The sequence below is a fragment of the Triticum aestivum genome, chromosome 6A, assembly GCF_018294505.1.
Source record: "Triticum aestivum cultivar Chinese Spring chromosome 6A, IWGSC CS RefSeq v2.1, whole genome shotgun sequence".
NCBI classification, from domain to species: Eukaryota; Viridiplantae; Streptophyta; class Magnoliopsida; order Poales; family Poaceae; genus Triticum; species Triticum aestivum.
Window position 1 is genome coordinate 285,080,613 of NC_057809.1, and position 288,358 is coordinate 285,368,970.

A 288,358-nucleotide genomic window follows, 5' to 3' on the forward strand; every position below is an offset into this window, starting at 1 on the left:
TCTTCAAAATTGTTCAGCACATCTTGCACCTGTTCAGTCATCATTTGCTGAAACTTATCATGAAGCTCCTTGTTCGATAAATTCTCCCAGTCAATCTCGTCGGCTTGTGATCCTGGCATGGTTAGCAGCAATAGAAACACACAAGAATATGATCCTACAGACTACGAAGAAGTGGTGGTGGTGGGTGTCACAAATCCGTCAAGCAAATCTCAAATTCTTACCAGTTCTTACCCAGCAGCAGGCGGTGATCGGCAACCGTTGTAGTCAAAAACTCTCAAAGCTTGGATAGAGCGATTACCAGGGAGAGTCAAACGCACGACGTAGATGTATGTGGAGCTGGGAAGGCTTATAATATGGTAGCAAAAAGGGTCAGCAATAATCAATTCAGAGATGCAAAGTTGAATAAACGCTCAACGACGGTACTGTGCTGGTCCTAGGCTAGACTGTGCTAGAGACGCGAGCCTAGAACACTAACAAAATCACGGCGCGGCACGTAAACAAGGGAAAAGCACACTCTGGAATTTTTTTTTCGCTCTTTTTATTTTTGCGCTCTCTTTTTTTTTGCGCTGCTTTTTTTTGCGCTCTCTTTTTTTTGCGCTGCTTTTTTTTTGCGAAAAATCACTATAATGGCGAGTGTCTCAAAACTCTTCTTAGCTCAAACTGACAGGATGGGGCACGAAATTTTTTCGACTAATTTTTTTTTTTGACTGCCCGGACCCAAAAACTGGAAACGGGTCAAAAAAAACTTCCTATAATGGCACCTGTCTCAAAACACTCAGAAACACCTAAAAATAGGATAGCCAGAAAATTTTTCGAAAAATGCGTTTTCGAAAAATTTTGGGCCTAAACGGAGCGTGGCTACCCGACTAATTTTTTTTTCCGAGACCTACTCCGGCAAGGAAACACGAATCGGAATCTAGATGGATCTCGAAAACAAACCTAATATGACAAGAACTCGGATTGGTGGTGGATATATGGTGGTAGATGGCAGCGGTGGTGGTATATGACAGCTGTGGTGGTATATGGATACGGATTCGAAGCGGTGGTGGATAAACGGTGGTGGTAGATGGCAGGGGCGATGATGATGGTGCGGCGGCGGCGTGACAACTTATGACCAGAACTCGAAACTCTAAAAGACTAGACTCTAAAACCAGCAACTAGACCGACGATGCAACCGCAAATTCAACAAAGCAAAACCCTAAAAAGATTATGCAAAGGCTCAGATTGGTTTGGATAGGATAAACTAACCCTAATTTTTTTTGTGGCTTTTTCGTGGACTGTAGGTATGAAGAACAGACTCGATCTAAACGACGAAAAACTGTAAAATCTCACCGAGCAACCTGGAAATCTGATACCACTTGATAGAGGCAGAGGTGTCCCGTCTTTCGATGAGATGATGGATTTCGCTTTGGTGGAAGTCGACTTTGACGATCCGACTACAAACGTGCGAGGACGTCGCGCCTTAGCAATCGCTAAACCAACTCCGAGAGGTTATTGACCACGCCGGAGCACGATCAACCTGACCACGAGGGTCTGTTTCCTGCGAGCAAACGAAGAACAAGCAAGAAACTGAGATTGCAATCTGGATATTGCGAATATAAGATGAAAGCTTTATTGATCAAGGTGGGGTTCTGTGACGCCTTTGTCTGGTCGTTGAACACAAACGAAGTACGCGAAGTTGCAGCTATGGCGAACTTTTAATCTAAACAAAACCCAAAGTCTAAACGATGCCCTAAGGGCTGTATATATGGAGGAAGAGGGGGGAATTTCGTGGCCCTTGGTGGAGGGGTCCGAAATCAACCCTATCTCTTGTTTCCCCACACATACGGACTCTAAAAATAGCCTATACTTATGTATTTCGAAATTACATGGGCCTGGCCCAATAATAAGGTGACGCAGCACCTAAAATAGCCTCGGGACGAAATTTATGAAGTGGCATCTTGTATATTTCGTCCAAGGCTTCATGCACCCATTATGGTGGCTTCAAAGTCCTGAAATCATCACTTGTAACTACGTTCTTGTTCCCCTTGCGCATGCCATCATCTCCATGCTTGTTCTTGCTCCAATGTTCATCCTTCTCCAAGCTAGGCCCTTCATTTGGAAGCAAAACAAATGTATCCAATTTAGGCAGCATCATATTCTCATGAACATTAGAATCATTACCAAGAAACGAAAGTACCTGGTAATTTAGTTGGCGTGCACGAGCTCTAGTAATTGGTCCAGTATGTATAGCAGCAGGGGCTGTGGGTGTAACAATTGTATTGATGTCCTCATCACTAGGCTAGACCGTGCTAGAGACGCGAGCCTAGAACACTAACAAAATCACGGCACTGCACGTAAACAATGGAGGAGCACAGTCTGAATTTTTTTTCTTTTTTTTCACTTTTTCCTCTTTTTTTTGCTCCGCAACAATTTTTTTTCGAAAAAGTCTACAAATGGTCTAAAAACTGCCTAGCCAGAATTTTCCAGACTTAGTTTTTTTGAGTTTGGAACTATTTTTGTTCTACGGATAGCACGTAATCTCGGGAGTCCTACTCTGTGACGACTCGGAGTATGGCGTGATCTAGAACTCGAAAACAAAGCAACAAATACTGGACTCGGATTAGGACTGGTGGCCGAGTTGAATTTGGTGGAACTCGGACTGTGGTGGTATATCTGGACTCGGATTGGTGGTGGTATATGGCGATGGTATATGTGGACTCGGATTGGTGGTGGTATACGGCGATGATATATGTGGACTCGGATTGGTGGTTGTATATGGCAGCGGCGATGTATATGGTGGGGTGGTGGTATATGGTAATGATGATGACGATGGTGCGGCGGCGGCGTGACAACGTGTGAACATAACTCGAAACTCTAAGGGACTAGACGCTAAGACCAGCAACTCAACACGACGATGCAACCACAAATTCAACAAAGCAAAACTCTAAAAAGACTATGCAAAGGCTCAGATTGGTTCGGATATGATGACCTAACCCTAAATTTTTTTGGCTTTTTCGTGGACTGTAGGTATGAAGAACAGACCCGATCTAAACTATGAAAAACTGGAAAATCTCATCGAGCAACCTGAAAATCTGATACCACTTGGTAGAGGCAATGGTGTCCCGTCTTTTGATGAGATGGTGGCTATCGTTTTAGAGGAAGTCAACTTTGACGATCCGACTACGAACGTGCGAGGACGTCGCGCCTTAGCAATCGCTAAACCAACTCCGAGGGGTTATTGACCACGCCGGAGCACGATCAACCTGACCACGAGGGCATGTTTCCTGCGAGCAAACGAAGAACAAGCAAGAAACTGAGATTGCAATCTGGATATTGCGAATATGAGATGAAAGCTTTATTGATCAAGGGGTTCTGTGACGTCTTGGTCTAGTCGTTGGACACAAACGAAGTACGCGAAGTTGCAGCTATGGCGAACTTTTAATCTAAACAAAACCCAAAGTCTAAATGATGCCCTAAGGGCTGTATATATGGAGGAGAGAGGGGGAATTTCGTGGCCCTTGGTGGAGGGGTCCGAAACCAACCCTAACTCTTGTTTCCCCACACATATGGACTCTAAAAACAGCCTATACTTAAGTACTTCGAAAATACATGGGCCTGGCCCAATAATAAGGTGACACAACACCTAGAATAGCCTCTAGACGAAATTTATGAAGTGGCATCTTGTATATTTCGTCCCATGCTTCATGCACTCATTATGGTGGCTTCAGAGTCCTGGAATCATCACTTGTAACTCTGTTCTTGTTCCCCTTGCGCATGCCATCATCTCCATGCTTGAACTTGTTCCAAGGTTCATCTTTCTTGTCCAAGCTAGGCCCTTCTTTGTAAGCAAAACAAATGTATCCAATTTAGGCAGCATCATATTCTCATGAACATTAGAATCATTACCAAGAAACAAAAGTACCTGATAATTCAATTGGCATGCGCGAGCTCTAGTAATTGGTCCAGTATGTATAGCGACAGGGGCTGTGGGTGTCACAATGGTATTGATGTCCTCATCATGTGCAGATTCTTCCGGATATACGCAAGGATTTCCAAGTGTATTGCGACGCTTCTCGCTTAGGACTTGGAGGTGTACTTATGCAGGACGGAAGAGTTGTTTCATGTGCTTCATGTCAGCTTCGACCACATGAGTTAAATTATGCCACACATGATTTGAAGTTAGCAGCCGTAGTGCATGTGCTCAAGACCTGGATACATTTCCTTATTGGAAACCGTTGTGATGTGTACACGTATCATAGGAGTTTGAAGTACATTTTAACGCAGAAGGAGTTGAATCTCAGGCAGAGGAGATGGTTCGAGCTCATAAAAGATTATGATACGAAGTTGCATTATCATCCAGGAAAGGCCAATGTCCTAGCAGACGCTTTCAGCCACAAGAGTTATGTCAATACCCTCATAAGTGGAGGATTGCTGCGGGAGTTAGTCGATGATCTCAAGGAACTTCGTTTGGAGATAGTTCCAAGAGGTTTTGTTGCAGCAATGGAGGTTCAGTCCACGTTATTGGGAAGGATTCGAGAAGCTCAGAAGGATGATAAGGAAATCACTGAGATAAAGGAGAAGATGAGCAAAGGAAAAGCCAAGGGTTTTCGTGAAGATGAGCACGAAACTTTATGGTTTGAGGATCGGGTATACGTGCCTAATAATGTGGAGATCAGGAAGTTAATACTTTAGGAAGCCCATGACTCTCCATACTCAATTCACCCCGGAAACACGAAGATGTATTTGGATTTGAAGGAACATTTCTGGTGGGCAGGTATGAAGAAGGATATTGCCGAGTATGTAGCAATATGTGATGTATGTCAGAGAGTGAAGGCAGAACATCAGAAGCCAGCAGGGTTACTTCAGTGTATGCCAATACCCGAATGGAAGTGGGACAAGCTTGGCATGGATTTCATCACCGGATTACCCAGGACACGATCATGATATGATTCCATCTGGGTAGTAGTTGATCGCTTGACCAAAGTGGCTCACTTTATTCCCATGAAAACCACTTATACGAGCGCGAAGTTGGCCAAGATATACATGACCAGGATCGTATGTTTGCATGGAGTTCTGAGGACCCTTGTATTAGAGAAACACAGTCCACCTCGAAGTTTTGGAATCAGCCGCACCAGACTTTGGGTACTAGGCTAGAGTTTTGTAGGATCTTGAAGTAGATGTGTCTAGAGGGGGGGGGTGATTAGACACTTAATGCTAAAGTTGCATTTTTTAAGCTTTTTCGGTTTAAGTGGAGTTTAGGCATAATTTCAACATTCACAATACATATCAAGCAAGCATGCAAAGAGTGTATAGGCAGCGGAAAATAAAGCATGCAACTTGCAAGAATGTAAAGGGAAGGGTTTGGAGAATTCAAACGCAATTGGAGACACGGATATTTTTCCCGTGGTTCGGATAGGTGGTGCTATCCTACATCCATGTTGATGGAGACTTCAACCCATGAAGGGTAACGGTCGCGCGAGTCCACGGAGGGCTCCACCCACGAAGGGTCCACGAAGTAGCAACCTTGTCTATCCCACCATGGCCATCGCCCACGAAGGGCTTGCCTCACTAGCGGTAGATCTTCACGAAGTAGGCGATCTCCTTGCCCTTACAAACTCCTTGGTTCAACTCCACAATCTTGTCGGAGGCTCCCAAGTGACACCTAGCCAATCTAGGAGACACCACTCTCCAAGAAGTAACAAATGGTGTGTTGATGATGAACTCCTTGCTCTTGTGCTTCAAATGATAGTCTCCCCAACACTCAACTCTCTCTCATAGGATTTGGATTTTGTGGAAAGAAGATTTGAGTGGAAAGCAACTTGGGGAAGGCTAGAGATCAAGATTCATATGGTAGGAATGGAACATCTTGGTCTCAACACATGAGTAGGTGGTTCTCTCTCAGAACATATGATTTGGAATTGTGTATGTGTTCTGATGGCTCTCTCCACGAATGAAGAGGAGGTGGAGGGGTATATATAGCCTCCACACAAAATCCAACCGTTACACATAGTTTTCCAATCTCGGTGGGACCGAATCAACAAACTCGGTCGGACCGAAAAGGTAAACCTAGTGACCGTTAGAGATTTTCGGTGGGACTGACATGCAACTCGGTAGGACCGATATGGTTAGGGTTTGGGCATAACGTAATCTCGGTGAGACCGATTACACAAACTCGGTGAGACCGAGTTTGGTAATAAGCTAACCAGAGAGTTGGTCAGGAACTCGGTGAGACCGATTCGCTCTTTCGGTGAGACCAAAAAGTTACGAAAGGGAAACAGAGAGTTTGCAATACCATCTCGGTGAGACTGAGATCCCTATCGGTAGAACCGAATTGCTAGGGTTTGGCAATGGCTTATGACAAGTGAAACTCGGTGGCGCCGGATAGAAAGAATCGGTAGGACCGAGTTTGGCTTAGGGTTTAGGTCATATGTGGAAGTGGGAAAGTAGCTGAGGATTTTGGAGCATATCATTAAGCACATGAAGCAAGAGGCTCATTAAGCAACACCTCATCCCTCCTTGATAGTATTGGCTTTTCCTATGGACTCAATGTGATCTTGGATCACTAAAATGTAAAATGAAGAGTCTTGAGCTTTAAGCTTTAGCCAATCCTTTGTCCTTAGCATCTTGAAGGAGTTCCCACAACCTTTAGTCCATGCCACTCCATTGTTGAACTTATCTGAAACATCCTAGATAGAAACATTAGTCCAACAAGAGATATGTTGTCATTAATTACTAAAACCACCTAGGGAGCACTTGTGCTTTCAATCTCCCCCTTTTTGGAAATTGATGGCAACATACATCAAAGCTTTAGATAAGGATATAAAGAACAACAAGTAAAGCTTTGGAAGGACATGCAACAAGCATAGGCTCCCCCTACATGTATGCACTCATGTAAATATGAAATATAGAGGCATGTGAGAGCATAACCATGACAGAGTAGGCAATGTGTTAAATGTATCTTGGCCATATGCATCAGAGCAAAAGATTATCAAGGAAAATACCTTCATGCTCATGAGTCCTTCTTGCAAACAGTATGTACATAAGCAAGAACTCCTCATACTCATGATTTTGATGCATATACTTACCTTGTGGTCTTGAGTTGGCTTAGGATGGAATGAACCTGCACAAACAAAGTTAGATAACACAGGTACATCCACTAGCCAGAGCAAACAAAAGAAACCACAAGAATACCAAGACTGGGATGACATGTAGAGAGTGAGTACAAGGTACCACATTGGATTCAACATGTCCCCAAGAGTAAAGATATGCAATGAATTTGACTGATTTCTTTCCCTTAGGTGTCTTGCTCCCCCAGAATCTTACATGGGATATTGGGAGAAGATAAGGAACAACAAATCAGAGCTGAAAGATACAAATGAACATGTCTTTCCCCCTAAAAAGACATGTGACATCTCTCCTCTTGAACATCAAGCATCAAGCATCTGGGACATCTGGGATCCTTGAGTATTCTCTCCCCCTGGAAGTCTCTCTCTCCCCCTTAATACTTTCTCTCTTGTAGGTTTGGTCCTTGAGACTTTTTCTCTCCCTTGATGTGATCTCTCTCTCCTACAAGCTTTGATGTGATCTCTCTCTCCCCCTTTGACATCAATTTCCAAGAAGGGCTTTCTGGAATCCGTCGTATAGGTTTGGTCCTTGAGACTCAGCACAAAGCAATGGATAAAACTGTGATGCTTGTAGAGGACAAGATTCATTGAGTAGAGCTGGATCAGAAGAAATATAGAACAAGTGGCAAACTGTTTTTCCCGTTGCGAAGTCGGTGGCACCGAGTGGTATGTTTCGGTGGCACCGAAAAGATTCGGTTGGACCGAAAATTACAAGTCGGTGAAACCGAGTTCACACAGAGAAAAACACTTGTCACCTCAGCTCACTAGACATGTAGGATCTCACAAAGATTTGCAATGAATTACCTGAAGGATTTGCAAGGAATTAAATGCAGAAAATGCAGAACATAAACAGAAAGAAAAGAGAAGAGACTGAAAAATCTAGATGGAGTTTTTTTTGTTTTTGAAAAAGAGAAAGAAACTAAACATGCATGAGATACACACAAAAAGAACACAAGAGAACTTCATCTAGAGTTGGGCGGTGACATAGTCACCTATGTTAGAGTATATTGACTTAGGAGTCAAGTGAGAACACTTGATCATAGGTCATACTCATCGTTTAAGCTCAAAATGGGGTTACCATTTTTCGTTTAAGCATCTTGATGTATTCACATCTTGTTGAGTTGCTTTGACTCATGTCTTGGAGTAAAGCTTCTCTAAGATGGAATAACATACCTTGGGTGGTGGTGTGGTTCTTGCTCATGTAGTTGAACTTGTGTGGGTGCTCAAGGTTGATGTAGCTCATCAAGAGTTGGGAGCACCACTTGGAGTTTGAGTTCATCTACCTACATGGGTTAGTTCTTGCAAGGAAGAGCACTTGTGTATCCAAAAATGACAATCATGAAGCTCAACATAGAATTTGTCAAAGGATATGTTTGAATGGTTTTGTGCTTCCTTGTCTTCAACCACCATTGTGTAGAGTCTTGGTGATGTAGAGATTGCTCAAGATGTGAGTGAGTCGCAATCTCATGGAATTAGATTCAACCAAGCACCTACATGGGTTAGACAACATGCAAGGTGCAAATATATCCAAGACATAAGATAGTTATCATAAGAGATATATCATGGATTAGTCATAAGCTCATGTCTTGCATGTATCCAATGGAGTTTCTACTCCAAGTTCGAAGCATCAATGATGTTCAATTCTCCTCTCAACCTGCAAAACACTTTCTCATCAAGAGGTTTAGTAAATATATCCGCTAATTGCTTATCGGTGCGAACATGCTTAAGATCAATGTCACCCTTAGCAACATGATCTCGAATGAAATGATGACGAACTTCAATATGCTTAGTTCGAGAATGTTGTACAGGATTATGACCAATTTTGATAGCACTTTCATTGTCACAAAGTAGTGGAACATGTTTCACATAGATCCCATAATCTTTAAGAGTTTGGGTCATCCAAAGTAATTGAGCACAACATGAACCAGCGGCAATGTATTCCGCTTCGGCGGTGGATAAGGATACCGAGTTTTGTTTCTTGGAAGACCAAGACACAAGAGATCTACCAAGAAATTGACAAGTACCCGAAGTGGACTTTCTATCAACCTTGTCTCCGGCATAATCCGAGTCGGAATAGCCAACAAGATCAAAAGAAGATCTCTTAGGATACCAAATGCCAAAGTTTGGTGTATGGATTAAATATCTCACTATCCTTTTCACAGCCTTAAGATGACATTCTTTAGGAGCAGCTTGATATCGTGCACACATGCACACACTTAGCATAATATCGGGACGTGAAGCACATAGGTATAACAATGAACCAATCATAGAGCGATAAACCTTTTGATCAACCGGTTCACCATCTTTGGTTAAATCATTATGTCCACTAGTAGGCATGGGTGTAGACATACCTTTGCATTCTTGCATATTGAACTTCTTGAATAAGTCCTTGGTGTACTTTGTTTGAGAGACAAATGTACCTTCCTTAGTTTGCTTGATTTGCAAACCGAGAAAGAATTTGAGTTCACTCATCATAGACATCTCAAACTTCTCTGACATTAGCTTTCCAAACTTTTCACTAAAGAGAGGGTTAGTTGAACCAAATATGATATCATCAACATAAATTTGGCATACAAATAGTTCTCCATTAACCCTTTTAGTAAAAAGAGTAGAATCAATTTTACCAATTTCAAAACCACTTGTAGTAAGGAACTTGGTCAAGCATTTATACCATGCTCTAGGAGCTTGTTTAAGACCATAAAGAGCTTTGTGAAGTTTGTAAACATGATTTGGTTTCTTAGGATTGATAAAACCGGGAGGTTGTTTGACATAAACTTCCTCCTCTATTTCACCATTTAGAAAAGCACTTTTGATGTCCATTTGGTACAAGGTGATATTATGGTGATTAGCATAGGCAAGTAAGATGCGAATGGACTCAAGTCTAGCAACGGGAGCATATGTCTCACCATAGTCCATACCTTCGACTTGTGTGTATCCTTGGGCGACGAGACGTGCTTTGTTGCGAACCACTTGTCCATCTTCATCTTGCTTGTTGCGAAACACCCATTTGGTACCAATGATGTTGTGGTTGTTGTCGGGCTTCTCAACTAATGTCCACACTTGGTTTCTCTCAAAGTTGTGTAGCTCTTCATGCATAGCGTTTATCCAATCCGGATCTTCCAATGCTTCTTCAACCTTCATAGGTTCAATGCTAGAGATGAATGAATAGTTTTCACAAAAGTTAGCTAAACGAGTCTTTGAGCGAGTGATTCTCCCGGTTTGTATATCATTTAAGATTTGCTCGACGGGATGATCTTTGGCAATTCTTGCTCGAACTCGTGAGAGCTTTTGCTTGGGTCTTTGTCGAACATCTTCTTCATCTTGTTCTTCTTCTTGGTCTTCTTCATTGTTGACGTTGTCATTCTCTTGTCGTGGTGGAGAAGGAGGTTGTTGATGTTCGTCTTGATGTATTTCCTCGTTTTCTTCATCTTGGTGTGTCCCACTTGTGGATGCTTCCGTGTCAATTCTTGGTTCACTTTGTCGTGAAGTAGAAGCTTCCACTTGGACGGATGAAGTACTCTCCTTCACCTCCATTGGACGAATTTTGCCAATGGACAAGTCTTGGATTGCTTCTGAAGGGTCTTTGTCTCCTACATCAATTGGCAATTGCTCTACTTGCGAGCCATTAGATTCAGCAAACTTCACATCTACCGTCTCTTCAACCTTTCGGGTGAAATTGTTGTAGACACGGTAAGTGTGAGAGTTTGAGCCATAACCAAGTAGGAAACCTTCATGAGATTTAGGAGCAAACTTTGAACGACGATGCTTATCAAGAATGTAGCACTTTCAGCCGAATACTCGAAAGTATCCAACTTGGGGTTTGTTACCGGTGAGGAGCTCGTATGCCGTCTTGTCGAGTAGCTTGTGAAGATACAAGCGATTTGTTGCGTGACAAGCTGTCTCAACCGCTTCTGCCCAAAAGTGCTTCGGCGTCTTGTATTCATCAAGCATCGTTCTTGCCATTTTGATGAGCGTCCGGTTCTTCCTCTCAACAACTCCATTTTGTTGAGGTGTGTACGTAGCCAAGAACTCGTGTGAAATCCCTTCTTCGTCAAGAAAGGTGTCCACATTTGCGTTCTTGAACTTCGTTCTGTTGTCACTCTGAACCTTCTTGATCTTCACGTCAAACTGATTTTGGGCCTTCCTAGCGAAGTTTCTGAAGATCTTCTGGACCTGCGACTTGTCATTAAGAAAGAACACCCACATAAATCTTGAAAAATCATCAACTATAACTAGACCAAAAGAATTTCCACCGAGACTCTTGTAGGCGTTGGGACCAAAAAGATCCATATGAAGTAGCTCGAGTGGCCTCCTTGTGGTCATGATGTTCTTCACGGGATGTCTTCCTCCAACCTGTTTACCTGCTTGACAAGCACTGCAAAGTCTATCCTTATCAAATATGACATCATTAACTCCAAGGATATGATTTCCTTTAATAAGCTTGTCAAGGTTTCTCATGCCAACGTGACCTAGTCGTCTATGCCACAACCAACCTTTTGAGGATTTAGCAATAAAGCAAGTTTTAGGTTGTGCCTTTTTAGAGAAATCGACAATGTAAAGATCACCTCTACGCATACCGGTAAAGACCATTTTATGATTGTCTCGACGAAATACTTGGCACTCTACCTCAGTAAATAGGACATTCAAACCGAAATCAGCAAGTCTAGATACTGAAAGTAAGTTGTAGCCAAGAGATTCAACGAGCATGACATTTTGAATGGAACTATCATGTGAGATGGCCACCTTACCAAGGCCAACCACTTTACCCTTTGAATTATCACCAAAGGTGACATATTTTCGAGGGCCGTCATTTTCAGCAAGCTCACGGAACATCTCTTCATCTCCGGTCATATGATCAGTACATCCACTATCAAGAACCCATTCCTTTCCTCCTGACTCATATCCCCGAAGATTTGCCATAAGACCAAAATGTCTCATTGCATCATCAAGATCGAAGTCACTATCATCATCATCATCATCATAGTATCCATGTTCACCATGATCTTGTGACTCATCATTTCCTAGAGAGGGTAATTCATTAGATAAATGATCATCAAAGTGGTCACCTTTATGAATTTTTATAGCTTCGAATATGATATCACTAATGATTCCAACATCTCCTTTAGCTCGCTTGAGATTGGCAAGCTCAAATAGATAATCACCAAAACTAGGATCACTAGAGTTCATCTTACTCAAGGCAATAGATTTATGGAGAATTTCATCCAAATTTTTCAAGGAATGATCGGGAAATCGTTCCTCAAGAAATTTCCATATAGTATAGGCACAATTAAGAGTAGGCAAATTAGCAATCAAATTTTTGGGCAATCCTCTAATGATGAGCTCAATAGTTCTAAGATTGCGAATCATGTCAATATCTTCATCTAGGGTAGGATGCAAAGGATCAATATGAGGTGCACAAGGACTAGCAATATACTTGTTCAAATGATATTGATTGAAGATTACAAGCATCTCATTTTCCCACTCGTGAAAATACTCTCCATCAAGAATAGGCACTCTATGTCTAAGACTCCCTAAAGTAGACACATCCATCTTCCTCCAATGGTGATTAAACCAAGGCAATGGAAACCAAGGCTCTGATACCACTTGTAGGATCTTGAAGTAGATGTGTCTAGAGGGGGGTGATTAGACACTTAATGCTAAAGTTACAATTTTTAAGCTTTTTCGGTTTAAGTGGAGTTTAGGCATAATTTCAACATTCACAATACATATCAAGCAAGCATGCAAGAGTGTATAGGCAGCAGAAAATAAAGCATGCAACTTGCAAGAATGTAAAGGGAAGGGTTTGGAGAATTCAAACGCAATTGGAGACACGGATGTTTTTCCCGTGGTTCGGATAGGTGGTGCTATCCTACATCCACGTTGATGGAGACTTCAACCCATGAAGGGTAACGGTCGCGCGAGTCCACGGAGGGCTCCACCCACGAAGGGTCCACGAAGTAGCAACCTTGTCTATCCCACCATGGCCATCGCCCACGAATGACTTGCCTCACTAGCGGTAGATCTTCACGAAGTAGGCGATCTCCTTGGCCTTACAAACTCCTTGGTTCAACTCCACAATCTTGTCGGAGGCTCCCAAGTGACACCTAGCCAATCTAGGAGACACCACTCTCCAAGAAGTAACAAATGGTGTGTTGATGATGAACTCCTTGCTCTTGTGCTTCAAATGATAGTCTCCCCAACACTCAACTCTCTCTCATAGGATTTGGATTTTGTGGAAAGAAGATTTGAGTGGAAAGCAACTTGGGGAAGGCTAGAGATCAAGATTCATATGGTAGGAATGGAACATCTTGGTCTCAACACATGAGTAGGTGGTTCTCTCTCAGAACATATGAGTTGGAATTGTGTATGTGTTCTGATGGCTCTCTCCACGAATGAAGAGGAGGTGGAGGGGTATATATAGCCTCCACACAAAATCCAACCGTTACACACAGTTTTCCAATCTCGGTGGGACCGAATCAACAAACTCGGTCGGACCGAAAAGGTAAACCTAGTGACCGTTAGAGATTTTCGGTGGGACTGACATGCAACTTGGTAGGACCGATATGGTTAGGGTTTGGGCATAATGTAATCTCGGTGAGACCGATTACACAAAATCGGTGAGACCGAGTTTGGTAATAAGCTAACCATAGAGTTGGTCAGGTAAACTCGGTGGGACCAATTTGCTCTTTCGGTGAGACCGATTACACAAACTCGGTGAGACCGATTCGCTCTTTCGGTGAGACCGAAAAGTTACGAAAGGGAAACAGAGAGTTTGCAATCCCATCTCGGTGAGACCGAGATCCCTATCGATAGAACCGAATTGCTTGGGTTTGGCAGTGGCTTATGACAAGTGAAACTCGGTGGCGCCGGATAGAAAGAATCGGTAGGACCGAGTTTGGCTTAGGGTTTAGGTCATATGTGGAAGTGGGAAATTAGCTGAGGATTTTGGAGCATATCATTAAGCACATGAAGCAAGAGGCTCATTAAGCAACACCTCATCCCTCCTTGATAGTATTGGCTTTTCCTATGGACTCAATGTGATCTTGGATCACTAAAATGTAAAATGAAGGGTCTTGAGCTTTAAGCTTTAGCCAATCCTTTGTCCTTAGCATCTTGAAGGAGTACCCACAACCTTTAGTCCATGCCACTCCATTGTTGAACTTATCTGAAACATACTAGATAGAAACATTAGTCCAACAAGAGATATGTTGTCATCAATTACCAAAACCACCTAGGGAGCACTTGTGCTTTCAAGTTTAGTATAGCCTTTCATTCGTAGATAGATGGACAGACCGAGAGAGTCAATCAGATTCTGGAAGACATGTTGAGAGCTTGTGCGCTAGATTATGGATCTAGTTGGGATGATAATTTGGCTTACGCAGAGTTCTCATACAACAACAGTTATCAGACTAGTTTGAAGATGGCCCCTTTCGAAGCTCTGTATGGAAGAATGTGCAGGACACTGTTAATGTGGGATGAAGTCGGAGACCGCCAGTTGTTTGAACCAGATTTAATTAAGGAGTCTGAAGAGAAGGTTAAGTTGATTCAAGATAGACTAAAGGTAGCTCAGTCCAGACAGAAGAGTTATGCCGATACAAAATGCAAGAAGGTAGTCTTTGAAATCGGAGACAGGGCATATCTTCGCGTGTCACCTCCGTGAGGAGTTAAACGACTTGGAGTTAAGGGTAAGTTAGCCCTGAGATTTGTAGGACCGTACAGAGTTCTGGAACGTATGGGAGAAGTGGCCTACAAGTTGGAGTTACCCGAAGGATCGTCAGGAGTTCATGATGTGATAGAGGCGAAGGTGTCCCAATGTTTCGATGAGATAGATATCGTTTTCTGTGGGAGTCAACTTTGACGATGCGACTACGAACGTGTGAAGACGTCGCGCCTTAGCAATAGCTAAACAAACTTCCGAGGGTTATTGACCACGCCGGAGCACGATCAACCTGACCACGAGGGTCTATTTCCTGCGAGCAAACGAAGAACAAGCAAGAAACTGAGAGTGCAATCTGGATATTGCGAATAAAAGAGGAAAGCTTTATTAATGAAGGTGGGGTTTTATGACGTCTTGGTCTAGTCATTGGACACAAACGAAGTACGCGAAGTTGCAGGTATGGCGAACTTTTAATCTAAACAAAACCCCAAAGTCTAAACGACGCCCTAAGGGCTGTATATATGGAGGAAGAGGGGGGAATTTCGTGGCCCTTGGAGGAGGGGTCCGAAACCAACCCTAACACTTGTTTCCCCACACATACGGACTCTACAAACAGCCTATACTTAAGTATTTCGAAGATACATGGGCCTGGCCCAATAATAAGGTGACGCGGCACCTAGAATAGCCTCTGGACAAAATTTATGAAGTGGCATCTTGTATATTTCGTCCAAGGCTTCATGCACTCCTTATGGTGGCTTCAAAGTCCTGAATTCATCACTTGTAACTCCGTTCTTGATCCCCTTGCGCATGTCATCCTCTCCATGCTTGAACTTGCTCCAAGGTTCATCTTTCTTGTCCAAGCTAGGCCCTTCATTTGTAAGCAAAACAAATGTATCCAATTTAGGCAGCATCATATTCTCATGAAGATTAGAATCGTTACCAAGAAACGAAAGTACCTAATAATTCAATTGGTGTGCGGGAGCTCTAGTAATTGGTCCAGTATGTATAGCAGCATGGGCTGTGTGTGTAAAAATGGTATTGATGTCCTCATCATCCTCCCCTTCTTGAAATGAAGTCGTCCTCGATGAAAGTTCATCTTCCTCACCCAAATAAGGCTTCAAATCTGCAATGTTAAAAGTGGGACTAACCCCAAAATCTGCAGGCAGCTCAAGTTTATATGCATTATCATTTATTTTCTCTAACACCTTAAAAGGACCATCAACACGTGGCATTAGCTTTGATTTTCCCAAATTAGGAAATCTATCCTTACGCAAATGTAACCAAACAAGATCTCCAGGTGCAAACACAACATGTTTTCTAACCTTATCTCCAGCAAGTTTATATTTAGCATTCATACGCTCAATGTTTTCCTTAGTTAACTAATGCATTTTTAAAATCAATTTAGCATGTTCTTTAGCATCAAAATTAACCTTCTCCGAAGATGGAAGAGGCAACAAATCAATAGGTGCACGAGGTAGGAAACCATACACAATTTCAAAAGGGCACATCTTAGTAGTAGAATGCAATTAACGATTATAAGCAAATTCATTATGAGGCAAGCATTCTTCCCACATTTTCTTATTATTCTTCAAAACAGCCCTAAGCATACTAGACAATGTTCTATTAACTACTTCAGTTTGTCCATCAATTTGGGGGTGACAGGTAGTACTAAAATGCAGTTTAGTCCCCAACTTAGCCCATAAACATCTCCAAAAGTGGCTAAGAAATTTAGTATCACAATCTGAAACAATAGTATTTGGCACACCATGCAAGCAAATAATTTCACGAAAGAACAAATCAGCAACATTAACAGCATCATCGCTTTTATGACATGGTATAAAGTGTGCCATTTTCGAGAACCTATCCACGACAACAAATATGCTATCCCTCCCCTTCTTTGTTCGAGGTAAACCTAAAACAAAGTCCATAGATTTATCTCCCAAGGAACACTAGGTACAGGCAAAGGCATATATAAACCATGAGGATTGAGTCGTGACTTAGCTTTTTGACATGTAGTGCAGCGAGCAACAAAACGCTCAACATCCCGTCTCATCTTTGGCCAAAAGAAATGTGTAGCAAGTATATCCTCCGTCTTCTTGACGCCAAAGTATCCCATTAATCCTCCTCCATGTGCCTCCTGCAACAACAAAAGACGAACGGAGCTAGCTGGAATGCATAGCTTGTTAGCACGAAACACAAATCTATCGTTAAGAACAATTTGTTCCAAGTTCTCCCTTCCTTACAGTTCTGCAATACATCTTTAAATTCAGCATCATGCACATATTGATCTTTGATGGTCTCCAAACCAAATATTTTAAAGTCAAGTTGTAAAAGCATAGTATAACGACGAGACAAAGCATCAGCAATAACATTTTCTTTACCCTTCTTGTGTTTAATGACATAAGGGAAAGTCTCAATGAATTCAACCCATTTAGCATGTCTACGGTTCAGTTTTGCTTGACTTTTAATGTGTTTCAAAGATTCATGATCGGAATGTATAACAAATTCCTTGGGCCATAAATTGTGTTGCCATGTTTCTAAGGTCCGAACAAGAGCATATAATTCTTTATCATAAGTAGAATAGTTCAGACTAGGCCCACTCAATTTTTCAGAAAAGTATGCAACAGGTTTGCCATCATGTAATAACACACCTCCTAATCCAATTCCACTAGCATCACATTCAAGCTCAAAAGTCTTATTAAAATCAGGAAGTTGGAGTAAAGGAGCATGTGTCAACTTATCTTTCAATACTGTGAAGACTTCTTCCTGTGCGGTACCACAAACAAAAGGCACATCCTTCTTTGTAAGCTCATTGAGAGGTGCAGCAATGGTGCTGAAATCTCTCACAAAACGCCTATAGAATCCAGTGAGTCCAAGAAAATTCCTCACTTGTGTGACCGTTTTGGGCTGCGGCCAACTCTCAATAGCTTCAATCTTGGCTTTATCAACTTCAATTCCCTGTGGAGTAACAACATAGCCAAGAAAAGATACTCGATCGGTGCGGAAGGTGCACTTCCCAAGGTTACCAAACAAACGTGCATCACATAGAGCAATAAAAACATCACGTAAATGTTCCAAATGTTCCTCCAAAGATCTGCTATAAATCAGTATATCATCAAAAAAGACTACCACAAATCGTCCAATGAAAGCACGTAAAACTTCGTTCATTAGTCTCATGAAAGTACTAGGTGCATTAGTTAACCCAAAAGGCATGACTAACCACTCATATAAACCAAACTTAGTTTTAAATGTTGTTTTCCATTCATATCCCAATTTCATACGAATTTGATGGTATCCACTATGCAAATCAACTTTGGAGAAAATTGTAGAGCCACTCAATTCATCAAGCATATCATCTAGCCTAGGAATAGGATGACGATAACGAATAGTAATATTATTAATGCCTCTACAATCAACACACATACGCGACGTACAATCCTTTTTAGGCACTAGTATAATAGGAACATCACAAGGACTAAGAGATTCGCGTATGTAACCTTTGTCGAGCAGCTCCTGTACTTGACGCATAATCTCCTTCGTCTCCTCTGGATTGGTACGGTATGGTGCACGGTTGGGTAGCGATGCACGGGGAATTAAGTCAATTTGATGCTCAATCCCTCGAATAGGTGGTAATTCCGGTGGCACGTCTTATGGGAAGATGTTAGCGAACTCCTGCAAAATGTTAGTGACAGCAGGGGGCAAAGAGGAAGGCACGTCCTCAAATGAAAATAATGCCTCTTTGCACACAAAAGCATAGCAAACAGATTTGCTGAAATCTAGTTCATCAATATTAGATTTTGTGGCAAGTAAACATGCACTTTTCAATTTAATTTCAGAAGCAACACTAGATGGTTGATTATTAGGTTTCATTTGTTGTTCAAATTCTTTTGCCACAATCTGATTTTCACTCTTATTTTTCTCCTGTTTTGCTTTATTAGCTCTATTAATATCATATTTCAAAATGGATTCAGGAGTCATAGGAAGCAAAGTAATATGGCTATCCTTATGAACAAGAGTATACTGATTATTTCTACCGTGGTGTACATAATTTATATCAAATTGCCATGCTCTACCAAGTAATAAGGAACATGCTTGCTTGGGTACCACATCACAATCAACATAATCAGCATATGTAGAGATACTAAAATGCACACGAATAGTACGTGTTACCTTAACCTTATCGCGGTTGTTGAACCATTGGATGTAGTAAGGATGTGGATGTGGTCTTGTGGTGAGTGATAGCTTCTCCACCATCACCATGCTAGCCAAGTTGTTGCAGCTCCCTCCATCTATGATGACGCGAATAGAACATCCCTTCACAACTTCCTTTGTATGGAACAAATTATGCCTCTGATTTTGCTCAGCTTGTGTGACCTTCACACTCAAAACATGTTGAGCAACTAAACATTCATACCTGTCAGCATCTTCAGGAGCCATGTATTGCGTCTCTTGATCAGAATCATCTCCACCGTGTTCGTGACGTGTAATAAGAGCCAAAGTCTCCTCATCATAGTCCCTAGCGGACTCATACCCACCATCCTCAGTAGCAATCATCACACGCTGAGATTTGCATTCTCTCGCAAAATGTCCTCTTTCCTTACAACAACGACAAATAATATCCCTTGTGAGCCCTGTTGATGCCATGGGAGAAGAAGAGCTCTGCGTAGGCCCGACAGGTGTGCTCTTGGCAGACAGTGGTGGTTGTGTCTGCTTTCTTGTATCACGGCTGGAGGTGGCACCTGATGGAGGTGTTGGTGCAGTGGAAGTAGAGGATGCACGTGGTGTCCATGATGAAGGTTGACCTACAAAAAAATTAGTTCGCGCCAACGCCTGTCGATCCTGCACTTCACGTTCAGCTTTACAAGCAAGATGGAATAAACGAGTGATATTAGTATACTCCTTATACTCTAGAGTGGTCTGAATCTCTCTATTTAATCCACCCATAAAACATGCAAGCATAGCTTCATTCTGCTCAACAATACCACATCTAATCATGCCAGTTTGTAATTCCTCATAATATTCTTCTACAGAATTTTTTCCTTGTCTTAAACACTGTAATTTTTGAAGTAATTCACGTTGATAATATGGTGGAACCCAACGAGTACACGCATAGCAGTTTTCAAAGCAGCCCAAGTAGCTGGAATAGGATATACTCTACAATGTTTAGACCACCAAACACATGCAAAGCTAGTGAAAGCACAAACATTAGCAGGAACACGTCTCTCCTCAGGATATTGTAAACATCTAAATCGTTGTTCAGTTTGTAACTCCCAAGTAAGATATATATCAGGAACATATCTACCCTCATATGGTGGAATATTCAATTTTAGTTTAGGGAGATGGTCATGATCTCGTACCTGAGGGGGAGCCCTACCATTGCCATTATTTGCACGTGGACGACCAGGTGGTTGTGGTTGTGGTGGTTGCACATAGTTCTAATTTTGATCAACCTCATCTTCGTAATCTCCCACATAATCATCCTCCTCCGCATCAGCAGCAGGAGCCACAAAAGAATCAACAGTAGCTCTAACAGTTTGGCCAGGCGCAAGAGGGACACGGCTCGCTCGGCGGAGGGCTATTTCGCGACGTGGAGGTAGTTGTTGTAGTTGTAGTTGTTAGGTGCAGCCGGTGGTGGTGGTGGAAGACGCGCGAGCAATTCATTAAACTTGTTATCGAGCTTTGTTTCGATCGTCTTCTCCATCCCATCTATCTTCTCCATGGCCTCTTCAAATCTGTTTATCACGTCTTGCACCTGTCCACTCATCATTTGCTGAAATTTATCATGCAACACCTTATTCATCATGTTCTCCCAGTCAGTCTCGTCGGCTTGTGATCCTGCCATGGTTAGCAGCAATAGAAACACACAAGAATATGATCCTACAGACTACTAACAAGAAGTGGTGGTGGGTGTCACAAAACCGTCAAGCAAATCTCAAATTCTTACCAGTTCTTACCTAGCAATAGGCGGTGATCGGCAACCGTCATAGTTAAAACTCTCAACGCTTGGATAGAGCGATTACCAGGGAGAGTCAAACGCACGACGTAGATGTATGTGGAGCTGGGAAGGCTTATAATATGGTAGCAAAAAGGGTCAGCAATAATCAATTCAGAGATGCAAAGTTGAATAAACGCTCAACGACGGTATTGTGCTGGTCCTAGGCTAGACCGTGCTAGAGAGGCGAGCCTAGAACACTAACAAAATCACGGCGCTGCACGTAAACAAGGGAGGAGCACGCTCTGAATTTTTTTCCACTTTTTTCCTCTCTTTTTTTGCTCCGCAACAATTTTTTTCGAAAAAGTCTACAAATGGTCTAAAAACTGCCTAGCCAGAATTTTCCAGACTTAGTTTTTTTTTGATTTTGGAACTATTTTTCTACTGTGGGTAGCACGAAAGTTGGGGAGTCCGACTCTGTCACGACTCGGAGTATGGCCTGATCTGGAAATCCAAAACAAAGCAACAAATACTGGACTCGGACTAGGACTGGTGGCGGAGATGAATCTGGTGGAAACTCAGACTGGTGGCGGATATATGTAGGGGGGTGGAACTCGGACTGGTGGCGAATCGGTGATGGAGGTGGACTCGGATTATCGTGATGGCGGTGGATATGTGGTAAAGGCAGCGGTGATGACGATGGTGGTATATGGCAGTAGTGATGACGATGGTGGTACATGACAGCGATGATGACGATGGTGGTATATGGCAGCGGTGATGACGATGGTGGTATATGGCAGCGGTGATGGCGATGGTGGTATATGGTAGCAGTGATGACAATGGTGCGGCGGCGGCATGACAACTTGTGAACAGAACTCGAAACTCTAGAGGACTATACACTAAGACCAGCAACTAGACACGACGATGCAACCGCAAATTCAACAATGCAAAACCCGAAAAAGATTATGCAAAGGCTCAGATTGGTTCGGATATGATGAACTAACCCTAAATTTTTTTGGCTTTTTCATGGACTGTAGGTATGAAGAGCAGACTTGATCTAAACTACGAAAAACTGTAAAATCTCACAGAGCAACCTGGAAATCTGATACCACTTGATAGAGGCGAAGGTGTCCCGATGTTTCAATGAGATAGATATCATTTTCTTTGGGAGTCGACTTTGACGATCCGACTACGAACGTGCGAAGACGCCGCGCCTTAGCAATCGCTAAACTAACTTCCGAGGGTTATTGTCCACGCCGGAGCACGATCAACCTGACCACGAGGGTCAATTTCCTGCGAGCAAATGAAGAACAAGCAAGAAACTGAGATTGCAATCTGGATATTGCGAATAAAAGAGGAAAGCTTTATTAATGAGGGGGGAATTTCGTGGCCCTTGGAGGATGGGTCCAAAACCAACCCTAACTCCTGTTTCCCCACACATACGGACTCTAAAAACAGCCTATACTTAAGTATTTCGAAAATACATGGGCCTGGCCCAATAATAAGGTGACGCAGCACCTAGAATAGCCCATGGACGAAATTTATGAAGTGGCATCTTGTATATTTCATCCAAGTCTTCATGCACTCCTTATGGTGGCTTCAAAGTCCCGAATTCATCACTTGTAACTCCGTTCTTGATCCCCTTGCGCATGCCATCATCTCCATGCTTGAACTTGCTCCAAGGTTCGTCTTTCTTGTCCAAGCTAGGCCCTTCATTTGTATGCAAAACAAATGTATCCAATTTAGGCAGCATCATATTCTCATGAACATTAGAATCGTTACCAAGAAACGAAAGTACCTGATAATTCAATTGGCGTGCGTGAGCTCTAGTAATTGGTCCAGTATGTATAGCAGCAGGGGCTGTGGGTGTAACAATGGTATTGATGTCCTCGTCATGATGTGTTTCACGTTTCCCAGTTGAAGAAGTGTCATGCTGAGATGGACGATATTCCTCTGAGAGATACAGTGCCCCTAGAAACAATTCAATTGGATAATGACCTAACCTACGAGGAGAAACCCGTCAAGATTCTCGAGTTTGCCAGCCGAGTTACACATAGTAAGGTTACCAAGTTTTGCAGAGTTAAATGGAGCCACCATACCAAGGAAGAAGCCACCTGGGAGCGGGAAGAAGACCTACGGAAAGACCGCCCACACCTATTTTCTAGCCAACCCGAATCTCGAGGACGAGATTCATCTCAAGGGGGGTAGGTTTGTAACATCCCAATTTTCAATTTGGATGTTATACATAGGTCATCATATGCATATCATATTTTTATTTGCATTTTAGTTGTGATCCTAGAAATCTTAAGCAACTCAAGGACCCAAGGAGAGAGTTGAAGGTTTCACAAATTTTCCTAAATTTATTTTGAAATTTTTAAAGAGGATCAATTTGGTTTTAATATTTTTCTCTCTCCAATTATTTCCAAAATAATAAAAATAAAGAGAGAGAAGAGAAAATGACTTCTTCAATAAGAGAGAAATATTGGAGAAATTTTTTAAAATAAAATTAATATTTTATTTGCATTTTATTTTCTATTTTATTTGAATTAGAAAAATATGCATTTTTAGGCCAAAAAAATGTTCAATTTGTTCTAAATATTAGATTTAGACTGTGAAAATTGTTTCTGGTATTTTTAGATTTTTTTATTTTATTAGGATTTTTCTTTCCGGCGAAATTTATTAAAAAAAAGTTTCGTCGCCCGAGTGGGCCGAAGGCCCAGCCGAGCCAGGCCGGCCTACCTCGCCCTGCCGCCTTCCTCCTCGCGGGAGGAGTCCCGCGCGCCGTCGCCGCTCGGGGAGTTCGAGCCAGACTCCCGTCGCTGCCGCTGCCCCCTCCTCCAAGGCAGCCCGCCGGCCTCTTTAAAACCGGAGCCGCCCCCCTCTACTCAACCACCGCCGCCGCAACCCAGCTCCTCGCCGAGCCGCGCTGCCGCCCGCGCCGTCGCCGCTGCTGCCGCTGTCGCACCGCACCACCACCGTGCCGCCGCATCGCCTCGCTACCGGAGCCCTGCCACCGAAGCCGCGCTGGATCTCGCCGTCGTTTTTCTCCAGTTAACCGGTAAAAAACAGATTCGGTTTTCCTCAGTTTTTCTTTCAGTTTATTTTAGGGTTAGGGTTTTCTCTCGGTTTATTCCGATCGGTTCTAATTAGCCGTCATTCGTCCGTTAATCCGCGGTAGCGAACATTTTCCTTTGTTAGGGTTTCGTAGCAAACATTCGTTCATTAGGTTTTTCTTTTTATTATAGTATTTTTAGGCCAGCGACCCGTCCGCGATTATTTTTCTTACAGATTAGTCCCTAATCTTCAAACCCTCGCTACTTTTTACTCGTTTGTCCAAATCCAGTGAAACCAATGCCAAAATCATCGTCTTGTTCCCCTCTTTCTAGATAATCAACTTGAACATGATTTTGACAGTTTAAAATTTGGTTTCAAGAAGATTTGAATTTGAACTTCTTTTGATCGTCGTTTGAGTTTCGTAGCTCCGATTCGATTGATTCTTTTTTTGCAAATCGAAGATCTTCAGTTGAACTTTCAGTTTGGATCTTTTAATTTGAATTTTACCCTTGCATATTATGCTTGAGTGCTTATGTGTGCTATTGGTTGTTCACGATAGAGTTTCCGGAGTGCGAAGCATGCTACTACGAGTCGCTAGGGTTTTCAGATCGTCAGCAAGGCAAGTAACACTTTGATCATATCCCTTTATTACCCAGTTTTATGCATTAGTTTTAACCCTCAAACACTACATGGTTAGGACTTGATAACATGTGGGTATCGGGAAGTAGTTGATGATGTAGAACCTATTGTCTTTATTGCAAACCCTGGGAGTTATTTCTATGTTACGCTATTACTACTATGCTATGCTCATAGACATGGTTTGGTTTGAGTGATCCATGACAGTTGTGAGAGTTATCATTTATTAATGGTTAAACTTAAGGTGGCTACTTTAATACACATTTGGGTGGATTGGTTGAGGCACCCTGGAGTACCCAGTGGTTGTCTGGGCACCTGGAGCAATCCAGCATTGTCCTGGGATATCCCGGAGTACCCGTGTGATTATCCTATGGTTTGCCACCCAGGCTCAAAGGGATCATAAGATTATTCATACTATAAACTTCCGTGTGCAGCCACATGCCATTATGGGCTCTGGCATAGTTGAGTAAGTTGTAGGAAACCTTTCCATGATGGGCTAGCAGATGTAGGGGATTGTAGGTGTACCGGCCTATCTATTGGTTAAGGGGACCTCTTTGGAACGGTCATCCATTTCTCAAACACCATGCAGTGCGAGAAATACAACGGATGAGATCGAGTCTTGTGGGGAAAAGTGCGCAAACCTCTGCAGAGTGTACAAACTAATCATGGTTAGCCGTGTCCCCGGTTATGGACATTTTGAGTATCTGGTTCTTGAATTATTGAATTGATCTCATCACTCTACTTAATTAATTTGTTGGGTTGTTGATTATTACTTTTAATTGGGATTGATTTGGAGCAACCTTCTCAATACTTTCAACAAACTTTGTAGATAAATAAAATATATTCCTGTGTTGTACGGAAAAACTAGCTTTATGCAAATGATAACCGTAGAGCCTCCACCAACCATATATGCATATAGTTATAGCTGTTACTTGTTCATTGCTCTATAGTGTTATCTTGCCAGCATATTCCATGTGCTGACCTACACAGGCTGCAACGTATTATGTTGCAGAGTTTTCAGACGAAGAGTAAGATGCGCTAGGTCATTGTCGTGCACTCAGCTATGCCGTTGGAGTTGATGGACTCATTTACCTTCGAAGCTTCCGTTGTTATCTTATTTAGATGGCCTTCAGCCATATTATTGTAATAAGTTCTCTTTTGAGACATTCGATGAAATAAGTGTGTGATTGAACTCTGTTATAAATCCTCGAGTACTGTGTGTGTGTGTGTGTCAGCATTACCGATCCAGGGATGACACTTATGCATAGAGATTTGACCGCCTGAGGCCGCATCGCTACACTTTGTTCTTGAGGTCACGGGAGAAATCATGTTGCAAGTAATCATGTGAATTTGGTATGTGTTCGATATTTTGATAGTATGTATGTTGTGATTCCCTTAGTGGTGTCATGTGAATGTCGACTACATGACAATTCACCATATTTGGGCCTAAGGGAATGCATTGTGGAGTAGCAAATAGATGGTGAGTTGCGAGAGTGACAGAAACTTAAACCCCAGTTTATGCACTACTCCGTAAGGGGCTGATTGGATCCTAGAGTTTAATGCTATGGTTAGAATTTATTCTTACTTTTCTCGTAGTTGCGGATGCTTGCGGGAGGGTTAATCATAAGTAGGAGGTTTGTTCAAGTAAGAACAATACCTAAGCACTGGTCCACCCACATATCAAATTATCAAAGTAGCGAACACAAATCAAACCAACATGATGAAAGTAACTAGATGAAACTCTAGTGTACCCTCAAGAACGCTTTGCTTATTATAAGAGACCGTTTTGGCCTGTCCTTTGCCTCAAAAGGATTGGGCTACCTTGCTGCATACTTGTTACTATTATCGTTATTTGCTCGTTACAAAATTATGTTGCTATCAAACTACTCGCTACTTACAATTTAGGCAGTTGCAGACATTACCTTACTAAAAACTACTTGTCATTTCCTTCTGCTCCTCGTTGGGTTTGACACTCCTACTTATCGAAAAGATCAACAATTGATCCCCTATACTTGTGGGTTATCATTGCACCAGTCCATAAATGGATCGTTGGCGCTTGCACACTTTGTTAGCATCTTTAGTCAACTCCTTGAACTTGTCGAAAACCTTTCGCAACAAGTTGAGCTTTGTAGACAGTAACATTACCATCAGCGTCAGTCTTCTTCTTGAAGATCCATTTATTCTCTATGGCTTGCCGATCATCGGGCAAGTCAACCGAAGTCCATACTTTGTTATCATACATGGATCCCATCTCAGATTTCTTGGCCTCAAGCCATTTTGCGGAATCTAGGCTCATCATCACTTCCTCTTCGTAGGTTCGTCATGGTCTAGTAACATGATTTCTAGAACAGGATCACCGTACCACTCTGGTGCGGAACGTACTTTGGTTGACCTACGAGGTTCGGTAGTAACTTGATCTAAAGTTTCATGATCATCATCATTAGCTTCCTCACTAATTAGTGTAGGCATCACGGGAATAGTTTTTTGTGATGAACTACTTTCCAATTCAAGAGACGGTACAATTACCTCATCAAGTTCTACTTGCCTCCCGCTCACTTCTTTCGAGAGAAACTCCTTCTCTAGAAAGGATCCATTCTTAGCAACAAATATCTTGCCTTCGAATATGTGATAGAAGGTGAACCCAACAGTTTCTTTTGGGTATCCTATGAAGACGCACTTCTCCAATTTGGGTTCGAGCTTACCAGGCTGAAGCTTTTTCACGTAAGCATTGCAACCCCAAACTTTAAGAAACGACATCTTAGGTTTATTGCCAAACCATAGTTCATACGGTGTCGTCTCAAAGGATTTAGATGGTGCCCTATTTAACGTGAATGCAACTGTCTCCAATGCAGAACCCCAAAACGATAGTGGTAAATCGGTAAGAGACATCATAGATCGCACCATATCTAATAAAGTACAGTTATGATGTTTGGACACACCATTATGCTGTGGTGTTCCATGTGGCGTGGGTTGTGAAACTATTCCACATTGTTTTAAATGAAAACCAAAGTCGTAACTTAAATATTTGCCTCCATGATCAGATCGTACAAACTTTATTTCCTTGTTACGATGATTTTCCACTTCACTCTGAAATTCTTTGAACTTTTCAAATGTTTCAAACTTGTGTTTCATTAAGTAGATGTACCCATATCTGATCAAATCATCTATGAATGTCAGAAAATAATGATACCCGCCGCGAGCCTCAACACTCATCGAACCACATACATCAATATGTATTATTTCCAATAAGTCAGTGGCTCGCTCCATTGTTCCGAAGAACGGAGTCTAAGTCATCTTGCCCATGAGGTATGGTTCGCAAGCATCAAGTGATTCATAATCAAGTGATTCCAAAAGCCCATCCGCATGGAGTTTCTTCATGCGCTTTACGCCAATATGACCTAAATGGCAGTGCCACAAATATGTTGCACTATCATTACTAACTTTGCATCTTTTGGCATCAATGTTATGAATATGTGTATCACCATGATCGAGATTCAACAAAAATAGACCACTCATCAAGGGTGCATGACCATAAAAGATATTACTCATGTAAATAGAACAACCATTATTCTCTGATTTAAATGAATAACCGTCTCGCATCAAACAAGACCCAGATATAATGTTCATGCTCAACGCTGGCACCAAAAAAACAATTATTCAGGTCTAAAACTAATCTCGAAGGCAGATGTAGAGGTAGTGTGCCGATGACGATCACATCGACCTTGGAACTATTTCTGACATGCATTGTCACCTCGTCCTTAGCCAATCTTTGTTTAATCCGTAGCCCCTATTTCGAGTTGCAAATATGAGCAACAGAACCAATATCAAATACCCAGGCTCTACTATGAGCATTAGTAAGGTACCGATCAATAACATGTATATCAAATATACTTTTCACTTTGCCATCCTTCTTATCCGCCAAATACTTGGGGCAGTTCCGCTTCCAGTGACCAGTCCCTTTGCAGTAAAAGCACTCAGTTTTAGGCTTAGGCCCAGACTTGGGATTCTTCCCGGGAGCAGCAACTTGCTTGCTATTCTTCTTGAAGTTCCCCTTCTTTTCTTTGCCCTTTTTCTTGAAACTAGTGGTCTTGTTAACCATCAAGACTTGATGCTCCTTCTTGATTTCTACCTCCGCGGCCTTGACTGCAAAGAGCCCGGGAATCGTCTTGTTCATCCCTTGCATATTATAGTTTATCACGAAGCCTTTATAGCTTGGTGGCAGTGATTGAAGAACTCCGTCAATGACACTATCATCTGGAAGATTAACTCCCAGCTGAGTCAAATGATTATGGTACCCATACATTCCGAGTATGTGTTCACTGACAGAACTATTCTCCTCCATCTTGTTGCTATAGAACTTGTTGGATACTTCATAGCTCTCAACTCGGGCATTTGCTTGAAATATTAACTTCAACTGCAGGACCATCTCATATGCTCCATGACGTTCAAATGTTTTTGAAGTCCCGATTCTAAGACGTTAAGCATGGCACACTAAACTATCGAGTAGTCATCAGATTTAGCTTGGCAGACGTTCATAACGTCAACAGTTGCTCCTGCAGCAGGCCTTGCACCTAGCAGTGCATCAAGGACGTAATTCTTCTATGTAGCAATGAGGATAATCCTCAAGTTACGGACCCAGTCCGTGTAGTTGCTACGATCATCTTTCAACTTAGCTTTCTCTAGGAACACATTAAAATCCAAGGGAACGGTAGCACGGGCCATTGATATACAACATAGATATGCAAAAACTATAAGGACTAAATTCATGATAAATTTAAGTTCAATTAATCATATTACTTAAGGACTCCCACTTAGATAGACACCCCTCGAGTCATCTAAATGATCACGTGATCCCTATCAAGTAAACCATGTTCGATCATCACGTGAGATGGAGTAGTTTTCAATGGTGAACATCTCTATGTTGATCATATCTACTATATGATTCACATTCGACCTTTCGGTCTCAGTGTTCCGAGGGCATGTCTGTACATGCTAGGCTTGTCAAGTTTAACCCGAGTATTCTGCACGTGCAAAACTGTCTTGCACCCGTTGTATGTGAACGTAGAGCTTATCACACCCGATCATCACGTGGTGTCTCGGCACGACGAACTGTCGCAACGGTGCATACTCAGGGAGAACACTTATATCTTGAAATTTTAGTGACGGATCATCTTATAATGTTACCGCCATACTAAGAAAAATAAGATGCATAAAAGATAAACATGACATGCAATCAAAATATGTGACATGATATGGTATCATCATCTTGTGCCTTTGATCTCCATCTCCAAAGCACCATCATGATCTCCATCGTCACCAGCTTGACACCTTGATCTCCATCGTAGTGTCGCTGTCATCTCGCCAACTATTGCTTCTACAAGTATCGCTAACGCATAGTGATAAAGTAAAGCAATTACATGGCGATTGCATTTCATACAATAAAGCGACAACCATAAGGCTCCTGCCAGTTGGCAATAACTTTTACAAAACATGGTCATCTCATACAACAACGTATATCACATCATGTCTTGACCATATCACATCACAACATGCCCTGCAAAAACAAGTTAGAAGTCCTCTACTTTGTTGTTGCAAATTTTACCTGGCTGCTATGGGCTTCTAGTAAGAACCATTCTTACATATGCATAAAAAACACAACGATGTTTCATCAAGTTTGTTGTTTTGACCTTCAACAAGGACCGGCCGTAGTCAAATTCGATTCAACTAAAGTTGGAGAAACAAACACCCGCCAGCCACCTTTATGCAAAACAAGTTGCATGTCTGTCGGTGGAACCAGTCTCATGAACGTGGTCATGTAAGGTTGGTCCGGGCCGCTTCATCCAACAATACCGCCGAATCAAAATAAGAGTTGGTCGTAAGCCGTATGACTATCATCTCCCACAACTCTTTGTATTCTACTCGTGCATATCATCTACGCATAGACCTAGCTCGGATGCCACTGTTGGGGAACGTAGCACGCAATTCCAAAAAAATTCCTACGATCATGCAAGATCTATCTAGGAGATGCATAACAACGAGAGGGGGAGAGTGTGTCCATGTACCCTCGTAGACCGAAAGCAGAAGCGTTAGTTTAACACGGTTGATGTAGTCGAACGTCTTCTCGATTAAACCAATCAAGTACCAAACGTACGACACCTCCGAGTTCGGCACACGTCCAGCTCGATGACGTCCCTCGAACTCTTGATCGAGAAAACTATCGAGGGAGAGTTTTGTCAGCAGGACAGTGTGGTGATGGTGATGGTGATGGTGATGTGATCCACGCAGGGCTTCGCCTAAGCACTACGGCAATATGACTGGAGGAGTAAATGGTGGAGGGGGGCACCACACACGACTAAGAAACAATTGATGTGCTTAGAGGTGCCCCCTACCCCGTATATAAAGGATGGAGAGGGGAGGAGGCCGGCCTAGGGTGCACCAAGTGGGAGGAGTCCCACTTGGACCCCTAGTCCAATTCGCCCCCCCCTTTCCTTTTACCGGAAGGGGGAAGGGGGGAAGGAGTAGGAGGAGGAGAAGGAAAGGGGGGCCGCGCCCCCTCCCCTTGTCCAATTCGAACTCCCCATGGGGTGGGGGCGCCACCCCTTGTGGGCTGCCTCCCCTCCCCTCTATGGCCCATATGGCCAATATCTTTCCCCCGGGGGTTCCGGTAACACCCTCGGTACTCTGATAAAAACCCAAAACACTTTGGAACCATTCTGGTGTCTGAATACTATCGTCCAATATATCAATATTTACCTCTTGACCATTTCGAGACTCCTCGTCATGTCTGTGATCTCATCCGGGACTCCAAACAATCTACGGTCACCAAAACACATAACTCATAATAGAAATCGTCATCGAACGTTAAGCGTGCGGACCCTACGGGTTCAAGAACTATGTAGATATGACTGAGACACATGTCCGATCAATAACCAACAGCGAAACATGGATGCTCATATTGGTTCCTACATATTCTACGAAGATCTTTATCGGTTAAACCACAATGACAACATACGGCACTCCCTTTGTCATCGGTATGTTACTTGCCCAAGATTCAATCGTCGGTATCTTCATACCTAGTTCAATATCATTACCGGCAAGTCTCTTTACTCGTTCTGTAATGCATCATCCCACAACTAACTCATTAGTCACATTGCTTGCAAGGCTTATCGTGATGTGCATTACCGATAGGGCCTAGAGACACCTCTTTGATACTCAGAGTGACAAATCCTAATCTCAATCTATGCCAATCCAACAAACACCTTCGGAGACACTTGTAGAGCATCTTTATAATCACCCAGTTACGTTGTGACGTTTGATAGCACACAAGGTGTTCCTCCGGTATTCGGGAGTTGCATAATCTCATAGTCAAAGGAATATGTGTAAGTCATGAAGAAAGCAATAGCAATAGAACTTAACGATCATTATGCTAAGCTAACGGGTGGGTCTTGTCCATCACATATGTGATACCGTTCATCAAATGACAACACATGTCTATGGTCAGGAAACTTAACCATCTTTGATTAATGAGCTAGTCAAGTATAGGCATACTACGGACACTTAGTTTTGTCTATGTATTCACACATGTATCAAGTTTCCGGTTAACACAATTCTAGCATGAATAATAAACATTTATCATGATATAAGGATATATAAATAACAACTTTATTATTGCCTCTAGGGCATATTTCCTTCAATAGGTTGATGTCCGGCGGCTTACAGAGTCCCGGCCGGCTCATACAAACATAACTGGCTCGGTTTCTAACTAAACCGGCCTTACAAAACAAGCTAACACCACGGCGGCTCACACCTTTGGGCCTCAAGTCGCCGCTAGGTCTTGGGCCTTCAATAGGCTTGCTCTATGGACCGCCATCTTCATGTCTTCTTGGAGCTTATCGGGCCTCTTCGTTTGTGAGCTACCAATGGCATGAACCGTCCCCTCCTGGGCGGGTCATACCTAGTAGTGATATCCCCCAACATTAGGCCCCAGGTTGATTTGAACTTGTTCACATCAATCTTCACCACTTGACTTAGCAGAATCTTTCATCATTAATTCCTTATCAATTCGTTGTAACCCGCCATGACGTCACATCACAGAACCATGGTAACCTGCCATGACATCATGCGCATTAACTCCAAACAAAGCCCAGGATATCTCAATAGATCTTTATCTTAGTAGACCTCCCGAAAATTGAGGCGTCCATATAGCCGCATAATAGGGACAGGGGTCCCTCTTTTCACTTTTACCCCTGTCCTCACATCTTCTTCTTCCTCCTCGTGACTCCGCTGCGATCGAGCTCTGCCGCCATTGTCCTTCGCGAACATCACAAACTCCGGCCGCTGCATTGACCTGAACAGACCAGAAACCTTGATGTCGGGTAGAACCCTATGTGGCCGATCTTTCACGAAAGGTGCGGATCCCGTGAAGAACACGAAGAACACGAGGGGGAAAACGAGGGGAATCACGAGGGGAAACACGAGAGAAACACTAAAACCAACAAGATATGGTCACACATATGCTAGATCCTCGAAACACAAAGAGATACAAGATCTGAATCCAACAAAGGACGATACATAGGGTAAGCAGTTCTTCTCCGTGAGGAGGTCTTGAGGTTCTTCTCCGCGAGGAGGTCTTGAATCCAAGAGGATCTTCTCCGAAGAGGGGCCGCGGTCTCTCTCGTGGAGTAGATCCATATGGATGAGCGAAGCTCTATTTCTCGAATGAGCTATCACAACGCTAACCCTAACTAGGAGTAGGTGGAGGAGTATATATAGTCTAGGGGCACGAAGGGGGAAGTGGGGGATACATGGGCCTCGGGCCCGATCTCTGTGCACAGACAAGCGCCGATCGTCCGACAGGTACCGGACGTCCGGTGGCTCGTGAGGGTCCGGTCGTCTGGTACTTGTCGGACGTCCGGCGTTTTGGCTCGGGATAGCCACTGTCGGATTTCAGGACGTTGTCGTTCGTCCGGTGGCTGATGGTCGTCGGACGTCCGGCCTTGGTTGGTTGTCCGGTCGCTGTAGCTTTCATCGTCTGTTCCATCTCGCTGGTGGGGACTCCAGGCATCGGACGTCCGGGAGTTGATGCTTCTTGGTAGCTCTTCATCTTGTTCCGTGCACTTGGTGTCCTCGCCGTCTTGTCCATGGTCTTCCTCTCTGTTCCTGGTCATGCATAGCACATATATTTGAGGTAGTAGCCATGTCTCATATGTGGAAAGTGATGGTTCAGAGAGGAGTGAGTTCACCTTGCGTCCTATGGCGTATATTTGAGGTCTCGTCATATTTCCTCTTGGGGTTTGGAGACTAGCCGAAGTGTACATGGGGATGAACGTGGGATGCTCCGCATCATCTCCCCCCCTTGGGGAAGATCTGACCTCGGATCGTGATCCTCATCACCATGGAAACGATTGTCGTGGACGGACTTGTAGTTGGACGGAGTTGAAGGCATTGCGCAATCCAAGTACTCCAAGGTGTCTCCGGTATGTGGTACATGCAAAATGAGCAAACACGAATTACACTTGGAAATACAATGGTTAGCACACACAAAGTGTCCATCATAGAAGAATGAGTCCGTTCGGCAAGATTGTGTGAGACAAAGCACATGAAGCTTATCAAGATGATATGGAATGAGATGTAAAGCATTCATGGCAGCAAAAGCATTCATTGTGCTCACAAATGTGTTGTGAATATGATCAATGCAACCACGGTGCAAAATGATGTCATAGTGAGACGGTTTATCAATAGAATGAATATGGCAATGGATGCTCAATACGGATATGTTATCATGCAATTCATGGTAGGCAATATGATCATGATGTATGAAGATGTCATCAAGAAAGATCACAACAAATTTGCTAAGGAAGTGCTGATGCAGGGTAGGAACCCTATAGCCCGATCTTTCATGAAAGGAGCGAATCCCGCGATGAACACGAAGAACACAAGGAGGGAAACAAGGGGAAATCACGAGGGGAACACAAGAGAACACTCAAACCAACAAGAATGATCACACATGCGCTAGATCCATGAACACAAAGGGAGATACAAGATCCAAAGTCAACAATGGACGATACAAGAGGTAACCGGTTCTTCTCTATGAGGAGGTCTTGAATCCACGGGGGGATCTTCCCTTAGAAAGGGGGCTTGAATCCAAGGGGATCATCTCCGAAGAGGCCGCGGTCTCTCGCAAGGAGGAGATCCGATATGGATGAGCGTAGCTCTATCTCTCAAATGAGCTATCAAAACGCTAACCCTAGAAAGGAGGAGGAAGAGGTCTATTTATAGTCTTAGTGCAAATGGGGGTGAAGTGAAGGGGTACATGGGCCTCAGCCCACAACTGGACACAGCCAGGTACCGGACGTCCGCTGGGGACCGGACATCCGGTAGGGGCTGGTCGTCCGCTCGTTCTGGCTCGGATGCTGGTCTAGCGGATTTCCGGTCTGGACCGGTCGTCCGGTGGCGTCGGATGTCCGCTCGTTTGGCTCGGGTGCAGGGACACCGGTCGCCCGGTCTGGACTGGTCGTCCGGTGGATCTTCAGGCGCCGGACATCCGGACCTGACCGGTCGTCCGGTGGCTGGAGCTTCTTCGACAGCTCTTCTTCTTGCGTCTTCGTTTCCACGCTTCCCTCGCGGATGGTGTAGGTGTTCCTTGGCGCTTGCACTCCTCCACGTCGTCCGCAGCGTTCCGACAATACCTATGCATGCACACGGGAGAAGTGTCAAGTAGTATACCATCCTCGAAGGGGTCAAATGAGCACGTGTAAAGGATATGATTCACCTTTGTGTATGTGAAGTAGATGTCCCACGTGTCACTCGCCGAACGGACTCTTGACATGGTGGTGTCCATAGGATGCTCCGCGTCATCTCCCCTCCCTTGGGGAAGATCCGACCTCGGATCGAAATCCAAACCACCATGGGAAAGAGATGGTGTCGCTGTGTAGGAGTGGTCGATCATCAAGTTGTCGTCATATTGAAGCTCGAAATGGGCACTTTCCAATGTCGCACCATCTTGGGATTCCTTCAAAATGAGCAAGGACAACATACACTTGGAAAAATAAATGTGGTTAGCGTTAGTGGAAAACCAAGCATTCAAGAGGTGATTCACCAAACAAGTGTCGTCATCATGCAAATCATATGGTTTGACAAAGGATTGTGACATGGCATATAAGCACATAAATTGAGCACAAGCAAAGATATCATGGGGATAAGCAAGGAAATGTGAGGTAGTGATGCAAATATGTGTGACAAGAGAAGAAGCATCTACCTCAAGTTCATAGCAATCATTCACAAATTTCTCAATGGAAGGCATTTGGTAGGCATAGGAATCATTCACAACACCAAATAAAATGAAGTGTCTAAACACATGGGTCAAGTGCAAGACAATCCAAGCATAATGTGCATAGGGTGTAGTGAATATAGTGTGGCACTCAACACAATAGAAAGAGCAAGTGTTCATCATGTGTGAGGCAATCAAGTCAAGCATAATCAAGTCGTGCAAGCTAGTAGTGCGAAGATGCAACATACTAGAGGACATCATGACAATCATGTCATGTGAGCAAATAATAGACATAGACAATTCACATGACATATCGCAAGCACGAACACAAAGCAAGATGAAAGTATCATCATAGGCATGGGGCACAAAGCAAACATGGCAATAACAAGTAATATCTCCACCAAGCTTGCAAATACACATACAAGTATGAGAACCAATCATCATGAGTAATGCAAAGCATGGGTCACAAATGCATGGCAAAAGCATAGGAATGAGCATATCATGCAAAGTGAACATGGCAAGATGGGCATAGAATATGTAGTGGACAATAACCCATAGCCAAGTGAGGGTCATGTAGAAGAATTGCGCGAAGTCTTTGCGCAAAGAGAGTGGTGGGAAAGACAATCCATGGGATCCCAAGTCATCGTTGCTCTCTAGAGCTCGTTTTGTCATCTCGTGGGATTGCGAGGTTGACAAGTATTCATGGGTACCTACACAAAAGAAACACAAACCAAAGAAATTGTGTGTGTGGTAAATGTACACATCATCCATCATGATGTGTATGTGCACGTGAGAGTTAGTACAAGATAAGCATCGCTCAAAGAAATTTGATGCATGGTATAAGAACATTTCATCCATCATGAAAGAATAGTTATTGTGTATAACACGATGGGGATGCAAATTGAGCATACAAGTATAAAGATCATGCAATGGATGGGAGTGATCAAAATTTCCTAAAATGTATGAGGAAACTATGGGGGTCTCCTCATGTGCAATATTGGAAACATCACATGGAGAATACTGACAACATCCAAAACAATGCATATTTGGAACAATGTGATCATGGCATGGAATAGTAGATGAATTGCGCAAATAATGTAAAGGAAGCATGGCAATATCATTACATGAGAAACAAAAGCCGATGACCATCATCTCGTCATCTATGCCATAAGTGTAAATAGGATTGATTTTAATGGGGCATGCATAGTTACTATGTTAATATTGAAATGATGCAATATGGGAGATCTCACTCATAGCATATGACAAGTTCAATGGATTGTCAAACATGAAGTGACTAATAGAATTTTCACATGATATCCTATGGAGCATAGCATCACAACTAGGCAACTCAACATGCTCATCATCATATTCATCATAAATAGGTAAGTCAAGGCATGAAGAAGTCTCACTAGCATGAAGCATGGGAATAGGTGGGTCAACATCATGGGAGCAATCGATGTCAAGAGAGTCCACTAGAGGGACAAGAGAAGCACCATCACCTATGTTACCGTTGGAGCATCGCTCAGGTGTTGTAGGTGAGGTGTTGAAGATCGTGTCATTGTCATCTTCATCTTGATGGAACCATGTGGTGGGTGCATCATCGTCCACCATGGCCATCGTCGTCTCCATTGGAGGTATGGACTCGTCGAGGATAGGCATATCGTCATGTAGGAGACCTAGCACCAAAGAAGAAAACACACTAGGAGTAGAGGTTAAGTCATTAGAAATCATGGTGGCCTCACATGCCGTGGCAACTACCTCACTCACTAAGTGTTGTGGCTCACTCACTCCCAATATGATGCTCTCACTCGTATGGTTGGTGGAGTCACTCAAATGGCTCTCAACCTCGCATAAGATGTGTGGCGTGCTCTCAAGTGTGGGACTAGTGGTGGTCACACTCATCCTCTCATAGGGAATGCTCTCAATGTCACGTATGGTGGAGTCACTCATCTCTCTCATGGGGTGGTGGCTCTCCTCACATGACAAATGGGGCATCTCGACATATGTGGGTGTCGGAGAGATGTTGGTGCAAATGTCTCCATGCTCAACTTTCTTGTCACCGTCTTGTTGTTGGAGGCCCATATGATGTGGCACCTCATAGCTCGTCTCCATGACCGAAAGGAATTTCCCATGCTCAGCCATCTTCCTTGAGGGGCTTCCGAAGATGGAAGTGTCACCCTCGCTTGTAGGTGGTCGCCTTGTTGAAGATGTCGATGTAGGCGAACTCACGGGAAGTAGGCAAAGATGCCATGCGTCGAAAGGCGAAGATGCCTTGATAGCACTTGGCGAAGATGCCGAAGTGGTTGGTGTAGCAGTAGCTCCGTCTTGTTGGTGCTCGTCTCGCGGTCTTCTCTTGTGCTCATGAAGCTTGGACTTGGCGTGAATAGGGCTTGTTTGGACTTGTGCATTTGCGCTTGTTGAGCATCTTCATGATGATGGTGTTGTTGTCGCACTTGAGCTCGTAGTAGATGTCGTTCGTCGTCGTCGTGCACATGATGCTTGGAGGTGACTTTCCCTTCATGACAATGTGGATCACGAATGTGATGTTGGTCGCCATGGAGATGTGGACGACTTGCGCTTGCATCGCTTGGGCGCTCCGAAGACTTGTGGCATGAACGTCACCGCCTTGAAGATGACGAAGGGGAAGAAGACTTGATCAAGGCTCTAATCTCCTCCATCCTTGCATCTTGCTCCTCTTTATGTGTGGAAAGTTTCTTGTCGATGTAGTCCCTTTTCCTTGCTTCGGAGTGACGAATGTCGATGGAGATGTTCTCAATGCGCTCTCGCAATCTTGATTGTGCGCCTTGCATTTGTCGTTGTAGATCGAAGATTGACGCTTTGGTGATGTATTTGTTCACGCCGTCGTCGTTGTCGAAGACCGGAGATGAAATGCCTTGCCTATACATCACAAGATTCGAGCCAATATGAGTGGAGAAAGAGAAGAACGAATACCAAATGTACCTTGACCGAAGTTGAAAGTGGATCAATGATCACTCCAATGTGGACAATGAAATAGCACAATTGGTACCAATTCTTGTCGGTTTCTCACACCTACACAAGTAAGGCTTATGGTGGAGCTTGGTGAGGATAGTGGCACAAAAATTTGATGTAAAATGTTAGCAAGAGTCAATAATGTTGAAAAAGATTCACAAATTCGCAAGTGAAACAAGTAGACCAATAGCAATATGTGGCACACGGAAACACACACACGGATAGATAAATGGGGTCGTGCAACCAAGGATGAGCACAAAATGTCGAATCCACGGAAAACGCTCGTGTTGCACAACTCAAGAGAGACGCTAGAACGATTGCTCACTAGGAGGATACGACACTTGTGCACAACCTATAAGATGCAAAATGGATAACTTTCTATCCCAAGTATGCTATGTATGTATGGTTCCCTGTGTTTGATCCAAGATGATCGGATATGACAATCTTATGCAATGTGGTGGATGCTATGGCTATTGCTTACAAGCTTCTTTGCTCTTTGCTCTTTTGCTTAAAAGCTTATTCTCTTTTTTTGTATGGCCACTTTGCGAAATGCACAAACCAAGGTAGCAATTATATATATGCGGGAACAAACTTGAGGCACACGAGATGATATGATACCAATATGATATGGTATGTATGCAATGTATGGTGTAGATCACTAATGTGCACAAGTAACGCTGCCGGCAATACTCAAATGGCTAGTCTCGACAGGCAAGTGATGCAAAATGGGCTAGGGGTTATCAATGCAATGGCAAGGGAATATACAATGGAGGGATACCACGATATCGAGATGATATGGAGGTTACCGTCCGTGGCGATGATGAGTGGCGGTGATCTTGATGGAGATACCAAGATGATGGAGACTCGTCCCTAAGTAGCCGAAACACCTTAGGAAACGGAAAAACCACAACTCAAAATCTCAAGGACAAAAGTCAAATGATGGTAGCGGGATGCGGTGGTGTTGCACTAGGCAATGCGGAAGTGGAGGTTATGGTGGTGGACTATACATGGTGTCGGAGTTGAAAGCACGGTCCCTATGTAGCCTAAACATCTTAGGAGACACAACTCACAACACAAACAAAATTGGGTTAAGTTGAGGTGGCGGAAGTGTATGGTGGGCAAGGTTATGCGGAAGTGGTGGTGGTGGTCGATCAAGAAGCAACCGTCCCTAAGTAGCAGAAACACCTTAGGAGACTCAAGTCACAACTCAAACAACCACATATACAATGCGGAACAAAATTGGTTAGGTTGCGGAAGGCTATGGTGGTGTAGCGGATGATATGGTGGAGGGCCTAGGCAAACTTGCCAAATTTCAGAAAATTTTATGGATTCAAATGATGTTGGTGGTATTTTTGTGGGAAGGGGGATGTCAAGAGCTTCAAAACGAGCTAAAGAACGTCAAAATCGGAGTTCGGATGAATTTGTTATGGCCGAAACAAAAATCAGCCAAAGTTGATATCTACATGTAGCGGACGTCCGGAAAAAACGGTCGTCCGGTCGCCGGACGTCCGGTCTGGTCGGAAATCCGCTGATTCTGCTCGGGTTAGGGGGTTCCGGTCGTCCGGTAAGGTCGGACGTCCGGTGGTTCCTGCGGCTCCGGACATCCGGTAAGGTAACGGTCGTCCGGTGTATCGGGGTCAACTCGAGATCCGAGATTCGGGATGCGATTTTAGACGGAATTTGGGGATTTTGGGGTCAAAATTGATGAGATTTCATGGATAAAAGATGGGGAAACTTGGGGAAATGCTAGATCCACTCGAAATCAAGCAAATCCATGGATCAAAATCAACAAAACATCATCAAACGAACAGATCACAAAAAAAATTTGGGGCTATTTTTGGTGGGAATTTTTGAATTTAGGACGAAATCAAGCAAAAGAAGGCTAGAAAATGGTGGGGGAGGCTCCGAAATCGTGATCAACGTGGCTCTGATACCAATATGATGGTATCAAGAGACAAGCTGGCTCTGATCCAAGATGATGTAGGGTAGGAACCCTATAGCCCGATCTTTCACGAAAGGAGCGAATCCCGTGATGAACACGAAGAACACGACGAGGGAAATGAGGGGAAATCATGAGGGGAACACAAGAGAACACTCAAACCAATAAGAATGATCACACATGCGCTAGATCCATGAACACAAAGGGAGATACAAGATCCAAAGTCAACGACGGACGATACAAGAGGTAACCGGTTCTTCTCCGTGAGGAGGTCTTGAATCCACGGGGGGATCTTCCCTTAGAAAGGGGGCTTGAATCCAAGGGGATCTTCTCCGAAGAGGCCGCGGTCTCTCGCAAGGAGGAGATCCGATATGGATGAGCGTAGCTCTATCTCTCAAATGAGCTATCACAACACTAACCCTAGAAAGGAGGAGGGAGAGGTCTATTTATAGTCTTAGTGCAAATGGGGGTGAAGTGAAGGGGTACGTGGGCCTCAGCCCGCAACTGGACACAGCCAGGTACCGGACGTCCGCTGGGGACCGGTCGTCCGATGGCTCGTGGGCGGCCGGATGTCCGGTAGGGGCCGGTCGTCCGCTCGTTCTGGCTCAGATGCTGGTGTAGCGGATTTCCGGTCTAGACCGGTCGTCCGGTCGCCGGTTGTCCGGTGGCGTCGGACGCCCGCTCGTTTGGCTCAGGTGCAGGGACATCGGTCATCCGGTCTGGATCGGTCGTCCGATGGATCTTCAGGCGCCGGACATCCGGACCCGACCGGTTGTCCGGTGGCTGGAGCTTCTTCGACAGCTCTTCTTCTTGCGTCTTTGTTTCCACGCTTCCCTCGCGGATGGTGTAGGTGTTCCTTGGCGCTTTGATGAGGACATCAATACAATTGTTACACCCACAGCCCCTGCTGCTATACATACTGGACCAATTACTAGAGCTCGTGCACGCCAACTAAATTACCAGGTACTTTCGTTTCTTGGTAATGATTCTAATGTTCATGAGAATATGATGCTGCCTAAATTGGATACATTTGTTTTGCTTACAAATGAAGGGCCTAGCTTGGAGAAGGATGAACATTGGAGCAAGAACAAGAATGGAGTTACAAGTGATGATTTCAGGACTTTGAAGCCACCATAATGGGTGCATGAAGCCTTGGACGAAATATACAAGATGCCACTTCATAAATTTCGTCCCGAGGCTATTTTAGGTGCTGCGTCACCTTATTATTGGGCCATGCCCATGTAATTTCGAAATACATAAGTATAGGCTATTTTTAGAGTCCGTATGTGTGGGGAAACAAGAGATAGGGTTGATTTCGGACCCCTCCACCAAGGGCCACAAAATTCCCTCCTCTTCCTCCATATATACAGCCCTTAGGGCATCGTTTAGATTTTGGGGGGTTTTGTTTAGATTAAAAGTTCGCCATAGCTGCAACTTCGCGTACTTCGTTTGTGTTCAACGACCAGACAAAGGCGTCACAGAACACCACCTTGATCAATAAAGCTTTCATCTTATATTCGCAATATCCAGATTGCAATCTCAGTTTCTTGCTTGTTCTTCGTTTGCTCGCAGGAAACAGACCCTCGTGGTCAGGTTGATCGTGCTCCGGCGTGGTCAATAACCTCTCGGAGTTGGTTTAGCGATTGCTAAGGCGCGACGTCCTCGCACGTTCGTAGTCGGATCGTCAAAGTCGACTTCCACCAAAGCGATATCCTTCATCTCATCAAAAGACGGGACACCTTTGCCTCTATCAAGTGGTATTAGATTTCCAGGTTGCTCGGTGAGATTTTACAGTATTTCGTAGTTTAGATCGAGTCTGTTCTTCATACCTACAGTCCACGAAAAAGCCACAAAAAAAAATTAGGGTTAGTTCATCATATCCGAACCAATCTGAGCCTTTGCATAATCTTTTTAGGGTTTTGCTTTGTTGAATTTGCGGTTGCATCGTCGTGTCTAGTTGCTGGTCTTAGAGTCTAGTCTTTTAGAGTTTCGAGTTCTGGTCATAAGTTGTCACGCCGCCGCCGCACCATCATCATCGCCCCTGCCATCTACCACCACCGCTTATCCGCCACCGCTCCGAATCCGTATCCATATACCACCATCGATCCATATCCATATACTACCACCGCTACCACCACCGCTGCCATATAGCACCACCATATATCCACCACCAATCCGAGTTCCTTGCATATTAGGTTTGTTTTCGAGATCCATCTAGATTCCGATTCGTGTTTCCTTGCCGGAGTAGGTTTCGGAAAAAAAAAAGAGTCGGGTAGCCACGCTCCGTTTAGGCCCAAAAATTTTCGAAAATGCATTTTTCGAAAAAATTTCTGGCTATCCTATTTTTAGGTGTTTCTGAGTGTTTTGAGACAGGTGCCATTATAGGAAGTTTTTTTTGACCTGTTTCCAGTTTTTGGGTCCGGGCAGTCAAAAAAAAAATTTGGTCGAAAAAATTTCGTGCCCATCCTGTCAGTTTGAGCTAAGAAGAGTTTTGAGACACTCGCCATTATAGTGATTTTTCGCAAAAAAAAAAGAAAAAAAAGCAGCGCAAAAAAAAGAGAGAGCGCAAAAAAAAGCAGCGCAAAAAAAAAGAGCGAAAAAAAATTCAGAGTGTGCTTTTCCCTTGTTTACGTGCCGCGCCGTGATTTTGTTGATGTTCTAGGCTCGCGTCTCTAGCACAGTCTAGCCTAGGACCAGCACAGTACCGTCGTTGAGCGTTTATTCAACTTTGCATCTCTGAATTGATTATTGCTGACCCTTTTTGCTACCATACTATAAGCCTTCCCAGCTCCACATACATCTACGTCGTGTGTTTGACTCTCCCTCGTAATCGCTCTATCCAAGCTTTGAGAGTTTTTGACTACAACGGTTGCCGATCACCGCCTGCTGCTGGGTAAGAACTGGTAAGAATTTGAGATTTGCTTGACGGATTTGTGATACACCACCACCACTTCTTAGTAGTCTGTAGGATCATATTCTTGTGTGTTTCTATTGCTGCTAACCATGCCAGGATCACAAGCCGACGAGATTGACTGGGAGAATTTATCGAACAAGGAGCTTCATGATAAGTTTCAGCAAATGATGACTGAACAGGTGCAAGATGTGCTGAACAATTTTGAAGAGGCCATGGAGAAGATCACTGGCCTTGAGAAGACGTTCGAAACAAAGCTCGATAACAAGTTTAATGAATTGCTCGCGCGTCTTCCACCACCACCACCCGCTGCACCTAACGCACCTCTCCAACAACAACAACAACGACTACCTCCACGTCGCGAAGCAGACCTCCGCCGAGCAAGCCGTGTTCCTCTTGCGTTTGGCCAAACTGTTGGTGTTGCTGTTGATACTTCTGTGGCTCCTGCTGCTGATGCGGAGGAGGATGATTATGTGGGAGATTATGAGGATGAGGTTGATCAAAATCAACACTACATGCAGCCACCTGTACCACCACCAGCAGGTCGACCTCAGGTATATATTCGTAATGGTAGGCCTGCACCACCACCTCAGGTACGAGATGATGTCCATATTCCTAAACTGAAATTGAATATTCCACCATTTGAGGGTAGATATGTTCCTGATATATATCTTACTTGGGAGTTAGAAACTGAACAACGATTTACATGTTTACAATATCCTGAGGAGAGACGAGTTGCTGCTGCTGTTTGTGCTTTCACTAGTTTTGCATGTGTATGGTGGTCTGAACATTGTAGATTATATCCTATTCCAACTACTTGGGCTGCTTTGAAAACTGCTATGCGTACGCGTTGGGTTCCACCATATTATCAACGTGAATTGCTTCAAAAATTGCAGCGTTTAAGACAAGGGAAAAATTCTGTAGAAGAATATTATCAGGAATTACAAACTGGCATGATTAGATGTGGTATTGTTGAGGAGAATGAAGCTATGCTTGCACGTTTTCTGGGTGGATTAAATAGAGAGATTCAGACCATTCTAGACTATAAGGAGTATACGAATATCACTCGTTTATTCCATCTTGCTTGTAAAGCTGAACGTGAAGTGCAGGATCGACAAGCATTGGGGCGAACTAACTTTTCTGCAGGCCGACCTTCATCATGGACACCACGTGCATCGTCTACTTCAACTGCACCAGCACCTCCATCCGGTGCCACCTCCAGCCGTGATACAAGAAAACAGGCACAACCACCATTATCTTCCAAGAGCGCACCTGCGGGTCCTGCACAGCGTTCTTCTTCTTCCATGGCATCAACAGGGCACACAAGTGATATTATTTGTCGTCGTTGTAAGGGAGGAGGTCATTATGCGAGGAATGCAAATCTCCGCGTGTGATGATTGCTACCGCGGATGGTGGATATGAGTCCGCTAGTGACTATGATGAGGAGACATTGGCTCTTATTACACGTGAAGAACATGGTGGAGATGATTCTGATCATGAGACGCAATACATGGCTCCTGAAGACGCTGACAGGTATGAATGTTTAGTTGCTCAACGTGTTTTGAGTGTGCAGGTCACACAAGCTAAGCAAAATCAGAGGCACAATTTGTTCCATACCAAGGGAGTTGTGAAGGAACGTTCTGTGCGCGTCATAATAGACGGAGGGAGCTGCAACAACTTGGCTAGCATGGAGATGGTGGAGAAGCTTTCTCTCACCACAAGACCACATCCACATCCTTACTACATCCAATGGTTCAACAACAGCGGCAAGGTTAAGGTAACACGTACTGTTCGTGTGCATTTTAGTATCTCTACATATGCTGATTATGTTGATTGTGATGTGGTACCTATGCAAGCATGTTCCTTATTACTTGGTAGACCATGGCAATTTGATAAAAATTTTGTACACCATGGTAGAAACAATCACTATACTCTTGTTCATAAGGATAAAAATATTACTTTGCTTCCTATGACTCCTGAATCCATTTTGAAAGATGATATTAATAGAGCTAATAAAGCACAACAGGAGAAGAATAAGAGTGAAAATCAGATTGTGGCAAAAGAATTTGAGCAACAAATGAAGCCTAATAATAAACCATCTAGTGTTGCTTCTGAAATTAAATTGAAAAGTGCATGTTTATTTGCCACCAAATCTGATATTGATGAGCTAGATTTCAGCAAATCTGTTTGCTATGCTTTTGTGTGCAAAGAGGCATTATTTTCATTCGAGGACGTGCCTTCCTCTTTGCCTCCTGCTGTCACTAACATTTTGCAGGAGTTCGCTGACGTTTTTCCACAAGACGTGCCACCGGGATTACCGCCTATTCGAGGGATTGAGCATCAGATTGACTTAATTCCAGTGCTTCACTGCCAAACCGTGCACCATACCGTACCAATCCAGAGGAGACGAAGGAGATTATGCGTCAAGTACAAGAGCTTCTCGACAAAGGTTATATATGCGAATCCCTTAGTCCTTGTGCTGTTCCTATTATTCTAGTGCCGAAAAAGGATGGTACATCACGTATGTGTGTTGATTGTAGAGGCATTAATAATATTACTATTCGTTATCGTCATCCTATTCCTAGGCTAGATGATATGCTTTATGAATTGAGTGGCTCTACAATATTCTCCAAAGTTGATTTGCGTAGTGGCTACCATCAAATTCGTATGAAATTGGGAGATGAATGGAAAATAGCATTTAAAACTAAGTTTGGATTATATGAGTGGTTAGTCATGCCTTTTGGGTTAACTAATGCACCTAGTACTTTCATGAGATTAATGAACGAAGTTTTACGTGCTTTCATTGGACGATTTGTGGTAGTTTACTTTGATGACATATTGATTTATAGCAGATCTTTGGAAGAACATTTGGAACATTTACGTGTTGTTTTTATTGCTCTACGTGATGCACGTTTGTTTGGTAACCTTGGGAAGTGCACCTTTTGCACCGACCGAGTATCTTTTCTTGGCTATGTTGTTACTCCACAGGGAATTGAAGTTGATAAAGCCAAGATTGAAGCTATTGAGAGTTGGCCGCAGCCCAAAACGGTCACACAAGTGAGGAGTTTTCTTGGCCTCGCTGGATTCTATAGGCGTTTTGTGAGAGATTTCAGCACCATTGCTGCACCTCTCAATGAGCTTACAAAGAAAGATGTGCCTTTTCTTTGGGGTACTGCACAGGAAGAAGCCTTCACGGTATTGAAAGATAAGTTGACACATGCTCCTTTACTCCAACTTCCTGATTTTAATAAGACTTTTGAGCTTGAATGTGATGCTAGTGGAATTGGATTAGGAGGTGTGTTATTACAAGATGGCAAACCTGTTGCATACTTTTCTGAAAAATTGAGTGGGCCTAGTCTGAATTATTCTACTTATGATAAAGAATTATATGCTCTTGTTCGGACTTTAGAAACATGGCAACATTATTTATGGCCCAAAGAATTTGTTATACATTCTGATCATGAATCTTTGAAACATATTAAAAGTCAAGCTAAACTGAATCGTAGACATGCTAAATGGGTTGAATTCATTGAGACTTTCCCTTATGTCATTAAACACAAGAAGGGAAAAGAAAATGTTATTGCTGATGCATTGTCTCGTCGCTATACTATGCTTTCACAACTTGACTTCAAAATATTTGGTTTGGAGACCATCAAAGATCAATATGTGCATGATGCTGATTTTAAAGATGTAATGCAGAATTGTAAAGAAGGAAGAATGTGGAACAAGTTTGTTGTTAACGATGGATTTGTGTTTCGTGCTAACAAGCTATGCATTCCAGCTAGCTCCGTTCGTCTTTTGTTGTTGCAGGAGGCGCATGGAGGAGGATTAATGGGACACTTTGGCGTGAAGAAGACGGAGGACGTACTTGCTACACATTTCTTTTGGCCAAAGATGAGACGGGATGTTGAGCATTTTATTGCTCGCTGCACTACATGTCAAAAAGCTAAGTCACGACTCAATCCTCATGGTTTATATATGCCTTTGCCTGTACCTAGTGTTCCTTGGGAGGATATATCTATGGACTTTGTTTTAGGTTTACCTCGAACAAAGAAGGGGAGGGATAGCATATTTGTTGTCGTGGATAGATTCTCGAAAATGGCACACTTTATACCATGTCATAAAAGCGATGATGCTGTTAATGTTGCTGATTTGTTCTTTCGTGAAATTATTCGCTTGCATGGTGTGCCAAATACTATTGTTTCAGATCGTGATACTAAATTTCTTAGCCACTTTTGGAGATGTTTATGGGCTAAGTTGGGGACTAAACTGCTTTTTAGTACTACTTGTCACCCCCAAACTGATGGACAAACTGAAGTAGTCAATAGAACGTTGTCTACTATGCTTAGGGCTGTTTTGAAGAATAATAAGAAAATGTGGGAGGAATGCTTGCCTCATATTGAATTTGCTTATAATCGTTCATTGCATTCTACTACTAAGATGTGCCCTTTTGAAGTTGTGTATGGTTTCCTACCTCGTGCACCTATTGATTTGTTGCCTCTTCCATCTTCGGAGAAGGTTAATTTTGATGCTAAACAACGTGCTGAATTGATTTTAAAAACGCATGAGTTAACTAAGGAAAATATTGAGCGCATGAATGCTAAATATAAACTTGCTGGAGATAAGGGTAGAAAACATGTTGTGTTTGCACCTGGAGATCTTGTTTGGTTACATTTGCGTAAGGATAGATTTCCTGATTTGCGCAAATCAAAGTTAATGCCACGTGCTGATGGTCCCTTTAAGGTGTTAGAGAAAATAAATGATAATGCATATAAACTTGAGCTGCCTGCAGATTTTGGGGTTAGTCCCACTTTTAACATTGCAGATTTGAAGCCTTATTTGGGTGAGGAAGATGAACTTCCGTCGAGGACGACTTCATTTCAAGAAGGGGAGGATGATGAGGACATCAATACAATTGTTACACCCACAGCCCCTGCTGCTATACATACTGGACCAATTACTAGAGCTCGTGCACGCCAACTAAATTACCAGGTACTTTCGTTTCTTGGTAATGATTCTAATGTTCATGAGAATATGATGCTGCCTAAATTGGATACATTTGTTTTGCTTACAAATGAAGGGCCTAGCTTGGAGAAGGATGAACATTGGAGCAAGAACAAGAATGGAGTTACAAGTGATGATTTCAGGACTTTGAAGCCACCATAATGGGTGCATGAAGCCTTGGACGAAATATACAAGATGCCACTTCATAAATTTCGTCCCGAGGCTATTTTAGGTGCTGCGCCACCTTATTATTGGGCCAGGCCCATGTAATTTCGAAATACATAAGTATAGGCTATTTTTAGAGTCCGTATGTGTGGGGAAACAAGAGATAGGGTTGATTTCGGACCCCTCCACCAAGGGCCACGAAATTCCCTCCTCTTCCTCCATATATACAGCCCTTAGGGCATCGTTTAGACTTTGGGGGGTTTTGTTTAGATTAAAAGTTCGCCATAGCTGCAACTTCGCGTACTTCGTTTGTGTTCAACGACCAGACAAAGGCGTCACAGAACCCCACCTTGATCAATAAAGCTTTCATCTTATATTCGCAATATCCAGATTGCAATCTCAGTTTCTTGCTTGTTCTTCGTTTGCTCGCAGGAAACAGACCCTCGTGGTCAGGTTGATCGTGCTCCGGCGTGGTCAATAACCTCTCGGAGTTGGTTTAGTGATTGCTAAGGCGCGACGTCCTCGCACGTTTGTAGTCGGATCGTCAAAGTCGACTTCCACCAAAGCGATATCCATCATCTCATCGAAAGACGGGACACCTTTGCCTCTATCACGCTTGCACTCCTCCACGTCGTCCGCAGCGTTCCGACAATACCTATGCATGCACACGGGAGAAGTGTCAAGTAGTATACCATCCTCAAAGGGGTCAAGTGAGCACGTGTAAAGGATATGATTCACCTTTGTGTATGTGAAGTAGATGTCCCACGTGTCACTCGCCGAACGGACTCTTGACATGGTGGTGTCCATAGGATGCTCCGCATCAAGTGCACAAGGTCATATATCATGGATGACATGGGAACACAAGATGCAACAAGGTAATCATAATGTGAGTCAATCCATGCATAAGATGCAAATTTGTCATGTGTATGATATGTCCATCGAGCATGACATGTGTGAGCACAATCAACAAATATGGAGGTGTTGGTGTACCAATGCTCAATGTCGTGGCATGAGTGGAGGTTCGAAGGTGCATCCAATAAGTCCGAGCGCTCCTCAACTTGAAGGTCCATAGAGCCAATCTCCCATGTCGCTCCTCCGTTTGTGAGATGTATCATGTAGACAACAAGGAGACAACAATGAAAGAGTGACCCATCCAATATGCGTAACTGAGGATGGCTCAAAGGGAAGGAATTCACCTTTAGGAGATTCTTTCAAATGTTGGTGTTGCACATAGTGTATGCCTTCACATGACCAAAGTGTCTCATGACGGTATCGCCTTGTGAATCCTGCAAAATGAAAGAACATGACAAACACTAGGAAAACAAATGTGGTTAGCGGAGATGCAAAACCTATCATTTGTGTGGTAAAATACCCAACAAGTGTATGCATCATGCTCATCATAAGAAAGGACAAGGGAGCATTTCATGGTATGGAGGCATATGATGCGAGAACAACCAAATACAAGAGGCTCAATCAAGTAAGCATGCATTACAAGTAAAGTTTCCATGTCTCCACGATCAATAAGCATAGATGCAACAATTGGAGGCAAGCGATAATGAACAAAATATATCATGTGAAAGGCATGAACATATACATCATCAACCCAAGAAAGCAAGTAATAATGGAACATGGGTGATGCGACAAAGCAAGCAATCATATGAATCAAGGCAAGCAAGCTAGCAGTGCGAAGATGTAACGTACTCCCACTGGTCCTTTTTACTCTGCATATTAGGTTTGTCTAAGTCAATCTCATCCAACTTTGACCAAGTTTATACAAAAAATTATTAACATTCACATAACAACACATTTATTATTAGATCCATATCAGAATATATTTTCATATTATATTTATTAGATGTTATAGATGTTAATATTTTCTAATATAAATTTGGCTAAACTTAGCAAACTTTGACTTCAGTCAAAGCTAATGTGCGGAGTAAAAAGGACCGGAGGGAGTACTAGAAGGAATCATGTCAAGTATGTCATGTGTGCAAATGGTACTCATGAATAATGCACAAGACATATCACAAGCATGAAGGCAAGATATGAGCAAAATATTATCAATGTTTTGGCGAGAGGCCATATGTAAGTAGCAATGGGACATCATGACTCTCCCAACACAACAAGCATCAATAGCATAAGGAACATGATAAACATGGCAATAGCCACAAGGATCTCCACCAAGAATGCAAATACACATAGGAGTAGCATAATGGTGAATCATGGGTAGATGCAAGCAAGGGTCACAATTGCATGGCAAAGGCCTAGAAGCAAGCATAGCATGCAAAGTGAACACGGTAAAATGAGCATGAAGTGATAAGAGGTATATAGCCCATAGCCGTGTGAGAGCCAAGTGAGAGAGATGCGCATAGTCGTTGCGCGAAGAGAGCGGTGGGAAGGATAGTTCTCGGGATCCCAAGTCATCTATGCTCTCAAGAGCTCGTTTCCTCAACTCTTGGGATTGAGAGGTTGACGAGTATACGTGAGTACCTACACAAAACAAAGACAAAGGGAAATTGTGTGTGCATGGTAGATGTACACATCATCCATCATGATGCGCACGTGCTTGTGTTGGTTAGCACAAAATATCCAATGCTCGAATAAATGAGATGCGTGATATAGAAACATGTCATCCATCATGATAGGTTTTTTTGTTATGTATAGCATAATGGAGACTCAAATTGTGTAATGCATCACAAGAAATATGTAGAGCATTGTTATTGATGGAATGCATACAGTGCAAGCAATTATGAGAATCATGCAATATATGGAATGCATAAAATCTCCTAATATGTATGAGGAAACTATGGGGGTCTCCTCATGAGCATTAATGGAAACATCACACGGATAGTATTGACAACATCCAAAATAATGCATATTTGGAACATTGTGATCATGGCATGGCATAGTAGATGAATTGCGCTAATCATGTAAAGGAAGCATGGCAATATCATCACATGAAAAACATAAGCCAATGACCATCATCTCGTCATCTATGCCACAAGTGCAAATGGAATTTATGTTAATGGGGCATGCATAGCTACTATGTTGAGATTGAAATGATGCAATATGGGAGATCTCACTCATAGCATATGACAAGTTTAATGGATTGTCAAACATGATGTGACTAATAGAATTTTCACATGATATCCTATGGAGCATAGCATCACAACTAGGCAAATCAACATTCTCATCATCATATTCATCGTAAAGTGGCAAGTCATGACATGAAAAATTTGCACTAGCATGAAGCATGGTAATAGGTGTGTCAACATCATGCAAGCAATCATTCGCAAAATAGTCCACTAGTGGGACAAGAGAAGCACCATCAACTATGTTACCTTTGGAGCATCACTCATGTGTTGTAGGTGGGGTGTCGAAGACCAAGTCGTGGTCATCTTCATCTTGATGGAACCATGTGGGGTGTGCATCGTCTTCCACCATGGCCATCGTTGTCTCCATTGGAGGTATGGACTCGTCGAGGATAGGCATGTCATCATGTAGGAGACCTAGCACCAAAGAAGAAAACACACTAGGAGTAGTGGTTAAGTCATTAGAATTCAAAGTGGCCTCGCATGCCGTCTCAACTACCTCACTCACTAAGTGTTGTGGCTCACTCACTCCCTCTTGGATGCTCTCACTCATATGGTTGGTTGAGTCACTCAAATGGCTCTCAACTTCACATAGGATGTGTGGCATGCTCTCAAGTGTGGGGCTAGTGGTGGTCACACTCATCCTCTCATAGGAAATGCTCTCAATGTCACGTGTGGTGGAGTCACTCATGTCACTCATGTGGTGGTGGCTCTCCTCACATGGAAATTGGGGCATCTCGTCACATGTCGGTGTCGGAGAGATGTTGGTGCAAATGTCTCCATGCTCAATCATGTCGTAGTCGTAGCCGTTGATGAAGGCCGAAGATGGCACATCGTCACTCTCTTCTAAGTCCAAAGATAAGGTCTCATGTGCGGTCTCGTAGCTTGACTCGGAGTATGAATCCAATATGGGCGCCATCTTCATGTTGTTGAAGAGGTTCTTGCTCGTCACCATGGTCGAAGGGGATGGACCTTTCTCGGTTATCTTCCTTGAGGGGCTTTCGAAGAAGGAAGTGTCGCCCTTGCTTGTAGGTGGTCGCCTCGTTGGTGAAGATGTCGATGTAGGCGAACTCATGGGAAGTAGACTAAGATGCCGTACATCCCAAGACGAAGATGCCAAAGTGGTTGGTGTAGCCGTAGCTCCGTCTTGGTGGTGCTTGTCTCGCGGTCTTCTCTTGTGCTCTTGAGGCTTGGCGTTGGCGTGAAGTAGAGCTTGTTGGGACTTGTACATTTGCACTTGGTGAGCATCTTCATGATGATGGTGTCGTTGTCGCACTTGAGCTCGTTGTAGATGGCGTTCGTCGTCGTCGTCGTGCACATGTTGCTTGGAGGTGACTTGCCCTTCATGACGATGTGTATCACGAACGTGATGGTGGTCTCCATGGAGATGTGGACATGGACGAATTGCGCTTGTATCATTTTTGCGCTCCGAAGACTTGTGACTTGAATGTCGCCGCCTTGAGGATGATGAAGGGGAAGAATGGTGATAAAGGCAAAGGTGTCCCGATGTTTCGATGAGATAGATATCGTTTTTTGTGGGAGTCGACTTTGACGATCCGACTACGAACGTGCGAAGACGTCGCACCTTAGCAGTCGCTAAACCAACTTCCGAGGGTTATTGACCACGCCGGAGCACGATCAACCTGACCACGAGGGTCTATTTCCTGCGAGCAAATGAAAAACAAGCAAGAAACTGAGATTGCAATCTGGATATTGCGAATAAAATAGGAAAGCTTTATTAATGAAGGTAGGGTTCTGTGACGTCTTGGTCTGGTCGTTGGACACAAACGAAGGATGCGAAGTTGCAGCTATGGCGAACTTTTAGTCTAAACAAAACCCAAAGTCTAAACGATGCCCTAAGGGCTGTATATAGGGAGGAGAGAGGGGGAATTTCGTGGCCCTTGGAGGAGGGGTCCGAAACCAACCCTAACTCTTGTTTCCCCACACATATGGACTCTAAAAACGGCCTATACTTAAGTATTTCGAAAATACATGGGCCTGGCCTAATAGTAAGGTGATGATGCGCATGCCATCATCTCCATGCTTGAACTTGCTCCAAGGTTCATCTTTCTTGTCCAAGCTAGGCCCTTCATTTGTAAGCAAAACAAATATATCCAATTTAGGCAGCATCATATTCTCATGAGCATTAGAATCGTTACCAAGAAACGAAAGTACCTGATAATTCAATTGGCGTGCGCGACCTCTAGTAATTGGTCCAGTATATATAGCAGCAGGGGCTGTGGGTGTAACAAGGAAGAAACTAAACGATCATCGTGCTAAGCTAACAGATGGGTCAAGTCAATCACATCATTCTCTAATGATGTGATTCCGTTAATCAAATGACAACTCATGTCTATGGTTAGGAAACATAACCATCATTGATTCAATGAGCTAGTCAAGTAGAGGCAAACTAGTGACACTCTGTTTGTCTATGTATTCACACATGTACTAAGTTGCCGGTTAATACAATTCTAGCATGAATAATAAACATTTATCATGACCTAAGTAAATATAAATAATAACTTTATTATTGCCTCTAGGGCATATTTCCTTCAGTCTCCCACTTGCACTAGAGTCAATAATCTAGTTCACATCGTCATGTGATTTAACACCAATAGTTCACATCTTTATGTGATTAGTTCACATCTCCATGTGACTAACATCCAAAGGGTTTACTAGAGTCAATAATCTAGTTCACATCGCTATGTGATTAAGACCCAAAGAGTGATCATGTTTTGCTTGTGAGAGAAATTTAGTCAACGGGTCTGCCACATTTAGAGCCGTATGTATTTTGCAAACTTTCTATGTCTACAATGCTTTGCACGGAACTACTCTAGCTAATTGCTCCCACTTTCAATATGTATCTAGACCGAGACTTAGAGTCATCCAGATCGGTGTCAAAGCTTGCATCGACGTAACTCTTTACGACGAACTCTTTGTCACCTCCGTAACCGAGAAACATTTCCTTATGCCACTAAAGATATTTTTGACCGTTGTCCAGTGATCCACTCCTGGATCACTATTGTACCCTCTTGCCAAACTTATGGTGAGGTACACAATAGGTGTCGTACACAGCATAGCATACTTTCTAGAACCTATGACTGAGGCATAGGGAATGACTTTTCATTCTCTTTCTATTTTCTGACGTGGTCGGGTTTTGAGTCTTTACTCAACTTGACACCTTGCAACACAGGCAAGAACTCCTTCTTTGACTGTTCCATTTTGAACTACTTCAAAATCTTGTCAAGGTATGTACTCATTGAAAATATATCGATCGTCTTGATCTATCTCTATAGATCTTGATGCTCAATATGTAAGTAGCTTCACCGAGGTCTTTCTTTGAAAAACTCCTTTAAAACACTCCTTTATGCTTTCCAGAAAATTCTACATTATTTCCGATCAACAATATGTCATTCACATATACTTATCAGAAATGTTGTAGTGCTCCCACTCACTTTCTTGTAAATACAGGCTTCACCGCAAGTCTGTATAAAACCATATGCATTGATCACTTTACAAAAGATTATATTCCAACTCCGAGATGCTTGCACCAGTCCATAGATGGATCGATGGAGCTTGCTCACTTTGTTAGCACCTTTAGGATCGACAAAACCTTCTAGTTGCATCATATACAACTCTTCTTTAAGAAATTCATTAAGGAATGCAGTTTTGACATCCATTTGCCAGATTTCATAAAATGCGGCAACTGCTAACATGATTCAGACAGACTTTTAAGTATCGATATGAGTGAGAAAATCTCATCGTAGTCAACACCTTGAACTTGTCGAAAACCTTTTTACGACAATTGGAGCTTTGTAGATAGTAACACCAATATCAGCGTCCACTATTGCAGGATGCTGCTAATGCGACACTACGATCAGAGACCCTTCAAGAAACTGTGTGCGATGCCATAATCGCAAATGGTGTTGTATGAAAACCGTCAGAAATGTGTAAAACATTTGCGATGACGGATGCATCAAATACGGTTCAGGTTTTAGTTTCGTGTGTGATGAAGGGCATACGGTTCAGTTCAATGAACTGTTTGCGATGAGGAGGAACAAAAGAAACGGGCAGCCAGATGGAGGCGTGTGCGATACACAGCATACGGTTCACTCGGATGAACTGTTTGTGAGTAGGCAACACAAAAGAAACGGTCAGCTAGATCAAAGGTGTGTGTGATATACGACATGCGGTTCACTTGGATGAACTGTTTGCGTTGACACAAGAGAACAGAAACGGCTCAGCTAAACAAGATGTGTGTGATACGCAGCAAACAGGTCTATAATCAGAAATGTGTCTGAAGACCGATAAGAACACAGACGGTAGCTGCTAATAAGATGTGTGTGTTGTGCGATGGGATTGCATACAGAACAACAACATACACACACACACACACACTTATAAGGACATGCTTGCATAACCAAATTAAACATCCACTTACATAGGTAGCTACTACAACCATGGCATTTGCACACACCAAAGTAAACTATTACATGCATAATTACGTAGGTGGCTACTACACACATGACATTTCCACACACACCAATAAAGTAAACTATATATTACATGCATGATTAACTAGCATAAATGATCATTTGATCATCATCTACTTGTTGTGATGCTTGCTCTTCTTCTGGCTCGATCCGGGCTCGTCGATTTGGGTAAGGAGGCACTTCCTCATGTCAACGATCCGCCTATGCATCGCGTAGCATGTGTACACGCTCTTGGCCGTGAACCTGAGGTGAGCTTCATCCAGTTGCCGCATCCAGGCCTTGTGCCAGGATACGAGACTTGTTCTCTGGGCATCCTGCTTCATCTCTTCGTAGTAGGGGTCGATGATGGCTAAGGTGAGTTCGACCAGGGAGTCGTGCTTCGTGCTGCCCCAGACCTTGTAGTGGTCACGGATTTCGACAAGGTTCTTCAGGCCAAGCCCGTAACACTGAGCGCTTTTACATCGTCTTTGGTATCCACCATGGCAAACTTGTAGTCGGTGCTGTTGACAAACCTGTTGAAACAGTCGCAAGGCCCTGTGGCCATGCAGTAGCGGTAGATGAGGACATGATGGCGCACACACAACTGGGCGACGACAACCTTCTGATCTTTGCTGGGACGACAGGCGGTGTACTGGAGGTTGATGCCGACCACCTTGTACTTGGCTCCAACAAGCAACTGCTCAATGCTATTGATGTAGTCGTCTACCACTGCCGGGTCGATGGTGTACACCACCGAGAGATCCGTCTCCCTTGCGTGGATCTCCACTCTATGCTCGCCGAACTCCATCGGAGCGCCGCTGGACATCCCCTCTCTATGTGTCATCATGGGTGTGCTTGTTGTGTTGTGGGGCGCGATCGAAAGGTCGAAGAGACTAAGGTTATAATGGCCGCGGGAATTAAAGGGGAAGCCGGACGGCTAGGAATATTGGCAGGCCCTGATGGCAGTTCTAATTTGCAGCGCATAACTCCATCGTGCCGCACGTAACTGCATCACGTGGCAACGCGCGCGGCGCAACCGCATGGATATGGGGCCCCTGACATGATCGTGCGCACGCCCAACCGCTAGCAAAGCGCGCGCGGAGGGACGTGAGCAGAGCGCTCCACGGTCGCCTCAAGGAAAAGTTGTCCACAAGCCGAGCGCGCCGACGGACGTGGAAGAGATGTCGGAGGCATCAAGCACGAATCTGATTAGAGTTGCGTGTGCGATATGTGGCAGACAGTTGATCCATCAGAGCTGTTTGTGATGGAATAAGCCGTGTGTATTGCGGGCAAACGCTTGCTGGTGCATAACCACAAAAAAGTGTTAATGCATGTTACAAAAATTGTATAGCTGGAAACTATGTTCAAATACGACTCCAACAATATAATCGTCAGTGAGCCCGTTCCCACGCAACCTCGTAGGTTCCCGTGCAAGCTTCCCGCTCGACTCTGTGAAATCCCCCAAAATCCCAATGCTTACCAGCCTGCTATAAAAACCCTCACGGCCGGCGAGTCATGCGTCGCATTCCCCCCGCCCCTCCCTGTAGCTTATCTCGTCTGCTTCTTCCACAATCGCAAATGGCACCGGTCCGTCGTCGTCCCTCAGCCACTCCACCATCATCAGAGGATAGCTCCAGCCGGGAGGCTACACCGTGGCGGCGGCGCATTCCCTGGTGTAGTGTAGTGCATTGATGTAGGGTAGAGACCCTAATCGTCCGGTCTTTCACGAAAGGAGCGGATCCCGGGGAAAACACGAAGAACACGGGGAAGAACATAGAGAAAACACAATAAGAAACACAAGAGGAATCACTAAACCGACATGAATAAGTCACACATGGGCTAGATCCTCGAGTACATAAGGAAAGATACAAGATCCACGGACAACTAGGGACAATACACGGTAACCGGTCTTCTCCGCGAGGAGGTCTTGATGTTCTTCCCTCAAGAGGGGTCTTGAATCCGCTTGGGGGATCTTCTCCGGTGGACGCTCGAATCTCCGAGGAGAAGGTAACCAAGTGGATGAGCAAAGCTCTCTCACAAATATGAGCTAAACATTTGCTAACCCTAAAAATGGGGAGTAGAAGGTCTATTTATAGCCCTAGGGGCGAATAGGTAAGTGGGGGAACGAAATGGGTACACGGGCCTCGGCCCAAGTCATGCACACAGGTGGCAGCCAGATGATCCAGGGGTTGGTCCGGATGATCCGGGCTTCGGGGGTTCGGATGATCCGGGTCGACATCCAGATCGTCCGGCTGTGTTGGAGCAGCTGCTGGAGGGACGGATGTCCAGGACCTGGTCCGGACGTCCGGGTGTGGCCGGATGATCCGGGTCTGGGTCCGGATGGCCCATCTTCTCGATGCCTTCTCGGGTGTCTCTGGCCACATTATCCGGATCGTCCGGGCCGGAGTCCGGATCATCCCCGCTGAGGCCGGATCGTCCGGACGGCGGTCCGGATCATCCGGGCTTTTGCTGACTTTGCCCTTTTTCTTCTCCATCTTCACGTCCATCTTCCTCTTCAAATTCTCCTCGCTCCTTGGCGTCTCCATGACTAACTCCTTGATACCTGAGTATGCACAATGTCTCCGTTTGAGGTAGTAGCCATGTCTCAAGATCATTGAAGTGGAATTGTGAGAGGAGAGATGTCACCTCGGTTTCGAGAGCTCTTGCATGTGATCGAGTCATGGGTCCACTAGGCACTTGATGAGATGATGGTAGGTCCATGGGGATGACCTTGGGATGCTCCGCATCATCTACCCTCCCTTGGGAAAGATCTGACCTCGGATCGAAATCCTCATCACCATGGTACGGGGAGAGATCTTTGACGTTGAAGATGTCGCTCACGGAGTACTTGTCACGTGGGATATCGATCTTGTATGCGTTGTTGTTGTAGCGTGCAAGCACCTTGAATGGTCCATCGGCTCGTGGTAGAAGCTTGGACTTGCATTCGTTGGGGAAGCGTTCCTTGCGAACGTGTAGCCACACAATATCTCCAATGTTGAATATCATGTGATTCTTGTTGACGTTGAGCTCGGTCGCGAGTCGTTGTACTTGGAGCTCAATGGTGTGCCTTGTATCTTCATGCATCTTCTTGAGGTGGTTGACTCGGTCACTCGATGTAACGCCCTCGATGCGGCTATATCTCCCACGTGTTGAAGCACGACTTAGAGGCATAACTGCATTGAAAGCAATGTCGCAAGTGAGGTAATCTTCACAACAACCCATGTAATGAATAAGAAAGGAGGTACATAGTTGGCTTACAATTGCCACTTCACACAATACATGAATAAAGCATTACATCATCCAGATACAATCACGGTCCGACTACAGAACTAAAATAAAAGAAGACTACCACAAAAGCTACACAGATCCCCGATCAACCCAACTGGGCTCCACTACTGATCAACTAGAAACAGAACCACATAGCGGGCACAATCTTCATCGAGCTCCTCCTTGAGCTTGGTTGCGTTACCTGCACGATATCATTGGCACCTGCAAACTGGTTATGGAAGTATCTGTGAGTCACGGGGACTCAGCAATCTCACACCCTCGCGATCAAGACTATTTAAGCTTATGGGTAGGGAAAAGGTATGAGGTGGAGCTGCAGCAAGCGACTAGCATATTTGATGGCTAACATATACGCAAAAGAGAGCGAGAAGAGAAGGCAAAGGCACGGTCAAACAACTATGATCAAGAAGTGATCCTAGAACAACCTACGTCAAGCATTACTCCAACATCGTGTTCACTTCCCGGACTCCGCCGGAAAGAGACCATCACGGTTACACACGCGGTTGATGTATTTTAATTAAGATCAACTTCAGGTTTTCTACAACCGGACATTAATAAATCCCCATCTTCCCATAACCGCGGGCACGACTTTCAAAAGTTCAAATCCCTGCAGGGGTGTCCCAACTTAGCCCATCACAAGCTCTCACGGTCAACGAAGGATATTCCATCTCCCAAGACAATCCGATCAGACTCGGAATCCCGGTTACAAGACATCTCGACAATGGTAAAACTAACCCAGCAACACCACCTAGATGTGCCGATAAATCCCGATAGGAGGTACACATATCTCGTTCTCAGGGCACACCGGATGAGCAAGACGTCGGGTAGGCCAGCCTAGAGTTGCCCCTGGTAGCCCCAAACATCGCTCAGTTGGACCAACACTTAGAGAAGCACTGGCCCGGGGGGGTTAAAATAAAGATGACCCTTGAGTCCGTGAAACCCAAGGGAAAAGGCTAGGTGGCGAATGGTAAAATCAATGTTGGGCATTGCTGGAAGAGTTTTATTCAAGGCGAACTGTCAAGAGGTTCCCATTATAAACCAACCATGTAAGGAACGCAAAATCGGGGAACATAATACCAATGTGACGGAAACTAGGGCGGCAAGAGTGGAACAAAACACAAGGCAGAAGGCCGAGCCTTCCACGCTTTACCCATTATATAGGTGCATTAAGATAAACAAGATAATATTATGATATCCCAACAATAAACATGTTCCAACAAGGAACGGTCTCCAATCTTCACCTGCAACTAGCAACGCTATAAGAGGGGCCGAGAAAAGCGGTAACATAGCCAAACAATGATTTGCTAGGACAAGGTGGGTTAGAGGCTTGGCTTAACAATATGGGAGTCATGATAAGCAAGTGGTAGGTATCGCAGCATAGGCATAGCAAAAGAGCGAGCATCTAGCAAGCAAAGATAGAAGTGATTTTGAGGGTATGGTCATCCTGCCTGCAAAGATCTCCGAGAAGGCGAAAGCTTGATCCTCGTAAGCATACTCAACGGGTCCTCAAACGCGAACTCGTCTCCCGGCTCTAACCAAGCAAGAACACAAGCAAGGGAGATACAATCAACCACGTGCAATGCACAAGCAACATGATGCAAGACATGGCATGGTATGCGGGATGCGATATGTGATGCATATGCAAGATTTGGAAAGGAAAGATTGAACCTAGGCTCAACTTGGAAATCCAAGAGTGCCACTGGAAAGGTGAGTTGATTTCGGTTGAAATCGATATAAAGATCTCCGGAATGGTCTACGATTAACAACAAGTAGCCTACTAAATGCATCAAGATAAGTAAGCTACTGCACTCAAACATGGCAAAAAAATACATGGAAGGTATGCACTCAAGATGCTTGACAAAATATGAACACTGAGCTACGGCTAATTCACTCATTAACAGGTTCAAACAAGCATGGCAAAAGTGCAAAAGACAACAGGTTTCAGACTTTGTGAAATTAACAGCATGTCAGGAATTTATCATCAGGAAGCAATGTTTAGAGTACGATAACTACATGCTACAGGAACATATCAAGGCAAAGCAAGTCATGGCATAAAGCTACTCAAAGCATACAACAAAAGTCCCTTAGTGACCATGAGCGAAAAGGGGTCAGAAAATACAATTGCAAGCATGTGAACATAGCAAAAACATAAACAGATTCAGACTTAGTGAAAAACTGGAGCATGGCAAAACAGATAACGAGTAGCCATGTTTACAAGCTTGATGCACTCACTACGAGGCATTGCAAACTAAGAATACACCCAACAAATAGACATGGCCTAGAAGCTAGACATGGCAAGAGCAACGTCATAGCATGCACGGATCAACAACAACAAGCTCGGCAAAATTGCTAAACATGTTAGCAATCTGCCAGGAACATTTTATAGCAAAAGTAGAGCTCGATTGACTCACGCTAGGGTGCTCCATAGTTGCAAAAAGGGCATGGATGGATAGAGCACAACAATATCTACAAAACATCCTTACTGATCATGCTCAAAAGAGGCACGGATCACTAGGAAACAACATGAACATATGGCATAAAAATAATGAGAGGGCAAGGACTTAGTGAAATTCTAAGTCCCTGAAATCAGCAACATTAAGTAAGCTACTTTGCATGCTTGTGCTAGTCACCACAAAGATCACAAAAATACATGGCATACACCCCTATAAAGATGGCATGGCATTCTACAAAACATATGTAGAGCTCAGGATCATAGCATGCACACATTAATCATGGCAAAAATGACAAAAGTGCATTTGCTGAAACAGATCTGAAACTAACATCACATAGCCCTCTTCCAACAGCATTTCGGGCATCAAGATGAGCTCAAATTAAATTGATACAGTGAGATGTAATGATGTAGTCGTCGAGATGAACATTTTGATATGCTACACACACAAATCGGAGCAACGGCGAGGAAGTTATACACTGGTGAAGATGCTAAAATAATTAGGGTTTCGGGGGAATAGTCAACCCACACGATTCAGATCTGGATCTGAGGTACTGTAGCTGCACGGGCCCCGATGATCGCCAGAGTAGGAGGTGTCGCACGCCGGCGACGAGGGTGGAGGCGGCCGGAGTTGCGGACCTCACCGGAGCGGCGAGGCGCGGCAAGGGCGGCAAGGTGCAGACGCGGGCGGAGGAAGCTCGAGGAGCCGGGCACCGATGGCGGCGATTTCGGTGGCGGCGCGGGACGCCCGAGGCGGCGGGGCGAGGGTGCTGCGGCGGCGGAGCTCGGCCGGCGCGGCCCTGGAGTGGGAGGCGGCGCGCGATGCAGGAGGCGGCGCGGCTACAGGCCCGCGAGGGCCCCAGATGGGCTCCGCGGGACGGTGGCGGTGGAACAGTGGTGGTGGACAGGTGGCGCGTTGCCATTGGGTCGGGGCGGCGGCGCGAAGCGTCCGGCCGGAAACGGACATGTCCGGCGGCGGCGCGAGGGGATTTTTAGGGTTAGGGGTTGAAGAGACCCGAAAATTTCGGGAGGAGGTCTATTTATGGAGGTAGATGGAGCTAGGAAGCTCCAAATGAGGTGCGGTTTGCGGCCACGCGATCGTGAGCGAGCGATCTAGATGATGGAGGAGGTTTAGGTGGGTTTTGGGCCACTTTAGGTGGGTTCCTCGATTAACTGTTGGAGTATCAAACAAAGTCCAAATGGCACGAAACTTGACAGGCGGTCTACCGGTAGTAAACCAAGGCCGCATGACAAGTCTCGGTCCAATCCGAGAATGTTTAACACCCGCACATGAAAAGAGGTAGAAATGGACACCGGGTGACATAGGAGCGCCGAATTGCAAAACGGACAACGGGGAAAATGCTCGGATGCATGAGACGAACATGTATGCAAATGAAATGCACATGATGACATGATGTGGAATGCATGACACGCAAGCAATGACAAGGCAACAACAGCAAATAACTGGAAGACACCTGGCACATCGGTCACGGGGTGTTACAACACTCCACCACTACGAGAGGATCTCGTCCCGAGATCTAGAATGGCACTGGAGGGAAAAAACAGAAGAGAAAGAGAATAGGTAAAACTAAGTTGCTCCTTTGACCAATGAGTGAAACCAAAGAACCTTGAATGGTTAAGCCATTTCGAGAAAAGGATACGGCGGAGATGAACAAGGTTGAGAACACTCCGTTAGAAAAGAGGAACATGGAAGAACAACTTCGGGCAGCACTCCGGTTGAGAAGGGATGAAAGACTTTATAAGATGAAAAGAACTAGAAGAGATGACACAACCTCTGGTTAGATGGATAAGCACAGGAAAGAACATGATCTTTGATGAAACGAGATGATGGTTGAAGAAAGCAATATCATAATGCCTTCGGAAGGAAAGAATAGAAGTTGGATCGTCAGAACAAAAGAACGGAGAAGAAAACAACATCTTCTACCTCCGATGAGCTTGAAAAGCATCTTAAAGAGAAGGGTCGCACGGAGTAGTTGGGAAACCCACAACGAAAAGAGTAAGCTTATAGTGGGCTTAGGGGAAACTTCTCAAAATTGAGGTGAAATTCTGCCACTATGGAAACAAAAGATTGAATTGATAACACCAAGGAGACGAGAAGATTATTTCACCGGAAGGATAAATGAAGAACTTGGGTCATTTATGAGCACCATAATAGCAACAATCCCTAGGGAAAAGCTTTAGGTTAAATATAACCCAAGATAACTCCAATGAAGAGATTGTTGGGTTGCAAAGGATCTGATGAACGAATTGAAAATGATGGGTTTACAATATGTCATCCCGGACAACTTGTGAATCATGAAACACCAAGCAATTATCAAAAATGACGTAGCACCACCTCAAAAGATAAGGTAGAACGAATTGCACTTCAGAATGAAAGATGAAGAATACATGAGCTCATCTGAAAAAGAATCTCGATGAACACTTAGAGAAGGAATTAAATCCTTGTTGAACCATCATGTAGAACCTCCATGAAGAACTCCGGTAATGAAAGAATGATCAAACGAAAAGAAAGAGAAGTTGAAAACACAAGGTGAATCCTTGTAATGACTTAGATGGATCTTCGTGGTGAAATAGTTTGAAAAAGGTTGGAACTCCGGGAAAAAGAGAAGATGAAACAATTGAAATCAGGAATTTGATGAGCCTCCGGAATAAGGAATTAATCGCTTGGATGAACCAAGAATAAGAATTATATTATGCATATCCTTCAACAATTTAATTGATGACAAGCAACGGATTTGGCATACTACTTATTCTCATGGAAAGGATTAAGATAGATATAGCGTCAGACTTGGGAAGGTCTTCAACGATCCACCGGTAGGATTTGAAAGAACGAAAGAATTGATATGATAACGTAAGAAGAGGAATCTTGAACGAACCACCGTAAGAATTGAAAATGAACGAAGTAAAGGGATGAATCGCCGGGTAAGAATTGTGAAATGAACAAAGATACTTGAGACAAACTAGATACATGAGAACGAAGGGATCACGAACTGATTAGAGATCACTTGAATGATGCACCAGTAAGATTGGAGAATGATAACTCACAGCTGAGAATGAATAAACCTGAATAGATGGACTCCGGATAACAAACTGAGGAGACTCTTGAATTGCTTCGGATGGGTGAAAAGAATTCCCACAATCGAAAATAATTATGAGAGGATGGCAACAAGCTAGAATCATGAATCTTGAAGAGAATGGAGCAAGATTGAGAGAAAAATCTTCTTTGGTCTTCCAACCTGAGAATGACGACGAGAAATACCACCATGAATTATTTAGACGCTCCGAAAGAATCAAAAGCGAAGAGATTGAGCCAACAATGAAAAGAATTTAACCGATCTTGGAGAAAGGCATTTGACTGATGATAAATCATTCTTACGAACTTTGAGAAGAAATTTGAGGATAGCTCTAGGAAAATAAGAAGAGTCAGGTAAGATCCTGGGAAAAGACCTGTGGGTTAGGGCCCACTCAAAAGAAACACTGTTGAAATGATTTAAAAGAGAGGTTGCACTGGTTGAATTAGATGACTTGAATGAGTTAACATCCTCGAAAGAGCTTGAAAGGATTACGAATAGAAACTTGAATCTCCAAAGATATCTTCAGCACTCCGGAACAATTGAATAGCGAGAAGTGAATGATTATGAGGTGCACCGGCATGGAAAAACATTTGAAACGAGGAAAGGATATGGTCAACACCAAAAACTTGAATTCAACCCACCGGAGAAGAAAAAGAACGAATAATGATGAACTAGAAGCTCCGTTAGAATCTTCATGAGAAACACCGGGTAAGAACATTGAAAGGAAAGAAAGAAGAGACTTCACATCAATAAAATGATACTTGATTGAGATATATGAGTCCTCGAAGAAAAAAAATGGAGGGAGGATGGGAAAAACAAAGGCAACTTGGAGATGGATGAAACAAACAACATTGAGAAAACTTGAGTTGATCTTGCAGATGTTGATCGGATCCACTTGAAGAGAAATACGCTGGTTGAAAAAGGATTGACATGGCAATCTCGATTATCATGAAGGATTAGTATTCACATCGGAGTATGAGAACACCGCTTGGGGAAGGTATGGAATCAACATTTGACTTCGAAGCAACTCGAATACCACAATGAAAACAAAACAAAGGATTGTCTTGCAAAATAAGCCGGAACAAACATATGATAGGGATTTCGTCCGAAGTTTTCGTGGTGGGGCCTACACGGGCTCGATCGTACAACACCATCATGTACAAGGCAGTGCACATGACATACGAAGCATCCTCGAGTCAGCATAGCCAAGGACTCTTTAAGACATAACGAGACCACTGTAAAACCAACCGTGAATAGGCGGACCACTAGACGTCGAACCCCAATTTCATATCATACATCTGTCGGAAAGATATCCTAAGAGCTACTTGAATTCCCACTTATAAACTCCTGAAATTTTTTGGTTATGCAATCAGGTGTTGGGGATACAGGGGAAGCATAATATCTCACCCAAAGCTAGCAAATCCTACATCCAGCTATATCCATCCTTCAACACATAACCAAGAAACCTTCGGAAATCATTTACCTCAACATTCGAAAAGCATCCGTTATACGAGTTATGGCAATACTCTCGAACTCCCGCCCCAGTACTGGGTGGCGTCGAGGTTATCTCACCAACAACTGCATAAAAGAGATTTTTTATGTCGGCGAAACTCAGGTATTCCAGAATTGCAACGATAAAATTGTGACGACAACACCTCGGAGCTCAACTCCCCGGGACACTGCCACAACCCCTAAACGTCAGGAGGCACCAAGAACAATGTTCTCGTCACATATCCATCGGAACGATTCCAAGATACCCGCGTGATCCTATAAAAATTAGTGAAATTTGAGAAGAGAAGAGTTAAAACTCTACGTCAGGATGCCTCACCAGAGCGATGAAGGGACTGAGGAGTAAAAACAAGTCCTACTCTCCGATATATATAATTCTAAATGACTCAAAACATTTTTCTAGACTTAACAACGCCAGCGATTCGATCAAGCAGAGGGCTCCTAAGGTCGGGGAAGCCTCTGATTACCAACTTGTAACGCCCTCGATGCGGCTATATCTCCCACGTGTCGAAGCACGAGTTAGAGGCATAACCGCATTGAAAGCAATTTCGCAAGTGAGGTAATCTTCACAACAACCCATGTAATGAATAAGAAAGGAGGTACATAGTTGGCTTACAATCGCCACTTCACACAATACATGAATAAAGCATTATATCATCCAGATACAATCACGATCCGACTACGGAACCAAAATAAAAGAAGACTACCCCAAAAGCTACACAGATCCCCGATCGACCCAACTGGGCTCCACTACTGATCAACTGGAAACGGAACCACATAGCGGACACAATCTTCATCGAGCTCCTCCTTGAGCTTGGTTGTGTCACATGCACGATATCATTGGCACCTGCAAACTGGTTTTGGAAGTATTTGTGAGTCACGGGGACTCAACAATCTCACACCCTCGCGATCAAGACTATTTAAGCTTATGGGTAGGGAAAAGGTATGAGGTGGAGCTGCAGCAAGCGACTAGCATATTTGGTGGCTAACATATACGCAAAAGAGAGCGAGAAGAGAAGGCAAAGGCACGGTTGAACAACTATGATCAAGAAGTGATCCTAGAACAACCTACGTCAAGCATTACTCCAACATCGTGTTCACTTCCCAGACTCCGCCGCAAAGAGACCATCATGGTTACACACGCGGTTCATGTATTTTAATTAAGATCAACTTCAGGTTTTCTACAACCGGACATTAACAAATTCCCATCTGCCCATAACCGTGGGCACGGCTTTCGAAAGTTCAAATCCCTGCAGGGGTGTCCCAACTTAGCCCATCACAAGCTCTCACGGTCAACGAAGGATATTCCTTCTCTCGAGACAATCAGATTAGACTCGGAATCCCGGTTACAAGACATCTTGACAATGGTAAAACTAACCCAGCAACACCGGATGAGCAAGACGTCGGGTAGGCCAGCCCAGAGTTGCCCCTGGTAGCCCCGGACATCGCTCAGTTGGACCAACACTTAGAGAAGCACTGGCCCGGGGGGTTAAAATAAAGATGACCCTTGAGTCTGCGAAACCCAAGGGAAAAGGCTAGGTGGCGAATGGTAAAATCAATGTTGGGCATTGCTGAAAGAGTTTTATTCAAGGTGAACTGTCAAGGGGTTCCCATTATAACCCAACCGTGTAAGGAACGCAAAAGCGGGGAACATAATACCGATGTGACGGAAACTAGGGCGGCAAGAGTGGAACAAAATACCAGGCATAAGGCCGAGCCTTCCACCCTTTACCCATTATATAGGTGCATTAAGATAAACAAGATAATATTATGATATCCCAACAATAAACATGTTCCAACAAGGAACAGTCTCCAATCTTCACCTGCAACTAGCAATGCTATAAGAGGGATTGAGCAAAGCGGTAACATAGCCAAACAACGGTTTGCTAGGACAAGGTGGGTTAGAACCTTGGCTTAACAATATGGGAGGCATGATAAGCAAGTGGTAGGTATTGCAGCATAGGCATAGCAAAAGAGCGAGCATCTAGCAAGCAAAGATAGAAGTGATTTCGAGGGTATGGTCATCTTGCCTGCAAATATCTCCGAGAAGGCGAAAGCTTGATCCTCGTAAGCGTACTCAACGGGTCCTCGAACGCGAACTCATCTCCCGGCTCTAATCAAGAAAGAACACAAGCAAGGGAGACACAATCAACCACGTGCAATGCACAAGCAACATGATGCAAGACATGGCATGGTATGCGGGATGCGATATGTGATGCATATGCAAGATTTGGAAAGGAAAGATTTAACCTGGCCTCAACATGGAAATCCAAGAGTGCCTCTGGAAAGGTGAGTTAATTTCGGTTGAAATCGATATAAAGATCACCGGAATCGGATGCACGGTTTGGAAATGGCAAGCAAAACAAATATGGCATCGTTCTGCGATTAACAACAAGTAGCCTACTAAATGCATCAAGATAAGTAAGCTACTGCACTCAAACATGGCAACAAAATATATAGCAGGGATCCACTCAAGATACTTGACAAAAGATGAACACTGAGCTACGGCTAATTCACTCATTAACAGGTTCAAACAAGCATGGCAAAAGTGCAAAAGATAACAGGTTTCAGACTTTGTGAAATTAACAGTATGTTAGGAATTTATCACCAGGAAACAACGTTTAGAGTACGACAACTACATGCTACAAGAACATATCAAGGCAAAGCAAGGCATGGCATGAAGCTACTCAAAGCATACAAGAAAAGTCCCTTAGTGACCATGAGCCAAAAGGGGTCAGAAAATACAATTGCAAGCATGTGAACATAGCAAAAACATAAACAGATTCAGACTTAGTGAAAAACTGGAGCATGGCAAAACAGATAACTAGTAGGCATGTTTACGAGCTCGATGCACTCACTACGAGGCATTGCATGACAAACTAAGCATACCCCTAGACATGGCAAGAGCTACATCATAGCATGCACGGATCAACAACAACAAGCTCGGCAAAATTGCTAAACATGTTAACAATCTACCAAGAACATTTTATAGCAAAAGTAGAGCTCGATTGACTCAAGCTAGGATGCTCCATAATTGCAAACAAAGGCATAGATGGATAGAGCACAACAATATCTACAAAACATCATTACTGATCATGCTCTAAAGAGGCATGGATCACTAGGAAACAACATGAACATATGGCATAAAGATAATGAGAGGGCAAGGACTTAGTGAAATTCTATGTCCCTGAAATCAGCAACATTAAGTAAGCTACTTTGCATGTTTGTGCTAGTCACCACAAAGCTCACAAAAATACATGGCATACACCTCTGTAAAGATGGCATGGCATTCTACAAAACATATGTAGAGCTCAGGATCATAGCATGCACACATTAATCATGGCAAAAATGACAAAAGTGCATTTGCTGAAAAAGATGTGAAACTAACATCACATAGCCCTCTTCCAACAGCATTTCGGGCATCAAGATGAGCTCAAATGAGAATTATGTAGTGAGATGTAATGATGTACTCGTCGAGACGAACATTTTGATATGCTACACACACGAATCGGAGCAACGGTGAGGAAGTTATACACTGGTGAAGATGCTAAAATAATTAGGGTTTCGGGGGAATAGTCAACCCACACGATCCAGATCTGGATCTGAGGTACTGTAGCTGCACGGGCCCCGATGATCGCGGGAGTAGGAGGTGTCGCACGCCGGCGACGAGGGTGGAGGCGGCCGGAGTTGCGGACCTTACCGGAGCGGCGAGGCGCGGCGAGGGCGGCGAGGGCGGCGAGGTGCGGAAGCGGGGGAGGAAGGTCGGGGAGCCGCGCAGCGATGGCGGCGATTCCGGTGGTGGCGCGGGGCGCCCGAGACGGCGGGGCGAGGGCGCTGCAGCGGCGGAGCTCGGCCGGCGCGGCCCTGGTGCGGGAGGCGGCGCGCGATGCAGGAGGCAGCGCGGCTACGGGCCCGCGCGGGCCCAGGATGGGCTCCGCGGGCCGGCGGCGGTGGAACAGTGGTGGTGGACAGGTGGCGCATGGCCATTGGGTCGGGGCAGCGGCGCGAAGCATCCGTCCGGAAACGGACATGTCCGGTGGCGGCGCGAGGGGATTTTTAGGGCTAGGGGTTGAAGAGACCCGAAAATTTTGGGAGGAGGTCTATTTATAGAGGTAGAGGGAGTTAGGAAGCTCCGAATGAGGTGCAGTTTGCGGCCACACGATCATGATCGAACGATCTAGATGATGGAGGAGGTTTAGGTGGGTTTTGCGCCACTTTGGAGAGGTGTTGGGCTGCAACACACACGAGGCCTTTTCGGTTCCTCGGTTAACTGTTGGAGTATCAAACGAAGTCCAAATGGCACAAAACTTGACAGGCGGTCTACCGGTAGTAAACCAAGGCCGCATGACAAGTCTTGGTCCAATCCGAGAATGTTTAACACCCACACATGAAAAGAGGTAGAAAGGGACACCGGGTGACATAGGAGCGCCGGATTGCAAAACGGACAACGGGGAAATGCTCGGATGCATGAGAGGAACATGTATGCAAATTAAATGCACATGATGACATGATGTGGAATGCATGACACGCAAGCAATGAAAAGGCAACAACAATGAATAACTGGAAGACACCTGGCACCTCGGTCACGGGGCGTTACACTCGCGTCCATGTTTGTGCGCTCGTGGAGTGGTAGAGGTAAAATGTCCAATGGGGACAACGGGTTGAAGCCGTAGACAACCTCAAAGGGGGACTTGCCGGTAGTCGAATGTATTGTGCGGTTGTAGGCGTACTCGGCGATGGGTAAACACTCCTCCCACTCCTTGATGTTCTTCTTGATTATCACACGAAGAAGGGTGGAGAGCATGCGGTTTGTCACCTCCGTTTGGCCGTCGGTTTGTGGATGATAGGCCGTGGAGAATAGAAGCTTGATTCCGAGCTTGGGGCATAAGGTCTTCCAAAAGTAACTCAAGAACTTGACATCGCGGGCCGAGATGATAGTCTTTGGCACACCATGTAGACGCAATATTTCACTACAAAAGAGATTAGCAACATGTGAAGCATCATCTATCTTGTTACAAGGTATGAAATGTGCCATTTTTGAGAAACGGTCCACAACGACAAATATGGAATCTTTCCCATTGCGAGTCCTAGGAAAACCAAGTACAAACTCCATGCTAATGTCTTCCCATGGTTGGTATGGAATTGGTAGAGGCATATAGAGGCCATGGGATTGAGCTTTGGACTTAGCTTTGCGGCATGTCGAACATCGGTTGATGAAATGATTGACGTCCCGAAACATCTTGGGCCAAAAGTAGCTCTTCGAGAGCGCGGCGAACGTCTTGTCGCGTCCAAAATGTCCCATTAAGCCTCCTCCATGCGATTCCTGCAAAAGCAACAAACGAAGGGACGACTCGGGGATGCAAAGTTTGTTAGCTCTCATAAGATAGCCATCTTTGATGTAATAGCATTCCCAAGATGTATTCGACAAACACTTGGCATAAGGAGTAGCAAAAGTTGCATCATGCTCATACAATTCTTTGATATGCTCGAAGCCAATGACATCTAACTCAAGTTGCATGACAATCATGCATATGCGGGAAAGAGCATCTGCTATGATGTTTTCTTTACCCTTGATGTACTTGATGACATAGGGAAAAGACTCAATAAATTCACTCCATTTAGCATGACGCTTGTTCAACTTAGTTTGACCCTTAAGATACTTGAGGGTCTCATGATCGGTATGGATGATAAACTCATGGGGGCGAAGGTAATGTTCCCATTCATGCAAAACACGGACTAAAGCATATAGCTCTTTGTCATAGATGGGGTAATTGAGTTGCGCTCCCGAAAGTTTCTCACTAAAGTAAGCTATGCGGCGCTTCTCTTGCGTCAACACACCTCCTATGCCATTACCACTAGCATCGCAATGAATTTCAAAAGGTTTGTCAAAGTTGGGTAAGGCAAGCATGGGAGCATGAGCAAGCAAGTTCTTAAGCTCATTGAAAGCGGTATCTTGGGAGGGTCCCCAAACAAAAGGCGCACTCTTCTTGCTCAAAGCATGCACAGGCGAACCAATGGTGCTAAAATCCTTCACAAAGCGACGATAGAAACCCGCAAGACCAAGGAAACTACGCACTTGATGCAAGTTGGTTGGTTGTGGCCAAGCCTTAATATCATTGATCTTGGACTCATCTACATGAACATCCTTAGAAGAAACAACAAAACCCAAGAAAATATACCAATGTAAGGGCGAAAGACATGATTCATAAGGCGCATAAAAGTGCCTGGTGCTTCCGAGAAACCCATAGGCATGACTAACCACTCATACAAACCAAACTTGGTTTTGAATGCGGTTTTCCATTCATCACCTTCTTGTATGCGGATTTGATAGTAACCACTCTTAAGATCAATTTTGGAAAATATAGTGGCACCACTAAGTTCATCTAGCATATCATCTAGGCGTGGAATGGGATATCTATAGCGAACGGTGATAGCATTGATAGGTCTACAATCGGAGCACATGCGAAAGCTACCGTCACGTTTTGGCACAAGAATGACCGGTACGGCACAAGGGCTTAAACTTTCACGCACATGTCCATGGTCTATGAGATGCTTTACTTGCCTTTTAATTTCTTTGGTTTCTTTGAGGTTGACTCGGTTGGGAGCTTTGTTCGGAAGCGGTGCTCCGGGGATGAGGTCGATGCGGTGCTCAATGCCTCGTAGTGTAGGTAGTCGCGGAGGTAGCTCATCGGGGAAAACATCTTGGAATTCCTGCAATAAAGAAGATAACACCAAGGGTAGATTGTGAGAGGTGTTAGTTTTAGGTTCCTTGTCCTTGCACAATAGGACATAGTGTAGGACACTCGTTGGGTTCTCACACACTTCCCTCATCTCACGTTTGGTGGCAAATAGAACTAAGTTTTTCTTGTCGCTCATCGTGGAGGCACTCAATTTGGGCTTGTGGCGCTCACTCTCTTTTTGGTGGCTCACTCTCTCACTATTCTCTCCACGATGGGTGGCTTGCTTGTCGGTGATCACTTGGTTTGGAGACATAGGTCGTAGCACAAACTCCTTTCCTTGCATCTTGAAGCTATAGTGGTTTGTACGCCCATTATGGACGACTCCTCTATCGAATTGCCATGGCCGTCCAAGGAGAAGATGACAAACGGTCATTGGGATGACGTCGCACTCCAAGGTGTCTTCATAGGCGCTGATTTTGAAGGAGACTTGTACTCGGTGCTCGACTTGGATGGTGCCGGAGTCACTAAACCATTGCACTTTGTATGGATGTGGATGCTTTGTCTTGCGAAATTGCAGCTTGGAGCAAAGTTCTTCACTTGCGAGATTATGACAACTTCCTCCATCGATGATGACCTTGACGGATCGTCCATTGATGCCGGCCTTGGTGTGGAATATGGTGCATCTTTGGTCTTCTTCTTGGCGATGTTGGAGGGTCAAGACTTTGGAGACAACAAGTGCGGGACTTGCCTCTTCATCGCAAAAGACTTGTTCTTCTTCATTGTTCACTTGGCGGTGCATGGCGACTTGCTCAAGGGATTCCATTTCTCCTTCACCCATGGAGTCATAAGTGCCATCGTTGTTGAAGACCATGGTTCGCTTGTTGGTTCACTCATAGGACTTGTGGCCTCGGCCGCCGCAAGTGAAACACTTGAAGGAACTCGTCTTGACGGTCTCATCAGCTGGGGTTAAGGATGATGAGGCTTTCGGCTTGAAGTTGCTCGTAGTAGGATGGCTTGTAGTTGACGAAGCTTTCTTGGAAGTCGACTTGTCGAAGTTTGATTGAAAAAGGCTTTGTAGTCGGTGTTGGAGTCATTGAAGCTTGGTTGTTGGTGAAGCCGTAGGACTTGGATGAGAACTTGGCATACTTGAAATCATCTTGCACTTGGCGTTCCTCTTTGGTAGCTTGGTGCACTAGCTCGATGAGATTTGAGTATGGTTGGAAGTCGGCGATCTTCTTGATGGGATGATTGAGGCCATTCAAGAAGCGTGCCATTGTTTGCTCATCATCTTCCGTGACATTGGCTCTTATCATTGCAATCTCCATCTCCTTGTAGTATTCTTCAACGCTCTTGGTTCCTTGCTTGAGTTGTTGGAGTTTCTTGAAGAGGTCGCGGTTGTAGTAGGTAGGCCCGAAGCGTGCTCTCATGACATCCTTCATTTGCTCCTAAGTAGTGATGGGTGGTTCACCTCTTGCCGCGCGGTGCTCAATGACTTGTTGCCACCAAATGAGCACATAGTCTTGGAACTCAAGGGATGCCATCGTGATCTTCTTCTCTTCTTCATAATTGTGCAAACGGAAGATCTTGTCAACTTTCAATGCCCATGAAAGGTATGCTTCGGGATCGTTGCTTCCGTTGAACTTGGGCATGGTGAACTTGAGCTTGCCGTAGCATTGCTCTTCATTGTGTCGGGGTCGGGGATGATGACGCCCATGTTGTAGATGATTGTTCAACTCGTGGTGCTCTTGGCGCGAAGGGTAGTCAACCTCAAGTTGTTGTTGTCGTGGAGGATTTCCATTGTCCTCATGCTCTCGATGAACTTGATGGTCTTAGCGAGCTTGTGGAGGAGCTTGTCGAGCTCGAGGAGGAACTTGACGAGGCACGCGAGCTTGAAATCTTTGTTCTTGGATTTCTTCCCGAAGTGCTTCCTCTTGTTCACGGGCTTGTCGTCTTCGGTCGGCAACGGGTCGACTCGAATCGCGTAGAGCTTGTTGTGCCTCAAGTGCTTGAGCGTCACGGAGTTGTTGTTCTTGATGTTGAGCCTCGGCATCTTGTGCATTTTGGTGTAGACACGCGTGTTCTTCCTCTTCATGGTGTCGTTGTCGTTGCCGTTCTCGTGCTAGCGCAAAGGCTTCTTGGGTTTGACGTCGTCGATGCTCTTGCGAGTCGGTGTCGCATAGAGGATTGAGGTTTGCTTGATGCTCGTTGCGCGCGGCACGTCGAAGAGTGTTCGAAGACGGTGTACTTGAGCCGGAGAGGGTAAAGTCAGAGTGGTGACTTGAACGGCTCCTTCTTGAAGTGGAAGAAGAGCGGTTGAGCAACAAAGCGCGTATCTCGTCCATCCCTACGTCATTCTCTTGATTGTGATTGTTGAGCTTGTGGTTGAAGTAATCCCTTGTACGTTGCTCGGAGAGTCGCAAGTCAGTGGCGAGGTTGTAAATGCGGTCACTCATTGCTTGTTGTTCTTGATGCAAAGCACGTTGTGCACCAAAGAGGTGGCTTTTGGTGACGAAGGAGTTCATGTCGTCGTCTTGCTCCGAGAAGAGTGGGTTGGTAGAGGTACTTGGCCTATCCATCATTTCAAGACAAATGTGAGTGGTAGAAAGAGAAGAACGAATACCAAATGTACCTTGACCGAAGTTGAAAGTGGATCGATGATCACTCCAATGTAGGACAAGGAAATAGCCCAATCGATATGAATTCTCATCGGTTTCTCACAGCTACACAAGTAAAAGCTTATGGTGGAGCTTGGTTAGGATGGTGGCACAATTTTTGATGTGAATGTAAGCAAGATTCAATAATGTTGGAGAAGATCTATGACTTGTAAATGCAACAAGTAGACCAATAATAAGATGTGGTACCCGGAAACACAACACACGGAAAGATAAATGGGGTCGTGCAACCAAGGGTGAGCCAAAATGTGGAATCCACGAAAATGCTCTTGTAGAACAAAACTAGAGAGACGCTAGCACAATTGCACAATAGGCGGATACGAACTTGTGCACAACCTAATAAGCAAAAATGCAACGACTTCTATCCCGAGTATGATATTCCGGAGATAGGATCCAAGATGATCGAGTATGACAATCTTAATATTGTATGATGCTATGGTTCTTGCTTATAAGATTTGTGATTATCTTCTCTCTTTGCTTAAAAGCTTGCTTGGCTCTTTGATGTTTGAGCTCTTTTCTCATGCGATGCTTCACGAACCAAGATAGCAATTGTGTATGCGATGACAACTTTGTGACACAAGAGATGATTCCAAGATATGCAACACGATGATAGTATGTATGCTATGGGATGTATGATCACTAATGTGCACAAGTCACGTTGCCGGCAATACTCAAATGCTACTCTCGATGGGTAAGCTACGCAAAAGTAAGGCTATGGGGTTATCAATCCAAATGGAGAAGAGTACGATGATATCACACTATCAAGATGATACCACAAGGGTGTAGTCGTTCGTAGAAGTCCTTGGCAAAAGTGAGTGGTGGTGATGTTGATGTCGAACCGTCCCTAGGTAGCCGAAACACGAAAGGAAACGGTGAGCCACAACTCAAACTCTCAAAACCAAGTGCGACAAAAAGCTTTGGAGTAGGTAGCGGGTAAATGGTGGTGTGGGTTGGGGTATTGGAAAGGTTTGCGGAGGGGTTTGCGGAAGTTAGGTGGTGGTGGTCGACGTGGGTATGCGGAGGCGTAGGCGGCGGTGTCAAAAACTATAGGAAAATGCAGTTTGGTCAGAGGAAGCCGGATGATCCGGGCCAGGAGCCGGATGATCCGGCGACCAGTCGGATGATCCGGGCGGGTCAACTCGCTCGGGGATGGCTCGGGATGAGCTCGTACACGACCACAACTTTGGGGATTTCACGGATTTTGGAGGGATTGCGAGGTGGAGATGGTGGTGGGAAGGCTAGATCCACTTGCAACACAACAAATTCACAGATCAAAACCAACAAAACATCATCAAAACTCACAAATCACAAGAAAATTTTTTGGGGCTATTTTTGTGGGGATTTTCAGATTAGGACGAAGAACAACAAAATCAAACTAGAAAACAAAGAGGGGAGGCTCCGAAATCGTGATCAACCTTGCTCTAGATACCAAGATGATGTAGGGTAGAGACCCTAATCGCCCGATCTTTCACAAAAGGAGCGGATCCCGGGTAAAACACGAAGAACACGGGGAAGAACGGAGAGAAAACACAATAAGAAACACGAGAGGAATCACAAAACCGACACGAATAAGTCACACAGGGCTAGATCCTCGAGTACATAAGGAAAGATACAAGATCAAAGGACAACTAGGGACGATACACGGTAACCGGTCTTCTCCGCGAGGAGGTCTTGATGTTCTTCCCTCAAGAGGGTTCTTGAATCCGCTTGGGGGATCTTCTTCGGTGGAGGCTCGAATCTCCGAGGAGAAGGTAACCAAGTGGATGAGCAAAGCTCTCTCACAAATATGAGCTAAACATTTGCTAACCCTAAACATGGGGAGTAGAAGGTCTATTTATAGCCCTAGGGGCAAATAGGTAAGTGGGGGAATGAAACGGGTACACGGGCCTTGGCCCAAGTCACGCACACAGGCGGCAGCCGGATGATCCGAGGGTTGGTCTGGATGATCCGGGCTTCGGGGGTCCGGATGATCCGGGTCGGCGCCGGATCATCCGGCTGTTGGAGCAGCTGCGGGGGGGGGGGGGGAGGGGGGCGGATGTCCGGGACCTGGTCCGGACGCCCGGGTGTGGCCGGATGGTCCGGCTCTGGGTCCGGATGGCCCATCTTCTTGATGCCTTCTCGGGTGTCTCTGGCCACATTATCCGGATCGTCCTGGCCGGAGTCCGGATCATCCGAGCTGAGGCCGGGTCGTCCGGGCTTCTGCTGACTTTGCCCTTTTTCTTCTCCCTCTTCACGTCCATCTTCCTCTTTGGATTCTCCTCGCTCCTTGGCGTCTCCATGGCTAAATCCTTGATACCTAAGTATGCGCAATGTCTCCGTTTGAGGTAGTAGCCATGTCTCAAGATCATCGAAGTGGAATTGTGAGAGGAGAGATGTCACCTCGGTTTCGAGAGCTCCTGCACGTGATCGAGTCATGGGCCCACTAGGCACTTGATGAGATGATGGTAGGTCCATGGGGATGACCTTGGGATGCTCCGCATCATACGTGTGGTGTCCCTGTTGGATGTGCACAGAACACCCACCACACGCTCCGCCGCTGCTGCCCGCCGCCGTTGCCGCCAGACCACCATCGAAAGCCAGGGCCATCTCCCGCTCCTCCTCCGTGGGTGGAAGTCGGGAGGTGGCCGTCGTGGCCGCCACCCCACTGCCGTCCACCGTGGCCATCACTCGTTCCGCCACCGCGGCCCAAAGGCGGGAGGTAGTGGTCGTGGCCGCCACCCCATCATCGGCCGCCGTGGCCGCCATCCCACCGTTGACCGCCGGGATCATCACCCGCTCCGCCACCGCCACCCGAAGGAGGAGGGCGAAGGTGGAGGCCCGCGCGTGCGTCAGCCACCTTGCGCGCTACATCGAGTTCCTGTGGGGAGAGGAGGAGCGCCTCGTCGAGCATGCAAAGAGCCTTATCGCAGCTGTGGCCGCAGAACACGCCGACGCAGAGGCGAGGAATCAGGAGATCTACGAGCAGTCCGGCCGCTTCGAGAGGGATCGTCTGGAGCTGCAGTGAGCGTTCGAGCTGGCGAGCGTCGCTGAACGTGAGCGGTAGGCACCGTATTGCATTTGTCCCGCTCGTCGGTAGGCTCCTCCTCCTCCTCCTCTGCCTCTTACTGACCACGCTCGGCAGAGGAGAGGCTGCCAGAAGTAGCACAAAGCACCTCTGTGGTAGTATGTAGTAGTATTTCGGGGCTATTTTGTTCAGTTCATCTGACTATAGATGTGTGGTCGAACTATACAACGTACTTAAAATTAGCTAGTATATATAGTTGAACTAGCTATTTCAGTACGTGGTTGGCAACAATTGGGCAATGATTTCTAGCTTAATTACTGAATTTTAGTTGCAAAAATTACATAGTGCTAATGGTTTCTAGCTGCATATTTTGACAAATCACAGTGTTACAAGGATTAACAAATGGCGACGTTACTAGATCAACAAATGTAAATCTTTCCAGTTTGACAAATGGCAACATACCCAATGTGACAGATGCAAATCTTACCAAATTTTTCGTACGTGGTTGCACACGGGTCATCCAGAACAACCATTTGCATTGAAGGGATGCACAAATCCTACGCTGCTCTCACTTTGCATACGGGTGTTCTATCTAAATCGTTTGCGATCAAGAGCTGCAGAAATCCTGCTCAGCACATTTTCTCTTGGCTTCCTGGGGAAGTTGTCGGTTTTCATACGGGTGTTCTAACTAAAACGTTTGCGAAGAGTGTTTTATATTTGAAAAGTGAATTAAACTGCGGCTTGGGCGCCATTAATGGAGAGGACGCGAGCAAGGCGGGTGGCCATGGGAATCAAAGGGCTCGCTTCCTAGTGAGCCTACGCAACGTACAACTCGCACGCTTCCCGGTGAGCCCGCGCACTCGAGAACAACTTGCACGCCTCTCGGTCAGCCTACGCACCGGACGGCGCTCGCATGCCTCCCATTCAGTCGATGTCAAGCAGCTATCCGCAAGGCACCTCCTACAGCCATGAAAACCAAGACATGTGGCGTCACATGAATGGTTAACAGAATTTTGGATTTACTAGAATTTAAAAATCAGGCATCTCAATGTTTTGCCGGCAATCAACGGTGCCCCGGTGTTTGAAATTTATGCCCATTTCTTGCATGGGACCTAAGCATGCACCCAAGGACACAGATTTGATTTTTCAACCAATTTATATGCACTAGAGCATGTGCATGTAGTTCAAATTAGAATTATGCACATAAAATGCATTAAAAACTCAGTTAATGCATAAAAATGTCCAAACAAACCCCGAAAAATCACAAAAAATCACACAACACTCCTGTTGTTCTATGTTGACACGAGAAAAATATTTGAAAGCAATAAGAGGCAATGGATACCATTTCGTCCCCAAAGGTGGGACGTTCTGATGTAGGGTAGAACCCTATACGGCTGATCTTTCACGAAAGGAGCGGATCCCAACTAGGAACACGAAGAACACGGGGAAGAACGGAGAGAAATCACAAGGGGAAACACTCAAAAACAAGTCCAATCACACATCCACTAGACAATCAAACACACAAGATCGACAAGGTACATGAACAACAAAGGGAAAGATACAAGGTAAGGTTCATCTCCAAAAGGAGGTCTTGATGATATCCTAGACGGATCTTCACATGAAGGGGTCTTGACGATATATCCCGCTGGATCTTCTCCTAGATGGAGGTCTTGGCCTCCAATGGAGTAGTAGTCTCTCTCTCTCTCAAGAGTAGAGTGGTACAAGGAGCAAAGCTCTCTATCAAATGAGCTATCACTTTGCTAACCCTAGAAAGGATGAGGGGAAGGTCTATTTATAGTCTAAGCCACGAAGGGGTAAGTGGGAGAGAGATACAAGGCCAAAGGCCCGGCTGTGCACAGGCAGGGTCGAACGTCCGGTCGCTCGCGGGGGTCCGGTCGTCCGGAGGGCGTAGGACATCCGTCGTTTTGCGTCGGGATGGGTGGCACCGGGTTTCCGGTGAGCGTCGGACGTCCGGTGCTTGGGACTTGTCGGACGTCCGGTGTTCGTCGGTCGTCCGGCGGCTGTAGAGGGTCGGACGTCCGGCGGCTTCCGGTCATCCGGTCACTGTAGATTTTGCAGCTCCTTCCGTCTTCTCTTCCAAGCTCCCCTCGCGGATGGTGTAGTTGTACACTTGCGCTCGCACTCCTCCTCGTCGTCCGTACCATTCCGACAATACCTATGCATGCACACGAGTGGAGTGTCACGTAGTATACCATCCTCGAAGGGGTCAAGTGTAACACCCACGATGCGACTATATCTCCCACGTGTCGAGGCACGACTTAGAGGCATAACCGCATGGTAGGCATGTCGCAAGAGGTATAATCTTTACACATCCCATGTACTGAATAAGAAAGGGATAAAGAGTTGGCTTACAATCGCCACTTCACACAAATACAAGTTAAACATACATCATCCAGAATACAATCAAGGTCCGACTATGGAACCAACATAAAGAAAGACAACCCCAAATGCTAGATCCCCGATCGTCCCAACTGGGCTCCACTACCGATCAACTGGAAACGAAACAACACAACAAACACGATCTTCATCGAGCTCCCACCTGAGCTCAGTTGCGTCATCTGCACTAGTGTCATCGGCACCTACAACTGTTTGGAAGTATCTGTGAGCCACGAGGACTCAGCAAACTCACACCCGCGAGATCATGACTATTTAAGCTTATGGGTAGGAAAAGGTTATGAGGTGGAGCTGCAGCAAGCACAAGCATATATGGTGGCTAACATACACAAATAAGAGCGAGAAGTGAAGCAAAGCACGATCAAGAAGCTAAAACGATCAAGAAGTGATCTTGAAACTACTTATGTTCAAGCATAACACGAGACCGTGTTCTCTTCCTGAACTCCGTCGAAAAGAGACCATCATTGCTACACACACGGTTGATGCATTTTAATTAAGTTAATGTCAAGTTTTCTACAACCAGATATTAACAAATTCCCATCTGCCCATAACCACAGGCACGGCTTTCGAAAGTTCAAAACCCTGCAGGGGTGTCCCAACTTAGCCCATCACAAGCTCTCACGGTTAACGAAGGATATTCCTTTTCCCAGGAAGACCCGATCAGACTCGGAATCCCGGTTACAAGACATTTCGACAATGGTAAAATAAGACAAGCAAGAACGCCCGATGCCCCGACATCCCTATAGAAGCTGCACATATCTCGTTCTCAGGGCAACACCGGATGAGACATCCTACAAGTAAAACCAAACCTCAAGTTTCCCCGAGGTGGCCCCGTAGTCTACTCGGTTCAGACCAACACTTAGACAAGCACTGGCCCGAGGGGGTTTAAAATAAAGATGACCCTTGAGTCTGCAGAACCCAAGGGAAGGTGATAGGTTGTTAGGAAAATGTAAAACCAAGGTTGGGCCTTGCTGGAGGAGTTTCATTCAAAGCGAACTGTCAAGGGGTTCCCATAACACCTGACCGTGAAAGGAACGCAAAATCAAGGAACACAACACCGGTATGACAGAAACTAGGGTGGCAAGGGTGGAACAAAACACCAGGCATAAGGCCGAGCCTTCCACCCTGTACCAGGTATATAGATGCATTAAAGTAAACAATATATGTAATAATTATATCCCAACAATATCCATGTTCCAACATGGAACAAACTTCATCTTCACCTGCAACTAGCAACACTATAAGACGGGCTGAGCAAAAGCGAAAACATAGCCAAACAACGGTTTGCTAGAAAAGATGGGTTAGAGGCTTGACATGGCAAAATGGGAGGCATGATATAGCAAGTGGTAGGTATCACGGCATGGCAATAGAATGAGCAACTAGCAAGCAAAGATAGAAGTGATTTTGACGGTATGGTCATCTTGCCTGAGATCCCGCAAGGAAGAAGAACGAGTCCATGAAGAAGGCAAACGTTCGAAGTCGAACGGATCCTCACAAATGCGACGTTATCGGAACTAACCCGAAGAAGCAACACCGAAAAGCGGCAAACAACATAATAAACAACCACCACATAAACCAGGCATGATGCACAACCAAGTATGATGCATGTCCGGATTAATGAGGCATGGCATGGCAAAGTGCAACAAACAACACTACAAGTTAAGTGGAGCTCAATATGCAACGAGTTGCATATTGACGAAACACCACATTCAAGTTATTTAGTTCGATCTCGTTTATGTACCCAACAATATTAAATGTTGATTAGCATGGTAAGGGGTGAAGCAAATGAAAACTACCTATCTAGGCAAGTTTAAATGAGGCCAGAACAACAAGCAACAAGTCCGGAAAAATCCTCATGAGCATATATTAGATTTGGTACTGTTCTGCCCTAAAGCATATTTTATAGTTGTTAAACATGCAAAGTAAAGTCACCATGATAATCTATGCATTTTTCTACCCCATTTACATATAAAGATTATTAAATTCGGAGCTACAGTTAAGTAGTTATGAATTAAATCATTTTAGCATGGCATAATGGCAAAATATATGCAAACATCATTTTAAACATAGATGAAAGTTACAAATTATTAATATACACAAAATTTTAAGCAAGTTTCATATATGATTTGTTTTAATATGATGCACCATTTGTGAGTAATTATATGCATGAAGCTTGGGGGGTTTTCTGCAAAACAGGTAAAACACTGGAATATTGCTAAAATCGCAGACAAGGGAAAAACACACTGGGCCGAATCTGGTTGGTCCGGTAGTGTATAGGAGAGGGAGTGGAGAGGGGCTGCTCACTTTGGGCCTTCAGGGAGCTGACAGATCTAGGCCTCGACCCGGTCGATGGGTGGATGCGGTGCGGCTGGGCCATGGCAACGAAGCAGGCTGGGTCTGGCGCTTGCTTCATTTGGTTAACGCGAGTGCTCAAGTCAGATAGTGTCGATGCAGAAGAACTGTTGCTAGCCTCCCTCGTTCAAGCAGAAGGAGACGGCGCTGGGAACCTGCGGCGAGGCCGGCAGGCGTGCGAAGCGGCGGGTCAGTGAGGCGGCGAGCAGATCCCGACGGCGATGTGCCGAACGGAGGCTGATGGAGGCGGGTTGTAACGCCCTCGATGCGGCTATATCTCCCACGTGTCGAAACACGACTTAGAGGCATAACCGCATTGAAAGCAATGTCGCAAGTGAGGTAATCTTCGCAAACAACCCATGTAATACAATAAGGGAAAACAGATACATAGATGGCTTACAATCGCCACTTCACACAATTACATGAATAAAGCATTACATCATCCGAAAACAATCAGGGCCCGACTACGGAACCAAAATAAAAGAAGAACCCCAAATGCGATAAAGGTCCCCGATCGACCCCAACTAGGCTCCACTACTGATCAACTAGAACGAAACAACACCAAAGGACAAGATCTTCATCGAGCTCCTCCTTGAGCTTGGTTGCGTCATCTGTATGGTTCAATGGCACCTGCAAGCTGGTTTTGGTAGTATCTGTGAGCCACGGGGACTCAGCAATCTCACACCCTCGCGATCAAGACTATTTAAGCTTATGGGTAAGGTAAAGGTATGAGGTGGAGCTGCAGCAAGCGACTAGCATATAAGGTGGCTAACATACGCATATGAGAGCGAGAAGAGAAGGCAAAGCACGATCGATAAACTATGATCAAGAAGTGATCCTAGAACAACCTACGTCAAACATAACTCCAACACCATGTTCACTTCCCGGACTCCGCCGAGAAGAGACCATCACGCTTTAGGTTTTAATTAAAGTCATCTTCAGGTTGATGTATTTTCTACAGGTTGATGTATTTTAATTAAAGTCATCTTCAGGTTTTCTACAACCGGACATTAACAAATTCCCATCTACCCATAACCGCGGGCACGGCTTTCGAAAGTTCAAATCCCTGCAGGGGTGTCCCAACTTAGCCCATCACAAGCTCTCACGGTCAACGAAGGATATTCCTTCTAGCGGGAAGACCCGATCAGACTCGGAATCCCGGTTACAAGACATCCTCGACAATGGTAAAACAAGTCCAGCAAGACCACCCGATGCGCTGACATCTCGATAGGAGCTGCACATATCTCGTTCTCAGGGCAACACCGGATAAGCAATCCGTACAACTAAAACCAACCCTCGAGTTTCCCCGAGGTGGCGCTGCAAGGGGCTCTAGTTTGGACCAACACTTAGACAAGCACTGGCCCGGGGGGTTTAAAATAAAGATGACCCTTGGGCTGGCCTAACCCAAGGGAAAAAAGGCTAGATGGAAAATGGTAAAACCAATGTTGGGCCTTGCTGGAGGAGTTTTATTGAAAGCGAACTGTCAAGGGGTTCCCATTATAACCCAACCGCGTAAGGAACGCAAAATCCGGGAACATAACACCGATATGACGGAAACTAGGGCGGCAAGAGTGGAACAAAACACCAGGCATAAGGCCGTGCCGTCCACCCTTTACCAAGTATATAGAAGCATTAATTAAATAAGATATATCGTGATATCCCAACAAAATATCCATGTTCCAACATGGAACAAGCTTCAATCTTCACCTGCAACTAACAACGCTATAAGAGGGGCTGAGCAAAGCGGTAACATAGCCAATCAACGGTTTGCTAGGACAAGGTGGGTTAGAGGATTGGTTCAACAATATGGGAGGCATGATAAGCAAGTGGTAGGTATCGCAGCATAGGCATAGCAAAAGAGCGAGCAACTAGCAAGCAAAGATAGAAGTAATTTCGAGGGTATGGTCATCTTGCCTGAAATCCCACAAGGAAGAAGAATGAGTCCATGAAGAAGACAAACGGACATAGACGAACGGGTCCTCACAAATGCGACATTACCGGAATCAACCCGAAGAAGCAAACACCGGAAAGAAGCACACAACATAGTAAACAACCAACACAAGAACATGGAATGGTATGCGGGATGCGGTATGCGATGCATATGCATGATTTGCAAGGGAATGAAAGAACCTGGCCTCAACTTGGAAATCCAAGTGTGCCACTGGAAAGATGAGATGAAATCGCTTGAAAACGATATAAAGATCGCCGGAATCGGAGTTACGGTTTGGAAATGGCAAGCAAATCAAATATGGCACCGATCTGCGATAAACAACAAGTAGCCATCTAAATGCAACAAGTTAAACATGCTACAGCACCCAAACATCGCAACACAATACATGGCAGGGATCCACTCATGAAGCTTAACAAAAGATGAACACTGAGCTACGGCTAATTCATACATTAATAGGTTCAAACAAGCATGGCAAAAATGCAATTGATAAACAGATTTCAGACTTAGTGAAATTAACACTTGTCTGGAATTTCAGATCAGGTAGCACACTTTGGAGTATGAAAACTATATGCTACAGGACCTGAACATGGCAAAGTAAAGCATGGCATGGAGCTACTCAAAGAGCTTAACAAAAGTCCCTTAGTGACCTTGAGCCAAACGGGATCAGAAAATACATTTGTAAGCATGTGAACATGGCAAAAACATAATCAGTTCTCAGACTTAGTGAAAACTGGAGCATGCTGAAACAGATATCAAGTAGGCATGTTTACGAGCTCGATGCACTCACTACAGAGCAAGTCATGACAATCTAAGCATACACACATCAAGAATACACAAAATGCAAGCTAGACATGGCAAGAACAATAACATAGCATGCACGGATCAACTACAACATCCTCGGCAAAATCGCTAACAAGTAGACAATCTGCCCAGATTCACGAAATGACAAAAGTAGAGCTCGATTGACTCAAGCTAGGGTGCTCCATAATTGCAAACAAAGACATGGATGGATAGAGCACTACAAAATTAACAAAACATCCTTACTGATCATCCTCAAAAGAGGCACGGATCACTAGGAAACAACATGAACATATGGCATAATGAGATAAACAGCTCAAGGACTTAGTGGAAATGCTAAGTCCCTGAAATCAGCATTAACGAATGCTCCACTTTGCAAGCTTGTGCTAGTCATCACACACATAACAAAAATACATGGGTTGCACCTCAAAGATGGCAAAACCCTTAACAAAACATATGTAGAGCTCATGGGCGTATCATGCACACAATAATCATGGCAAAAATGACAAATATCTAAATGGAGCGGCAGATCTGACAAATAACTCAAGTAGCACTCTTCTAACAGCATTTAGGGAATCAAGATGCACTCAAATGAAAATGATGCAATGAGATGAAATGATGTGCTCTCTGAGACGAACATTTTGATATGCTATATGCCCAAAACGGAGCTACGGATGCGGAGTTACGACATGATGAACAAGGGCATATGGATCTGGGAATTTCGGTGACAGTGAAATTATACCTCCGCGAAAGTCAACGCGGGACGGAGGGATCCGGGACGGAGCGGTGCAGATCTGAGACGGGATGTGTTTGGATGAGATCCCGGTGGATCTCATCCCGATCCATCGAATCTCGCCAGAGGGGATGACCGGAGACGATGTGGCGGCGGAGGCGGCCGGAGTTGGGAGACGAGGTAGACGCCGGCGAGGTCAGGCCGCTCGCCGGAGTTCCCGGGCGAGGTGTGGTGCGGGCAGCCGGGTGCGGTGGCGAGGCAAGGCGCGCATCGGCGCGCGTACGCGGCAGCGTCCAGGGGCGAGCGGGGCGGCGCGGTGGAGTCGCGTGATGGAGGCGGTGGCCGGCGGCGAGCTCAGCGGCGAGGAGGCGGCAGTCGGCGAGCGCAGCGGCGAGCAGCGGCGTCGGGCTCGCTCTGGCGCGGGATCGGCGGCGCGGAATCCGGGCCCGGGCGGGCCGGATCTGGGTCTCCTCAGGCCCGCGGTGGGAGGAGAGAGAGGGCGGTGAGGTGGCGGCGCGGGGTTGGCTGAGGCGGCGGAGGCGGTGACGTGGCGGCCGGCTATTGGCCGGAGTGAGGTGGCTGCGGGGCGGTGGACATGTCCGGTGCGGGATGGACGTGTCCGGCGGCGCGAGGAGGGAGATGGCTAGGGTTCATCAGCGAAATGATCCGAAATTTCGGGGAGGGGTGCTCTTTTATAGGTAGAGGGAGCTAGGAGAGTACAAATGAGGTGCGGTTTTCGGCCACGCGATCGTGATCGAACGACCGAGATGATAGAGGAGGTTTTGGTGGGTTTTGGGACACTTTGGAAGGGTGTTGGGCTGCAACACACACGAGGCCTTTTCGGTCCCTCGGTTAACCGTTGGAGTATCAAACGAAGTCCAAATGGTACGAAACTTGACAGGCGGTCTACCGGTAGTAAACCAAGGCCGCTTGGCAAGTCTCGGTCCAATCCGGAAATGTTTAATCCCCACACACGAGAAGAAGGTAGAAATGACCACCGAAGGAGAATGGAGCGCCGGAATGCAAAACGGACAACGGGGAAAATGCTCGGATGCATGAGACGATCACGTATGCAAATGAAATGCACATGATGACATGATATGCAATGCATGACACGCAAGCAATGACAAGGCAACAACAGCGAATAACTGGAGGACACCTGGCACATCGGTCTCGGGGCGTTACACGGGTCCAGCGTCGACTTGCGGGTGGAGCTGAAGAAGGCTGCGCGTCCTCGGTGGCGGCGCCATGGCAAGGCGCAGAACCAGTGTGGGGCGAGGACTCGACGAGGCGGAGGGAGGTGCATCCAGCAGTGATGATGAAGCAGCGCGAGGACGACAGCGTTGAATCCCTGTCAATGGCAGTAGAGGGGGAGCAGAGAGATTAGGGAGGTGGAAGAAGGATAGAGGAAAAGTTGAAGGGCGGCGAGGGTTGGCCTTGTCGCGGTGGTCTCCATGGCTAACGGCTCGCCGGCGAGTTGAACGGGGTTGGGGCGACGAGGTCGGGGTCCGCAGAAGGGCACCGGGGTGCGCTACTGCTGACCAGCGCGCAGGAGCAAGGCCGTCGTAATGGGGTTGCTGGTCCAGCAGTGCTACGACGCAGACGGAGGACGACGGGGTCAAGGCAAAGGAGGCGGGCGAGCTCTGCTGGTCGGGAAGGCGAAATCTGGTTGCTTAGGGGATCGATGGATGGATGGACGAGACTAGGTGGCAGGGGAGATCGAGGAAGGAGGACGATGCGGCTGGTTGGTCTGGTGAAGAAAACGAGGGGGATTTTTGGATCGGGGAGGATCCCGAGGTGGGAGATGAGTGCGGCGACGGCAAGGACAAACTTCCTAGATTTTAGGGTTGGACTAAAGTTTGCTCCGGTGAATATATAGCAGTTGGACTAGGCTTAGGGGCTACCTCGTCCCTCTGATCGTAATCGGACAGTCGCGAATAAATAGGCTAGGAAGTCCTAATAAGAAAATGGAGACGTTTTGCAGATGATTGGGGATGATCCGAGTCCAACGGTGGCAACTATCCAGGTCGGGTTCGGGACAGCTTTCGGACGCGCATGTCAGGGGGTCGATGCACTGTGCAAGGAGGGGTTTCGGGGCCTGGCGGTGATAGCGGTCTGTGCAGAAAGCTTTGGGCTAAGAGAAGAGAAGAGAGAGAGAGAGACCCGACGACTGTTTCCGGGGACCAAAAACGTCCGACGATAGACTAGCTACTATTGCCGCTATAGTTTAACGGTTGGGCTATCAAACGAGCTCCAAATGTGATGAAACTTGGCAGGGGCCTACTGACAACAAAACAACACCGCATGCCAACTTTCAACCCATTCCGAGAACATTTCCCGGCCACTTATAAAATAATATTTCAGAGGTGTTGCGGCCGCGTGCAAGTGTGTCTGGGCTCAGAACGGACAACAGAGAGAACGGGGAGACACGGACAAATGCAAGTTTTGAAAACATGATGATGCAATGCACATCATGACATGACAAGATGAAACACGCAAGCGAATGACATGTCAATGTCAGAGAATAACTGGAAGACACCTGGCACATCAGTTTCGGGGCGTCACAACACTCCACCACTACGAGAGGATCTCGTCCCGAGATCTAGGTTGGCACCGGAGGGAAAACGGAACAGAAGAAGATAAGAGAAAAAACAAAGTTGCTTCTTTGACAAACGAGTGAAACCAAAGAACCTTGAAAGGTTAAACCATTTCGAGAAAAGAATATAACAAAGATGATCAAAGTTGAAAACACTCCGTTAGAATAGAGGAACAAGGAAGAACAAATTTGAACAGCACTCCGGTTGAAAAGAGATACAAGACATGATAAGATGAAAAGAACTTGAGCAGAGGACACAATACTCCGGTTAAATGGCTAAGCATGAAAGAACATGATCCTCGCAACTCGAGATGATGATTGAAGAGCAACATCACAATGCCTCCGGAAGAGATGAAAGAATGGAATTAAAGGAACGGAGAAGAAAACAACATTTTCTACCTCAAATGAGCTTGAAAAAAAACATCTTCAGGAGAAGGGTCGAACGGAGTTGTTGGAAAAACCAACAACGAAAAGAGTAATCTTGTTGTGGGCTTATGGAAAACTTCTCAAAACTATGAGGTGACATTCTGCTACTAAAGAAAAAATAGATTGGATTGATATGAACAAGGAGACGAGAAACTTATTTCACGGGGAGAATAAATGAAGAACTTGGGTCATTTATAAGCACCATAATTAGCAACAATCCTTAGGTAAAGCTTTAGGTGAAATATACCCCAAGATAACTCCAATGAAGAGATTGGTGGGTTTAATTATCTCATTCTTAACAACTTGCGAATCATGAAACACGAAGGGAAATTGTCAAGAATGACGTAGCACCACCTAAAAAGATAAGATAGAAAGAATAGCACTTCGGAATGCAAGAAGAATAATACTTGAGCTCCTCTGAAAAGAATCTTGATGAGCACTTCGAGAAGGAATTAAATCCTTGGTTAACCATCATGTAGAATCTCCATGAAGAACTCCGGTAATGAAAGAATGATCAAAAAGAAGTGAAGGATGAAAGAATAAGATTGAGTCCTTGCAATGATTGTATGAAGCTTTGTGGCGAGATAAAGTGGAAACTTGGAACTCCGGAAGAAAAGATAAAGCATCTCAAACCGAGAATGTGATATGATGAACCACTCCGGAAAGAAGTAATTAGATCACTTGGATGAAATAATAATATGAATTACGTTATGCGCATCCTTCACCAATTAAATTGATGACAAGCAATGGATTGCATACCACTTATTCTCGTAGAAAGGATTAAGATAGATATAGCACAAACTTGAGAAGGTCTTCAACGATCCACCGCTAGGATTGAAACAATGAATAAATTGGTATGATAACAAAGAAAAAGAAATCTTGAATGAACCACTGTAAGAATAGAAAATGAATGTAGCACAGGCAACGAATCACCGGGAAGAATTGGAAAACGAATGAAGATACTTTAGGGGATTTTGATATAAGTGAACGAAGAGATCACGAGCTGATTAGAGAAAACTTGAATGATGCACCAGTAAGATTTAGAGAAAGAGAGCTGAAAGCTGAGAATGAATAATCTGAGATGATAGCCTCCGGATAATCGAACAGAAAACACTCTTGAATTGTTCCGGATGGGTAAAAGAATTCTCACAACCGAAAACAATTATGAGAGGATTGCATCAAGCTTGAATCATGAATCTTCACGAGAACGGAGCAAGATTTAAGAGAAACTCTTCTTCAGTCTTCAAAGTTCAGGAATAACGACGAGAAAACACCACCATGAATTATAGAGGCACTCCCGAATGAAGAATAGAAAGGTTGAACCAATGATGAAAAGAATTTGAAAGATCTTAGAGAAGGACATTTGACTGATGGTATTTCATTCTTACGTCAACTTTGAAATGAATTTGAGAATAGCTCCGGGAAAAATTAGAAGAGTCAGGTAAGATCCTGGAAAAGACCTGTGGGATAGGGCCCACTCAAAAGATACACCGTAGAACGATTTAAAAGAGAGAATGCCCCGATTGAATTAAATGGCTAGAATGAGATAACAACCTCGAAATAGGTTGAACTGATCTTGAATGAAAAGACGAGCCTTCTCAGATATCTTCAGCACTCCAGACAAATGAATAGTGAGGAGTGGATGATTAAGAGGTGCACCGGCATGAGAAAGCATTTGAAACAAGGAAAGGAATATGATGAACACTAAAAACTTGAATTGAATCCACCGAAGAAGAAAGAGAACGAAGAATGTTGAACTTGTAGAGCATCTTCACGAGAACCACTGGGTAAGAACATTGATTGAAAAGAATGAAGAGACTTCACATCCATAAAAGGGTACTTGATTAAGAAATCCGAGTCCTTGAAGAAAAGAAAGGGTGGGAGGGCGGGAAAAACAAAGACAACTTGGGAACAGATGAAACGAACAACATTGAGAAGACTTGAGTTGATCTTGCGGATGTTGAAAAAGATCGGATCCAGTTGAAGAGAGACACACCGGTTCAGAAGAAATTGAGATGGAAAACTCGAAGATCAAGAAGGATTTGTATTCACATAGGAATATGAGAACACCGCTTAGGCAAGGTATGGAATCAACATTTGACTTTGAAGCAACTTGAATACCACAACTGAAAACAAAACAAAGGATTGGCTTGTAGAATAACCCGGAAACAAACATATGATAGATCCCATATCGTATCATGTGTCTGTTGGAAACATATTCTAGGAGCTACTTGAATTCCCACTTATAAACTCCTGAAACTTTCTGGTTATGCAATCAGGTGTTGGGGATACAGGGGAAGCATAATATCTCACCCAAAACTAGCAAATCCTACATCCAGCTGTATCCATCCTTCAACACATAACCAAGAAACCTTCGAAAATCGTTTGCCTCAACCTTCGAAAAGCATCCGTTATACGAGTTATGGCAATACTGATGTAGGGTAGAACCCTAATCACCCAATCTTTCATGAAAGGAGCGGATCCTGTGAAGAACACGAGGAACACGAGGGGAAAACGAGGGAAATCACGAGGGGAAACACGAGAGAATCACTCAACCAACAAGAAATAATCACACATGTGCTAGATCCTCGAGTACATAAAGTAATATACACGATCCACGATCAACTAGGGACTATACACGGTAACCGGTCTTCTCCGTGAGGAGGTCTTGAAGTTCTTCTCCAAAAGGAGGTCTTGAATCCAAAGGGATCTTCTCCGTAGAGGCCGCGGTCTCTCTCGTGGAGTAGATCCGATGTGGATGAGCAATGCTCTATCTCTAAAATGAGCTAAACCAATGCTAGCCCTAAAATGTAGGTGGAGGGGGAGTATATATAGTCTAAGGGGAGAAGGGGTACATGGGCCTCAGCCCAGATGCACTGCACGCAGGCAGGGAAGGCCGGATGTTCGGGCGACGGGCCGGATGTCCGGGCTGGCGGGGTTGGTCTTGTTGCTCTCGGGTTCGGCGGTGTCCGGATTTCCGGGACCTGGGCCGGATGTCCGGCGGCTCGTGAAGGGCCGGATGTCCGGGCCATGGCCTGATGTCCGACTGCTGTAGCAGCATACTCTTCTTTCTTCTTCTTCCTTCTCTCCCGCTCACTCTTGGCCTTGATCCTTGGGCTCTCCTTGGACTCCTCGGGTGTACCTGAGTATGCACAAGGTCCGCGCTTGAAGTAGCATCCATGTCTTACATACGGAAGGGAAGATTTGGAAAGGAGCGAGTTCACCTTAGGTCCAAAGGCGTATGCTTGAGTGTACATGGTGATGATCGTAGGATGCTCTGCATCATCTCCCCTCCCTTGGGAAAGATCTGACCTCGGATCGTGATCCTCATCACCATGGAAACGGTTGTCGTGGACGGACTTGTAGTTGGACGAAGAGGAAGACATGGTGCAATCCAAGTACTCAAAGGTGTCGCCGGAGTGGTATACATGCAAAAAGAGCAAACACAAATGACACTTGAAAATACAATGGTTAGCGCACACAAAGTGTCCATCAAATAAGAAAGAGTCTGTGCGACAAGATTGATCATGACAAGGTGCATGAAGCTTATCCAAAAGATATGGAATGGTATGAAAAGCATTCATGGGAGAAAAAGCATTCATTGTGCACACAAATGTATTGTGAATGTGATCAATGCAACCACGGTGCAAAATGATGTCATAGTGAGACGGTTTATCAATAGCATGAATATGGTAATGGATGCTCAATGTGATGTGATCATGCAATTGATGGTAGGAAATAAGATCATGATGTATGAATATGTCATCAAGGTATATCACAACAAATTTGCTAATGAAATGCACAAGCTCATATATCATGGATGACATGGGAATACAAGATGCAACAAGGCAATCATGGTGTGAGTCAATCCATGCATAAGATGCAAATTTTTCATGTGTATGATATGTCCATCGAGCATGACATGTGTGAACACAATCAACAAATATGGAGGTGTTGGTATACCAATGCTCGATGTCGTGGCATGAGTGGAGGTTCGAAGGTGCATCCAATAAGTCCGAGCGCTCCTCAACTTGAAGGTTCATGGGTTCCATCTCCAATGTCGGTCCTCCATCCAATAGATGTAACATGTAGACAAGAAGAAGGAAACAACAATGAAAGAGTGACCCATCCAATATGCATATTTGAGGATGGCTCAAAGGGAAGGAGTTCACCTTTAGGAGATTCTCGCAAATGTTGGTGTTGCACATCGTGTATGCCTTCACATGACCAAATTGTCTCATGACGGTATCGCCTTGTGAATCCTTCAACATGAAAGAACATGACAAACACTCGGAAAAACAAATGAGGTTAGCGACGATGCAAAACCTATCATTTGTGTGGTAAAATACCCAACAAGTGGATGCATCATGCTCATCATAAGAAAGTACAAGGGAGCATTTCATAGTATGGAGGCATATGATGATGCGAGGACAACCAAATACAATAGGCTCAATCAAGCTAGCATGCATCACAAGTAAAGTGGCCAAGTTTCCACGATCAATAAGCATAGATGCAACAATTGGAGGCAAGCGACAATGAACAAAATATATCATGTGAGAGGCATGAACATATACATCATCAACCCAAGAAAGCAAGGAAGAATGGAACATGGGTGATGCGACAAAGCAAGAATAATACACAAGACATATCACAAGCATGAAAGGAGGATATGAGCAAAATAGCATCAATAGCATGAGGCACATGATAAACATGGCAATAGCAACAAGGATCTCCACCAAGCATGCAAATACACATAGGAGTAACATAATTGTGAATCATGGGTAGATGCAAGCAAGGGTCACAATTGCATGGCAAAGGCATAGAAGCAAGCATAACATGCAAAGTGAACACGGTGAAATGAGCAAGAGAGCGGTATATAGCCCATAGCCATGTGAGAGCCAAGTGAGAGAGATGCGCGTAGTCGTTGCGCGAAAGGAACGGTAGTAAGGATAGTTCACGGGATCCCAAGTCATCTTTGCTCTCAAGAGCTCGTTTCGTCAACTCTTGGGATTGAGAGGTTGACGAGTATACATGAGTACCTACACAAAACAAAGACAAAGGGAAAATTGTGTGTGCGTGGTAGATGTACACATCATCCATCATGATGCGCACGTGCTTGTGTCGGTTAGCACAAAATATCGAATGCTCAAATAAATGTGATGCATGATAGAGAAACATGTCATCCATCATGATAGGTTTGTTGTTATGTATAGCATAATGGAGACCCAAATTGTGTAATGCATCATGGGAAATATGTAGAGCATTGTTATTCATGGAATGCATATGGTGCAAGCAATTATGAGAATCATGCAAAGTATGGAATGCATCAAAATCTCCTAATATGTATGAGGAAACTATGGGGGTCTCCTCATGAGCATTAATGGAAACATCACATGGAGAATATTGACAACATTCAAAACAATGCATATTTGGAGCAATGTGAACATGGCATGGCATAGTAGATGAATTGCGCAAATCGTGTAAAGGAAGCATGGCAATATCATCACATGAAAAACAAAAGCCAATGACCATCATCTCGTCATCTATGCCATAAGTGCAAATGGGATTGATTTTAATGGGGCGTGCATAGTTACTATGTTGAGATTGAAAAGATGCAATATGGGATATCTCACTCATAGCATATGACAAGGTTAATGGATTGTCAAACATGATGTGACCAAAAGAATTTTCACATGATATCCTATGGACCATAGCATCACAACTAGGCAACTCAACATGCTCATCATCATATTTATCATAAATAGGTAAGTCATGACATGAGGAAGCCGCACGATCATGAAGCATGGGAATAGGTGTGTCAACATCATGCAAGCAATTATTCGTGACATAGTCCACTAGTGGGACAAGAGAAGCACCATCACCTATGTTACCTTTGGAGCATCGCTCATGTGTTGTAGGTGAGGTGTCGAAGACCAAGTCGTGGTCAACTTCATGTTGATGGAACCATGTGGGGGTGCATCTTCTTCCACCATGGCCATCATTGTCTCCATTGGAGGCATGGACTCGTCGAGGATAGGCGTGTCATCATGTAGGAGACCTAGCACCAAAGAAGAAAACACACTAGGAGTAGAGGTTAAGTCGTTAGAAATCAAAGTGGCCTCACATGCCGTGTCAACTACCTCACTCACTAAGTGTTGTGGCTCACTCACTCCCTCTCAGATGCTCTCACTCATATGGTTGGTGGAGTCACTCAAATGGCTCTCAACCTCACATAGGATGTGTGTCATGCTCTCAAGTGTGGGGCTAGTGGTGGTCACACTCATCCTCTCATAGGAAATGCACTCGATGTTAAAAATGGTGGAGTCACTCATATCACTCATGGTGGGGTGGCTCTCCTCACATGGGAATTGGGGCATCTCTTTATATGTGGGTGTCGGAGAGATGTAGGTGCAAATGTCTCCATGCTCAATCATGTCGTGGTCGTAGCCGTGGATGAAGGACGAAGATGTCACATCATCACTCTCCTCCAAGACCAAAGATAAGGTCTCATGTGCGGTCTCGTAGCTTGACTCGGAGTATGAGTAAAATATGGGCGCCGTCTTCATGTTGTTGAAGAGGTTCATGCTCGTCGCCGTGGTCAAAGGGGATGGCCCTTGCTCGACCTTCTTGTCGCCGTCTTGTTGTTGGAGGCCCATATGATGTGGCACCTTGTAGCTCGTCTCCATGACCGAAGGGAAATTCCCATGCTCGACCATCTTCCTTGATGGGCTTCCAAAGATGGAAGTGTCACCCTCGCTTGTAGGTGGTCGCCTTGTACTTGATGATGTCGATGTAGGCGAACTCACGGGAAGTATGCGAAGATGCCTTATGTCCAAAGGCGAAGATGCCTTGAGAACACTTGGCAAAGATGCCTAAGTGGTTGGTGTAGCCGTAGCTCCGTCTTGGTGGTGCTCGTCTCACGGTCTTCTCTTGTGCTCTTGAAGCTTGGCCTTGGCGTGAACCAGGGCTTGTTGGGACTTGTAGGTAGGCGCATCTCGAGCATCTTCATGTTGATGGTGTTGTTGTCGTGCTTGAGCTTGATGGCGTTCGTCGTCGTCGCGCACGTGATGTTTGGAGGTGACTTGCCCTTCATGACGATGTGGATCACGAACGTGATGGTGGTCGCCATGGAGATGTGGATGTGGACGACTTGCGCTTGCAACATTTTTGCGCTCTGAATACTTGTGACTTGAACGTCGCCGCCTTGAGGATGATGAAGGGGAAGAATGGTTGATCAACAAGGTCCGAATCTCCTCCATCCTTGCATCTTGCTCCTTCTTTTTGTTCGGAAAGCTTGTTGTCGATGTAGTCCCTTTTCCTTGCTTCGGAGTGACGAATGTCGATGGAGAGGTTCTCCATGCACTCTCGCAATCTTGATTGTGCGCCTTGCATTTGTCGTTGTAGATCGAAGATTGACGCTTTGGTGATGTAGTTGTTCACGCCATCGTTGTTGTGGAAGATCGGAGATGAAATGCCTTGCCCATCCATCACAATACTCGAGCAAATATGAGTGGGAGAAAGAGAAGAACGAATACCAAATGTACCTTGACCGAAGTTGAAGGTGGATCAATGATCACTCCAATGTGGACAAGGAAATAGCACAATTGGTACCAATTCTTGTAGGTTTCTCACACGTACACAAGTAAGGCTTATGGTGGAGCTCGATGAGGATAGTAGCACAAAAATTTGATGTAAAATGTTAGCAAAAGTCAATAATGTTGAAAGAGATTCACAAATTCGCAAGTGAAACAAGTAGACCAATAGCAATATGTGGCACACGGAAAAATACGCACGGATAGATAAATGGGGTCGTGCAACCAAGGAATGAGCTCAAAATGTGGAATCCACAGAAAATGCTCTTGTTGCACAACTCTAGAGAGACGCTAGCACGATTGCTCAATAGGCGGATACGACACTTGTGCACAACCTATAGGAGACAAAAATGCAACGACTTCTATCCCAAGTTTGCTATGTATATGATGTTCCGGTGGTATGATCCAAGATGATCGGATATGACAATCTTATGCAATGTGGTATGATGCTATGGCACTTGCTTACAAGCTCTTTGTTCACTCTTTTTCTTTTGCTTAAAAGCTTATTCTCTTTTTTGTATATGGCCACTTTGCAAAATGCACAAACCAAGATAGCGATTGTGTATATGCGGGAACAAACTTGAGGCACAAGGGATGATATGATACCGATATGATATGGTATGTATGCAATGTATGGTGTAGATCACTAATGTGCACAAGTAACGTTGCTGACAATACTCAAATGGCTAGTCTCGATAGGCAAGTGACGCAAAATGGGCTAGGGGTTAACAATGTAATGGCACGGAGAATATACAATGGAGGGATACCACGATGATATAGAGGTTACCGTCTGTGGTGATGATGAGTGGCGGTGATCTTGATGGAGATACCAAGATGATGGAGACTCGTCCCTAAGTAGCCGAAACACCTTAGGAAACGGAAAAACCGCAAACTCAAAATCTCAAAGGCAATTGTCAAATAGTGGTAGCGGGAATGCGGTGGTGGTTTTGTGGAAGCTCAATGGAATTGTGGAATGGCAATGATGGGTTATGAGACACAATGCGGAAGTGGAGGGTAAGGTTGGCTATACACGGTGTCGGAGTTGAAAGCACGGTCCCTAAGTAGCCTAAATACCTTAGGAGACACAACTCACAACACGAACAAAATTGGGTTACGTTGGGGTGGTGGAAGTGTATGGTGGTCAAGCCTATGCGGTAGTGGTGGTGGTGGTTGATGAAGAAGCAACCATCCCTAAGTATCCTAGACACCTTAGGAGACTCAAATCACTCCTCAAGCAACCACTAATGCGATGGGGAACACAATTGGTTAGGTTGCGGAAGTCGGTGGTGGTTATGCGGAGCTTGTGGTGGAAGCCCTAGGCAAAGATGCCAAAGTTCCAAAAATTTGATGGATTCAAATGGTTATGGTAGTATTTTTGTTGGAAGGGGGATGTCAAGAGCTTTTCAACGAGCTAAAGAACAACAAAAACGGACTCCGGATGAATTAGTTATGGACAATACTGTGAAACGGGGAAGCTGAAATGTACAGGGGCCGGACATCCGGGCTTGGGGGCCGGATATCCGGGGGCTGATGTCCAGAACCGTGCAGATTTTGTGCTCCAGGAGCCGGATGTCCGGCCCGCTGGCCCGGATGTCCGGCCTGAGGCCCGGATGTCCGGCCCGATGATTCCACATCTCGTTTGGGGCGGAAATTTTCGAATTGGGGCGGAAATTTATGATTTTGGGGGCAAAATTGATGGGATTTCGTTGATGGAAAGTGGGGGAAATAGGGGATATGCTTGATCCACTCGAAAACAAGCAAATCCATGGATCAAAATCAACAAAACTTTGTCAAACCAACAAATCAAAAAAAATTGGGGCTATTTTTGGTGGGGATTTTCGAAATTGGGGAAGAACACAACAAAATTAGGCTAGAAAACACAACGTGGAGGCTCCGAAATCGTGATCAACGTGGCTCATGATACCAAGATGATGGTATCAAGAGACAAGCTGGCTTTGATCTAAGATGATGTAGGCTAGAACCCTAATCGCCCGATCTTTCATGAAAGGAGCGGATCCCGCGAAGAACACGAGGAACACGAGGGGAAACACGAGAGAATCACTCAACCAACAAGAAATAGTCACACATGTGCTAGATCCTCGAGTACATAAAGTAAGATACACGATCCACGATCAACTAGGGACGATACACGGTAACCGGTCTTCTCCGTGAGGAGGTCTTGAAGTTCTTCTCCAAAAGGAGGTCTTTAATCCAAAGGGATCTTCTCCGTAGAGGCCGCGGTCTCTCTCGTGGAGTAGATCCGATGTGGATGAGCAATGCTCTATCTCTAAAATGAGCTAAACCAATGCTAACCCTAAAACGTAGGTGGAGGGGGAGTATATATAGTCTAAGGGGCGAAGGGGTACATGGGCCTTGGCCCAGATGCACTGCACACAGGCAGGGAAGGCCGGATGTCCGGGCGACGGGACGGATGTCCGGGCGTTCGCGGAGGGCTGGATGTCCGGGTTGGAGGGGCCGGATGTCCGGGCTGACGGGGTTGGTCTTGTTGCTCTCGGGTTCGGCAGTGTCCGGATTTTCGGGAGCTAGGCCAGATGTCCGGCGGCTCGTGAAGGGCCGGATGTCCGGCTGCTGTAGCAGCAGACTCTTCTTTCTTCTCCTTCCTTTGCTCTCGCGCACGCTTGGCCTTGGTCCATGGGCTCTCCTTGGACTCCTCGGGTGTACCTGAGTATGCACAAGGTCCGCGCTTGAAGTAGCATCCATGTCTTACATGCGGAAAGGGAAGATTCGGAAAGGAGCGAGTTCACCTTAGGTCCAAAGGCGTATGCTTGAGTGTACATGGTGATGATCGTAGGATGCTTCGCATCAAATACTCCCAAACTCCCGCCCCAATACTGGGTGGCGTCGAGGTTATCTCACCAACCACTTCATAAAAGAGATTTTCGATGTCGGTGAACTCAGGTATTCCGGAACTGCAACGATAAATTGTGACGACAACACCTCGGAGCTTAACTCCGCGGGACACTGCCACAACCCCTAAATGTCAGGAGGCACCAAGAACAATGTTCTCGTCACGAAACCATCATAACGATTCCAAGATACCCGCGTGATCCTAAAAAAATCGTGAAATTTGAGGAGAGAAGAGTCAAAGCTCTACGTCAGGAGGCCTCACCAGAGCGACGAAGGGACCGAGGAGTAAAAAGAATCCTACTCTCCGATATATATAATCCTAAGACTCAAAACATTTTGTTCTAGACTCAACAACATCAGCGATTCGATCAAGCAGGGGGCTCCTAAGTCAGGGAAGGCTCTGATTACCAACTTGTAACACCCACGATGCGGCTATATCTCCTACGTGTCGAGGTACGACTTAGAGGCATAACCGCATTGTAGGCATGTCGCAAGAGGGATAATCTTTACACATCCCATGTACTGAATAAGAAAGGGATAAAGAGTTGGCTTCAATCGCCACTTCACACAAATACAAGTTAAACATACATCATCCAGAATACAATCAAGGTCCGACTATGGAACCAAAATAAAGAAAGACAACCCCAAATGCTAGATCCCCGATCGTCCCAACTGAGCTCCACTGCTGATCAACTGGAAACGAAACAACACAACAAACACGACTTCATCGAGCTCCCACCTGAGCTCAGTTGCGTCATCTGCACTGGTATCATCGGCACCTACAACTATTTGGAAGTATCTGTGAGCCACGAGGACTCAGCAAACTCACACCCGCGAGATCAAGACTATTTAATCTTATGGGTAGGAAAAGGTTATGAGGTGGAGCTGCAGCCAGAACTAGCATATATGGTGGCCAACATACGCAAATAAGAGTGAGAAGAGAAGCAAAGCACGGTCGAGAAGCTAAAATGATCAAGAAGTGATCCTGAAACTACTTACGTTCAAGCATAACATGAGACCGTGTTCTCTTCCCGGACTCCACCGAAAAGAGACCATCACGGCTACACATGCGGTTGATGCATTTTAATTACGTTAAGTGTCAAGTTTTCTACAACCGAATATTAACAAATTCCCATCTGCCCATAACCACGGGCACGACTTTCGAAAGTTCAAAACCCTGCAGGGGTGTCCCAACTTAGCCCATCACAAGCTCTCACGGTCAACGAAGGATATTCCTTCTCCCAGGAAGACCCGATCAGACTCGGAATCCTGGTTACAAGACATTTCGACAATGGTAAAACAAGACCAGCAAGACCGCCCGATGCACCGACATCCCGATAGGAGCTGCAGATATCTCGTTCTCAGGGCAACACCGGTTGAGACATCCTACAAGTAAAACCAAACCTCAAGTTTCCCCGAGGTGACCCCACAGTCTACTCGGTTCGGACCAACACTTAGACAAGCACTGGCCCGGGGGGGTTTAAAATAAAGATGACCCTTGAGTCTGCAGAACCCAAGGGAAGGTGATAGGTTGTTAGGCAAATGTAAAACCAAGGTTGGGCCTTGCTGGAGGAGTTTTATTCAAAGCAAACTGTCAAGGGGTTCCCATAACACCCAACTGTGTAAGGAACGCGAAATCAAGGAACATAACACCGGTATGAAGGAAACTAGGGAGGCAAGAGTGGAACAAAACACCAGGCATAAGGCCGAGCCTTTCGCCCTTTACCAAGTATATAGATGCATTAAACTAAACAATATATGTATTAATGATATCCCAACAATATCCATGTTCCAACATGGAACAAACTTCATCTTCACCTGCAACTAGCAACGCTATAAGAGGGGCTGAGCAAAAGCAGTAACATAGCCAAACAATGGTTTGCTAGGAAAGATGGGTTAGAGGCTTGACATGGCAAAATGGGAGGCATGATACAGCGAGTGGTAGTTATCGCGGCATAGCAATAGAATGAGCAACTAGCAAGCAAAGGTAGAAGTGATTTCGAGGGTATGGTCATCTTGCCTGAGATCCCGCAAGGAAGAAGAATGAGTCCATGAAGAAGGCAAACGGACGAAGTCGAACAGATGCTCACAAACGCGAGGTTATCAGAACTAACCCAAAGAAGCAACACCGGAAAGAAGCAAACAACATAATAAACAACCACCGCATAAACCTGGCATGATGCACAACCAAGTATGATGCATGTCCGGATTAATAAGGCATGGCATGGCAAAGTGCAACAAACAACACTACAAGTTAAGTGGAGCTCAATATGCAACGAGTTGCATATTGACGAAACACCACATTCAAGTTATTTAGTTCGATCTCATTTTTGTACCCAACAATATTAAATGTTGATTAGCATGGTAAGGGGTGAACCAAATGAAGACTACCTATCCAGGCAAGTTTAAATGAGGCCAGAACAACAAGCAACAAATCCGGAAAAATCCTCATGAGCATATATTTGATATGGTACTGTTCTGCCCTAAAGCACATTTTATAGTTGCTAAACATGCAAAGTAAAGTCACCATGATAATCTATGCATTTTTTTACCCCATTTACATATAAAGATTATTAAATTCGGAGCTCGGTTAATTATTTATGAATTAAATCATTTTAGCATGGCATAATTGCAAAATATATGCAAACATCATTTTAAACATTTTAAACATAGATGAAAGTTGCAAATTAGTAATATACACAAAATTTTAAGCATGTTTCATATATGATTTGTTTTAATATGATGCACCATTTGTGAGTAATTATATGCATGAAGCTTGGGGGGTTTTCTCCAAAACAACTAAAACACTGGAATATTGCTAAAATCACAGACAAGGGAAAAAACACATTGGGCCGAATCTGGTTGGCCCGGTAGTGTACAGGAGAGGGAGTGGAGAGGGGCTGCTCACTTTCGGCCTTCAGGGAGCTGACAGATCTGGGCCTCGGCCCGGTCGGTGGGTGGATGCGATGCGGCTGGGCCATGGCAACGAAGCAGGCTGGACCTGGCGCTTGCTTCGTTTGGTTAACGCGAGCGCTCAAGTCAGATAGCGTCGATGCAGAAGAGTTGTCGCTAGTCTCCCTCGCTCAAGAAGAAGGATACGACACTGGGAACATGCGGCAAGGCCGGCAGGCGTGCGAAGCAGCGGGTCAGTGAGGCGGCGAGCAGATCCCGGTGGCGATGTGTCGAACGGAGGCTGATGGAGGCGGGTCCAGCGACGGCGTGCGGGCGGAGCTGAAGAAGGTTGCATGTCCTCGGCGGCGGCGCCATGGCAAGGCACAGAACTAGCGCGGGGCAAGGACTCGACGAGGCGGAGGGAGGTGGATCCGGCAGCGATGACGAAGCAGCGCGAGGACGACAGCATCGAAGCCCTGTCCATGGCAGCAAAGGGGGAGCAACGAGATTAGGGAGGTGGAAGAAGGATAGAGGAAAAGTGGAAGGGCAGCGAGGGCTGGCCTTGTCGCGGTGGTCTCCATGGCTAACGGCTCGTCGGCGAGTCGAGCGGGGTTGGGGCGATGAGGTTGGGGTCAGCAGGGCGCCGGGGTGCGCTGCTGCTGACCAGCACGGAGGAGCAAGGCCGGGGCGACGGGGTTGCTGGTCCAGCAGCACTAGGACACAGACGGAGGACGACGGGGTCAAGGCAGAGGAGGCGGGCGAGCTCTGCTGGTCGAGAAGGCCGAATCTGGTTGCTCAGGGGATCAATGGATGGATGGACGAGACTGGGTGGCAGGGGAGATCGAGGAAGGAGGAGGCTGCGGCTGGTTGGTCCGGTGAAGAAAACGAGGGGGATTTTTGGATCGGGGAGGATCTCGAGGTGGGAGATGAGTGCGGCGGCGGCAGGGACAAACTTCCTAGATTTTAGGGTTGGGCTAAAGTTTGGTCCGGTGAATATATAGCAGGTGGACTAGGCTTAGGGGCTACCTCGTCCCTACGATCGTAATCGGACGGTCGCGAATAAATAGGCTAGGAAGTCCTAATAAGAAAACAGAGACGTTTTGCAGATGATTGGGGATGATCTGAGTCCAACGGTGGCAACTGTCCAGGTCGGGTTCGGGACAGCTTTCGGACGTGCATGTGAGGGGGTCGATGCACTGTGCAAGGAGGGGTTTCGGGGCCTGGCGTTGATAGCGGACTGTGAAGAAAGCTTTGGGCTGAGAGAAGAGAAGAGAGAGAGACCCGGCGACTGTTTCTGGAGACCGAAAACGTCCGATGATAGACTGGCTACTATTGCCGCTATAGTTTAACGGTTGGGCTATCAAACGAGCTCCGAATGCAATGAAACTTGGCAGGTGGCCTACTAACAATAAAACAACACCGCATGCCAACTTTCAACCCATTCCGAGAACATTTCCTGGCCACTTATAAAATAATATTTCGGAGGTGCCGCGGGCGCGCGCAAGTGTGTATGGGCTCAGAACGGACAACGGAGAGAACGAGGAGACACGGACAAATGCAAGTTTTGAAAACATGATGATGCAATGCACATGATGACATGACAATATGCAACACGCAAGCGAATGACATGGCAATGTCAGCGAATAACTGGAAGACACCTGGCACATCGGTCTCGGGGCGTGACATCAAGTGAGCACGTGTAAAGGAGATGATTCACCTTTATGTATGTGAAGTAGATGTCGCACGTGTCACTTGCCGAATGGACTCTTGACATGGTGATGTTCGTAGGATTCTCGGCATCATCTTCCCTCCCTTGGGAAAGATCTGACCTCAGATCGAAATCCAAATCACCATGGGAAAGAGATGGCGTAGCTGTGTAGGAGTGGTCGATCACCAAGTTCTCGTCATCTTGAAGCTCGAAATGGGCACTCTCCAATGTCGCACCATCTTGGGATTCCTTCAAAAGGAGCAAAGACAACAAACACTTGGAAAAACAAATGTGGTTAGCGTTAGTGCAAAACCAAGCATTCAAGAGGTGATTCACCAAACTAGTGTCGTCATCATGCAAAGCATATGGTTTGACAAAGGATTGTGACATGGCATATAAGCACATAAATTGAGCACAAGCAAGGATATCATGGAAACAAGTGTGCAAGTGTGAGGTACTGATGCAAATGTGTGTGACAAGAGAAGAATCATCTACCTCATGGTCATAGCAAGCATGCATAAAAGCTCAATGAAAGGTCTATGATAGGCATAGGAAGCACTCACAACACCAAATAAAATGAAGTGTCTAAACACATGGGACAAGTGCAAGACAATCCAAGCATAATGTGCATAGGGTGTAGTGAATATAGTGTGGCACTCAACACAATAGAAAGAGAAATTGTTCATCATGTGTGAGGCAATCAAGGAAAGCATGTAGCAATCAATGAGATATGGCATATGTGAAGAAATGATATTGTTGCAACCAAGCATGTGATAGGAGCAAATAATCCAAGAACTAGATGCAACACACAAGGCATATATATCATGATGCATGGAACGGTGAAAATGACAAGTTGAAGCAAGATTTCTAACATTTGTGCAATCAAGTGGTCCAGGTATCATGGTGCAAGCAACATAAGTAGTATGATCCACAATATTCATGCTCATGGTTTGGGGATTCTCAAAAGAGAATGATATCACCTTGAAAGCATGTCCTTGTGCGTCCTTCACAATGCCGAAGCACAATCAAGTATGATGTAGAAGCGTCGTGGTAGAAGGTGGCTTGTTCTCAAGAGCTCGGATTGTCAACTCACGTGACGTGGAAGTTGACACAAAGTCTAAGTATCCTACACATGCACAAAACAAAGCAAAGAACCTATGCGCATGGTAGATAAACACATCATCCATCATGATGGTTCTCTTCTCCTGCACATAACCATTAGAAGCACAAGTGCATGAATAATATGATGCAACTATGGAAATATTCATGGCACTAGGTATATGGTGCAAAGAGGTAAGACAAGCATGCTTCACAAGAAATATGTCAAAATCTCCAATCATATGTGAGAATGCTATGGGGGCAAACTCATTATCAAGACTAGGGGCATTGTTGCACTCAATACATGTCAAATCATCTAGCATGAGAGAGGCAACATATGGAGATATATGACAAGAAGCAACAACAATCATGTGCAAAGCATGTAGATGGTTGTCATCAACCGCATGAAATGAGCAAGTATGAATCATTGGTGATGCAACATAAGCAAGCATAGTAATCAAGTCGTGCAAGCTAGTAGTGCGAAGATGCAACATACTAGAGGAAATCATGGCAATCATGTCATGTGAGCAAATAATATACATAGACAATGCACATGACATATCACAAGCACGAACACAAAGCAAGATGAAAGTATCATCATAGGCATGGGGAACAAAGCAAATGTGGCAATAACAAGTGATATCTCCACCAAGCTTGCAAATACACATACAAGTATGAGAACCAATCGTCATGTGTAATGCAAAGCATGGGTCACAAATGCATGGCAAAGGCATAGGAATGAGCATATCATGCAAAGTGAACATGGCAAGATGGGCAAATGATATATATAATGGACAATAACCCATAGCCAAGTGAGGGCCAAGTAGAAGAAATGCGCGAAGTCTTTGCGCGATGAGAGCGGTGGGAAAGACACTCCATGGGATCCCAAGTCATCATTGCTCTCTAGAGCTCATTTTGTCAACTCGTGGGATTGCGAGGTTGACAAGAATTCATGGGTACCTACACAAAAGAGAAGCAAACGAAAGAGATTGTATGTGTGGTAAATGTACACATCATCCATCATGATGTGTATGTGCACGTGTGAGTTAGCACAAGATAAGCATCAGTCAAAGAAATTTGATGCATGGTATAAGAACATGTCATCCATCATGAAAGAATAGTTATTGTGTATAACACGATGGGGATGCAAATTGAGCATGCAAGTATATGGCACATCAATAGCATGTTTATTCATGGGGAGCATATTGTGCACATAAGTATGAGGATCATGCAATGGATGTGAGTGACCAAAATCTCCTCAAATGTATGAGGAAACTATGGGAGTCTCCTCATGAGCAATATTGGAAACATCATATTGAGAAAATGGGCAACACCCAAAACAATGCATATCCGAAGCTAGGTGGTCATGGCATGGCATATGAGATAAATGATGCAAAGGGAGCATATCAATATCATCACAAGAAAAACAAATGCCAATAACCATGGGCTTGTCATCTATGCCATATGTGCAAATTGGGTTTATTTTAATGGCATATGCATAGTCACTATGTTGAGATTGCAGATATGACATATGATGGATCTCATGCATAGCATATGACAAGTCAAGCGGATTGGCAAACATGATGTGACCTAAAGAGTGATCACAAGAAATCCTGTGTAACATGGCATCACAACTAAAAGACTCCACATAGCAATCATCATACTCATCATAAATTGGTAAATCATTGCATGGGGAAATCATACTAGCATGAAGCATGCCAATAGGGGGATCAACATCATGCAAGCGATCAATCTCAAGAATGTCCACTAGTGGGACTAGAGCATCACCGTCACCTATGTTACCTTTCTCATTCCACACATGTGGTGTAGGTGAGGTGGCAAAGACCAAATGGTGGTCATCATCATCTTGATGGAACCATGTGGAGGGTGCATCATATTCCACCATGGACATCGTCTTGTCCAAGGGTAGGACGAAGTCATCGAGAATCGGCGCGTCATCATATAAGGGACCTAGCACCAAATGAGAAGACACAATAGAGATGGAGGTTAAGTCGTTAGAAATCAAAGTGGCCTCACATGCCCTATCAACTATCACTCTCTCTCTATATGGTGGTTCACTCGCTCCCTCATGGTAGGTGCACTCAATGTCACATATGGTGGAGTCACTCATGTCACTCAAGTGGTGGGAGTTGTGGCTCTGCTCACATGGGAATTGTGGAAACACATCATATATGGGGCTAGTGGTGAAGTCACTCTCACTCTCAATATGGTGGCAAAAGTCACTCAAGTCATCATACATCACCGTGGTCGAAGGGAAAATCCCATGCTCAACCATCTCGTTGTCGTCGCCGTGGATTAAGGCCGAAGATGGCACATCATCACTCTCGCCTCCTAAGATGGAAGCATCATCCTTGCTCGTCACCATGTCGCTCGCCTCCAACGCGTGTTCCTTGATTGGCTCATAGTCGTAGTCATCGCCGCACCGTCTTGAAAAAGAGTCATGGAGGACTCAGCATCATCAATGCCACAAAGAGGCATGGCGGTGAAGTCGAACTTGGGAGCATCGTCTTGGAGCTCATCGGGCTTGGACATCTTGGTGGTACTAGCCTCATGCTCATCGTCTTGGAGCTTGGTCGTCACGAGGTGAGCTTGGCGTCGAGAAGCTTTGGCCTTCATTTGTTCTTGTTCCGCCTTCAGAGCACCAATGTAGTAGTCGTCGAGGGACTTGTAGTTCACAAGGAAGAGAGTCTTGGAGATGTCGTTGTGTAATCCCATCATGAAGTGGAACTTCATCGAAATGGGGTTGTCCACGTCGGCTTGTCGCAAGGCTTTCTTCATCTCCTTGAAGTACTCATCGATGGACTTGGATCCTTGGGTGGTGTTCTCCAATTGGTGTTGAAGTTGTTCCGTGTAGGTTGGAGGCACGAACTCTTGCCGCAAAGCTCTCTTCGTCTTGGGCCAACTCATGTTGTAGGTCTCCGAAGGTGCGTGAATCCACCATGTGGACGCGTAGTCGTGGAAGTTCCTTGTGGCGCACTTCACTTGATCTTCGGGAGGAACTTGATGTAGCTTGAGGTAGTCGTCCATGAAACGCTCCCACTCGAGATACTCCTCGGGTTCTAGAGTCCCATAGAAAGGAATCTCATGGTCGGTGTCGAGGTCGTAGTAGCTCGTGGAAGTCGCGGACTTGAGCTTGGGGAGCTTCTCTTAAGCATAGTCTTGAGGTGCTTGTTGGCGAAGATGCCGTATATCCGAAGGCGAAGATGCCTTGAAGTCGCTTGGCGAAGATGCCAAGGGAGATGGTGAAGTCGATGAGCGGTTGTTGGTGTTGAGCTCTTCATCTTCACGTTCGTGGTGGTGATGGTACCGATGCCGATGTGACCTTGCCAGAGATGGTAGCTGGGAGACATGTGCTCTTGAGCATCTTCTCAAAGATGAGGAAGACCACTTGTAGGACTTGATGAGGGCTTTGATCTCATCCATTTGAGCTTGCATATTGGCGTCGGTAGAGTTATTCGTGGCATCGAACTAGTCGTTGTTGTTGTAGACCAAAGGTGAAATGCCTTGCCTATCCATCACAAGACTCGAGTGGAGGTGAGTAGGAAATGAGATAAACAATACCAAGTTACCTTTTCCCAAAGTTGAGGATGTATCATGTTTCACTCCATGTGAGATGAAAGAATAGTGGAATTGGTACCGGAGTTGTACACCCACACCTACAAACTAAAGCTTATGGAGTAGCTTGGTGAGGATAGTGGCAAAAAGATTTAATGTAAAAAATGTTAGCAATAGTCAATAAAGTTGAAAGAGATTCACAAATTCCCAAGTGAAACAAGTAGACCAATAGCAATATGTGGTACATGGAAACACACACATGGATAGATAAATGGGGTCATGCAACCAAGGAATGAGCACAAAATGTGGAATCCACAGAAAACGCTCGTGTTGCACAACTCAAGAGAGACGCTAGCACGATTGCTCTATAGACGGATACAACACTTGTGCACAACCTATGATATGCAAAATGTATCGACTTTCTATCCCAAGTATGCTATGTATGATGTTTCGGTGGTATGATACAAGATGATCGGATATGACAATCTTATATGCAATGTGGTATGATGCTATGGAACTTGCTTACAAGCTTCTTTGCTCTTTCTCTTTTGCTTAAAAGCTTATAATTTTTTTGTATGGCCACAATGCGGAATGCACAAACCTAGATAGCAATTGTATATATGCGGAAGGCACACGAGATGATATGATACCAATATGATATGGTATGTATGCAATGTATGGTGTAGATCACTAATGTGCACAAGTAACGTTGCCGACAATACTCAAATGGCTAGTCTTGATAGGCAAGTGACGCAAAATGGGCTAGGGGTTATCAATGCAGTGGCAAGGGAATATACAATGGAGGGATACCACGATACCCAGATGATATGGAGGTTACCGTCCTTGTTGATGATGAGTGGCGGTGATCTTGATGGAGATACCAAGATGATGGAGACTCGTCCCTAAGTAGCCGAAGCACCTTAGGAAACGGAAAAACCACGAACTCAAAATCTCAAATGTCAAATGGTGGAAGCAGGAATGCGTTGGTGGTTGCGGAAACTCAATGGGGTTGCGAAAATGCAATGATGGGTTTTGAGACGCGATGCGGAAATGGAGGGTAAGGTGGTGGACTATACAAGGTGTCGGAGTTGGAAGCTCGGTCCCTAAGTAGCCGAAACACCTTAGGAGACACAACTCACAACTCAGACAAAATTGGGTTAAGTTGGGGTGGCGGGAGTCTATACTGGTCAAGCCTAAGCGGAAGTTATGGTGCTGGTGGTGGTTGATGAAGAAGCAACCGTCGCTAAGTAACCTAGACACCTTAGGAGACTCAAATCACTCCTCAAGCAACCACTAATGCGATGGGGATCAAAATTGGTTAGGTTGCGGAAGTCAGTGGAGGTGTAGCGGATGATGTGGTGGAAGCCCTAGGCAAAGATGCCAAAATTCACAAAATTTGATGGAGTCAGAAGATGTTGTTGGTATTTTCATGGGAAGGAGATGTCAAGAGCTTCAAAACGAGCTAAAGAATGCGAAAATCGGAGTTTGGATGAATTAGTTATGGCCGAAACAAAATTTGAGCGAAATCAGTTTTTACAGGTTACGGACGTCCGGACATCCGAGGGCCGGACGTCCGGGCGGGCTCGGAAATCCGTAAATTCGGCTCGGATTAGGTGTTCCGGTCGTCTGGAAGAGGTAGGACGTCCGGTCGTTCCAGGGGCTCCGGACATCCATGAAAGGCCGGTCATCCGGTGGGTCGGGGTCAACGCGAGATGCGAGTTTCGGGACATGATTTTGGGCGGAATTTGGGGTTTTTGGGTCAAAATTGAGGAGGTTACATGGATAAAAGATGGGGAAACTTGGGGAGATGCTATATCCACTTGAAACCAAGTAAATCCATGGATCAACTCCAACAAAACTTCGTGAAACCAACAAATCACAAAAAAAATTGGGGCTATTTTTGGTGGGGAATTTTTGAAATTGGGGAAGAACACAACAAAATTAGGCTAGAAAACAATGAGGGGAGGCTCCGAAATCGTGATCAACGTGGCTCATGATACCAAGATGATGTAGGGTAGAACCCTATATGGCCCATCTTTCGCGAAAGGAGAGGATCCCAACTAAGAACATGAAGAACACGGGGAAGAACGGAGAGAAATCACAAGGGGAAACACTCAAGAACAAGTCCAATCACACATCCACTAGACAATCAAACACACAAGATCCATAAGGTACATGAACAACAAAGGGAAAGATACAAGGTAAGGTTCGTCTCCAAAAGGAGGTCTTGATGATATCCTAGACGGATCTTCCCATGAAGGGGTCTTGACGGTATATCCCGCAAGATCTTCTCCTAGATGGAGGTCTTGGCCTCCAATGAAGTAGTAGTCTCTCTCTCTCTCTCAAGAGTAGAGTGTTACAAGGAGCAAAGCTCTCCATCAAATAAGCTATCACTTTGCTAACCCTAGAAAGGATGAGGGGAAGGTCTATTCATAGTCTAAGCCACGAAGGGGTAACTGGGAGAGAGATACAAGGCCAAAGGCCTGGCTGCGGACAGGCAGGGCCGGACGCCTGGTCGGCGTCGGACGTCCGGTCGCTCGCGGGGGTCCGGTCGTCCGGAGGGCGTCGGACGTCCGTCGTTTTGCTTCGGCATGGGTGGCACCGAATTTCTGGTGAGCATCGGACGTCCGGTGCCTGGGACTTGTCGGAAGTCCGGTGTTCGTCGATCGTCCGACGGCTATACAGGGTCGGACGTCCGGCGGCTTCCGGTCGTCTGGTCGCTATAGATTTTGCAGCTCCTTGTTCTGTCTTCTCTTCCGAGCTTCCCTCACGGATGGTGTAGTTGTACACTTGCGCTCGCACTCCTCCTCGTCTTCCGTACCATTCCGACAATACCTATGTATACCGTCCTCGAAGGGGTCAAGTGAGCACGTGTAAAGGAGATGATTCACCTTTGTGTATGTGAAGTAGATGTCGCACGTGTCACTTGCCGAATGGACTCTTGACATGGTGATGTCCGTAGGATGTTCCGCATCACGTTCCCTACCGAAACCATCATGCTTGTTGTGAGAAGCTCCGGTTTGTGAGAAGCATATACCCAAACCTGCCCCATATGGGACAAAATTTGTACCACAGCATGTTGATGCCGCTCCATGATAGCATGCCAAGTTTCATAAATTTCAAACGACTTTTGGATTTACTAGAATTTAAAACAAGGCATCTCAATGTTTTGCCGACCATCAGCGGTGCCCCAGTGTTTCAAATTCATGCCCATTTCTTGCATGGGACCTGAGCATGCTCCCAAGAACACATATTTGATTTTTCAACCAATTTATATGCATTGGAGCATGTGCATGTAGTTCAAATTTGAATTATGCACATAAAATGCATTGAAAACTCAGTTAATGCATAATAATGTCCAAACGAATCCCAAAAATCACAAAAATTCACACAACACTTCGGTTGTTCTATGTTGACACGAGAAAAAAAATTAAAAGCAATAAGAGGCAATGGATATAGTTTCGTCCCCAAAGGTGGGACGTTCCCTACCGAAAACCATCATGCTTGTTGTGAGCAGCTCTGGTTTGTGAGAAGCATATACCCAAACCTGCCCCATATGGGACAAAATTTGTACCACGACATGTTGATGCCGCTCCATGATAGCATGCCAAGTTTCATGAATTTCTGACGAGTTTTGGATTTACTAGAATTAAAAAACCATGCATCTCAATGTTTTGCCGGCAATCAAAGGTGCCCCGGTGTTTGAAATTCATGCACATTTCTTGCATGGGACCTAAGCATGCACCCAAGGACACAGATTTGATTTTTCAACCAATTTATATGCACTGGAGTATGTGCATGTAGTTCAAATTTGAATTATGCACATAAAATGCATTCAAAACTCAGTTAATGCATAAAAATGTCCAAACGAACCCCGAAAAATCACAAAAACTCACACAACACTCCTGTTGTTCTATGTTGACACGATAAAAAAAATTGAAAGCAATAAGAGGCAATGGATATCATTTCGTCCCCAAAGTTGGGACGTTCCCTACCGAGAACCATCATGCTTGTTGTGAGAAGTTCTGGTTTGTGAGAAGCATAGACCCAAACCGGACCCACATGGGACAAAATTTGTACCACGGCATGTTGATGCCGCTCCATGATAGCATGCCAAGTTTCATGAATTTCAGATGAGTTTTTGATTTACTAGAATTTAAAAACCATGCATCTCATTGTTTTGCCGGCAATCGACGGTGCCCCGGTGTTTGAAATTCATGCACATTTCTTACATGGGACCTAAGCATGCACCCAAGGACAAAGATTTCATTTTCAACCAATTTATATGCATTGGAGCATGTGCATGTAGTTTAAATTTGAATTATACACATAAAATGCATTGAAAACTTAGTTAATGCATAAAAATGTCCAAATGAACATCGAAAAATCACAAAAATTTACACAACACTCCTGTTGTTCTATGTTGACACGAGAAAAAAAATTGAAAGCAATAAGAGGCAATGGATATCGTTTCGTCCCCAAAGGTGGGACGTTCCCTATCGAAAACCATCATGCTTGTTGTGAGAAGCTCCGGTTTGTGAGAAGCATATACTGAAACCTGCCCCATATGGGACGAAATGTGTACCACGGCATGTTGATGCCGCTCCATGATAGCATGCCAAGTATCATGAATTTCAGACGAGTTGTGGATTTACTATAATTTAAAAACCCGGCATCTCAATGTTTTGCCGGCAATGAACGGTGCCCCGGTGTTTGAAATTCATTCCCATTTCTTGCATGGGACCTAAGCATGCACCCAAGGACACATATTTGATTTTTTTAACCAATTTATATGCACTGGAGCATGTGCATGTAGTTCAAATTTGAATTATGCACATAAAATGCATTGAAAACTCAATTAATGCATAAAAATGTCCAAACGAACCCCAAAAATCACAAAAATTCACACAACACTCCAGTTGTTCTATGTTGACACGAGAAAAAAAATTGAAAGCAATAAGAGGCAATGGATATCGTTTCGTCCCCAAAGCTGGGCCGTTCCCTACCGAAAACCATCATGCTTGTTGTGAGCAGCTCTGGTTTGTGAGAAGCATATAGCCAAACCTGCCCAATATGGGACAAAATTTGTACCGCGACATGTTGATGCCGCTCCATGATAGCATGCCAAATTTCATGAATTTCTGACGAGTTTTGGATTTACTAGAATTTAAAAACCATGCATCTCAATGTTTTGCCGGCAATCAATGGTGCCCCGGTGTTTGAAATTCATGCACATTTCTTGCATGGGACCTAAGCATGCACCCAAGGACACAGATTTGATTTTTAAACCTATTTATATGCACTAGATTATGTGCATGTAGTTCAAATTTGAATTATGCACATAAAATGCATTGAAAACTCAGTTAATGCATAAAAATGTCCAAACGAACCCCGAAAAATCACAAAAATTCACACAACACTCCTGTTATTCTATGTTGACACGAGAAAAAATATTGAAATCAATAAGCGGCAATGGATATTGTTTCGTCCCCAAAGGTGGGACGTTCCCTACCAAGAACCATCATGCTTGTTGTGAGAAGCTCCGGTTTGTGAGAAGCATAGACCCGAACCGGCCCCATATGGGACAAAATTTGTACCACGGCATGTTGATGCCGCTCCATGATAGCATGCCAAGTTTCATGAATTTTAGACGAGTTTTGGATTTACTAGAATTTAAAAACCATGCATCTCAATGTTTTGCCAGCAATCAATGGTGCCCCGGTGTTTGAAATTCATGCACATTTCTTACATGGGACCTAAGCATGCACCCAAGGACACATATTTGATTTTTCAACCAATTTATATGCATTGGAGCATGTGCATGTAGTTTAGATTTGAATTATACACAGAAAATGCATTGAAAACTTAGTTAATGCATAAAATATCCAAATGAACCTCGAAAAATCACAAAACTTTACACAACACTCCTGTTGTTCTATGTTGACACGAGAAAAAAAATGAAAGCAATAAGAGGCAATGGATATCGTTTCATCTCCAAAGGTGGGACGTTCCCTATCAAAAACCATCATGCTTGTTGTGAGAAGCTCCGGTTTGTGAGAAGCATAGACCCAAACCAGCCCCATATGTGACAAAATTTGTACCACAGCATGTTGATGTCGCTCCATGATAGCACGCCAAGTTTCATGAATTTCAGACGAGTTTTGGATTTACTATAATTTAAAAACCAGGCATCTCAATGTTTAGCCGGCAATGAACGGTGCCCCGGTATTTGAAATTCATTCACATTTCTTGCATGGGACCTAAGCATGCACCCAAGGATACAGATTTGATTTTTCAACCAATTTATATGCACTGGAGCATGTGCATGTAGTTCAAATTTGAATTATGCACATAAAATGTATTGAAAACTCAGTTAATGCATAAAAATGTCCAAACGAACCCCAAAAATCACAAAAATTCACACAACACTCCGGTTGTTCTATGTTGACACGATAAAAAAAATTGAAAGCAATAAGAGGCAATGGATATCGTTTCGTCCCCAAAGGTGGGACGTTCCCTACCGAAAACCATCATGCTTGTTGTGAGCAGCTCCGGTTTGTGAAAAGCATATACCCAAACCTGCGCCATATGGGACAAGATTTGTACGGCGACATGTTGATGCCGCTCCATGATAGCATGCCAAATTTCAGGAAGTTCTGACGAGTTTTGGATTTACTAGAATTTAAAAACCATGCATCTCAATGTTTTGCCGGCAATCAATGGTGCCCCGGTGTTTGAAATTCATGCACATTTCTTGCATGGGACCTAAGCATGCACCCAAGGACACAGATTTGATTTTTCAACCAATTTATATGCACTAGATTATGTGCATGTAGTTCGAATTTGAATTATGCACATAAAATGCATTGAAAACTCAGTTAATGCATAAAAATGTCCAAACGGACCCCGAAAAATCACAAAAATTCACACAACACTCCTGTTGTTCTATGTTGACACAAGAAAAAATATTGAAAGCAATAAGCGGCAATGGATATCGTTTCATCCCCAAAGGTGGGACGTTCCCTACCGAGAACCATCATGCTTGTTGTGAGAAGCTCCGGTTTGTGAGAAGCATGGACCCAAACCGGCCCCATATGGGACAAAATTTGTACCACGGCATGTTTATGCCGCTCCATGATAGCAAGCCAAGCTTCATGAATTTCAGACGAGTTTTGGATTTACTAGAATTTAAAAACCATGCATCTCAATGTTTTGCCGGCAATCAATGGTGCCCGGGTGTTTGAAATTCATGCACATTTCTTACATGGGACCTAAGCATGCACCCAAGGACACAGATTTGATTTTTCAACCAATTTATATGCATTGGAGCACGTGCATGTAGTTTAAATTTGAATTATACACAGAAAATGCATTGAAAACTTAGTTAATGCATAAAATGTCCAAATGAACCTCGAAAAATCACAAAAATTTACACAACACTCCTATTGTTCTATGTTGACACGAGAAAAAAAATTGAAAGCAATAAGAGGTAATGGATATCGTTTCGTCTCCAAAGGTGGGACGTTCCCTATCAAAAACCATCATGCTTGTTGTGAGAAGCCCCGGTTTGTGAGAAGCATAAACCCAAACCTGCCCCATATGGGACAAAATGTGTACCAAGGCATGTTGATGTCGCTCCATGATAGCATGCCAAGTCTCATGAATTTCAAACTAGTTTTGGATTTACTATAATTTAAAAACCAGGCATCTCAAAGTTTAGCTGGCAATGAACGGTGCCCCGGTGTTTGAAATTCATTCCCATTTCTTGCATGGGACCTAAGCATGCACCCAAGGACGCATATTTGATTTTTCAACCAATTTATGTGCACTGGAGCATGTGCATGTAGTTCAAATTTGAATTATGCGCATAAAATGCATTGAAAACTCAGTTAATGCATAAAAATGTCCAAACAAACCCAAAAAATCACAAAAATTCACACAACACTCCGGTTGTTCTATGTTCACATGAGAAAAAAAATTGAAAGCAATAAGAGGCAATGGATATCGTTTCGTCCCTAAAGGTGGGACATTCCCTACCGAAAACCATCATGCTTGTTGTGAGCAGCTCCGGTTTGTGAGAAGCATATACCCAAACCTGTCCCATATGGGACAAAATTTGTACCACGACATGTTGATGCCGCTCCATGATAGCATGCCAAGTTTCATGAATTTCAGACGAGTTTTGGATTTACTAGAATTTTAAAACCATGCATCTCAATGTTTTGCCGGCAATCAACGGTGCCCTGGTGTTTGAAATTCATGCACATTTCTTGCATGGGACCTAAGCATGCACCCAAGGACAGAGATTTGATTTTTCAACCAATTTATATGCATTGGAGCATGTGCATGTAGTTTAAATTTGAATTATGCACATAAAATGCATTGAAAACTTAGTTAATGCATAAAACTGTCCAAATGAACCTCGAAAAATCACAAAATTTTACACAACACTCCTGTTGTTCTATGTTGACACGATAAAAAAAATTGAAAGCAATAAGAGGCAATGGATATCGTTTCGTCCCCAAAGGTGGGACGTTCCCTATCTAAAACCATCATACTTGTTGTGAGAAGCTCCCGTTTATGAGAAGCATATACCCAAACCTGCCCCATATGGGACAAAATGTGTACCATGGCATGTTGATGCCGCTCCATGATAGCATGCGAAGTTTCATGAATTTCAGACGAGTTTTGGATTTACTATAATCTAAAAACCAGGCATCTCAATGTTTTGCCGGCAATGAACGGTGCCCCAGTTTTTGAAATTCATTCCCATTTCTTGCATGGGACCTAAGCATGCACCCAAGGACACAGATTTGATTTTACAACCAATTTATATGCACTTGAGCACGTGCATGTAGTTCAAATTTGAATTATGCACATAAAATGCATTGAAAACTCAGTTAATGCATAAAAATGTTCAAATGAACCCCAAAAATCACAAAAATTCACACAACACTTCAGTTATTCTATGTTGACACGAGAAAAAAAATTGAAAGCAATAAGAGGCAATGGATATCGTTTCGTCCCCAAAGGTGGGACGTTCCCTACCGAAAACCATCATGCTTGTTGTGGCAGCTTCGATTTGTGAGAAGCATATACCCAAACCTGCCCCATATGGGACGTAATTTATACCACGACATGTTGATGCCTCTCCATGATAGCATGCCAAGTTTCATGAATTTCTGACGAGTTTTGGATTTACTAGAATTTAAAAACCATGCATCTCAATGTTTTGCCGGCAATCAATGGTGTCCCGGTGTTTGAAATTCATGCACATTTCTTGCATGGGACCTCAGCATGCACCCAAGGACACAGATTTGATTTTTCAACCAATTTATATGCACTCGAGTATGTGCATGTATTTCAAATTTGAATTACGCACATAAAATGCATTGAAAACTCAGTTAATGCATAAAAATGTCCAAACGAACGCCGAAAAATCACAAAAATTCACACAACACTCCTGTTGTTCTATGTTGACACGAGAAAGAAATTTTGAAACGAATAAGTGGCAATGGATATCGTTTCGTCCCCAAAGGTGGGACGTTCCCTACCGAGAACCATCATGCTTGTTGTGAGAAGCTCCGGTTTGTGAGAAGCATAGACCCAAACCAGCCCCATATGTGACAAAATTTGTACCACAGCATGTTGATGTCGCTCCATGATAGCATGCCAAGAATTTCAGACGAGTTTTGGATTTACTAGAATTTAAAAACCATGCATCACAATGTTTTACCGGCAATCAATGGTGCCCGGGTGTTTGAAATTTATGCACATTTCTTGCATGGGACCTAAGCATGCACCCAAGGACACAGATTTGATTTTTCAACCAATTTATATGCATTAGAGCATGTGCATGTAGTTTAAATTTGAATTATGCACATAAAATGCATTGAAAACTTAGTTAATGCATAAAAATGTCCAAATGAACCTCGAAAAATCACAAAAATTTACACAACACTCCTGTTGTTCTATGTTGACACGAGAAAAAAAATTGAAAGCAATAAGAGGCAATGGATATCGTTTCGTCCCCAAAGGTGGGACGTTCCCTATCGAAAACCATCATGCTTGTTGTGAGAAGCTCCGGTTTGTGAGAAGCATATACTGAAACCTGCCCCATATGGGACGAAATGTGTACCACGGCATGTTGATGCCGCTCCATGATAGCATGCCAAGTATCATGAATTTCAGACGAGTTGTGGATTTACTATAATTTAAAAACCCGGCATCTCAATGTTTTGCCGGCAATGAACGGTGCCCCGGTGTTTGAAATTCATTCCCATTTCTTGCATGGGACCTAAGCATGCACCCAAGGACACATATTTGATTTTTTTAACCAATTTATATGCACTGGAGCATGTGCATGTAGTTCAAATTTGAATTATGCACATAAAATGCATTGAAAACTCAGTTAATGCATAAAAATGTCCAAACGAACCCCAAAAATCACAAAAATTCACACAACACTCCTGTTGTTCTATGTTGACATGAGAGAAAAAAATTGAAAGCAATATGAGCCAATGGATATCGTTTCTTCCCCAAAGGTGGGACGTTCCCTGCCGAAAACCATCATGCTTGTTGTGAGAAGCTCCAGTTTGCGAGAAGCATATACCAAAACCTGCCCCATATGGGACAAAATTTGTTCCAAGACATGTTGATGCCGCTCCATGATAGCATGCCAAGTTTCATGAATTTCAGACGAGTTTTGGATTTACTAGAATTTAAAAACCAGGCATCTCAATGTTTTGCCAACAATCAACGGTGCCCCGGTGTTTGAAATTCATTCCCATTTCTTGCATGTGACCTAAGCATGCACCCAAGGACACAAATTTGATTTTTCAACCAATTTATATGCACTGGAGCATGTGCATGTAGTTCAAATTTGAATTATGCACATAAAATGCATTGAAAACTCAGTTAATGCATAAAAATGTCCAAATGAACCCTGAATATTTGCAATTCTTTTATGATCACTGCAGATAAATGGACTAGCAATTCAAACACCGTCCATGGCCGTTGTGACACCATTATGTAATTCAAATCAAGACCAAAAATCAAGTAGATCCCACACAGTTTATTATAACCAACCGTGTGAGATGCATCACAAAATATCTTCAGACCGTGTCTGAATAAGGGACCATGTTTGATGACACTTTACGCGCCAGTTTTTTAGCTGAAGCGATTCCAAATTTTTGGCTTCCGCGGAAATATCTACCTCCCCGCCCACTCCCCCTTACCAAAAGCCACATTTCCCCTCTTTCCGCCTTCCTTTCCAAGTTGAAACCTTCACTCCTTGCTTGCAGCGCCGCCGCCTCCTCGCCGGCGTCCCTCCTTCACGCTGGTCGGCCTCGCCTATCCGGGTAGGTAATCCACACCCGACCCCCATCCTCCTCCTCCTTCCACATCCCACATCGCCCGACCGTCGGCGCGAGCGTGACACCTTCCACCCAAATCACCGACCCCTTCACCAAATAAGCGCCAGCCTAAGCCATGGTGCACACAGTATAGCCAGGACCTCAAGGAGCATTTGGCAGCGGAGAAGCAAATCGTGGCCGCACGCACCGATGAGTTCGCGATGGCTGCCATTCGTGTCGACCCCCAGATCTTGAAGAAGCACCTTGCCATTTGCTAGCTACGCCGGTTATGCATGCTCGGTTTACCCGTTGCGTGTGCTGCTCCTGCCTTCCCTTCACAAATTCTAGTGAATTGTGCTATCTAACTTTACCATGCAATCTGTTGCTCTAGTGTATATGTTTTATATGTCGTGCAGTGTGGTGCTCACTTAGTAACTGTTTTGTTAATTAGTTGTTGTCTTCAGTTAACTATTTGGTTCAAATCTGCAAATGTGATGTTCGATTCTTCAGGCTGCAATTTTGTATTTCTTCCATGTGAGAAATAAATCGATTTTATCTTTACAAAATTGTGGGTGCATTCTGTTATTGTATACCATGTGAGGAATAAATTGAATTTGTTTGTAGTAAATACATGAGAAACAAATACAATTGCTACAATTGGCTGTAGTTAACTATCTGGCTAACTGTCTGATCTTCTATTAGGAGTATGTTATATTGTGCAATGTGGTGCTCAGTTAATGTTTGGTTCATTTGTTGTGGTGTTTAGTTAACTGCTTGGTTCAATGTTATATTGTGTAATGTGGTGCTCAGTTAATGTTTGGTTCATTTGTTGTGGTGTTTATTTAACTTCTTGGTTCAATTCTGCAATGTGATGTCCAATTGTCGTGGGTATAATTTTGTATTGTTGTGCATGTGAGGAATAAATCGACTTTGGCTGCACTTAATACATGAGAAACATATACAAGTGCTATATTTCCTAGTTCTTAATCATGATTGGTTTGGATAAATGGGTTTTCCCTGTGGCTTGAATTAATCTGATGAATTTGCAATGTGATTATTTTTCATCAACATATTTTACTGATAGCATGCGAACCCTTACTTAACCTGATGAGTAACTACCTTATATGTGTTGTAGGGAAACAATGGGAAGCACTGAGGTTTACAATCGAGGTTAGCACGTGCATGGTCCGTTGTCTAAAGGACATTATTGTGCAATTGCAGGAACCATTCTAATATTTAGGTTCTTAACAATTTGGTCTTGCACATGTAGGTCCTACTGTCAGAGGTTTTGACCCACTGTTCGACCCTTTTTGCATTTGGGGAAATGAGTTGTCCATGAATATTTGTCAAGTCAAGAAACTCAGAAAGATTGTTAGGATAAAGAAATTAGCACAAAAAACAAAAAGATCTATGTCTGTACAATGAAGAAGACATCAGTTCACTACAGGATGGTACTAACTATTATACCTTGCCTTTTTTTATTCCTTTGCCCCATTTCCAATATAGAGAAGATATTTATGCACATCCTTGTTTTCAGGCCTTTCCAAAGCAGTTCACTGATGATTACCTCTCAAACCACATGTATGGTCAGGAGGCGAGGAAGGTATTCATACAACACCCACAGTTCAATATTGAAGTGTTCCTGAAGAGGACGAGGGATGGACGGTTAATCATCCACAGGCACTGGCCTAAAGTTTCAAAGACCTTCAACATCAATGAAGGCTCAATATTCTCCTTCTGCTTCAGCAGTTTTCCATATGAGATACATGTGTCTATGTATCGTCTATGATGCTAATTTCGAAAGGTTACAGATGTTGCATGTGAAACTTCGTCCTGGTGTAGTTGTGTAATGGGGTAGCTGAGTGCTGGAGCTATATGATGTTGTACTCTGATGTATTTCAATTATGAAAATTAAATATATTGTGTGCTTAATATGAACTGTCAAATAGATTAATAAATGGATTATGAATAATTGAATAATTAGCCTGCTAGTGGCAAATTAGCCTGCTAATTGGGTTTTGCTATTGCAAACGATTGTTAAAAAAATACCGTGGGCGATGACCTCAGGTAACGCACACAGTTTCTAGGAATAAACCGTGTTGGATCAATGAACAATCACACACGACCTTCTCTTGAAAACTGTTTGCGTTAGGCCACCTTGCGCAAACGTTTACCACATAAAAACTGCGTGTGATGGACAGCCTTTGCCACACAGTTTCTTCCACGGACCGTGTGTGATATATTCAATAATGCAAGCGATTTAACGGGGAAAATTGTGTGTGATGTGCCTGTGAACGAAAACGTTTTCCTTCGAGCAACTGTGTGGGATGTACATACCAACGAAAACATTTAGCGGGGACTGACTGTGTGGGATGTACTTGCGACCAGAAACAATTTCGCCGTATAATTGTATTTTGTTAGCTCTACTGTACGTATTTCCGTTTTTGAGCGCTCGTCGGTCGCACACGACCTCATTTTGCCGAACGTGTGTGCCAGGAGGGCATATCCCCAACGGTTTCTGGGTTATGTGGGAAGGACCCCCCCTATCGCCCACACTCACTTGGCGACAGTTCCAGATGCCATCGCACAAAGGGGTTTTAAACCGTTTGTTTAGGAGATCATTGTACTAGTGGTCCATCTTCCTCTTGAAGATCCATTTATTCTCAATGGCTCGCTGATCATCGGGCAAGTCAATCAAAGTCCATACTTTGTTCTCATACATGGATCCCATCTCAGATTTCATGGCCTCAAGCCATTTCGCGGAATCTGGGCTCATCATCGCTTCCTCATAGTTCATAGATTCGTCATGGTCAAGTAACATGACCTCCAGAACAGGATTACCGTACCACTCTGGTGCGGATCTTACTCTGGTTGACCTACGAGGTTTAGTAGTAACTTGATCAGAAGTTTCATGATCATCATTAGCGTCCTCACTTATTGGTGTACGAATCACTGGAACTGATACCAGTGATGAACTACATTCCAATAAGGGAGCAGGTACAATTACCTCATCAAGTTCTACTTTCCTCCCACTCACTACTTTTGAGAGAAACTCCTTCTCTAGAAAGGATCCACTCTTAGCAACAAAGATCTTGCCTTTCGGATCTGTGATAGAAAGTGTACCCAATAGTTTCTTTTGGGTATCCTATGAAGACGCACATCTCCGAATTGGGTTTGAGCTTATTAGGCTGAAACTTTTTCACATAAGCATCACAACCCCAAACTTGAAGAAACGACAACTTGGGTTTCTTGCCAAACCATAGTTCATACGGTGTCGTCTCAACGGATTTAGATGGTGCCTTTTTTAACGTGAATGCAGCTATCTCTAATGTATAACCCCAAAACGATAGTGGTAAATCAGTAAGAGACATCATAGATCGCACCATATCTAATAAAGTGTGGTTACGACATTCGGACACACCATTACGTTGTGGTGTTCTAGGTGGCGTGAGTTGTGAAACTATTCCGCATTGTTTTAAATGAAGACCAAACTCGTAACTCAAATATTCTCCTCCATGATCAGATCGTAGAAACTTTATTTTCTTGCTACGATGATTTTCCACTTCACTCTGAAATTCTTTGAACTTTTCAAATGTTTTAGACTTATGTTTCATTAAGTAGATATACCCATATCTGCTCAAATCATCTGTGAAGGTCAGAAAATAACGATACCCACCGCGAGCCTCAACACTTATCGAATCGCATACATCAGTATGTATTATTTCCAATAAGTCACTTGCTCGCTCCATTTATCTGGAGAACGGAGTCATAGTCATCTTGCCCATGAGGCATGGTTCGCAAGCATCAAGTGATTCATAATCAAGTGATTCCAAAAGTCCATCAACATGGAGTTTCTTCATGCGCTTTACACCAATATGACCTAAACGGCAGTGCCACAAATAGGTTGCACTATCATTATTAACCTTGCATCTTTTGGCTTCATTATTATGAATATGTGTATCACTACGATCGAGATTCAATAAACCATTCACCTTGGGTGTATGACCACAGAAGGTTTTATTCATGTAAACAGAATAACAATTATTCTTTGACTTAAATGAATAACCGTATTGCAATAAACATGATCCAATCATATTATGCTCAACACAAACACCAAATAACATTTATTTTAGGTTCAACACTAATCCCGAGGGTAAAGGGAGTGTGTGATGGTGATCTTATCAACCTTGGAATCATTTCCAACACACGTCGTCACCTCGTCCTCAACTAGTCTTTGTTTATTTTGCAACTCCCGTTTCGAGTTACTACTCTTAGCAAGTGAACTAGTTTCAAATACCGATGGGGTTTGCTATAGACACTAGTAAAGTACACATCAATAACATGTATATCAAATATACCTTTGTTCACTTTGCCATCCTTCTTATCCGCCAAGTATCTAGGGCAGTTCCACTTCCAGTGACCATTTCCTTTGCAGTAGAAGCACTCAGTTTCAGGCTTGGGTCTAGCTTTGGGCTTCTTCATGGGAGTGGAAACTTGCTTGCCATTCTTCTTGAAGTTCCCTTTCTTTCCCTTGACCTTTTACTTGAAACTAGTGGTCTGGTCAACCATCAACACTTGATGTTTTTCTTGATTTCGACCTTCACTGATTTCAGCATCGCAAAGAGCTCGGGAATCGTTTTCGTCATCCCTTACATGTTATAGTCCATCATGAAGTTCCCGTAACTTGGCGATAGTGACTAGAGAACTCTGTCAATCACTGTCTTATCTGGAAGATTAACTCCCACTTGATTCAAGCAATTGAAGTACTCAGACATTCTAAGCACATGCTCACTGGTTGAGCTATTCTCCTCCATCTTGTAGGCAAAGTACTTGTCAGAGGTCTCATACCTCTTGACTCAGGCATGAGTCTGAAATACAAATTTCAGCTCTTGGAACATCTTATATGTTCCGTGGCATTCAAAACATTTTTGGAGTCCCGTTTCTAAGCCGTAAAGCATGGTGCACTTAACTATCAAGTAGTCATCATACCGAGCTTTGCCAAATGTTCATAACGTCTGCCTCTGCTCCTGCAATAGGTCCATCACCTAGCGGTGCATCAAGGACATAATTCTTCCGTGCGGCAATGAGGATAATCCTCAGATCACGGAGCTAGTCTGCATCATTGCTACTAACATCTTTCAACATAGTTTTCTCTAGGAACATATAATAAATAAAACGGGGAAGCTATATGTGAGCAATTGATCTACAACATAGATATGCAATACTATCAGGACTAAGTTCATGATAAATTAAAGTTCAATTAATCATATTACTTAAGAACTCCCACTTAGATAGACATCCCTCTAATCATCTAAGTGATTACATGATCCAAATCAACTAAACCATGTCCGATCATCACCTGAGATGGAGTAGCTTTCAATGGTGAACATCACTATGTTGATCATATCTACTATACGATTCACGCTCGACCTTTTGGTCTCAGTGTTCCGAGGACATATCTGCATATGCTAGGCTCGTCAAGTTTAACCCGAGTATTTTGCATGTGCAAAGCTGGCTTGCAACCATTCTATGTGAACGTAGAGCTTATCACACACGATCATCACATGGTGTCTTAGCATGAAGAACTGTCGCAACAGTGCATACTCAGGGAGAACAATTATACCTTGAAACTTAGTGAGAGATCATCTTATAATGCTACCGCCGAACTAAGCAAAATAAGATGCATAAAGGATAAACATCATATGCAATCAAAATATGTGACATGATATGGCCATCATCATCTTGTGCTTTTGATCTGCATCTCCAAAGTACCGTCATGATCTCCATTGTCACCGGCATGACACCATGATCTCCATCATCTTGATCTCTATCAACGTGTCGTCACATAGTCGTCTTGCCAACTATTGCTATCGCATAACGATAAAGTAAAGCAATTGTATGGCGCTTGCATCTTATGCAATAAAGAGACAACCATAAGGCTCCTGCCAGTTGTTGATAACTTTAACAAAACATGATCATCTCATACAACAATCTATATCTCATCATGTCTTGACCATATCACATCACAACATGCCCTGCAAAAACAAGTTAGACATCCTCTACTTTGTTGTTACAAGTTTTACGTGGCTGCTACGGGCTTAGCAAGAACCGTTCTTACCTACGCATCAAAAACCACAACGCAGTATAGTGATTGCTTTTTGATCTTCAGAAAGAACCCTATTCATTGAATCCGATTCAACTAAAGTTGGAGAAACAGACACCCACTAGCCACCTGTGTGCGAAGCACGTCGGTAGAACCAGTCTCGCATAAGCGTACACGTAATGTTGGTCTGGGCCGCTTCATCCAACAATACCGCCGAATCAAGAAACAACTAGTGACGGCAAGCAATATGTATATACCCACGCCCACAACTCCTTTGTGTTCTACTCGTGCATATAACATCTACGCATAAACCAGGCTCGGATGCCACTATTGGGGGATGCAGTAATTTCAAAAAAAAATCCTACGCACATGCAAGATCATGGTGATGAATAGCAATGCGAGGGGAGAGTGTTGTCTATGTTCAGTCGTAGACCGTAAGCGGAAGCGTTATGACAACGCGGTTGATGTAGTCGTACGTCTTCACGATCGACTGATCCTAGTACAGAAAGTACGACACCTCCGCGATCTGCACATGTTCAGCTTGGTGATGTCCCATGAACTCACGATCCAGCAGAGTGTCGAGGGAGAGCTTTGTCAACACGACGGCGTGATGATGGTGATGATGATGCTACCAAAACAGGGCTTCGCCTAAGCATCGCTATGATATGATCGAGGTGGATTATGGTGGAGGGGGCACCGCACATGGCTGGAAACAATCAACTTGTGTGTTCTAGGGTGCCCCCTGCCCCCGTATATAAAGGAGCAAGGTGGGAGGCCGGCCGGCCTTGGGGAGCACCAAAGAGAGGGAGGAGTCCTCCTCCTAGTAGGAGTAGGACTCCCCCTTTCTTAGTCCAACTAGGAAGAAGGAGGGGGAAGGAAAGAGAGGGAGAGAGGGAGGGAAAGAGGGGGCGCCCCCCTCCTTGTCCAATTCGGACTCCCAAGGGGGGGCGCGGCCAGCCCTATGGCCCCTCCTCTCTCTCTCTCACACAAGGCCCATGTTGGCCCATTAGTTCCCCCGGGGGTTCCGAGAGGGCCCGGAGATACCTCTCTGACAATTGGAGTGACAAATCCTAATCTCGATCTATAACAACTCAACAAACACCATCGGAGACACCTGTAGAGCACCTTTATAATCACCCAGTTACATTGTGACGTTTGGTAGCACACAAAGTGTTCCTCCAGTATTCGGGAGTTGCATTATCTCATAGTCATAGGAACATGTATAAGTTATGGAGAAAGCAATAGCAACAAACTAAACGATCATCGTGCTAAGCTAACGGATGGGTCAAGTCAATCACATCATTCTCTAATGATGTGATCCCGTTAATCAAATGACAACTCATGTCTATGGTTAGGAAACATAACCATCATTGATTCAACGAGCTAGTCAAGTAGAGGAAAACTAGTGACACTCTGTTTGTCTATGTATTCACACATGTACTAAGTTTCCGGTTAATACAATTCTAGCATGAATAATAAACATTTATCATGATAGAAGGAAATATAAATAACAACTTTATTATTGCCTCTAGGGCATATTTCCTTCAAAAAATAGTTCTTGGAGAGCGTGCAAATGTCTTGTCGCATCCAAAATGTCCCATTAGTCCTCCTCCATGAGATTCCTGCAAAAGCAACAAACAAAGAGAATACTCATGGATGCATAGTTTGTTAGCTCTCATAAGATAACCATCTGTGATGTAATAGCGGTCCTAAGAGGTACTCCCTCCGTTCCGAATTACTTTTCTTGGATTTGTCTAGATACGGATGTATCTAGACTCATTTTAATGCTAGATACCTCCGTATCTAGACAAATCTAAGACAGGTAATTCGGAACGGAGGGAGTATGTGTCAAACACATGGCATAAGGAATAGCAAAAGTTGGATCATGCGCATACAAGTCTTTTATGTGCTCAAAACCAATGACATCTAATTCAAGTTGAGTAACAAGCATGCATATGCGGGAAAGAGCACCTGTCACAACATTTTCCTTACCTTTAATGTACTTGATGATATAAGGAAATGACTCAGTGAATTCACTCCATTTAGCATGATGCTTGTTCAACTTAGTTCGACCCTTAAGGTATTTAAGCGTTTCATGATCTGTATGAATGACAAATTCATGAGGGCGAAGATAATGTTCCCATTCACGTAAAACTCGCACTAAAGCATATAGCTCTTTGTCATAGATGGGGAAATTGAGTTGCGCTCTGGAAAGTTTTTCACTAAAGTAAGCTATGGGGCGCTTCTCTTGCGTTAACACACCACCTATGCCATTACCACTAGCATCGCAATGAATCTCAAAGTGTTTGTCAAAGTTGGGTAATGCAAGCATGGGAGCATGAGTAAGCAAATTCTTAAGCCCATTGAATGCGGTATCTTGCGATGGTCCCCAAAAAAGGGTGCATTCTTCTTGCTCAAAGCATGCAAAGGTGGAGCAATGGTGGACTGGGTGTTGTTAACCTCAGAATACAGAATGATGCCTTGCTGCTTAAATTTCTCCACAAGTTTTATAACAGGCATGATATCCCTTGGGTCCATCTAATCTGGGATTCTTACTATGGTGACACCATTCCACATGCTCATGACTCGTGTGGCTCCTTCTGGTGGAAGGACTTAACCCATCTAATGCCCACATATCGCGGTGTGACACGTATAAAAATTGGGAATGGATCTTCTGCACTGTTCTGGAAAGATAATTGGAGCCGGTCCATATATGCTGATAGTTGCCCCAGGGCTTATTCATATACTATTTTGGAAGACATCTCGGTCAAACAACTCCTGACGTCCACCAATCTGCATGAAACCTTTCACCTCCCACTCTCTACTCAAGCCCATGATGAGCTGTGATCCATCCAAACTGAAGAAGCCAAAACCACTCTTACGGAAGACCATGACACCTGGCAATGCATATGGGGCGACCAAACTTTCAAAACATCCTCATATTACAAATTCTACTTCAGAGATGTAACCGCCCATGAAGCCTTCGGCTGGTTGTGGAAAGCAAAATGTACTCCCAAGCTTAAGACATTCGGGTGGTTTCTACTTGTTGATCGTCTCAACACCAGAAACATGCTCAAGAGGAGACACTACAACATTGGGACAAACACTGACTGCCTCTTATGTGGCCAACACGTCGAAGAAATGGTGGAACATCTATTCTTTCATTGCACGTTCAGTCAGGAATGCTGGCAATATCTTGGTTTCACCTGGACAATGCAGCATGACAGACTTGATATGATCAAACATCAAAAAAACATGCAGCCTAGAAAGATGTGGATGGATATATTTTTGACGTCGGCCTGGAGTCTCTGGAAGGAGCGAAACAACCACCACTTCAGGAAAATCAAGCCTTCGGTCACAACATGGAAGCAGAGGTTTAGGTTGGACTTCTCCAATCTTAGATATAGAGTGAAACCCTCCAAAGAGCATATTGTTACTGCCATACTTGAATCCATACAATAGGTGCTTTGCAAACTAGGGTGCTTTTGAGTGGTGCCATCACCACCCATGTATGTAACACACACATGTAATTATACCCCTTGAGGTTTTGGTAATATATATGCAGTAGGAACCTTTCCTACTGTCCTCACAGTCAAAAAAAGGTGGAGCAATGGTGCTAGAGTCCTTCACGAATCTACGGTAGATACCGGCTAAACCAAGGAAGCTACACACTTGTTGCAAGTTGGTTGGTTGTGGCCAAGTTTTAATAGCATTGATCATAGAGTCATCAACATGAACACCCTTAGAGGACACAACCAAACCCAAGAAAACGAGCTTATCAACGCCAAAAAGGCATTTTTTCCATGTTAGCATAGAGATGCTCTTTTCGAAGAGTTTGCAAAATGGTTCGAACATGGGTGACATGATCTTTGAGAGATTTGCTATAAACAAGGATATCGTCGAAGTAGACCACAACAAGCTCACCAATGTAAGGGCGAAACACATAATTCATAAGATGCATGAAAGTACCCGATGCTTCCGATAAACCCATACGCATGACTGACCACTCATACAAACCAAACTTCATTTTGAAAGCGGTTTTCCATTCATCACCCTCTTGTATGCGGATTTGATAGTAACCACTTTTATGATCAATTTTGGACAAAATAGTGGCACCGCTAAGTTTGTCAAGCATATCATCAACGCGTGGAATGGGGTACCTATAGCGAATGGTGATAGCATTAATGGGTCTACAATCGGAACACATGCGAAAGCTACCGTCTCTTTTTGGCACAAGAATGACTGGAATGACGCAAGGACTCAAACTTTCACGCGCATGTCCATGGTCTATGAGATGTTTTACTTGCCTTTGTATTTCTTTGGTTTCCTTGGGGTTGACGCGGTAGGGAGCTTTGTTCGGAAGTGGTGCTCCGGGGATGAGCTCGATGCGGTGCTCAATGCCTCGTAGAGGAGGTAGACCCGGAGGTAGCTCGTCAGGGAAAACATCTTGGAATTCCTGCAAAAGAGAAGACAACACTAGAGGTAGATCGTGAGAGTTGTTAGCTTTTGGTGCCTCGTCCTTGCACAAAAGGACGTAGTGTAGTATACTAGATGGGTTCTCACACACTTCTCTTATCTCACTTTTGGTGGCAAATATAACTAAGTTCTTCTTTTCGCTCATCGTGGAGGCACTCATGTTGGGCTTGTGGTGCTCACTCTCTTTTTGGTGGTTCGCTCTCTCACTATTCTCTCCCTGATGGGTGGTTTGCTTGTCAGCGATCACTTAGCTTGGAGACATAGGGCGAAGTACGTACTTCTTTCCTTTCATCTTGAAGATGTAGTGGTTTGTTCGGCCGTTGTGGATGACACCTCTATCAAATTGCCATGGTCGTCCGAGAAGAAGGTGGCAAACAGTCATTGGAACGACATCACACTCCAAAGTGTCTTCGTAAGCTCCGATTTTGAAGGAGACTTGCACTCTATGCTTGACTTGAATAGTGCCAGAGTCGCTTAGCCATTGAACTTTGTATGGATGTGAGTGCTTCATCTTGGGCAATTGGAGCTTGGAGCAAAGTTTTTCGCTTGCTAAGTTATGACAACTTCCTCCATTGATGATGACCTTGACGGGCCTTCCATTGATGCCGGCCTTGGTATGAAAGATGTGGCATCTTTGGTCTTCTTCTTGTTGATGTTGAAGAGTCAATGATAGAGGCAAAGGTGTCCCGTCTTTCGATGAGATGGTGGATTTCGCTTTGGTGGAAGTCGACTTTGACGATCCGACTACGAACGTGCGAGGACGTCGCGCCTTAGCAATCGCTAAACCAACTCCGAGAGGTTATTGACCACGCCGGAGCACGATCAACCTGACCACGAGGGTCTGTTTCCTGCGAGCAAACGAAGAACAAGCAAGAAACTGAGATTGCAATCTGGATATTGCGAATATAAGATGAAAGCTTTATTGATCAAGGTGGGGTTCTGTGACGCCTTTGTCTGGTCGTTGAACACAAACGAAGTACGCGAAGTTGCAGCTATGGCGAACTTTTAATCTAAACAAAACCCAAAGTCTAAACGATGCCCTAAGGGCTGTATATATGGAGGAAGAGGGGGGGAATTTCGTGGCCCTTGGTGGAGGGGTCCGAAATCAACCCTATCTCTTGTTTCCCCACACATACGAACTCTAAAAATAGCCTATACTTATGTATTTCGAAATTACATGGGCCTGGCCCAATAATAAGGTGACGCAGCACCTAAAATAGCCTCGGGACGAAATTTGTGAAGTGGCATCTTGTATATTTCGTCCAAGGCTTCATGCACCCATTATGGTGGCTTCAAAGTCCTGAAATCATCACTTGTAACTCCGTTCTTGTTCTTGCTCCAATGTTCATCCTTCTCCAAGCTAGGCCCTTCATTTGTAAGCAAAACAAATGTATCCAATTTAGGCAGCATCATATTCTCATGAACATTAGAATCATTACCAAGAAACGAAAGTACCTGGTAATTTAGTTGGCGTGCACGAGCTCTAGTAATTGGTCCAGTATGTATAGCAGCAGGGGCTGTGGGTGTAACAATTGTATTGATGTCCTCATCAGTCAAGACCTTGGAGACAACGAGAGCGGGACTTGAATCTTCATCACAAAAGACTTGTTCCTCTTCATCGTTCACTTGCCGGTACATGGTAACTTTCTCAAGTGCTTTCGTTTCTCCTTCACTCATGGAGTCGTATGTACCGTCGTCGTTGAGGATCATGGTCCACTTGTTGGTACACTCAAAGGACTTGTGGCCTCGGCCTCCGCATGTGAAGCATTTGAAGGAACTTGTCTTGACGGTCTCATCGGTTGGGGTAGATGATGATGAAGCTCTCGGCTTGAAGTTGCTCGTTTTAGGAGGATTACTTGAGGTTGTCGATGCCTTCTTGTAACTCGACTTGTCGTTGTTGCTTTTAGAAGACTTGGTTGAGGTAGACAGTGTTGGAGTCGTTGAACTTGGCATACTTGAAGTCATCTTGCACTTGACACTACTATGAAGTCGTCCTCGACGGAAGTTCATCTTCCTCACCCAAATAAGGCTTCAAATCTGCAATGTTAAAAGTGGGACTAACCCCAAAATCTGCAGGCAGCTCAAGTTTATATGCATTATCATTTATTTTCTCTAACACCTTAAAGGGACCATCAGCACGTGGCATTAACTTTGATTTGCGCAAATCAGGAAATCTATCCTTACGCAAATGTAACCAAACAAGATCTCCAGGTGCAAACACAACATGTTTTCTACCCTTATCTCCAGCAAGTTTATGTTTAGCATTCATGCGCTCAATGTTTTCCTTAGTTAACTCATGCATTTTTAAAATCAATTCAGCACGTTGTTTAGCATCAAAATTAACCTTCTCCGAAGATGGAAGAGGCAACAAATCAATAGGTGCATGAGGTAGGAAACCATACACAACTTCAAAAGGGCACATCTTAGTAGTAGAATGCAATGAACGATTATAAGCAAATTCAATATGAGGCAAGCATTCCTCCCACATTTTCTTATTATTCTTCAAAACAGCCCTAAGCATAGTAGACAACGTTCTATTGACTACTTCAGTTTGTCCATCAGTTTGGGGGTGACAAGTAGTACTAAAAAGCAGTTTAGTCCCCAACTTAGCCCATAAACATCTCGAAAAGTGGCTAAGAAATTTAGTATCACGATCTGAAACAATAGTATTTGGCACACCATGCAAGCGAATAATTTCACGAAAGAACAAATCAGCAACATTAACAGCATCATCGCTTTTATGACATGGTATAAAGTGTGCCATTTTCGAGAATCTATCCACGACAACAAATATGCTATCCCTCCCCTTCTTTGTTCGAGGTAAACCTAAAACAAAGTCCATAGATATATCCTCCCAAGGAACACTAGGTACAGGCAAAGGCATATATAAACCATGAGGATTGAGTCGTGACTTAGCTTTTTGACATGTAGTGCAGCGAGCAATAAAACGCTCAACATCCCGTCTCATCTTTGGCCAAAAGAAATGTGTAGCAAGTACGTCCTCCGTCTTCTTCACGCCAAAGTGTCCCATTAATCCTCCTCCATGCGCCTCCTGCAACAACAAAAGACGAACGGAGCTAGCTGGAATGCATAGCTTGTTAGCACGAAACACAAATCCATCGTTAACAACAAACTTGTTCCACATTCTTCCTTCTTTACAATTCTGCATTACATCTTTAAAATCAGCATCATGCACATATTGATCTTTGATGGTCTCCAAACCAAATATTTTGAAGTCAAGTTGTGAAAGCATAGTATAGCGACGAGACAATGCATCAGCAATAACATTTTCTTTTCCCTTCTTGTGTTTAATGACATAAGGGAAAGTCTCAATGAATTCAACCCATTTAGCATGTCTACGATTCAGTTTAGCTTGACTTTTAATATGTTTCAAAGATTCATGATCAGAATGTATAACAAATTCTTTGGGCCATAAATAATGTTGCCATGTTTCTAAAGTCCGAACAAGAGCATATAATTCTTTATCATAAGTAGAATAATTCAGACTAGGCCCACTCAATTTTTCAGAAAAGTATGCAACAGGTTTGCCATCTTGTAATAACACACCTCCTAATCCAATTCCACTAGCATCACATTCAAGCTCAAAAGTCTTATTAAAATCAGGAAGTTGGAGTAAAGGAGCATGTGTCAACTTATCTTTCAATACCGTGAAGGCTTCTTCCTGTGCGGTACCCCAAAGAAAAGGCACATCTTTCTTTGTAAGCTCATTGAGAGGTGCAGCAATGGTGCTGAAATCTCTCAAAAAACGCCTATAGAATCCAGCGAGGCCAAGAAAACTCCTCACTTGTGTGACCGTTTTGGGCTGCGGCCAACTCTCAATAGCTTCAATCTTGGCTTTATCAACTTCAATTCCCTGTGGAGTAACAACATAGCCAAGAAAAGATACTCGGTCGGTGCAAAAGGTGCACTTCCCAAGGTTACCAAACAAACGTGCATCACGTAGAGCAATAAAAACAGCACGTAAATGTTCCAAATGTTCTTCCAAAGATCTGCTATAATTCAATATGTCATCAAAGTAAACTACCTATAATGGCACCTGTCTCAAAACACTCAGAACCACCTAAAAATAGGATAGCCAGAAATTTTTTCGAAAAATGCGTTTTCGAAAATTTTTGGGCCTAAACGGAGCGTGGCTACCCGACTCTTTTTTTTCCGAAACCTACTCCGGCAAGGAAACACGAATCGGAATCTAGATGGATCCCGAAAACAAACCTAATAAGCAAAGAACTCGGATTGGTGGTGGATATATGGTGGTGGTATATGGCAGCGGTGGTGGTAGCGGTGGTAGTATATGGATATGGATCGGTGGTGGTATATGGACACGGATTGGTGGTGGTATATGGATACGGATTCGGTGCGGTGGTGGTAGATGGCAGGGGCGATGATGATGGTGCGGCGGCGGCGTGACAACCTATGACCAAAACTCGAAACTCTAAAAGACTAGACTCTAAGACCAGCAACTAGACACGACGATGCAACCGCAAATTCAACAAAGCAAAACCCTAAAAAGATTATGCAAGGCTCAGATTGGTTCGGATATGATGAACTAACCCTAAATTTTTTTGTGGCTTTTTCGTGGACTATAGGTATGAAGAACAGACTCGATCTAAACTACGAAAAACTGTAAAATCTCACCGAGCAACCTGGAAATCTGATACCACTTGATAGAGGCAAAGGTGTCCCGTCTTTCGATGAGATGGTGGATTTCGCTTTGGTGGAAGTCGACTTTGACGATCCGACTACGAACGTGCGAGGACGTCGCGCCTTAGCAATCGCTAAACCAACTCCGAGAGGTTATTGACCACGCCGGAGCACGATCAACCTGACCACGAAGGTCTGTTTCCTGCGAGCAAACGAAGAACAAGCAAGAAACTGAGATTGCAATCTGGATATTGCGAATATAAGATGAAAGCTTTATTGATCAAGGTGGGGTTCTGTGACGCCTTTGTCTGGTCGTTGAACACAAACGAAGTACGCGAAGTTGCAGCTATGGCGAACTTTTAATCTAAACAAAACCCAAAGTCTAAACGATGCCCTAAGGGTTGTATATATGGAGGAAGAGGGGGGGAATTTCGTGGCCCTTGGTGGAGGGGTCCGAAATCAACCCTATCTCTTGTTTCCCCACACATACGGACTCTAAAAAGAGCCTATACTTATGTATTTCGAAATTACATGGGCCTGGCCCAATAATAAGGTGACGCAGCACCTAAAATAGCCTCGGGACGAAATTTGTGAAGTGGCATCTTGTATATTTCGTCCAAGGCTTCATGCACCCATTATGGTGGCTTCAAAGTCCTGAAATCATCACTTGTAACTCCGTTCTTGTTCTTGCTCCAATGTTCATCCTTCTCCAAGCTAGGCCCTTCATTTGTAAGCAAAACAAATGTATCCAATTTAGGCAGCATCATATTCTCATGAACATTAGAATCATTACCAAGAAACGAAAGTACCTGGTAATTTAGTTGGCGTGCACGAGCTCTAGTAATTGGTCCAGTATGTATAGCAGCAGGGGCTGTGGGTGTAACAATTGTATTGATGTCCTCATCAGTCAAGACCTTGGAGACAACGAGAGCGGGACTTGAATCTTCATCACAAAAGACTTGTTCCTCTTCATCGTTCACTTGCCGGTACATGGTAACTTTCTCAAGTGCTTTCGTTTCTCCTTCACTCATGGAGTCGTATGTACCGTCGTCGTTGAGGATCATGGTCCACTTGTTGGTACACTCAAAGGACTTGTGGCCTCGGCCTCCGCATGTGAAGCATTTGAAGGAACTTGTCTTGACGGTCTCATCGGTTGGGGTAGATGATGATGAAGCTCTCGGCTTGAAGTTGCTCGTTTTAGGAGGATTACTTGAGGTTGTCGATGCCTTCTTGTAACTCGACTTGTCGTTGTTGCTTTTAGAAGGCTTGGTTGAGGTAGACAGTGTTGGAGTCGTTGAACTTGGCATACTTGAAGTCATCTTGCACTTGACACTAATAGGAAAAGGGCTATAGATGGAAATGACACTAATGGCGCACCAGACATGTGGTGCGCCATTACTATATACTAATGGCGCACCATCTGTTGGTGCGCCATTAGTGTGGAAGACACTAATGGCGCACCACGCACACGGTGCGCCACTAGTAACAAAATGTTTTTTTTCATTTTTTCAAACATACTAATGGCGCATCCAGGCAGAGTGCGCCATTAGTAGTTAGAACTACTAATGGCGCACCACCCGTAGAGTGCGCCACTACTGTATTTTTTTTTACTTTTTTGCAAAACTACTAATGGCGCACCACTGCATAGTGCGCCATTACTAGTTTAAACTAGTAATGGGCACTTTTTTTACTTTTTGATATCATGAATATTTTAAAATTTCATGGGCACTTTTTGAATTCATGAATATTTTTTCAAATTTGATGATATTTTTTCATATTCCATATGAAAAAATATTGAATATTCATGAGGACACTCGATCTCGATCCCCCTCCCTCTCGATAGCTATCCCCCTCGCCAGATCCCCCTCGCCGCCGAGCACCCCCCCGCACCCTCCCCCCGCTCCACCGCCGCCGACGACCCCCCGCACCCTCCCCCGCTCCACCGCCGCCGACGACCCACCGCACCCTCCCCCGCTCCACCGCCGCCGACGACCCCCCGCACCCTCCCCCGCTCCACCGCCGCCGCCGATGATATTTTCAAATAACAAATTTGATGATATTTTTTAAAAAATTATTATTGTTTTTATAAAAAATTATTACTGTTTCATATTCATATTCATTTTCTAAAAAATAATTATAAAAAATTGTAGACTACAATTGTTGTTAAACAACAATTATTACTGTTTTTATAAAAAATATTACTGTTTCATATTCATATTCATTTATTAAAAAATAATAATAAATATACTAATGGCGCACCGGCCTGGTGGTGCGCCATTGCTATCTAAAAAAGATTTCTAATGGCGCACCGGCGGTGGGTGCGCCATTGCTATCTAAAAAAAGATTTCTAATGGTGCACCGACGGGTGGTGCGCCATTAGTAAGCTTCCCCCTATAGCTAAGTCCTCCCTCTCCCTCGCCAGAGATCCCCTTTCGTCCCTCTCTCCCTCGCCAGACCCACGACGCCGCCGCCCCGACCCCCGCCGGACTCCACCCCCGCCGCCCAGCGCCCCCGTGCCCCCACCCCGCCGCCCCCACCGCCCCCGCGCCCCCGCGCCCCCACCCCGCCGCCCCGACCCTCAACGTCTTCGCCTTCCTCCTCGCCGTCGGCGCCGAGCAGCGACGCAGCACCGTACGCCTCCCCGACCCTCCTCCTCCCCTTCCCCTCCTCCTCCCCTTGCCCCCCGCCTGCGTCGGGGCTGACGGCCCCTTCTCTGTCTCGCAGGGCAAGGTCTCCGGCACCTCTATGACACCGACGCCTCCACCGTCTAGGGCGTCTGCGCCTTCTTCCACCTCCGGCCACCGCGGCCTCACCGTCGATCCCCGCACGAGCTCGCCATCGTCTTCCTCTCGGTGAGCTGCACCGGTTCCCCTCCCCCCTTTCTGTTAACTGAACATTGTCAGGTTTAGGTTCTGTTAACTGAAAAAGTTTAGATTCAGAAACATTGTTAGACTTATAGGAAGTTTGTTGAACAGAGCAATCTACACCTGTAATTTCTACTGTTATGCCTCTGTTGATTGTGATCTCTGCACATGTTTAATGTCTATGCTGTTGTGCGGCTGTTATGTGTGTCTATGTCGGTGAGCTTGTGTTATGCACTTCTGCGTTTTGATGTCCCCCCTTACCTTAGTTTTTTCATCTCACTGGTCCTTTTCATTGTATTGGTCCTTTTCATTTTTGTCAAAGAGGCCCCGAGTTCTCTCTTCACTTGTGTGGTGATTGTCTTGGTCCTTTTCATTTTTGTCATGGCATTCTTGAGGTGCTGATGTGTCTGAGGGCATGAACCATGATCAAGTTGAGTTCAGATTTCATTAGATTAGATGGATTATCATGCCTTGTGTCCTGATAGTTGGATATTTGAGTAGTATTGTCAACAGTAATAACTTTTACATGTTTGCATTGCTTCCAAGAGTAACAGCAGGTGCTTATGACACCTTTAGGAGATCTACTCATCTCTAATCATGCTACTCAAGGATAGGAACCGTAGGCATCTCTATATATTTTTTCAGTGTCCTTTATTGGTGGTTCTATGATGTAGTCCAGATGAAACCAATTGCATGCATTGAGAAATAGAGTATTAAAACAGGACTTGACGTGGTTTTCCACTTAGCTATCTGAATTGAGAAAAAACATAGCTTTTGCGGTCTCTGAGGCAAAACTTGCTACTCCATATACAACTAATACTACTACTAGACAAGATACTACTCCATATACTACTAATACTACTACTGTATTTCATTTCAAAGTTCAAAATGCTGGTACTGAGATTTTCATTTCCAATGAGTGATGTTTTTCCTAGCAGTAGAAAAAACATAGCAACTTCTCTGTTTTTATAAAGTTGTTCTTATATGGGTGAAACTTCACTTGTTTTTAGGCTAGTGCAGGGTGTTGCTTCTTCTGTATGGGCCAACTATGTCACAAATAAATTGTTCCTTCTTCTGTATTTGACAAGTAATGACTTTTAAAGATGATGATCATCTTGCTAGTTTGCTGGGTTTTGTCTCCGACCATTGTGTCGTGATGAATTTGCAGGTACCCCGAGAGGCCCTTGAGTTTGCCGGAATGTCGATTAACTTCTGTTCCGGCAAATTCGGGTACTCCATATGTCCTATTTTTAGCAAAGGCCATGCCGAAATTTTCCGTGAATTTTAGCATGACTTTGCTAAAAATAGGACATATGGGGTACTTGCGACTAATGCATGCATCGGCGTCGACAAAACCTAAATGATGAAAGCTTAGGCTTTTAGGGTGCCTCGACGTCGACAAACCCTAAATGATAAAACCTTGGCTTTTAGGGTGCCTCGGTGTCGATAAGAACCTAAATGATGAAAGCTTAGGCTTTTAGGGTGCCTCAGCGTCGACAAACCCTAAATGATAAAAGCTTAGCTTTTAGGATGCCTCGGTGTCGACAAACCCTAAATGATGTAGTTTTGAATTATGAACGTAGGATATGTCGTCATCATCATCGGACGACGAAAGTCTCCCGGCGGAGTGCGACTGGTGCCACGACAATCGAGGTCTGTGCGACATGCCTCACCTGGACGATGATCGGCGCTTCAGCATTAAGCTCGAGGAGACCTTCGAAGTTGAAACGGTACACAACGACGACAAGTGTTATTTTCATAATTAAGCATGACTTCAACTATTTCAACGTGTAATTTTCATCTTTTACAATTCGAGTATAGCTTATCCCATGCCATGCAAGACGCTATGTCTTGGAGAGGATGGATTTTGAAGACCATGAAATTTCTGAAACAAAGAAAATTCACCTAAGGACTCATCACGATGTGGACTTTGAAGTAAATCTATATAATTCTGAGAGCGTAACCCATTTTGGTTGCAAAAATTGGGAAGCATTTTGCAAGATGTATGGTTTTGATGAGGGTATGCTTATCACCATGGATCTTGGTAATCCTGACATCAACCAAGACAATATGGACATTTGGGTCCTTGTTGATACGCCTCCAGTTCTACCGCTATGTGAGTTTCTCAAACATAGTTATTAGCTAATTTATATTGTTTATTTCAAAATAGTTGACAGCTTATTTCCATTGACAGCTTATTTTTATTGTTCAAAGAATGTGCGGGAGATGGTAGACAAAACCCACTACACCGATGGCTCCGAATTAACAACTTACAAGGAGAAAAATCATCTGGTCGGATTTTGTACTGACATTGAGAATTACACTATCCACAATCAAACTCCTCAACATTATGGTAAATACGTGCCACTAGTGCATGTGTTCAACTACGGTAACTACCATGGAGATACCCTGGTAAGATTTTTACTATTACGACATCCGTGCATCTTTTGCATACTTCTAAAACTAGTACATCATTGCTAACTATGAAGTTATTACTATGTTTTTCAACAGATAATCCCAGAGAATTGTGTGCCTCATATGATGTATCAGAAAGGTAGTGTTAATGTTTTGAACATACAGCCAGGTCGTCCTACGAATCTCAACTGTCCATACGAGATTTCTAAAAGAAGTGGAGACATGAAAATCAAAGGATGGAAAAAATGTATGGACAGTCGTAAGGAGCTTCTTGGAAGCAAAAGGAAGCGAAGCGCAAGAATTGGAGACAGGATGTTCTCCATTCTCCATAATGGAGAGTCAGGGTCTATATTGTTTTATGCTATTTTAGCTTAAATAGGGTATTTAGGTCCTGCCTAATACTGATGATCATGTGCTAAGAACAATTAAGTAGGGTTGGTTTGATGACTATCAAGATGATGATCGTATGACTTGTTATGAATAACGAGTAGAAGTTGTATGATGATGATTAGTAGGACTTCTTAGGATTAGTATTACTTCCGACAAACTCGATACTCGCGGTCTCGAGACTTGTAATGTTTTATCTTTGTTCGGTCTTTTGAATTCGGAGACTAATATGATGAATTGTATTCGGAGACTAATCTTCTATTGTATTCGATGAAGCTGATGTTGCTGTGTGCTACTGTCTATATTTAGTCAAATAATATATTTTGTAACCTGTGCAAAAATCAGAAAAGTAAAAAAATAAAACCTAATATTCATACTAATGGCGCATCACTACAGAGTGCGCCATTAGTACGCCAAGTATACTAATGGCGCATCCATCCGCAGTGCGCCATTAGTGTGCCAAAGCACATGGTTAAATATGGCCCTGGGAGGCATACTAATGGCGCATGGTGTTATATACTAATGGCGCACTGGGTGGTGCGCCATTAGTATACCAGATACTAATGGCGCACCTGTGGTGCGCCATTAGTAATAAATACTAGTGGCGTGATACTAATGGCGCACTAGCGATGCGCCATTAGTAGGCAAAACTGGTGCGCCATTAGTAGGCCTTTTCCTAGTAGTGTGACGTTCCGCCTTAGTAGCCTGATGCACTAGCTCGATGAGGTTCGAGTATGGTTGGAAGTCGGCGATCTTCTTGATAGGATGATTGAGTCCATTCAACAAACGTGCCATAGTTTGCAATCTCCATTTCCTTGTAGTACTCTTCAACGATCTTGGTTCCTTGCTTGAGTAGTTGGAGTTTCTTGAAGAGGTCGTGATTGTAGTAGGTAGGCACGAAGCGTGCTCTCATGACATCCTTCATTTGTGCCCAAGTAGTGATGGGTGGTTCACCTTTAGCCTCTCGGCGCTAAATGACTTGTTCCCATCAAATGAGGACATAGTCTTGGAACTCAAGGGATGCCATCGCGATCTTCTTCTCTTCTTCATAGTTGTGCAAGCGGTAGATTTTGCCAACCTTCAATGCCCATGAAAGGTACTCTTTGGGATCATTACTTCCACTGAACTTGGGCATGGTGAACTTTAGCTTGCCGTAGCATTACTCTTCATTGTGTTCGGGTCGGGGATGATGACATCCTTGACGAGGAGGATCGTATCTCACAACTTGCTCTTGTCATGGAGGATTTCCAATGTTAGCTATGTCTTGTTGAACTTGATGTTGTTGGCGAGCTTGTGGAGCTTGACGACACAATCGAGCTTGATAGTTCCTCTCTTGAACTTCTTCGCGAAGCGCTTCTTGATGTTCACGAGCTTGTGGGCCTTGGTTGGCTACGGCTTGACTTGATTCTCGAAGGGCATGTTGCTCCTCAAGTGCTTGAGCTTCTCGCAATTATTGTTCTTGACGTTGTGCCTCAGCATCTTGTGCTTCTTGGTGTAGTCGCGCTCGCTCTTCCTCTTCGTGTTGGCATTGTCGTTGTCGTTCTCGTGCTTGCATAAAGGTAGCTTGGTTTTGACGATGTCATTGTTCTTGAGAGTTGTTGTCATGTAGAGGGTTGCGGTTGGCTTGACGATCTTGGCGCGCAACACGACTAAGAGTGTTCGAAGTCGGTGTACTTGAGCTGGAGATGGTGTAGTCGGAGTGTTGACTTGAGCAGCTCCGTCTTGATGAGGACGAAGTGGAAGAAGAGCGGTTGAGCAACAAAGCATGAATCTCGTCCATTCTTGCATCATTCTCTTGCTTGTGGTCGTCGAGCTTGTGGTCGAAGTAATCACTTGTGCGTTGCTCGGAGAGTCGCAAGTCGGTGGCGGGGTTGTCGATGCATTCACTCATTGCTTGTTGCTCTTGATGCAAAGCACGTTGTGCACCAAAGAGGTGGCTCTTTGTGATGTAGGAGTTCATGACGTCGTCTTGCCCGATGAAGAGTGGTTTGGTGGAAGTACTTGGCCTATCCATCATTCCAAGGGAAATATGTGAGTGGGGGAAAGAGAAGAACGTATACCAAATGTACCTTGACCGATGTTGAAGATGGATCAAAGATCACTCCAATGTGGAACAAGGAAATAGCACAATTGGTACCAATTCTTGTTGGTTTCTCACACCTACACAAGTAAAAGCTTATGGTGGAGCTTGGTTAGGATGGTGGCACAAAATTTGATGCAATTGTTAGTGAGCTTCAACAATGTTGGAAAAGATTCGCAAGTTTGCAATGCAACAAGTAGACCAATAGCAAAAATATGGTACACAGAAACACACACGCAAAGAGATAAGTGGGGTCGTGCAGCCAAGGATGAGCCAAAATGTGGAATCCACGAAAATGCTCTTGTTGCACAACACTAGAGAGACGCTAGCACGATTGCACAATAAGCGGATACGAAGACTTGTGCACAACCTACTAAGCAAAAATGCAATGACTTCTATCCCAAGTATGCTCTATGTATGGTATTCCGATGATATGATCCAAGATGATCTAGTATGACAATCTTAATGTTGTATGATGCTATAGTTCTTGCTTAAAAGCTTTTTGCTTATCTTTGCCTTTTGCTTAAAAGCTTGTTGGGCTCTATGTTGTTTGAGCTCTTTTCTCATGCAATGCTTCACGAACAAAGATAGCAATTGTGTATGCGATGACAACTTTGTGACACAAGAGATGATACCAAGATATGCACCAATGATATGTATGTATGCTATGGGAAGTATGATCACTAATGTGCACAAGTCACGTTGCCGGCAATACTCAATGGCTAGTCTCGATGGGTAAGATACACAAAATTGGGCTATGATGGCTATCAATGTAATGGCAAGAATGGTGTATCATGATACCAAGATGAGTTTGCCACTTCTTGCTTACGGTATGGTATCAAAATGGTGGAGTGGTTGTTGTCGATGACGCGTCCGTGGCGAAGATGAGCGGCCGTGATGTTGATGTCGAACCGTACCTAAATAGCCGAAACACAATAGGACATGGAACCGCAACTCAAATTCTCAAAGCACAATGTTGCAAAAATGTATCGGAGTGCGAAACGAGTAAGCAATGGTGGTTGAGGAAAGTTGTGGTGGTATGGGGAGGTGTATGCGGAAGTGGGGTCGTGGCTGAAAATTCCTGGGGGGGGGGTCAGTTTCGTCAGGGTTTTACGGACATCCGGTGGTTTACGATCGTCCGCTCGTCGGACGTCTGGAGGCTGTCGGACGTCCGATGCCTAGGCGAAAGTCGGGCATGGGAAGAACATCTAGGGTTCGAGGTGGTGATGTCAAAACCCGTCGAATTCGGGCGATTTTGTGGAAGAAAGAGGTGGAGACGAAGGGGAAAGCTAGATCCACTCAAGCAAAGCAAATCCACGAATCAAATCCAACAAAATTTCATCACACCAACAAATCACAAAAAAATTGGGGCTATTTTTGTAGGGAATTTTTGAATTAGGGACAAAATCAGCAAAACAAGGCTAGAAAACACAATGGGGAGGCTCCAAAATCGTGATCAACGTGGCTCTAGATACCAAGATGATGTAAGGTGGAACCCTAGATGGATGATCTTTCACGAAAGGAGCGGATCCTGCGATGAAGACGAAGAACACGAGGGGAAACACGAGGGTAAACACGAGGGGAAACAAGAGAGAAACACTAAAACCAACAAGATTGATCACACATATGCTAGATTCTTGAACATAAAAGAGTTCACACGATCCACGATCAATAAGGGATGATACACGGTAACCGGTTCTTCTCCAAAGGAGGTCTTGATGGGGCCACCCAAAAGGCGGTCTTGAATCCAGGGGGATCTTCTCCGTAGAGGGGCCGCGGTCTCTCTCAAGGAGTAGATCCGATGTGGATGAGCGAGGCTCTATCTCTAATATGAGCTATCACAATACTAACCCTAGAAAAGAGGAGGTGGGGGTCTATATATAGTCTTAGAGGTCGAAGGGGTACATGGGCTTCGGCCCGACATGAAATCAGCACACAAGCGTCGGACGTCCGGAAGCTAGCGGTCGTCCGGAGGCTTGCGAGGGTCCGGACGTTCGGTGCTCATCAGGCGTCCGTAGATTCGGCTCGGGTGTGCTTCTGTCGGACGTCCGGTCGAGGTCAGATGTCCGGGGCATCGGTCGTCCAGAGGTCTTCGGAAATCCGGCGTTTTGGCTCGAGAGTGGGAGCGCCGGTCGTCCGGAGGGTGCCGGTCGTCCGGAACCTGGAGTTCGTCAGACGTCCGTGGTTCGCCGGTCGTCCGGTGCCTGGGAGTTTCGAGCAGTCCTTCTTCTTGTCCATTGAGCTTGGTGTCCTCACCGTCTTGTCCGTTGGGTATAGCTGATCTGTGGCTTTCCTCCAAGTACCTGATCACACATAATGTTTCCGCTTGAGGTAGTAGTCATGTCTCATGCATAGAAAGTGGTAGTTCGGAGAGGAGTGAGTTCACCTTATCTTCAATAGCCTTGGCTCGTGCTCTTGTCATTGGTCCAAGTGGTGTCGTGGGAGACATAGTTAGGTCCATGAGGATGACCTTGGGATGCTCCGCATCACAAGATTTGTGTAGCTCTTGATCGCAAACGTTTTAGTTAGAACACATGTATGCAAACCGACAGCTTCCCCAGGAAGCCAAGAGAAAATGTGTCGAGCAGGATTTTTGTAGCTCTTGATCGCAAATGTTTTAGATAGAATACCCGTATGCAAAGTGATAGTTGTGGTCTTCCCCCTTAAGTCGAGGGAAAATCCAAAGCGCAAACGGTTGTTTTGGATGACCCGTGTGCAACCATGTACAAAGAATTTGGTAAGATTTGCATCTGTCATATTGGGTATGTTGCCATTTCTCAAACTGGAAAGATTTACATTTGTTGATCTAGTAACGTTGCCATTTATCAATCCTTGTAACACTGCGATTTGCTCGCCGTTAGGCACCGTGGCGCGCTTTGCTCACGTCCGTTGACGCGCTCTGCTCACGTCCGTTGGCGCGCTCGGCTTGTGGACAGTTTTTCCTTGCGCGTTCAACTGTTATATGCATATATATATATATATGTATACATGGTTGCTCGCGTCCCTCCGCGTGCGCTCTGCCAGCGGTTAGGCGTGCACACGATCATGTCGGGGGCCCCATATGCATATGGTTGCGCCGCGCGCGTTGCCACGCATTGCAGTTACGTGCGGCACGATGGAGTTACGCGATGCAAATTAGAACTGCCATCAGGGCCTGCCGATATTCCTGGTCGTCCGGCTTCCCCTTTAATTCCCGCGGCCATTATAACCTTAGTCTCTTTAACCTTTCGATCGTACCCCACAATAGAACAAGCACACCCACGATGACACATAGAGAGGGGATGTCCAGCGGCACTCCAATGGAGTTCGACAAGCATGGAGTGGAGACCCACGCGAGGAAGACGGATCTCTCGTGGTGTACACCATCGACCCGGCCGTGGTGGATGACTACATCAACAGTGTTGAGCAGTTGTTTGCTCGAGACAAGTACAAGGTGGTCGACATCGACCTCCAGTACACCACTGGTCGTCCTGGCATAGATCAGAAGGTTGCGATCGCCCAGTTTTGTGTGGGCCATCATGTCCTCAGCTACCACTACTGCATGGCCATAGAGCCTTGTGACCGTTTCAACAGGTTTGTCAACAGCACCGACTGTTGTGTGTGTGTGTGTTGTTCTGTATGCAATCCCATCGCACAACACACATCTTATTAGCAGCAACCTTCTGTGTTATTATCGGTCTTCACACACATTTCTGATTATAGACATGTTTGCCGCGTATCACACACATCTTGTTAAGTTGAACCGTTTTTGTTCTCATGTCTCAACGCAAACAGTTCATCCGAGTGAACCGCATGCCGTATATCGCACACACCTTCATCTGGCTGACCGTTTATTTTGTGTTGCCTAATCACAAATAGTTCATCTGAGTGAACGGTATGTTGTATACCGCACACACCTCCATCTGGCTGCCCATTTCTTTTGTTCCTCCTCATCGCAAATAGTTAATTGAACTGAACCGTATGCCCTACATCGCACACGCAACTAAAATATGAACCGTGTTTGATGGCTCCGCCATCGCAAACGTTTTGCAAATTTTTTGACGGGTTTTTTACACCACCATTTGCGATTATGGCATCGCACATAGTTTTGTCGAAGGGTCTCTGATCGTAGTGTCGCGTTAGCAGCATCCTGCAGTAGTGTCAGCTTCTCCAGGTGACTGTGCCCCATGGCCTGTTCCTGAGCTACTTGCTCCAGCTCGGCGCCGCGATTGGTGAGCGCGTTCTCCTGGGGTCTTCAGCTTCTCTTCCCACTCCTCGAGCTGACGGGCGCGGGCGTCCTGCTCGTCGCGGAGGGCCTTCAGCTCGGCCTCCATCGTGCGGCAGCGCTTCTCGGCGGCTGTTGCATCGGCCAATGCTGCATCGCGGGCAGCTGCGGCCACGCCAGCCACCTTCCTGCCCTCCTTGGCGGTGGCCTCGGCCTGGCCCCAGGCTGTCTTGATGGACGAATCGACCTAGAGCCACCCCGAGACCAGCTCCAGGCACCCCATCGCCATGCGCCGGTTGGCACCCCGAAGATCAACCCGGAGCCGGTCCAATGTGAAGAAGGCTTCCTCTAGAACACCGGTCATGGCAGAAGAGCCATGGTCCGCCTGCCTGACAGCTTGGGGAGGAGGCGGCGCCGGCGCTAGGGCTGCCGAAGCAACGACAGCAAGGATGGCCAGGGGCTCCGGAGCTCTCGGACCCCCAGCTGGTGCGCTCAGGACGGGTGATGCGGTGCATCCCACGATCATCCCCATGTACACTTCCACTACTCCCCAAGCCACAAAAGGACATACTATAAGACCTCGACCATACACCATGGGACACAAGGTGAACACACTCATCTTCGAACCGTATCTTCCCACATACGAGACATGGTTACTACCTCATGCATGGACCTTGTGTATGCTCAGGCTCCTACGGGATGACCATGGAGATTCAAAGGACCAAGGCAAAGCATGGAAGAGAAGACGGAAGAAACAAGAAGAAGATGGAGCAGCTGCTGGCGTCAGCTCGGACGTCCGGACCTCCCTCCGGATCATCCGGCCTCAGCCGGATCATCCGGATGCCCTCCCGGATCATCCGGGTAATCCCGCAGCCATGACACCCGAAGCTTGCAAAATCCTCCCAGCGAAGCCGGATCATCCGGACGAGGACCCAGATCATCCGAACGATGCCCAGATCATCCGGACACCATCCGGATCATCCGACCTTTGCCTGCGCGCATGACTTGGGCCGAGGCCCGTGTACCCCTTCGCCCCTCACTTACCCCTTCGTGGCTTAGCACTATATATAGACCCCTCCTCCTCCATTTGAGGGTTAGCATTGGTTTAGCTCATTTTAGAGATAGAGCATTGCTCATCCACATCGGATCTACTCCACGAGAGAGACCGCGGCCTCTACGGAGAAGATTCCTTTGGATTCAAGACCTCCTTTTGGAGAAGAACTTCAAGACCTCCTCACGGAGAAGACCGGTTACCGTGTATCGTCCCTAGTTGAGTGTGGATCATGTATCTTACTTTATGTACTCGAGGATCTAGCACATGTGTGACTATTTCTTGTTGGTTGGGTGATTCTCTTGTGTTTCCCCTCGTGATTTCCCTCGTTTTCCCCTCGTGTTCCTCGTGTTCTTCGCGGGATTTGCTCCTTTCATGAAAGATCGGGCGATTAGGGTCTCTACCGTACATCATCTTGGTATCAGAGCCAGGTTGATCACGATTTTGGAGCCTCCCCCACCGTTTTCTAGCCTTCTTTTGCTTGATTTCGTCCTAAATTCGAAAATCCCCACTTGATGTAGCTTGATGTAGTCGTCCATTAGACGCTCCCACTCGAGATACTCCTCGGGTTCTTGAGTCCCATAGAAAGGAATCTTGTGGTCAGTGTCGACGTCATAGTAGCTCGTGGAAGTCGTGGATTGAGCTTGGGGAGCTTCTCTTGAGGTGCTTGTGGGCGAAGATGCCGTATGTCCGTAGGCAAAGATGCCATGAAGTCTCTTGGTGAAGATGCCAAGGAGGATGGTGAAGTCGTTGAGCAGTTGTTGGTGTTGAGCTCTTGACCTTCACGTCCTTGTTGGTGATGGTGTCGATGCCGATGTGATCTTGCAGGAGATGGTAGCTATGAGGCATGTGCTCTTGAGCGTCTTCTCGAAGATGAGGAAGACCACTTGTAGGACTTGATGAGGTCCTTGATCTCCTCCATTTGAGCTTTCATCTTGGCGTCGGTGGAGTTGTTCGTGGCATCGAACTCGCCGTTGTTGTTGTAGACCGAAGATGAAATGTCTTCCCTATCCATCACAAGACTCGAGCAAATATGAGTGGGAGAAAGAGAAGAACGAATACCAAATGTACCTTGACCGAAGTTGAAAGTGGATCAATGATCACTCCAATGTGGACAAGGAAATAGCACAATTGGTACCAATTCTTGTCGGTTTCTCACACCTACACAAATAAGGATTATGGTGGAGCTCGGTGAGGATAGTTGCACAAAAATTTGATGTAAAATGTTAGCAAGAGTCAATAATGTTCAAAAAGATTCACAAATTCGCAAGTGAAACAAGTAGACCAATAGCAAAGAATGGCACACGGAAACACACACACGGATAGATAAATGGGGTCGTTCAACCAAGGATGAGCACAAAATGTGGAATCCACGGAAAACGCTCGTGTTGCACAACTCAAGAGAGACGCTGGCACGATTGCTCTATAGGCGGATACGACACTTTTGCACAACCTATGATATGCAAAATGTATAGACTTTCTATCCCAAGCATGTTATGTATGTATGGTTCCCGGTGTTTGATCCAAGATGATCGGATATGACAATCTTATGTGTAATGTGGTATGATGCTATGGCTCTTGCTTACAAGCTTCTTTGCTCTTTCTCTATTGCTTAAAAGCTTATTCTTTTTTTTGTATGGCCACTTTGCGAAATGCACAAACCAAGATAGCAATTGGGTATATACGGGAACAATCTTGTGGCACAAGGGATGATATGATACCAAAATGATATGGTATGTATGCAATGGGAGGTGTAGATCACTAATGTGCACAAGTAACATTGCCGGCAATACTCAAATGGCTAGTCTCGATAGGCAAGTGACGCAAAATGGGCTAGGGGTTAACAATGCAATTGCAAGGGGAATATACAATGGTGGGGTACTGATAGAGGCTAAGGTCTCCCGATGTTTCGATGAGATGGTGGCTATCGTTTTCTGTGGGAGTCAACCTTGACGATCCGACTACGAACGTGCGAGACGTCGCGCCTTAGCAATCGCTAAACCAACATCCGAGGGTTATTGACCACGCCGGAGCACGATCAACCTGACCACGAGGGTCTGTTTCCTGCGAGCAAACGAAGAACAAGCAAGAAACTGAGATTGCAATCGGGATATTGCGAATATAAGATGAAAGCTTTATTGATCAAGGTGGGGTTCTGTGACGTCTTGGTCTGGTCGTTGGACACAAACGAAGTACGCGAAGTTGCAGCTATGGCAAACTTTTAATCTAAACAAAACCCAAAGTCTAAACGACGCCCTAAGGGCTGTATATATGGAGGAAGAGGGGGGAATTTCGTGGCCCTTGAGGGTGGGGTCCGAAACCCACCCTAACTCTTGTTTCCCCACACATACGGACTCTAAAAATAGCCTATACTTAAGTATTTCGAAATTACATGGGCCTGGCCCATTAATAAGGTGACGCAGCACCTAGAATAGCCTATGGACGAATATTATGAAGTGGCATCTTGTATATTTCGTCCAAGGCTTCATGCACTCCTTATGGCGGCTTCAAAGTCCTGAAATCATCACTTCTAACTCCGTTCTTGATCCCCTTGCGCATGCCATCAACTCCATGCGTGTTCTTGCTCCAATGTTCATCCTTCTCCAAGCTAGGCCCTTCATTTGTAAGCAAAACAAATGTATCCAATTTAGGCAGCATCATAATCTCATGAACATTAGAATCATTACCAAGAAACGAAAGTACCTGGTAATTTAATTGGCGTGCGCAAGCTCTAGTAATTGGTCCAGTATATGTAACAGTAGGGGCTGTGGGTGTAACAATGGTATTGATGTCCTCATCATCCTCCCCTTCTTGAAATGAAGTCGTCCTCGACGGAAGCGCATCTTCCTCACCCAAATAAGGCTTCAAATCTGCAATGTTAAAAGTGGGACTAACCCCAAAATCTACAGGTAGCTCAAGTTTATATGCATTATCATTTATTTTCTCTAACACCTTAAAAGGACCATCAGCACGTGGCATTAGCTTTGATTTGCGTAGATTAGGAAATCTATCTTTACGCAAATGTAACCAAACAAGATCTCCAGGCGCAAACACAACATGTTTTCTACCCTTATCTCCAGCAAGTTTATATTTAGCATTCATACGCTCAATGTTTTCCTTAGTTTACTCATGCATTTTTAAAATCAATTCAGAACGTTCTTTAGCATCAAAATTAACCTTCTCTGAAGATGGAAGAGGCAACAAATCAATAGGTGCACGAGGTAGGAAACCATACACAATTTCAAAAGGGCACATCTTAGTAGTAGAATGCAATGAACGATTATAAACAAATTCAATATGAGGCAAGCATTCTTCCCACATTTTCTTGTTATTCTTCAAAACAGCCCTAAGCATAGTAGACAATGTTCTATTGACTACTTCAGTTTGTCCATCAGTTTGGGGGTGACAAGTAGTACTAAAAAGCAGCTTAGTCCCCAACTTAGCCCATAAACATCTCCAAAAGTGGCTAAGAAATTTGGTATCACGATCTGAAACAATAGTATTTGGCACACCATGTAAGCCAATAATTTCACGAAAGAACAAATCAGCAACATTAACAGCATCATCGCTTTTATGACATGGTATAAAGTGTGCCATTTTCGAGAACCTATCCACGACAACAAATATGCTATCCCTCCCCTTCTTTGTTCGAGGTAAACCTAAAACAAAGTCCATAGATATATCCTCCCAAGGAACACTAGGGACAGGCAAAGGAATATATAAACCATGAGGATTGAGTCGTGACTTAGCTCTTTCACATGTAGTGCAGCGAGCAACAAAACGCTCAACATCCCGTCTCATCTTTGGCCAAAAGAAATGTGTAGCAAGTATATCCTCCGTCTTCTTGACGCCAAAGTGTCCCATTAATCCTCCTCCATGCGCCTCCTACAACAACAAAAGACGAACGGAGCTAGCTGGAATGCATAGCTTGTTAGCACGAAACACAAATCCATCGTTAAGAACGAACTTGTTCCAAGTTCTCCCTTCCTTACAATTCTGCAATACATCTTTAAATTCAGCATCATGAACATATTGATCTTTGATGGTCTCCAAACCAAATATTTTAAAGTCAAGTTGTGAAAGCATAGTATAACGACGAGACAAGGCATCAGCAATAACATTTTCTTTACCCTTCTTGTGTTTAATGACATAAGGGAAAGCCTCAATGAATTCAACCCATTTAGCATGTCTACGGTTCAGTTTTGCTTGACTTTTAATGTGTTTCAAAGATTCATGATCAGAATGTATAACAAATTCCTTGGGCCATAAATAATGTTGCCATGTTTCTAAGGTCCGAACAAGAGCATATAATTCTTTATCATAAGTAGAATAGTTCAGACTAGGCCCACTCAATTTTTCAGAAAAGTATGCAACAGGTTTTCCATCTTGTAATAACACACCTCCTAATCCAATTCCACTAGCATCACATTCAAGCTCAAAAGTCTTATTGAAATTAGGAAGTTGGAGTAAAGGAGCATGTGTCAACTTATCTTTCAATACCGTGAAGGCTTCTTACTGTGCGATACCCCAAACAAAAGGCACATCCTTCTTTGTAAGCTCGTTGAGAGGTGCAGCAATGGTGTTGAAATCTCGCACAAAACGCCTATAGAAACCAGCAAGGCCAAGGAAACTCCTCACTTGTGTGATCGTTTTGGGCTGCGGCCAACTCTCAATAGCTTCAATCTTGGCTTTATCAACTTCAATTCCCTGTGGAGTAACAACATAGCCAAGAAAAGATACTCGGTCGGTGCAAAAGGTGCACTTTCCAAGGTTTCCAAACAAACGTGCATCACGTAGAGCAATAAAAACAGCATGTAAATGTTCCAAATGTTCCTCCAAAGATTTGCTATAAATCAATATGTCATCAAAGTAAACTACCACAAATCGTCCAATGAAAGCACGTAAAACTTCGTTCATTAACCTCATGAAAGTACTAGGTGCATTAGTTAACCCAAAAGGCATGACTAACCACTCATATAATCCAAACTTAGTTTTAAATGTTGTTTTCCATTCATCTCCCAATTTCATACGAATTTGATGGTATCCACTACGCAAATCAACTTTGGAGAATATTGTAGAGCCACTCAATTCATCAAGCATATCATCTAGCCTAGGAATAGGATGACGATAATGAATAGTAATATTATTTATGCCTCTACAATCAACGCACATACGCGACGTACCATCCTTTTTCGGCACTAAAATGATAGGAACGGCACAAGGACTAAGGGATTCGCGTATATAACCTTTGTCGAGCAGTTCTTGTACTTGACGCATAATCTCCTTCGTCTCCTCTGGATTGGTACGGTATGGTGCACGGTTGGGTAGCGAAGCACCGGGAATTAAGTCAATTTGATGCTCAATCCCTCGAATAGGTGGTAATCCCGGTGGCACGTCTTGTGGAAAGACGTCAGCGAACTCCTGCAAAATGTTAGTGACAGCAGGGGGCAAAGAGGAAGGCACGTCCTCGAATGAAAATAATGCCTCTTTGCACACAAAAGCATAGCAAACAGATTTGCTGAAATCTAGCTCATCAATATCAGATTTGGTGGCAAGTAAACATGCACTTTTCAATTTAATTTCAGAAACAACAGTAGATGGTTTATTATTAGGCTTCATTTGGTGCTCAAATTCTTTTGCCACAATCTGATTTTCACTCTTATTTGTCTCCTGTTTTGCTTTATTAGCTCTATTAATATCATCTTTCAAAATGGAATCAGGAGTCATAGGAAGCAAAGTAATATTTTTATCATTATGAACAAGAGTATACTGATTGTTTCTACCATGGTGTACATAATTTTTATCAAATTGCCATGGTCTACCAAGTAATAAGGAACATGCTTGCATAGGTACCACATCACAATCAACATAATCAGCATATGTAGAGATACTAAAATCCACACGAACAGTACGTGTTACCTTAACCTTGCCGCTGTTGTTGAACCATTGGATGTAGTAAGGATGTAGATGTGGTCTTGTGGTGAGAGATAGCTTCTCCACCATCTCCATGCTAGCCAAGTTATTGCAGCTCCCTCCATCTATGATCACGCGAACAGAACGTTCCTTCACAACTCCCTTTGTATGGAACAAATTATGCCTCTGATTTTGCTCAGCTTGTGTAACCTGCACACTCAAAACACGTTGAGCAACTAAACATTCATACATGTCAGCATCGTCAGGAGCCATGTATTGCGTCTCATGATCAGAATCGTCTCCATCGTGTTCGTCACGTGTAATAAGAGCCAAAATCTCCTCATCATAGTCACTAGCGGACTCATACCCACCATCCTCAGTAACAATCATCACACGCTTAGATGGGCATTCTCTCGCATAATGACCTCCACCCTTGCAACGTCGACAAATAATATCATGTGTTTGCCTTGTTGATGCCATGGATAAAGAAGAGCTCTTTGCAGGCCCAGAAGGTGTGCTCTTGGCAGATAGTGGTGATTGTCCTTGCTTTATTGTATCACGGTTGGAGGTGGCGGCGGATGGAGGTACCGGTGTAGCAGAACGTGTGGAAGTAGATGATGCATGTGGTGTCCATGATGAAGGTCGACCTGCAGAAAAGTTAGTACGCGCCAATGCCTGTCGATCCTGCACTTCACATTCAGCTTTACAAGCAAGATGGAATAAACGAGTGATATTAGTATACTCCTTATACTCTAGAATCGTCTGAATCTCTCTATTTAATCCACCCATAAAACGTGCAAGCATAGCTTCATTCTCCTCAACAATACCACATCTAATCATGCCAGTTTGTAATTCCTGATAATATTCTTCTACAGAATTTTTTCCCTGTCTTAAGCGCTGCAATTTTTGAAGTAATTCACGTTGATAATATGGTGGAACCCAACGAGTACGCATAGCAGTTTTCAAAGCAGCCCAAGTAGCCGGAATAGGATATAATCTACAATGCTCAGACCACCAAACACATGCAAAACTAGTGAATGCACAAACAGCAGCAGGAACACGTCTCTCCTCGGGATATTGTAAACATGTAAATCATTGTTCAATTTCTAACTCCCAAGTAAGATATATATCAGGAACATATCTACCCTCAAATGGTGGAATATTCAATTTTAGTTTAGGGAGATGGTCATGATCTCGTACCTGAGGGTGAGCCCTACCATTGCCATTATTTGCATGTGGACGACCCGGTGGTTGCTGTGCTGGTGGTGGCACGTAGTTCTGGTTTTGATCAACCTCATCCTCATAATCTCCCACATAATCATCCTGCTCCACATCAGCAGTAGGAGCCACAGAAGTATCAACAGCAGCACCAGCAGTTTGGCCCGACTGAAGAGGGACACGGCTCGCTCGGCGGAGGGCTGTTTCCCGACGTGGAGGTAGTCGGTGTTGTTGCTGTTGTTGCAGAGGTGCGGCAGGAGCAGCCGGTGGTGGTGGTGGAAAACGCGAAAGCAATTTAGCAAACTTGTTATCGAGCTTTGTTTCAGACGTCTTCTCCATGCCATCTATCTTCTCCATGGCCTCTTCAAATCTGTTTATCACATCTTGCACCTGTACACTCATCATTTGCTGAAACGTATCATGAAGCTCCTTGTTCGTCAAGTTCTCCCAGTCAGTCTCGTCGGATTGTGATCCTGGCATGGTTAGCAGCAATAGAAACACACAAGAATATGATCCTACAGACTACTAACAAGTGGTGGTGGTGGCGGGTGTCACAAATCCGTCAAGCAAATCTCAAATTCTTACCAGTTCTTACCCAGCAGCAGGCGGTGATCGGCAACCATTATAGTCAAAACTCTGAAAAGCTAGGATAGAGCGATTGCCAGGGAGAGTCAAACGCACGACATAGATGTATGTGGAGCTGGGAAGGCTTATAGTATGGTAGCAAAAAGGGTCAGCAATAATCAATTCAGAGATGCAAAGTTGAATAAACGCTCAACGACGGTACTGTGCTGGTCCTAGGCTAGACCGTGCTAGAGACGCGAGCCTAGAACACTAACAAAATCACGGCGCTGCACGTAAATAAGGGAAAAGCACACTCTGGAACTCTTTTTTTTCGCTCTTTTTTTGCGCTCCTTTTTTTTCCGAGACCTACACAGGCAAGGAAACACGAATCGGAAATTAGATTGATCTCAAGAACAAACCTAATATGAGAAGAACTCGGATTGGTGGTGGATATATGGTTGTGGTATATGGTAGCGGTGGTGGTATATGGATACAGATTTGTGGTGGTATATGGATACGGATTGGTGGTGGTATATGGATATGGATTCAGAGCGGTGGCAGAGAAGCAAAAGTGGTAGATGGGCGATGATGATGGTGCGTTGGCGGCATGACAACTTATGACCAGAACTCGAAACTCTAAAAGACTAGACTCTAAGACCAGCAACTTGACACGACGATGCAACCGCAAATTCAGCAAAGCAAAAACCCTAAAAAGATTATGCAAAGGCTCAGATTGGTTCGGATATAATGAACTAACCCTAATTTTTTTTGTGGCTTTTTCGTGGACTGTAGGTATGAAGAACAGACTCGATCTATTCTACGAAAAACTGTAAAATCTCACCAAGCAACCTGGAAATCTGATACCACTTGATAGAGGCTAAGGTGTCCCGATGTTTCGATGAGATGGTGGCTATCGTTTTCTGTGGGAGTCGACCTTGACGATCCGACTACGAACGTGCGAGACGTCGCGCCTTAGCAATCGCTAAACCAACTTCCGAGGGTTATTGACCACGCCGGAGCACGATCAACCTGACCACGAGGGTCTATTTCCTGCGAGCAAAGGAAGAACAAGCAAGAAACTGAGATTGCAATCGGGATATTGCGAATATAAGATGAAAGCTTTATTGATCAAGGTGGGGTTCTGTGACGTCTTGGTCTGGTCATTGGACACAAACGAAGTACGCGAAGTTGTAGCTATGGCGAACTTTTAATCTAAACAAAACCCAAATTCTAAACGACGCCCTAAGGGCTGTATATATGGAGGAAGAGGGGGGAATTTCGTGGCCCTTGAGGGTGGGATCCGAAACCAACCCTAACTCTTGTTTCCCCACACATACGGACTCTAAAAATAGCCTATACTTAAGTATTTCAAAATTACATGGGCCTGGCCCATTAATAAGGTGACGCAGCACCTAGAATAGCCTATGGACGAATATTATGAAGTGGCATCTTGTATATTTCGTCCAAGGCTTCATGCACTCCTTATGGCGGCTTCAAAGTCCTGAAATCATCACTTGTAACTCCGTTCTTGATCCCCTTGCGCATGCCATCAACTCCATGCGTGTTCTTGCTCCAATGTTCATCCTTCTCCAAGCTAGGCCCTTCATTTGTAAGCAAAACAAATGTATCCAATTTAGGCAGCATCATAATCTCATGAACATTAGAATCATTACCAAGAAACGAAAGTACCTGGTAATTTAATTGGCGTGCGCGAGCTCTAGTAATTGGTCCAGTATATGTAACAGTAGGGGTTGTGGGTGTAACAATGGTATTGATGTCCTCTTCAGGTACCACGATACCAAGATGATATGGAGGTTACCGTCCGAGGTGATGATGAGTGGCGGTGATCTTGATGGAGATACCAAGATGATGGAGACTCATCCCTAAGTAGCCGAAACACCTTAGGAAACGGAAAAACCGCGAACTCAAAATCTCAAATGTCAAGTGGTGGTAGCGGGAATGCGGTGGTGGTTGCAATGGGTTTTGCGAGTAGGCAATGCAGAAGTGGAGGTTATGGTAGTATACTATACACGGTGTCGGAGTTGAAAGCACGGTCCCTAATTATCCTAAACACCTTAGGAGACACAACTCACAACACAAACAAAATTGGGTTAAGTTGACGTGGCGGAAGTGTATGGTGGGCAAGGTTATGCGGAAGTGGTGGTGGTGGTTGATGAAGCAGCAACCATCCCTAAGTAGCCGAAACACCTTAGGAGACTCGAATCACTACTCAAGCAACCACATATACAATGGGGATCAAAATGGGTTAGGCTGCGGAAGTTGGTGGTGGTAATGCGGATGATATGGTGGAGGGCCTAGGCAAACTTGCCAAATTTCAGAAACTTTGATGGAGTCAAATGATATTTGTGGTATTTTTGTGGGAAGGGGGGGTGTCAAGAGCTTCAAAACGAGCTAAAGAACGTCAAAAACGGAGTTCGGATGAATTAGTTATGGCCGAAACAAAATTTCAGCCGAGTCAGTATCAGCGTTAGCCGGACATCCGGGAGGAGGATCGGATGATCCGGGCTTGGTCCAGATGATCCGGGTCTACTTTCGGATGATCCAGGTTCGTCAGCTCCGCTTCTGTTTTTCAGGTGCGTGGGTTATCCGGACGTCCGGGAGAGGGTCCAGCTGATCCGGGAGGTGTCCGGATGATCCGGGAGGTGTCCGGATGATCCGGGAGAAGGTCCAGATGATCCGGGTAGCTCAATCCGCTCAAATTTGCTCTCGGAGTCCATTTTTGTGGGCGGAAATGGATGATTTTTGAGGAAATTTGAGGAGATTTTGTTGATGGAAGGCAGGGGAACTTGGGGAGATGCTAGATCCACTCGAAACCAAGCAAATCCATCGATCAAAATCAACAAAACATCATCAAAACCAACAAATCACAAAAAAAATTGGGGCTATTTTTGGTGGGGGTTTTCGAATTTAGGACGAAATCAAGCAAAAGAAGGCTAGAAAAAGAGGGGTGGGGGCTCCAAATTCATGATCAACCTTGCTCATGATACCAAGATGATGTAGGGTAGAACCCTAATCGCCCGATCTTTCACGAAAGGAGCGGATCCCCTCCAAGAACGCGAAGAACACGAGGGGAAAACGAGGGAAAACACAAGATGAAACACGAGAGAATCACTCAACCAACAAGAATAGATCACACATGCGCTAGATCGATGAATACAAAGGCCCAAAAATTCGTCTCCGAGAGCAAATCCCGAGCGGATTGACCTACCTGGATCATCCGGACGTTCTCCCGGATCATCCGGACATCCCTCGGATCAGCTGGACGCCCCCCCCCCCCGGACGTCCGGATAACCCACGCACCCGAATACGCGAACCTCGGCCCTCCACCATATCATCCGCATTACCACCACCAACTTTTGCAACCTAACCCATTTCGATCCCCATTGTATATGTGGTTGTTTGAGTTGTGACTTGAGTCTCCTAAGGTGTTTCGGCTACTTAGGGACGGTTGCTTCTATATCGACCACCACCACCACTTCCGCATAACCTTGCCCACCATACACTTCCGCCACCTCAACTTGACCCAATTTTGTTTGTGTTGTGAGTTGTGTCTCCTAAGGTGTTTCGGCTACTTAGGGACCGTGCTTTCAACTCCGACACCGTGTATAGTCCACCACCATAACCTCCACTTCCGCATTGCCTACCCCAAAACCCATCATTGCATTTCCGCAAACACCACCGCATTCTGCTACCACCATTTGACTTTTGTCCTTGAGATTTTGAGTTTTGGTTTTCCCGTTTCCTAAGGTGTTTCAGCTACTTAGGGACGAGTCTCCATCATCTTGGTATATCCATCAAGATCACCGCCACTCATCATCACCGCGGATAGTAACCTCCATATCATCTGGATATCGTGGTACCCCTCCATTGTATATTCCCTTGCCATTGCATTGATAACCCCTAGCCCATTTTGCATTACTTGCCTATCGAGACTAGCCATTTGAGTATTGCCGGCAACGTTACTTGTGCACATTAGTGATCTACACCATACATTGCATACATACCATATCATATTGGTATCATATCACCTCGTGTGCCTCAAGTTTCTTCCCGCATATACAAAATTGATATCTTGGTTTGTGCATTTCGTAAAGTGGCCATATTAAAAAAAAAGAATAAAGCTTTTAAGCAAAGAAAAAGAGTGAACAAAGAGCTTGTAAGAAAGTGCCATAGCATCATCCCACATTGCACATAAGATTGTCATATCCGATCATCTTGGATCAAACACCAGGAACCATACATACATAGCATACTTGGGATAGAAAGTTTATCCATTTTGCATATCATAGGTTGTGCACAAGTGTCGTATCCGCCTATAGAGCAATCGTGCTAGCGTCTCTCTTGAGTTGTGCAACACGAGCATTTTCCGTGGATTCCACATTTTGTGCTCATCCTTGGTTGCACGACCCCATTTATCTATATGTGTGTGTGTTTCCGTGAGCCACCCATATTGCTATTGGTCTACTTGTTTCACTTGCGTATTTGTGAATCTCTTTCAACATTATTGACTCTTGCTAACATTTTACATCAAATTTTTGTGCCACTATCCTCACCGAGCTCCACCATAAGCCTTATTTGTGTAGGTGTGAGAAACCGACAAGAATTGGTACCAATTGTGCTATTTCCTTGTCCACATTGGAGTGATCATTGATCCACTTTCAACCTCGGTCAAGGTACATTTGGTATTCGTTCTTCTCTTTCTACCGCTCACATATTTCTCTTGAAGTGATGGATAGGCAAGGCATTTCATCTCTGGTCTTCCACGACAACGACGGCGTGAACAACTACATCACCAAAGCGTCAATCTTCGATCTACAACCACAAATGCAAGGCACACAATCAAGATTGCGAGAGCGCATCGAGAACCTCTCCATCGACATTCGTCACTCCGAAGCGAGGAAAAGGGACTACATCGACAACAAGCTTTCCGCACAAAAGGAGGAGCAAGATGCAAGGATGGAGGAGATTCGGGCCTTGATCAAGTCTACTTCCCCTTCGTCATCTTCAAGGCAGCGATAAGCACATCAATCCTCTTCGGAGCGCCCAAGCGACACAAGCGCAAGTCATCCACGTCCACATCTCCATGGCGACCACCATCATGTTCGTGATCCATCTTGTCATGAAGGGCATGTCACCTCCAAGCAACATGTGCACGACGACGACGAACGACATCTACTACGAGCTCAAGTGCGACAATGATACCATCAAAAAGAAGATGCTCGAGATGCACCTACCTACAAGTTCCAACAAGCCCTACTTCACGCCAAGTCCAAACTTCATGACCATAAGAGAAGATCGCGAGACAAGAACCACCAAGATGGAGATACGGCTACAACAACCACTTCGGCATCTTCGCCAAGTGCTATCAAGGCATCTTCGCCTTTGGAAGTACGGCATCTTCGCCTACTTCCCGTGAGTTCGCCTACATCGACATCATCAAGTACAAGGCGACCACCTACGAGCGAGGACGACACTTCCATCTTCGGAAGCCCCTCAAGGAAGATGGACGAGCATGGGAAATTCCCTTCGGTCATGGAGACGAGCTACGAGGTGTGATAGAGGCTAAGGTGTCCCGTCTTTCGATGAGATGGTGACTATCGTTTTGGAGGAAGTCGACTTTGACGATCCGACTACGAACATGCGAGGACGTCGCGCCTTAGCAATCACTAAACCAACTCCGAGAAGTTATTGACCACGCCGGAGCACGATCAACCTAACCACGAAGGTCTGTTTCCTGCAGGCAAACGAAGAACAAGCAAGAAACTGAGATTGCAATCTGGATATTGCGAAAATAAGATGAGAGCTTTATTGATCGAGGTGGGGTTCTGTGACGTCTTGGTCTGGTCGTTGGACACAAACAAAGTACGCGAAGTTGCAGCTATGGCAAACTTTTAATCTAGATGCCCTAAGGGATGTATATATGGAGGAAGAGGGGGGAATTTCGTGGCCCTTGGAGGAGGGGTCCGAAATCAACCCTAACTCTTATTTCCCCACACATACGGACTCTAAAAGCAGCCTATACTTAAGTATTTCGAAAATACATGGGCCTGGCCCAATAATAAGGTGACGCGGCACCTAGAATAGCCTCTGGACGAAATTTATGAAGTGACATCTTGTATATTTCGTCCAAGGCTTCATGCACTCCTTATGGTGGCTTCAAAGTCCTGAAATCATCACTTGTAACTCCATTCTTGATCCCCTTGCGCATTCCATCATCTCCATGCTTGGTCTTGCTCCAGTGTTCATCCCTCTTATCCGTGCCAGACCCTTCATTTGTAAGCAAAACAAATGTATCCAATTTAGGTAGCATCATATTCTCATGAACATTAGAATCATTACCAAGAAACGAAAGTACCTGATAATTTAATTGGCGTGCGCGAGCTCTAGTAATTGGTCCAGTATGTATAGCAGCAGGGGCTGTGGGTGTAACAATGGTATTGATGTCCTCATCAAGGTGCCACATCATATGGGCCTCCAACAACAAGACGGCGACAAGAAGGTCGAGCAAGGGCCACCCCCTTCGACCAGAACGATGCGCATGAACCGCTTCAACAACATGAAGATGGCGCCCATATTGGACTCATATTCCGAGTCAAGCTGCGAGACCGCTCATGAGACCTTATCTTTGGTCTTCGAGGAGAGTGATGATGTGCCATCTTCGGCCTTCGTCCATGGCTATGACCACGACATGATTGAGCATGGAGACATGGGTGATGCGACAAAGCAAGCAATCCTATGAACCAAGGCAAGCAAGCTAGTAGTGCGAAGATGCAACGTACTAGAAAAAATCATGTTAAGTATGTCATGTGTGCAAATGGTAGTCAGGAATAATGCACAAGACACATCACAAGCATGAAAGGAGGATATGAACAAAATAGCATCAATAGCATGAGGCGCATGATAAACATGGCAATAGCAACAAGGATCTCCACCAAGCATGCAAATACACATAGAAGTAGCATAATGGTGAATCATGGGTAGATGCAAGCAAGGGTCACAATTGCATGGCAAAGGCATAGAAGCAAGCATAGCATGCAAAGTGAACATGGTAAAATGAGCAAGAAGCGAGAAGCGGTATATAGCCCATAGCCATGTGAGATCCAAGTGAGAGAGATGCGCGTAGTCGTTGCGTGAAGAGAGCGGTGGGAAGGGTAGTTCACGGGATCCCAAGTCATCTATGCTCTCAAGAGCTCATTTCGTCAACTCTTGGGATTGAGAGGTTGACGAGTATACGTGAGTACCTACACAAAACAAAGACAAAGGGAAAATTGTGTGTGCATGGTAGATGTACACATCATCCATCATGATGCGCATGTGCTTGTGTTGGTTAGCACAAAATAGCCAATGCTCAAATAAATGAGATGCGTAATATCGAAACATGTCATCCATCATGAGAGGTTTGTCGTTATGTATAGCATAATGGAGACTCAAATTGTGTAATGCATCACAAGAAATATGTAGAGCATTGTTATTCATGGAATGCATATGGTGCAAGCAATTATGGGAATCGTGCCAAGTATGGAATGCATCCAAATCTCCTAATATGTATGAGGAAACTATGAGGGTCTCCTCATGAGCATTAATGGAAACATCTCACCCTGTGCATTTCAAAACCGAACCGAAAAACCATACCGAAAATAAACCGAACCGAACCGATTTTACGGTCTTCATGGTTTTTGGTTTCGGTATGGTTTGAACTTTTCATACCGATTTGAACTTTGGTTTTTATGGTATATACCGAAAAACCAAACGGTTAACCGAATAAACTGAAGTAAAAATAAATTTATATTTCTTGAGATGAATAACCATACAAGTTGTCATTTTTCTTGTACATGAGTCAAATTCACTAATAAGCATGTAAAATTTTCTTGTAACATAGTCATTTTTCTCTTTTTAAAATGCTAAGCACGTCCATAACCATCATAAGATGAATTAATGCATGCATATATACTTATATATATAGTCATATACTATTTGTGTAAAATAGTATGTGTTTTGAGTCATAAATTTGCAAATTATTATTACGTCATTTTCAAATTCGCGTCAACTTTGGTTTTTATGGTATATACCGAAACCATACCAAAATAATTTAGTATATACCGAAACCGAACCGTATTTTAATTTCATACCGTATTTACCGAAGTATTAATACCGTACAAACCAAAAAACCATATAAACCGAACCATGTAAACCGAATAAACCGAACGCACAGGGTGAGAAACATCTCTTGGAGAATATTGACAGCATCCAAAACAATGCATATGTGGAACATTGTGATCGTGGCATGGCATAGTAGATGAATTGCGCAAATCATGTAAAGGAAGCATGGTAATATCATCCCAAGAAAAACAAAAGCCAATGACCATCATCTCGTCATCTATGACATAAGTGCAAATGGGATTTATTGTAACGGGCATGCATAGTCACTATGTTGAGATTGAAATGATGCAATTTGGGAGATCTCACTCATAGCATATGACAAGTTCAAAGGATTGGAAAACATGATGTGACCAATAGAATTTTCACATGATATCCTATGGAGCATAGCATCACAACTAGGCAAATCAACATGATCATCATCATAGTCATCATAAATTGGTGAGTCATGACATGAAGAAGTCGCACTAGCATGAAGCATGGCAATAGGTGGATCAACATCATGCAAGCAATCATTGGTAAGATAGTCCATCAGTGGACCAAAGAAGGATCATCACCTATGTTACCTTTGGAGAATCGCTCATGTGTTGTAGGTGAGGTGTTGAAGAATAAGTCGTGGTCATCTTCATCATGATGGAACCATGTGGGTGGTGCATCTTCTTCCACCATGGCCATCGTTATCTCCATTGGAGGTATCGACTCGTCAAGGATAGGCGTGTCGTCATGTAGGAGACCTAGCACCAAAGAAGAAAACACACTAGGAGTAGAGGTTAAGTCATTAAAAATCAAAGTGGCCTCACATGCCATGTCAACTACCTCACTCACTAAGTGTTGTGGCTCACTCACTCCCTCTCGGATGCTCTCACTCATATGGTTGGTGGAGTCACTCAAATGGCTCTCAACCTCACATAGGATGTGTGGCATGCTCTCAAGTGTGGAGCTAGTGGTGGTCACACTCATCCTCTCATAGGAAATGCTCTGAATGTCACGTGTGGTGGAGTCACTCATGTCACTCATGTGGTGGTGGCTCTCCTCACATGGCAATTGGGGCATCTCGTCACATGTCGTTGTCGGAGAGATGTTGGTGCAAATGTCTCCATGCGCAATCATGCCGTGGTCGTAGCCGTGGATGAAGGCCGCAGATGGCACATCATCACTCTCCTCGAAGACCAAAGATAAGGTCTCATGAGCGGTCTCGTAGCTTGACTCGGGGTATGAGTCCAATATGGGCGCCGTCTTCATGTTGTTGAAGAGGTTCGTCCTCGTCGCCGTGGTCGAAGGGGATGGCCCTTGCTCGACCTTCTTGTCGCCGTCTTGTTGTTGGAGGCCCAAATGATGTGGCACCTCGTAGCTCGTCTCCATGACCGAAGGGAAATTCCCATGCTCGGCCATCTTCCTTGAGGGGCTTCCGAAGATGGAAGTGTCGCACTCGCTCGTAGGTGGTCGCCCTGTACTTGATGATGTCGATGTAGGCGAACTCGCGGGAAGTAGGTGAAGATGTCGTACGTCCAAAGGCGAAGATGCTGTGATAGCACTTGGCGAAGATGCTGAAGTGGTTGGTGTAGCCATAGCTCTGTCTTGGTGGTGCTCGTCTCGCGGTCTTCTATTGTGCTCATGAAGTTTGGACTTGGCGTGAAGTAGGGCTTGTTGGGACTTGTAGGTAGGTGCTTGTGGAGCATCATCATGATGATGGTGTTGTTGTCGTGCTTGAGCTCGTAGTAGATGTCGTTCGTTGTCGTCGTGCACATGTTGCTTGGAGGTGAATTGCCCTTCATGAAGATGTGTATCATGAACGTGATGGTGGTCGCCATGGAGATGTGGACGTGGACGACTTGCGCTTGCATCTTGTTTGCACTCCGAGGACTTGTGACTTGAATGTCGCCGCCTTGAGGATGATGAAGGGGAAGTAGATTTGATCAAGGCATGAATCTCCTCCATCCTTGCATCTTACTCCTACTTTTGTGCGGAAAGCTTGTTGTCGATGTAGTCCCTTTTCCTTGCTTCGGAGTGACGAATGTCGATGGAGAGGTTCTCGATGCGCTCTCGCAATCTTGATTGTGCGCCTTGCATTTGTCATTGTATATCGAAGATTAACGCTTTGGTGATGTAGTTGTTCACGTTGTCGTTGTTGTGAAAGACCGGAGATGAAATGCCTTGCCTATCCATCACAAGATTCGAGCCAATATGAGTGGAGAAAGAGAAGAACAAATACCAAATATACCTTGACCGAAGTTGAAAGTGGATCAATGATCACTCCAATGTGGACAAGGAATGATAGAGGCAAAGGTGTCCCGTCTTTCGATGAGATGATGGATATCGCTTTGGTGGAAGTCGACTTTGACGATCCGACTACGAACGTGTGAGGACGTCGCGCCTTAGCAATCGCTAAACCAACTCCGAGAGGTTATTGACCACGCCGGAGCACGATCAACCTGACCACGAGGGTCTGTTTCCTGCGAGCAAACGAAGAACAAGCAAGAAACTAAGAGTGCAATCTGGATATTGCGAATATAAGATGAAAGCTTTATTGATCAAGGTGGGGTTCTGTGACGCCTTTGTCTGGTCGTTGAACACAAACGAAGTACGCGAAGTTGCAGCTATGGCGAACTTTTAATCTAAACAAAACCCAAAGTCTAAACGATGCCCTAAGGGCTGTATATATGGAGGAAGAGGGGGGAATTTCGTGGCCCTTGGTGGAGGGGTCCGAAATCAACCCTATCTCTTGTTTCCCCACACATACGGACTCTAAAAATAGCCTATACTTATGTATTTCGAAATTACATGGGCCTGGCCCAATAATAAGGTGACGCAGCACCTAAAATAGCCTCGGGACGAAATTTATGAAGTGGCATCTTGTATATTTCGTCCAAGGCTTCATGCACCCATTATGGTGGCTTCCAAGTCCTGAAATCATCACTTGTAACTCTGTTCTTGTTCCCCTTGCGCATGCCATCATCTCCATGCTTGTTCTTGCTCCAATGTGCATCCTTCTCCAAGCTAGGCCCTTCATTTGTAAGCAAAACAAATGTATCCAATTTAGGCAGCATCATATTCTCATGAACATTAGAATCATTACCAAGAAACGAAAGTACCTGGTAATTTAGTTGGCGTGCACGAGCTCTAGTAATTGGTCCAGTATGTATAGCAGCATGGGCTGTGGGTGTAACAATTGTATTGATGTCCTCATCATCCTCCCCTTCTTGAAATGAAGTAGTCCTCGACGGAAGGTCATCTTCCTCACCCAAATAAGGCTTCAAATCTGCAATGTTAAAAGTGGGACTAACCCCAAAATCTGCAGGCAGCTCAAGTTTATATGCATTATCATTTATTTTCTCTAACACCTTAAAGGGACCATCAGCACGTGGCATTAACTTTGATTTGCGCAAATCAGGAAATCTATCCTTACGCAAATGTAACCAAACAAGATCTCCAGGTGCAAACACAACATGTTTTCTACCCTTATCTCCAGCAAGTTTATATTTAGCATTCATGCGCTCAATGTTTTCCTTAGTTAACTCATGCATTTTTAAAATCAATTCAGCACGTTGTTTAGCATCAAAATTAACCTTCTCCGAAGATGGAAGAGGCAACAAATCAATAGGTGCACGAGGTAGGAAACCATACACAACTTCAAAAGGGCACATCTTAGTAGTAGAATGCAATGAACGATTATAAGCAAATTCAATATGAGGCAAGCATTCCTCCCACATTTTCTTATTATTCTTCAAAACAGCCCTAAGCATAGTAGACAACGTTCTATTGACTACTTCAGTTTGTCCATCAGTTTGGGGGTGACAAGTAGTACTAAAAAGCAGTTTAGTCCCCAACTTAGCCCATAAACATCTCCAAAAGTGGCTAAGAAATTTAGTATCACGATCTGAAACAATAGTATTTGGCACACCATGCAAGCGAATAATTTCACGAAAGAACAAATCAGCAACATTAACAGCATCATCGCTTTTATGACATGGTATAAAGTGTGCCATTTTCGAGAATCTATCCACGACAACAAATATGCTATCCCTCCCCTTCTTTGTTCGAGGTAAACCTAAAACAAAGTCCATAGATATATCCTCCCAAGGAACACTAGGTACAGGCAAAGGCATATATAAACCATGAGGATTGAGTCGTGACTTAGCTTTTTGACATGTAGTGCAGCGAGCAATAAAACGCTCAACATCCCGTCTCATCTTTGGCCAAAAGAAATGTGTAGCAAGTACGTCCTCCGTCTTCTTCACGCCAAAGTGTCCCATTAATCCTCCTCCATGCGCCTCCTGCAACAACAAAAGACGAACAGAGCTAGCTGGAATGCATAGCTTGTTAGCACGAAACACAAATCCATCGTTAACAACAAACTTGTTCCACATTCTTCCTTCTTTACAATTCTGCATTACATCTTTAAAATCAGCATCATGCACATATTGATCTTTGATGGTCTCCAAACCAAATATTTTGAAGTCAAGTTGTGAAAGCATAGTATAGCGACGAGACAATGCATCAGCAATAACATTTTCTTTTCCCTTCTTGTGTTTAATGACATAAGGGAAAGTCTCAATGAATTCAACCCATTTAGCATGTCTACGATTCAGTTTAGCTTGACTTTTAATATGTTTCAAAGATTCATGATCAGAATGTATAACAAATTCTTTGGGCCATAAATAATGTTGCCATGTTTCTAAAGTCCGAACAAGAGCATATAATTCTTTATCATAAGTAGAATAATTCAGACTAGGCCCACTCAATTTTTCAGAAAAGTATGCAACAGGTTTGCCATCTTGTAATAACACACCTCCTAATCCAATTCCACTAGCATCACATTCAAGCTCAAAAGTCTTATTAAAATCAGGAAGTTGGAGTAAAGGAGCATGTGTCAACTTATCTTTCAATACCGTGAAGGCTTCTTCCTGTGCAGTACCCCAAAGAAAAGGCACATCTTTCTTTGTAAGCTCATTGAGAGGTGCAGCAATGGTGCTGAAATCTCTCACAAAACGCCTATAGAATCCAGCGAGGCCAAGAAAACTCCTCACTTGTGTGACCGTTTTGGGCTGCGGCCAACTCTCAATAGCTTCAATCTTGGCTTTATCAACTTCAATTCCCTGTGGAGTAACAACATAGCCAAGAAAAGATACTCGGTCGGTGCAAAAGGTGCACTTCCCAAGGTTACCAAACAAACGTGCATCACGTAGAGCAATAAAAACAGCACGTAAATGTTCCAAATGTTCTTCCAAAGATCTGCTATAAATCAATATGTCATCAAAGTAAACTACCACAAATCGTCCAATGAAAGCACGTAAAACTTCGTTCATTAATCTCATGAAAGTACTAGGTGCATTAGTTAACCCAAAAGGCATGACTAACCACTCATATAATCCAAACTTAGTTTTAAATGCTGTTTTCCATTCATCTCCCAATTTCATACGAATTTGATGGTAGCCACTACGCAAATCAACTTTGGAGAATATTGTAGAGCCACTCAATTCATCAAGCATATCATCTAGCCTAGGAATAGGATGACGATAACGAATAGTAATATTATTAATGCCTCTACAATCAACACACATACGTGATGTACCATCCTTTTTCGGCACTAGAATAATAGGAACAGCACAAGGACTAAGGGATTCGCGTATATAACCTTTGTCGAGAAGCTCTTGTACTTGACGCATAATCTCCTTCGTCTCCTCTGGATTGGTACGGTATGGTGCACGGTTTGGCAGTGAAGCACCGGGAATTAAGTCAATCTGATGCTCAATCCCTCGAATAGGCGGTAATCCCGGTGGCACGTCTTGTGGAAAAACGTCAGCGAACTCCTGCAAAATGTTAGTGACAGCAGGAGGCAAAGAGGAAGGCACGTCCTCGAATGAAAATAATGCCTCTTTGCACACAAAAGCATAGCAAACAGATTTGCTGAAATCTAGCTCATCAATATCAGATTTGGTGGCAAATAAACATGCACTTTTCAATTTAATTTCAGAAGCAACACTAGATGGTTTATTATTAGGCTTCATTTGTTGCTCAAATTCTTTTGCCACAATCTGATTTTCACTCTTATTCTTCTCCTGTTGTGCTTTATTAGCTCTATTAATATCATCTTTCAAAATGGAATCAGGAGTCATAGGAAGCAAAGTAATATTTTTATCCTTATGAACAAGAGTATAGTGATTGTTTCTACCATGGTGTACAGAATTTTTATCAAATTGCCATGGTCTACCAAGTAATAAGGAACATGCTTGCATAGGTACCACATCACAATCAACATAATCAGCATATGTAGAGATACTAAAATGCACACGAACAGTACGTGTTACCTTAACCTTGCCGCTGTTGTTGAACCATTGGATGTAGTAAGGATGTGGATGTGGTCTTGTGGTGAGAGAAAGCTTCTCCACCATCTCCATGCTAGCCAAGTTGTTGCAGCTCCCTCCGTCTATGATGACGCGCACAGAACGTTCCTTCACAACTCCCTTGGTATGGAACAAATTGTGCCTCTGATTTTGCTCAGCTTGTGTGACCTGCACACTCAAAACACGTTGAGCAACTAAACATTCATACCTGTCAGCGTCTTCAGGAGCCATGTATTGCGTCTCATGATCAGAATCATCTCCACCATGTTCTTCACGTGTAATAAGAGCCAATGTCTCCTCATCATAGTCACTAGCGGACTCATATCCACCATCCGCGGTAGCAATCATCACACGCGGAGATTTGCATTCCCTCGCATAATGACCTCCTCCCTTACAACGACGACAAATAATATCACTTGTGTGCCCTGTTGATGCCATGGAAGAAGAAGAACGCTGTGCAGGCCCCGCAGGGTGGCTCTTGGCAGATAATGGTGGTTGTTCCTGTTTTCTTGTATCACGACTGTAGGAGGCACCTGATTGAGGTGCTGGTGCAGTTGAAGTAGAAGATGCACGCGGCGTCCATGAGGAAGGTCGGCCTGCAGAAAAGTTAGTTCGCGCCAATGCTTGTCGATCCTGCACTTCACGTTCAGCTTTACAAGCAAGATGGAATAAACGAGTGATATTAGTATACTCCTTATAGTCTAGAATGGTCTGAATCTCTCTATTTAATCCACCCAGAAAACGTGCAAGCATAGCTTCATTCTCCTCAACAATACCACATCTAATCATGCCAGTTTGTAATTCCTGATAATATTCTTCTACAGAATTTTTCCCTTGTCTTAAACGCTGCAATTTTTGAAGCAATTCACGTTGATAATATGGTGGTACCCAACGCGTACGCATAGCAGTTTTCAAAGCAGCCCAAGTAGTTGGAATAGGATATAATCTACAATGTTCAGACCACCATACACATGCAAAACTAGTGAAAGCACAAACGGCAGCAGCAACTCGTCTCTCCTCAGGATATTGTAAACATGTAAATCGTTGTTCAGTTTCTAACTCCCAAGTAAGATATATATCACGAACATATCTACCCTCAAATGGTGGAATATTCAATTTCTGTTTAGGAATATGGACATCATCTCGTACCTGAGGTGGTGGTGCAGGCCTACCATTACGAATATATACCTGAGGTCGACCTGCTGGCGGTGGTACAGGTGGCTGCATGTAGTGTTGATTTTGATCAACCTCATCCTCATAATCTCCCACATAATCATCCTCCTCCGCATCAGCAGCAGGAGCCACAGAAGTATCAACAGCAGCACCAACAGTTTGGCCAAACGCAAGAGGAACACGGCTTGCTCGGCGGAGGTCTGCTTCGCGACGTGGAGGTAGTCGTTGTTGTTGTTGTTGGAGAGGTGCGTTAGGTGCAGCGGGTGGTGGTGGTGGAAGACGCGCGAGCAATTCATTAAACTTGTTATCGAGCTTTGTTTCGAACGTCTTCTCAAGGCCAGTGATCTTCTCCATGGCCTCTTCAAAATTGTTCAGCACATCTTGCACCTGTTCAGTCATCATTTGCTGAAACTTATCATGAAGCTCCTTGTTCGATAAATTCTCCCAGTCAATCTCGTCGGCTTGTGATCCTGGCATGGTTAGCAGCAATAGAAACACACAAGAATATGATCCTACAGACTACTAAGAAGTGGTGGTGGTGTATCACAAATCCGTCAAGCAAATCTCAAATTCTTACCAGTTCTTACCCAGCAGCAGGCGGTGATCGGCAACCGTTGTAGTCAAAAACTCTCAAAGCTTGGATAGAGCGATTACCAGGGAGAGTCAAACACACGACGTAGATGTATGTGGAGCTGGGAAGGCTTATAGTATGGTAGCAAAAAGGGTCAGCAATAATCAATTCAGAGATGCAAAGTTGAATAAACGCTCAACGATGGTACTGTGCTGGTCCTAGGCTAGACTGTGCTAGAGACGCGAGCCTAGAACACCAACAAAATCACGGCGCGGCACATAAACAAGGGAAAAGCACACTCTGAATTTTTTTTTTCGCTCTTTTTTTTTGCGCTCTTTTTTTTGCGATGCTTTTTTTTTGCGAAAAATCACTATAATGGCGAGTGTCTCAAAACTCTTCTTAGCTCAAACTGACAGGATGGGCACGAAATTTTTTCGACCAAAATTTTTTTTTTTAACTGCCCGGACCCAAAAACTGGAAACGGGTCAAAAAAACTTCCTATAATGGCACCTGTCTCAAAACACTCAGAAACACCTAAAAATAGGATAGACAGAAATTTTTTCGAAAAATGCGTTTTCGAAAATTTTTGGGCCTAAACGGAGCGTGGCTACCCGACTTTTTTTTTCCGAAACCTACTCCGGCAAGGAAACACGAATCGGAAACTAGATGGATCTCGAAAACAACCCTAATAATCAAGGAACTCGTATTGGTGGTGGATATATGGTGGTGGTATATGGCAGCGGTGGTGGTAGTATATGGATATGGATCGGTGGTGGTATATGGACACGGATTGGTGGTGGTATATGGATACGGATTCGGAGCGGTGGTGGTAGATGGCAGGGGCGATGATGATGGTGCGGCGGCAGCGTGAGAACTTATGACCAGAACTCGAAACTCTAACAGACTAGACTCTAAGACCAGCAACTAGACACGACGATGCAACCGCAAATTCAACAAAGCAAAACCCTAAAAAGACTATGCAAAGGCTCAGATTGGTTCGGATATGATGAACTAACCCTAAATTTTTTTTGTGGCTTTTTCGTGGACTGTAGGTATGAAGAACAGACTCGATCTAAACTACGAAAAACTGTAAAATCTCACCGAGCAACCTGGAAATCTGATACCACTTGATAGAGGCAAAGGTGTCCCGTCTTTCGATGAGATGATGGATATCGCTTTGGTGGAAGTCGACTTTGACGATCCGACTACGAACGTGTGAGGACGTCATGCCTTAGCAATCGCTAAACCAACTCCGAGAGGTTATTGACCACGCCGGAGCACGATCAACCTGACCACGAGGGTCTGTTTCCTGCGAGCAAACGAAGAACAAGCAAGAAACTAAGAGTGCAATCTGGATATTGCGAATATAAGATGAAAGCTTTATTGATCAAGGTGGGGTTCTGTGACGCCTTTGTCTGGTCGTTGAACACAAACGAAGTACGCGAAGTTGCAGCTATGGCGAACTTTTAATCTAAACAAAACCCAAAGTCTAAACGATGCCCTAAGGGCTGTATATATGGAGGAAGAGGGGGGAATTTCGTGGCCCTTGGTGGAGGGGTCCGAAATCAACCCTATCTCTTGTTTCCCCACACATACGGACTCTAAAAATAGCCTATACTTATGTATTTCGAAATTACATGGGCCTGGCCCAATAATAAGGTGACGCAGCACCTAAAATAGCCTCGGGACGAAATTTATGAAGTGGCATCTTGTATATTTCGTCCAAGGCTTCATGCACCCATTATGGTGGCTTCAAAGTCCTGAAATCATCACTTGTAACTCTGTTCTTGTTCCCCTTGCGCATGCCATCATCTCCATGCTTGTTCTTGCTCCAATGTGCATCCTTCTCCAAGCTAGGCCCTTCATTTGTAAGCAAAACAAATGTATCCAATTTAGGCAGCATCATATTCTCATGAACATTAGAATCATTACCAAGAAACGGAAGTACCTGGTAATTTAGTTGGCGTGCACGAGCTCTAGTAATTGGTCCAGTATGTATAGCAGCAGGGGCTGTGGGTGTAACAATTGTATTGATGTCCTCATCAAGGAAATAGCACAATTGGTACCAATTCTTGTCGGTTTCTCACACCTACACAAGTAAGGCTTATGGTGGAGCTCGGTGAGGATAGTGGCACAAAAATTTGATGTAAAATGTTAGCAAGAGTCAATAATGTTGAAAGAGATTCACAAATTCGCAAGTGTAACAAGTAGACCAATAGCAATGAATGGCACACGGAAACGCACACACGGATAGATAAATGGGGTCGTGCAACCAAGGAATGAGCACAAAATGTAGAATCCACGGAAAACGCTCGTGTTGCACAACTCAAGAGAGATGCTCGCACGATTGCTCAATAGGCGGATACGACACTTGTCTACAACCTATAAGATGCAAGGATATATCAACTTTCTATTCCAAGTATGCTATTATGTATGGTTCCCGGTGTTTGTCAAGATGATCCAAGATGATCGGATATGACAATCTTATGTGCAAGGTGGTATGATGCTATGGCACATGCTTACAAGCTATTTGGTCACTCTTTTTCCTTGCTTAAAAGCTTATTCTTTTTTTATATGGCCACTTTGCGAAATACACAAACCAAGATAGCAATTGGGTATATACGGGAACAATCTTGAGGCACACGAGATGATATGATACCAATATGATATGGTATGCATGCAATGTATGGTGTAGATCAATAATGTGCACAACTAACGTTGCCGGCAATACACAAATGGCTAGTCGCGATAGGCAAGTGACGCAAAATGGGCTAGGGGTTAACAATGCAATTGCAAGGGGAATATACAATGGAGGGGTACCACGATACCAAGATGATATGGAGGTTACCGTCCACGGTGATGATGAGTGGCGGTGATCTTGATGGAGATACCAAGATGATGGAGACTCGTCCCTAAGTAGCCGAAACACCTTAGGAAACAGAAAAACCACAACTCAAAATCTCAAGGACAAAAGTCAAATGGTGGTATAGGAATGCGGTGGTGTTTGCGGAAATGCAATGATGGGTTTTGGGGAAGGTACACATGTATACTCGTCAACCTCTCAATCCCAAGAGTTGACGAAACGAGCTCTTGAGAGCATAGATGACTTGGGATCCCGTGAACTACCCTTCCCACCGCACTCTTCGCGCAACGACTACGTGCATCTCTCTCACTTGGATCTCACATGGCTATGGGCTATATACCGCTTCTCGCTTCTTGCTCATTTTACCGTGTTCACTTTGCATGATATGCTTGCTTCTATGCCTTTTCCATGCAATTGTGACCCTTGCTTGCATTTACCCGTGATTCACCATTTTACCACTCATATGTGTATTTGCATGCTTGGTGGAGATCCTTGTTGCTATTGCCATGTTTATCATGTGCCTCATGCTATTGATGCTATTTTGCTCATATCTTGCCTTCATGCTTGTGATGTGTCTTGTGCATTATTCATGACTACCATTTGCACACATGACATACTTAATATGATTCCTTCTAGTACGTTGCATCTTTGCACTACTAGCTTGCTTGCCTTGATTCATATGATTGCTTGCTTTGTTGCATCACCCATGTTCCATTATTACTTGCTTTCTTGGGTTGATGACGTATATGTTCATGCCTCTCACATGATACATCTTGTGATGCATGCTTGCTTGCTTGCGCCTATTCTATTTGGTTGTTCTCACATCATATGCCTCCGTACTATGAAATGCTCCCTTGTCCTTTCTTATGATGAGCATGATTCATACACTTGTTGGGTATCTTACCACACGGATGATAGGTTTTGCATCTCCGCTAACCTCATTTGTTTTTCCGAGTGTTTGTCATGTTCTTTCATTTTGAAGGATTCACAAGGCAATACTGTCATGAGACAATTTGTTCATGTGAAGGCATACACGATGTGCAACACCAACATTTGCGAGAATCTCCTAAAGGTGAACTCCTTCCCTTTGAGACATCCTCAAATACGCATATTTGATGGATCACTCTTTCATTGTTGTCTCCTTCTTATTGTCCACATGATACATCTGTGAATGGAGGAGCGACATTGGAGATTGGCTCCATGGACATTCAAGTTGAGGAGTGCTCGGACTTAGTGGATTCACCACCGGACCACCACTTCTACCACAACATTGAGCTATGGTACAACACCACCCATAACAAATTTGCATCTTATGCATGGATTGACTCACCTTATGATTACCTTGTTGCATCTTGTATTTCTATGTCATCCATGATATATGAGCTTGTGCATTTTCGTAGCAAATTTGTTGTGATCTTTCTTGATGGAATATTCATACATAATGATCACATTGCCTACCGTCAATTGCATGATAACATAATCATATTGAGCATACATTGTCATATTCATGCTATTGATAAACCGTCTCACTATGACATCATTTTGCACCGTGGTTGCATTGATCACATCCACAATACATTTGTGTGCACAATGAATGCTTTTGCTCCCATGAATGCTTTACTTGTCATTTTACATCATTTGGATAAGCATCTCATGCATTTTCATGAACAATTCCTTTGGACGAACTCATGCTTATTTGATGGACACCTTGTGTGCGTTAACCATTGTATTTCCGAGTGTCATTTGTGTTTGCTCTTCTTGCATGTATACCACTCCGGTGACACCTTGGAGTACTTGGATTGCGCAATGTCTTCAACTCCGTCCAACTACAAGTCCGTCCACAACAACCGTTTCCATGGTGATGAGGATCATGATCCGAGGTCGGATCTTTCCCAAGGGGGCGGAGATGATGCGGTGCATACCACGATCATCCCCATGTACACTTCGACTACTCCCCAAGCCACAAAAGGACATACGATAAGACCTCGACCATACGCCATGGGACACAAGGTGAACTCACTCCTCTTCGAACCGTATCTTCCCACATACGAGACATGGTTACTACCTCATGCATGGACCTTGTGTATACTCGGGCTCCTACGGGATGACCATGGAGATTCAAAGGAACAAGGCCAAGCATGGAAGAGAAGACGGAAGAAATGAGAAGAAGATGGAGCAGCTGCTGGCGTCTGCACGGATGTCCGGACCTCCCTCCGGATCATCCGGATGCCCTCCCGGATCATCCGGGTAATCCCGCAGCCACGACACCCAAAGCTTGCAGAATCCTCCAGCGAAGCCGAATCATCCGGACGAGGACCCGGATCATCCGGACGATGCCTGGATCATCCGGACCCCCATCCATATCATCCGGCCTTTGCCTGCGCGCATGACTTGGGCCGAGGCCCGTGTACCCTTTCGCGCCTCACTTACCCCTTCATGGCTTAGCACTATATATACCCCTCCTCCTCCATTTGAGGGTTAGCATTGATTTAGCTCATTTTAGAGATAGACCATTCCTCATCCACATCGGATCTACTCCACGAGAGAGACCGCGACCTCTACGGAGAAGATCCCTTTGGATTCAAGACCTCCTTTTGGAGAAGAACTTCAAGACCTCCTCACGGAGAAGACCGGTTACCATGTATCGTCCCTACTTGATTGTGGATCGTGTATCTTACTTTATGTACTCGAGGATCTAGCACATGTGTGACTATTTCTTGTTGGTTGAGTGATTCTCTCGTGTTTCCCCTCGCGATTTCCCTCGTTTTCCCCTCGTGTTCCTCGTGTTCTTCGTGGGATCCGCTCCTTTCGTGAAAGATCGGGCGATTAGGGTCTCTACCCTACATCAACGGGCGCTTCCGGAGTCTGCTTAGCCACGGAGGCGTTCTTCTCTAGAGGCTGGCCACCTAGTCCTCCGTAGGCTGGCCACCAGGGCCTCTGGAGGCTAACCCCATCATAGGAGGACGCGAGGTGGCCTCTTCTTTCTGCGTCGGGGTCGCCACAGCCGTGGTAGGTCGCTTGGCCTCGGGGGCCCTGGCCTCCTCCTTCTTCCTCTTCGCTACCAGTGTCAGCCAGGCCATCAAGAGGAAAATGTCTGAGTACTATGTCAAGACCAGGAAACAAAGACGAGGTGAAGCACTTACTGGTCATCAGCGATTTACGACCTCTTCCTGCCCAGGAGCGAGGCGCCCCCGGGCTTCCTCGGCACGAGCTTCGCCGCGCTCTCAGGAGCGGACGAGCGCGCGGTGATTGGCTCTGTGACGGTGGCGGCCGGTGACAAGGTGGAGGCGTCGCCCCGGGGAAGCGACGCCATCCCGCCCTTCTTCGAGGTCCCCTGCTTCGGCTTCCTCAGGGGGGTGCCCCCAGACCTCGTGGCGTCCCTGGTGGAGCGCGATGATTCCCCAACCAGGTGCTAACTGGCGTCATCGTCGTTGGAGAGGACACGAAGGAGATCGCTCTGCCACAGGGGAGAGGTCTCCCCCACCCTCTCCAAGGTCGCCTCTATAATGCCCCGAGCCGATGCGCCAGGTATCTTCCAGTTATTCGTTGTCATTGCCATGTCATCTGCTTGCGTGTTGCATCTGGCCATGTCTTCATGTGCATTGCATCTTCATGTTTTTCAAAACATGCACTCGTCTGGTTCTCCCAGTTCTCCCCGTTGTCCGTTCTGAGCCCAACCACACTCGCACGCGCCCGCGGCACGTTCGAAATATTATTTTATAAGTGGCCGAAAAATGTTCTCAGAATGGGATGAAAGTTGGCGTGCGGTATTGTTATGTTGTCAGTAGGCCGCCTGCCAAGTTTCATCGCATTCGGAGCTTGTTTGTTGCCCCAACGGATAACTATAGCGGCAATATAGTCGGTCTTCTCGTGGGACGTTTTCGGTCTTCGAATACCTTGTCGGGCTGCTTTTCTCCCCTCTCCTCTCAGCACGACCACTCTAGCACATCCCACTACCACCCACTAGGCCGAACCTACCCCCCCCCCTCTCGACCGGTGTCGTCCGATCGTGATCGAAGGGCTTCGAAAGCCTCCAAAACCCCCTCTCCTAGAGCCCTGCCTATAAATGGAAGGACTCCCCCATCCATTGTTGTCTAAACCTAGCCCCTACCCGCTGCCTAACCTCCAGCAGACGCTTCCTCCTCATTTTCGGTGCCAATCCACCCAGCCGCCGCCACTTGTCGTGCCACCACAGGCCGCGCCGCCACCAGAAACCACCTGAGCCGCCGCCCTGCCCAATCCCCGCCTTCCACATTGCCTCCCTGGCTCCCCCGTTGCCGCGGCCCATGGAGACCATGTGAGGCCCTCCCCGGGCCACAACCGGGCCCGAGCGCCCCGCGCACGCGCCGCCCGCTCGCCTGCGCTCGTCCCCGAGCGCCCGACCGCACCGCCCCTCGCTGGCCGACCCTGCCGCCTCGATGGAGCCACCCACCAGCGACCCAGGCCAGACGCCGCCCTCTCCGTATTCTCCTTCCTCCCCGTCTCACCATTCCTCTCTAACTCGCCACCGTTCTCGCAGGAGACCGCACCACCAGAGCTCCTCGTCACCGGGAACCGCGTCCTCGGCTGCCGCTGTCGCCAGATCTGGGAGCCCCTCGCCCGGATCTGCCGTGCCTGCACCCGTTCCCAGCCTCCCCGCCATTTCCTCATCTCGCTGGAGCCCGCCGCTGCTCGTCGTCGACTCGGCACCGGCGGCCTCGTCCAGATCGGGAGGACGACGCCTCGCCCTGATCCGCGCCCACGTGGGCCCCGCAAACCGGCCCAGCTCTAGGGCCCATCTCTACGGCCCGCCTGCCTCGTCCACCGTCTTGGGCTGAGCCCACTGGGTGAGCACGCCCCCGCCTTATCCCTTGCCTAGGAGATGTTTAACTATCCCCCGCTCGCCCTCTGTTTTTTTAAATTTGGCTAAGTCCCCAACAAAGTCAGCATCATGTATGCATCATCATCATGTCGTATCTATGTGCTCGTTGCTCTGTTTTGCGTGTATGATATGTCAAATTGTTCATCTCTGAGTGCTCCACATGCTAGTGTCTTTTGCATGCGTGTTAATGTCCATCTTGATGCCCTAATCATCGTTGCAAGAGTTCTATATGATGTTAACCTACTGAGATTGTCATAACTTGGTGTTTTGTCTTTTTCTTTGCATTTTGTGTGTGCATTTTTTGTGCAACATGTCTACATGTTTTAGGAGCATCTTCGTGCCATGTTTACAGTGGTGCAATCCATATATTTTTATGTGCCTTTTGTTTACTAGCACAATCTTGTGAAGTGTGCTACTTGATGTTGCTAATTTTTGAGACTTAGTGAATTTTGCTAAGTCTATAACTGTTACATTGTGTTGCTATGGTAACTTGAATCTACCATCAATTTCATGCATAATCTGGAGTTGCCTAGTTGACATGTTTTGATGTACATATTATGCTCTTTCATGCCATGCCTTTTGATGCCTGATATATGTCCTGTAGCATATGTTTTCATTGCAATGCACATGCATAAATGATGTTCTAGTTTTCTGTTAACTTCATGATGCCATGTTGTGAGCTTGTTATTGATTGATCTATGCCTCTTTTGGGGTTGCTCCAATTACACGATTTGAAGTATGATATGAGTAGTTTGTCCACATGCCAAGTTTGTTAATTTTGGACTTCATATGACCTCTGTTCCAAGCTTGCAAACATGCTATGTTGTTGTTGATGTTTATCACTTGTTGAAACTGTTATAACATTCAATCTTGTCTTGTTGGTTCCCACTAGTCCATGAGCCACATGTATATGATGCCTTGATGTCATTTGCTCTTTGTTATGTGTACCGTTATTCCATGCCCTTGGGTTGTCATATAACTTGATGTATCTTGTCTCTTTCTTGCTCTCAAGTTGCCATCATGCTAAATCTGTCATTCTGTTAACAGCATGTTCCATTTTGCATGAATCATAGTAATTTCTCCATGCTTCTTATGAACTTGTGCCCTTAGACTAAGTTGAAGTATATTATGTCTAATACATGTCCATATCATTTTCCTGATTATTTAAGTTGCTATGCTTGCTGTTATGTGCCTCCAAAGTCAGCAACATAATGTTATTGTTTTGCATTCCCAGATTTCCTCCAAGTCTGAGAATCATCTTGTATCATGTTGCATCTTGTCTTGTTGATTGCCATTGATCTATAGCTCATATGGAGATGCTTAGGAATAATGTTTTTCCATGTTTAACATGTACTTTTATTGCCATGCTTTTGCTTGTTATGTTCTTGCACTATATCATCTTTGTTTCATGCCTCCACATGTCAACATGTTATTCCTGCTCACATGTGTGCCCTGTTTTTCACTGTCATAATCTGTGTTATTAAGTTGCTTCTTGCATTGATCATCTTGGGTTAGTCTTGATGCCTGTGAACCTGAACCTTAAATGTTATTTGGAGCATGTTGTTTGTACTTTAAGTGCATGTCAGGTTTATGCACATATGATTCCTGTAGCATGTTGTTTCCTTGATTGCAAAGTGCTTAGTTGCTGTTTTGGGCAGATTGTGTTTGAATCTTGTTTTGGGTGTACATGTTGAACCATTGCTCCATTTTGGGCATGCTCTATGTGAACTTGCTTAGTTTTGCATGTAGTTTCATGTTACCTTGTTGAATCCATGTTTTGGAGTGTTTGTGATGTTGTTTGTATACGTTTTGCATCATTGCCATGTTTAACTTGTTTTGCTCATTTTTTCTAGGCCGTAGCTCCGAATTAAGCGAACTTTATATGTAACTTGACTAGAAAACCGTGTAGATCATCTTGGTGCACTTTTAACTTGATGTTCAACAACTTCAACATTGTGTTTTAATCAGATCTGAACCAATTTCGAAATTTGCATATGAGGACTTACTGGAATTGTTATATGTTGTTTCCGGCCTCATTTAAACTTGCTTTGATGTGTGACTCTTGTATGCATCATCTCTTGTCATGAGTAGCTTCATGTAGTCATGTCATGCATCATACTTGGTTGAGCATCATGTCTTGTTCATGTGTTGTGTGTTTACCGTGTTGTTTGCTTCTTTCCGGTTGTGCTCCTTCTCGATAGTTCCTGTTTCATGCGATTGTGAGGATCCGTTCGTCTACGTGGCTTTGTATTCTTCATGGACTCGTTCTTCTTTGTAACGGGATTTTAGGTAAGATGACCGTCACCTTGGATCTCACTACTATAATTGCTATGCTAGTTGTCTCGATGTTATAGCTATGTCACGCTACCTACCACTTGTTTCTCAAGCCTCCCAAATTGCCATGATAGCCTCTAACCTTTTCACCCTTCCTAGCAAACCGTTGTTTGGCTATATTACCGCTTTTCTCAGCCCATCTAATAGTGTTGCTAGTTGCAGGTGCAGTTGCAGGTTGTTCCATGTTGGGACATGGATATCATGGGATATCACAATATATCTTATTTAATTAATGCATCTATATACTTGGTAAAGGGTGGAAGGCCCGGCCTTATGCCTGGTGTTTTGTTGCACTCTTGCCTCCCTAGTTTCCGTCATACCGGTGTTATGTTCCTTGATTTTGCGTCCCTAACACGGTGAGGGTATGGGACCCTCTTGACAGTTTGCTTTGAATAAAACTCTTCCAGCAAGGCCCAACATTGGTTTTACCATTTGCATAATAACAACTAAAACTTGCATAGGGACTTGCTGGCCCATGGATTTTTTAATCAACCCCCGGGCCAGTGCTCCTTCGAGTGTTGGTCCAAACCAGACGATGTCTGGCGCCCCTGGGCAACCAGGGTCTCAGCCAACCCGACGTCTTGCCCATCCGGTGTGCCCTGAGAATGAGATACATGCAGCTCCTATCGGGATTTGTTGGCACATCGGGAGGTCTTGCTGGTTTTGTTTTACCATTGTTGAAATGTCTTGTGCACCGAGATTCCGAGTCTGATCGGCTGTCCCGCGATGGAGGATTGTCTCCGCGGATCATGAGCTTGTCATGGGCTAAGTTGGGACACCCCTGCAGGGTTTAAACTTTCGAGAGTCATGCCCCGCGGTTATGTGGCAAATGGGAATTTGTTAATATCCGGTTGTAGAGAACTTGACACTTGACTTAATAAAAATGCGCCAACCGCGTGTGTAACCATGATGGTCTCTTTTCGGCGGAGTCCGGGAAGTGAACACGGTTGGGTTATGTTTCAACGTAAGTAGTTTAGGATCACTTCTTGATCATTACTAGTTTTCGACCGTTTGTGTAGCTTCTCATCTTACTCTTGTACTCATGAGTTAGCCACCATACATTGCTTAGTTGCTGCTGCAGCCTCGCCACATTACACCTTCCTTACCCATTAAGCTTTGCTAGTCTTGATACCCATGGTAATGGGATTGCTGAGTCCTCGTGGCTCACAAATTACTACACCAAGAGTTGCAGGTACAGGTAATGCGATGATCATGACGTGAGAGCGATGTTTATAGTTTTGGAGTTCTTGTTCCGCTTATTCTTCGTTTGAGGTATAGGTTCCCGGTCGGTAGCCTGGGCTAGCAGGGTGGATGTCGTTTGAGCTTCTGTTTGTGATTCATCTGTAGTCGTATGTTGTTCTATGTATGATGTATTGATGTATTCTTGCGCCATTTGTATGCCTTGTATGTATCCCCATCTATTATGTAATGGTTTGATGTAATGATATCCACCTTGCAAAAGCGTGTCAATATGCGGTTCTTTCCTTGGTGGGACCTTCGAGTCTCTTTAGGATAGAGTCGCATATTGGGCGTGACAGCCTCCGAGCCCCCCTCCTTGAAAGCACAAGTGCTCCCTAGGTGGTTTTGGTAATTGATGACAACATATCTCTTGTTGGACTAATGTTTCTATCTAGTATGTTTCAGATAAGTTCAACAATGGAGTGGCATGGACTAAAGGTTGTGGGAACTCCTTCAAGATGCTAAGGACAAAGGATTGGCTAAAGCTTCAAGCTCAAGACTCTTCATTTTACATTTTAGTGATCCAAGATCACATTGAGTCCATAGGAAAAGCCAATACTATCAAGGAGGGATGAGGTGTTGCTTAATGAGCCTCTTGCTTCATGTGCTTAATGATATGCTCCAAAATCCTCAGCTACTTTCCCACTTCCACATATGACCTAAACCCTAAGCCAAACTCGGTCCTACCGATTCTTTCTATCCGGCGCCATCGAGTTTCACTTGTCATAAGCCACTGCCAAACCCTAGCAAATCGGTTCTACCGATAGGGATCTCCGTCTCACCGAGATGGGATTGCAAACTCTCTGTTTCCCTTTCGTAACTTTTCGGTCTCACCGAAAGAGCGGATCGGTCCCACCGAGATTGCAATGTAAACTCTCTATTTCCCTTTTGTAACTTTTCGATCTCACCGAAAGAGCAAATCGGTCCCACCGAGTTTACCTGACCAACTCTCTGGTTAGCTTATTACGAAACTCGGTCTCACCGAGTTTGTGTAATCGGTCTCACCGAGATTACGTTATGCCCAAACCCTAACCATATCGGTCCTACCGAGTTGCATGTCAGTCCCACCGAAAATCTCTAACGGTCACTAGGTTTCCTATTTCGGTCTGACCGAGTTTGTTGATTCGGTCCCACCGAGATTGGAAAACTGTGTGTAACGGTTGGATTTTGTGTGGAGGCTATATATACCCCTCCACCTCCTCTTCATTCAGGGAGAGAGCCATCAGACTAAGCCTACACTTCCAGCATCCTATTTCTGAGAGAGAACTACCTACTCATGTGTTGAGGCCAAGATATTCCATTCCTACCATATGAATCTTGATCTCTAGCTTTCCCCAAGTTGCTTTCCACTCAAACCTTCTTTCCACCAGATCCAAATCCTATGAGAGAGAGTTGAGTGTTGGGGAGACTATCATTTGAAGCACAAGAGCAAGGAGTTCATTACCTACACACCATTTGTTACTTCTTGGAGAGTGGTGTCTCCTAGATTGGCTAGGTATTACTTGGGAGCCTCCGACAAGATTGTGGAGTTGAAGCAAGGAGTTTGTAAGGGCAAGGAGATCGCCTACTTCGTGAAGATCTACCGCTAGTGAGGCAAGTCCTTCGTGGGCAATGGCCATGGTGGGATAGACAAGGTTGCTTCTTCGTGGACCCTTCGTGGGTGGTTGCTTCTTCGTGGACCCTTCGTGGGTGGAGCCCTCCGTGGACTCGCGCAACCATTACCCTTCATGGGTGGAGCCCTCCGTGGACTCGCGCAACCGTTACCCTTCGTGGGTTGAAGTCTCCATCAACATGGATGTAGGATAGCACCACCTATCCGAACCACGGGAAAAACATCCGTGTCTCCAATTGCGTTTGAATTCTCCAAACCCTTCCCCTTACATTCTTGCAAGTTGCATGCATTACATTCCGCTGCTCATATACTCTTTACATGCTTGCTTGATATGTATTGTGTATGTTGAAATTGTGCCTAAAACTCCACTCAAACCAAAAAGGCCTAAAAATTGCAACTTTAGCACTAAGTGTCTAATCACCCCCCCCCTCTAGACACATCTACTTCTAGATCCTACAAGTGGTATCAGAGCTTTGGTCTCCATTGCCTTGGTTTAATCACCATTGGAGGAAGATGGATGTGTCTACCTTAGGGAGTCTTAGACATAGAGTGCCTATTCTTGATGGAGAGTATTTTCACGAGTGGAAAAATGAGATGCTTGTAATCTTCAATCAATATCATTTGAACAAGTATATTGCTAGTCCTTGTGCACCTCATATTGATCCTTTGCATCCTACCCTAGATGAAGATATTGACATGATTCGCAATCTTAGAACTATTGAGCTCATCATTAGAGGATTGCCCAAAAATTTGATTGCTAGTTTGCCTACTCTTAATTGTGCCTATACTATATGGAAATTTCTTGAGGAACGATTTCCCGATCATTCCTTGAAAACTTTGTGATGAGGACATCAATACCATTGTTACACCCACAGCCCCTACTGTTACATATACTGGACCAATTACTAGAGCTCGCGCACGCCAATTAAATTACCAGGTACTTTTGTTTCTTGGTAATGATTCTAGTGTTCATGAGATTATGATGCTGCCTAAATTGGATACATTTGTTTTGCTTACAAATGAAGGGCCTAGCTTGGAGAAGGATGAACATTGGAGCAAGAACACGCATGGAGTTGATGGCATGTGCAAGGGGATCAAGAACGGAGTTACAAGTGATGATTTCAGGACTTTGAAGCCGCCATAAGGAGTGCATGAAGCCTTGGACGAAATATACAAGATGCCACTTCATAATATTCGTCCATAGGCTATTCTAGGTGCTGCGTCACCTTATTAATGGGCCAGGCCCATGTAATTTCGAAATACTTAAGTATAGGCTATTTTTAGAGTCCGTATGTGTGGGGAAACAAGAGTTAGGGTTGGTTTCGGACCCCACCCTCAAGGGCCACGAAATTCCCCCCCTCTTCCTCCATATATACAGCCCTTAGGGCGTCGTTTAGACTTTGGGTTTTGTTTAGATTAAAAGTTCGCCATAGCTGCAACTTCGCGTACTTCGTTTGTGTCCAACGACCAGACCAAGACGTCACAGAACCCCACCTTGATCAATAAAGCTTTCATCTTATATTCGCAATATCCCGATTGCAATCTCAGTTTCTTGCTTGTTCTTCGTTTGCTCGCAGGAAACAGACCCTCGTGGTCAGGTTGATCGTGCTCCGGCGTGGTCAATAACCCTCGGAAGTTGGTTTAGCGATTGCTAAGGCGCGACGTCTCGCACGTTCGTAGTCGGATCGTCAAGGTCGACTCCCACAGAAAACGATAGCCACCATCTCATCGAAACATCGGGACACCTTAGCCTCTATCAAGTGGTATCAGATTTCCAGGTTGCTCGGTGAGATTTTACAGTTTTTCGTAGATTAGATCGAGTCTGTTCTTCATACCTACAGTCCACGAAAAAGCCACAAAAAAAATTAGGGTTAGTTCTTCATATCCGAACCAATCTGAGCCTTTGCATAATCCTTTTAGGGTTTTTGCTTTGTTGAATTTGTGGTTGCATCGTCGTGTCAAGTTGCTGGTCTTAGAGTCTAGTCTTTTAGAGTTTCGAGTTCTGGTCATAAGTTGTCACGCCGCCGCCGCACCATCATCATCGCCCATCTACCACTTTTGCTTATCCGCCACCGCTCTGAATCCATATCCATATACCACTACCAATCCGTATCCATATACCACCACCAATCTATATCCATATACCACCACCGCTACCATATACCACCACTGCTGCCATATACCACAACCATATATCCACCACCAATCCGAGTTCTTCTCATATTAGGTTTGTTCTTGAGATCAATCTAAATTCCGATTCGTGTTTCCTTGCCTGCGTAGGTCTCGGAAAAAAAAAGAGTCTGGAGACCCCCGGGCAGTTTTTAGGCCAAAATTTTCACGGGCAATTTTTTTTCCCTATCCTATTTTTAGGCTTTTCTGAGTCTTTTGAGCCACGTGCCATCATAGTGATTTTTTGTTGCACTTTTTCGTCGTCGCTGCCCTATTTTCCGAAAAAAAAGTGAAAAAAAAATTCCGTGCCCATCCTATCAGTTTGACGAGGGAAGAGTTTTGAGACACTCGCCATTATAGTGATTTTTCGCAAAAAAAAGAGGAGCGCAAAAAAAGGAGCGCAAAAAAAGAGCGAAAAAAAGAGAGTTCCAGAGTGTGCTTTTCCCTTATTTACGTGCAGCCCCGTGATTTTGTTAGTGTTCTAGGTTCGCGTCTCTAGCACGGTCTAGCCTAGGACCAGCACAGTACCGTCGTTGAGCGTTTATTCAACTTTGCATCTCTGAATTGATTATTGCTGACCCTTTTTGCTACCATACTATAAGCCTTCCCAGCTCCACATACATCTACGTCGTGCGTTTGACTCTCCCTGGCAATCGCTCTATCCAAGCTTTTGAGAGTTTTGACTACAACGGTTGCCGATCACCGCCTGCTGCTGGGTAAGAACTGGTAAGAATTTGAGATTTGCTTGACGGATTTGTGACACCCGCCACCACCACCACTTGTTAGTAGTCTGTAGGATCATATTCTTGTGTGTTTCTATTGCTGCTAACCATGCCAGGATCACAAGCCGACGAGACTGACTGGGAGAACTTGACGAACAAGGAGCTTCATGATACGTTTCAGCAAATGATGAGTGGACAGGTGCAAGATGTGATAAACAGATTTGAAGAGGCCATGGAGAAGATAGATGGCATGGAGAAGACGTTTGAAACAAAGCTCGATAACAAGTTTGCTGAATTGCTTTCGCGTTTTCCACCACCACCACCGGCTGCTCCTGCCGCACCTCTGCAACAACAGCAACAACACCGACTACCTCCACGTCGGGAAACAGCCCTCCGCCGAGCGAGCCGTGTCCCTCTTCAGTCGGGCCAAACTGCTGGTGCTGCTGTTGATACTTCTGTGGCTCCTACTGCTGATGTGGAGGAGGATGATTATGTGGGAGATTATGAGGATGAGGTTGATCAAAATCAGAACTACGTGCCACCACCAGCACAGCAACCACCAGGTCGTCCACATGCAAATAATGGCAATGGTAGGGCTCACCCTCAGGTACGAGATCATGACCATCTCCCTAAACTAAAATTGAATATTCCACCATTTGAGGGTAGATATGTTCCTGATATATATCTTACTTGGGAGTTAGAAACTGAACAACGATTTACATGTTTACAATATCCCGAGGAGAGACGTGTTCCTGCTGCTGTTTGTGCTTTCACTAGTTTTGCATGTGTTTGGTGGTCTGAGCATTGTAGATTATATCCTATTCCGGCTACTTGGGCTGCTTTGAAAACTGCTATGCGTACTCGTTGGGTTCCACCATATTATCAACGTGAATTACTTCAAAAATTGCAGCGCTTAAGACAGGGAAAAAATTCTGTAGAAGAATATTATCAGGAATTACAAACTGGCATGATTAGATGTGGTATTGTTGAGGAGAATGAAGCTATGCTTGCACGTTTTATGGGTGGATTAAATAGAGAGATTCAGACGATTCTAGAGTATAAGGAGTATACTAATATCACTCGTTTATTCCATCTTGCTTGTAAAGCTGAACGTGAAGTGCAGGATCGACAGGCATTGGCGCGGACTAACTTTTCTGCAGGTCGACCTTCATCATGGACACCACGTGCATCATCTACTTCCACACGTTCTGCTACACCGGCGCCTCCGTCGGCTGCCACCTCCAACCGTGATACAATAAAGCAGGCACAATCACCACTATCTGCCAAGAGCACACCTTCTGGGCCTGCAAAGAGCTCTTCTTCATCCATGGCATCAACAGGGCAAACACATGATATTATTTGTCGACGTTGCAAGGGTGGAGGTCATTATGCGAGAGAATGCCCATCTAAGCGTGTGATGATTGTTACTGAGGATGGTGGGTATGAGTCCGCTAGTGACTATGATGAGGAGACTTTGGCTCTTATTACACGTGAAGAACACGGTGGAGACGATTCTGATCATGAGACGCAATACATGGCTCCTGAAGATGCTGACAGGTATGAATGTTTAGTTGCTCAACGTGTTTTGAGTGTGCAGGTTACACAAGCTGAGCAAAATCAGAGGCATAATTTGTTCCATACAAAGGGAGTTGTGAAGGAACGTTCTGTTCGCGTGATCATAGATGGAGGGAGCTGCAATAACTTGGCTAGCATGGAGATGGTGGAGAAGCTATCTCTCACCACAAGACCACATCCACATCCTTACTACATCCAATGGTTCAACAACAGCGGCAAGGTTAAGGTAACACGTACTGTTCGTGTGCATTTTAGTATCTCTACATATGCTGATTATGTTGATTGTGATGTGGTACCTATGCAAGCATGTTCCTTATTACTTGGTAGACCATGGCAATTTGATAAAAATTCTGTACACCATGGTAGAAACAATCAGTATACTCTTGTTCATAACGATAAAAATATTACTTTGCTTCCTATGACTCCTGATTCCATTTTGAAAGATGATATTAATAGAGCTAATAAAGCAAAACAGGAGACAAATAAGAGTGAAAATCAGATTGTGGCAAAAGAATTTGAGCACCAAATGAAGCCTAATAATAAACCATCTACTGTTGTTTCTGAAATTAAATTGAAAAGTGCATGTTTACTTGCCACCAAATCTGATATTGATGAGCTAGATTTTAGCAAATCTGTTTGCTATGCTTTTGTGTGCAAAGAGGCATTATTTTCATTCGAGGACGTGCCTTCCTCTTTGCCCCCTGCTGTCACTAACATTTTGCAGGAGTTCGCTGACGTCTTTCCACAAGACGTGCCACCGGGATTACCACCTATTCGAGGGATTGAGCATCAAATTGACTTAATTCCCGGTGCTTCGCTACCCAACCGTGCACCATACCGTACCAATCCAGAGGAGACGAAGGAGATTATGCGTCAAGTACAAGAACTGCTCGACAAAGGTTATATACGCGAATCCCTTAGTCCTTGTGCTGTTCCTATCATTTTAGTGCCGAAAAAGGATGGTACGTCGCGTATGTGCGTTGATTGTAGAGGCATTAATAATATTACTATTCGTTATCGTCATCCTATTCCTAGGCTAGATGATATGCTTGATGAATTGAGTGGCTCTACAATATTCTCCAAAGTTGATTTGCGTAGTGGATACCATCAAATTCGTATGAAATTGGGTGATGAATGGAAAACAGCATTTAAAACTAAGTTTGGATTATATGAGTGGTTAGTCATGCCTTTTGGGTTAACTAATGCACCTAGTACTTTCATGAGGTTAATGAACGAAGTTTTACGTGCTTTCATTGGACGATTTGTGGTAGTTTACTTTGATGACATATTGATTTATAGCAAATCTTTGGAGGAACATTTGGAACATTTACGTGCTGTTTTTATTGCTCTACGTGATGCACGTTTGTTTGGAAACCTTGGAAAGTGCACCTTTTGCACCGACCGAGTATCTTTTCTTGGCTATGTTGTTACTCCACAGGGAATTGAAGTTGATAAAGCCAAGATTGAAGCTATTGAGAGTTGGCCGCAGCCCAAAACGGTCACACAAGTGAGGAGTTTCCTTGGCCTCGCTGGTTTCTATAGGCGTTTTGTGAGAGATTTCAGCACCATTGCTGCACCTCTCAACGAGCTTACAAAGAAGGATGTGCCTTTTGTTTGGGGTACCGCACAGGAAGAAGCCTTCACGGTATTGAAAGATAAGTTGACACATGCTCCTTTACTCCAACTTCCTAATTTCAATAAGACTTTTGAGCTTGAATGTGATGCTAGTGGAATTGGATTAGGAGGTGTGTTATTACAAGATGGAAAACCTGTTGCATACTTTTCTGAAAAATTGAGTGGGCCTAGTCTGAACTATTCTACTTATGATAAAGAATTATATGCTCTTGTTCGGACCTTAGAAACATGGCAACATTATTTATGGCCCAAGGAATTTGTTATACATTCTGATCATGAATCTTTGAAACACATTAAAAGTCAAGCAAAACTGAACCGTAGACATGCTAAATGGGTTGAATTCATTGAGACTTTCCCTTATGTCATTAAACACAAGAAGGGTAAAGAAAATGTTATTGCTGATGCCTTGTCTCGTCGTTATACTATGCTTTCACAACTTGACTTTAAAATATTTGGTTTGGAGACCATCAAAGATCAATATGTTCATGATGCTGAATTTAAAGATGTATTGCAGAATTGTAAGGAAGGGAGAACTTGGAACAAGTTCGTTCTTAACGATGGATTTGTGTTTCGTGCTAACAAGCTATGCATTCCAGCTAGCTCCGTTCGTCTTTTGTTGTTGCAGGAGGCGCATGGAGGAGGATTAATGGGACACTTTGGCGTCAAGAAGACGGAGGATATACTTGCTACACATTTCTTTTGGCCAAAGATGAGACGGGATGTTGAGCGTTTTGTTGCTCGCTGCACTACATGTCAAAGAGCTAAGTCACGACTCAATCCTCATGGTTTATATATGCCTTTGCCTGTACCTAGTGTTCCTTGGGAGGATATATCTATGGACTTTGTTTTAGGTTTACCTCGAACAAAGAAGGGGAGGGATAGCATATTTGTTGTCGTGGATAGGTTCTCGAAAATGGCACACTTTATACCATGTCATAAAAGCGATGATGCTGTTAATGTTGCTGATTTGTTCTTTCGTGAAATTATTCGCTTACATGGTGTGCCAAATACTATTGTTTCAGATCGTGATACTAAATTTCTTAGCCACTTTTGGAGATGTTTATGGGCTAAGTTGGGGACTAAGCTACTTTTTAGTACTACTTGTCACCCCCAAATTGATGGACAAACTGAAGTAGTCAATAGAACATTGTCTACTATGCTTAGGGCTATTTTGAAGAATAACAAGAAAATGTGGGAAGAATGCTTGCCTCATATTGAATTTGCTTATAATCGTTCATTGCATTCTACTACTAAGATGCGCCCTTTTGAAATTGTGTATGGTTTCCTACCTCGTGCACCTATTGATTTGTTGCCTCTTCCATCTTCAGAGAAGGTTAATTTTGATGCTAAAGAACGTTCTGAATTGATTTTAAAAATGCATGAGTCAACTAAGGAAAACATTGAGTGTATGAATGCTAAATATAAACTTGCTGGAGATAAGGGTAGAAAACATGTTGTGTTTGCGCCTGGAGATCTTGTTTGGTTACATTTGCGTAAAGATAGACTTCCTAATCTGTGCAAATCAAAGCTAATGCCACGTGCTGATGGTCCTTTTAAGGTGTTAGAGAAAATAAATGATAATGCATATAAACTTGAGCTACCTGTAGATTTTGGGGTTAGTCCCACTTTTAACATTGCAGATTTGAAGCCTTATTTGGGTGAGGAAGATGCGCTTCCGTCGAGGACGACTTCATTTCAAGAAGGGGAGGATGATGAGGACATCAATACCATTGTTACACCCACAGCCCCTACTGTTACATATACTGGACCAATTACTAGAGCTCGCGCACGCCAATTAAATTACCAGGTACTTTCGTTTCTTGGTAATGATTCTAATGTTCATGAGATTATGATGCTGCCTAAATTGGATACATTTGTTTTGCTTACAAATGAAGGGCCTAGCTTGGAGAAGGATGAACATTGGAGCAAGAACACGCATGGAGTTGATGGCATGCGCAAGGGGATCAAGAATGGAGTGACAAGTGATGATTTCAGGACTTTGAAGCCGCCATAAGGAGTGCATGAAGCCTTGGACGAAATATAGAAGATGCCACTTCATAATATTCGTCCATAGGCTATTCTAGGTGCTGCGTCACCTTATTAATGGGTCAGGCCCATGTAATTTCGAAATACTTAAGTATAGGCTATTTTTAGAGTCCGTATGTGTGGGGAAACAAGAGTTAGGGTTGGTTTCGGACCCCACCCTCAAGGGCCACGAAATTCCCCCCTCTTCCTCCATATATACAGCCCTTAGGGCGTCGTTTAGACTTTGGGTTTTGTTTAGATTAAAAGTTCGCCATAGCTGCAACTTCGCGTACTTCGTTTGTGTCCAACGACCAGACCAAGACGTCACAGAACCCCACCTTGATCAATAAAGCTTTCATCTTATATTCGCAATATCCCGATTGCAATCTCAGTTTCTTGCTTGTTCTTCGTTTGCTCGCAGGAAACAGACCCTCGTGGTCAGGTTGATCGTGCTCCGGCGTGGTCAATAACCCTCGGAAGTTGGTTTAGCGATTGCTAAGGCGCGATGTCTCGCACGTTCGTAGTCGGATCGTCAAGGTCGACTCCCACAGAAAACGATAGCCACCATCTCATCGAAACATCGGGACACCTTAGCCTCTATCACTTTGGATGAAATTCTCCATAAATCTATTGCCTTGAGTAAGATGAACTCTAGTGATACTAGTTTTGGTAATTGTCTATTTGAACTTACCAATCGTAAGCATGCTAAAGGAGATGTTGGAATCATTAGTGATATCATATTCGAAGCTATAAGAATTCATAAAAGTGACCACTTTGATGATCATTTATCTAATGAATTACCCTCTCTAGGAAATGATGAGTCACAAGATCATGATGAACATGGATACTATGATGATGATGATGATAGTGACTTCGATCTTGATGATGCAATGAGACATTTTGGTCTTATGGCAAATCTTCGGGGATATGAATCAGGAGGAAAGGAATGGGTTCTTGATAGTGGATGTACTGATCATATGACCAGAGATGAAGAGATGTTTCGTGAGCTTGCTGAAAATGACGGCCCTCGAAAATATGTCACCTTTGGTGATAATTCAAAGGGTAAAGTGGTTGGCCTTGGTAAGGTGGCCATCTCACATGATAGTTCCATTCAAAATGTCATGCTCATTGAATCTCTCGGCTACAACTTACTTTCAGTATCTAGACTTGCTGATTTCGGTTTGAATGTCCTATTTACTGAGGTACATTGCCAAGTATTTCGTCGAGACAATCATAAAATGGTCTTTACCGGTATGCGTAGAGGTGATCTTTACATTGTCGATTTCTCTAAAAAGGCACAACCTAAAACTTGCTTTATTGCTAAATCCTCAAAAGGTTGGTTGTGGCATAGACGACTAGGTCACGTTGGCATGAGAAACCTTGACAAGCTTATTAAAGGAAATCATATCCGTGGAGTTAACGATGTCATATTTGATAAGGATAGACTTTGCAGTGCTTGTCAAGTAGGTAAACAGGTTGGAGGAAGACATCCCGTGAAGAACATCATGACCACAAGAAGGCCACTCGAGCTACTTCATATGGATCTTTTTGGTCCCAACGCCTACAAGAGTCTCGGTGGAAATTCTTTTGGTCTAGTTATAGTTGATGATTTTTCAGGATTTACGTGGGTGTTCTTTCTTAATGACAAGTCGCAGGTCCAGAAGATCTCCAGAAACTTCGCTAGGAAGGCCCAAAATCAGTTTGACGTGAAGATCAAGAAGGTTCGGAGTGACAATGGAACGGAGTTCAAGAACGCAAATGTGGACACCTTTCTTGACAAAGAAGGGATTTCACACGAGTTCTCGGCTACGTACACACCTCAACAAAATGGAGTTGTTGAGAGGAAGAACCGGACGCTCATCGAAATGGCAAGAATGATGCTTGATGAATACAAGACGCCGAAGCACTTTTGGGTAGAAGCGGTTGAGACAGCTTGTCACGCAACAAATCGCTTATATCTTCACAAGCTACTCGGCAAGACGGCATACGAGCTTCTCACCGGTAACAAACCCCAAGTTGGATACTTTCGAGTATCCGGCTCAAAGTGCTACATTCTTGATAAGCATCTTCGTTCAAAGTTTGCTCCTAAATCTCATGAAGGTTTTCTACTTGGTTATGGCTCAAACTCTTACACTTACCGTGTCTACAACAATTTCACCCGAAAGGTTGAAGAGACGGTAGATGTGAAGTTTTATGAATCTAATGGCTCGCAAGTAGAGCAATTGCCAATTGATGTAGGAGATAAAGACCCTTCAGAAGCAATCCAAGACTTGTCCATTGGCAAAATTCGTCCAACGGAGGTGAAGGAGAGTACTTCATCCGTCCAAGTGGAAGCTTCTACTTCACGACAAGGTGAACCAAGAATCGACACGGAAGCATCCACAAGTGGGACACACCAAGATGAAGAAGACAAGGAAATGCATCAAGACGAACATCAACAACCTCTTTCTCCACCACGACAAGAGAACGATGACGTCAACAATGAAGAAGACCAAGAAGAAGAACAAGATGAAGAAGATGTTCAACGAAGACCCAAGCAAAAGCTCTCGCGAGTTCGAGCAAGAATTGTCAAATATCATCCCGTCGAGCAAATCCTCAATGATATACAAACCGGGAGAATCACTCGCTCAAAAACTCGTTTAGCTAACTTTTGTGAAAACTATTCATTCATCTCTAGCATTGAACCTATGAAGGTTGAAGAAGCATTGGAAGATCCGGATTGGATAAACGCTATGCATGAAGAGCTACACAATTTTGAGAGAAACCAAGTTTGGACATTGGTTGAGAAGCCCGACAACAACCACAACATCATTGGTACCAAAAATGGGTGTTTCGCAACAAGCAAGATGAAGATGGACAAGTGGTTCGCAACAAAGCACGTCTCGTCGCCCAAGGGTACACACAAGTCGAAGGTATGGACTATGGTGAGACATATGCTCCCGTTGCTAGACTTGAGTCCATTCGCATCTTACTTGCCTATGCTAATCACCATAATATCACCTTGTACCAAATGGACATTAAAAGTGCTTTTCTAAATGGTGAAATAGAGGAGGAAGTTTATGTCAAACAACCTCCCGGCTTTATCAATCCTAAGAAACCAAATCATGTTTACAAACTTCACAAAGCTCTTTATGGTCTTAAACAAGCTCCTAGAGCATGGTATAAATGCTTGACCAAGTTCCTTATTACAAGTGGTTTTGAAATTAGTAAAATTGATTCTACTCTTTTTACTAAAAGGGTTAATGGAGAACTATTTGTATGCCAAATTTATGTTGATGATATCATATTTGGTTCAACTAACCCTCTCTTTAGTGAAAAGTTTGGAAAGCTAATGTCAGAGAAGTTTGAGATGTCTATGATGAGTGAACTCAAATTCTTTCTCGGTTTGCAAATCAAGCAAACTAAGGAAGGTACATTTGTCTCTCAAACAAAGTACACCAAGGACTTATTCAAGAAGTTCAATATGCAAGAATGCAAAGGTATGTCTACACCCATGCCTACTAGTGGACATAATGATTTGACCAAAGATGGTGAACCGGTTGATCAAAAGGTTTATCGCTCTATGATTGGTTCATTGTTATACCTATGTGCTTCACGTCCCGATATTATGCTAAGTGTGTGCATGTGTGCACGATATCAAGCTGCTCCTAAAGAATGTCATCTTAAGGCTGTGAAAAGGATTGTGAGATACTTAATCCATACACCAAACTTTGGCATTTGGTGTCGTAAGAGATCTTCTTTTGATCTCGTTGGCTATTCCGACTCGGATTATGCCGGAGACAAGGTTGATAGAAAGTCCACTTCGGGTACTTGTCAATTTCTTGGTAGATCTCTTGTGTCTTGGTCTTCCAAGAAACAAAACTCGGTATCCTTATCCACCGCCGAAGCGGAATACATTGCCGCTGGTTCATGTTGTGCTCAATTACTTTGGATGACCCAAACTCTTAAAGATTATGGGATCTATGTGAAACATGTTCCACTACTTTGTGACAATGAAAGTGCTATCAAAATTGGTCATAATCCTGTACAACATTCTCGAACTAAGCATATTGAAGTTCATCATCATTTCATTCGAGATCATGTTGCTAAGGGTGACATTGATCTTAAGCATGTTCGCACCGATAAGCAATTAGTGGATATATTTACTAAACCTCTTGATGAGAAAGTATTTTGCAGGTTGAGAGGTGAATTGAACATCATTAATGCTTCGAACTTGGAGTAGAAACTCCATTGGATACATGCAAGACATGAGCTTATGACTAATCCATGATATATCTCTTATGATGACTATCTTATGTCTAGGATATATTTGTACCTTGCATGTTGTCTAACCCATGTAGGTGCTTGGTTGAATCTAATTCCATGAGATTGCGACTCACTCACATCTTGAGCAATCTCTACATCACCAAGACTCTACACAATGGTGGTTGAAGACAAGGAAGCACAAGACCATTCAAACATATCCTTTGACAAATTCTATGTGAGCTTCATGATTGTCATTTTTGGATACACAAGTGCTCTTCCTTGCAAGAACTAACCCATGTAGGTAGATGAACTCAAACTCCAAGTGGTGCTCCCAACTCTTGATGAGCTACATCAACCTTGAGCACCCACACAAGTTCAACTACATGAGCAAGAACCACACCACCACCCAAGGTATGTTATTCCATCTTAGAGAAGCTTTACTCCAAGACATGAGTCAAAGCAACTCAACAAGATGTGAATACATCAAGATGCTTAAACGAAAAATGGTAACCCCATTTTGAGCTTAAACGATGAGTATGACCTATGATCAAGTGTTCTCACTTGACTCCTAAGTCAATATACTCTAACATAGGTGACTATGTCACCGCCCAACTCTAGATGAAATTCTCTTGTGTTCTTTTCTGTGTTATTGCATTTGTCTCATGCATGTTTATTTTCTTTCTCTTTTTCAAAAAAAAACTTCATCTAGAACTTTCAGTTTCTTCTCTTTTCTCTTTGTTTTTGTTCTGCATTTTCTGCATTTAATTCCTTGCAAATCCTTCAGGTAATTCATTGCAAATCTTTGTGAGATCCTACATGTCTAGTGAGCTGAGGTGACAAGTGTTTTTCTCTGTGTGAACTCGGTTTCACCGACTTGTAATTTTGGGTCCAACCGAATCTTTTCGGTGACACCAAAACATACCACTCGGTGCCACCGACTTCGCAACAGGAAAAACAGTTTGCCACTTGTTCTACATTTCTTCTGATCTAGCTCTACTCAATGAATCTTGTCCTCTACAAGCATCACAGTTTTATCCATTGGTTTGTGCTGAGTCTCAAGGACCAAACTTATACGACGGATTCCAGAAATCCCTTCTTGGAAATTGATGTCAAAGGGGGAGAGAGAGATCACATCAAAGCTTGTAGGAGAGAGAGATCACATCAAGGGAGAGAAAAAGTCTCAAGGACCAAACCTACAAGAGAGAAAGTATTAAGGGGGAGAGAGGGACTTCCAGGGGGAGAGAATACTCAAGGATCCCAGATGTCCCAGATGCTTGATGCTTGATGTTCAAGAGGAGAGATGTCACATGTCTTTTTAGGGGGAAAGACATGTTCATTTGTATCTTTCATCTCTGATTTGCTGTTCCTTATCTTCTCCCAATATCCCATGTAAGATTCAGGGGGAGCAAGACACCTAAGGGAAAGAAATCAGTCAAATTCATTGCATATCTTTATTCTTGGGGACATGTTGAATCCAATGTGGTACCTTGTACTCACTCTCTACATGTCATCCCAGTCTTGGTATTCTTGTGGTTTCTTTTGTTTGCTCTGGCTAGTGGATGTACCTGTGTTATCTAACTTTGTTTGTGCAGGTTCATTCCATCCTAAGCCAACTCAAGACCACAAGGTAAGTATATGCATCAAAATCATGAGTATGAGGAGTTCTTGCTTATGTACATACTGTTTGCAAGAAGGACTCATGAGCATGAAGGTATTTTCCTTGATAATCTTTTGCTCTGATGCATATGGCCAAGATACATGTAACACATTGCCTACTCTATCATGGTTATGCTCTCACATGCCTCTATATTTCATATTTACATGAGTGCATACATGTAGGGGGAGCCTATGCTTGTTACATGTCCTTCCAAAGCTTTACTTTCTGTTCTTTATATCTTTATCTAAAGCTTTGATGTATGTTGCCATCAATTACCAAAAAGGGGGAGATTGAAAGCACAAGTGCTCCCTAGGTGGTTTTGGTAATTGATGACAACATATCTCTTGTTGGACTAATGTTCTATCTAGTATGTTTCAGATAAGTTCAACAATGGAGTGGCATGGACTAAAGGTTGTGGGGACTCCTTCAAGATGCTAAGGACAAAGGATTGGCTAAAGCTTCAAGCTCAAGACTCTTCATTTTACATTTTAGTAATCCAAGATCACATTCAGTCCATAGGAAAAGCCAATACTATCAAGGAGGGATGAGGTGTTGCTTAATGAGCCTCTTGCTTCATGTGCTTAATGATATGCTCCAAAATCCTCAGCTACTTTCCCACTTCCACATATGACCTAAACCCTAAGCCAAACTCAGTCCTACCGATTCTTTCTATCCGCCGCCACCGAGTTTCACTTGTCATAAGCCACTACCAAACCCTAGCAAATCGGTTCTACCGATAGGGATCTCGGTCTCACCGAGATGGGATTGCAAACTCTCTGTTTCCCTTTCGTAACTTTTCGGTCTCACCGAAAGAGCGGATCGGTCCCACCGAGATTGCAATGTAAACTCTCTATTTCCCTTTTGTAACTTTTCGATCTCACCGAAAGAGCAAATCGGTCCCACCAAGTTTACCTGACCAACTCTCTGGTTAGCTTATTGCCAAACTCGGTCTCATCGAGTTTGTGTAATCGGTCTCACCGAGATTACGTTATGCCCAAACCCTAACCATATCGGTCCTACCGAGTTGCATGTCAGTCCCACCGAAAATCTCTAACGGTCACTAGGTTTCCTATTTCGGTCTGACCGAGTTTGTTGATTCGGTCCCACCGAGATTGGAAAACTGTGTGTAACGGTTGGATTTTGTGTGGAGGCTATATATACACCTCCACCTCCTCTTCATTCAGGGAGAGAGCCATCAGACTAAGCCTACACTTCCAGCATCCTATTTCTGAGAGAGAACTACCTACTCATGTGTTGAGGCCAAGATATTCCATTCCTACCATATGAATCTTGATCTCTAGCTTTCCCCAAGTTGCTTTCCACTCAAACCTTCTTTCCACCAGATCCAAATCCTATGAGAGAGAGTTGAGTGTTGGGGAGACTATCATTTGAAGCACAAGAGCAAGGAGTTCATTACCTACACACCATTTGTTACTTCTTGGAGAGTGGTGTCTCCTAGATTGGCTAGGTGTTACTTGGGAGCCTCCGACAAGATTGTGGAGTTGAACCAAGGAGTTTGTAAGGGCAAGGAGATCGCCTACTTCGTGAAGATCTACCGCTAGTGAGGCAAGTCCTTCGTGGGCGATGGCCATGGTGGGATAGACAAGGTTGCTTCTTCATGGACCCTTCATGGGTGGTTGCTTCTTCGTGGACCCTTCATGGGTGGAGCCCTCCGTGGACTCGCGCAACCATTACCCTTCGTGGGTGGAGCCCTCCGTGGACTCGCGCAACCGTTACCCTTCGTGGGTTGAAGTCTCCATCAACGTGGATGTAGGATAGCACCACCTATCCAAACCACGGGAAAAACATCCGTGTCTCCAACTGCATTTGAATTCTCCAAACCCTTCCCCTTACATTCTTGCAAGTTGCATGCTTTACATTCCGCTGCTCATATACTCTTTGCATGCTTGCTTGATATGTATTGTGTATGTTGAAATTGTGCCTAAAACTCCACTCAAACCAAAAAGGCCTAAAAATTGCAACTTTAGCACTAAGTGTCTAATCACCCCCCCTCTAGACACATCTACTTCTAGATCCTACACTCCTCTTCCTCCTCCCCGGAGCACTCGCCAGAGGAGACCGGCATCGGGGAACTCGGGGGCTGGGAAGGCTTCAGCGGCACGAGCCCCCGCTCGTTGAAGATGTGCATGGCGGCGGCCACCTTGTCTCCATCGTCGCGGCGGTACAGCGGGAGGTAGGCCGCCGAGACGACGCCCGGGTCCTTCTCGATCAAGGTGCGCATGGCCTTGCTCAGGTCCTCGTCGGGCAGGTCGTCCGGGCGCAGCCGGAGTTCGTCTTCCACGCCCTTGAGGCTCCTAGAGGGCGCGAGTGCACCTGGAGCAGAGCCAGGCGCTGCGTCGGGAATTCCCTGATGATCAAGGCCCGAGTCAGCTTCTCCACCTTTAGGTCCGCCGTCATCCTCTCCAGTAGGTGCTCCGCCTAGGGGTCGGTGAGCTTCTCATGAGCCCACCGATCCAGCTTCGCCGGCAACGCGGTTGGCGGGTCTAGCCTAGCGTGGGAGCGCTTGGCGTCCATGAAGTTCCACTTGTGCTAGAAGTCCTCCACCTTCTTCTCAGCCCTCGAGATCACGTTGCTGCCATTAGCGGTAATGAAGCAGGTGCACCCGGAGCACTGAGCGCTGCCCATCCGGAGGTAGAAGAAGTGGAGGAAAGCGCAACGGAGGGCGCCACCCCCACAAACGCCTCGTAGTAGAAGGCGAAGATCGACAAGAGGAGGACGGAGTTGGGACGAAGATGAAGGGTGTGGATCTGGTAATGACTGAGGATGGCATAGAAGAAGCTGGAGAAGGGGGGGAAGAAGGGGGGGATGAGCCCAGCAAAGACGCTGTGTAGGAAGAAGCGGTAGGAAGTCTCCCCCAAGGTTTCCGGATTAGCTGAGCCGACCCGGAGCATCGTCTCCCCTTCCTCACTGGCGCTGCTCGCCGTCAGCGGGAGTACGGTGGCAAGATGCTTCTCCTCAATGACAGTGGATGCACTGAGAGCCGGCTCGAACGAGGGGGCCGAGCGCGCAGAAGGAGCGGCAGGCTTCGCTTTTTCGGACGCCATCGGAGGAAAAGTCCGGGAGAGATTGGCAGATCTGGAGACGCTCTAAGCAGGGGAGAAGGGGATCTGGAGCAAGACGAAGGGAGGGCAATGAAGGCTCGAATGCAGGCGCCAGCCTTTTTGTCAGCCCAGAACTGTTGTCGAGGCAGCATGGGGAAGCGAAGACGCCCACGTCCCATCAAGCGCCATGTGTCGATTGAGGACGCAGGTGGTTAGGGCCCGCGGCGCTTTGCCCTTGCCCTTTGGCTTTGCCTCGAAGCCAAGTCCAAGCGCGCCTTGGGCCCGGGGGCTACTGTCGGCGTTTTGGGAATGAGGTACCCAGACTTGCCTTCCTGCGGCTCATGGCGTGGCTCCTGCCTCCTGAAGCTCCTCGGTTGCCTTGGTGATGAACTCCTGAGCATCTGACATCCCACGCCTTGTGCCCTCATGGGGGAAGCGCACGCTGAAGCACACCTCCAAGTCGTGCCCGAGAGCCTCCCTCGTGACATTGGCTAGGTCAGAGGCCCTCGAGAAGAGAGCCCCCGGGCCCAGCCTGAGGAGGGCGTCGGGCACGCCTTCCTATGCGAGGGAGGGAGGCGCGCCATCCGTGGGGACAGGTCCTAAGGTGGTGCCGCCGGATGCCCTGCTCCCCTGAGGTTCCTGGTGTGGCAGTTGTTTCTTCTTCTTGGGGATTCGAGCCTCGAGAGGGTAGATGGCGCCTTCGTCGTCAGGGTTCTCAAGAGCTGCAGCCTGGAAGGCGCGCTCTAGGGAGAACACTGTGTCCTTATCCTCGCAAGCGACTGACATGACATCGCGGCTTCCTGGCATCTTGAGGATATTGTAAACATGGTGAGTCACTGCCATGAACTTGGCCAGGGCCGGGTACCAAGGATGGTGTTGTATGGAAGATGGATGTGGGCGAGATCGAAGTCGATGAGCTCTGTGCGGTAGTTGTCACACTGGCCAAAGGTGACAGGGAGGCAGATCTGCCCTATCGGGGTGGTGGAGCTGTCGGTCGCTCCTAAGAAGCGTTTGGTGGGCTATAGCTGGTCATAGGGAACCTGGAGTCGGTCGAACGTTTCGATGAGGGTTTTGGTGATGAGGACGTTGCTGATGATGGGTGAGCAGAGCATCGGGAGGGCGCCGGCAGTTGCCGCGCACTTGAGCTGGTCGGATGAGCTCAAGGTGATGGTGCACTCGGACCACCTGAGCAGACGTGTAGCCTCGAGCTTGGGAAGGCCCGTGTTCACCTCGCGGGAGAACTGCTTGAAGATGCGATGAGAGGCTAGGGCCTGGGCGCCGCCCAAGATGCAAGCTATGGCACGAGGTTCCTGGAAGCCCCCAGCCCCCTCGTCCTGGTGGTGGTCGTCGTTCCTTGGCGCTAGTGGCAGTGGAAGGAGGCCATCGTTGCCCTGAGGACGATCCTCCTAAGGCGGGTCTTTCCAGGTGCCCTCGCGGGGTTGGGCCTTGTTGGGGATATAGCTACCAGGTATGGCCTGCCCAGGAGGGGCCGTGATGAGGACATGGCTACCAGAGTTACACCCATATCCCCTACTGTTTTACCTCTTGGAATAGTTGCTAGAGCTCAGATACGCCAATTAAATTATCACGTACTTTTGTTTCTTGATAATGTTTTTGGTGTTCATGAGAATATGATGCTGCCTAACTTACATACATTTGTGTTGCTTGCAATTGAAGGGCCTAGCACGGACAAGAAGGTTGAACATTGGAGCATGGTCAAGCACGGAGATGAAGGTGCGTGCGAAGAGAACAAGAACGGAGGTTCAAGTGGAGATTTCCAGACTTTGAAGCCACCATGATGACATACAAGATGATGAACGAAATATACAAGATGGCCTTTCATAAATTTCGTCCATAGCTTATTACTGGTGTTGCGCCACCTTATTTTGGGTCAGGCCCATGTAATCTATTTTTAGAGTCCATATTGTAGGGAAAATGACTTAGGAGGTGTTTTAGTCCCACCTTGCCAAGGGTGGACAAAATCCCCTCTCTTTTCCCTATAAATATAGCCGTTAAGGCATCATTTAGACTTGGATTTTATTTAGTTAAAAGTTAGCCATCGCTGCAACTTCGTGTACTTCGTTTGTGTAACGACCAGACCAAGACCGCTTGTGAAACCCCGCTTTTATCAATACTTCATCCATACTCGTAATATTCAGATTGCTTGATCATATTCTTGCTTGTTCTTCGATTGCTTGCAGGAATAGACCTTCGTGGTCAGGTTGATCGTGCTCCAGCGTGGTCAATAACCTCTCGGAGTTGGTTTAGCGATTGCTAAGGCGCAACGTCGTGCACGTTTGTAGTCGAATCGTCAAAGTTGTCTCCACCAAATCGATAGTTATCATCTCATCGAAAGATCAGGACCCTCGCCCCTATCAAGTGATATCAGTTTTCAGGTTGCTCGGTGAGATTTTCCAAGTTCTCATAGTTTAGATCGCATTTATTCTTCATACCTAGAGTCCAAGAAAAAAGCCACAAAAAAGTTAGATTAGTTGATCTGTGTCCAAGACTGTCTGAGCCTTTTCGCTATTATCACTTAGTTTTGCATTGTTGAATTTTTCGTTACATCGTGTGTCGAGCTGCTGGTTTTAGTATCTAGTCTTTTAGAGTTTCGAGTTCTGGTCACGTTTTTTTCACGCACTTTCGCATACACCATCATCCACTTCTTTATCGTTTTCCACTGGCATTCATTTTCTTCGCCGCCGCTGTTGCCATCATCACCATCCATCAGTTGTTTCGTCGCCGTCATCCATCAGTTGTTTTGCCATCATCACATCTTCGTCACATAGCAGAATACAAAGGAACAGAAATTAGACTAGTTGTTCTTGGGGACATGTCCTTTTGTGGCACGTTTGGTGTTTGGAGAGGAAAAAAAACCCAGCAAAATTCGTTTTGATTTCCGAGAACAACAATACGTGGAGTTTGGTTTGTTCTTTTCTTTTCGAGATAAAGAGGACGTGTGGATCAGCAAAAGTAAAAAAAAGGTTGTAAACCGTTTGGAATCCTAGCTGCAGCTCTGGTCGGTTGGAGTTCTGGATATAAAAAAAAGAGAGAGAGAATAGTACGCTGGTGTAGTTGAAAAAAAAGGAAAGAGATCAACCGTGAGGAGGACTACAAGCAGATTCGTACTACTGGCAGTTTCGTTGGAAATCGTGCTAGAGAAATATAGGAAAGCATTGCGTGGCAAGTATTGTTTTGAGGAGGTTGATCTGCTTCGGTTTCCAATATACTCCTACTTCTAACAAATATATTTGTTTCCTCGTTTGCCACATTGGACTTGGAAAGAAAAGATCGGCCAAAAAAAAGTGAGTTTATCTTGGAAAGTTGGATCCGCTTCTGATTTGGTATCTTTTGGTAGAGGAAAGTTTGGACGTGGCAATAGGAAAGACGTACAAACAACAAGTACAGACCAGATTTCTATTGAGATTTGCGCCAAAAAAAAGGCAAGTGCGTTGGTGTTTGGCATCTAGCTGATTTTGTGGGACGCTTGCCAGGGCGTTTTGACTGCAAAAAAAAAAAGAAGGGAACTGCACGTGGAATTCTTTTCCCTTGGAACTTGCTCCTCACGTGGGAGTTTCAAAAGGAAACATCTAATTGGTTTTTTGGTTGTTGCGTTTGGAGTCCTAAAAAAATCCTTTATCTGTTGGGAGTTTGGAGGTTGAAAAGCAAAGAGACAGAAGGTGTGCTGTACGGATTGAACTTTCCCTTGTGTCCACGTTCTATAAAAAAATCATTGCCACCTTGTGTGATCCAGCAATTTTGTAGCGCACATCTGCCCACTTGTTCTCCTGGACACATTTGTGGGGATCCTATTAAACCATCACTACCCATTCTTTTCCCTGCTGACAACATATTCCACGTGTGAAACACTCTAGAATCATCTCTTTCATCAGTTCTTTTTACCTGTGCGTGAATATGTTTGTGTCTTAGGCTCGCGTCTCTAGCACGGTCAAGCCTAAGTCCAGCACTCGACCACTTTGAGCGGATTTTCAGCTTGCATTAACTAACGTGGTTGTAGCATTTTTTCACATATATACAACCAACCCAGCTCCATATAATTCTACCCGTGCATACATACGTCCACCTGGCAATTGCTTTACCCAACTTTTGGAGTTATTTGACACTGCTGGTTGCCGGTCACCACCTGTTGCATAGTAAAAACTTGTAAGACTCTGATTTGCTATACTGTGAGCGTTTTACCATCACTTTCCAGTAGTTCATAGGAACATTATTTTTGGATTTTGTTTCTTGTTTCTACTAATCATGATAGGATCCAGAGTCAATTCATGGGGTTTGTCGATCGTGGGAGACGTGCCATCACCTATGCAAATACCACAACCGTCACGAGAGGTGCACAAACATCCAAATGCACATGATCAGGTTAATGTTTCTATACCACCATTTAATGGCCGTTTTAGACCTGCTTTATATATTGAATGGGAGTTTGACATAAATAATATATTTGCTTCCAATAATTTTGATGAACGTAAAAAAGTTAAGGTTGCAGTCGGTTCTTTCACTGGTTATGCTATAGTTTGGTGGAGTGAATATTGTCGGTTACACCCTATTGATATACCTACTACTTAAGATGATTTGAAACTTGCCATGCGACATACATTCGTTCCCGCTTATTATACTCGTGACATGATTAAAAAGTTGCAACATTTAAAACAAGGTAGTGACACCGTAACGAAATATTATGATACTTTACAAACTACCTTGTTGCATTCCTCTTTAGAAGAAAGTGAAGAAGATTTTATGGATAGATTTTGGGGAGGATTAAATAGTGAAATTTAGGAGATACTAATTCATGAAGAGTGTTATCCTATGGACCATTTGTTTCATCTTGCTTGCAAAGCTGAACAGGACATAAAACGACGTGTTGCCCACAAGGAGAACAAGCGCGAGATGCACATTCCAAGAGTTGATATGGTTGTCCCTTCAACTACTAGGCATACTATGACAACCACATCCATTGTTGTGAGGACTACATCACCTCCACCATGCGACACATCATCACCGAGAGTGCCTACATTATCTGAGTTGATCATAAGAGGTAATGACAAAGGTACTCCCGTTTCTATCAAAAACAAAAGAGTTGTTATTTGATTAACGGGATCACATCATTAGGAGAATGATGTGATTGACATGACCCATTCCATTAGCTTAGCACCCGATCGTTTAGTATGTTGTTATTGCTTTCTTCATGACTTATACATGTTCCTATGACTATGAGATTATGCAACTCCCGTTTGCCGGAGGAACACTTTGTGTGCTACCAAACGTCACAACGTAACTGGGTGATTATAAAGGAGCTCTACAGGTGTCTCCGAAGGTACATGTTGGGTTGGCGTATTTCGAGATTAGGATTTGTCACTCCGATTGTCGGAGAGTTATCTCTGGGCCCTCTCGGTAATGCACATCACTTAAGACTTGCAAGCATTACAACTAATGAGTTAGTTGCGGGATGATGTATTACAGAACGAGTAAAGAGACTTGCCGGTAATGAGATTGAACTAGGTATTAGAATACCGACGATCGAATCTCGGGCAAGTAACATACCGATGACAAAGGGAACAACGTATGTTGTTATGTGGTCTGACCGATAAAAGATCTTCGTAGAATATGTAGGAGCCAATATGAGCTTCCAGGTTCCGCTATTGGTTATTGACCAGAGACGTGTCTCGGTCATGTCTATATTGTTCTCGAACCCGTAGGGTCCGCACGCTTAAGGTTACGATGACAGTTATATTATGAGTTTATGCATTTTGATGTACCGAAGGTTTTTCGGAGTCTCGAATGTGATCACGGACATGACGAGGAGTCTCGAAATAGTCGAGACATAAAGATTGATATATTGGAAGCCTATGTTTGGATATCGGAAGTGTTCCGGGTGAAATCCGGATTTTACCGGAGTACCGGGAGGTTACCGGAACCCCCCGGGAGCTATATGGGCCTTAATGGGCCATAGTGGAAGAAGAGGAGAGGCAGCCAGGGCTTGGGCCGCGCGCCCCTCCCCCCCCTAGTCTGAATAGGACAAGGAGAGAGGGGGCCGGTGCCCTCCTCCTTCTCTCCCTCTCTTTTCCACCTCATGAATCCTATTCCAACTAGGATTGGGGGAGAAGTCCTACTCCCGGAGGGAGTAGGACTCCTCCTGGCGCGCCATATGTGGCCGGCCGGCCTCCCCCTCTTGGTCCTTTATATACGGAGGCAGGGGCACCCCAGAGAGACACAAGTTGATCCACGTGATCATATTCTTAGCCGTGTGCGGCGCCCCCAGCCACCATAGTCCTCGATAATATTGTAGCGGAGTTTAGGCGAAGCCCTGCTGCAGTAGTACATCAAGATCGTCACCACGCCGTCGTGCTGACGGAACTCTTCCCTGACACTTTGCTGGATCGGAGTCCGGGGATCGTCATCGAGCTGAACGTGTGCTAGAACTCGGAGGTGCCGTAGTTTCGGTGCTTGATCGGTCGGGCCGTGGAGACGTACGACTACATTAACCAAACGCTTCCGTTGTCGATCTACAAGGTATGTAGATCGCACTCTCCCCTCGTTGCTATGCATCACATGATCTTGCGTGTGCGTAGGAAATTTTTTGAAATTACTATGTTCCCCAACAGTGGCATCCGAGCCTAGGTTTTATATGTTGATGTTATATGCACGAGTAGAACACAAGTGAGTTGTGGGCAATATAAGTCATACTGCTTACCAGCATGTCATACTTTGGTTCGGCGGTATTGTTGGACGAAGCGGCCCAGACCGACATTACGCGTACGCTTACGCGAGACCGGTTCTCCCGACGTGCTTTGCACATAGGTGGCTTGCGGGTGAAAGTTTCTCCAACTTTAGTTGAATCGAGTGTGGCTACGCCCGGTCCTTGCGAAGGTTAAAACAATACCAACTTGACAAACTATCGTTGTGGTTTTGATGCGTAGGTAAGATTGGTTCTTGCTTAAGCCCGTAGCAGCCACGTAAAACTTGCAACAACAAAGTAGAGGACGTCTAACTTGTTTTTGCAGGGCATGTTGTGATGTGATATGGTCAAGACATGATGCTAAATTTTATTGTATGAGATGATCATGTTTTGTAACCGAGTTATCGGCAACTGGCAGGAGCCATATGGTTGTCGCTTTATTGTATGCAATGCAATCGCGCTGTAATGCTTTACTTTATCACTAAGCGGTAGCGATAGTCGTGGAAGCATAAGATTGGCGAGACGACAACGACGCTACGATGGAGATCAAGGTGTCGCGCCAGTGACGATGGTGATCATGACGGTGCTTCGAAGATGGAGGTCACAAGCACAAGATGATGGTGGCCATATCATATCACTTATATTGATTGCATGTGATGTTTATCTTTTATGCATCTTATCTTGCTTTGATTGACGGTAGCATTATAAGATGATCTCTCACTAATTATCAAGAAGTGTTCTCCCTGAGTATGCACCGTTGCGAAAGTTCTTCGTGCTGAGACACCACGTGATGATCGGGTGTGATAGGCTCTACGTTCAAATACAACGGGTGCAAAACAGTTGCACACGCAGAATACTCAGGTTATACTTGACGAGCCAAGCATATACAGATATGGCCTCGGAACACGGAGACCGAAAGGTCGAGCGTGAATCATATAGCAGATATGATCAACATAGCGATGTTCACCAATGAAACTACTCCATCTCACGTGATGATCGGACATGGTTTAGTTGATTTGGATCACGCGATCACTTAGAGGATTAGAGGGATGTCTATCTAAGTGGGAGTTCTTAAGTAATATGATTAATTGAACTTAAATTTATCATGAACTTAGTCCTGGTAGTATTTTGCAAATTATGTTGTAGATCAATAGCTCGCGTTGTTGCTTCCCTGTGTTTATTTTGATATGTTCCTAGAGAAAATTGTCTTGAAAGATGTTAGTAGCAATGATGCGGATTGGATCCGTGATCTGAGGTTTATCCTCATTGCTGCATAGAAGAATTATGTCCTTGATGCACCGCTAGGTGACGGACCTATTGCAGGAGAAGATGCAGACGTTATGAACGTTTGGCTAGCTCAATATGATGACTACTTGATAGTTTAGTGCACCATGCTTAATGGCTTAGAATCGGGACTTCATAGACGTTTTGAACGTCATGGAGCATATGAGATGTTCCAGGAGTTGAAGTTAATATTTCAAGCAAATACCCGAGTTGAGAGATATGAAGTCTCCAACAAGTTCTATAGCTAAAAGATGGAGGAGAATCGCTCAACTAGTGAGCATGTGCTCAGATTGTCTGAGTACTACAATCGCTTGAATCAAGTGGGAGTTAATCTTCCAGATAAGATAGTGATTGACAGAATTCTCTAGTCACCATCACCAAGTTAGTAGAACTTCGTGATGAACTATGATATGCAAGGGATAACGGAAATGATTCCCAAGCTCTTCGTAATGTGGAAATTGACGAAGGTAGAAATCGAGAAAAACATCAAGTGTTGATGGTAGACAAGACCACTAGTTTCAAGAAAAGGGCAGAGGGAAGAAGCGGAACTTCAAGAAGAACAGCAAGCAAGTTGCTGCTCAATTGAAGAAGCCCAAGTCTGGTCCTAAGCCTGAGACTAAGTGTTTCTACTGCAAAGGGACTGGTCACTGGAAGCAGAACTACCCCAAGTGATTGGCAGATAAGAAGGATGGCAAAGTGAACATAAGTATATTTGATATACATGTTATTGAATGTACTTTACTAGTGTTTATAGCAACCCCTCAGTATTTGATACTAGTTTAGCTGCTAAGATTAGTAACTCGAAACAGGAGTTGCAGAATAAACAGAGACTAGTTAAGGGTGAAGTGACGATGTGTGTTGGAAGTGGTTCCAAGATTGATATGATCATCATCGCACACTCCCTATACTTTCGGGATTAGTGTTGAACCTGAATAAGTGTTATTTGGTGTTTGCGTTGAGCATGAATATGATTTGATCATGTTTATTGTAATACGGTTATTCATTGAAGTAAGAGAATAAATTGTTGTTCTGTTTACATGAATAAAACCTTATATGGTTACACACCCAATGAAAATAGTTCGTTGGATCTCGATCGTAGTGATACACATAATCATAATATTGAAACCAAAAGATGCAAAGTTAATAATGATAGTGCAACTTATTTGTGGCACTGCCGTTTAGGTCATATTGGTGTAAAGCGCATGAAGAAACTCCATGCTAATGGGTTTTTGGAATCACTTGATTATGAATCAGTTGATGCTTGCGAACCATGCCTCATGGGCAAGATGACTAAAACGCCGTTCTCCGGAACTATGGAGCGAGCAACTGACTTATTGGAAATAATACATACTGATGTATGAGATCCGATGAGTGTTAAGGCTCGTGGCGGGTATCATTATTTTCTGACCTTCACAGATGATTTGAGCAGATATGGGTATATCTACTTAATGAAACACAAGTCTGAAATATTTGAAAAGTTCAAAGAATTTCAGAGTGAAGTGGAGAATCATCGTAACAAGAAAATAAAAGTTTCTACGATATGATCGCAGAGGTAAAATATTTGAGTTACGAGTCTGGCCTTCAGTTAAAACAATGTGAAATAGTTTCACTACTCACGCCACCTGGAACACCACAGCATAATGGTGTGTCCGAACATCATAACCGTACTTTATTAGATATGGTGCGATCTATGATGTCTCTTACCGATCTACCACTATCGTTTTGGGGTTATGCATTAAAGACAGCTGCATTCACGTTTAAAAGGGCACCATCTAAGTCCGTTGAGACGACACAATCTGAACTGTGGTTTGGCAAGAAACCAAAGTTGTCGTTTCTTAAAGTTTGGGATTGTGATGCTTATATGAAAAAGTTTCATCCTGATAAGCTCAAACCCAAATCGGAGAAATATGTCTTCATAGGATACCCAAAGGAGACTATTGGGTACACCTTCTATCACAGATCCGAAGGCAAGACATTCGTTGCTAAGAATGGATCCTTTCTAGAGAAGGAGTTTCTCTTGAAAGAAGTGAGTGGGAGGAAAGTAGAACTTGATAAGGTAATTGTACCTTCTCCCTTATTGAAAAGTAGTTCATCACAAGAAATCTGTTCCTGTGACTACTACACCAATTAGTGAGGAAGACTAATGATGATGATCATGTAACTTCAGATCAAGTTAATACCGAATCTCGTAGGTAAACCAGAGTGAGATCCGCACCAAAGTGGTACGGTAATCCTGTTCTGGAAGTCATGTTACTAGACCATGACGAACTTGCGAACTATGAGGAAGCGATGATGAGCCTAGATTCCGCGAAATGGCTTGAGGCCATGAAATCTGAGATGAGATCCATGTATGAGAACAAAGTATGGACTTTGATTGACTTGCCCAATGATCGGCGAGCCATTGAGATTAAATGGATCTTCAAGAGGAAGACGGACGCTGATAGTAGTGTTACTATCTACAAAGCTAGAATTGTCGCAAAAAGGTTTTCGACAAGTTCAAGGTGTTGACTATGATGAGAGTTTCTCACTCGTATCTATGCTTAAGTCTGTCCGAATCATGTTAGCAATTGCCGCATTTTATGAAATCCAGCAAATGGATGTCAAAACTGCATTCCTGAATGGATTTCTGGAAGAAGAGTTGTATATGATGCAGCCGGAAGGTTTTGTCGATCCAAAAGGAGCTAACAAAGTGTGCAAGCTCCAGCGATCCATTTATGGACTGGTGCAAGCCTCTCGGAGTTGGAATAAACGCTTTGATAGTATGATCAAAGCATATAGTTTTATACAGACTTGCGGTGAAGCCTGTATTTACAAGAAAGTGAGTGGGAGCACTACAGCATTTCTGATAAGTATATGTGAATGACATATTGTTGATCGGAAATAATGTAGAATTATTCTGCAAAGCATAAAGGAGTGTTTTTAAAGAAGTTTTTCAAAGAAAGACCTCGGTGAAGCTGCTTACATATTAAGCATCAAAATCTATAGAGATAGATCAAGACGCTTGATAAGTTTTTTCAATGAGTACATACCTTGACAATATTTTGAAGTAGTTCAAAAATGGAACAGTCAAAGAAAGAGTTCTTGGCTGTGTTACAAGGTATGAAATTGAGTAAGACTCAAAGCCCGACCACGGCAGAAGATAGAAAGAGAATGAAAGTCATTCCCTATGCCTCAGCCATAGGTTCTATAAAGTATGCCATGATGTGTACCAGATCTATTGTATACCCTACACTGTGTTAAGCAAGGGAGTACAATAGTGATCTAAGAGTAGATCACTGGACATTGGTCAAAATTATCCTTAGTGGAATAAGGAAATATTTCTCGATTATGGAGGTGACAAAAGGTTCGTCGTAAAAAGTTACGTCGATGCAAGTTTTGACACAGATCTGGATGACTCTAAGTCTCGATCTAGATACATATTGAAAGTGGGAGCAATTAGCTAGAGTAGCTCCGTGCAGAGCATTGTAGACATAGAATTCGCAAAATACTTACGGATCTGTATGTGACAGACCCGTTGACTAAAATTATCTCACAAGCAAAACATGATCACACCTTAGTACTCTTTGGGTGTTAATCACATAAATGATGTGAACTAGATTATTGACTCTAGTAAACCCTTTGGGTATAGGTCACATGACGATGTGAACTATGGGTGTTAATCACATGGTGATGTGAACTCTTAGTGTTGAATCACATGGCGATGTGAACTAGATTATTGACTCTAGTGCAAGTGGGAGACTGAAGGAAATATGCCCTAGAGGCAATAATAAAGTTATTATTTATTTCCTTATATCATGATAAATGTTCATTATTCATGCTAGAATTGTATTAACCGGAAACATAATACATGTGTGAATACATAGACAAACAGAGTGTCACTAGTATGCCTCTACTTGACTAGCTCGTTAATCGAAGATGGTTATGTTTCCTAACCATAAACAAAAGAGTTGTTATTTGATTAACGGGATCACATCATTAGGAGAATGATGTGATTGACATGGCCCATTCCATTAGCTTAGCACCCGATCGTTTAGTATGTTGCTATTGCTTTCTTCATGACTTATACATGTTCCTATGACTATGAGATTATGCAACTCCCATTTGCCGGAGGAACACTTTGTGTGCTACCAAACGTCACAAGTAACTGGGTGATTATAAAGGAGCTCTACAGGTGTCTCCAAAGGTACATGTTGGGTTGGCGTATTTCGAGATTAGGATTTGTCAGTCCGATTATCGGAGAGGTATCTCTGGGCCCTCTCGGTAATGCACATCACTTAAGCCTTGCAAGCATTGCAACTAATGAGTTAGTTGCGGGATGATGTATTACAGAATGAGTAAAGAGACTTGCCGGTAACGAGATTGAAGTAGGTATTAGAATACCGACGATCGAATCTCGGGCAAGTAACATACCGATGACAAAGGGAACAACATATGTTGTTATGCGGTCTGACCGATAAAAGACCTTCGTAGAATATGTAGGAGCCAATATGAGCATCCAGGTTCCGCCATTGGTTATTGACTAGAGACGTGTCTCGGTCATGTCTACATTGTTCTCGAACCCGTAGGGTCCGCACGCTTAAGTTATGATGACAGTTATATTATGAGTTTATGCATTTTGATGTACCGAAGGTTGCTCGGAGTCCCGGATGTGATCACGGACATGACGAGGAGTCTCGAAATGGTCGAGACATAAAGATTGATATATTGGAAGCCTATGTTTGGATATCGGAAGTGTTCCGGGTGAAATCCGGATTTTACCGGAGTACCGGGAGGTTACCGGAACCCCCCGGGAGCTATATGGGCCTTAATGGGCCATAGTGGAAGAAGAGGAGAGGCAGCCAGGGCTTGGGCCGCGCGCCCCTCCCCCACTAGTCCGAATAGGACAAGGAGAGAGGGGGCCAGCGCCCTCCTCCTTCTCTCTCTCTCTTTTCCATCTCATGAATCCTATTCCAACTAGGATTGGGGGAGAAGTCCTACTCCCGGAGGGAGTAGGACTCCTCCTGGCGCGCCATATGTGGCCGGCCGGCCTCCCCCTCTTGGTCCTTTATATACGGAGGCAGGGGCACCCCAGAGAGACACAAGTTGATCCACGTGATCATATTCTTAGCCGTGTGCGGCGCCCCCAGCCACCATAGTCCTCGATAATATTGTAGCGGAGTTTAGGCGAAGCCCTGCTGCAGTAGTACATCAAGATCGTCACCACGCCGTCGTGCTGACGGAACTCTTCCCCGACACTTTGCTGGATCAGAGTCCGGGGATCGTCATCAAGCTGAACATGTGCTAGAACTCGGAGGTGCCGTAGTTTCGGTGCTTGATCGGTCGGGCCGTGGAGACGTACGACTACATCAACCAAACGCTTCCGTTGTCGATCTACAAGGTACGTAGATCGCACTCTCCCCTCGTTGCTATGCATCACATGATCTTGCGTGTGCGTAGGAATTTTTTTGAAATTACTATGTTCCCCAACATATAACCTTCTCGTAGAGCCTCGATGCTCAACTCGTAGAGCTGCAAGAACTCAGTAGGGTCGGGGGTGCCGTCATAGCGTAGAGGCAGGTCGGGCTTGAACTTCTGTCGCCAGACAATGCTGCATAGCTTCGGGGTGAAGGCACGGCAGCCCATGGTGGTCACGGGTGCTCATCGTGGGGGCGGAGCTTGATCTTGGGGCTCGCGTGCCACCATGGCAGGTGGCGCACCATCCTGACGCGGTGGTGCTGGGAGTGCACGCGCCCCTGCTTGCGGCCGCTGGACCACCTGGCAGCTTTCTTCTTGTCGGATGGGCGCCTTGCGCGATGGGTCACGCCTTGGGACCTCGTGCCTTGGCTCGATGATGGCATCTTGAAGGGGAGGTGGAGGAGGCGGTTCGTGGGCTACATCACCCGCAACAGGCGGCTGGTGAGGCAGCGGCAGAGACAGTGCAGGAGACCCCCGGTAGCAATGACATGCTTGGCGATGCGGTCCAACCAATCTTCGTAGAGGTCGTCGACGGGGCGACAGCGCAGGAGCTCGCGCGCCATGAGCAGCGCGGCCTGCGCGTTCGCTGGGCCGTGACGAGCGTGAGACGACAAACCGGCCGGGGTCAGCGATGGGGTGGCAGTGCGCCCGTCACGCCGCACAGAGGGGTGCAGCGACGAAGCTTGCTACTCGTACCCCGCCGGGCCAGTAGCAGCGTTGGCGGTGGGCGACGGGGAACGACGGGGAGGCCCGCAAGCAAGCGTCGTCTAGGCGACGTGAGTGGCGAGGGCTCTCAACGGGCATCGACCATGGAAGCGATGGAGCGGTGGCAGATCGGTCGGTGGAAAAGAGGCTCCGACGCACCCCTACCTGGTGCGCCAAATGTCGGATTCGGAGTTCCGCAGACCCTTGAGAGGTTCGAACACTGGGGTGCTAGCGAAGAACTTGTCCCTCGCAACCTTCCTGATCGCTAATTCCACGGCCTAGCTCGACGAACCCAATGAACAAGAGACACAGTAGTTTACCCAGGTTCGGGCCACCTTGCGGTGTAAAACCCTACTCCTGCTTTGTGGTGGATTGGCCTCGAGGGGCTTTGGATGAACTAGTACACGTTGGGGAACGCACGAATTTCAAAAAAATTCCTACGCACACGCAAGATCCATCAAGGTGATGCATAGCAACGAGAGGGGATAGAGTGTTGTCCACGTACCCTCATAGACCGTCAGCGGAAGCATTATGACAACGCAGTTGATGTAGTCATACGTCTGCACGATCCGACCGATCGTAGCACTGAAGGTACGGCACCTCCGCAATATGCACATGTTTAGCTCGGTGACATCCCATGAACTCTATATCCAGCTGAGTGTCGAGGGAGAGCTTCGTCAGCATGACGGCGTGATGACGGTGATGATGAAGTTACCGACGCACGGCTTCGCGTAAGCTCTACAACGATATGACTGAGGTGGAAATCTGTGGAGGGGGGCACCGCACATGGCTAAAACAATCAACTTGTGTGTCTATGGGGTGCCCCCTCCCTCGTATATAAAGGAGGGGAGGGGGAGGCCGGCCGGCGCTAGAGGGCGCGCCAAGGGGGGAGGAATCCTCATCCTAGTAGGAGTAGGATTCCTCCTTTCCTAGTCCTACTAGGAGGGAGAAGGAAGGAGAGGGGGAGGGAGAGGGAAAGAGGGGCCGCGCCCCCTCCCCTAGTCCAATTCGGACTCCCTTGGGGGGGGGGCCACCTCCTGGCTGCTGCCCTCTCTCTCCCCTAAAGCCCACTAAGGGCCTAATAACTTCCCGGGGGTTCCGGTAACCCTCTGGCACTCCGGTTTTATCTGAAACCTCCCAGAACACTTCCGGTGTCCGAACATAGTCGTCCAATATATCAATTTTTATGTCTCGACCATTTCGAGACTCCTCGTCATGTCCGTGATCACATCCGGGACTCCGAACTACCTTCGGTACATCAAAACACCTAAACTCATAAAACCGATCGTCACCAAACGTTAAGCGTGCAGACCCTACGGGTTCGAGAACTATGTAGACATGATCGAGACTCATCTCCGGTCAATAACCATTAGCGGAACCTGGATGCTCATATTGGTTCCTACATATTCTACGAAGATCTTTACCGGTCAAACCGCATAACAACATACGTTGTTCCCTTTGTCATCGGTATGTTACTTTCCCGAGATTCGATCGTCGATATCTCAATACCTAGTTCAATCTCGTTACCGGCAAGTCTCTTTACTCATTCCGTAATGCAACATCCCGTAACTAACTCATTAGTCACATTGCTTGCAAGGCTTATAGTGATGTGCATTACCGAGAGGGCCCAGAAATCCTAATCTCGATCTATGCCAACTCAACAAACACCATCGGAGACACCTGTAGAGCATCTTTATAGTCACCCAGTTATGTTGTGACGTTTGATAGCACACTAAGTGTTCCTCCGGTATTCGGGAGTTGCATAATCTCATAGTCATAGGAACATGTATAAGTTATGGAGAAAGCAATAGCAATAAACTAAACGAGCATAGTGCTAAGCTAACGGATGGGTCAAGTCAATCACATCATTCTCTAATGATATGATCCCATTCATCAAATGACAACTCATGTCTATTGTTAGGAAACTTAACCATCTTTGAATAACGAGCTAGTCAAGTAGAGGCATACTAGTGACACTCTGTTTGTCTATGTATTCACACATGTACTAAGTTTCCGGTTAATACAATTCTAGCATGAATAATAAACATTTATCATGATATAAGGAAATATAAATAACAACTTTATTATTGCCTCTAGGGCATATTTCCTTCAGTCTCCCACATTCGCTAGAGTCAATAATCTAGATTACATTGTCATGATTCTAACACCCATGCAGTCTTGGTGCTGATCATGTTTTGCTCATGAGAGTGGCTTAGTCAACAGGTTTTCAACATTTAGATTTGTACGTATCTTGCAAATCTCTATGTCTCCCTCCTTGACTTTCTCGCGGATGGAATTGCAACGTCTTTTGATGTGCTTGGTTCTTTTGTGAAATCTGGATTCCTTTGTCAAGCCAATAGCACCAGTGTTGTCACAAAAGATTTTCATTGGACCTAATGCACTAGGTATTACACCTAGATCAGATATGAACTCCTTCATCCAGACTCCTTCATTTGCTGCTTCCTAAGTAGCTATGTACCCCGCTTCACATGTAGATCCCGCCACGACGCTCTGCTTGGACCCGCACCAACTGACAGCTCCACCATTCAATAAAAATATGTATCCAGTTTGTGACTTAGAGTCATCCGGAATAGTGTCAAATCTTGCATCGACGTAACCGTTTACGACGACCTCTTTGTCACCTCCATAAATGAGAAACATATCCTTAGTCATTTTCAGGTATTTAAGATTGTTCTTGACCGTTGTCCAGTGATCCACTCCTAGATTACTTTGGTACCTCCTGCTAAACTAATAGAAAGGCACACATCAAGTCTGGTACACAACATTGCATACATGATAGAACCTATGGCTGAAGCATAGGGAATGACTTTCATTTTATCTCTATCTTCTGTAGTGGTCGGGCATTGAGTCTGACTCAACTTCACACCTTGTAACACAGGCAAGAACCCTTTCTTTGCTTGATCCATTTTGAACCTCTTCAAAACTTTATCAAGGTTTGTGCTTTGTGAAAGTCCAATTAAGTGTCTTGATCTATCTATATAGATCTTGATGCCCAACATATAAGCAGCTTCACCGAGGTCTTTCATTGAAAAATTCTTATTCAAGTATCCTTTTATCCTATTTAGAAATTTAGTATCATTTACGATCAACAATATGTCATCCACATATAATATCAGAAATGCTACAAAACTCCCACTCACTTTCTTGTAAATACAGGCTTCTCCAAAAGTCTGTATAAAACCATATGCTTTGATCACACTATCAAAGAATATATTCCAATTCCGAGAGTGATGTAGGGTCGAACCCTATACGGCCAATCTTTCACGAAAGGAGCGGGATCCCTCGAAGAACACGAAGAACACGGGGAAGAACGGAGAGAAAACACAAGGGGAAACACTCAAGAACAAGTCCAATCACACATCCACTAGACAATCGAACACACAAGATCCACAAGGTACATGAACAACAAAGGGAAAGATACAAGGTAGAGTTCATCTCCATGAGGAGGTCTTGAGGGGATCTTCCCATTAAGGGGTCTTGAATCCAAGGTGGATCTTCTCCGAAGAGGGGCCGCGGTCTCTCTTGTGGAGTAGATCTGTAATGGATGAGCAAAGCTCTGTCTCTAAATGAGCTACTACTTTGCTAACCCTAGAAAGGAGGTGGGGGTGTACTATTTATAGTCTAAGCCACGAAGGGGTAAGTGGGAGAGAGATACAAGGCCAAAGGCCCGGCTGCGCACAAGCAGGTACCGGACGACCGGTGGGGGTCGGACGTCCGGTGGCTCAGGACGGTCCGGATGTCTGGTGCGCGTCGGACGTCCGCTCATTCTTCCCAGGACAGGTGGCATCGGACGTCCGGTTGGCGTCGGTCGTCCGGCGTTTTCCTTCAGGATCGGTGGCACCGGATTTCCGGTAAGCGTCGGACGTCCGGTGCCTGGGACTTGTCGGACGTCCGGTGTTTGTCGATCGTCCGACAACTATAGAGGGTCGGACGTCCGGTGGCTTCCGGTCATCCGGTCGCTGTAGACTCTGCAACTCCTTCTTCTTCCATCTTCTCTTCCATGCTTCCCTCGCGGATGGTGTAGGTGTTCCTTGGCGCTTGCACTCCTCCTCGTCATTCGTGAAGTTCCGACAATACCTATGCATGCACACGAGAGGGGTGTCAAGTAGTATACCATCCTCGAAGGGGTCATGTGAGTACGTGTAAAGGAGATGATTCACCTTTGTGTATGTGAAGTAGATGTCATACATGTCACTTGCCAAACGGACTCTTGACATGGTGATGCCCATAGGATGCTTCGCATCATCTCCCCTCCCTTGGGAAAGATCCGACCTCGGATCAAAAACCAAATCACCATGGAAAAGAGATGGCTTCACCGTGGAGAAGCGGGCGTTCACCAAGTAGTCATCATCTTCAAGCTTGAAGTGGGCACTCTCCAATGTCGCACCGTCTAGTGATTCCTTCAAAATGAGCAAGGACAAAAAACACTTGGAAAAATAAATGTGGTTAGCGTTAGTGCAAAATCAAGCATTCAAGAGGTGATTCACCAAACAAGTGTCGTCATCATGCAAAGCATATGGTTTAACAAAGGATAGTGACATGGCATGTAAGCACAAATTGAGCACAAGCAAAGATATCATGGGAACAAGCATGTAAATGTGGGGTAGTGATGCAAATATGTGTGACAAGATAATAAGCATCTACCTCAAGGTTATAGCAAGCATGGGCAAAATGCTCAATGAAAGGTCGATGGTAGACATAAGAAGCATTCACAACACCAAATAAAATGAAGTGTCTAAACACATGTGCCAAGTGCAAGACAATCCAAGCATAACGTGCATAGGGTGTAGTGAATATCGTGTGGCACTCAACACAAATGAAAAGAGTAATTGTTCATCATGTGTGAGGCAATCAAGGCAAGCATGTAGCAATCAATGGGGCATGGAATATGTGAAGTGATAACATTGTTGCGACCAAACATATCAGACAAACAAGTAATCCAAGAATTGGATGCAACACACAAGGCATATATATCATGATGCATGGAATGGTGAAAATGACAAGTCAAAGCAAGAACTCTAACAGGTTTGCAATCAAGTGGTCCAAGATGAATAATATGTCTCATGGGGAAAGCAACACAAGTAGTATGATCCATAATATCCACGCTCATGATTTGGGGGTTCTCAAAAGAGAAGGATATCACCTTGAAAGCATGTCCTTGTGCGTCCTTCACAATGCCGAAGTACAAGCAAGTGCGGTGTAGAATCGTCGTGGTAGAAGGTTGTTCGCTCTCAAGAGCTTGGATTGTCAACTCACGTGACGTGGAAGTTGACGCAAGGTCCAAGTATTGATGAGGACATGACTACCTTGGATATGACCAAAATTTTTGCACACATGCATATTTGTCAGGTGATTTCTAGTGCAAACTATTCAATAATCTATTTATGTTATCCAGAACAAAAATACTTCACACACTTTTATGTTTTGTCTAATTACAGGTGTATGGGACATTTATACAATCCACATATGAAGATAAGGGAAAAGGAGACGTTTAGATTATGTTCAAAAAGTCCTCTCACGTCACTTTTGGGCCAAGAGAAGATAGAGTCCAAGTCTCTCACGTTCTGGATTCAAATTCGGACTGCACAGACATACCTCACTCAAAACGTCAACAACTTTTTCATACGGACTCTGAATTGGGTAATTCTTTTTTTGTTGGAAAGTAGATTTCGTGCTCTTTCCAACCCATTTGGAATCACCTTCAAATTCATCCGGGGCATTGAGATGTCGACGAAACAATCTGACACTATAGCAGAATCCGAGTCAAACAACAAGTCCAAAGGTGTTGCACCACCTCCACTTGGGCCCATGAGCCTTCTACGACCTAGGGTTAGTTTTAGGCTGCCTTGGGACGTCCTTCCACCTCCTTGGCCGCCACCCCTTGCTCCTATATAAATAGATCCATCTAGTAGCTTTTTCCTGGGGATTTGTATAGTTAAAAGTTAGCCATTGCAACTTCGTGTACTTTGTTTGTGTCCAACGACTAGACCAAGACCACTTACGGATCCCCACAATTATCAATACTTCATATATATTCGCAATATTCAGGTTGCTTTATCATATTCTTGCTCGTTCTTCAATTGCTTGCAGGAATAGACCTTCGTGGTCAGGCTGATCATGTTTCCGGCATCGTCAATAACCTCAGGAGATTGGTTTAGCGATTGCTAAGGCGCAACGTCGTGCACTTTTGTAGTCGGATCGTCAAAGTCGTCTCCACCAAATCGATAGTTATGATCTCATCAAAAGATCGGGACCCTCGCCTCTATCAAGTGGTATCAATTTTTAGGTTGCTCGGTGAGAATTTCCAGTTTTTCCTATATTAGATTTATTTTCTTACCTACTGTCCATGAAAAAGCCACAAAAAAGTTAGATCTATTCATTCTTTGTCCAAGCCAGGCTGAGCCTTTGCAATTTTCCTTTCATTGCTTGCATAGTTGAATTATCGGTTGCATCATCGTGTCGAGTGCTGGTCTTAGTGTCTAGTTCGTTTAGAGTTTCGAGTTCTGTTCACATTAGTCACGCCGCCGCTGCATCGTTATCCCTTCCGCTGTCCATCACCCATCCATAAATTTCCACCAAATCCTACCCATCGTTCATTGTCATAATCATAGTTGAGATCGTTCACATCTTCGATTGATCCAATCTGCATCTTATCCTGTTTGTTTTGGAAAGAGGGAGAGAAAAAAAAGACAGAGAAAAAAACGAGAGAAAAAAGTAAAAAAAAGTCAGAGAAAAAAAGGAGAGAAAGAAAAAAAGTGTGAGGAAAAAAAGAGAGAAGAAAAAAAAATCGGATCTATCTAGACTCAATCTCGTAGTTGAATTCGGATTAGAATCTGTTTTGTGCACTGTTCAGTAAAACAGGCATAACTTTCTCATACAAAGTCCGTTTTGCCTCCGCAAGTACTCAGATGAAAGATAGCGACGAACCGCATCTAAATAGTTTCAAAAGCAAGTTCAATATTTGGCACCTCAAAATCGGTTTCTAAATAGGTATTTTTTCTCTCCGAAGTGCACGAACACAACTTATTCCAGTTTTCACGCCAGTTTTCGAATTTTTTGACTCCTTATATCAACTCGGAATTGAGTGATTCCTTTTGCATTTGAAAGCTTGAGTCAATACCATTATTGAAAAAAATAATCAAAAAATTGGCACAAACTTTTCCTGAGGAAAGTTGGAGACAAAGTTGTTGATATATCCTGCTTGGCTGTTATTTCACATCATTATCTTTACTGTCGTTGTGATCTTCACTTATATCTTGATGTCCAGAGCTACTTAGTATCCTTCATTGATGCTAGTTGTGCTACGCCATGACCTCATTAGTGTTCTAGGCTCGCGTCTCTAGTCTGGTCTAGCCTAGGAGCAACACAGTATCGTCGTTGAGCGTTTATTCAACATTGCATCTCTGAATTGATTATTGCTAACCTTTTGCTACCAAATATAGCCAACCCAGCTCCACATATTTCTACACTGTGTATACGTATGTTCCCCTGGCAATCGCTTTACACAATCTTCGAAGTTATTTGACACCGCTGGTTGCCTGTCACCACCTGCCGCATGGTAAGAACTAGTAAGATATTGATATTTGCTTTACTATGAGCACTTTACAACCACATCCTAGTAGTTCATAGGAACATTATTCTCAAATTTTGTTTCTTGTTTCTACTAATCATGTCAGGTTCCGGAGATAGAAGTTCTTGGACGACAGACACATCTTCACCATCACGAGAGTTGGGACAACACACAAATGCACATGGTCTGGTTATCTCTTTACCGTCATTTGAGGTTAGATTTAATCCTGCTATTTATCTAGCTTGGGAGCTTGAAGTAGAACAAGTTTTTACTCACCATGATTTTTCTGAACTTGAGAGAGTACGAGCTACCACTAGAGCATTTACTGGTTTTGCTTCTGCTTGGTGGAGTGTACATTGTAAGAAAAACATTGATAACCAACCCACAACTTGGAAAGTTTTGAAAGCTGTAATGAGACAACAATTTTTTCCTCCTTTCTATCGTCGTGAATTGCTTCGCAAATTGGAACAATTAAAACAAGGCAGTAAGACTGTTCATGCTTACTACCAAGAGTTCAAATCTTATATGCATCATTGTGACATGGAAGAATCTGAGGATGATACAATGAATAGATATTTTGGTGGTTTGAACCATGATATCCGTGCAAGATTTCAGTATATTCCTCGTTGCATTACTAGTATGTATGTTCGTGCTTGTACCTTTGAGAGACAGATACAGGAGGATGCATTGGGTGACAACAACAACTACTATTCCAGTTCATGCTCACCACCGCCGGTTGGTTCCTCCACCGTTGCACCTACTAGAGCAGCCCCACCTTGGATTGTGAGCGCGACATCATCTCAAGACTATGGTACATTGTCAACGTCCGTACCTACATCAGCTACGTCTTTGCGACAAGGTAACAATAAAGGTATTGATGATATAACTTCACATGAGAATGATGCATGCCTAGTTAACTTGAATGCATCATGTGTTGAGTTACCTGTTGATTTGAGCACACCACCTATTTTAGAGAATCTTCTTACTGTCATGAATGTGTCATGTGATCAAATAACTGAAATACCAACAATTTTGAGTGCACCCATTGATTTAACTGTTGATGCAAAAGAACCAATGTTTAATCATTTTGATATGACCTCTAATCTTGGTGATGATTCTATGTCCAATGAATTATTGCATGTTTCCTTATTTAAGCATGTTGTAGCATGTAAATTTGATGCAAGTAAGGTTTATTCACCAATGTTGGGATGGTTTAATGATGAACATTGTCAATCTTTTGAAATGAATAAGAGCTTCACTTATATGTGTGATAGAGGCAAAGGTGTCCCGTCTTTCGATGAGATGATGGATATCGCTTTGGTGGAAGTCGACTTTGACGATCCGACTACGAACGTGCGAGGACGTCGCGCCTTAGCAATCGCTAAACCAACTCCGAGAGGTTATTGACCACGCCGGAGCACGATCAACCTGACCACGAGGGTCTGTTTCCTGCGAGCAAACGAAGAACAAGCAAGAAACTAAGATTGCAATCTGGATATTGCGAATATAAGATGAAAGCTTTATTGATCAAGGTGGGGTTCTGTGACGCCTTTGTCTGGTCGTTGAACACAAACGAAGTACGCGAAGTTGCAGCTATGGCGAACTTTTAATCTAAACAAAACCCAAAGTCTAAACGATGCCCTAAGGGTTGTATATATGGAGGAAGAGGGGGGAATTTCGTGGCCCTTGGTGGAGGGGTCCGAAATCAACCCTATCTCTTGTTTCCCCACACATACGGACTCTAAAAATAGCCTATACTTATGTATTTCGAAATTACATGGGCCTGGCCCAATAATAAGGTGACGCAGCACCTAAAATAGCCTCGGGACGAAATTTATGAAGTGGCATCTTGTATATTTCGTCCAAGGCTTCATGCACCCATTATGGTGGCTTCAAAGTCCTGAAATCATCACTTGTAACTCTGTTCTTGATCCCCTTGCGCATGCCATCATCTACATGCTTGTTCTTGCTCCAATGTTCATCCTTCTCCAAGCTAGGGCCTTCATTTGTAAGCAAAACAAATGTATCCAATTTAGGCAGCATCATATTCTCATGTAGAATCATTACCAAGAAACGAAAGTACCTGGTAATTTAGTTGGCGCGCACGAGCTCTAGTAATTGGTCCAGTATGTATAGCAGTAGGAGCTGTGGGTGTAACAATTGTATTGATGTCCTCATCATCCTCCCCTTCTTGAAATGAAGTCGTCCTCGACGGAAGTTCATCTTCCTCACCCAAATAAGGCTTCAAATCTGCAATGTTAAAAGTGGGACTAACCCCAAAATCTGCAGGCAGCTCAAGTTTATATGCATTATCATTTATTTTCTCTAACACCTTAAAGGGACCATCAGCACGTGGCATTAACTTTGATTTGCGCAAATCAGGAAATCTATCCTTACGCAAATGTAACCAAACAAGATCTCCAGGTGCAAACACAACATGTTTTCTACCCTTATCTCCAGCAAGTTTATATTTAGCATTCATGCGCTCAATGTTTTCCTTAGTTAACTCATGCATTTTTAAAATCAATTCAGCACGTTGTTTAGCATCAAAATTAACCTTCTCCGAAGATGGAAGAGGCAACAAATCAATAGGTGCATGAGGTAGGAAACCATACACAACTTCAAAAGGGCACATCTTAGTAGTAGAATGCAATGAACGATTATAAGCAAATTCAATATGAGGCAAGCATTCCTCCCACATTTTCTTATTATTCTTCAAAACAGCCCTAAGCATAGTAGACAATGTTCTATTGACTACTTCAGTTTGTCCATCAGTTTGGGGGTGACAAGTAGTACTAAAAAGCAGTTTAGTCCCCAACTTAGCCCATAAACATCTCCAAAAGTGGCTAAGAAATTTAGTATCACGATCTGAAACAATAGTATTTGGCACACCATGCAAGCGAATAATTTCACGAAAGAACAAATCAGCAACATTAACAGCATCATCGCTTTTATGACATGGTATAAAGTGTGCCATTTTCGAGAATCTATCCACGACAACAAATATGCTATCCCTCCCCTTCTTTGTTCGAGGTAAACCTAAAACAAAGTCCATAGATATATCCTCCCAAGGAACACTAGGTACAGGCAAAGGCATATATAAACCATGAGGATTGAGTCATGACTTAGCTTTTTGACATGTAGTGCAGCGAGCAATAAAACGCTCAACATCCCGTCTCATCTTTGGCCAAAAGAAATGTGTAGCAAGTACGTCCTCCGTCTTCTTCACGCCAAAGTGTCCCATTAATCCTCCTCCATGCGCCTCCTGCAACAATAAAAGACGAACGGAGCTAGCTGGAATGCATAGCTTGTTAGCACGAAACACAAATCCATCGTTAACAACAAACTTGTTCCACATTCTTCCTTCTTTACAATTCTGCATTACATCTTTAAAATCAGCATCATGCACATATTGATCTTTAATGGTCTCCAAACCAAATATTTTGAAGTCAAGTTGTGAAAGCATAGTATAGCGACGAGACAATGCATCAGCAATAACATTTTCTTTTCCCTTCTTGTGTTTAATGACATAAGGGAAAGTCTCAATGAATTCAACCCATTTAGCATGTCTACGATTCAGTTTAGCTTGACTTTTAATATGTTTCAAAGATTCATGATCAGAATGTATAACAAATTCTTTGGGCCATAAATAATGTTGCCATGTTTCTAAAGTCCGAACAAGAGCATATAATTCTTTATCATAAGTAGAATAATTCAGACTAGGCCCACTCAATTTTTCAGAAAAGTATGCAACAGGTTTGCCATCTTGTAATAACACACCTCCTAATCCAATTCCACTAGCATCACATTCAAGCTCAAAAGTCTTATTAAAATCAGGAAGTTGGAGTAAAGGAGCATGTGTCAACTTATCTTTCAATACCGTGAAGGCTTCTTCCTGTGCAGTACCCCAAAGAAAAGGAACATCTTTCTTTGTAAGCTCATTGAGAGGTGCAGCAATGGTGCTGAAATCTCTCACAAAACGCCTATAGAATCCAGCGAGGCCAAGAAAACTCCTCACTTGTGTGACCGTTTTGGGCTGCGGCCAACTCTCAATAGCTTCAATCTTGGCTTTATCAACTTCAATTCCCTGTGGAGTAACAACATAGCCAAGAAAAGATACTCGGTCGGTGCAAAAGGTGCACTTCCCAAGGTTACCAAACAAACGTGCATCACGTAGAGCAATAAAAACAGCACGTAAATGTTCCAAATGTTCTTCCAAAGATCTGCTATAAATCAATATGTCATCAAAGTAAACTACCACAAATCGTCCAATGAAAGCACGTAAAACTTCGTTCATTAATCTCATGAAAGTACTAGGTGCATTAGTTAACCCAAAAGGCATGACTAACCACTCATATAATCCAAACTTAGTTTTAAATGCTGTTTTCCATTCATCTCCCAATTTCATACGAATTTGATGGTAGCCACTACGCAAATCAACTTTGGAGAATATTGTAGAGCCACTCAATTCATCAAGCATATCATCTAGCCTAGGAATAGGATGACGATAACGAATAGTAATATTATTAATGCCTCTACAATCAACACACATACGTGATGTACCATCCTTTTTCGGCACTAGAATAATAGGAACAACACAAGGACTAAGGGATTCGCGTATATAACCTTTTTTTTGCGAAAAATCACTATAATGGCGAGTGTCTCAAAACTCTTCCTAGGTCAAACTGACAGGATGGGCACGAAATTTTTTTTTTCGACCAAATTTTTTTTTCGACTGCCCGGACCCAAAAACTGGAAACAGGTCAAAAAAAACTTCCTATAATGGCACCTGTCTCAAAACACTCAGAAACACCTAAAAATAGGATAGCCAGAAATTTTTTCGAAAAATGCGTTTTTGAAAATTTTTGGGCCTAAACGGAGCGTGGCTACCCGACTCTTTTCTTTCCGAAACCTACTCCGGCAAGGAAACACGAATCGGAATCTAGATGGATCTCGAAAACAAACCTAATATGCAAAGAACTCGGATTGGTGGTGGATATATGGTGGTGGTATATGGCAGCGGTGGTGGTAGCGGTGGTAGTATATGGATATGGATATGAATCGGTGGTGGTATATGAATCGGTGGTGGTATATGGATACGGATTCGGAGCGGTGGCGGATAAGCGGTGGTGGTAGATGGCAGGGGCGATGATGATGGTGCGGCGGCGGCGTGACAACTTATGACCAGAACTCGAAACTCTAAAAGACTAGACTCTAAGACCAGCAACTAGACACGACGATGCAACCGCAAATTCAACAAAGCAAAACCCTAAAAAGATTATGCAAAGGCTCAGATTGGTTCGGATATGATGAACTAACCCTAATTTTTTTTGTGGCTTTTTCGTGGACTGTAGGTATGAAGAACAGACTCGATCTAAACTACGAAAAACTGTAAAATCTCACCGAGCAACCTGGAAATCTGATACCACTTGATAGAGGCAAAGGTGTCCCGTCTTTCGATGAGATGATGGATATCGCTTTGGTGGAAGTCGACTTTGACGATCCGACTACGAACATGCGAGGACGTCGCGCCTTAGCAATCGCTAAACCAACTCCGAGAGGTTATTGACCACGCCGGAGCACGATCAACCTGACCACGAGGGTCTGTTTCCTGCGAGCAAACGAAGAACAAGCAAGAAACTAAGATTGCAATCTGGATATTGCGAATATAAGATGAAAGCTTTATTGATCAAGGTGGGGTTCTGTGACGCCTTTGTCTGGTCGTTGAACACAAACGAAGTACGCGAAGTTGCAGCTATGGCGAACTTTTAATCTAAACAAAACCCAAAGTCTAAACGATGCCCTAAGGGCTGTATATATGGAGGAAGAGGGGGGAATTTCGTGGCCCTTGGTGGAGGGGTCCGAAATCAACCCTATCTCTTGTTTCCCCACACATACGGACTCTAAAAATAGCCTATACTTATGTATTTCGAAATTACATGGGCCTGGCCCAATAATAAGGTGACGCAGCACCTAAAATAGCCTCGGGACGAAATTTATGAAGTGGCATCTTGTATATTTCGTCCAAGGCTTCATGCACCCATTATGGTGGCTTCAAAGTCCTGAAATCATCACTTGTAACTCCGTTCTTGATCCCCTTGCGCATGCCATCATCTCCATGCTTGTTCTTGCTCCAATGTTCATCCTTCTCCAAGCTAGGGCCTTCATTTGTAAGCAAAACAAATGTATCCAATTTAGGCAGCATCATATTCTCATGAACATTAGAATCATTACCAAGAAACGAAAGTACCTGGTAATTTAGTTGGCGCGCACGAGCTCTAGTAATTGGTCCAGTATGTATAGCAGCAGGGGCTGTGGGTGTAACAATTGTATTGATGTCCTCATCAATGTGCAAACTGAGTTGCAATATTTTCATGCCTTCTACTTCTTGTGATAATTTTTTGGCTTTAGATTTTATGAAATATGAAAGTTACTCATGTATACATGTGTCATATGTGCAAAAATCAAGGGAAGTAAAAATGGATGACATATACATATACAACATGTATACCTTGTCTCTTTTGTTAGCCACATTTCAGATTAAGCAACGCCGAGGACAGCTTTGTTTTTAAGAAGGGGAGGATGATGAGGACATGACTACCTTGGATATGACCAAATTTTTTTGCATACATGCATATTTGTCAGGTGATTTCTAGTGCAAACTATTCAATACTCTATTTATGTTATCCAGAACAAAAATACTTCACACACTTTTGTGTTTTGCCTAATTGCAGGTGTATGGGACATTTGTACAATCCACATATGAAGATTAGGGAAAAGGAGAAGTTTAGATTATGTTCAAAAAGTCTTCTCACGTCAATTTTGGGCCAAGAGAAGATAGAGTCCAAGTCTCTCACGTTCTGGATTCAGATTCGGACTGCACAGACACTAGTGCAGAACCGGGTAATAGCACCGGTTCGTAAGGCCCTTTAGTGCCGGTTCGGTAACCGGCACTAAATTGTAGGCACTAAAGCCCCCCCCCCCTTTAGTACCGATTCAGCACGAACCGGTGCTAAAGGGCAACCATGTGGCACGAGCCAGCTCCGTGGGCGCGTAGGACATTAGTACCGGTTGGTAACACCAACCGGTACTAAATGTTTGGGTGTGTTTTGGTTTTATTTTTTATTTTTACTTTAATTTTGTGTTTTCAATTTAATTTAGTGATTGTTTTACATTATAATGAGTTGTTAAATCATTAGGTCATTAGTTTGACTGGATTGTGGATCCTAGCTAAGTCATCAAGTATATGTCATATCCATATTATATATACTTGATCTCCTACTTAAGTGATCGAGGTAATATGGATATGGTGTATACTTGATCACTTAGCTAGAATCCATCCAGTTGAAACTAATATGCAATTTCTTCCATAAATGATATAATAACTCATCATCATCATCATCATCATCATCATATTAATTAATATAAAAACTCTTGCATCATATATATCATCACCAACGGTTTTCATAGCAAAGATATCATCGAGTTCAACATGGTAATGATATTATAAGCGTTCATAACACCACAAAAGCAAATCACTCTTTGAGATTAAGTTCAGGACGAAGAACATAGACATGAGAGGACAAGTACTAAGAGCATGAACTAGCTAATTAATCACTCCTGCTGCTCTCTCTCACGTAAAATAGCATAGAACATGTATAGCTTTGCTGATTCATCATATTGGAGCATGCAGATGAACCTGTCTCCTAATCGTGGGTTGCGCTTCTGATTGCTGCCCCCTAGTACTTCTCTATGATCGTTCACAATTTTGCTCCAGTCTTTTACTATTAAGCATTCCTCGCTATTAGAAATCCTAAATGCACTAAAGTGCATTGTAGGATATCTTGGCCGTAAGCTAACAATATTCATGGTACCTTTAGTCTCGATCCAATCAGGCACAACATTCATCGGGAGTCCCTGTTGAAGAACATCGTATAGTAACATACTTAGCAATGAAGTTTAGCTTAAAAAATAATGTATGCAAAAGATGCACTGAGGAGAAATAGTAGAAATCTTACCATCTTTCCTAAATATATGTGACCATAGTTTAGTACGAACACTATTGGTCGCACGTTTTGAGTACTAACATTTCTAAGTGTAGGAAAGAAATTTGTCTTGACAACATCAAGATCCTCAAGTCATGAAACATAATGACTTGTCTCCTCGCAGTTTAGTTCAGCCCTGGGACAGTGGACGGTCCTGTCTACCAAGCGCCGGACATGTTTGCTTGATTGAAAGTAAGCTGTCAATATAAATTGAGATCTATTAATTATTCAATTGGTTCAAATAATCTCATATCGAAGACATAAATATGGTTGAGAAACTCACATAATGGTAGAACTGGAGGCGTCTGCACATCTACCCAGATGTCTCTATTACCTTCAATATCATCTTCCGGACGAATATCAAAGGTGATAACCATATCGGGCTCAAATGCATAAGCCTTGCATAGTGCTTGCCAAGTTTTGCATTCAAAATAGGTGTATGTGTCTGCATTGTATAATTTGACATTGAAGGTATAACCATGGACGAATATCAAAGGTGATAACCATATCGGGCTCAAATGCATAAGCCTTGCATAGTGCTTGCCAAGTTTTGCATTCAAAATAGGTGTATGTGTCTGCATTGTATAATTTGACATTGAAGGTATAACCATGCTCGGTCTTCAAGTACACTCTTTTTACCTCCATAGTTTCGTTAGGACTGAAACCTATCTTATCCAAGACAAAAATTCTTGCATGGCAGGGGATACGCTAGTAGAATAGTGAAAAATTAAAATTAAAAGTTGAAGCAAATGAAGCATAAGTCATGCTTAATTACGAAAAAAACTTGTCGTTGTGACTTACTGTATCCACTTCGAAGTTCTCATCCAGCTTGATGCTGAAGCGTCTATCATCAACTAGAAAATTTCTGCTGCACAAGCCGCGCTGGTCTTCGCAGTATTCGCACATAATGAAATCGTGTTCGTCGTGAGACGACATTCCTATGTTCATAGGTGAAACATTAAACACTTATTAGTTCTGTTAATTCAACTAATTCTGTTAATTCAACTAGTTCAACTAATTAATTGAACTAATTCAACTAAGCACTTACGAAGAATATACCTAATTAATTGAACTAATTCAACTAACTAGTTGAACTAATTAATTCAACTAAACTAGTTCTATTAATTTTCTTACTAAAAATAAGGTAGCTAGTTCTATATAATAAAATGTTAATTAGATAATGAAATCTCATATAACTAAATTAAATATATATCTAACATATAATTTATATCTAATTCATCTAACATTTGACATTAATATCTAACATATGTTCATATATAGGTAAAACATTAAACACTTACTAGTTCTATTAATTCAACTAAATAAACTAGTTCTATTAATTCAACTAAGCATTTACTAAAAATAAACTAGTTCTATTAATTTCTTACTAAAATAAAGTAGGTAGTTCTATATAGTAATATTTTGATTAGATCATCAAATCTCATCTACCTAAATTTTCTTACTAAAAATAAACTTGTTCTATTAATTTTCATACTAAAAATAAACTAGTTATATTAATTCAACTAGTTCAAATCTCATATATATACCTAATTAATATCTAGCTATACTAATTCAACTAGTTCAACTTGTTCTAATTCGTGTAAAATATATTTGACATTAATATTTAACATCTTTTCCATATAATTCATCTAACATTAACATTCAACATTATTATCTACGTAATTTATCTAACATTAATCTAAACAACAGAAAATATAAAATAAGTAAAAACAATGTGTGTGTGTATGTGTGTGTGTGTGGTGTGTGTGTGTGTCTGTGTGTGTGTGTGTATGAGCGGGGGGCGGCGGCGTACGGGCGGCGGCGGGCGAGAGGCGGCGGCGACGGGCGCGACACGCGGGGGCGACGGCGGTGACGGCGACGACGGGTGGCGGGGGCGACGGTGGTGATGGCGACGATGGGTGGCATGGGCAATGGCGGTGACGGCGACGACGGGCGGCGGGGGCGGCGAGGGCGGCGCGCGATGGGCGACGAGCGCAGCGAAGAAGTTGGATCGAGAAGAAGTACTGGTGGTCGATGAAACTGATTTTTTTGTAAGTGCCATATATATAGGAGGGGTCTTTAGTACCGGTTGGAGCCACCAACCGGTACTAAAGGCCAATTTTCGCCAGGTCAAGGGGCGGGAAACGACACCTTTAGTACCGGTTCGAGCCACCAACCGGTACTAATGGTTGTGCGCTGCCACCGGCGGTGCACAATGTTTAGTCCCACCTCGCCGAGCGAAGGGCAGCCGCACTGGTTTATAAACCCAGCCGCGGCTGCTCCTTCGAGCTTCTCTATATAGCAGGCTTCTGGGCCTAACTAGGGCGCGCTGCCCTGGGGGCTGCTGGCCCTTCTGGGCCTGCATTTGCACACCCTAGGTCTGGCAGGCCCACTAGGCAGCGCGCCAACAAATTTTTTATATAGTTTTTTCTTTTCTGCATTATTTATTTTCTTCTATTTATTTTTGAGTAATTTTTTATATAGTTTTTTTCTTTTCTGCATTATTTATTTTCTTCTATTTATTTTTGAATAATTTTTTTTAGTTTTTTTCTTTTCTGCATTATTTCTTTTCTTCTATTTCCAGTTTGTACACGAAGTGCGTCCAGTTTTTGCCATGACCCTCTCTACTCTTTCGCACATGCTATGCGGGTGAAATGATGATACCATGCCAAGTTTCAACATTTTCAGAATTCATTTTGTAGTGATTTTCAATTTCACGGTCATTTAGCTCTCTAAACAATTAGGTAAATGACCAAAAAACAACAAATGATGTCACAACATGTTGGAAATTGATGACGTCGCTTTCAATGCTGCATACTGAACACAAAAGAAGTCCGGAGTTCAAATAAGTTATTATAAATAAAAAAGAGGTGCAATGCTGGTTAATTTGCTTCAAGCCTTTTGGAATAGTGTAGACTGCACTGCACATAGCTCAGTGCAATCTATGCTATTTCGAAAGGCTTGAAGCTAATCAACATGCACGTGAGCATTGCGCCTCTTCGTCATTGTCTGTGCCCTCGCGGCTTATAAACCGCTCACACTGCCTCTCTCTTGGCGAGGTGGGACTAAAATTCAGCTTACTAAGAAACTCTAGTACCGGTTCATGGCATGAACTGGTACTAAAGGTCTTCGTGGGGGCCCTAGCCTGACCATAGCCTAACACAGCCTCATTAGTACCGGTTCGTGGCATGAACCGACACTAAAGGTTGCCCACGAACCGGTACTAATGATGCCCGCCCGCCTAGCCGTTGGAACCGGCACTAATGGTCACATTAGTGCCGGCTCAAATTCAAACCGGCACTAATGTGCTTCACATTTGACCCTTTTTCTACTAGTGAGACATACCTGACTCAAAACGTCAACAACTTTTTTCATACGGACTCCGAATTGGGTGATTCTTTTTTTGTTGGAAAGTAGATTTCGTGATCTTTCCAACCCATCTGGAATCACCATCAAATTCGTCCGGGGCATTGAGATATCGACGAAACAATCTGACGCTGCAGCAGAATCCGAGTCAAACAAGTCCAAAGGTGTTGCACCACCTCCACTTGGGCCCATGAGCCTTGTACGACCTAGGGTTAGTTTTAGGCTGCCTTGGGACGTCCTTCCACCTCCTTGGCCGCCACCCCTTGCTCTTATATAAATAGATCCATCTAGTAGCTTTTTCCTGGGGATTTGTTTAGTTAAAAGTTAGCCATTGCAACTTCGTGTACTTCGTTTGTGTCCAACGACCAGACCAAGACCGCTTACGGATCCCCACCATTATCAATACTTCATATATATTCGCAATATTCAGATTTCTTTATCATATTCTTGCTCGTTCTTCGATTGCTTGTAGGAATAGACCTTCGTGGTTAGGCTGATCATGCTTCCGGCATCGTCAGTAATGTAGCAACCAGACCTCAAACAGTCTGATCTCTGTGCTCTGGTGTCATCCCTGGATCAGTAATGCTGACACCACACAGTACTTGGAGGATTTATAGCAGAGTAGTAATCACACACTTATTACACCGAGTGTCTCAGAAGAGAACTTATTACAATAAATATGGCTTAAGGCCATCTAATAATGATAACAGCGGAAGGCTTGGAAGATAAGTGAGTCCATCAACTCCAACAGCATCACTGAGTATAGAACCACGAGCTAAAAACTCCTTAATCATCGTCTGAAAAGTCTGCAACATTAACGTTGTAGCCCGAAAACGGGTCAGCACATGGAATATGCTGGCAAGGTAACACACAGAGAGTAATGGAATGAAACAGCTATACTATATGCATATTTGGCTGGTGGAAAGCTCTATGGTTACAGTTTTTGCGTAAAGCCAATTTTTCCCTACTTCAAAGGAATAATTTTATTTAACTATCATGGTAGTTGTTAAACATTGAGAATGTCTGACAGCATTCTCAATCCCAATTAAGCATCATCATTAAACATAACCCAACAAAATTAATTTAGAGTAACATGTTGAGATTCACATGATAATCCAAGTACTAGATACTCAAGATGTCCATAACCGGGGACACGGCTAATCATGATTAGTTTGTTACACTCTGCAGAGGTTTGCGCACTTTTCCCCACAAGACTCGATCGCCTCCGTTTGGTTTCTTGCACTACAGGGTGTTTGAGAAGACGGATGACCGAGACATAGTCTTTCAGAAGCACTAGCACCTTACGATCGGGTAGACCGTACCACCTACATCCCCTACATCTGCTAGTCTACCACTGTAAGAGTTCGCACAACTTAGTCAACTATGCTAGAGCCCATAATAGCTTGTGGCTGCACACGGAAGTTTCTAGTATGAATAGTCTTATGATCCCTTTGAGCCTGGGTGGCGGTCCAAAAGAAAACAGGCAAGTCCTGGAATACCCAGGTGCCTCAATCCACCCAGATGTGTGTTTAAGTTGCCACCTTAGATAAACCATTAATTAACAATCTCACATCTGTCAATGGATTTCACTCACCCAATCCATGTCTACTAGCATAGCATGGCATGATAAGCAAACGTAGAAGTAACTCCCAAAGGTTTGAAAAATAAACTGCTAATAGGTACTACCTCATCTACTTCCCATCCCACAATTTAATTAGATCCTAATCATGCATTGTGTGTGGATTGATCTAATGCAATAAAACTGGGTAGTAGAGAAGGTATGATCAAAGTGTTACTTGCCTTGCTGATGATCCGGGAAACCTAGCGATTCAAAGTAACAGGCGGCGCACTCCGGATACTCTATCGCAAACAAACAAACGAGCATACAATAAGTACTCATCTAATGCACAGGTAAAACTCAAATAAGAGATCTAACCAGAAGGTTCAACTTAAGAACTCCGATTGGCAAAAGAATCAAATCGAACGAAGCAACGAAAGACAAACGGCAAAAGAAAACAACTTCGTTCTAACAATCTGGATCTAGGGCAAATTTTACAGTAGCAAAATCTTGTTTAGGTTGGTTAAATGGATAGAGGGTTTTGAGATGAATCCCTAGGCGCTTGAATCGCCTGATTCTGATAAACGAGCGAAAAGTTAAACTAAAACGAAAATCGGATCAGGAATCGCGATCAGAAAAATCGCGGATTTAATGCGAGAAAAGAAAAACGAAGAACGGATTAACGAATGAACGTTCGTTCTCTGAAACTAAACGATGAACGCGTTTGTTAAAACGAACGAATCGGTGAATGTTCACTAATTAAATAAATCAGAGAAATAAACCGATCTAGGGTTTCGAAAAAAAACCGAGGCGGTTATTTAAAAAAAAAACGGCGAACGGCGGCGGCTATACCTCCGGCGATGTACTCCAGCGGGCGGGGCGGGGCTCCGGCGGCGGCGGCAGCTATGCGGGGCGACGGGGCGGCGCAGCAGCGGCGGCGGCGGCAGTGTGCGGCGCGCGGCGGCGGCAGCAGCGCAGGCAGCGGGGCGGCTGCGGCTTGGCGGGCGGCGGGGCGGGGTGAGGTGAGGGGCGGCGGGGCGGCTCGGTATTTAAGAGAGGGAGGGGGTGCTGCCTTGGGGAGGGGGCACGGTGGCGGCCCCGAGCCGGACTCGGGCGGCGGCGCGGCTCCGGTCTCCTGGAGGGAGACGCAGGCGGCGGGGTGGGCCGTCGGTTGGGCCTTGGCCCAGTCGGCGCGCGGCGCGTTTTTCTTATATATTCCACTCGGAAGAAAAAAAAAGAAATACTAAACGGACTCCAAAATTTCCGAAATAAATTTTCACGGGCTTCTAAAATCAAGCCTCACAAGGTGAACATTTATTTGGGACCCAAATGCAATTTTGAAAAACGCACTTTTTTTTCCTAATTTCAAATAAAACACCGAAAAACTCCGAAATAAAATCTTATTTGATTTTATTATTAAATCCTCAATATTTCTTTATTTTGGGAAAGTCATTTTATTCCCTCTCTCATATTTCTGTATTAGAAATAATTGATGATAAAATAAATAAAATCAAATGATCCTATTCTCAAAATTTGAGAGAACTCAAATATGAAAATATCGAAATCCCCAACTCTCTCCGTGGGTCATTGAGTTGCGTAGAATTTCTAGGATCAACCAAAATGCAAAAGAAATATGATATGCATTGATGATCTAATGTATAACATTCCAAATTGAAAATTTGGGATGTTACAAGTAACCTCAGGAGATTGGTTTAGCGATTGCTAAGGCGCAACGTCGTGCACTTTTGTAGTCGGATCATCAAAGTCGTCTCCACCAAATCGATAGTTATGATCTCATCGAAAGATCGGGACCCTCGCCTCTATAAAGTATCCTACACATGCACACAACAAAACAAGGAACGTATGTGCATGGTAGATAAACACATCATCCATCATGATGGTTCTCTTCTCTTGCACATAACCATTAGAAGCACAAGTGCATGAACAATATGATGCAACAATGGTAATATTCATGGCACGAGGTATATGGTGCAAAGAAGGAAGACTAGCATGCTTCACAAAAAATATGTCAAAATCTCCAAATATAGGCGAGAATGCTATGGGGGCAATCTCATGAGCAAGATTAGAATCATTGTTGCACTCAATACATGGCAAATTGTCTAACATGAGAGAGGCAACACATGGAGATATATGACAAGAAGCAATAACAATCATGTCGTGCAAAGCATGTAGATGGTTGTCATCAACCGCATGACGCGAGCAAGTATGAATCATCGGTGATGCAACAAGGCAAGTAGTAATAAAGTCGTGCAAGCTAGTGGAGCAAAGATGCAACACACTAGAGTAAATCATGGAAATCATGTCACGTGAGCAAATAATAGGCATAGACAATGCACATGACATATCGCAAGCATGAACACAAAGCAAGATCATAGTATCATCATAGGCATGGGGCACAAATCAAACATGGCAATAACAAGTGATATCTCCACCAAGCTTGCAAATACACATACAAGTATTAGAATCAATCATCATGTGTAATGTAAAGCATGGGTCACGAATGCATGGCAAAAGCATAGGAATGAGCATATCATGCAAAGTGAACATGGCAAGATGGGCAAAGGATATATAATGGACAACAACCCATAGCCAAGTGAGGGGCATGTAGAAGCAATGCGTGAAGTATTTGCGCGAAGAGAGCGGTGGGAAAGACAATCCATGGGATCCCAAGTCATCATTGCTCTCTAGAGCTCGTGTTGTCAACTTGTGGGATTGCCAGGTTGACAAGAATTCATGGGTACCTACACAAAAGAGACACAAACGAAAGAGATTGTGTGTGTGGTAAACACATCATCCATCATGATGTGTATGTGCACATGAGAGTTAGCACAAGATAAGCATCACTCAAAGAAATTTGATGCATGGTATAAGAACATGTCATCCATCATGAAAGAATAGTTGTTATGTATAACACGATGGGGATGCAAATTGAGCATACAAGTATAAGGCACAACAATAGCATTTTTATTCATAGGGAGCATATTGTGCACACAAGTATTGGGATCATGCAATGAATGGGATGAGTCAAAATCTCCTAAAATGTATGAGGAAACTATGGGGGTCTCCTCATGAGCAATGTTGGAAACATCATATGGAGAAAATGGACAACATCCAAAGCAATGCATATCCGAAGCTAGGTGGTTATGGCATGGTATATGAGATAAATGATGCAAAGATAGCATGTCAATATCATCACAAGAGAAACAAATGCCAATAACCATAGGCTTGTCATCTATGCCATATGTGCAAATTGGGTTTATTTTAATGGCATATGCATAGTCACTAAGATATGATTGCAAATATGACATATGATTGATCTCATGCATAGCATATGACAAGTCAAGCGGGTTGTCAAACATGATGTGACCTAAAGAATTGTCACAAGAAATCCTATGTAACATGGCATCAAAACTAAGAGACTCCACATGGCAATCATCATACTCATCATAAATGGGTAATTCATTGCATGGGGAAATTGCACTAGCATGAAGCATGGTAATAGGTTTATCAACATCATGCAAGCAATCAATGTCAAGAATGTCCACTAGTGGGACTAGAGCATCACCTTCACCTATGTTACCTTTGTCATTCCACTCATGTGGTGTAGGTGAGGTGGGAAAGACCAAATGGTGGTCATCTTCATCTTGATGGAACCATATGGGGGGTGCATCATATTCCACCATGGCCATCGTCTTGTCCAAAGGGAGGACGTAGTCGTCGCAAATCGACGTGTCATCATATATGGGACCTAGCACCAAATGAGAAGACACAATAGAGGTAGAGGTCAAGTTGTTAGAGATGCAAATGGCCTCACATGACCTATCAACTATCTCACTCTCTCTATGTGGTGGTTCACTCACTTCCTCATGGTAGGTGCACTCAATGTCACATATGGTGGAGTCACTCTTCTCACTCAAGTGGTGGGGGTTGTGGCTCTCCTCAAGTGGGAATTGGGGAAACACATCACATATGGAGCTAGTGGTGAAGTCACTCTCACTCTCAATATGGTGGCTAAAGTCACTCAAGTCATCATATGTCGCCGTGGTCGAAGGGAAAATCCCATGCTCGACCATTTCATTGTCGTCGTCGTGGATGAAGGCCGAAGATGGCGCATCACCACTCCCGCCTCCTAAGATGGAAGCATCATCCTTGCTCGTCACCATGTCGCTCGCCTCCAAAGCTTGGTCCTTGATGGTCTCCGTAGTCGTAGCCGTCGCCGCACCATCTTGAAAAAGAGTCGAAGTAGACTCGCCATCATCAATGCCACAAAGAGGGATGGCGGTGAAGTCGAACTTGGGCGCATCGTCTTGGAGCTCGTCGGGCTTGGACATGGTGGTGGTACTAGCCTCATGCTCGTTCTCATGGAGCTTGGTCGTCGCGAAGTGAGCTTGGGGTGGAAAAGCTTTGGCCTTCATGAGTTCTTGTTCCGCCTTGAGAGCACCAATGTAGTTGTCGTCGAGGGACTTGTAGTTCTCGAGGAAGATCATCTTCGAGATGTCGTTGTGCAATCCCATCATGAAGTGTAACTTCATCTAAATGGGGTCTTCCATGCCGGCTCGTCGCAAGGCAATATTCATCTCCTTGAAGTACTCGTCGATGGACTTGGATCCTTGGATGATGTTCTCCAATTGGCGTTGAAGTTGTTCCGTGTAGGTTGGAGGCATGAACTCTTGCCGCAAAACTCTCTTCGTCTTGGGCCAACTCATGTCATAGCTTTTCGAAGGTGTGTGAAGCCACCATGTGTACGCGTAGCCATGGAAGCTTCTTGTGGCACACTTCACTTGATCTTCGGGAGGAACTTGATGTAGCTTGAGGTAGTCGTCCATCAAAGGTTCCCACTCGAGATACTCCTCGGGTTCTAGAGTTCCATAGAAAGGAATCTCATGGTCGATGTTGAGGTTGTAGTAGCTCGTGGAAGTCGCGGACTTGAGCTTGGGGAGCTTCTCTTGAGCGTAGTCTTGAGGTGCTTGTTGGCAAAGATGCCGTATATCCGAAGGCGAAGATGCCTTGAAGTCGCTTGGCGAAGATGCCAAGGGAGATGGTGGAGTCGTTGAGCAGTTGTTGGTGTTGGGCCCTTGACCTTCACGTTCGTGTGTTGATGGTGTCGATGCCGATGTGACCTAGCCGGAGATGGTAGCTCGGAAGCATATGTACTTGAGTGTCTTCTCGAAGATGAGGAAGATCACTTGTAGGACTTGATAAGTGCCTTGATCTCTTCCATTTGAGCTCGCATCTTGGCGTCGGTAGAGTTATTCGTGGCATCGAACTCGTCGTTGTTGTAGACCAAAGGTGAAATGCCTTGCCTATCCATCACAATACTCGAGTAGAGGTGAGTAGGAAATGAGATAAACAATACCAAGTTACCTTTTCCCAAAGTTGAGGATGTATCCCGTTTCACTCAATGTGAGATGAAAGAATAGTGGAATTGGTACTAGACTTGTTCACTCACACCTACAAACTAAAGCTTATGGAGTAGCTCGATGAGGATAGTGGCACAAAAATTTAAGGCAAAATGTTAGCAAGAGTCAATAATGTTGAAAAAGATTCACAAATTCGCAAGTGAAACAAGTAGACCAATAGCAATATGTGGTACACGGAAACACACACACGGATAGATAAATGGATCGTGCAACCAAGGAGTGAGCACAAAATGTGGAATCCACGGAAAACGCTCGTGTTGCACAACTCAAGAGAGACGCTAGAACAATTTCTCTATAGGCGGATACGATACTTGTGCACAACCTATGATATGAAAATGTATCGACTTTCTATCCCAAGTATGCTATATATGTATGATGTTCCGGCGGTATGATCCAAGATGATCGGATATGACAATCTTATATGCAATGTGGTATGATGCTATGGCTCTTGCTTATAAGCTTCTTTGCTCTTTCTCTTTTGCTTAAAAGCTTATTCTTTTTTATGGCCACTTTTGCATGATGCACAAACCAAGATAGCAATTGTATATATGCGGGAACAACCTTGAGGCACAAGAGATGATATGATGATACCAATATGATAAGGTATGTATGCAGTGGAAGGTGTAGCTCGATGATCACTAATGTGCACAAGTAAAGTTGCCGGCAATACTCAAAGGCTAGTCTTGATAGGCAAGTGATGCAAAATGGGCTAGGGGTTATCAATGCAAAGGCAAGGGAATATACAATGGAGGGATACCACGATACCAAGATGATATGGAGGTTATCGTCCGTGTCGATTATGAGTGGCGGTGATCTTGATGGAGGTACCAAGATGATGGAGACTCATCCCTAAGTAGCCAAAACACCTTAGGAAATGGAAAAACCACGAACTCAAAATCTCAAATGTCAAATTTTGGTAGCGGGAATGTGGTGGTGGTTGCGAAAGCTCAATGGGATTGCGAAAATGCAATGATGGGTTTTACGAGTAGGTAATGCGGAAATGGAGTCAATGCGAAAATGCAATGAAGAAGCAACCATCCCTAAGTAGCCTAGACACTTAAGGAGACTCATATGACAACTCAAACAACCACAAATGCGATGGGGAACAAAATTGGTTAGGTTGCGAAAGTCGGTGGTGGTGTAGCAGATGATGTGGTGGAAGCCCTAGGCAAAGATGCCAAAATTCACAAAATTTGATGGAGTCAAAAGATGTTGGTGGTATTTTGTGGGAAGGGGGATGTCAAGAGCTTCAAAACAAGCTGAAGAACGTCAAAATCGGAGTTCGGATGAATTAGTTATGCCCGAAACAAAATTTCAGCGAAGTCGGTTTTTACAGGTAGCGTACGTCCGGAAATGGACGGATGTCCGGTCGCCAGACGTCCGGTCGGGTCGGAAATCCGCTAATTTCAGCTCGGGTTAGGGGTTTCGGTCGTCCAGTAAGGTTGGACGTCCGGTGCTTCCTAGGTCTCTAGACGTCCGGTAAAGTGACGGTCGTCCGGTGGGTCTGGGTCAACGTGAGATGTGAGTTTCGGGACGCGATTTTGGGCGGAATTTGGGGATTTTGGGGTCAAAATTGATGTGATTTCGTGGATGAAAGATGGGGAAACTTGGGGAGATGCTAGATCCACTTGAAAGCAAGCAAATCCATGGATCAAATCCAAAAAAACTTCATCAAACCAACAAATCACAAAAAATGGGGCTATTTTTTGTGGGGATTTTCAAAATTGGGGAAGCACACAACAAAATTAGGCTAGAAAACAATGAGGGGAAGCTCCGAAATCATGATCAATGTGGCTCATGATACCAAGATGACGTAGGGTGGAACCCTACACGGCCGATCTTTCACGACAGGAGCGGGATCCCTCGAAGAACACGAAGAACACGGGGAAGAACAGAGAGAAAACACAAGGGAAACACTCAAGAACAAGTCCAATCACACATCCACTAGACAATCAAACACACAAGATCCACAAGGTACATGAAAAACACAGGAAATATACAAGGCAAAGTTCATCTCCGTGAGGAGGTCTTGAATCCATGAGGAGATCTTCCCATGAAGGGGTCTTGAATCCAAGGTGGATCTTCTCCGAAGAGGGGCCGCGGTCTCTCTCGTGGAGTAGATCCGTAATGGATGAGCAAAGCTCTATCTCTAAATGATCTACTACTTTGCTAACCCTAGAAAGGAGGTGGGGGTGGTCTATTTATAGTCTAAGCCATGAAGGGGTAAGTGGGGGAGAGATACAAGGCCGAAGGCCCGGCTGCGCACAGGCAGGTACCGGACGACCGGTGGGGGTCGGACGTCCGGTGGCTCGGGGCAGGTGGCGCCGGCCGTCCAGTTGGCGTTGGTCGTCCGACGTTTTGCTTCGGGATCGGTGGCACCGGATTTCCGGTAAGCGTCGGACGTCCGGTGCCTGGGACTTGTCGGATGTTTGGTGTTCGTCGGTCGTCCGACGGCTGTAGAGGGTCGGACGTCCGGTGGCTTCCAGTTGTCCGGTCGCTGTAGACTCTGCAACTCCTTCATCTTCCGTCTTCTCTTCCATGCTTCCCTCACGGATGGTGTAGGTGTTCCTTGGCGCTTGCACTCCTCCTCGTCATTCGTGCAGTTCCGACAATACCGATGCATGCACACGAGAGGGGTGTCAAGTAGTGTACCATCCTCGAAGGGGTCAAGTGAGCACGTGTAAAGGAGATGATTCACCTTTGTGTATGTGAAGTAGATGTCGCACTTGTCACTTGCCAAACGGACTCTTGACATGGTGGTGCCCGTAGGATGCTCCGCTTCAGAGAGGCTTGCACCAGCCCATAAATGGATCGCTGGAGCTTGCACACTTTGTTCTCACCTTTTGGATCGACAAAACCTTCTAGTTTCATCATATACAACTCTTCTTTATGATATCCGTTAAGGAATGCAGTTTTGACATCCATTTGCCAAATTTCATAATCATAAAATGTGGCAATTGCTAACATGATTCGGACGGACTTATGCATCGTTATGGGTGAGAAGGTCTCATCGTAGTCAACTCCTTGAACTTGTCAAAACCTTTTGCAACAAGTCGAGCTTTGTAGACAGTAACATCACCGTCAGCGTCAGTCTTCTTCTTGAAGATCCATTTATTCTCTATGGCCTGCCGATCATCGGGCAAGTCAACCAAAGTCCACACTTGTTCTCATACATGGATCCCATCTCAGATTTCATGGCCTCAAGCCATTTTGCGGAATCTGGGCACATCATCGCTTTCTCATAGTTTGTAGGTTCGTCATGGTCAAGTAACATGACCTCCAAAACAGGATTACCGTACCACTCTGGTGAGGATCTCACTCTGGTTGACCTACGAAGTTTGGTAGTAACTTGATCAGAAGTTTCATGATCATCATCATTAGTTTCCTCACTTACTGGTGTAGGAATCACTGGAACTGTTTCAGTGATGAACTACTTTCCAATAAGGGAGCAGGTACAATTACCTCATCAAGTTCTACTTTCCTCCCACTCACTTCTTTCGAGAGAAACTCCTTCTCTAGAAAGGATCCATTCTTAGCAATGAATATCTTGCCTTCGGATCTGTGATAGAAGGTGTACCCAACAGTCTCCTTTGAGTATCCTATGAAGACACATTTCTCCAATTTGGGTTCGAGCTTATTAGGTTGAAGCTTTTTCACATAAGCATCGCAACCCTAAACTTTTAGAAACGACAACTTGGGTTTCCTGCCAAACCACAGTTCATAAGGTGTCGTCTCAACGGATTTAGATGGTGCCCTATTTAACGTGAATGCAGCTGTCTCTAAAGCATAACCCCAAAACAATAGCGGCAAAATCAGTAAGAGACATTAGAGATCGTACCATATCTACTAAAGTACGATTACGACGTTCGGACACACCATTACGCTGTGGTGTTCTGGGTGGCGTGAGTTGTGAAACTATTCCGCATTGTTTCAAATGAAGACCAAACTCGTAACTCAAATATTCTCCTCCATGATCAGATCGTAGAAACTTTATTTTCTTGTTACAATGATTTTCCAATTCACTCTGAAATTCTTTGAACTTTTCAAATGTTTCAGACTTATGTTTCATTAAGTAGATATACCCATATCTGCTCAAATCATCTGTGAAGGTGAGAAAATAACGATATCCGCCGCGAGCCTCAATGTTCATTGGACCACATACATCAGTATGTATGATATCCAATAACTCTGTTGCTCGCTCCATTGTTCCGGAGAACGGAGTTTTAGTCATCTTGCCCATGAGGCATGGTTCGCAAGTACCAAGTGATTCATAATCAAGTGATTCCAGAAGTCCATCGGAACGGAGTTTCTTCTTGCGCTTTACACCAATATGACCCAAACAGCAGTGCCACAAATAAGTTGCACTATCATTATCAACTCTCCATCTTTTGGCTTCAATACTATGAACATGTGTATCACTACTATCAAGATTTAGTAAAAATAGACCACTCATCAAGGGTGCATGACCATAAAAGGTATTACTCATATAAATAGAACAAGCATTATTCTATGATTTAAATGAATAACCATCTCGCACCAAACAAGATCCAGATATAATGTTCATGCTCAACGCTAGCACCAAATAACAATTATTTAGGTCTAAAACTAATCCCGAAGGTAGATGTAGCGGTAGCGTGCCGACGGCGATCACATTGACCTTGGAACCATTTCCCACGCGCATTGTCACCTCGTCCTTAGCCAATCTTCGCTTAATCCGTAGCCCCTATTTTGAGTTGCAAATATTAGCAACATAACCAGTATCAAATAGCAGGCGCTACTGCAAGCATTAGTAAGGTACACATCAATAACATGTATATCAAATATACCTTTCACTTTGCCATCCTTCTTCTTCGCCAAATACTTGGGGTAGTTCCGCTTCCAGTGACCAGTCCCTTTGTAGTAGAAGCGCTCAGTCTCAGGCTTAGGTCCAGACTTGTGTTTCTTCACTTGAGCAGCAACTGGCTTGTTGTTTTTCTTGAAGTTCCCCTTCTTCCCTTTACCCTTTTTCTTGAAACTGGTGGTCTTGTTGACCATCAACACTTGATGCTCCTTCTTGATTTCTACCTCCGCAACATTTAGCATTGTGAAGAGCTCAGGAATCGTCTTATCCATCCCTTGCATATTGCAGTTCATCACGAAGCTCTTGTAGCTTGGTGGCAGTGATTGAAGAACTATGTCAATGGCACTATCATTAGGAAGATTAACTCCTAGCTGGGTCAAGTGATTGTGGTACCCAGACATTCTGAGTATATGTTCACTGACAGAACTATTCTCCTCCATTTTGCAGCTGTAGAACTTATTGGAGACTTCATATCTCTCAATCCAGGCATTTGCTTGAAATATTAACTTCAACTCCTAGACCATCTCATATGCTCCATGATGTTCAAAACGTCGTTGAAGTCCCGGTTCTAAGCCGTAAAGCATGGCACACTGAACTATCGAGTAGTCATCAGCTTTGCTCTGCCACGTGTTCACAACATCTGGCGTTGCTCCTGCAGCGGGTTTGTCACCTAGCGGTGCTTTCAGGACGTAATTCTTCTGTGCAGCAATGAGGATAATCCTCAAGTTACGGACCCAGTCTGTGTAGTTGCTACCATCATCTTTCAACTTAGCTTTCTCTAGGAACGCGTTAAAATTCAACGGAACATCAGCACGGGCCATCTATCTACAACAACATAAACATGCAAAATACTATCAGGTACTAAGTTCATGATAAATTAAGGTTCAATTAATCAAATTACTTAAGAACTCCCACTTAGATAGACATCTCTCTAATCATCTAAGTGATCACGTGATCCATATCAACTAAACCATGTCTGATCATCACGTGAGATGGAGTAGTTTTCAATGGTGAACATCACTATGTTGATCATATGTACTATATGATTCGCGCTTGACCTTTCGGTCTCAGTGTTCCAAGGACATATCTGCATATGCTAGGCTCGTCAAGTTTAACCCAGTATTCTGCATGTGCAAAACTGGCTTGCACCCGTTGTATGTGAACGTAGAGCTTATCACACCCGATCATCACGTGGTGTCTTGGGACGACGAACTGTAGCAACGGTGCATACTCAGGGTGAACACTTATACCATGAAATCTAGTGAGAGATCATCTTATAATGCTACCGCTAAACTAAGCAAAATAGGATGCATAAAGGATAAACATCACATGCAATCAACATAAGTTATATGATATGGCCATAATCATCTTGTGCCTTTGATCTCCATCTCCAAAGCACCGTCATGATCACCATCGTCACCGGCTTGACACCTTGATCTCCATCGAAGCATCGTTGTCATCTCGCCAACTATTGCTACTACGACTATCGCTACCGCTCAGTGATAAAGTCAAGAAATTACATGTCGATTGCATTTCATACAATAAAGCAACAACCATATGGCTCCTGCCAATTGCCGATAACTGTGTTACAAAACATGATCATCTCATGAAATAAAATTTACCACCATGTCTTGACCATATCACATCACAACATGCCCTGCAAAAACAAGTTAGATGTCCTCTACTTTGTTGTTGCAAGTTTTACGTGGCTGCTACAGGCTGAGCAAGAACAGTTCTTACCTACGCATCAAAAACCACAATGCGGTATAGTGGTTGCTTATTGATCTTCAGAAAGAACCATGTTCGTTGAATCCGATTAGACTAAAGTTGGAGAAACTGACACCCACCAACCACCTGCGTGCGAAGCACGTCGGTAGAACCAGTCTCGCGTAAGCATACGCGTAATGTTGGTCTGGGCCGCTTCATCCAACAATACCGCTGAATCAAGAATCAACTAGTCACGGCAAGCAATATGTATATACCCACGCCCACAACTCCTTTGTGTTCTACTCGTGCATATAACATCTACGCATAGACCTGGCTTGGATGCCACTGTTGGGGAACGCAGTAATTTCAAAAAAAATCCGATGCACACGCAAGATCTATCATGGTGATGCATAGCAACGAGAGGGGAAGAGTGTTGTCCACGTAACCTCATAGACCGTAAGCGGAAGCGTTATGACAACGCGGTTGATGTAGTCGTACGTCTTCACGATCCGACTGATCCTAGTACTGAAAGTACGGCACCTCCACGATCTGCACACGTTCAGCTCGGTGACGTCCCATGAACTCTCGATCCAGCTGAGTGTTGAGGGAGAGCTTTGTTAGCAAGGCGGTGTGATGACAGTGATGATGAAGTTACCGACACAGGGCTTCGTCTAAGCACTACGATGATATGATCGAGGTGGATTATGGAGGAGGGGGGCACCGCACACGGCTAAGGGATCAATGATCAACTTGTGTGTCCTAGGGTGTCCCCTGCCCCCGTATATAAAGGAGCTAGGGGGAGGCCGGGCGGCCCTTGGGGGCGCGACAGGAGAGGAGGAGGAGTCCTCCTAGTAGGAGTAGGACTCCCCTTTGTTAGTCCTCCTAGCAGGATGTAACACCCACTATGCGGCTATATCTCCCATGTGTCGGGGCACGACTTAGAGGCATAGCCGCATGGTAGGTTTGTCGCAAGAGGGGTAATCTTCACACAATCCCTTGTACTGAATAAGAATGGGATAAAGAGTTGGCTTATAATCGCCACTTCACACAAATACAAGTTATACATACATAATCCAGAATACAAACAAGGTCCGACTACGGAACCAAAGTAAAATAAGAAAACCCCAAATGCTAGATCCCCGATCGTCCCAACTGGGCTCCACTACTGATCAACAGGAAACACAACGAACACGATCTTCATCAAGCTCCCACTTGATCTCAGTTGCGTCACCTGCACTGGTATCATCAGCACCCGCAACTGTTTGGAAGTATCTGTGAGCCACGAGGACTCAACAAATTCACACCCGCGAGATCAAGACTATTTAAGCTTATGGGTAGGACAAGGTAGTGAGGTGGAGCTGCAGCAAGCACTAAGCATATATCGTGGCTAACTTATGCAAATAAGAGCAAGAAGAGAAGCAACGCAACAGTCGTGAACTAGAAGTGATCAAGAAGTGATCCTGAAACTACTTACGGACAAGCATAACCCAAGAACCGTGTTGACTTCCCGGACTCCGCCGGAAAGAGACCATTATGGCTACACACGCGGTTGATGCATTTTAATTAAGTTAAGTTTCAAGTTCTCTACAACCGGATATTAACAAATTCCCATCTACCCATAACCGCGGGCACGGCTTTCGAAAGTTCAAAACCCTGCAGGGGTGTCCCAACTTAGCCCATCACAAGCTATCACGGTCAACGAAGGATATTCCTTCTCCCAGGAAGACCCGATCAGACTTGGAATCCCGGTTACAAGACATTTTGACAATGCTAAAACAAGACCAGCAAAGCCGCCCGATGTGCCGACAAATCCCGATAGGAGTCGCACGTATCTCGTTCTCAGGGCACACCGGATGGGCAAGACGTCGGGTTGGCGTAGACCCTGGTTGCCCAGGGGGCGCCAGACATCGCCCAGTTTGGACCAACACTCGAAGGAGCACTTGCCCGGGGGTTTAAAATAAAGATGACCCTTGAGTCTGCAGAACCCAAGGGAAAAAGACTTAGGTGGCAAATGGTAAAACCAAGATTGGGCCTTGCTGGAGGAGTTTTATTCAAAGCGAACTGTCAAGGGGTTCCCATAACACCCAACTGCGTAAGGAACGCAAAATCAAGGAACATAGCACCGGTATGACGGAAACTAGGGCGGCAAGAGTGGAACAAAACACCAGGCATAAGGCCGAGCCTTCCACCCTTTACCAAGTATATAGATGCATTAATTAAATAAGAGATATAGTGATATCCCAACATATCCATGTTCCAACATGGAACAAACTTCAACTTCACCTGCAACTAGCAACGCTATAAGAGGGGCTGAGCAAAAGCAGTAACATAGCCAAACAACGGTTTGCTAGGAAAGGTGGGTTAGAGGCTTGACATGGCAATATGGGAGGCATGATATAGCAAGTGGTAGGTATCGCGGAAGCGAATAGAGCAAACAACAAACAAGCAAAGATAGAAGTGATTTCGAGGGTATGGTCATCTTGCCTGAGATCACGCAAGGAAGAAGAACGAGTCCATGAAGAAAACAAACGGACGTAGTCGAACGGATCCTCGCAACTCCGGAACGAAACCAAAGCTAATGAGAGAAGCAACCCAGAAAGAAGCAAGCAACATAGTAAACAACCCTCACATAAACATGGCATGATGCACAATCAAGTATGAAGCATGTCCGGTTTAATGAGGCATGGCATGGCAAAATGCACAAGCAAAACTACAAGTTAAGTGGAGCTCAATATGCAACGAGTTGCATATTGACGAAACACCACATTTAATTATTTTGTTCTCTCCCGTTTAAACTACTCAACAAAATTAAATGTTTTTTAAACATGGCAAGAGGTGGAGCATAAGTAAACTAAACATTTAGGCAAGTTTAAATGAGGCCGGAAATAACAAACAACAATTCCGGTAAATCCCCATATGCATTAGCAATTGAAGCAAACAACAATTTAAACATTCTTGAAGTTGTTATCATGATGCGGATGACGTGTGCAAGTTTTAAGCAATTTTATGAAAAAGTTGACATGAGCACGATATGAAGCATTTGTCGAAATGGCGTAAGGAAAAGGGGCCACGACAAAGAATCCGAAAATGATGCCACGACAACATAACGGTTCGGGTAACTCGATTGAGATGCCGGTGCAAAAGAGAGTGTGACGAGAGCATGTCATCCAAGGATGGTGGGGTGATCCCGGTAACCGGGTGTCCCAAGAGATGACGGTATGGCAATGGGGAACATGCAAGAAACGCGTCGGGCACGGTGCAAATGCGAGCATTTCATACAACACACATGTGTTCGTTCATGGGCGTCGTCTCGGTGGTTATACCTTCGAAGCGTGCATTTTCGGAACGGATCAAGTTCGTTCAAGGAAGTAGTGGTACACGGGCCGTAGTTGAAGTAGTTGTTCTCGCGACGGTAGTCGAAGTAGTCGTCCTATCATTCATCGGCGATCATTGGGGCGGTAGTGGAAGTAGAGGCTCACGACGTCTTGTTGAAAATCACGGCGGCGGTAGTCGTACACATGTTGTAGTCGAACTTGATGGAACCAATGTCCTCGAGGGTAATCGTGGTACTTTAGGTATTCGGACTACCGGTCTGGGTACTTGCGACGGTAGTGGTACAAGGTCGTCGTGGGAAGTAGTCGTACTCGCTAACTTGTCGGATCCACGGCGACGGTAGTGAAACTTGGCGAATCTGTGTTCTTCGGAGGTCGTCATCGAACTTGGTCAAATACACGACGTGGGTAGACGTTCACTCGATGGCCTTCGGCGATGGTAGTTGTACACAGTTTGAGGTACTTGGCGTGTCTTCATGTAGACGTAGTACTTCCAAAGAGGAACTTGGCGTGTCCAAAATCTTCGGGGATAGTCCTTGGACTTGGCGGTGGTCTCCTCGGGTCAACGGTGATGTGCAAGGGCCAGAATGCCCGGCGGCTTGGGCTGCTCTAGGCCATGGAGATGACAGGCAGCAGGAGGCTGCTAGTGGAGGCAGAGCCACAACGAGGAGGTCCTGCTCCGGCGGCTACAAGTGGTGGACGGACGCAGGCAGTGTCAAGGCTTCGGGCGCGAGGGAGAAGGAGCCGGCGCGAGGTGGCTGACGGAGGAGAGCATCTCACGCGCAGGGAAGGAGGTTGAGGCTTGTGTGGAGCAGAGCAGTAGCGAGGAGGAGAAGGGAGCAGGGGAACGCCTGAGGTGGAGTGGCGCCTGGTCGATGAGAAGGCGGGCCCGCGGGCATCTAGGGCCTCGACGAGGGGGTCGGGCACGAGGCTCCTGCGGTGGAGGCAACGAACGGGCGACGGCCATGGCTGTGAGGGAAAACGGTGGAGGAGGCGGCAGGGCACGACTCACCGGCGAGCAGCAGGATCGCCGGGCAGCGCGCAGGACCACAACGAGGCCGCGAGAGGGAGGGCGGCGCAAGGCAGTGGCTCGTCTGCAGGATCCATGGCAATCTGCGGGCTTGCCGGCGTTGGGGATGAGCGCATCTCCTCGGGGAAGGCGAGGGGCGCAGGAGGAGAAGACGAGGGAGAGTGGGGGGATTGAGCAGGAGGCATGAGCTCCTCTCTGTCTCTCTTCTTGGCGGCGCGAGGAGAGAGGAGAGGATCGAGACAAGGAGGAGGAGGAGAGGCTGCGAGGGGATCGGCTAGGGTTAGGAGGGCGGCTGGGCCAAATGGGCCGGTGCATGAGGTTGGGGGCCCAGCTGGGCTAGCCGAGCTCTGGTGGTGCTGGAGTGGGCTGCGCTGGACTGCTTCTGCCTCTTTTCTATTTCTTCAAACAGAAATAAAAGGGCAAAAAGTACGGAGGGATTGGAGGGGGTGGTGAGAGATATGAAAATATCCTCAGGACCCTAGAATTATGCCCTATTTCAATAAAATGATTTGGGGGATTTTAGAGGTTGAAAAATAATTCAAGTTTGAATTAAATTCAAACTTGATCCATTTTAAAACCTAACCAAAACATTTCCAAAAGAGGTGAAATTTGGCAGAGGGGTTTAGGACAAAAGTTTGACTATTTGGGAGAAAATGAACATTAAAGGAGAAGGGGATGTGGCACTTGTCAAAAAGAGGGAAGTAGAGGGAAGGAGAAGGTGATGATGCAAGATGCATGCATGGAACATGCAACAACATAATATGTATGAGAAATCTCACCATGCACATGATGACATGATGAAATGCAACATAAATAGAGTAAGAAAATAAAACACACGACGAAACTCGGAAAAGCTAGAAGTCTTCTGGAGCTCCGGTCTTGGGGCGTCACAACACTCCACCACTACAAGAGGATCTCGTCCCGAGATCTAGGCTGGCACTAGAGAGAAACGAGAGAGGAAGAGAAGAGGTAAACTAAGTTGCTTCTTTGACGAATGAGTGAAACCAATGAACCTTGAGAGGTTAAACAATTGAAAGAAAGAATACAACGGAGATGAACAAAATTGTAAACACTCTGTTGGAAAAGAGGAACAAGGAACATTACTAGAACCTTGTAGGTTGAAAGACATAAGAAAAAGGGTTGCAATGGACAAGAAGTACATGCAAGCACTCTGGTAGAAACGACATGTACGAGGAACGATAAAGATCCATTACGACAACACTCCGGTTGAAAATGGAAGGCATAGAATATGAGCTTGAAAAAATGAAAGCACTTGGATGAGAGTCCAGTTAGAAGAGGAATGATAGACACAACACTCCGGTTAAAACAAGATAGAGAAGGAATAAGAATGATATAATTTGGGCAGCACTCCGACTGTAAATGGAAGGAATTGAACATGATCTTGACAAAACAAGATGATGGGTCGAAGAGAGCAACATCACAATGCCTCCAGAATAAAAGTAAGAATGAAATCAAAAGAACGAAGGAGAAGACCACATCTTCTACCTCAAATGAGCTTGGAAAAGCATCTTTAGGAGAAGGGTCGAACGGAGTTGTTGGAAATCCAACAACGAAAAGAGTAAGCTTGTTGTGGGCTTATGGAAAACATCTCGAAAACTTGAGGTGAGATTCTGCCACTAACGAAAATAACAATAGATTGGGTTGACATAAACAAAGAGACGAGAAACTTATTTCACCGGGAGGATAAATGAAGAACTTGGGTCATTTACAAGCACCACTAATAGCAACAATCCTTAGGGAAAGCTTTAGGTGAAATATAACCCAAGATAACTCCAATGAAGAGACTGATGGGTTGCAAGGATCTCATAACCGAATTGAAAATGATGGGTTTAAAATATGTCATTCCGGACAACTTATCACCCATGAAACATGAAGGAAAACTGTCAAGGATGACATAACACCATCTCAACAGATAAGATAGAACGAATTGCATTTCAGAATTCAAGATGAAGAATGCTTAAACTCCTCAAGACAAAACATGTTTGAGCAACATGTTTATTCTAGAGTATAGCTTGGCGGATCTTTACTCCGAGAAAAATATTGAAGAACAATTGAAGAAAGAAAGGAAACCTTGACGAACCACCATCTTGAGCCTCCATGAAGAACTCTGGTAAAAAAAGGATGATGAAAATAAAGTGAAATTGAAAACACAAGGTGAAGCCTTGCGATGATTTAGATGGAGCTTCGCGACGAGATAAAGCGGAAGACCTGGAACTCTCGAAAAGAAAGATGAACAAATTAAATCAAGAATTTGATGAGCCTCCGGAATAAGGAATTGACTTCACTTGATGAAACAAGAATAAGAATTACATTATTCGTATCCTTAACCAATTTAGATTAGTGACAAGCAACGGATTTGGCATACTACTTATTCCCGTAAAAAGGGTTAAGATAGATATCGCGCAATCTTGGAACGGTTTTCAAAGAACCACCGGCAGGACTTGAGAAACACAAATGAATTGATGATAACAAGAGGAAAATAATCTTGAACGAACCACCGTAAGAATAGAAAATGAACGAAGAAAAGAGAAGGAAACACCAGGGAGAATTAGAGAACGAATGATGATACTTGAGGGAATTTAGACACACGAGAACGAAGAGATCACGATCTGATTAGAGGAAACTTGAATGATGCACCGGTAAGATTTTGGAGAACAATAGTTGAAATCTAAGAATGAATAATTCAGACATGATGGGCTCCGGAGAATCAAACTGAAAAGACTCATGAAATGCTCCGGATGGGTGAAAAGAATTCTCACAATCGAAAACAATTATGAGAGGATGGCAACAAGCTTGAAGTTCGCATCTTTGGAAGAATGGGTAAGATTTGGAGGAGAAACTCTTCTTCAGTCTTCAAATGCAGAGAATGACGACGAGAAACACAACCATGAATTGTTGAGATACCCCGGGATGACGAATAGAAAGGTTAAGCCAACGGTGAACAGAATTTGACAGATCTTGGAGAAAAACATATGACTGATGATAATTCATTCTTACGTCAAACTTGGAGAAGAATTTGAGAGTAACTCCGAGAAAATTAGAAGAGTCAGGTAAGATCCTGGGAAAGACCTGTGGGTTAGGGCCCACTCAAAAGATACACCATTGAACGATTTGAAGAGAGATTGCACCCGTTGAATAAAATAGCTTGAATGAGATAACAACCTAGAGATATCTTGAATGGATTAGGAATGAAAACACGAATCTCCTGAGATATCTTCAGCACTCCGGAACAAAAGAATAGCGAGAGGTGAATGATTAGGGGTGTGCACCGGCATGAGAAAAACATTTGAAATAAGGAAAATAATATGATCAACACCGAAAGCTTGAATTGAATCCATCGGAGAAGAAAAGAATGACGAATGATGAACTTGAAGCTCCGTTAGAATATTCATAGGAAACACCGGGTAAAACATTGAAAGAAAACACTAAAGAGACTTCTCACAAATAAAAGGATACATGATTAAGAAATCTGAATCCTTGAAGAATAGGGTGGGAGGGCGGTAAAACAAAGGCAGCTTGGGCGGATGAAACAAATAACGTTGAGAAGACTTTGAGTTGATCTTGCGAATGTTGAAATGATCGGATCCACTTGAATGGAAACACGCCGGTTGAAAAGGATTGACATGACAATCTCGATTATCATGAAGGATTAGTATTCACATAGAAGTATGAGAACACCGCTTGGAAAAGGTATGGAAACACATTTGACATTGAAGCAACTCGAATACCACAACTCAAAACAAAAACAAAGGATTGGCTTGCAAAATAAGCCGGAAACAAACATATGATAGACCCCATATCGTATCATGTGTTTGTTGGAAAGATATCCTACGAGATACTTGAATTCCCACTTATAAACTCCCAAAACCTTCTGGTTATGCAATCAGTTGTTGGGGATACAAGGGAAGCATAATATCTCACCCAAACTAACAATTCCTACATCCAGCTGTATCCACCCTTCAACACATAACCAAGAAACCTTCGGAAATCGTGTACCTCAACCTTCGAAAACCATCCGTTATACGAGTTATGGCAATACTCCCGAACTCCTGCCCCAATACTGGGTGGCGTCGAGGTTATCTCACCAACAACTTCATAAATGAGATTTTCGATGTCGGCGAACTCAGGTATTCCAGAACTGCAACGATAAAATTATGATGACAACACCTCGGAGCACAACTCCCCAGGGCACTGCCACAACCCCTAAATGCCAGGAGGCACCAAGAACAATGTTCTCGTCACAAAACCAACGGAACGATTCCAAGATACCCTCTGATGCGGAGCATCCCAAGGTCATCCCCATGGACCTACCATCGTATCACCAAGTGCCTAGTGGACCCATGACTCGATCACGCGCAAGAGCTCTCGAAACCGAGGTGACATCTCTCCTCTCACAATTCCACTTCGATGATCTTGAGACATGGCTACTACCTCAAACAAAGACATTGTGCATACTCAGGTATCAAGGAGTTAGCCATGGAGAATTCGAAGAGGAAGATGGACATGAAGACGGAGAAGAAAAAGGGCCATCCGGACTCCGGACCGGACGATCCGGATAACGTGGCCAGAGACACCCGAGAAGGCATCGAGAAGATGGGCCATCCGGACCCAGACCCGGATCATTCGGCCACACGCGGACGTCCGGACCAGGTCCCGGACATCCGTCCCTCCCGCAACAGCTCCAACACAGCCGGACGATCCAGACGCTGACCCGGATCATCCGGACCAACGCCCGGATCATCCGGCTGCCACCTGTGTGTGTCACTTGGGCCGAGGCCCGTGTACCCGTTTCGTTCCCCCACTTACCTATTCGCCCCTAGGGCTATAAATAGACCTTCTACTCCCCATTTTTAGGGTTAGCAAATGTTTAGCTCATATTTTTGAGAGAGCTTTGCTCATCCACTTGGTTACCTTCTCCTCGGAGATTCGAGCCTCCACCGGAGAAGATCCTCCAAGCGGATTCAAGACCCCTCTTTAGGGAAGAACATCAAGACCTCCTCACGGAGAAGACCCGTTACCGTGTATCATCCTTGGTTGTCCGTGGATTCGTGTATCTCTCCCTATGTACTCGAGGATCTAGCCCATGTGTGACTTATTCATGTCGGTCTAGTGATTCCTCTCGTGTTTCTTGTTGTGTTTTCTCTCCGTTCTTCCCCGTCTTCTTCGTGATTTCCCTGGGATCTGCTCCTCTCGTGAAAGATCGGGAGATTAGGGTCTCTACCCTACATCATCTTGGTATCTAGAGCAAGGTTGATCACGATTTCGGAGCCTCCCCTCTTCGTTTTCTAGCTTGATTTTGTTGTTCTTCGTCCTAATCCGAAAATCCCCACAAAAATAGCCCCCAAAAATTTTCTTGTGATTTGTTAGTTTTGATGATGTTTTGTTGGTTTTGATCCGTGAATTTGTTGTGTTGCAAGTGGATCTAGCTTTCCCCCCACCACTCTACCTCGCAATCCCTCCAAAATCTGTGAAATCCCCGAAGTTGTGGCCGATTATGAGCTCATCCCTAGCCATCCCCGAGTGAGTTGACCCGCCCGGATCATCCGGCTGGTCGCCCGGATCATCTGGACTCACCCGGATCATCCGGCTCCTGGCCCGGATCATCCGGCTTCCTCTGACCAAACTACAGTTGTTGGCGTTCTGGGAACGGGGATCCCCAGACTTTCCTGCCTGCGGCGTGGCTCAAAGTGGGGCCCAGCGCGGCCCACCTTCACCAACACAAATCCACGACCCTCGCGAGGGGCCAAGCGTTGCGGGGCGGACGACGCGGAGCTTCCTCAGGTGCGGCCTCATCAAGCTGGCTCACAAGGAGGCGGAGAGATCAAGGCGGGGTACCTCACGAGGTGCCCGTGACGCAAGCCATGACGACCGGGGGCGCCAGGCGGGTGCCAGCCCGCGCAGCGTCCTCCCTTCCTCTTTGGTGCAAAGGGGGCAAGCGCAGCCGCAGAGTACCGAGGCATCAGGCAAAGGTTGCCATTTCAGTGCAACGAGACCAAGACCAGGAGGACTACAAGACGGAGGTCACCGTGGAGCCCAAGACGGCGTCATCACCAGAGCTTTGCGCAGGCGAAGACTACTTTTGTCAGGATAGTTGATACTAGCTGTCCCCCTTCAAATTAGCCCGCCATTGTTGGCTCCCTTCCCGCTCGATATTTGGGAAGAGGACCAGGGCCTCTACAAATAGGACCAGCCACCCACAGAGCCAAAGGAGGCTAGAGGCGAGAGGCTAGGGAAAAAAGAGCTGGCCAGAGAGTTGGAAAGATAGAGAAGATCAGGTAGAGAGAGAGAGAGAGAGAGAGAGAGGGGTGACTGAGCTCCTCCCAACAGTTCATCGCCTCAGCCAAGAGCAGACCCTCGCGAGGGTGTTCTTCCTTGTATGGTTCATCATCATCAGCCCAAGAGGCAATCCACCACACCACACACTGGAGTAGGGTATTACACGACAACGGTGGCCCGAACCAGTATAAACCCTTTGTCTCTTGTGTTGTTCTTTCCTTAGTTTAGATCCTAGTAAGGCAGAGGAGTGCAGGTAGGTAGGAGGCGAAATCTCCGCGTGCACCCCAGTGTTCGAACCTCAAGGGTCTGCCGGAACCCGAAATCCGACATTTGGCGCGCCACGTAGGGCTGCGCCGGGATTCGTCTTCCACCGCCCCGTTCTCCTCCGACCATCACCCCCATGTCTGACGCTCGTCAGGCCCGCGCCGAGCGCCGGGCCGCGCTCGCTGCCTGCGTCGCTCAGACGGCCCCTGTCGGCGGGCATCCTCGCCGTTCCCCATCACCTGCCATCAACGCCGCCACTGGCCCGGCGGGGGATGAGCAGCAAGCATCGTCCCAGCATCCGTCCGTGCGGCAAGACGGCCGCACCGCAACTCCCGTGCTCACCCCAGCTGGTTCTTCATCCCGCGCGCTCCGCGCGCCCATGGAGGCTCGGGCTGCACTCCTCGCGGCGAACGAGCTCCTGCGCTACCGTCTCGTCGACGACGTCTACGAAGAATGGCTCGACCGCGTCGCCGAGCTCGTCCGCGCCGTAGGGGGCTCTCCCGCACCGTCCATTCCGCTGCACCGCACCCCGCCCCGCGCGGGCAATGAAGCTCCGGCAGCGCCCCGGCCGCCTCCTCCTCAGGAAGGCGTCATGGCTCCAAGGCGCGTGGCCCCCGGGCGGAACCCGCTCCGTCAGGCGCCAGCGCAGCAAGAGCAGAGCTGTCAAGAAGTCCCTCACCCGCAGGAAGCTGCCCGGGCGCTCCCTGCTCCAGCACGTCGCGACCATGCTCCTGCTCCCGCGCGTCAAGACCCCGCGCTGCTCCTAGCTGCAGCGCGTGGGGACATGCAAGGCCAAGTTCCCCGACATCCAAGGCCTCCCGTGGCCACAGCAGGCCGTCGCGCCTTCACCGCCGAGCTACGCAACGTCGCGTGGCCCGGCAAGTTCAAGCCAGACTTGCCTCCTCGCTACGACGGCACGGCTGACCCTGCGGAGTTCCTCCAGCTCTACGAGCTGGGCATCGAAGCAGCCAACGGAGACGAGAAGGTCATGGCGAACTGGTTCCCCATGGCACTCAAGGACGGGGCCCGCACCTGGCTCCTGAACCTGGCTCCAGGCACAATCTCCTCCTGGGACGAGATGTGCACCCGCTTCATCGCCAACTTCCAAGGCACTCGTGACCGGCCGCCCGCCGTGAGCGACATGCGCCGCATCAAGCAACAGCCCGGGGAGACCCCGCAGAAGTATATCCAGCGCTTCAAAAACGCGCGTCTCAAGATTCACAAGGTGACTGAGGAGGCCATCATCTCGGCCTTCTCCGACGGCGTGCGCGACGTCAAGATGAAGGAGGAGCTGGCGATGCATGAAGACCTGTGCACTTCCTTGGAACTGTTCAACCTGGCAACCAAGTGCGCCAGGGCCGAGGAAGGGCGTCTCTCCCTCCTCGAGCTGCCCGCCGCAGACCCAGAAGAGAAGAAGCCCAAGGCCAAGGATGTGAAGCGCAAGAGGGCTGCCGTGCTCGCGGCAGAACTAGACACCAAGCGAGGCAGAGATCAGCCCGAACCTTCCAAGGGCAGCCGGTACTGTGTGTACCATGACCTCCACACCCACAACACCAACGAATGTTAAGAGCTTCGAGCCGTGCGAGAAGGAAGGATCGGCCGTCGCCCTGACCGCAGTGGCCGGGGCTACGGCCGAGGAGGAGGAAGGAACGCAGGACCCTGGGAAGACCGTGGCCCGCGCCAAGGGTGGCGCGATCAACCTCGCGAGGATCGCTGGCAAGATCAGCCTCGCGAAGGAGACTGGAGGGATCAGCCTCGCGAGGATCGCCCGCAAGGCAACGCAGGCCTCCCACCGCTGCCACCGCAGCCAAGGAGAAACGAAGACCGCCACCAGGAGGAGGGGGCCGGGGGCTTCCAGGAGCCGCGCGCGATCGCTTGCATCCTGGGTGGGGCCCAAGACCCAGCCTCTCAGCGCATCTTCAAGCAGTTCGCCCGCGAAGTGAATGCAGTCCTCCCCAGGCTCGAAGCCATGCGCCCTCTCAGGTGGTCGGCGTGCGCCATCATGTTCAGCTCAGCAGATCAGCTCAAGTGTGCGGCTACAGCCGGAGTCCTCCCGTTGCTTTGTTCCCCAATCATCAGCAACGTGGTGGTCACCAAGACCCTCATCGATGGCGGGGCAGGGCTCATCGTCCTGTCCGTGGAAACATTCAACAACCTCCAAGTGCCCTACAGCCAGCTTCAGCCAACCAAGCCTTTCCCCGGTATCACCGGCGGCTCCACAGTCCCGATTGGGCAGGTCCGCCTCCCTGTCACCTTCGGGGCACGCGACAACTACCGCACTGAGCTCATCAACTTCGACGTCGCTCACATTCGCCTGTCGTACAACGCCATCCTTGGGTACCTAACGCTGGCCAAGTTCATGGCCGTAACTCACCATGGCTACAATGTCCTCAAGATGCCAGGAAGCGGCGGAGTCATCACGGTGCCCTGAGAAGAGAAGGACGCGGTGTGTTCCCTGGAACGAGCCTTTCAGGCCGCGTCACTGGAACACCCGGATCGTGGAAGCAGGAGGCCTCCCGAGACCACCCCTAAGAAGAAGAAGACATCGTCCGGCCCGACCACTCAGGAGGCAGGCCCCTCTGCGCCCGCGCCTGCCCGGGGGGAACCTCCTTCCATCGCATAGGAGCGCGCCCAGCGCCCTCCTCAGGCAGGGCTTGGGGGCTCTCCCCTGGAGGGCCACCGACCTAGCTAGGGTCACAAGGGAGGCGCTTGGGCACCACATGGAGGCGTGTTTCAAAGCACGTTTCCCTCAAGAAGGAGCAAGACAAGGAGACCCAGACCCTCAGGAGTTCTCAGCAAGGCCATTCAGGAGCTACAGGAGTCAAGAGTCATGAAAGGCGGCCGCCGCCTACCAGCAGTGGCTCCCCATCCAGGCAAGGATGGTGGGCTGCGCGTCAGCATCGACATACCGGGGCTCAACCGAGTCGCCTATCTCGAGCGCCTCTGGTCCTCACGAGTGGGGCGCTGCGGAGGCCCACCCCACAGCTACGTTCGCATGCCTTACGGCTTGCCGAACACGGCTGACACATACCAGCGCCTCATGAGGGGCATCACAGAGGCACGGGAGGCCAGGCGGTCCGCAGCCCTGGCAGGGATGGAGATGGCCCGTGAGGAGCCGCCAGCGCCTCCGGAGCCTCCCGAGGCCCCTGGGCCTTGGGGCTCGTGAGGATCGGCTTCCGCAGCCCGGCGAGTCTGGTACACCAACGCTCCTTCGTCCTTAACATCATCAGGTGACATCTTTCGAGTTTTATTTCCAGCTGGGAGCGCCCCCCCAGGGATGCATTATCCCCAGGCCGCGTGGGTCAGTCCCTGCGGTGTGTATCCCTTTTTTATTCCATGTTGTTAGCTTACCTTGTTGGGGGCGCCTCTCGGGCTGCATGACCCCCCAAGTCGCTCGGGCCTGACCCAGTGATATCCGCATTCCCCGCATCTACTTGAATGAATCCACTCCTTCGCGGCTAATGTGTTTTACCTAGTTGCCTGCTCAGCTGACGCCAACTAACGGAGCTGCTCCCAAACGGCACGACGCTTGCGCATGGGTCCGTCCCTGCAACGCCGACAAACCTGGATGGCTGAGCTCTGGCCGCGACAGCCTCGCATAGCGTCACCTCGTCAAGCCTGCAGTGCCTCACTACCCCTCGGAAGCAACCAACGACTGACTGTCAATTGTCATGGCAACCCCTTGTTTCTTCTATGATGGACCTGCAGGACCTCCCGTGATGAGGACATGACTACCTTGGATATGACCAAAAATATTGCATATATGCATATTTGTCAGGTGATTTCTAGTGCAAACTATTCAATAATCTATTTATGTTATCCAGAACAAAAATACTTCACACACTTTTGTGTTTTGTCTAATTGCAGGTGTATGGGACATTTGTACAATCCACATATGAAGATAAGGAAGAAAGAGATGTTTATTTGCTGTCCAAAAAGTTCTCTCACGTCACTTTTGGCCCAAGAGAAGATAGAGTTCAAGTCTCTCACGTTCTGGATTCAGATTCGGACTGCACAAACACACCTGACTCAAAACGCACACAAGTTTTTCATACGGACTCCGAATTGGGTGATTCTTTTTTTTGTTGGAAACTAGATTTCGTGCACTTTCCAACCCAATTGGAATCACCTTCAAATTCGTCCGGAGCATTGAGTTGTGGACGAAACAATCTGATGCTGCAGCAGAATCCGAGTCAAACTACAAGTCCAAAGGTGTTACATCACCTCCACTTGGGCCCATTGGCCTTGTACGACCTAGATTTAGTTTTAGGCTGCCTTGGGACGTCCTCCCACCTCCTTGGCCGCCACCCCTTGCTCCTATATAAGTAGATCCATCTAGTAGCTTTTCCTTGGGATTTGTTTAGTTAAAAGTTAGCCATTGCAACTTCGTGTGCTTCGTTTGTGTCCAACGACCAGACCAAGACCACTTTTCGGATCCCCACCATTATCAATACTTCATACATATTCACGATATTCATATTGCTTTTATCATATTCTTGCTTGTTCTTCGATTGCTTGCAAGAATAGACCTTCGTGGTCAGGTTGATCGTGTTCCGGCGTGGTCAATAACCTCTCGGAGTTGGTTTAGCGATTGCTAAGGCACAACATCGTTGCACGTTTGTAGTCGGATCGTCAAAGTCGTCTCCACCAAATCGATAGTTATCATCTCATCGAAAGATCGAGACACCCCGCCTCTATCAAGTGGTATCAGTTTTCAGGTTGCTCGGTGAGAATTTCCAGTTTTTCCTAGATTAGATTTATTTTCTTACCTATTGTCCAAGAAAAAGCCACAAAACAAAAGTTAGATCTATTCATCCTTTGTCCTAGCCAGACTGAGCCTTTGCAATTTTCTTTTCATTGTTTGCATTATTGAATTATCGGTTGCATCGCCGTGTCGAGTTGCTGGTCTTAGTGTCTAGTTCCTTTAGAGTTTCGAGTTCTGTTCACATTAGTCACGCAGCCGCTGCATCATTATCCCATCCGCTGTCCACCATCCCATCCACCAATTTCCACCACGTGCTACACACTGTTTATTGTCATAATCATAGTTGAGATCACTCACATCTTCGCCTGATCGAATCTGCATCTTATCTAGTTTGTCTTGGAAAGAGGGAGAAAAAGAATATAAAGAAAAAAAAAGAGAGAAAAAAGGAAAGAAAAAAAAAGAAAAAGAGGGAGAAGAAAAAGAAAAAAAAGCGTGAGAAAAAAAAGAGAGAAGAAAAAAAATTGGATCTATCTAGAACCAATCTCGTACCTGAATTCGGATTGGAATCTGTTTTGCGCACTGTTCAGTAAAACAGGTGTATCTTCCTCATACGAAGTCCGTTTTGGCTCCGTGAGTACTCAAATTGAAGATAGCGATGAGCCGCATCTAAATAGTTACAGAAGCTTGTTCAATATTTGACACCTCAAATCGGCTTCTAAATAGGTCTTTTTGCCCTCCGAAGTTCGTGAACACAGCTTGTTCCAATTTTTTAGGCCAGTTTTAGAATTCTTTGACTCCTCATATCAACTCGGAATTGAGTGATTCTTTTTGCATTGGAAAGCTTGAGTTAGTAGCATTCTTTGAAAGAATTTATCAGAAAATTGTCTCAAACTTTTTAAGAGGAAAGTTGGAGAGAGAGTTGTTGTATATCCTGCTTGGCAGTTGTTTTTCATCATTATCTTCACTGCCGTTGTGATCTTCACTTATATCTTGCTGTCAAGAGCTACTTAGTATCCTTCATTGATGCTAGTTGTGCTACGCCGTGACCTCATTAGTGTTCTAGGCTCGCGTCTCTAGTCCGGTCTAGCCTAGGACCAGCACAGTACCGTCGTTGAGCGTTTATTCAACATTGCATCTTTGAATTGATTATTGCTAATCTTTTGCTACCATATATAACCAACCCAGCTCCACATATTTCTACACCGTGTATACGTACGCTCCCCTGGCAATCGCTTTACTCAATATTCGGAGTTACTTGACACCGCTGGTTGCCGATCACCGCCTGCTGCATGGTAAGAACTTGTAAGACATTGATATTTGCTTTACTGTGAGCGTTTTACCACCACATCCTAGTAGTTATAGGAACATTATTTTTGGGTTTTGTTTCTTGTTCTACTAATCATTACAGGATCCAGAGTCAATTCATGGGCTTTGTCGATCGCGGGAGACGTGCCACCACCTTTGCAAATACCACAACCGTCACGAGAGGTGCACAAACATCCAAATGCACATGATCAGGTTAATGTATCTATACCACCATTTAATGGCCGTTTTAAACCTGCTTTATATATTGAATGGGAGTTCGACATAAAAAATATATTTGCTTCCCATAATTTCGATGAACATAAAAAGGTTAAGGTTGCGGTTGGTTCTTTCACTGGTTATGCTTTGGTTTGGTGGAGTGAATATTGTCGGTTACACCCTGATTATATACCTACTACTTGGGATGATTTGAAACTTGCCATGCGACATACTTTCGTCCCTGCTTATTATACTCGTGACATGATTAAGAAGTTGCAACACTTAAAACAAGGTAGTGAAACTGTAACAAAATATTATGATGATTTACAAACTACCTTGTTGCATTCCTCTTTAGAAGAAAGTGAAGATGATTTTATGGATAGATTTTGGGGAGGATTAAACCGTGATATTCAAGAGATACTAATTCATGAAGAGTGTTATCCTATGGACCATTTGTTTCATCTTGCTTGCAAAGCTGAACAGGAAATAAAACGACGTGTTGGCCACGAGGAGAACAAGGGCACGGTGCACATTCCAAGAGTTGATATGATTGTTCCTTCAACTACTAGGCATACTATGACAACCACATCCGTTGTTGTCAGGACTACATCACCTCCACCATGTGACACATCGCCCCCGAGAGTGGCTACATCATCTGAGTTGATCATAAGAGGTAATGACAAAGCCACATTTCAGATTAAGCAACGCCGAGGACGGCTTTATTTTCAAGAAGGGGAGGATGATGAGGACATGACTACCTTGGATATGACCAAAAATATTGCATATATGCATATTTGTCAGGTGATTTCTAGTGCAAACTATTCAATAATCTATTTATGTTATCCAGAACAAAAATACTTCACACACTTTTGTGTTTTGTCTAATTGCAGGTGTATGGGACATTTGTACAATCCACATATGAAGATAAGGAAGAAAGAGATGTTTATTTGCTGTCCAAAAAGTTCTCTCACGTCACTTTTGGCCCAAGAGAAGATAGAGTCCAAGTCTCTCACGTTCTGGATTCAGATTCGGACTGCACAGACACACCTGACTCAAAATGCACACAAGTTTTTCATACGGACTCCGAATTGGGTGATTCTTTTTTTTGTTGGAAACTAGATTTCGTGCACTTTCCAACCCAATTGGAATCACCTTCAAATTCGTCCGGAGCAATGAGTTGTGGACGAAACAATCTGATGCTGCAGCAGAATCCGAGTCAAACTACAAGTCCAAAGGTGTTACATCACCTCCACTTGGGCCCATTGGCCTTGTACGACCTAGATTTAGTTTTAGGCTGCCTTGGGACGTCCTCCCACCTCCTTGGCCGCCACCCCTTGCTCCTATATAAGTAGATCCATCTAGTAGCTTTTCCTTGGGATTTGTTTAGTTAAAAGTTAGCCATTGCAACTTCGTGTGCTTCGTTTGTGTCCAACGACCAGACCAAGACCACTTTTCGGATCCCCACCATTATCAATACTTCATACATATTCGCGATATTCAGATTGCTTTTATCATATTCTTGTTTGTTCTTCGATTGCTTGCAGGAATAGACCTTCGTGGTCAGGTTGATCGTGTTCCGGCGTGGTCAATAACCTCTCGGAGTTGGTTTAGCGATTGCTAAGGCACAACGTCGTTGCACGTTTGTAGTCGGATCGTCAAAGTCGTCTCCACCAAATCGATAGTTATCATCTCATCGAAAGATCGGGACACCCCACCTCTATCAAGACCACTTTGACGATCCGACTACGAACGTGCACTTTCCAACCCAATTGGAATCACCTGACAAATATGCATATATGCAATATTTTTGGTCATATCCAAGGTAGTCATGTCCTCATCATCCCGAAGGAGCTGCGTCAGGCGAGGCCCTTGCGGTGTCTCCTTCGCTCTCGTCCGCGCGAACCGCTTGCACGTTAAATGGGGGGGGTGCCTGAGCATCGCGACTCAGGGCTCCTACTGGCTCTCCAGCCCTCACCCTCTGGCCTTGACCACGGCATTGCGACCTGGCATACCCGCGATGGCTGAGACTCGCTCGAGGGCCAGGACCCGAGGACGTAGAGTAGAAAGGGGAGCAAAGGCGAGAGGGGAGAGACACACAAGGACCTCACCGAGCAACCTCGCGCCTGCCGATGCACGGACCCGGCGGCACACTAGAGAGCGGCCCCTGATCCTCGAGCTTACAAACCCCCACGGGACGCGTTTTTAATTCCTCGCAGGGAACAGATCCTAAAGGGACACAAACTACGCATGACCCTACAAAAGACACCATCATCAACAGTGGGCCGTCAAGCACCGATGCCAACCCCATCCAGATCAGAGTCGGCGGCGGCCTGACGAGCCCGCCCTGCTCCAGGAGCGGCGCCGGCTCGGGGGCTCGTAGCTGTCGCCGCTCGTCTCCGGAGTCGCGAAGAGCTCACCGGAGTCGCTGGAGCCTTCGATGCCTCCACCGCCTGAGGAGCCACCATGGGAGTGGTTGGCGGGCCCAGCCCCAGAACTGCGGCGATATCACTGCCGCAACATCCGCCCCAGAACTCTCGAGGTAGGAGACCTCATGCTCAGGCGGGTTCTCTCTAGGGAGGGGCTGCACAAGCTCTCTCCCATGTGGGAGGGCTCGTTCAAAGTTGTTCATGTTTCCAGGCCCGGCTCCGCGCGCTTGGAGACTCAGGAGGGGGTGCCAGTCCAGAATGCATGGAACATCCAGCACCTCCGGAGGTTCTACCCCTAAAAACGCCCAGAGCCCGTGAAGAAGGCGAATGCCTGTGAAGCTATCGCGTTTTCGAAAAGGCCCAGAGCCTGTGAAGAAGGCGAATGCCTGTCAAGCTGTCGCGTTTTGGAAAAGGCCCGGAGCCTGTGAAGAAGGCGAATGCCTATGAAGCTATCGCGTTTTGGAAAAGGCCCAAAGCCTGTGAAGAAGGTGAATGCCTGTGAAGCTATCGCGTTTTGGAAAAGGCCCAGATCTTGTGAAGATGACGAATGCCTGTGAAGCTGTCGCATTTTGGAAAAGGCCCGGAGCCTGTGAAGAAGGCGAATGCCTGTGAAGCTATCGCGTTTTGGAAAAGGCCCAGAGCCTGTGAAGAAGGCGAACGCCTGTGAACCTATCGCGTTTTGGAAAAGGCCCAGAGCCTGTGAAGAAGGCCAACGCCTGTGAAGCTCGCCGCCCGTGACACTCTCACGTAATAATGAGTTGGGGCTGTACACGCCCCGGAGTCTCAGGAGCGCCGGCCTCAGGCCCTGGGGCTCCCTCCCACGCCCAGTGGCAGCACTTAGCTCCGCGCCGGTGAGAAGACGTCGAAGACTAGATTAGGTGCCAGACGCTGCTTTTCATTTGCTTTCCGCTGTTGGCTTGTTCCTCCTCATTCAAAGTTTTATTGAAGTTGTTGCCGTCTTTGGCTCGTGGTTCTTTGACTTTTCACTCTCCTGCCTCGACTTCTCTTGTGCAAGGCCTCGCGAGGAGGGCAGCTGAGCGCCCTCGCGAGTGTTCCTATCTTAGTCATTCAAAGAATTTGCGGCCTAGGCCCCTTACTGGAGCACCCCTCCAGTCCGTGCCCCACGGGCCCCGTGACACAAACAAAGGGCCTGGGTCGGTCGCCCCCCCCCACGGCCGAGGCCGGGAACTATCCACGCTCAAGCACGTAGCCGGAAGGTACGATGATTAACAGCAATAACCCAAACACGCCCCCGCGGGGCTCCACGCTATTGTCTTTGTTACGCAGGAAAAAGGAAAAGAAAGAACAAATCCGGTGTGGTTCGCCTCACACCGGCCCGCAGGGAAGGCCCGAGCTACCTCCGGAGCTCAGGTGGACTCCCTCTCACGCTTCATCGGGGCGCGACGGCGGACGGACACGTTGCCACCCCCAAGCAGATACGACGGCGTGGAGGCTGACTGCGGCCACCTCTAGAAGAGTCGCCGCCCGAAGAAGAACTGGAGAAGCTTGAGGAACTCTGAGCGCCGTCGGCAGCGCGAGCGCTTCCCTCTCCATCATTGCCGGAGCTGGGTTCCCAGCCTCGGTCGTCACCCTCGGAGGAACACCCTGCGCGGCAACAATCTTCCCCAAATACCCTCACGTAGAGGGTGGCATCGCCGTCGAACTTGAAGTGTAGGGTGCACCGACGGCTCAGGCCACGCGCGCGGGCAAACGTCTGCCAACCGCGGGCCAGGAACAGGCTCCCGGCCGCGGAGACCTCTAGTGAGACCCATGAGGCCCAGCTGCAGCAGCCGTCGGCTTGGAGCCAGAGGCCGCCCGGGCCGCCGGCCGGGAGCTCGCCAAGGAGGAAGCGAGGAAGTGGAAGCCGGGTGCTGGTCGGCCCCGCCGACCACACGACGAACTCCGGCAGCACATCAGCAGCGCGAAAGCACGGCCTAGGGGGACGCGCAGCCGGAGCGCGCCCCCCGGCCACAGCAATCGCCCGTCGCTATGCTGAAGATCGCCTCCACGCACGCGGGGAGCCACCATGGTGGCCACAGGATATCTACGAGGGAGCCCTCGGCCGCGCTTGGGTGGGGTAGAGGCAAGCTCAACCTGGTGAGCCTTCCCCTTCTCCGCGGCCGCGAACCTACTTGACGAGGCCATGAAGAAAAGGAGAAGCAAGGAGGGATGAACTGGAAGGGCGCGCCCCGGTCCATACTTATAACTGGCGATGGCCAACCAACGGCCCCCATGATCACAGGTAATTATGACCCGCTTTGCATGCAGGGACTTGTCCAATCCGTGCAGTTGCCGAGGCGCCATGGGGAAGTGGAGACGCCCACGCCCAATCAACCGCCACGCGGCGCCCAAGGCCGCAGGCTGTTAGGGCCCGCGGCGCTTCGCTCTTGCCCTTCTGCCTCCCTGCACGGCCAAGTTCGGGCGCGCCTTGGGCCCGGAGGCTACTGTCGGTGTTCTGGGAACGGGGGTCCCCAGACTTGCCTGCCTGCGGCCTGCGGCGTGGCTCAAAGGGGGGCCCAGCGCGGCCCATCTTCACCAACACAAATCCAAGACCCTCGCGAGGGGCCAAGCCTCGCGGGGCAGACGACGCGGAGCTTCCTCAGGCGCGGCCTCGTCAGGCTGGCTCACGAGGAGAAGGAGAGATCAAGGCAGGGTACCTCACGAGGTGCTCGTGACGCAAGCCATGACGACCGGGGGCGCCAGGCGGGTGCCAGCCCGCGCAGCATCCTCCCTTCCTCTTTGGTGCAAAGGGGGCAAGCGCAGCCGCGGAGTACCGAGGCATCAGGCAAAGGTTGCCATTTCGGTGCAACGAGACCAAGACCAGGAGGACTACGAGATGGAGGTCACCGTGGAGCCCAAGACGGCGTCGTCACCAGAGCTTTGCGCAGGCGAAGACTACTTTTGTTAGGATAGTTGATACTAGCTGTCCCCCTTCAAATTAGCCCGCGATTGTTGGCTCCCTTCCCGCTCGATATTTGGGAAGAGGACCTGGGCCTCTACAAATAGGACCAGCCACCCACAGAGCCAAAGGAGGCTAGAGGCGAGAGGCTGGGGAAAAAAGAGCTGGCTAGAGAGTTGGAAAGATAGAGAAGATCAGGTAGAGAGAGAGAGAGAGGGGTGACTGAGCTCCTCCCAACAGTTCATCGCCCCAGCCAAGAGCAGACCCTCGCGAGGCTGTTCTTCCTTGTATGGTTCATCATCATCAGCCCAAGAGGCAATCCACCACACCACACACTGGAGTAGGGTATTACACCACAACGGTGGCCCGAACCAGTATAAACCCTATGTCTCTTGTGTTGTTCTTTCCTTAGTTTAGATCCTAGTAAGGCGAAGGAGTGCAGGTAGGTAGGAGGCGAAATATCCGCGCGCACCCTAGTGTTCGAACCTCAAGGGTCTGCCGGAACCCGAAATCCGACAGCATTTTCCTGCAGTTTTTGCCACCACCGCCTACGCCTCCGCATACCCACGTCGACCACCACCACCTAACTTCCGCAAACCCCTCTGCAAACCTTTCCAATACCCCAACCCACACCACCATTTACCCGCTACCTACTCCGACGCTTTTTGTCGCACTCGGTTTTGAGAGTTTGAGTTGTGGATCACCGTTTCCTTTCGTGTTTCGGCTACCTATGGACGGTTCGACATCAACATCACCACCGCTCACTTTCGCCAAGGACTTCTACGAACGACTACACCCTTGTGGTATCATCTTGGTAGTGTGATATCATCATACTCTTTTCCATTTGGATTGATAACCCCATAGCCTTACTTTTGCGTACCTTACCCATCGAGACTAGCATTTGAGTATTGCCGGCAATGTGACTTGTGCACATTAGTGATCATAGATCCCATATCATACATACTATCATCGTGTTGCATATCTTGGAATCATCTCTTGTGTCACAAAGTTGTCATCGCATACACAATTGCTATCTTGGTCCGTGAAGCATCGCATGAGAAAAGAGCTCAAACATCAAAGAGCCAAGCAAGCTTTCAAGCAAAAAGAGAAGATAAGCAAAGAGCTTATAAGCAAGAACCATAGCATCATACAACATTAAGATTGTCATACTCGATCATCTTGGATCATATCTCCGGAACATCATACTTGGGATAGAAGTCGTTGCATTTTTGCTTAGTAGGTTGTGCACAAGTTCCTATCCGCCTATTGTGCAATCGTGCTAGCGTCTCTCTAGTGTTGTGCAACAAGAGCATTTTCGTGGATTCCACATTTTGGCTCACCCTTGGTTGCACGACCCCATTTATCTTCCCGTGTGTTGTGTTTCCGGGTACCACATCTTGCTATTGGTCTACTTGTTGCATTTACAAGTCGTGGATCTTCTCCAACATTATTGAATCTTGCTTACATTCACATCAAAAATTGTGCCACCATCCTAACCAAGCTCCACCATAAGCTTTTACTTGTGTAGGTGTGAGAAACCGACGAGAATTCGTACCAATTGGGCTATTTCCTTGTCCTACATTGGAGTGATCATCGATCCACTTTCAACTTCGGTCAAGGTACATTTGGTATTCGTTCTTCTCTTTGTACCACTCAAATTTGTCTTGGAATGATGGATAGGCCTAGTACTTCTACCAACCCACTCTTTTCAGAGCAAGACGACGACATGAACTCCTTCGTCACCAAAAGCCACCTCTTTGGTGCACAATGTGCTTTGCATCAACAACAACAAGCAATGAGTGACCGCATTGACAACCTCGCCACCGACTTGTGACTCTCAGAGCAACGTACAAGGGACTACTTTGACCACAAGCTCGATGATCACAAGCAAGAGAATGACGCAAGGATGGACGAGATTCGCGCTTTGTTGCCCAACTGCTCTTCTTCCACTTCAAGAAGGAGCCGTTCAAGTCGCCACTCCGACTTTACCCTCTCCGGCTCAAGTACACTGTCTTCGAACACTCTTCGACGTGCCGCGCGCAGCGAGCATCAAGAAAACCTCAATCCTCTACGTGACACCAACTCGCAAGAGCATCGACGACGTCAAACCCAAGAAGCCTTTGTGCTAGCACGAGAACGGCAACGACAACGCCAACATGAAGAGGAAGAACATGCGCGTCTACACCAAAATGCACAAGATGTCGAGGCTCAACGTCAAGAACAACAACTCCGTGACGCTCAAGCACTTGAGACACAACAAGCTCTACACGATTCGAGTCGAGCCGTTGCCGACCGAAGCCGACAAGCCCGTGAACAAGAGGAAGCACTTCGCGAAGAAATTCAAGAACAAAGATTTCAAGCTCGTGTGCATCGTCAAGTTCCTCCTCGAGCTCAACAAGCTCCTCCACAAGCTCGCCAAGACCATCAAGTTCATCGAGAGCATGAGGACAATGGAAATCCTCCACGACTAGAGCAACACGAGGTTGACAACCCTCCGCGCCAAGAGCGCCACGAGTTGAACAATCATCTACATCATGGGCGTCATCATCCACGCCCCCAACACAATGAAGAGCAACGCTACGGCATGCTCAAGTTCACCATGCCCAAGTTCAACGGAAGTAACGATCCCGAAGAGTACCTTTCATGGGCATTGAAAGTTGACAAGATCTTCCGTTTGCACAATTATGAAGAAGAGAAGAAGATCGTGATGGCATCCCTTGAGTTCCAAGACTATGTCCTTATTTGGTGGGAACAAGTCATTGAGCGCCGAGAGGCAAGAGGTGAACCACCCATCACTACTTGGGCACAAATGAAGGATGTCATGAGAGCACGCTTCATACCTACCTACTACAACCGCGACCTCTTCAAGAAACTCCAACAACTCAAGCAAGGAACCAAGAGCGTTGAAGAATACTATAAGGAGATGGCGATTGCAATGATAAGAGCCAATGTCATGGAAGATGATGAGCAAACAATGACACGCTTCTCGAATGGACTCAATCATCCCATCAAGAAGATTGCCGACTTCCAACCATACTCAAATCTCATTGAGCTAGTGCACCAAGCTACCAAAGCGGAACGCCAAGTGCAAGATGATTTCAAGTATGCCAAGTTCTCATCCAAGTCCTACGGCTTCACCAATAACGAAGCTTCAACGACTCCATCACTGACTACAAAGCCTTCTTCAATCAACTTCGACAAGTCGACTTCCAAGAAAGCTTCGTCAACTACAAGCCATCCTAGTACGAGCAACTTCAAGCCGAAAGCTTCATCATCCTTAACCCCAACCGATGAGACCGTCAAGACGAGTTCCTTCAAGTGTTTCACTTGCGGCGGCCGAGGCCACAAGTCCTATGAGTGCACCAACAAGCGCACCATGATCTTCAACGACGATGGCACTTATGATTCCATGAGTGAAGGAGAAATGGAAGCCCTTGAGCAAGTCGCCTTGCACCGCCAAGTGAACAATGAAGAAGAACAAGTCTTTTGCGATGAAGACGCAAGTCCCGCACTTGTTGTCTCCAAAGTCTTGACCCTCCAACATCACCAAGAAGAAGACCAAAGATGCACCATATTCCACACCAAGGCCGGAACCAATGGACGATCCGTCAAGGTCATTATTGATGGAGGAAGTTGTAATAATCTCGCAAGTGAAGAACTTTGCTCGAGGCTACAATTGCCCAAGACGAAGCATCCGCATCCATACAAAGTGCAATGGCTTAGTGACTCCATCTCCATCCAAGTCGAGCATCGAGTAAAAGTCTCCTTCAAAATCGGCACCTATGAAGACACCTTGGAGTGCGACGTCATCCCAATGACCGTTTGTCATCTTCTCCTTGGACGACCATGGCAATTCGATAGAGGAGTCATCCACAATGGGCGTACAAACCACTATAGCTTCAAGATGCAAGGAAAGGAGTTTGTGCTACGACCTATGTCTCCAAGCCAAGTGATCACCGACAAGCAAGCCACCCATCATGGAGAGAATAGCGAGAGAGTGATCCACCAAAAAGAGAGTGAGCGCCACAAGCCCAAATTGATGCCTCCATGATGAGCGACAAGAAAAACTTAGTTCTATTTGCCACCAAACGTGAGATGAGGGAAGTGTGTGAGAACCCATCGAGTGTCCTACACTATGTCCTATTGTGCAAGGACAAGGAACCACAAACTAACACCTCTCACAATCTACCCTTGGTGTTATCTTCTTTATTGCAGGAATTCCAAGATGTTTTCCCTGATGAGCTACCTCCGGGACTACCTCCACTACGAGGCATTGAGCACCGCATCGACCTCATCCCCGGAGCACCGCTTCCGAACAAAGCTCCCTACCGCGTCAACCCCGAAGAAACCAAAGAAATTAAAAGGCAAGTAAAGCATCTCATAGACCATGGACATGTGCGTGAAAGTTTGAGCCCTTGTGCCATACCGGTCATTCTTGTGCCAAAACGTGACGGTAGCTTTCGCATGTGCTTCGATTGTAGACCTATCAATGCTATCACCGTTCGCTATAGATATCCCATTCCACGCCTAGATGATATGCTAGATGAACTTAGTGGTGCCACTATATTTTCCAAAATTGATCTTAAAAGTGGTTACTATCAAATCCACATACAAGAAGGTGATGAATGGAAAACCACATTCAAACCCAAGTTTGGTTTGTATGAGTGGTTAGTCATGCCTATGGGTCTCTCGGAAGCACCGGGCACTTTTATGCGCCTTATGAATCATGTCTTTCACCCTTACATTGGTATATTTTTTGTGGTTTACTTCGATGACATTCTTGTGATTAGCAAATCTATCAAAGAGCATGTCACCCATGTCCGCACCGTTTTGCAAACTCTTAGAAAAGAGCGCCTCTATGCTAATATGGAGAAATGCCTTTTTGGTGTTGATAAGCTCGTTTTCTTGGGTTTTGTTGTTTCTTCTAAGGGTGTTCATGTAGATGAGTCCAAGATCAATGTTATTAAGACTTGGCCGCAACCAACCAACTTGCATCAAGTGCGTAGTTTCCTTGGTCTTGCTGGTTTCTATCGTCGCTTTGTGAAGGATTTTAGCACCATTGCTTCGCCTTTGCATGCTTTGAGCAAGAAGAATACGCCTTTTGTTTGGGGACCTTCCCAAGATACCGCTTTCAATGAGCTTAAGAACTTGCTTACTCATGCTCCCAGGCTTGCCTTACCTAACTTTGACAAACCTTTTGAAATTCATTGCGATGCTAGTGGTAATGGCATAGGAGGTGTGCTAACGCAAGAGAAGCGCCCCATAGCTTACTTTAGTGAGAAACTTTTTGGAGCGCAACTCAATTACCCCATCTATGACAAAGAGCTATATGCTTTAGTCCGCGTTTTCATGAATGGGAACATTACCTTCGTCCCCATGAGTTTATCATCCATACCGATCATGAGACCCTCAAGTATCTTAATGGTCAAACCAAATTGAACAAGCGTCATGCTAAATGGAGTGAATTTATTGAGTCTTTTCCCTATGTCATCAAGTATATCAAGGGTAAAGAAAACATCATAGAGGATGCTCTTTCCCGCATATGCATGCTTGTCACGCAACTTGAGTTAGATGTCATTGGCTTCGAGCATATCAAAGACATGTATGAGCATGATGCAACTTTTGCTACTCCTTATGCCAAGTGTTTGTCGAATACATCTTGGGAACGCTATTGCATCAAAGATGGCTATCTTATGAGAGCTAACAAACTTTGCATCCCTGAGTTGTCCCTTCATTTGTTGCTTTTGCAGGAATCGCATGGAGGAGGCTTAATGGGACATTTCGGATGTGACAAGAAGTTCGCCATGCTCTCGAAGAGCTAATTTTGGCCCAAGATGTTTCGGGACGTCAATCGTTTCACCAACCGATGTTCGACATGCCGCAAAGCTAAGTCCAAAGCTCAATCTCATGGCCTCTATATGCCTCTACCAATTCCATACCAACCATGGGAAGACATTAGCATGGACTTTGTACTTGGTTTGCTTAGGACTCGCAATGGGAAAGATTCCATATTTGTCGTTGTGGACCGTTTCTCAAAAATGGCACATTTTATTCCTTGTAACAAGATAGACGATGCTTCACATGTTGCTAATCTCTTTTGTAGGGAAATATTGCGTCTACATGGTGTGCCAAAGACTACCGTCTCGGACCGCGACGTCAAGTTCTTGAGTTACTTTTGGAAGACCTTATGCGCCAAGCTCGGAATCAAGCTTCTATTCTCCACGGCCTATCATCCACAAACCGACGGCCAAACAGAGGTGAAAGACTGCACGCTCTCCACCCCTCTTTGCATGCTAATCAAGAAGAACATCAAGGAGTGGGAGGAGTGCTTACCCATCGCCGAGTACGCCTACAACCGCGCAAGACATTTGACTACCGGCAAGTCCCCCTTCGAGGTTGTCTACGGTTTCAACCCGTTGTCCCCATTGGACATTTTACCTCTACCACTCCACGAGCGCACAAACATGGATGCGGGTGACCGAGTCAACAACCTCAAGAAGATGCATGAAGATACAAGGCACACCATTGAGCTCCAAGTACAACGACTCGCGACCAAGCTCAACGTCAACAAGAATCACATGTTATTCAACATTGGAGATCTTGTCTGGCTACACCTTCGCAAGGAACGCTTCCCCAACGAACGCAGGTCCAAGCTTCTACCATGAGCCGATGGACCATTCAAGGTGCTTGCACGCTACAACAACAATGCAAAAAAGATCGACATCAAACGTGACAAGTACTCTGTGAGCGGCATCTTCAACGTCAAAGATCTCTCCACATACCATGGTGATGAGGATTTCGATCTGAGGTCGGATCTTTCCCAAGAGAGGGGAGATGATGCAGAGCATCCCAAGGTCATCCCCATGGACCTACCATCGTCTCATCAAGTGCCTAGTGGACCCATGACTCGATCACGTGCAAGAGCTCTCGAAACCGAGGTGACATCTCTCCTCTCACAATTCCACTTCGATGATCTTGAGACATGGCTACTACCTCAAACGGAGACATTGTGCATACTCAGGTATCAAGGAGTTAGCCATGGAGACGCCAAGGAGCGATGAGAATCCGAAGAGGAAGATGGACGTGAAGACAGAGAAGAAAAAGGGTAAAGTCAGTAGAAGCCCAGACGATCCAGACCACCGTCCGGACAATCCGGCCTCACCTGGATGATCCGGACTCCGGCCCGGACGATCCGGATAATGTGGCCAGAGACACCCGAGAAGGCATCGAGAAGATGGGCCATCCGGACCCAGACCCGGATCATCCGGCCACACCCAGACGTCCGGACCAGGTCCCGGACATCCAACCCTCCTGCAACTGCTGCAACACAGCCGGACGATCGGGACGCCGATCATCATACGGACCCCCGAAGCCCGGATCATCCGGACCAACGCCCGGATCATCCGGCTGCCGCCTGTGTGCGTGACTTGGGCCGAGGCCCGTGTACCCATTTCGTTCCCCCACTTACCTATTCGCTCCTAGGGCTATAAATAGACATTCTACTCCCCATTTTTAGGGTTATCAAATGTTTAGCTCATATTTGTGAGAGAGCTTTGCTCATCCACTTGGTTACCTTCTCCTCGGAGATTCGAGCCTCCACCGGAGAAGATCCCCCAAGCGGATTCAAGACCCCTCTTTAGGGAAGAACATCAAGACCTCCTCACGGAGAAGACCGGTTACCGTGTATCGTCCTTAGTTGTCCGTGGATTCGTGTATCTCTCCCTATGTACTTGAGGATCTAGCCCGTGTGTGACTTATTCATGTCGGTTTAGTGATTCCTTTCCTGTTTCTTATTGTGTTTTCTCTCCGTTCTTCCCCATGTTCTTCGTGATTTCCCCGGGATCCGCTCCTTTCGTGAAAGATCGGGCGATTAGGGTCTCTACCCTACATCACCCGCGTGATCCTAAATTTTTTTAGTAATTTGAGGAGAGAAGAGTCAAAACTCTATGTCAGGAGGCCTCACTAGAGCGACGAAGGGACTAAGGAGTAAAAAGAATCCTACTCTCCGATATATATAATCCTATAAGACTCAAAACATTTTCTTCTAGACTCAACAACATTAGTGATTCGATCAAGTAGGGGGCTCCTAAGTCGGGCAAGGCTCTGGTACCAACTTGTAACACTCACAATTCGGCTATATCTCCCACGTGTCGGGGCACGACTTAGAGGCATAGCCGCATGGTAGGTTTGTCGCAAGAGGGGTAATCTTCACACAATCCCAAGTACTGAATAAGAATGGGATAAAGAGTTGGCTTACAATCGCCACTTCACATAAATACAAGTTATACATACATCATCCAGAATACAAACAAGGTCCGACTACGGAACCAAAGTAAAAGAAGACAACCCCAAATGCTAGATCCCCCATCGTCCCAACTGGGCTCCACTACTGATCAACAGGAAACACAATGAACACGATCTTCATCGAGCTCCCACTTGAGCTCAGTTGCGTCACCTGCACTGGTATCATTGGCACCTGCAATTGTTTGGAAGTATCTGTGAGCCACGAGGACTCGGCAATCTCACACCCGCGAGATCAAGACTATTTAAGCTTATGGGTAGGACAAGGTAGTGAGGTGGAGCTGCAGCAAGAACTAAGCATATATGGTGGCGAACTTACGCAAATAAGAGCGAGAAGAGAAGCAACGCAACAGTCGTGAACTAGAAGTGATCAAGAAGTGATCCAAAAACTACTTACGCACAAGCATAACCCAAGAACCATGTTCACTTCTCGGATTCCGCCGGAAACAGACCATCACGACTACGCACTCGGTTGATGCATTTTAATTAAGTTAAGTTTCAAGTTCTCTACAACCGGATATTAACAAATTCCCATCTGCCCATAACCGCAGGCACGGCTTTCGAAAGTTCAAAACCATGTAGGGTTGTCCCAACTTAGCCCATCACAAGCTCTCACGGTCAACGAAGGATATTCCTTCTCCCAGGAAGACCCGATAAGACTTGGAATCCCGGTTACAAGACATTTCGACAATGGTAAAACAAGACCAGCAAAGCCGCCCGATGTGCCGACAAATCCCGATAGGAGTCACACGTATCTCGTTCTCAGGGCACACCGGATGGGCAAGACGTCGGGTTGGCATAGACCCTGGTTGCCCAGGGGGCGCCGGGCATCGCCTAGTTTGGACCAACACTAGGAGGAGCACTGGCCCGGGGGTTCAAAATAAAGATGACCTTTGAGTCTGCAGAACCCAAGGGAAAAAGGCTTAGGTGGCAAATGGTAAAACCAAGGTTGGGCCTTGCTGGAGGAGTTTTATTCAAAGCGAACTGTCAAGGGGTTCCCATAACACCCAACCGTGTAAGGAACACAAAATCAAGGAACATAACACCGGTATGGCGGAAACTAGGGCGGCCAGAGTGGAACAAAACACCAGACACAAGGCCGAGCCTTCCACCCTTTACCAAGTATATAGATGCATTAATTAAATAAGAGATATTGTGATTGTTGGGTTTCGTAGTAATTTCAAAAAAATTCCTACGCACACGCAAGATCATGTGATGCACAGCAACGAGAGGGGAGAGTGTTGTCTACGTACCCACGCAGACCGACTGCGGAAGCGTTGACGCAACGTAGAGGAAGTAGTCGTACGTCTTCATGATCCAACCGATCAAGCACCGAAACTACGGCACCTCCGAGTTCGAGCACACGTTCAGCTCGATGACGATCCCCGGACTCCGATCCAGCAAAGCGTTGTGGAAGAGTTCCGTCAGCATGATGGCGTGGTGATGATCTTGATGCACTACAGCAGCAGGGCTTCGCCTAAACTCCGCTACAGTATTATCAAGGACTATGGTGGCAGGGGGCACCGCACACGGCTAAGGAATAGATCACGTGGATCAACTTGTGTGTTTTTGGGGTGCCTCTACCTCAGTATATAAAGGACTAGAGGGGGGGAGGTTGGCCGGCCAAGCTTGGCGCGCCAGGAGAGTCCTACTCCCTCTGGGAGTAGGATTCCCCCCCAATCCTAGTTGGAATAGGATTCACGGAGGGGGGAAAGAGAGGGAGGGGGCCGGCCACCTTTCCTAGTCCTAATAGGACTAGGGGAAGGGGGAGGCGTGCAGCCCATGTAGGGCTGCATCTTCTCTTTTCCACTAAGGCCCATCATGGCCCATTTAGCTCCCGGGGGTTTCCGGTAACCTTCCCGGTACTCCGGTAAAATCCCGATTTCACCCGGAACACTTCCGATATCCAAACATAGGCTTCCAATATATCAATCTTTATGTCTCGACCATTTCGAGACTCCTCGTCATGTCCGTGATCACATCCGGGACTCCGAACAACCTTCGGTACATCAAAATGCATAAACTCTTAATATAACTGTCATCGTAACCTTAAGCGTGCAGACCCTATGGGTTCGAGAACAATGTAGACATGACCGAGACACGTCTCCGGTCAATAACCAATAGCGGGACCTGGATGCCTATATTGGCTCCTACATATTCTACGAAGATCTTTATCGGTCAGACCGCATAACAACATACGTTGTTCTCTTTGTCATCGGTATGTTACTTGCCCGAGATTCGATCGTCGGTATTCCAATACCTAGTTCAATCTCGTTACCGGCAAGTCTCTTTACTCGTTCTGTAATACATCATCCCGCAACTAACTCATTTAGTTGCAATGCTTGCAAGGCTTAAGTGATGTGCATTACCGAGAGGGCCCAGAGATACCTCTCCGACAATCGGAGTGACAAATCCTAATCTCGAAATACGCCAACCCAACATCTACCTTTGGAGACACCTGTAATGCTCCTTTATAATCACCCATTTACGTTGTGACGTTTGGTAGCACCCAAAGTGTTCCTCCGGCAAACGGGAGTTGCATAATCTCATAGTCATAGGAACATGTATAAGAAAGGAAGAAAGCAATAGCAACATACAAAACGATCGGGTGCTAAGCTAATGGAATGGGTCATGTCAATCAGATCATTCAACTAATGATGTGACCTCGTTAATCAAATAACAACACTTTGTTCATGGTTAGGAAACATAACCATCTTTGATTAACGAGCTAGTCAAGTAGAGGCATACTAGTGACACTCTGGTTGTCTATGTATTCACACATGTATTATGTTTCCGGTTAATACAATTCTAGCATGAATAATAAACATTCATCATGAAATAAGGAAATAAATAATAACTTTATTATTGCCTCTAGGGCATATTTCCTTGAGTCTCCCACTTGCACTAGAGTCAATAATCTAGATCACATCACCATGTGATTAACATTGATAGTTCACATCATCATGTGATTAACACCCATAGTTCACATCGTCATGTGACCAACACCCAAAGGGTTTACTAGATTCGGTAATCTAGTTCATATCGCTATGTGATTAACACCCAAAGAGTACTAAGGTGTGATCATGTTTTGCTTGTGAGATAATTTTAGTCAACGGGTCTGCCACATTCAGATCCGTAAGTATTTTGCGAATTTCGATGTCAACAATGCTCTGCATGGAGCTACTCTAGCTTATTGCTCCCACTTTCCATATGTATCTAGATTGAGACTTAGAGTCATCCAGATCTGTGTCAAAACTTGCATCGACGTAACATTTTACGATGAACCTTTTGTCACCTCCATAATTGAGAAATATTTCCTTATTCCACTAAGGATAATTTTGACCGCTGTCTAGTGATCTACTCCTAGATCACTATTGTACTCCCTTGACAAATCAGTGCAGGATACACAATAGATCTGGTATACAGCATGACATACTTTATAGAACCTATGGCCAAGGCATAGGGAATGACTTTCATTCTCTTTCTATCTTCTGCCGTGGTCGGGCTTTGAGTCTTACTCAACTTCACACCTTGTAACACAGGCAAGAAACCTTTTCTTTGACTGTTCTATTTTGAACTACTTCAAAATCTTGTCAAGGTATGTACTGATTGAAAAAACTTATCAAGCGTCTTGACCTATCTCTATAGATCTTGAAGCTCAATATGTAAGCAGCTTCACCGAAGTCTTTCTTTGAAAAACTCCTTTCAAACACTCCTTTTATGCTTTACAGAATAGTTCTACATTATTTCCGATCAACAATATGTCAAACACATATACTTATCAGAAATGATGTAGTGCTCCCACTCACTTTCTTGTAAATACAGGCTTCTCCAAAAGTCTGTATAAAACCAAATGCTTTGATCACACTATCAAAATGTTTATTCCAACTCCGAGAGGCTTGCACCAGTCCATAAATGGATCGCTGGAGCTTGCACACTTTGTTAGCTCCCTTTGGATCGACAAAACCTTCTAGTTGCATCGTATACAACTCTTCTTTAGTAAATCCATTAAGGAATGCAGTTTTGTTTATCCATTTGCCAGATTTCATAAAATGCGGCAATTGCTAACATGATTCGGACAGACTTAAGAATAGATACGAGTGAGAAAATCTCATCGTAGTCAACACCTTGAACTTGTCGAAAACCTTTTGTGACAATTCTAGCTTTGTAGATAATAACACTACTATCATCGTCCGTCTTCCTCTTGAAAATCCATTTATTTTCTATGGCTTGCCGATCATCGGGCAAGTCAACCTGATGAGGACATGACTACCTTGGATATGACCAAAAATATTGCATATATGCATATTTGTCAGGTGATTTCTAGTGCAAACTATTCAATAATCTATTTATGTTATCCAGAACAAAAATACTTCACACACTTTTGTGTTTTGTCTAATTGCAGGTGTATGGGACATTTGTACAATCCACATATGAAGATAAGGAAGAAAGAGATGTTTATTTGCTGTCTAAAAAGTTCTCTCACGTCACTTTTGGCCCAAGAGAAGATAGAGTCCAAGTCTCTCACGTTCTGGATTCAGATTCGGACTGCACAGACATACTTGACTCAAAACGCACACAAGTTTTTCATACGGACTCCGAATTGGGTGATTCTTTTTTTGTTGGAAACTAGATTTCGTGCACTTTCCAACCCAATTGGAATCACCTTCAAATTCGTCCGGAGCGTTGAGTTGTGGACGAAACAATCTGATGCTGCAGCAGAATCCGAGTCAAACTACAAGTCCAAAGGTGTTACATCACCTCCACTTGGGCCCATTGGCCTTGTACGACCTAGATTTAGTTTTAGGCTGCCTTGGGACGTCCTCCCACCTCCTTGGACGCCACCCCTTGCTTCTATATAAGTAGATCCATCTAGTAGCTTTTCCTTGGGATTTGTTTAGTTAAAAGTTAGCCATTGCAACTTCGTGTACTTCGTTTGTGTCCAACGACCAGACCAAGACCGCTTCCGGATCCCCACCATTATCAATACTTCATACATATTCGCGATATTCAGATTGCTTTTATCATATTCTTGTTTGTTCTTCGATTGCTTGCAGGAATAGACCTTCGTGGTCAGGCTGACCGTGCTTCCAGCATCGTCAGTAACCTCAGGAGATTGGTTTAGCGATTGCTAAGGCGCAACGTCGTTCACGTTTGTAGTCGGATCGTCAAAGTCGTCTCCACCAAATCGATAGTTATCATCTCATCGAAAGATCGGGACCCTCGCCTCTATCAAGTGGTATCAGTTTTCAGGTTGCTCGGTGAGAATTTCCAGTTTTCCTAGATTAGATTTATTTTCTTACCTATTGTCCAAGAAAAAGCCACAAAAAAGAGTTAGATCTATTCATCCTTGGTCCAAGCCAGTCTGAGCCTTTGCAATTTTCTTTTAATTGCTTGCATAGTTGAATTATCGGTTGCATTGTCGTGTCGAGTTGCTGGTCTTAGTGTCTAGTTCGTTTAGAGTTTCGAGTTCTGTTCACATTAGTCACGCAGCCGCTGCATCATTATCCCATCCGCTGTCCACCATCCCATCCACCAATTTCCACCATGTGCTACGCACTGTTTATTGTCATAATCATAGTTGAGGTCACTCACATCTTCGCCTGATCGAATCTGCATCTTATCTAGTTTGTCTTGGAAAGAGGGAGAAAAAGAAGATAAAGAAAAAAAAAGAGAGAAAAAAGGAAAGAAAAAAAAGAAAAAGAGGGAGAAGAAAAAGAAAAAAAAGGGGTGAGAAAAAAAAGAGAGAAGAACAAAAAATTGGATCTATCTAGAATCAATCTCGTACCTGAATTCGGATTGGAATCTGTTTTGCGCACTGTTCAGTAAAACAGGTGTATCTTCCTCATACGAAGTCAGTTTTGGCTCTGTGAGTACTCAAATTGAAGATAGCGACGAGCCGCATCTAAATAGTTGCAGAAGCTAGTTCAATATTTGACACCTCAAAATCGGCTCCTAAATAGGTCTTTTTGCCCTCCGAAGTTCGTGAACACAACTTGTTCCAATTTTTCAGGCCAGTTTTAGAATTCTTTGACTCCTCATATCAACTCGGAATTGAGTGATTCTTTTTGCATTGGAAAGCTTGAGTTAGTAGCATTCTTTGAAAGAATTTATCAGAAAATTGTCTCAAACTTTTCAAGAGGAAAGTTGGAGAGAGAGTTGTTGTATATCCTGCTTGGCAGTTGTTTTTCATCATTATCTTCACTGCCGTTGTGATCTTCACTTATATCTTGCTGTCAAAAGCTACTTAGTATCCTTCATTGATGCTAGTTGTGCAACGCCGTGACCTCATTAGTGTTCTAGGCTCGCGTCTCTAGTCCGGTCTAGCCTAGGACCAGCACAGTACCGTCGTTGAGCGTTTATTCAACATTGCATCTTTGAATTGATTATTGCTAATCTTTTGCTACCATATATAGCCAACCCAGCTCCACATATTTCTACACCGTGTATACGTACGCTCCCCTGGCAATCGCTTTACTCAATATTCGGAGTTACTTGACACCGCTGGTTGCCGATCACCGCCTGCTGCATGGTAAGAACTTGTAAGACATTGATATTTGCTTTACTGTGAGCGTTTTACCACCACATCCTAGTAGTTATAGGAACATTATTTTTGGGTTTTGTTTCTTGTTCTACTAATCATGACAGGATCCAGAGTCAATTCATGGGCTTTGTCGATCGCGGGAGACGTGCCACCACCTTTGCAAATACCACAACCGTCACGAGAGGTGCACAAACATCCAAATGCACATGATCAGGTTAATGCATCTATACCACCATTTAATGGCCGTTTTAAACCTGCTTTATATATTGAATGGGAGTTCGACATAAAAAATATATTTGCTTCCCATAATTTCAATGAATATAAAAAGGTTAAGGTTGCGGTTGGTTCTTTCACTGGTTATGCTTTGGTTTGGTGGAGTGAATATTGTCGGTTACACCCTGATTATATACCTACTACTTGGGATGATTTGAAACTTGCCATGCGACATACTTTCGTCCCTGCTTATTATACTCGTGACATGATTAAGAAGTTGCAACACTTAAAACAAGGTAGTGAAACTGTAACAAAATATTATGATGATTTACAAACTACCTTGTTGCATTCCTCTTTAGAAGAAAGTGAAGATGATTTTATGGATAGATTTTGGGGAGGATTAAACCGTGATATTCAAGAGATACTAATTCATGAAGAGTGTTATCCTATGGACCATTTGTTTCATCTTGCTTACAAAGCTGAACAGGAAATAAAACGACGTGTTGGCCACGAGGAGAACAAGCGCACGGTGCACATTCCAAGAGTTGATATGATTGTTCCTTCAACTACTAGGCATACTATGACAACCACATCCATTGTTGTCAGGACTACATCACCTCCACCATGTGACACATCGCCCCCGAGAGTGGCTACA